A 207,011-nucleotide genomic window follows, 5' to 3' on the forward strand; every position below is an offset into this window, starting at 1 on the left:
CAGTGTAATATTCAGCAGTGAATGGAGATTATTATCGATTCTGTTTTAAGAATCATTCGAATCGTTTGATCGGTCGTATCTTTCCCGGCTATCAGCAGCTGAAGTAAAACGAAAAGCCCTTAAAAAAAAAACAATAACCTCTGATCAATTCAGGTTTGTACATTTATAGAGAATCTAGAGACCGCGTGCCTGAGCGAGTTAACGATAACAAGTCGTGCTTCTCCTTTTACGCTTTCAGGAAGGTTTTAAATACAAGCTCCTGTTCTGTAAAACTTAAATGCTGACAAAAAAAATCATGTTTGGATGTGAATTTTGCTAATTTTTTATTCTGTACATGTCACGTGAAATGGTTTTGTTTTTTTTTGTTTTTTTTTTCCACGTGTTGCGTTTTTTTCACCGGTTTGTGTATTAAACTTGCTTTGGGTTTCGTCTTTATAAAAAAAAAAAAAAAAAAAAAAAACTTGCTGGAAATAATGTTGTGATTTTGAGATTAAAAGCATAAACTGTAAATGCGCAAATTGGAAATGTCGAGACAAAGGCAAAAATTTTATTGAATTAGACCAATGGTGAAAAGGAAACACCTTTTTTTTCACAAAGCAATCAAATATGTAAATACTAATATTTACGTTCTAATTAGTGTTGTTATTGAGGTCACATGCTAGCTAGTAACGATCATCGTTAGCAAACAAATGTTTACTTAAATGCGTATGGGCCAGTACAGTTTATTCCGTTTCATATATCCACTTGTTCCCAGTTTTACTTGAACACCCCTCATTTTTATCTAATATATATATGTTCGAGTCAAACCAGGCCTAAATGTCCCTTTTATATATATATATATATTATAATATATTAATGTATATTTCTTTATTTGTCTTGACTAAGTTGACATGAACATTGTGAAATTTAATTAAACACATACACACACAAAAACACATCTGGATTTTTTTCACCTTTGGCCTCATGTGTACATACCTGTAATTGCATGCTTCTGCCACTAGGTGGTGGAAGAGTTCTGTTTTCAGGTTGTACACAGTGTTTTATATTTAATTCAGGATTATCATCAGAAGCAGCTGATTTAAACGGTTTAGATTTTGAAATCAAATACATTTTTTAAAGCTTCCTGATTTTTTTTAAAAGCTTAGCTGTTTAAACTACATGCATCCAATGCCATCGGGGTCAGGGGGAAAAGCCGGACTAGATCGCTTGGTGGCGCTGTTGGCTTTGAGATCTGTTAAAGCTGTTTAAACTGTCAGCACATTATTTTGAAAAATACATATTTAAAAACAAGCTAGCAAGAAAAAAAAACACTGCAAAAACGTACAGCGGAACCTCGGCGTGAGAATTCTCTCCTTTACGAATTTTTGCCTTAAGAACTGAAATTTTGCAAGAAATTTGCCTCGACGAACCGAGCAGCGACAAAAGTTGCGCAAGCTGTTTAAAACCTTGTCAGCGGAAAGCCAAGAGAAGCGAATTTATAAATTTTGACGATTTCTTTTTTTCAAGTCAGCAAAAGTTGTTTTGAAAGAGTCAAACCTCAATATCGATGTTGCCTTTGCTAATATGTTTGTGACCGGAAGTGATTATTGGCATTTACATTATTTCTTTTGGAAAAATTCACATTCCGCTTCCAGGACGGATTAAATTCATACGCTGAGGTTCCGCTGTAAACGTCTGCAAATTCAAACATACAGAATTTCTATTCAAATATATATTTTTGTCAGCGTTTAAGCTCCATAACTATTGTTTACTCGTCACCTTGTTCAATATTCCACTTCAGATTACTTTAAATGTGAATGTTTTCTTTTTTTTTTTTTTAGATTAAAATTTTATTTGCACTGTATTTTCTTTTGTAAAAATTTATTATTATAATTATTATTATTGCTATGTTAACAGTTGATGGAGCTTCATAACGTAATAAACGTCTCATCAGTCATTGCCTTTCCTCGCATGCGTCATCACGTGTGACGGGGAGAAGTCGAAGCCCCTCCACCGCCCTTCTCCGGATTTAGGCGTGTCTCACTTTAACCACGTGAACGTTACTTTTACAAAACCATGAGACGGCGAAGCATTCCGTGATTAAAAAACAAAGAAGTAATTGTTTGCGTTATTCTGTTCATTTTATTTGTAGAGGTTTAAACTTTCAAGGAGGAAAAAAACTTTCCGGTCATCATAACAGTGTTAAAATGTTTCTTAAATAAATGAAAAAAATAAACAAACAATAATCTGAGGCTCTGTAATTTTTCTTGAGTTAAGTCAGGTGACCCACCCGCTGCTTTCTGGCCCAATAAAATTAATTTATAGCCTACTAGTTGGTGAAATGTCACCTGACATCTACTTGTCTTTTCATCCTAAAAGTTCGTCACTCGTACATCCTTTCCACCAGAGTGCGCTCTCTCTCTCTCTCTCTCTCTCTCTCTCTCTCTCTCTCTCTCTCTCTCTCTGCCTTTTCCAGCAGTCGAATAATTGTCGTAGCAAGTAATCAGTCGAGGTCTCTAAAGAGGAGAGGCTGCTCTTCTGATCTTCCTCAGTCAGTCAGTCAGTAACCCTCAAAACACCACGGCGCAACTTAACACCTCCTCCTGAGTGTCATGTCCTTCATTTGAAGGACAAAATGGTTATCCAGCCAAAAAAAAAAAAAAAGAACTAAAAAAAGATCGTCACTGAGCCCTGGAGAAGATCAGGTCACATGACTCCAGCAATGTGAAACGGCTGAGAAGATCTAGTTAGGTCAGGTGTTGAAATATTTCCAGTAGTTTTGGGAACAGGGGACATAAATCTGTTTTCTCTGAATAAGGACTGGTGATTCCTCCCAGAAGTCAAGCTAACAAAAGTGAAGGAGGAAAAGTGTCTCTGGAAGAGGTGCAGGGCAAAGCGGGAGGAATACATCATCTGATTCTAAATCTGATCCTAAAACAAAATATAATTTAATGAATAAACCCATCTCGATGAGGTCCAAGCTGTTTTGGATAAAGTTCTGTCGGATGTGAAGACGTCCAGAAATGACCTTTTTTCCATTCTTGTCCATGTTTTGTAGGATATCTCAAGAGATGAGATGAGGTGTAACTTTATTCAGCCACCAGTGGAGGACAGATTTCAACATTATGGCAGTACTGTGTATAAATATGAAGAAAAATAATTTGTATCATAAACAAATATTTATACTTAAAAAAAAAAAAAAAAATCTTATTTTAGTTCTTAATTATATCACAGTATCGTGAGGACATACAAAAAAAAGAAGAAGAAACATTATCAAAAAACAAATATTCATACAAAGTACAGTGTATAAAGATAAAAGTGGTAAAAAATTAAAGTGTAACTACTAAAATCTAACTACACAATGTAATATAATATTGGAGAGTTTCTATTTCATTCTATTTCAATTAAGATATTATAACTATATTGTGAGATAATGTAGCTTTAATATTTAAGATATTCTTACTATTGTAGCAATATTTAAAAACACATTCACATAGTATCTCAGTAATAATGACAGTAAATGGATGTTGGAATAATATTGGATTTTGAAAGTAATCTATACTGTATAATAAAACTAAAGTGGGCGATTTTTTTAAAAAGATATTTGCGGAAAAATAATTTGTGGGGATGTAAGATAAGTAATGGAACGCATCAAGATGGTTTTTGTATTTTTTATTTTTTTGTCTTTTTGTTTGTTTGTGCACGCATCATGTAAACACTCCTAAACAAATATTAATGTGGTTTTCACCGGTGTATTTGGCCGAGCTTGAGGTAACATAAAGGCTTTGTTTTATCGCAATGGGCGTACTGGAAGATTTGAAATTTAATGAGAAAACGCCCTTTATTATACAAAAAATAATAATAAAAATCATCAGTTCATCTCAAAATTCAGCAGGTGGTGCTGTGCATTTTTAATCCGGTCTTATAGCGGTGTGATTCAAATCTTACTTAATAAACGCGATCTCACACCTCCATTCCACACACTTCACGTAAAAATTTTTAGTTCATTCCAAAACTCAACACATGGTGCTGTGCTTTTGTAAAATTAAAAAAAATTAAAAAATCTTAATTATTTATTTTACTTTAGTTAATTTTAAAATTTAACAGATGGCGCTGTACATTTTTTAAATGTGCTCATGAGTGAGCAATTAAATTCCACGTGGACAAAGTCGCAGGCATGGCTAGTCATTAATATTGCTTAAAATATGCTTGGTGTTTTCTTGGCTACACTGTTTTCTTTATTTTTTAAATTATTATTATGAAATGACATTCTAGCCAACTGTGAAACCTTTCTTCACAGTGGAATAAACATTTTTAATTCCTTTTAATCTTAAACCGAGTAGGCTTATAAGTTCATTAATAAACCACTGATGATTAAATACAATAAAAAAAACTATTTTAAAATCTCGTCCTGTTCGCCCGTTGTTGCTCGTCTTGGCGACCCCTGACCTTGAGGACGTACAGTGTGATGGCTGTAAAAGAGCAAACTGCAGCGAGGAGTCGGAGCAGCGCCAGTACACGAGCCGATGGTCGTGTGTACAACGGGGTAAATGGGCTTAAAGCACCGCTGATGTGCAGCAGGGTTTAATGGAACAGGAAGTGTGTGTGTGTGAGAGGGGCTTGAGTGCACGGATCGAGAGTGATCTGGAAAGCTTTCAGCAGCAGGATACGGCGTGAGCATTAGATATCGAGCTGAAAAGGAGCGTCACTAAACCTCCCCTGGAGTCCACCAGACACTTGTGTTCTGACTCAGATGGTCATCACATGACCTCCCAAATCTGACGGGGAGGAATCTGTAGAGAACCAGTCGCTCGTTCACGGGATCGGTCGGGAAAGTGACGATTAACATTTTAAATTGCTCACTCTTCTACTGTAGTGCAGGTTGTTTCCATAGCAACAGATCATTCACCGGGGCTCGATTGATATGGTGAGGTTTCCTGTTTATGGAAGGAGTCTCCAGTGTCGGAGGTAAAGCGGTCACTTTAAGTTTTCCGGCCTCCAGGACAAAGACTTCGCACTTTGCAGTTTCTTGGTAACAGGACGAGCTGCATTGTGTTTATTTTTATCTTAACATCAAGAAAAGGGAGAAAAGTGCAGAGGTTGGTGAAGGCACAGCTGGACTTCTGGACGTCTTTCTTAGGTAGAAGTTAGAGTTCTTTCGCTACTCATTCGTTTAGTTTCTTTAGTCTGATTCCACGTATTGTTTTTACGTACCCGGGTCATAAATCTTCCTCTGCATGAAAAGGCTCGTTAGATGAAGAATGGAGAAGGTGAGAGGAGGAGGGAGAGACGTTAGAGAGCTGTTAAGAAGACCAGTAATGAAGAGAGATTAAGGGGTGTGATTAAGATGTAACGGGCAGAGAGAGTGGGCGGAGTCTGTAGGCGTGGTTTCCTGGTGGACCCGTGAAGAGGTCTTGATCTTCCTGGGGAGGAATGAAAAGACCTCCACCTCTGCTGAGAGAAGGGTTCTCCTTACACTTGTTTTTACAGAAGCTCCTTGGACGAGTAAAAAAAATGTTTCTATCTAACAAAAAAGAAGTCCAGGTGAGAATTTAACAACAAATGTTAAAAATCTGCATCACAAGATATTTCTTAAAAAATAAATATGTGGATAAAGTGCTTTGTTATAAAAAATAATAATAATTCTGGTTAATATTTGACGTTAATATAAACCGGTGATTTGCAGCTGCACCTTCTGTCCTTTTAACCAATTAGAATCCAGAATTTAGCAGCACTGTGGTCTAAATCTCTCATTATATATATGCACATGAACAGCAAGTCTATTTATAAGGTAAAGAAGCATAAATGTTTATGAAAAACAAGCCTATGCTCCTAGTTCCCACAATGCTCCCACAAACAGTTTTGTTCTTGAGGATCCAATACTTTAAGTGGAACTTTCGATGGTGATGCACCTATAAAGCACCTGAATCTTCATAAAAGAAACGAAAGCGTGGCACAGCATGGCTTACTCCAAAACAAAAACAAAGGCAAGTACACTAAAAAAATTTTTGCTATGAACTTTTTGAAAATGTATGAACAAATCATTGTATATTTACAGTGGAACCTTGGATTATAAGCATAATTCGTTACGGAAGCAGACTCGTATTCCAAAACACTCATAAACCAAATTGAATTTTCACATAAGAAAAAATGAAAACTCAAATGATTCGTTTCGCAGCCCAAAAAAATAAATACATAAAAATAAATAAAATATTAAGTGAAGATAAAAATTTACCTGCACTTTACCTTTTTTTTAAAAAAAAAAGTAAAATAAAATCCTAACATAAATGTTTCCGTTTGTGCACGCAGGTGCTGTGTGTGTGTGTGTGTGTGTGTGTGTGTGTGTGTGTGTGTGTGTGTGTGTGTGTGTGTGTGTGTGTGTGTGAGAGAATCTAAAGTAAGCTCCCCGCTCCCCCTTCTCGTCTTACACAGTTACTCTTCCTCCACTCTATTCACACACACACGCTCACACAATGGAAACACTGTTTATCGGAAACATGAACAAGAAATCTCTCTAATGACACTTAATTGAACGACACATTAACGGAATCACTGCTGTAATATATATATATATATATATATATATAAAAAAAAAAATGAACCTGTTACCTTTGAAATAATCGCGACAGAGCAGTGTTTCTGTGTAGAGCAGAGAGAACGAGTGTGTCTGTGTGTGTGTGTCTATAAAGGCGAAAGAAGGAGGGGTCTGTGTGTGTGTCTGTGAAGGTAAAAGTAGGAGGGGTGTTGGGGGGGGCGTGTCCAATGACGCGCGCGCAGACACAAAGAGCAGGCTGAGTCTTGAGCAGAAAGAGAAAATGGATCTTCAACCTCTCTAATGAGACTTGCTTTTGCTTTACACGAGCGCTATACACGCATGATACATGATACTCGTAAACCAAGACTTGTTCGTTTTCCAAGTCAAAATTTATGAAACATCTTTGCTCGTCTTGTGGAACACTCACAAACCACCTTACTCGCAATCCGAGGTTCCACTGTGTTCTTTATGCAGGATGTTCAAGCCACTTTGTCTCCTATTATAAGCAGTGAAGTGAAGCGCCACTATAAGGTAAAACTGGGGTTGTTGTTGGAGCAAACACACCTGCAGCAGTCCGAAAACCTTAACTGAGGGCGCGGTGTTAGGAGTTAAAATCAAAATGTTGAGTAAAAGTGATGTTATGAACAGTTATGTTCAAACAGGGCAGAGTTTATTTGGCAAAGGACAACTTGTACAAGGTGTAAGATACTCAACCTTACAGAATGGGATTTCTTTGTATTAATAAGTTATTGTATATTCATGAGTTCTGCTGTACAGAAAGACAGAGAGACAGACATGTACGTATACGCATGTACGTATAATAATAATAATAATAATAATATCACTGATTATATTAAAGGTCATCAGATTATTTTTAGCTACAACCCTTTAACTTTTTTTTGTATTAAATATTAAAGTCTTTAAACAATTTTAAAACCAGAATTAGATAAATATTTTTATTTGTTAGGAAATCCGTGACATTAGAATAGTATTTCCTGCCTCGTACAGCAGCAGCAGCAGTGAAGCGTAAATTCATCATTTAAAATTATAATTTATTAATTTATAATTAAAATCTCCCATAAAGCAGATCGGAGGAAAGCAACTTTGCGAGAGTGAAAACGATCAGTTTGAGGTGGATTTTTATTAATTTCTGAATTAGTATGCAATCTGCCCCCCCCCCCCACACACACACACACACACACACATCTGCCTCTCTGGGATGCTGCAGGTTCTCAGGACAGTCATTTCCTGTTTCTCTTCCACACTGTAAATTATTAATGTGGCCATGCATTAAAGGGCTGATGGAGGCTGTTTGTGTGTGTGTGTGTGTGTGTGAGTGTGAGAGAGAGAGAGAGAGAATGCAGTGAGGGCTGTGTAAAGTTTTTGCTCTATTTAGCCTGGATTTTTGTGAATTTTCATACACACGTCATGAAAACCTTTGCTATGTTCCAAACTGCATTAAACCAGCGGTAGCAGGAACTCCGGGTCATATCCTGTCTAAACCTGTATTTTTGACTCATTAGGAAACTTTACATTGTCTTCTGTGAGATTTCAACTAAAAAAAAAACATTGTTGTGGTCATGTGACCCACTAATGATCAGATTGTGTATCCACACATCTACAATAAACAACCACAGGACCAGTACGCCCCAACTTTCAGACATTCGAGTTACAAATTTCTGGAGATACAAAAGGAGTATACGCTCATGTGTATTGTAAAAAAATTATACACGGCAGTGCACCAGATATGGAGAATAATCTTAATTTCTAACCATCAACAAAAGAGTTCACAGTCCAATACAGTGGAAAACAGCTCCAGGACTAAAATGCCGCCCTGGATTTCCCTCCAGCAATTTAAAGGGGCAGTTTTCAGCCACATGATGGCAGTGTGGGGGAAGGGAACAGAGATTTAGTCAGGTGGATCGGTATGATTGATGAACATTGTATATTCATGTGAAAGGCGAATAAGACTCACTTTGTCTGACATAAGAACAAACTTACTGTATGAACATGCTCCCGGAGCGGAACTTGTTTGTAAGACGAGGACCTGTAAATCTAATCTGCTACGGAACTCTCGTCCACATCGGAGTTCCCAGTCAGGAACCAGGACGACGTTTACCTCGTTAGACATCTCAGATGTGATGCTGTAACAACAACATGCCGTCAATACCAAACACGATCGTACACGTTTTGTTTTAAATTTTAGCTTTTGTGTTGTGAAAATGCAAATTAGATTTGGAACCTGTGATGTTTATTTTAACGCAACAGTGACGGACCCGACTCTCGCCTCTCTCTTAATATCCTGATGTGTTTATTAGAGACTGACCTCACAAACATGACCTTGCTCTTGAGATCGATGTTTTACTCTGGGACGTGTTAAGGGGAAAAAAAGTCTCAGGCAGTAGATTGAATGTTTGTGCCCCTGCTGACATGCTGCTGTTAAATCATTAAACTGAGCCGTGAAAAGATGAAAATATTCACTTTGAGCTTTAGAAAGAGTGTTTATAGGGATAGACAACAGAAAAAGACAGCAAATAAAAGTAAATTGAAAAATCACTTCTTAGAATACGAACGGGAGGGAAGTCGACATTTCTCCCAGAGGCGTTCAAGTCAAACCGGAGCCCACTGCAGCCTTTTCCATGAACACTCAGCGAGTGGATCATCTGATCATTACATAACAACTTGCGGTAAGAAGAGACACATCTGTCTGTGTGAACTGTACACACAATTCACCAGCACCACTTGCACGTTACAGGAACCCGACTGGGAATTATTGCCACGTCCCCCGTACGGTCCTGACCTCGCACCAAGACATTTCCACATGTAAAGGAGTTCCTGGGAGGCCAGGGTTTAATATGTGAATCAGGCAGGCAGTCCGATCATGGCTCTGACATATTGAGAAAACATTCTACCTTGATGGTGAGACGCTGGGATAAGTGCATTAGTGTAGCAGGGGATTATATAGAGAGAAGTAAAGGGAGTGTTACCTCTCAGACGTGTCTACTGTCATTTCACGTAAATCAAAAGTCACCCTTTGACTTAAACGCCCCTTGTATTACATTTAGCATTTAACAAGCCAGTCCAGTGCCACTGTCTGTCATAACCCCAGTAGGATGTGTTGAATTCTCAGTTTTGGTTGTAATAACCTCCGAGTGCTATGAGATCATTTCAGTCTGATGTCACGCGCCTAATTATAACGCAATAAGTATTTAATAGTGCGCTTACGTTAAAGTTCACTTACTGTTTTTTTTTTTCCAAAATGGAGAAAGGATTTTAATAACGGACCTTGCTCACCTCAAGGACTGTTTTTTTCCTGACTACACTAATGTACAGCTTAAAGTTTACTCTGTGTGTACACGAGTATACAGTGGGGAAAATAAGTATTTAGTCAGCAACTTAAAAAGATGCGAGTGGACTGTGATTTCCATCATAGGTATACCTCAACTATAAGAGACAAAATAATAAGAAAAAAAAACATTGTAGGATTCTTTATGAATTTATTTCCAAATTATGGTGGAAAATAAGTATTTGGTCGTTAACAAAATTTCATCCCAATACTTTGTTATATACCCTTTGTTGTCAATGCCAGAGGTCAAACGTTTTCTGTAAGTCTTCACAAGGTTTTCACACACTGTTGCTGGTATTTTGGCCCGTTCCTCCATGCAGATCTCCTCTAGAGCAGTGATGTTTTGGGGCTGTCGCTCAGCAACACGGACTTTCAACTTCCTCCAAAGATTTCCTGTGGGGTTGAGATCTGGAGACTGGCTAGGCCACTCCAGGACCTTAAAATGCTTCTTACGAAGCCACTCCTTCGTTGCCCGGACGGTGTGTTTGGGATCATTGTCATGCTGAAAGACCCAGCCACGTCTCATCTTCAATGCCCTGCTAATGGAAGGAGGTTTTGCACTTACTGTAAAATCTCACGATACATGGCCCCATTCATTCTTTCCTTTAAACGGATCAGTCGTCCTGGTCCCTTTGCAGAAAAACAGCCCCAAAGTATGATGTTTCCACCCCCATGCTTCAGAGTAGGTATGGTGTTCTTTGGATGCAACTCAGCATTCTTTCTCCTCCAAACATGAAGTTCTAATTTGGTTTCATCTGACCATATGACATTCTCCCAATCCTCTTCTGGATCATCCAAATGCTCTCTAGCAAACTTTAGACGGGCCTGGACATGTACTGGCTTAAGCAGGGGGACACGTCTGGCACTGCAGGATTTGAGTCCCTGGCGGTGCAGTGTGTTACTGATGGTAGTCTTTGTTACTTTGGTCCCAGCTCTCTGCAGGTCATTCACTAGGTCCCCCTGTGTGGTTCTGGGATTTTTGCTCACAGTTCTTGTGATCATTTTGACCCCATGGGTTGAGATCTTGCGTGGAGCCCCAGATCGAGGGAGATTATCAGTGGTCTTGTTTGTCTTCCATTTTCTATTAATTGCTCCCACCGTTGATTTCTTCAGACCAAGCTGCTTAAACCTATTGCAGATTCAGTTCTCCCAGCCTGGTGCAGGTCTACAGTTTTGTAGTGTGACTCATTAAGATAAGTCTTCTCCGAGCTGTAAGACGTTTCAGACTGAGTTACTGCATTATAATAACTCCTGTTTATACACACAAGTCTCTCTCTTATAGCACGTGCTTCAAATAAACTAATGAGCACGCTCGGCGAAATCTGTCTCCCTGATGGCTCGGTTACAGAGAAAGTAACAAGATTGTTTTGAGTCATGTGGAACACGTTAGAGCGAGACGGAGACCTGGTCCACCGTCCAATTTAGCAAACACGGTCCACGAGCAATAAACCGAGCTGTGTCCTGATGAATCCACTTCACCTGCGACAGCGAGGCAATAACGAGGGCGATCAGAGGAAACGTCGCTTTCTGACATTCCAGGCTTTTAAGATTTTATAGCATGAAAATGTACGAGCAGAATGCTTTAAAATGTTCACGCTCGAGTTTAATTAGAGGAAAGATTTTGGAGGTTTAATGCTGCTTTAAGACTGGTTTTGATTTCATTATAGCGTTGAAAAATGAAGTGGAAGTGAAATTTGGAAATGAAAAAATATGCAAACTAAATTTGCCCAAAATGTTGATTTTATTAAATTTTATTTTATGCCTCTTTACTTATAGACGCTATATCAGTCGCTTATTTGCACCTTCTTCTATTTTTTACATTTTAATAAGACGAGAAAAAAAAACGCAACTTGTCAGGCTTCAAAAAAAAAAAATAACAATAATAATAAAAAAGAAGCAAACCTAGTAAGAGCTTAACTTCTAAACCATCACTCGTTGATGTTTAGTTTGACGCCAATTGTCCTCCGTGAAGGAACTGTTGCTATAGAAACGAGCCTTTTCTGACCAGAATCAAGAATTCAAAATAAAAATGGCGTGGTTTTGTTATTTTACATTAGGATTGTTTAATACAAATGGAATTCTGTTTTTAAGTACAGAATACGTTTCACAGGAATCGTAGGACGTTTTGGTTGTCAGAACGTTGTAGTGATGTTTATTTGACGGAACAACGTTGACTATATCTTGGGAAGTCCATGAAGGCACGGAGTGGTTTCTCCAGGGTACAGGCGAAATCTATTGCCTTTTCTTATAGGGGCTTGTAGGGTCTGTTTTCAGTTTTTCTATGCTGTAGGTGTGATGATCCTCAGGAAGTTCTGCGACTTTGTTTTGATAATCTGTTGTATTTAAGACGATGGTGCATCTTCCTCTGTCTGCAGGATGATGATGATGATGATAGTTTCTTAAGGACTCCCCTTACTCTTTCTGGTTGTTACACCTTAACGACTTTCTCTAATCTCTCTCTATTATTTTCCTTACAGCTCTCTCCCCTCTACTCTCTAACGACCCTCCATCCTATTCCCACCTTCTCTATTGTTCATGTGACAAGCCGTTTCAGATAGAGGAAGGACCTTTGACCTTGGAGGACTTAAATATGAGGAACTTTTCAACTTACCCTGGACTGAAGATGGATCTACATGGATTAGTGGAGTAGTGAAACTAAGAAGTCGTCCAGGTGACATGACTCGGACAACCTCACCTGGATGAAAGAGAATCTTCACAGACGTGCTCTTTTATCTTTTAGTGTCTGTTACTTTTGAATTCAAATCATCCAACGATCTTAAACTGTCATTCAGATGAAACTTGGCCAGTTTAGAGTTCACATAAAAAGACATTTAATTTTTACATGAAAATTAAGATATTGCAACATAAATTTGACATGGTTACGGACACTACACATTTTAGCTTTTTGCTTTTTAACCCAATTTAAGCAACAATTTTTTTTAAGGTCATATGCCTATAATTTATAATTAAATGCTATAATTATAATTAAATAAAATTATAATAAAATCAGCACCAGTACTGTGTTTTGTCTGAGAACATCACAGATTCTTTTAGATTTAAGTCACGCTGTTCAAACTTAAACACTTGGTAAACGTCTGTGTTTTGTTTTATTTAATGTGTCGGGGTGACTTGCTGCCTCGCCGGAAGAAGGAAACAGAACCGGGAGTGACTCTGATCTCGCAGGCCCGTGTTTAAGTTGTGCGCCGTGACGTACGTGATTTCCTCATCGGACGCCGCTGATCCCGTCTGAGGTGTTTGTTTATCAGCTCTTATCTCCGCGCTCACACACACTCGGCTAATCCTTAACGATATATTTTTTTTTTACGATGCTGTTTGCTGTGGTGAGTCACGTCACTGAGCGACTTCAGCTTGCGTCATTGCTTTCCATCTGAACCTGAGGAGAAACGAAAAATAAAGGCTTTTACCTCGCAGGTGTTCGGAGGGCGGTGGCGTGGGTGTGCGGGGTGGCGCGAGGCCTCCAGGGGCCGGTGGGGAGGGCGCGAAAAACAGACGGATCAGAAAGCACAGCTGAGTCAGTGTGGTGGAGGTCCAGCTGTCTCCTGAGAGAGAGAGAGAGACGGAGAGATGCACGTCAGTCACGGCAGCGCCGCTTCAGCGCTTCGAGCTCGTGTTTGCGGAATTTATTCCCCTGAAACTTGATGTGGCTTCAGGGGACCTGTTATGTAAAAATCACTTTTTAGTCATGTGTAGACATTCAGCTGAGTCTCCAGTGTGTGTGTGTGTGTGTGTGTGTGTGTGTGTGTGTGTGCAAACATACATGAAAAAAATATTCTTTTCTCTATATATTCGTACAAGCCGGTTAGACCCCCCCCACCTCCATTTAAAATGACCTCATATAAGAAGATGCCCCTCCCACTGCTTTACCCTGGAGGGGGCGTGGCTCAGCAATAGCTCATTTACATAAAGACTGGAATGGCACATTTGGAAGAGGAGTGAAAATTAAGGTTTGAGGTACAAAAAAATGTAGTATCTGAGTGGTATTTCAGATGAAGCATTAACACACACACACTTTTTGAGACCTGTGTTAAAGAACTTGTTAAAGAAATAATAGGAAAATATGGGACCTTTTAAAGAAAAAAAAAAGAAAAAAAATGTCTTATTCTTATTTCACCTATTAACCAGATTTCTGTTTAATTAATGAATCACTCAAGGTGTTCCTAAACAAAGCTCTAAATCTGTTTATCCTGCAGTAATGCTGAATTCTGCGCTCTGATTGGTCGGAAGGTGTTGATTAGTTTTCTGACTGCAGCACAGGTTCATCGATTCTGCAGCGAGTGAAAAAGTGGTTTAAGATGCAGATAATTGTTGATGTGGTTTTATTCGAACGCTTACGTATGGAAGGAGTCTCCAGTTTCAGTGCTTTGTACAGTTTCCCAGCACATGAACAGCTTCAGGGTGTCTGGTTTCTTAATGAGAGAACAAGCTTTGTTTTGCTTTTTTTTTTACTTTGAGAAATCAGAAAGAAGAAACAAGACAAAAAAGAAGAAGAGATCCTCCGGATGTCATATATTGTTAAACCCATGAACTATAAACGGCTGAAATGTGTGACGTGTATTTAGGAAATATCACACACAAAAAAATGCTGTTTGTGAAACTGTTGTATAAAAGCGATATCACACTCGAGGTCGTGCTGTTGTACTGAATATCAGCACGGCTGTAATGTTAATGTGTACAGGATACAGGGTCGCGGAGCCTCTCCCAGGACACTTTGACCATAAAGCAGGGTACACACCTGGACAAGATGTCCACACACACACACACACACACACACTACAGGCAACGTTTGAAATGCCTATTCGAGTACTCTTTGGACTGTAGGAGGAAACCCATCAAGCACTCGAACCCTCGACCCTGGAGGTGTGAGGACGCTAACCGCGACGCTACCGTGCTGCCATGTTGTTTGTTGTGTGTTTAATTCCAACTTTATTTCAATAAATTGGAGTGAGGAAGGGACTGTAGAGGGAAAATATTTTTTCTTCCCAAGACATTTCCACGAGGAGTTCCTGGGAGGCCGGGGTTTCTGACAAGAATCAGACGGACAGTCTGGCGTCCTGAAAAAACTTTTTACCTTGATGGTGTCCGAGCGCTAGTGTAGCATTATACAGGGATTATAACAGAGAAATGAAGGGAGTTTTCACTCTCAGAACTGTGTTCTGTTATTCTGTACAAATCAAAAGTCCCAGTTTGACTTGAACACCCCTTGTATTCTTTCCATTCTGTTTTCTTGTACATACAAGATAAACCTTTTTTTTTTTTTTTTTTAAGCTGTTTGCTAAATTGCCTCGAGCCGCTTAATTGGCTGAGCTAATCTGCTTCGGCTGTTAGAGCTCGAGCTGTGAAATGATGCTGTGGAAGAAAAAGATGCAGAAAAGCCAGAGGACATCATCATCATCATCATCATCATCAGTCCAGTGTCTGCATGCTTCTCTCTCTCTCTCTCTCTCAAATTGTTCTCCAGACAAACATATGGGAGATTCTCATATTCTCTCCACCCTCCTCTACACCTCCCTCTTTAGCTCCCTCTCCCTCCCTCTCTCTCTCTCACTCTCTCTCTCTCTCGCTCTCTGATACACTCTCGTTCTCGCATGCGTCCGGCTGCACAAACACACACACACACACACACACACCAGGATCTTCCCACTCTACCTGACCACACTGTACTCGGCACAGCGGACACCCACGCGTCCATCCGTCCTGGGAGGAGAAGGAGAAGTGTGTGTGTGTGTGTGTGTGAGAGAGAGACACAGAGAGGGAGGGAAGACTGCCGCAGCTGTCCTCGTCCTGCAGCGAGAGGAACTAAGGCGCTCTGTCCTCTCCTCGCTCGTCCCCTGGTTTTCATCATGAACCTGCTCTTATCTGGTTGCTAAGGAGGTGAGCTCGAGCTCGGAGGAGGAAGTGCACACGGCGGGAATTTGTTGCTAAGGTAATGACCACTTCCAGCTGTTCGGGAAAGGAGTTGAGGGATGGATGGGGTGGAAATGGAAGGGACGATGTGTGTGTGTGTGTGTGTGTGTGTGTGTGTGTGTGTGTGTGTGTGTCTTTATATACGTGTGTGTGTTTTGTGAACTTGGAAATCTGTGAGCGTTTCGCTCCAAATGACACCTCGGGTTTCGGGGTCAGGACCTGCCTGGGCGTCTGGTTCGAGGTTCAAGAGACGCTCCTGAGAAAGAGAGAGAGAAAGAGAGAGAGAGAGAGAGATGATTATTAGAATCTGTTTGGCCCGAGAGCGTGCCGAGGCGAGAGCCTGGTGGGAATGCAGCTGTTTCCGTTTCTCTGAATAGCAGCACATCTGGCTGCAGGTGCATCACCCCACAGGCGAGAGCTTCGCACTCCAGCGCTCACATCACCCCCCCACCTCTCTCTCTCTCTCTCTCTTTTTCTTTTTTCTCTCTCGGCATAACTGCAGCACTAACCCACCATCTCAAAGTGTAACATCTTTTTAAGAGAAACGCCTTTTTCTGTAAATAGCAGAAAGACGGAGAAAAGACAGGATGGAAAGAAATACAGAGGAAGGAAGAAGTGGTGTGAGAGAAAGAAGGAAAGAAATACAGAATAAAAAACAATGGCTGAAAGGATGAGACGAGGGCGGTATGCTGGCGTAGCGGTTAGCACTGTCGCCTCGCGCCTCCAGGGTCCGGGTTCGATTCCCGTCTCGTGTGCGTGGAGTTTGCGTGTTCTCTCCGTGCTTAACGGTGGTTTCCTCCGGGTACTGAGGTTTCCTCCCACAGACTTCCAAAGACATGCAGATTAGGATAATGGGTGCACCCCATTAGTAAAAGAAATACTTTAATCTTTGGTCCACATCCAGAGAGGTGTCCGAGAGAGAGAAAAGAAAATCAGAAGCCAGGGCAGGAGAGGATAAGGAAAGAAAATAGACAATGATGAAAGATGAAAAGATGGAAAACAAGATAAAAGTGGAGAGAGAGAGAGAACTGCGGAAGAGAAGAGTGTCCTACAGTGTGCACCTGCACTGTGTGTGTGTGTGTGTGTGTGTGTGTGAGAGTGTGAGTTTAATAAAGCGAGGCTGCTGATTTGTCGGCTGGGAGACTCGTTGTGACATCATCACATCATCACACAAAAAAACCCTTTGATGTACTTGAAAGGGAAAATTTACATGAGGAACGTTAAATACTGATACATTTGTTTTTGATGGCGCAGCTGAAACGGACACGATGATTTTTTTCCTCCTCTTGTCTGAGATCAGCCTACGGGTCTCTACAACAGGACAGCGGTGACCTCGCAGAGGAGGTTTATTAATGTAGACCATCTGTAGCAGTGCATAAAGGAAGGAAAGAAAGGATTCATTACTGTCATGTTAAGCACTTGATTACACACACACACACACACACACACACACACACACACACACACACTGGCACACTGGGAGCGTGACAGCTGCTGCTCAGGAGCCCAGTGGGGACCGAAAGCGTCTAATCCGAGAGAGAGTCGCCACAGTCAGGGGATCTCTCAGACACACACACACACACACACACACACACACACACACCGTCTCTGTGCTCCACTTTCCAGCCGCTCTTTCTCTTAAAGCACAACTCATGTGTTTGATTGTTTAATCATTGTCCACCAAGTGTGTGTGTGTGTGTGTGTGTGTGTGTGTGTCATTGCTGAGAACATACACAAGTTTTACCGCCGCAGGGGATTTGTACTGTATAGCAGCGTCTGACCCCAGGGTCGCCACCTAATGACGCGACTTTCCCAGGACCCTCCCCTTTTCATTATTGCGCAATAACATGTTGCTTCTTTTCGACATCTTTACTTCAATGACAATAAACGCATCCCTGTTCTAGGAGGGCACCGACTTTCCTGTCTTCTGCATGTCTTTGGACTGTGTGAGAAAACCTGAGAACCTGGAGGAAACCCACCAAGCACGGGAGAACACGCAAACTCCATGCACACACAGACCCCAAGGCGGGAATTGAACCCTGACCCTGGACCTCCTCTCTCTACAGAGAGCTCCATCAGGTTCTTGGTCACCCCAGTTACTCGGTTTGGCCGGACGGCCCGCTCTAGGAAGAGTCGTAAACTTCTTCTGTTGGAGGCCAGGGTGTTCGTCTGGACCTTCAGTGCTGCAGAAATGTTTCTGTTCCCCTCCCCAGACCTGTGCCTCGATACAACTTTGGACTGCATGTCTTGGTTTGTGCTCTGACTCGCACTGTTCACTGTGGGACCTTTACATGGACAGATGTGTGTGTCTTTCCAAATCATGTCCAATCAACTGAATTTACCACTTGGTGGACTTCAATCATCTCAGACTTGTAAAAACATCTCAAGGATGATTAGTGGGAACAGGACGCACACGAGATTCATGGCAACAAACCAAAGTTTGTGGAAGAAGATGAATTGAATCTATTTTGTAATAAGGTGGTTCACGAGTTACAGCACATCGTGTGAAGGCTCTGCGCGGCCACACTGTATCGTCGTCGTTTTCCTGGTTGTTTGTTGTACAAACAGTGATAGAGATCAAAGCTAGACCTCACCACTGGATAGTCCAGGTGTCAGTTTTCCCATTGAAGCGATGCATGTGACCAAACACTCCTGTTCCATCATGTGAGCTAGCAAGCGTTTGTAGACGTACTGTATGTGTTACACACACAAGCATGACTCCTGACTCGCTCGCTCACAGCCGTGTAGCGGACGGCTCGACCGTGTCACCGGGAAAGGGGAAAAAAAACGCAGACAGCGACCACAACAGCGTCTGAAGCCCTGCTTTATATCCCGTCGTATTGATCGGACGTCTCCAGGGGAAGTCCTGCAACATGAGGAGGAAAAAAATGTGTGTTGGATTTCCACGCTCCAGATCTGCTCTGTGTCCAAATCTATAACCTATAAACTATCAATAATTCTTGACATAACACGTCGATTTGCTGACGTAACCCTACATCGAGTAATTGACTAACATGCAGAGTGAAGTGTGACCTGGTTTAAACGCTCTGCTCTGCTGTTATAGTAAAATCATCATCAACACCGAGCGAGTGTGACGATCCAGAGTCACCGTTACAACCCTGTTGGTAATGATTTTCCTGGTGCAAAACATCTTGAAGTGCTTTATTTATTCCTGAGTCCCCTTAAAGTGACACAGGAGGAAAAAAAAAAAACACGTTACAAGAAGTTCACGGTTTAGTAACTAGACCTTTTTTTTTCTACATTCTACAACAATACTGGGAATTTCAAAACTATAAAATAACACATATGGGATTAGGTCATTACGTAACAACAAGAAAAACAACACTAAGAGTCAGTTGTTATTTAAGGACATGAAGGTCGGCTCTTCTGGATCAGTTCCTACAAGAACAGTATTGTGTCGAGTGTGTTTGTAAAACCCATCAAGCTCCATGATAAAACTGTCTCTCATGAAGATCTTCCCGGGAAATCAAGACCAAAACTGAGCTCTGCTGCAGAGGAGACGTTCATTTAGAGTCACCAGCCTTAGAAATCACCAATTAACCTCAACCAGCACCTCAGATTAGAAGCTTTACAGAGCAGAAGTAGCAGATATACATCTCAATATCACCTGTTCAGGGGAGATTATTGTGTGTTTTGGATAATAAACACCTTGAGTAGAAAGAAATAAACATCAGGAACGACCATGGAGTTAGAAAGTGATACTGAACTTTCAGATCGGATCATATGACGTAATTTTTCATAACACTTAATGCTTCTTATCTCCCGATCCAGGCTTTTTCTTTTGTAGATAAACATACACATTTATATTTTTATCAGATGAAAAGAAACACATTTGCTGAATTCAGTTTCATGCCCTTTTATGTTTTAGAATCCGGAACTTTTTTAAATTCAAATCTTTCAACGGTCTAAACTGTCATTCAGATGAAACTCGGCCGATTAAGATTTCACATGAAAAGACATAAACCTGAAGAAATTTATTAGTCTAAAATGTTAAATCGTTAAGATATTGCAACATGAATTTGACATGGTTACGGACACTACAGGTTTTTATACATCTTTAAGATTTGATAGTGTCGGTCTAAACATAGACATTTATGTTACCAGGTGAGTCAAAAAGTATCTGCATTCTGGCTGTAGAATGTGTTTCATAAATTAACCTTTAGAAAAGACAAGGACGTCATTTTTTCACAGAATCGCCTTCCTTTTGTAAACACTTTGTCCGTCTGTCAAGAAGTTTTCAGATTCCTCATTAAAAAAATGTTTGAGTCTGAGCTGCGAGCCACGAATGCACCGCTGTCTTCACTTCTTCGCTGCTTTTAGGAGACCAAACAGGTGAAAGTCTAATGGAGTGAGATCAGGACTATAGAGAGGACGCTTTAACACCTTAGAGCGTCGACAGTGTGGACAGAAGTGTGTGGACGTGCATCGTCACGTGAGATCACGACGCCCTCGGATATCAGTCCTCAGTGTTTAAACAAGTTTAAGTTTAAGTCTTTAGCTCTTCAATAAGAAGAAATAACGAGCACTGTTGATTTTTGAACCTTTTTCCTTTCAAATGTTCCAATACTTCTGGCCCTTGAGAATCCCTGAAAACTGTAAGCGTTGATGAATTTTCCAGCTGATGGTCGACTTTAGAATTTTTTCTCAGCCGATTAAAGATTGAGGATGTTTCCGTTCTAGTCCGTGACTGCCGTGACTCGTAGTGATGAATCCGTGACTCGTCACCAGTAATGATTCTCTTTAAGAAACTTTCACCTTCCCCTCTCACAAGCGGGGTGTCTATTTTTGCTCTCAGCGCAGTTACAAATGAACAGATGTTTGTCTCAATCTCGTATAATTAAGGGATTTATAGATAATAATTATTATTAAAATATTTAAAAAAGAACAAGCCGGGTGTGTTATTATTAGTTAAAGAATAAGTGCATAAAGGCATGACCCACTGTTTATAAGAAAGTATCTGAGTCACTCGGGGTTTTGCAATATCTTGCAATAAAAGGATTGTTTCTGCATTGGTGAAGAAACACTGAAACATGTGCCCTGAGAACGTCCCTGTGTTTCAGACAGCTGGGACGGATAGAGAGCAAACCGCCGTCCGTGCTGTATTAAACATTTTCCCAACGTATTGATTCATTTATTAATTTTCTCCCCTCACTCATTGTCCAAATCCAGCAGATGTCCAGCGCTTTTGGCTGTATAAGCTCATAACGCTGCGCTCCCTCTCCACCATATTGTATTGAGCTTATGAAATGTTAATCTGTTGGCATTCACGGCGATCAAACGACTGCAGATGGGTAATTTGTTGGCTTCAAAGCGCTCCGTTGTTGGAAAGCTCTCCGGGATCTGGTCCATGCGATTGATCTCTCCTCTCCGTTTTCAGGCCGCGAGCTGCAGTCACTCCGTCGTGGAGGGGGAACAGGAGGAGCGCATGGCTCAGGCCCCGCAGGAGCAGGGGGCGGCGGGGGGCGCGGCGGGGGGCGCGGCCGATCCCGAAGAGGACTCGCCCAACATGATCGTCTACAGGAAGGTATGGCTGCAAGGGTTTGAGCTTTGAACTTTTTTTACTTTTAAGCTGAACAGCAATCTCATAAACACACACATTCTCACCCTATTTGTTTATTTCTATATTTTTTGTGCACCTCCACACTTTTGTTAACAGCTTCACTCAGCAGCTCCAAGGCTGCCATAAAAGAAAAGGAAATTAGTGTAGTACATGTGCCAAATAATTAACCTGTGTATCATCTGAGTCTGCAAACAATCCCTAAAGTCTGCTTGTGTTTACAAAAAATCTTCAGATTCTGAAATTAAAAGTGCGACAGTGCACAAAAACTCCTCAAAACTCGATGATGATGGATAGAATAATGAATATCTATTTATAAAAGGAAATATATTTCTCTATATATTAACTGTCAATATATAAAATGGTGTAATAAATGATTTTCTAATCAACTTGTAAATTTAAAATATTTTATAATGTTAATATTCCTGATAGTTATATGAAATATAGCTGATTCTAAATAATAATAATAAAAAAGATATTTATATAAAAAAATATATTCACAATATACAGAATAATATATTGTATTATAATATATTGAGAAATACATAAGGAATTTATTGCTTTTCATATATTGAGAAATATACTAAATTCGATTGTCAAGCAATTATATTATCAATTATCTATGGTTTATTTATTATTTTTACTTATATGTTAATGTGGTTCCAACAAAATGGACTTTATAGGCATAACCAGAGCACACCGGCAAAGTAAATGTGTGTGTATAATTCATCAACATGCATAAAGTTTCAACAATGTTTCAGTAGAACACTTATAAGTATAAATATAATGTTTTTTGTCTTTATTGCAATATATACTGTATATATCCATACATTGTCCATTAATATATTGCAATATATTAATATATATAAGCACTAGTTTCCTATATATGGAAATGTATTATTTAATATATTGCTATATATATACAGTATATTCTTTTAAACATTACACAACTTTATAACATCTCAAACTGAATATTTAATAAATGTTACATTCTAATCTTTTGAATTGTAAACTCCTTGCAGCAGCCATCATATTGTCTGCTTCTACAGTGGGGATCGTGTCTGTTATCTCTAACAGACGTGCTGTTACACTGAGGTGTAGTTACGGTTACGTACTGATGTCCAGTAAATGCAATAAAAGTAGCTTCTGCCTCACTCTCTTTGTGTAGTGTCATATATTTAATTTATTTTTGTAAAAATAGTTCTCCTTAAAGGTACTCGAGCACACAACCTTTATCCAAGTTTTATCCAAACTTCCGGCTAGAAGCTTTTTATAATGAAACTTGCCGTTCAGTACACCTGGTGATGTCCAACACTCATCCTCATTCACCTTATTGTTGGTGTTAAAAGTGCTGTTATCGCACACAGCCTGGTAACCACACTGTGATTATGGGAAGCCATTCGGGTCAAACTTGTTCATATGATTCATTTGCATTTTTACAAAAATGTGTTAAAATTCCGAAGTGTTAACGGGTTTATACTGACAGCCTGTTTACTATATATGTTGCATTGCATAATGTTGCTTAAAGCATCTTAAAAAATAAAGTTTTCTGGGCTGAGAAAGGGATTTCGAACATTCTGTAGTTTATCGAGAGGTTTTGAGGATAAAGCAAAAGTAATAAAGTCTGGATGTTATGAAAGCATGGATGAGCATGGCCGAAACTAGACAATGTTTTGAGATGAAGTTGTTTTGCACGACGGAATTCACTTGTTCTGACAAAGTGCACAGATTCAATTCTGATTTTTTTTCAGTTTTAAAAAACAAAAATTAAATTTTTCAGGAGGAATTAATTGTAGTGACGATTGATAAAATACTTCTTCACATCAAGTTAAAAAATATATTTATACTGTACGTGTGTGTCGTCTTGTGTGACTGATTGTGGAATCAGCTTCATTGAGTTTGAAATATCAGAGTACATTTAGCTGCTTTCTTTACCATCTGCCCCTACAACACACACACACACACACACACACATGGTCATGTTTGATTATCGCGTCCGTATTAAAATCGCCTGGCTTCCGGCTTTTGGCCTCTCGTTGGTCGTGAGCAAACATGGATGAACTGGAGGTGATGTTTGATCTGTGATAGGGAGTTTGTGAGTCAGCATATTGCAGGCCTTCTGGTGTGTGTTTGTGTGTGTATGTGTGTGTGTGTTTATGTGAGAGGAGACTGAGGATATCCACCCGTACATCAGCTGCCTGCTTGTTTTCTTTCTCCTTATCATTTCCGAGGGTTAGATCTGTGACCGCGTGAGCTCACCCTGGTGCTGTGTCTAAATTTACAGAGAGCGAGAGGGCGAGATGGGGCGGTGCAGAGCCACTTTTCAGCCGTGCGCACGGTTATTTTGGGAGTTCGAGCTGAAACTCTGTCCTGCATGCTGTCAGTGGAGCTGCGATTCATTTCCTGAGCAATGAGGCCTGAACGCGGAATATGAGCGAACAATAAGGCATGTCTCGCTTCCTGTGTGAATGCAGTGACAGCACCACCTTCCCCGTCCGCTTCCGAGGGGGAATAAAAAAAAAAGGCACTTTTCAGATTTACAGTCAGAACGGAGAGTGTTACAGTATAGTACTGAAAACTTTCTGCACATTTACTGTTAGTGGAAAATATTTTACGAGACCATAGAGGACCAGGAGGTTAATCTGCATGTCTTTGGAGGAAACCAGACTACCCGAAGGAACCCCTCGAAAGCATGGGGATACAATTTGTGAATAAGTATTTGATCACTTGCTTATCAGCCAGATTTCTGACCCTCAAAGACCAGTTATTTTGCTTTTAAATAGTCCAGCTACACTCTGCTCATGATTCTAAATTAGTAGCACCTGTTTGAGGTCGTTAGCCGTCATAAAGACACCTGTGCACCCCACAATCAGCCAAAGTCTAAGTAGATACATGGGGTATCAGTGATGCTAAGAATGGTGAAGAATCAGCCCAGAACTACACGGGAGGATCTGGTCAATGCCGTGAAGAGAGCTGGGACCATCGTTTCCAAGGCTATTATCAGTAATACACTAAGACGTCATGGTGTAAAATCTTGCATCGCACGGAAGGTTCCCCTGCTTAAGTCAGCCCATGTCCAGTCCCATCTGAAGTTTGCCAGGGACCCTCTGGATGATCCAGAGGAGTCATGGGAGAAAGTCCTGTGGTCAGATGAGACCAAAGTAGAACTTTTTGGTCTTAACTCCATTCGCCGTGTTTGGAGGAAGAAGAATGATGAGTATCATCCCATTAATACCATACCTACAGTGAAGCATGGGGCTGGAAGCATCATGCTCTGGGGGTGTTTTTCTGCACAGGGGACGGGACGACTGCACTGTATTAAAACCTCCTTCCCTCAGTCAGAGCATTAAAGATGGGTCGTGGCTGGGTCTTCCAACATGACAATGACCCAAAGCACACAGTCAGGAAAACCAAGGAGTGGCTCCGTGAGAAGCATATGGACTATTTAAAAGCACAATAACAGGTCTTTGAGGGTCAGAAATCTGGCTGATAAGCATGTGATCAAATACTTATTTGAAACAGTAATTCACAAATAAATTGTTAAAATACAATAAGATTAAATACAATGTGATTTCCGGATTTTTCTTCTTAGATTCTGTCTCTCACAGTGGAAATGCACCTATGCTGAAAATTTATTTCTAAGTAAGAAAACTTGCAAAATCATAGGGTGATCAGATACTTATTGTGCTCACTGTATATAATGTTATTAAACATCCATGAAACAAGTTCATTCCTATTAGCTATAAACAGTCAGTCCATCACCAGCACAATAACTTACACACTGATCAGCCATAACATTAAACCCACCTAGGTGTTAGGTTCCCCTTGTGCCACCCGGGGCATAACTCCACAAGGCCTTTGGGAGTGTGTGGTGGTGTCTGGCACAGGAATGTTGGCACCTGGCTGTGGGTTGCAGGGTGGTTGCGTGGATTGGACTTGTTCGTCTAGTGCATCCCATGGGTGCTTGATTGGATTGGGATCTGGGGAGTTTGAGGGCTGGATTGGTGGCCTTGGGGGTTTTGTTTTATTGCCCCTATGTTGTGGTGTTCCAGTGCCTTTCTATCGTGGCCAGCATCGACTTTTTCCAGTGATTTGTACCGCATTGGCTTTTCTGTGGAGTCAGACCTGATGTCCTGGTATTTCAAGCCCACGGGCACGGGTGAGCCTTGAGTGGCTGAGATCCTGTCCCCAGGTTACTAGTGTGTAATTGATAATCAGTGTTAATGTGCTGGTAATGTTATGGATGATTAGTGTAAATGTAGCTCCAGTATGTTTTAATGTCACAGCTGCTGTTCTGGAAAATTCATCAACACCTTCTAATGCGCGAGACGGCTTGCGTTAATTAGATTAGTTAAAACAAAACAAAAAAAGAATTGAAGAACATCCAAGAATATTTCGAATGATCGATGAGGAGACGGTGATATCCTGATTTTTATTTTTTTTCAGCTTGAGATTATTTATGAAGGGAAATGTACTGTAAATTTCTTTTGTACTTCAATTATAATTATCATCATCCCACATTTACTTCTCTGTAAGGTAATTTGATTCATTAGTACCATTGTGCACCATTGCTAGACTGACCAGAAAGTGTAATTTCATCTTTTTTTTGATGCGTTTCTTTTTTTCTCTCCTCTTGGTTTAATGAATAATCTCATTAAATCAGATCTGCACAAAAATTCTAATCTGTAATTCAACAGCTTCATAGTTCACCAGGAGGGTAAATTAAAAGGCTAGACGTCCAGGCTAATTAAATTCACTTCTTTATGAATATGGATCATGTGTTCAGGGTTACACAGGTCCTTCCCTTCCTGCTGGATTTTGCCGTTCTTGTACAGTTGTGGGAAACAGGTTGTTCAGACGCCTGCTGTTTGTGCTTTCAGCAGATTTTGTAAAGCGTTTATTCTTGGAGAAGAAGAGTTGCCATGGGGAAGGTCTGAGTATGAGGGCTGATTAGTGATCCTGCTGACATGCATATGCTTACTGACTGCGTGGTCATGTGTAAAGCAGGAATGAATAATGTAAGGTTAAGATACGATGAAATAAGATACAAGGGGCGGTGGTGGTGAAGAAAAAAATATATTTGTGTTGGAATTTATAAAAGATCAAATCATCAGTCAAGTATATGTCATGCAAGAAAAACAATAAAACAAAAAGAACGGTACGAGTTTTAAGGTGTTAATTGATTCACAATGTCAATTCCTGCAATGAGTAACACGAGAAAACGTTCCACCTTAAAGGCTGTCTGTAGTCTCTCAGCAGCACTCGGAATATACAGTACTGGACCCGCGTACCTAGCCGGCCTTAACTAATGAAATGAAGAGGCAGTGAAACACTTTGGTACAGTTAAAAAGGTAACAACCAATAACAAATAGTGTAGGTGTTACGAGTCTTGCAACAACCGTGTGTGCCATAGAGACGATCTGGTCCCTAAACATGTAGCATTACAGCTCTGATTATAGTCTAAAGAATATACAAAACAAACAGGGAGAAATGTCAGGATACCCAAAACACCAAGAAACAATTTGAAATGCACCTCACACGGCCCAAAGACAAAACAATTACACCCCATTTTCATTAAACAACCAATAAAAGTAAAGACAATTTAAATATAATGAGCTCTTCCACCTTTCCTTCAGAATGAAGTGGGCAATGACACGATCATGCGGGAAACAAGTAAATAATGAAATTGTTATTATTTCTAAGAAAAAAGAATGTAATGAAAACGAACGTGGGTCGTGAGCTCAGTCCTTCTCTACATATCCTCCACCTAAGGCAACACGATGAACTGGTGGAGACCATCTTTGAAGAAGCCTTCATGTAAGCTTTTAAAGAAACCCTTTGCCTTGGGCGTGAGGTGCTTTTTTCAAGTGATGGAACAGGAAGAAGTCAAGAGGAAGAAGTCGAGGTCCTTGAGAGTATGGGGGATGAGACACTGTGGTGTCCGGAAGTTTCACTGTTTCGTGAGCTGAATGGGCTGGGCTTCATTCCATAAAGCTTTGCCTTGGTTTTGACCTTCTAGCAGCATCATGCAGAATTATACCATGGATTTTTTCAAACAAGGAGAAGGTTCATAAGCATACTCTGTAAGAACCATTTTTCATTTTTACAATTCTGTTGTTGTTGTTTATTTAAAGTTTATTAGTTAAGCATTCATTTATGATAATCATAAGTTGTCCTGTGATGTCATTCCATAATTGCGTAGTTGCATGACTAAAAAGCTTTTGACTTTGGTTAGGAGACGGAACTTGTGGAGAACACAAGCTTTTGACTTTAGATGTACCGGCATGTTATTCCACACGTTCTGACGCGTATCTTTCTTATTGAACTGGTTTACTCACGACTCGGACGTCCATGAATTCTTTGTCTTTTCATTTATTTTTTAACATCAAACATTCAACACTTCCTACAGTTTTCTTGCATAAATCCACTTTGGTTACAACAATTTATTTGCTGTATCTTATTGCGTTTTTTTTTATGTTAAAAAATAAACGAAGAGAGACAAGTGGAGTCAACTGACTGCAAAATCCAACGAAATAGAGTTGCTTATGGACAATGCTTGCAATTTGAATGACGTTGAAACGACGTTAAATGACGTTATGAAAGTGTCATAAGTACAAAGGGCTGCTAGAAGACTTTATTGAAAGCAATGCAGACGTGCGATTGTGATTAAATGAAGAAGAACACCAACGTGATCAGTACAACTGGTATCAGCCTAAATTGCTGTGCTGCACAGAGTTCATGGTAAAAGTGGAGTTGTGGATTGAGGAAACTAAGAACAGCTTCAAAGGGTCTCAAATATTCCACAGTGAAGTTTCGACACTCGCTTCTAACAAGCCTGGAAGTGTAGCTACGGCAGTATCCAAAAGGTCCTCAACATCTGCAGAATCCTCAGCTCGTCTTATAACAGAGCAGCCTCGTTGGTTAAAGCAGCGACCCTAGAAGAACGGCAGGCGTTAGAAATGGAGGAAGCACAATTAAAGACACATTAAAAACTAAGGAAGCACAATTAAAGGCTAAAATGGAAAAACTGGCAATCGAAACGGCACTTGCAATGTCCGATGTTAAATTAAAGGTGTATCAGGATTGCAATAATTTCCGGAAACATAATTTGTGCAAATATTTTCATCCGTCCATATGAATTTTATGACCACCCATTGGAAGATAATATAAAATATACATACAATGAAGTAAGGTTATAAATAAAATAAAATCCAAACTAGACATAAGATAAGACAAAAGTAGGATGCAACAACCAACAATGAAGAATGCAGCAACTGGTAGCAGTACAGTACCAGAAACCAGATTCCGATGTAGAATTTACATGGCAACAACGACGAATAATAACTATGATAGACTTGATATTGCAAAAAGATATTGCACATGATCTTAAAGAAGAGTTATTTTTGCAACCAACTCCAATCTCTTTATAGCGAGCTTTCATGTTTAAACAATATTAAACTAGAGCTTATTTTTTTTTGGTTATGGTACCAGTACATATAGATCCTATCATATAGATACATCTCATAGATCCTATATCCTATAATTTCCAGCAAATTCACACCTGTGAAACTAGGACTCGTCTGTCTGGTGCAGTGCCTGAGATCTGAATAACGGCAGGTGGACGAGCCGTGGTGAGTAATACTTGGCCGTCCCTGCGCTGCTCTGTCAGTACTACGCAGTGACTCTAGATAGGCACCAGATGGTGAACAATATGCCCACGGCTCTTAGGAGAAACGTCCAGCACCCTAAAGGCTAACAGAGCCAACATTCAGAACAAATTCCATTTTTCTATGTGACTACACACGTGTCCTCGAGGGCGATGGCGTGGCCAATTGTCCCGCAGCGTCTCGAAGCTTTCCCTCAACCTTTCCGTCTCCTTTCTGTCCTTTCTTTTTTTTCCTCCCTCTTCCTTTTTTCGGCCCCATGAGCTCTCGGCACAGAGCACAGCTGTGATAGTGTTGGTGATAAACGTGTAGCTCATTTTAAATGCTTATTCATTCCACTGCAGGAGCAAACTGTGCAGTTCAGACACGGACCTTTAGAGAGCTCTCTCTCCGGAGAAACTAAAAACCATACACCAGTATAGAACATCTGGCTGATGTTAAATGTTTCGCAGTGTGTCTCGGCTCCGAAATATATATTATTCACAACTAAGCATTATTTTTGTAGGAGTAGTAATGCCTCAGCATGTTGCTTTGCCTTTTTTTTTCTTTTTCTCCAAGCGAGGTGAAAAAAATCGGTATACTGTATATTCACATAGAAATTCATGAATGTTTTTTGTAAGTGCGTGAAGATCCAATCATCAGTCAGATATGTACTGAATCATGCAAGAGAAACAATAAAACAAGTAGAACGGTCCAAGTTTTAAGGTGTTGATTGATTCACAGTGTCAAAAACCAAAGACACACCATTTCCTTCTGAATGAAGTGAGCAATGACACGGTCATGCGAGTGATCGTTGAATTTAATAACTCCAGCAGCATATCCTTTTATTTCAGAAACTGATGATATTCTGGGAATCTCTTGAAAACCTTAACAAATGAAAAGAATTTGTCCATGTTGAGCCCTTAAGCAAGGCCCTTAAACCTCAACTGCTCAGATGTATAATAAAATTTTTTTTTTTAAAAGTCGCTCTGGATAAGGGCATCTGCCAAATCCCATAAGTGTACATGCAAAAAAAATGCAGCCTTCAGCCATCTACTACTAACAAACAAGCAAAGAAAAGTCGCACATTTATCACAGCTCACTAACTACTGTACAACACTTCTATTTTCTAACCAGACTTGAGCCCAGCACTGCACACAGTGGCCAGGTTGTATGGGACTTAGGGTTAAGGTTCTGGCCCAAGAACCCAACAGTGGGGAACCGGCAGTGGCAGGGCTCAAACTCCTGCCTCCCCAATAAGCAATTAAATTTAATACTTGTTACTATTAAAACAAACTTAAGCTTCTAGCAAAACCAGTAACCATAAAGCAACAGAAGTTTACTATACCCTTCCCAGGTCCTAAAGACAGGTTTTACATAAAAAAAAAAAAAAAAACGATTTATAGGAACAGGAATGTTTGTTAGTAATACAATATTAATGTCTAACAAAGATTTTGCATGTATTTTTTATTTTATTTTGGTAAACACAATATATGGACAAAAGTATTTGCCCAAACCAAGTACATATACTGTATGTCAATATGGAGTCGGCCCCCCTTTTTCCAAGTATAACAGCTTCCACTTTTCTTGGAAGGCTGTCCACAAGATGTTGAAGACACCCCAATTCAATAATTACCAGGTTTGGCCAAAATATTTTGTCCATATATCTGGTTGACACTAAGATTGAACTTTTCTAAACACTAGCAAAGAACTGTACTCTAAAACAGGATGTCCAATTTTAAATTGAAGACAAGTGTTGTTCCGTTGTTGGATGTTCCCTCGGTGTATCGATTTACTAAAGCGTTTGAATTGCTTTAACTTTACCTAGAATAATACAGACGCCATCTGCATTACTGAAGCAAATATCTCGCTAACCTTATCTCTCTGGTTTAAACACATTCCATGCAAGGTATAAATAAGAAAGTGATCTCACATTCCCAAGGGTCGGCAGTACCGAGGAGAGCACTTTCAGCAAGAACGCACATCTGATAACATTATATCATCTTACACAACACTCTGTCTCCTTATTAATCGCTTCTAAGTCGTCCACGATGGCATCTGAACTATCTGTGTTATTTTATTTACGTCTACAAAACTACCCAGCTTTTAACACAAGGCTGAATTCCAAATGGCTCTCGCTCAGCTTTCCGTTTGAAACACTAATTCTCCTCTCGAGAATCTCGGCATGTCTTTGAAAATATTAGCTCGGCTTTGAGAAGGACTGTGCGTGCATGTGTAAAGAAACACAATTAACCTAAATGAGCGGTGAGACAGGACCGACTCTGATGAATCTGCCCATTAAAGGAAGCACACACAGCCCCGAGGGAGGAATCTGCATTCCCGACAGAGATCGAGAGCGAAATACCTGAAAGGCTCCAATGAGCTGTGCAGACGTTTGTCTTTGCCAAGCTATCCAGCTCCATCAGGTAGGCTACTTTGTGAAACATCAAAAAAAAAAAAAAAAAAATGAATAAACATGTCTTCCAGTGAAGCATTTAAGGACCGTCAGCCAAAAGCTTTTTCGCCACAAAGGACACCAGATTGTGAAAAGGCATTGTTAAGATTTAGATAAAGGAGAGTGCTCCAGGCCTGTAAACAGATACACGCTCTGATAATGGACGAATGAGATTTGTTTGTCTGCCTTTCACCATCCTTTACACTATTGAATATGCTTCTGCTGGCATTAAGGTTTATTTCCATGTCCTTAGCTCTGAGGCAGAGAACACCTTTGTGTTTATTGCGGCAGGCTTTATGGTTCTGGAGTACTGGTCGAAAGGTTATTAGTTTAAATTACCCTAATGTCAAGCTGCTACTGGAACCTTGAACAAGGACTTTAACTTTCATCTGCACAGCTTGAATGGATGCCTCTGCCAAATGAATAAATGTAAATTTCAGGGATTTGCATTAATAAACCGCTTGTAGAACCAAATAGGGTCCAAATACTGTCTAGCCGGGAGCCCAACTTTTCTGATTTGCTATTATAAAGTATTTTTTTGACCAGGACAGAAAAGTGCTAAGGATAAAGATATGAACATGCTACAACCCCAAATCAGAAAAAGTTGGGATAGTATGGAAAACGCAAATAAAAAAAAAGAAAGTAGTCATTTCTAAATTTACTTCGACTTGTATTTCTTTGCAGACATTATGACCACAAAATATTTCATGTTTTGTCTGGTCAACTTCATTTCATTTGTAAATATACATCAAATATACGTATATACCTGTCATTCAGACCTGCAACACATTCCAAAAAAAGGTTGGGACATGAGCAATTTAGGACTGGTAATCAGATACAGTAAATTGGTTAAATAATGATGTAATTTCAAACAGGTGATGTCAACAGGTGACTGTAATTATGATTTGGTACAAAAGCAGCATCCAAGAAAGGTCTAGTACCTTTAGGAGCAGAGATGGGTCGAGGATCGCCATGTTGCCAACAAATACATGACAAAATTATTGAAATGTTCAAAAACCATGTAAAGATAGGAAGACATTTAGATATTTCACCTTCAACAGTGCATACTATAATTAAAAGATTCAAGGAATCTGGGGGGATTTCAGTGCGTAAAGGACAAAGCCTAACAACTGGTATCTTCGATCCCTCAGGTGGCACTGTGGTACCTTTGTCAAATACCACAATACGTAGTTACATCCACAAATGCCAGTTAAAACTGTAAAACTGTGCCAAAAGGAAGCCCTATGTTAAGTGTCCATGAAGAAGTGGGCTCGGAGGCATCTGGGATGGACCATCACACAGTGGAAATGTGTACTGTGGTCAGATGAATCAGTATTTCAGGGATTTTTTGGAAAAAAATGGACGCCGTGTGCTCCGGACCAAAGAAGAAAAGTATCATCAAGACTGTTACCAGGAACAAATCCAACAGCCCGGGTCTGTCATGGTATAGGGTTGTGTCAGCGCCCTTGGCAAATGTAACTTGCAGTTCTGTAATGACGCCATTAATGCTGAAAAGTACATAGAGATTTTGGAGCACAATATCCTGCCTTCAAGAAGACTCTCCAGGGACGCCCATGCATATTTTAACAAGACAATGCAAAACCACATTTTGCAAAGTCCTGGCTACGATGCGTCAACAAAGACCCGGTACTGTTGCCCACCTTAAGATTGTTTGCAGGAAGAATCGGACAAAATTACACCTGGAACACTTTATCACTTGGTGTCCTTAGTCCCTAAACGTCTTATAAGTGTTGTGAAAAGGAATAGCAATATTACAAAGTGTTAACCACATTGGAGCTTAAGGATCTAAAGGTAAGAAATGGAGCAGTAATGGTTGAAGTAGGGCTAAATGAGATTAGGGGCTTGTAGACCTCAGAAGTTTAGACTTCGAAGCTGACATAGGAGCCAAGAACTGCAGGAGTTTGTAGAGCTCAAGATGCCAGGCATAGATGTAGGGATTCAAGTGGGATTCACATGAGAATTGGTGGTGGGAGACTCAAGTACAGTAGAATCCAAATGCAAATAGGAGCTTGGATGACCACAGGTTTTTTGAGCTTTAGGACCTGAAGTAAGATCTGAAGTAGTGGTCTACAGCTATCAAGAAGGTTGGTGTATGGATAGGAGTTGAAGAAAAGCTCACAGGGGATCAGGGGCTTGCATTATAGATCTTAAGATTTTAGTCTTAGAAGCTGAGATAGGATCCAAGAAGAGCAGGATATTATAGAGCTCAACGTTGTAGTTATAGATGTAGGAGTTCAAGTGGGATTTTCCTGGGAATAAGAGTGTGGATGATAGTAGACTCATGGTGGAAGGCAAAAGTGTTTAAATACAGTAGGATCCAAACACAATCCGTATTTATGACTACACGGTGGGAGCTGTAGAATTCAATTAGGATTCACTTAGAAGCAACAACCCGAGAGTGGTAGGCTTAGAATATGAAATAGAATTCAAGCAAGAACGGGGGTTTCAAGACCTCAAGAAGGTAGACATAGTAGCTGAAGTCTCATCCAAACATGGGCAAGCACTGGTAAATGATGGTAGGTTAAGTTAAGATGGTAGGTTTACTAAAAGGTGAATGCCAGTTGAGAGAAGGAGTGTGTAGTGCTCAAGATGGTGGACATATATTTATAGGAGTTAAAGAGTAAAGTAGGATCTAAATAAACGCTTGGGATTTTTGTGAATTGGTGTGAATAGCAGGTCCAGGTGCTTGTAGAACTGGGAATGGTACACTTGTGAGTTGAGTGATGACCCAAACACAAGAGAAACATGTATACTTTAGGCTGGCTGGAGTGAGATTCAACCAGGAGGTTGGTGAAGCTCAGAAGGGGAACAGGAGCTTACGATGGATGGAACATGGTTATAAAGATGTCGGGAGTAGACAGGATTGTGACAATGGGCGGGGCCTGTAGATCTCAGGATAGTAAAAGTGGGAAGTTATACAGTATGCCTCAGGAAGTCAGTTAAATTTTTATGGGTCTTGTGACTGGAGCAGGAGCATGTGGTCTACAGAAGAAAGGAGTAGGATCCAAACTTAGAGGTTTCAAATAGGAGCTTGGATGATCTCAAGTTTGGAGCTATAGGAACTGAAATAAGATCTGGAGTCGATATCAAGATGGTTGGTGTATGCATAAAAGTTGACGTAGGACTCACATGGGGGCAGGGGCTTGTAGATCTTACAGTAGGATTATATACTTAGTAGCTGATGTAGGATCTGAAAAGGGGAGGAGCATATAGAGCTTAAGAAGTAAAGCAAGAGCTGGAGCTGTGTCAGGACAATAGAAGCAAACCTCAGGTTGGTGGACGTAGGATCTGGATATGGCAGGAGTTTGTAGCGAAGGTATAAATGTTTGAGTGGAGCAACATGGGCATGATCTAGTGCCACATTATCATCAGTCTGCAAACAGACATAACTAATGAGCGAAGACTAAAAGATCAGATCTGGCATCTCATGCAGTCTGAAACATACTGTAACTGAGACACCAGCGACTGTATGTTCTACAGTCTGGAGTGATTAGAGATGAAAAGAATTTGGTTCCTGATGTGACTTATGATGCAGAGCATCATTTTCTGTCCTGATGTTTTATTTTTAGAGAACGAATAACATTTTGACAATCCCGACTAACTGTTTCCACAAAAAGAGCGATTAGAATGCAGGGGGAGCGGTGGTGTCTGGAGCCCGGGGAGCTAATGAGCTGGATGGAGAGATGAAAGGCTGTAGCTGCTCTCTCGCCTGTTTGCTTCACATTTTGTTGCCTTGAGCACACTCGAACTTGTTGCCGAGGGACCGGCGGCGCATAACTCAAAACGCCCACAGGCAATGTAGCTTTGTTTCTTAATATTCCTCATCTTGTCCGTGTTTGCTGTGTGATTTTTCACTTTAATGACCACGTTGGACCACAAGTCCTGAAGTTGTGTTGGAGGCAAAAGGAACACCGATGGAAAAAGAGAAGGTGTTAGGAGGACAGAGGGAAAGGGGAGGTAGAAAAGTGGGATGTTTACAACACCGCCTTGACCTGAGATGCCGTTTACATCACTGCAAGGCTGTGTGTGTGTGTGTGTGTGTGTGTGTGTTTGTGTGCGCGACCTACTTTTTATAGTAATGCTTCACTGAGTCATACCCTCTCGATGGAATTCGCCTATCTAATTCTTGTCTGGCTTTACACTTTTAATTTGGGTGAGAAAATAATATAGTAATGTATTGCATGTAAATAATAATAATAATAATAATAATAATAATATAATCTGTGTAAAATAAAAAAACAAATGATTCTTTAAAATAATAATAATAAAAATAATAATGTAAAAGCACCTTTCTGTGTAAAAAAAAAAAATATATATATATATATATATATATATATATATATATATAGATATATATATATATAGATATATATAGATAGATATATATAGATATATAGATATATTTTTTTAAGGATTATGATTATCATTATTAATAATAGGAAAAATCCAAAAAAAAAAAATTCAATAACATGTACAGTATAGATGTAGCGTGATTAATGCATTAAAATAAAATAAATACAAATGTTATTTTATTTACCATACACAGTCTGGTGTGCAGTAAAATGCTTACACGACTGCTATTCAACAATAAGATAACAATTGCAAATGGAAAAAAAAGTATGTAAACCATAATTTACAAAAAATAATTTACATAAAATAAACAAAAAAATGTGCAAATACAAATAATATAATAATAAAGAAAATTAAATATATATTAATATAAATAAATATACAAAGGCAGTCATATAAATGTGTGAGCCAAAAATTTAAAGTGGAAATCTGTGCTATAATCCTTTTAAATTACATTTTTAAAAATATTATAATTACATAACCGGAAAATACAATAAACACTTAAGTATTTATTTAGTGTTGCAGCCTGGATGCTAATTGGTAAGAGAATGTTGATTAATTTCCCATAACAGCAGTTCTGACAGTTCTGTTCTACAGAAACATCTCATTCAGAGAGGACGTGTACGTTAGGCATGCCACATAAACAAATTAAAATTGTAACAAAATGTAACAATAAATGGATTAAAATACAAAATGGTCATTAGGAATTCAGTATATCGTTAGTAAATATCACTATATTCCAATGTCGGCATGACGCACATTGTTCTTCATTTTTATATTTGTTATTATTTTTGTTATTATTATTATTATTTCCATATTAACACAGCTCTGATTCTGGATTGTTTTTTCAGATTTCATATCCCTCATCATTCTACATGTATTGTTCTTCACACCTTTACAACATTGAAATGAATGTTCGCAAATTCTCTCTCGAAGTCTCTATGCTTTATTTTTAATTTAATCCATTCAGTTTTACACAGAGGTGCCATTAGATACTTAAAAGCCTTACTGTATATTGGTCTTCAGTCATTCAGGAGCCCTTGGAGTCGTCCCCACCTGCCCCACCCTTTACGGCATCCTGGGTTTCCCCATGTGAGCATTCACACTTAGTCTTTGAAGATTAAGTATTGTTTCTGGAAAGCATAAATCTAAACACTTGCAAATATTACTTCTTGTATTTAAGGCAGGACTTACGAATGACGTTGCTATTTATCATAAGTGTGACAATGACAACATGGATATTTTGATCAAGTACAAGTAATAACTACAAGCACACTAAACACCTGCTGAAGGTCAGAGCGGATCTAAAGACTATCGACTTTTGCATGAGCACTTGGGGTGAGATGGGAATACACCCTGGATGAGGTGCTGGGTCAGGGAAACATATTGTGCTAAATGAAATAAACTTCAAATGAATGTAAGACTTTTATATAAATTGGAAAATGTTTTAAATAAATGTCAAATAAAATATACAAAGATATACAAAGTTACAGTCGCAGAATTATAAAAGACCCTAAAAAGTGTACCCTGATTCATTGAGGAACCCCCCACACCCCCATAAAACAAGCTCATACTGGCCCTTTGTGTATATTTACCCTCTTAGACTACTATTAAATTGTCTCAGTATCGTCTCTCCTACCATTGGTCGGCTTCACCTGTTACAGATCAGCGCTGAAGCACAGTAACATCTGCACCACTGTGGGGGCTCCTCCGTCTTCTGCACAATCTCTGAAAGATCCGGAATAAATTAACCGACTGCTGAGCGAGTCTGGAATTCACGCATAACAGCATGGAGCTGATGATCTCCTGAGGCCTGCTTAACACTTGATTTACACTTTACTAGCGTAACAACTTGAGTTTTAAAATCAGGCCAAAAGTGACTCGTTACAGTATGGGAGAACATTTTCAATTAATGGTTTTAGAAGGCGTGATTTAGATTTATAGATGTAACTATGAAGTCACAGATATGTTTGTGGAAGGCTTGTATATATTGAATATACTCATATCATTAGGGAAAAAGAGAAACTCCATAGATGTGATAACCTGGTGATTCAGTACATTCAGGTGGTCAGCTGACGTCATTTTATTGCCCCATAACGTTACTGAGTCTCGACCTGAGTAACTGATCAACCCCAGATCATAACACTGTCTCCAGAGGCTTGTACAGTGGACACTATGCATGATGGGAGCATCGCTTCATGTCCTTCCCTTCGCACCCTGACACGCCCATCACTCTGGAATAGGGACAGTCTGGACTCATCAGGTCACATGACTTTTTATCGCTTTAAAGTCCAATCATTATGCTCTCTACTACACTGTATATATTTCATGTAATAGCTGGGGTGCTTTTAGTGTGAGAGCGTCTGAGCTGTAAGTTTAAGTGGGCGTGGTCAGTAAAGTGCAATGTGCAATGCATTGCGTGTATACAAAGATACTGTGCAGAATGTCATGCATGAGATAGATAGATAGAGAGAGAGATAGAGAGAGAGATCATTTCACTTCTGCAAGCACTGAGTACCGAGTCACATCCACTTCCTTTCTTCTTGTACACATCTATTGAAGTAAAAATAAAATGCCTGAAAGTAAAAAGTCGTTCAATGACCTAAAATTTAGGTATGTTTTTTTTGTGTGTGTGTCGTTCTGCTGCACCTTATGGAACGAATTAAAGTTTAAAGTGAAAGCAAACTGGGGAAAAGAACACTCAACGTCAACGTCAAACCTCTCCCCACCTCTACGCCTCCTGGTTAAACTGTTCACTATGGTTATGTTCCACATGGTTACCATGGTTACCGCTACCTTTAGACATACGCTCCTTCTCCTTGTCTCCGAGTCTACAGAGACAATTATATGCATTAAAATCACACTCGTTTGCATCGCTCACTATTTAATAAGTTTCACGGGGGTTCATTTGCACTTCTAATCATGGTGGTTTGCTCCTAAACTGACCGCCAGATGCGTCTTGATGAAGTAAAAGAAGTGTTATCTGTATTACACGTGAAAGCGTCTACCGTCTTCAGAAGGCTTATGAATGTGACGACATCCCGGAGAAAAGTGTTTCCCCGCAATCAATTACAAAATGTCTAAAAATACAAAAATTGTACATAAATCATAGACATTGATCACTGAATAATGATCGTAATAATCACGCAATTAAAGAGACACCCCAAAGCGTCTTGTGCATGCTGAGTGGACTGGAGCGTTATGACTCATTAGTGCTTTGAGACGAAGTAAACCATTTCGAGGAAGAGTAATGAAGCGTTTAAATAAGCACTCAACACTTTCCTTCAAGTCTGTAAGCTAAACTTTAGATGCACAGCCCACACACACACACACACACACACACATGATCTGTTATTTACATGTATATATCACACCGCACCTGAATTCTGGATTCTGATTGGTCGGAAGGTGTTTATTCGTTTTCTGTAGCAGCATCTCTGACATTAGTGCAGCAGGTTTGTATGAACGGATCATTAACAGGGTCGTGTTATTAAGGAGGCTTCACATGAAGTCATTTTAGTATATAATGTGTTTATTCATTGATATGGACGTCTCCAATGTCTGTGCTTTGTGAGGGGGGGCTTCATGGCTCTGGGAGGAAGCACATGGTGGTCGTCACACTTATTAATAACTATCCTGTAAGATACAGAAGCGATGCGGCTAAGTGACATCACTTCAGGTCTCAGGTGGATAACTGTACAGTACATCTATACTGTATAGTATATCTTACAAGTTCAAACAGCTCATATACTGTACAAATATTATAGAATGAGAAAATAATATACAAAAAAAAAAAATCAAACCAGTTATTGTGATGAAATTTTCCATGAATTAAGGCATAAAACTAACATCAAATAATAATAATAATGATAATAATAATAATAATAATAAAAAGCAATCACATTTTCTGCTTCTTGGAGCTAGCAAAGATAATAGCAGTGCTAATTAGCTAGCAAAATGCAAACCTTCTATGTAGTGGCAGACTTACAGTAATCGATGTGCGTTTGATAAGATGATAATAAATTGACTATATTTTTACAGAGGATTTATAATAGGAGCTAAACATGGTCCAGAGGGTGCGAAAGAAAAGCGTTTACAATTTTGTCACAAGAATCCACTAGTAGCTAGCTAACAGCAGCCGGTAGCTAACTAGCTAGTACGTGCTTACACTAAAACATCATGCATTGACTTTCCATCCTGTTTAAGTAGAAGGAGGAAACATGTGATCGCTACCTAGTTATCGGCTAGTGTTTGTTAGTTAGCTAGTTATTTAGGAATTGGCTAATGAGTAATAATAATAAAAAAACTAACAAAAACAAAACAAAAAGGAATCTGATTTAGGGTAGACGGTGTATAGTATATGGGTTCACATGGTGGTGCAGCTTTGGAAATCCCACATACGCCTGGATCTATATAGCGTATCTATTAGGTAAAACCATCAAATCCTGCCTATGTGGCGCGGCACGTCGGTGCAATTATATATATATATATATATCTCTATAAGCTTGGGAACGGTCTGAATGCTGTCAGGTTTCTGAGTGAAATATGAGCTGGAGCTCGTATCAAATGAGCTCGGGCTTTACTCTGATTTTTTATTGTATTCTTTTTTTTTTACCCAGAAGCCTGAAAGAAAGAGAAGTCTGTGTTCTCTTTAGTCTAGTAGTGTAGCGAGCGCTGAGGCTTGCGATCCCTGATTAAATCCATGTAGAAGCTGGACCTCTCGACCTTGCATGCTCCTCCAGTGGAATGTTTTTAACCTTTTAAATTGTGCTCTAATTTGGACCGCTTTCATGCTTTCATGCTATTTTCTCTCTCTCTCTCTTCCACCAACGCTGATTTAAAAAAAGAAAATAAATAATAATCTTGCAAGAAGTGGCTGTGAAATTTTTAACAAGTTCTGCTGTCTGTGGACAAATTTAAGTGAAACAACGAGAGTGTTCAAGTTCAACCGGGACTTTTGATTGTGCAGAATAACAGAACACAGTTAGGAGAGTAAAAACTCCCTTTATTTCTTTATATAATCTCCTGCTACACTAATGCACTTATCCCAGTGTTTCACTAGAGCTTGGATACCATTAATACCGTAGCCACGATCGGACTTCCTGCCTGATTTACGTCTGGAATGCCGGCCTCCCAGGAACTCCTTAAATCCCCCAAACGTGGAAATGTCTTGGAGTGAGGTCAGGACTGTAGGGGAAACGTGGCGATATCTCCCAGCCGAGTTTCTGTACCGTGCAAGTGGTGCTGGTGAATGATTGTGTGCACAGTTCCCACAGATGCATCTCTTTTGCAAGTTGGTGACAGGATATGTGTTGATCTGCTGAAATTTTGAGCGCAACATCAACAAGGAACCCATCCTCATTTAAATGATATCAGATAGCAGAGATTGCTCTGCGGTCACATCGCAGGCACATACTGTACTGTACTGTATAGTCAGCTAACTGGTTGGACTGGAGCTCACATCTAACCCTGACTGTAAGTTGGAAAAAAAAAATACAGCCTATGAAGACTATTTGTTTGATTGTACATATAAATGATGAAGCAGATGGTAAGAAACTTACATCTTTTGGTCGTGTACTTTATTATTTCTGCAGCTCTGTTATCACCCCGTTTTTTTCTGTTCTAATTAATGACTACCCGCAGTGCTGCCGCGATGCCCATTTTTGGCGCTCGGCCCTGGAAGGCACATCGTCTCGAAGAGAAAAAGGAGTCGCTCCAAACTCATTCGATATGACAATGAAACGAGGAGGGTAATAAAGCGAGCGCTGCTCCTGCTGGGTCACGTGGCAGGGAGGAGGAAGAGCTCGGTGCTGAGATTCTATTCGGTCGATCACTGGAGAAGAGGTCCCGAGAAGCTGCAAAGGTGTCCAAGCTGTTTTAAATCACAAATACATCTGTTATGAATAAAAATGACAGCCGTACCTTGACGTACAAATTTAATCTGTCTCAGATCTTAAGTTTTTTTTTAAAGGCCTTTTGGTGCTTATGCACCATTTGGGGTGACGCGTTCAGATGAAATTGCAGCTTCCACTTGGTGATAGTTACTCAGCTCCATCACACCGCCCTGTTATTGATTAGTTTCCTGTTACAGAATGACATGGGGTGTTTTATTCCTTACTTAACTACTGATGCAGGGAAGCAGGAGTGTGTGTGCTTCTTAGCGTCTGGTGAATTCGGTGAAGTTTGTGTTCCTGGTTATCTCATTGATTTCTTATTTCAGCTTTCGCCTACTCAAAACCCCCCAAGCTTGTTAAGAAGTGAGGACACAGTCAGTCTTAATCACGGTCTCCAAACACACCACATGTTTGACTGTTGAGCACAGAGGACGCTTAACAGTGTTTAGAGCTGGGTGTGTATGTTTTTTAGAGGTCTCCGAAAGGTCTCCGAAAGGTCTGCAGAGCGGTGGCTCAGACGGCTAAGGATCTAGGCTTGTTGATTTGGGAATCTGAGGATCCGAGGATCCCGGTTCAAGCCCTGCAGTGGATGGGTGGGTTGCTACACCCTGTAGTACCCAACCCCTGGATGCAGTGCTGTTTCTAAGCCAGGTTAGAAAAAGGGTTGCAATCAAACAGGACTATGGCTAGGTGGTTGCCCAGGTTCAAACCCCATAATCAGCAGGTTGCCACTGTTGGGCTCTTGAGCAAGGCCCTTAACTCGCAACATAACATGTGGCCTTAACCCTCAACTGCTCAAGTGTAAGATGAGCTAAAAATGTAAGTCACTCTGGATAAGGGCGTCTGTCAAATGCCGTAAATGAAAGTGTTCTAAGTGCCGTATGTGTTCAGGGAAGAAGTTGCTCTCTGCTGTAGAGCCTGTAGTGGGGTTTAAAGGTAGAGTTTAGTTTCTTGACTCGGCTGCCGAGGTTCCGGTCTCTAAGAAACTTCTGAAAGAATTGAGTTGACGTTAGGGCTGAGAAACGGAGCAGAATCTGATAAGTCTGTTAAACGGAAGTGTGTTCTGGTAATAGGTGAGGTGTGAATGAAGGCTGGGTATGATTTTGTGAGTTGAAGGTGTGAATGCATTTTTAAAAGCACAGACTACTGTATGCTTGTGTTTTTCCCCCTAAAGCACAAATATATAGAGAATCTGTAATAAAAGAATTTTTTTTTTACCTAACCTTGCCTGGACTTTCGGCAAAGAATATATTGTTCAAGGAGCCAGTTTCAATGTACAGTAACTATAAATAGAGAAAATGCTATTACGGGGGCGTTCAAGTCAAAGTGGAACTTTTGATAGTACAGAAAAACAGAACACAGTTCTAAGAGTAAAACTCTCTTTATTTCTCTATATAATCTCCTGCTACACTAATGCACTCATCCCAGAGTTTCACTATAGCTTGGACAACATCAAGGTAGAAAGTTTTCTCAGTACGCCAGAGCCGTGATCTGACCGCCTGGCCCCCCAGGAACTCCTTTAATGGCTCGAACACGTGGGAGCGAGGTCAGGACTGTACGGGGGATGTGACCATAACTGTGGTGTTGGTGAATGACTGTGTGTACAGTTCACACAGACGGATTCATCTCCTAAAACATCATTCTTTAAAACATCCTTTAAAACACTTAGACTAAGACTAACACTAAGACTTTGACTTGAACGCCTTTTATGTTTAGCTTATGTATAGTGTAAGTGAGAAAGACTTTGTAATCTTTCTTTAAAATAATAATTTTATTAACATTTGTTCCAGCAAAGCACGCATCATGATAATATAATAATATATACAATATCATGCTTGGTTTCATTATGATTAATGAAACCTATTTATTATTTTTTTGTTATTATTCTCTTGCTGCTATTGTTTTATCTGTTGTTGGCTTGCACATAATCGCATCTTCGTTACCATTCTCCGTTCGTGTTCGTGGTTAATTAGCGCTAAAGCATAACACTTTCGGGCAGCTGTTATATTTCAAACAGAGGCATTTACACCTCCGAGCTGCTCTTCAAAAAGCCTGTGTGTAAATGAGCGACGAGTCTGGCGTACCAGATGCAAATATTCGGACCCGACTCACCTGTGAACAATGGAGCAGCACACCTGCACGACATCATGATGTATCTGTGGACAAACAAAACGACCCTGGCTCTTTATATGTGCATGTGCTGTATTAATTATTGACACTATTCCTGGACACACGTGGCTTTGAAACAAGTGTCTCATGTGTGTGTGTGTGTGTGTGTGTGTGTGTGTGTGTGTGTGTGTGTGTGAAAACAGTGACCATGGTGTTGTGCTGAAAATAACTCAAATCAGCAATTTAAATCGGAGCACGCTCTTAATCACGCTGGTGCTCATGGAGCATATCATCACTCAGGATTCAGAAACCGCAGCAAAAAATAGTTGTTTCTTCTTTTGAAACATGAAACAATAAAAATATCGCATGCATCATCACCACGGTGCTTTCGAATTTCTGAAATCTGACGTGTCATTACGATCGGCGTTGATTAGTTTCCTAGAACGGCTGCTCACACGGGTTTATATAGATTCCTCTTCAAATTCTAATGCGCTATCGTTTCTATAGCAACGGCTCGTTCACAAGGAATTAGATTTCGGAAGTTTTCTGTAAGGAGTTTATTGTTTATGGAAGGAGTCTCCAGTGTCAGCCATTAAGTCAGTAATAGACATAGTCAGAGGCAGAGGAGTTTCTGCTTTCCTGTTTTTCGGTAACATGAGAATGCTGTGTCTTTAGACAGACAGATAAATAGATTATTGATCCTGTAGGAAATTTCCAAAGAGATGGAGGCGAAAAATTAAGAAGAGAAAGGAAAGTATTTCTTCGAATGTCACACAATAGCGTGCTCTGCAACCTGGGGCTGAATTTCTTACAGTTTTACGAGCTCTGCTTATGGTATAATGCACCACATTTATCATTTCTAAATCCATAAATGGTAACTTTTTCATTAAAAAACAAAAACAAAACTGAATATAATCCCTTCTGATTGCATTGTATTGTAGATATGGCCTTTAAAAAAATAAAATCCGAAAGCGGAAACCTCTGCTGTAAGTTTTTGCTTTGGACTTTAAAACGATGAGTCAGTGATGGTGACAGAACCTTTGGTTTGAGGTCGGGGTAGAAGATGCGGAGGGCGCACACAGTGCCGGTGCTATTTGCGAGGACATGATTAATAAATGTGAACTTTACTCAGACTCACTCTCTCTCTCTCTCTCTCTCTCTCTCTCTCACACACACACACACACACACTTGGACCCCTCACATACTGTGCTGAACTGCAGTGGCCTGGACCAGGCTTAAATAATCTCTTCTCCAGTCTCATCCATCTCCGTCACTGGGAACTTAACAGGCTTTGATTTAAAACTATACATGTGGAACGAGTCTCAGTTTTACACTGAAGTCGGGTTTTGTCACTTTGGGATAGCGGGTTTGTCTTGCCTGCTGAGTCTCCAGTCGAGTGGATTGTTAACATGGAAAAGTACTTCCGCTACCTCTTATTCTTTAAACATGAGCAGTTTATCCAAGCATCATGTCAGATTGATATACAGTACTGTGCAGAATTTCCAGCCCCCCATTTCGTTGTATTAAATTCGATTAAATGATCTACATTATATGAAATTAATGTAGACAGATATTTTCCTGACAGGTTCAAACCACTCAGCATCAGCAGTATACTAATCACTGGCCTATTCATCTGTCATCTTCTGCACCTGTTTCTCACTCGTTCATGCCTTAATTTTCTATTCTTGAATGTTTCATAGTTCACCGTGTGGTTTAACAAACACAACCCATCCCTCTGGAACTGCTCTGGTACAGGGACTGGACTGAAAATTATGAGGTACAAAAATGTCCTTCAGAAAGCCTGGAGAACTATTGCGTTCCTCAGGACTACATTACATTTACAAGTCTGAAGCCTTGGAAGTCAAATATGAAGAAATATGATGAAATATATGTAAATTATTTAGCTGAAGATAACTCCTCAGATCTGACACTAGGGCACAGACTCGCCAACTAGACTGTGGAAGACTGGAAGACTATATCTTTTCTCCTTATCTCCAACCCTAGTTTAGGTTTGGTTTCTACCCATTTTAACATCCATCCATCCATCCATCCATCCATCCATCCAAGGAGGCCAATAGTATTGTACCATTGTATTCCATTTATTCCTATCCCATGACCGTGGTAGGACCTACATGATATTTTACATTTTTTAAATATTCGACATCTATTCTGAGATGCTTTTCTGCTCACAAGTGTTCATAAAGACTGATTATATGGGTTATTATAATCCTTCTTTGCAACCTTAAACCCACCTCTTATCAACACATTTCCACCCACACAACTGTCACTCACTCAGTGTTCTTTGTTTTATGCACCATTCTTTGTTTAAAGTCTGTTACAGTGTGTCTGAAAATAGGTTCTGCAATACTAACCCCCATGCCATGCTAAAAATCAGACTTTTTCTTCATTCTCATGTTTGATGTGAACATCTGCATGATTTTATACGTTGTACTTCTGCCGCATGATTGGCTGATTAGATACTGTAATAGCATGAATATCCAGGTGGTCCTAATAAAGTGGACATTGGGTGTATCCTGGAAACATTTCAACATCTAAATAAAAAAAAAAATAATAAAAAAAAAAGAACCCAATGTTTCATTTGTAACATCATTAGATTTAATGTATTTTTTTCTCTCATATTATCAAGACACCTCGAGTTGAAATGGACCTGGACTTTTGTGAGAAGGGAATGTTTCATACCTGGATTTGCTTTGGGTTTGGGTGAATCCTGCCTCTCACAAAGTGAACCAAATAAATAAATAAATAAATAATTAAATCCATTATGGAAAAACATGTTTGTTTTTTGCACTTTGCACCTTCACGCTTGGGTGACAATAGCTTGGGCTACACAACACAGCTTAACACCTTTACACTGGTAGTGTGCCACTGACCACAAAATTTTTTTTTTTGTGTGTGTGAGCATCTCTTACTCGTTTTCTCATGGTGGTGTGGCTGAGTTCTGGTCAACAGAAAAACAGAAAAAGAAAAAAAAAATGAGCCAAAATCAGGTTTTACTGCCTAAAATATACCATGGCACTTTAAAGGGCACCTATTCTGCAAAATTCACTTTTTAATTCATGTTTAGGAATTAGGATGGATCTCCAGTTTGTATATGCAAACATTTATCCGTCCCCTGCTTTTGCTTCCTTTTCCATTTTTGTATTGGCCAGTATTTAAACAAGCAAATTAGATCTCCCCCCTAATGTGACCTATATAAGAAGAGCCCCTCCCCCTGGCTTGTTGCTCAGCTCTGCTGTTCTCTGGAGGGGCGTGGCTAAACAGCAGCTCATTTACATAGACATTAAACCAGCGAGTTTGACAGGGGAGTGAAATGAAGGAAGTTTCAGGTCACTTTGGAGGAGCTCTGAGACCTGTGTTTATCCGTTGAAGAAATAGTAAAATATGGGACCTTTTAAGATTTTTCTCTTGTTTTTCCAGTTTTATCCTTCGTCTGTTCATTCATTCACATTCTGCTCATGGATTGGATTGGGATGTGTGTGTATGCATTCCCACCTCATGCCTAATGATGGGGAAAAGGATCATGTCCAGATCCGCGGAAACCCTAATCAGGATGATTTCCGTCCAATAAACACTCCATAAAACAGTCCTACACCAGACTACGAGGAGAAACTTCACCAAATATTAATGTTCTAACTTAAAAAGTCAGCGACCTCACCTTTAGCCCCCTTCTCTTCCTCCCGTTCTTTGTGATATTCCACGGCGGTCAAGAAAAAGATCAGGTGTCCAAACTGTCTCAAGCCGCAGGATAAAAAGGTTGAACTTTTACCCTGGACATTTCCGTCAGACCTAATCAGCTCAGCCTGCAGCTTTCTTACAGCCGGGAATCAGATTCAGGATTTTGGAAACAGTAGACTGTAGATATTACTTTTTGAGCTGTTTTTTTGTTGTTGTTGTTGTTTGAAGCAAAGTTCACCTGTTTTCATGTTTTTCCGTTCACAAAGATTTGACAAGCAGCCAAGCTTGTGGGATGATGGGAATCTGGGTGAAGGTGACCTTTAGTGCACAGTCTGTGAAGGTATATTGTGTATTTTTTTTGCCATACTGCAGCTGCGTCTTAAATATTGTATGTTTTTTAGTGAGTTGTCTTCCCCACCTATGTACTGTATATAGAACCTGTTCCACAAGCATTTATTTATAAAAACACAGTTCTGAGAGTAAAAACTCTTTTATTCTCTATATAATCTCCTGCTACACTAATGCACTTATCCCAGTGTTTGACTAGTGCTTGGACACCATCAAGGTAGAACGTTTGATCAATGATTGTACTGTGTGTCTGCTTCATGTCTGAACCGCCGGCCTCCCAGGAACTCCTTTAATGTTTACCCAAACATGTGGAAATGTCTTAGAGCAAGGTCTATACTGGAGACATAGCTGTAACTCCCAGCTGAGCTCCTGTAATGTGTAAGTGTTGTTGTGTGTACAGTTCACTCAGATGGATGGAAGTTCTCCATCAATTTTTAAGAATCAGGCGTTCCACTCGCTCTATGGTCACGGGAATGACTGCACTGGGCTCCGAGCCACCTAGGCCAAATGAACTGCACCGTCCAAATGTTTTCCGTCCAAAGAGTTTCATCACTGTATTGTGCTTGAAGTCTTCTGTAAAAAGCCCTGGTTTGACTTGAACACCCCTTATGAATAAAAAAATGTATTAATTAACAAAATGTTTGGTATTTCTGGAAGCACAGAATTTGTGAGTTTGTGGTAGCCAGCCTTTAATATCCAGATGTACAGAAATAGATGAATAAATATCTGAATAGCTTATTCACTCACCTTCTATACTGCTTTATCCTGTATTTAGGGTCGCAGGGGGCCTGGTGCCTATCACAGGAGACTTAGGGCATGAAGCGGGGTAGACCCTGGACAGGGTGCCAATCCATTGGCACACAACCATTCACACACTACGGGCAATTTGGTGTCAATTTAATGTTGTTGGACTGTGGGAGGAAACCCACCAAGCACAGGGAGAACATAGAAACTCCATGCAGACTGAGACGGGAATCGAACCTGAACCCTGAAGGTGCAAGGCAACAGTGCTAACCACTACATCACCATGCTGCTATTTAGTGCAAACTAATCATTATTTTGTAACCCTGATATATAGTGTGTTCTTTCCCAGCTGGTTGTTTCTGAATCTAAATATTTCTAAATATATATCTAAATATTAATGTTATTCATGTTCGAGTCGCTGCTTTAGAGGTCTCTCTCGAGGGGGTTTTACAGTATAAATCCGACACTCCCAGCTTGTAGCACCTTTTCCACATCTGCAGTCTGTGGTTATTACATTTCCAAAACTAACACAAACACCAGATCTCTCCCTCATATCTCCTCTGCCTTTTCCATTTTCATTTGGATCAATCAGAAACCCATCCTTACGATGTGGATCCTTTTAAAAAGGTCCCATTTCAGTTCTGCGTATGAATTATTAAAAGAGTGCAATTAACGTCCATGAGGATAGATGCTCCTCTGCTCGGTATTGATCTGACTGTACGCACGGGTGCTTCTTCTGAAACACATGCTCCTGCGGGTCGACATAAATATTCATTTCCACCACTTTTCCGTCCATAGACAAGTTCAGACAATAAGAGTGTAATTAACCCGAGGGTGATGAGGAATAAAGCAATGCGTGCCAATGTTCTCACTCTGTGTTTGGGATTGTAACTGCGATACATTTTGAAAAGGTTTCTTTAAAATATTTTAAATAATTCCTTATTAATAAAAAGGAATCATAAATACTGCTTTATCATGTATGTACAGGATCCCTCATTCACACACTATGGACCACCATTGGGAACGCCAATTAGCCTAAACTACGTCTTTGGACTGTGGGAGGAAACTGGAGAACCCTGAGGAAACCCACAAACCCCTAGGCGGGAATCGAACCCAGACCCTTTGTTTCAACCTCCAACATGAACCTCTGATACCAGGTGACACTTAACCTGGTCTACTGAATGTTGTTGAGCTGAAAACCACACTGTCAGACTGCATTCCATCGATTTGCAGTCAGAGTGCAAAGTGTGAAAAATATCTAGAGGAGAACCTGCTACAGTGTATACAAACACCTCATAAAACATCTTCATGGTGTTTAATAGAGAGCATGGCCTTTAAAAAAACAAACCAAAACGAGTGTGAGATGTTGTAAATCGTGTACTTGGAGTTATCCGCGAGTATGGAGCAGACAGAGAAACTGTTGTCCATGAGCATGGCACTGAGCACTGAGACACACACGATATTCCTTATCGTTAGCAAGCGAGTCCCCGAATATTCGGTAATAACACTTGCTATGTTGGAGCAATCTGAAAACAAACAACAAACAAAAAAAAAAAAACGCTACATACTGTGACCTATGTGTAATCGTTTGCAATCTATGCGATCCTGGAAGTGATTTCCGTTTTTTGCCAGACACATCTCGACGCGGCTCCGTGTTCCTGAACCAGTGCACGATGGTGACTCGATACACCTGAAATTTTGCGCTTTTTGCTTCTCTCTGACATGTTGGATAAGACCCTCCAGTCTCCTGTGCGAGGCTTCTCATAGATTTCATAGGCGGCTTCTGCAGACAAAGTTGCGGGTCACCGATTGTGTCCTGCGACATTTTCGGACGGCCACCGCCATGACAAGGGATCAACGACCCCTGTCGTTTCCAGTTTCCGTACCATCCTCTGAATAACACTCTTTGAGGCTACGCCAGGAACACCATATTTATTTCTAAATCTACTCTGACATCGCTTAAATGAATTGGTGACCCAATAGGTCCGCACTATGGAGATGTGCTGCTCGTTCCTGTACACCGCCATCCTGATGGGAAGTCGAGTGACTGAGTGGAGGGGTACTGCGTTTAAACGGCACGATGGCTTTCTGATGCCTCCCTCGTTACCGTGTCTAAAGCCGTATCCATAACTCAGCGCTACCAAGCATGTGATTCGTATCAGATCTGGTAGTTCTAACACTGACGCTGCATTTCTGTTGAATGTTAGGTTCCGTTTAATTGTGAGCGCTTGTCAAAACGTTACTTCTAAAAGTCTTCATTCTATTTGCCGTGCCTGGCCCCAGTGAGGCGACCGAATAATCCGATGGCTCGTTTTTTTTTTTCTCGATCTGCAGGCTTTAATGGTGTGTTTGGACAACATCTCAACATCTTTCTCGGAGAAACCGAGCCGGACACAGAGTAGTAATCTCGGAGAAAATGCCAGGCGTCCTGGCAGGGTGATGCATGAATAATTGAAGTGCAGATGGAAGGATTAGAGGTTGGTGTGTTTGTGTGTGTGTCAAAGAGAGAGTGTGTCTAGATGGGACAGTTTGAGAGCTCATTAAGACAGCCTCTTATCTTTCAGGAGACAGAGTGCTCATTGTCAAGAGAAAGGAAGTGAGACAAAAGTCTTGATTAGACTTCTGGAGCAACAATATATTTTGGAAAAAAAATTGTTCATAGGAAAAAAAATAGGATTATCATGAATTGTATAAGAATTGGACAAACCATGATTTTTTTATTATAGGTTTTCTGAAATGCAGATAACTTTAGGAGATCTGGTTGTTGCAAGAAAAAACTCCCAGTTTCCTAAATCCCAGTTATTCAATAAATGAGCAAATGGGCTGAAACTAGCGGAGAATGGATGTTGTTTAAAATACGTCTACTTATCTCATACACAATGCAGCTGTCACTAAAATTGGCCATACTTCTAATTATGCATAATTGTATGGTTTTATATAAACATTCACCCCAGCACAGTCGTCATGAATGGGAAATCTAGTTAGACCAAAACCAGTTTTTGCCCAAAGTTGGGCAATTTACCGTGGGGCTCTACGGGGATCGGCTCACTTTTAGAGCATAGAGGTATTTTGGGAATGCCAATTACTGCACCTGCATGTCATTGGACTGTGGGGGCAAACCAGAGTACCCAGGGGAACCCACCAAACACTGGGAGAACATTCAACCTTCCTGAGGTGGGAATCGAACCCAGACCATGAAGGTGCAAGGCGACAGTGCTAACCATGTGCCGCCCTTACATAATTCATTTATAACTGACAAAACAAAAAACAGACTTTTTATTAAAGTGATATCTGATATGCTGTAATAAGGAAACATTTGGTCAACTTTGCCATTTTATGTTGGTTTTGTGTTCATAAAGCTAAACAACAATTACATCAGGGCTGTTCAACTCCAGTCCTGGAGAGCCACCTACTAAACCCACACCTAAAGCTGGTCATTAACAGATTATATGAATGAGAAAAATCAGCAAACTGTGCCGGACTGGATTTCAAGAGCCCTGGCCTACATACACCTGATATTAAAACATATATCAATATATACAGGCAGATATCCAAAAACACGCCAAAACACACGGTTTTGTCTGTTAAAATGATTAGTTTCTAGAGCATGGAAGAAAAAATCTTCCCAAGTAATATTTTTTATTCTTTTCTCGAATTAAAATGTTTTATCCATAATTACTGATTTATTTCCTGTGTTGTCCAGCAGTCCAGGAATATGTTCAGCGCCCATCTGTGCACCTCCCACACACACACACACACACACAGACCCTATGGTTCGCCCACTTTCTGGACTGGAAAAAAAATAAAGCTAATAAATACAGGGTTATTCTTAGTTCCAATGGACAAGCTGTTAAACTTATGAGAAGACCATTTAATATGTTTATTTGTTTGTTTGTTTGTCTGGTTATCTATTTATTTGGGAGATATTTGGGATAAGTGATGTGACCGTTAAAATGCCACAATCTGTACAGTATGCTACTTCAAATGTCTCTCTTTTTATATTTGGATTTAATCACAAAGTGGGCGTGGTCTAGCCCCTCTCCCGAACACTTTATTATTTTTATTAATGAATATAAACTTATGGCCCTAGAAACAGTGGAAAACACTTAAAAGCAGCATTAGCATGGTGTTTGAGTTCTACCCCGACAATTGCCCAAGCCCAAAACTTCCACTAGTCTGCCACAGAACTGCTCATAACTTCACCTCTACTCAAAATTTTGATTTTATTTATGGTGCAGGTTTACCTTCAGGCAAATACCCAATTACTGCCAAAGTTCCATTAAATTCTGTCCAGCCAGTTTTGTGTGATGCTGTAACAAAATCTGTCTGGACAGACATACAGACATACAGACACAAAATAATTCCGAGACTGTTTTTTCAGGAACCCAATGCTGTTTTTAAATTATTTTTTGATTAACGAACTTCTTATTATATTTTACCATTGTCGGACAGTCAAGTTTGAACTCAAAATTATGTTTTCTTAGCACGGGATGAAAGTATTGGCACCCTTGAGCACATTCGTGCTTTTCCCACCATCGCAGCAAACCTGCTGCATCTTGTGCTCAGCAGTTCACTCTGCCAGGGAACTAACGGCAGCATCCTGATCCACATTTAAATGCAAATCAAGCTCCAGGGAAGTCACGTCAAAGAAAATCCATTCCTGTGGTAATTGTGACCCTTACTCATCCTTATCTCACAATTTCTTTTTTTAATGACTATAGCGACAAAGGTGAACAGAATGGCATTGTAATGCAGCGCTGCTATGGTACAGACGAAACCCTGCTGGAGTAATGTTTTTTTTATTCTTCTTCTTCTTTTTATTATTATTATGTTCAGAGTTTGATGCACCTGTTTTGGTCCATAAAATAATAAAGGCCTTCAGCGTTTCAATAAAGAAACCTCCCCAGGGCCTGACTCAGCACTTAGATGTGTGTCAGATGAAAGACTGAGCTACAAATTTGTGTCCCTTCACACACACACACACACACACACACACGGTAAAGGACTCGGCACTCATAATAATCTTGGAAAAACAACTTCTCTGGTTGCATCATAAATTATGAATGAGACAGTGATCTTCCCAAGCGCTGGGGTTCTGGGGATGTTATCCGGAGGCGGGGAATCTGCTGCGAACGTTTTAGAAAAGGAAAACCGAGCTCTATAAAGCGCCTGGTGTTTGTATTAGAGGTTGGGGTTTTTCTTTTTTTTATGAAGGGTACTGTTTTGTGCTACTCAATGAGTCATCTTCTCTATAGTTAAAGCAAAAACAGTTTCAGGACGCGGCTATTTTTAGGTTGTTTTATTTATGCAGCATGTACTGTATGCGTCAAACCGCGCTTCAGTTTAACAGCCGTGCACAGGCTACGGGTTCCAGTTCCAGCTCGAATGCTTTTTACGCTGCGATGTTAGCAGGAGTACATCAACTGGTGCGTTAAATGTGCAAAATCTTACATTACAGGAGCATTAATTTAAATCAAAATGACAATTTTTATTTGTCACCGTATGCAGTATGATATACAGCGAAACGCTTCTAGGACTGTCTGTGACCTTAAAAGGAAAGATAGGATAGAAAGTAAGAATTTAAAATAAAAGTAGAATTTCCAAAATACAGATCAAATAAAAATGTTAAATAAGAATGTAAAATTGACAAATGAAGAATTCAATGAACAAATGAACAGATTTACAAAGTGACAATAACATTTTATTAAAATATGTGAAATATATAAATTACACAGAATGTGCAAAGTGTAATAGTCTTCTGAGAAATATATAAAAAATATAAAGCCATAAAAGTTTTTTTTTTTTAATAGCGTGTGTATGACAGCAGCAGTATGAGTGAAACATGAAGCAAGCAATGACACTTTGTGTGTAACACCAGCAGAAGTTTTATTTAACGCTATGATGAATTGTGTGGACGAGCTGACATTCAATTGGGGGAATTTCTACCAGACACCTCAGCATATAAGGACATGACCCAGAGGTGTTTAGGACATACCCGGGAGGGGGCTTAAGACAGCACCAGGAGGTGTTTCAGGACAGAACCAGAAAAGTGTTCAGGACACCGCTAGGAGGATGTGTAGGGCAGCACCATGAGAAGGTTCATGACGGGACCATAGGACTTTCAAGACAGGGGCAGGAGGAGGTTCAGGACAGGGCCCTGGAGGAGTTTCAGGTTGGTACCTGAAGAAGGTTCAGGTCAGGATCACAAGCAAGTTTTAGGAGGACACGACCATGAGGAGGTTTTGAATCAGGATCATGAGGAAGTTTTGGAAACATGGCCATGAGGAATTTTTGAGACAGAATGAAGTTACCAGAAGCAGGTTCAGGACAGGACCCTGGAGGAGATTCAGAGCAGGACCAGGAGGAAGTTTTGAGACATGACTGGCAGGAGGTTCAGTATGTTACCAGAAGGAGATTCAGGCCAGGACCCTAGAGGGGATTCAGCATGGTACTAGAAGAGGGTTCATGACAAGATCCTTGAGGGGATTTAGTAAGATACCAGGAGGAGGATCATGACAGGACCCTGGAGGAGGTTCAAGACAGCACCCAGGAAAATGTTTAAGACCGGACTAGGAGGATGGTTCATGACAGGACCCTGGAGAAGGTTCAGAGCAGGACCAGGAGGAAGTTTTGAGACACAACCAGGATGAGGTTTGTAATGGTACCAGAAGGAGATTCAGGCCAGGACCCTGGAGGGAATTTAATTTCATACCAGGAGGAGGGTCATGACAAGACCCTGGAAGATGTTCAGGACAGGACCTGGGAGCATGTTTAGAACAGGATCAGGAGGGTGTTCATGACAGGACCCAGGAGGAGGTTCTGGTCAGTACCTGGTAGACTTTCAAGACAGTACAGTTGCAAAAATACATTAAGCTGCTTTATATTTTGTCTGCCTTGTTGTATTTTTCCCTGTCATATTTAACTGACACAGCTACTTTAAATGGACATGACATACAAGACATAAAGTAAAAGCTTGGTCTTGAAAGGATTTTACAAATTTTTTACAATTTTGACTTTGTGTCGCTGTTATTTGGACTTGGTCGAGACTCTGACATCTATGTATTTGATTATTTCAGTACACTTATCCAGACTTGATGTGTAATGATCAGATTAAGGATCCACATCTCCACATCTCAGTGCCTGACTAACAGGAGATGTTGAAGTGAACAGCTGAGACCTCGGGCAATATCCTGATGCAACGTCTGACTTTTAGCCACAAACACTCATGTCAGTGCTATAATTTTCCCGCTCCTGAGAGCCGAGGTGCCGCTCAGGTACTGACCGTGGTGCTAAATTGAGTTGTCATTTCCTTTGAAGCGCTTGCACACCTCTCAGCACCGGTGGTAATAAAGCTGTGTGTGCTGTACTGCCCTGAGTCCTCTTAACAAGCCCAAATATAATAACGGCGTTTGTTTTATTTTTTTCGGGCTGGAAAACAGATCCTCTGGATGAACTTCGACCTGTCTTTCTTTCTCTGTTGTCTTGACTGTGACAAAGGCGCTTACGCTGGAGACTCCTTCCACCAATGCATCTTATCTCAGAAAACATCACCATATCATTGATCTCTGTTAATACCACTGTCTACTGATAGAGCTTCTGTTATAGACAATTAATCAACATTACCTCATTCTGACCAATTAGAATCCAGAATTCGACTCAGAGTTTGCTACTGTAGCCTCTTCCTTATAATTTGCCATTTTAAAGCTTCACTTAAAAGCGCAGGTTGTTTACGCTCTCTCTTTTCAAATTCCGCTCTTGTAAAGTCATGCCTGCTTTTTTTTTTTATCAGGCTCATCATTTCCTTCTGCTCGTTGTCTCATTGTAAACACAGTAATCTCCACGATTGCTATGCTGGAAACATTTCCTGGAAAACAAGAATTGCAGCACCAGCAGAAGCTCTCACTGGAGGGTACAGTGCACTAAAAATGGCTTTTTTGAATCCTTATTTCCTTTCTTTTTTTTTTTTTTGGCGTGGACGAAGCACGATCTTTTGTGCTTTCCCAAATGGAACTTTTACGCACCATTAATTTGAATTATCATGTACTCTCTAATAAGGAGTGAGGGGAAGAAAAACTGCAGGGCTGTTCAGCAAGTGATTGTTTTTCTTTGTGGAATTCAGCAAGAAGGAAAAGAAGAGGCATTAAAGCGGATAGCTGTGTTAATGCAATAAAAACGTCAAAGCTGGAGGGAGGAGGAGAGGAGAGAAAAGGCAAGAAAAGCACAGGAGAGAAGAGGAGCGGAGCACTGTGTGGGTAACGGACAGTCTCGGGTCTCGGGTTGTGTCTAAGCCCACCTCAGAACACATTCAGATTTATTCATGTTTCACAGCCGTCTGAGCATCTGTCATTCAACCTGTCACACTTTATCCAGGCGATTCCCGAACCGAACTAGTCGCTCGGAATAAAAGAGAAACCGTGCAGTGGATTTATCCTCGAGTGCTATTTAACCTCCGTATTTATCTGTACCAGGCGGCACGATGGTGTAGTGGTTAGTACTGTGGTCTCCAGAGTCGGGTCGAAGGTTCGAGTTATGCTTCAGGTCTGTGTGTGTGCATGGAGAGTGCATGTTCTTCCCGCACTTGGTGGGTTTCCTTTGGGTACTCTGGTTTCCTCCGACAGTCCAAAGACATTAGGCTAATTAGGCTTGTGTGTCCTGTCATGGATTGGCACCCCGTCCAAAGTGTACCCCAATTCGTCCCCCGAGTCCCGTGGGATTGTCTTCAGGCTTTCTATGAGTATTCATCTCTTCGTGCTTTTTCTTTTACTACACTTATATAAAGCCTGTTCTTGCTGGTGGACTACAGAAGTTGGGAATTAATATTAACACCATTGCGTTGTGGGATTGATCTTGGCATACAGTTTAGCACTCGACACATTCTAGATTTTGAGACTAATGCATAAATCTTTATAATAATAATTTAAATGAGTTTAAATGCCTTAAATCTATAATAAATAGGTAATTGAATGTTTTTTTATAGATGCACTGAAGAACTCTTAAAAAAAAACTTAAAGACTTATGAATAGTTATGATCTCTTATGTCACCCTTAGATTAAGTTCTGTTATGTTCATATACATTTTTTTAAATTGATGAATTATAATAATAATGCAAGTTTTTGCCTACTTTCTAAATTTAAAATAAATCAAAGTAGAAAGTTTTCTCAGTCCACTGGAGCCATGATAGGACTGTCTGTTTCACGGCCAAAACGCTGGCCTCCCAGGAACTCCTTTAATAGCGCAAACATGTGGAAATGTCATGGAGCGAGGTCAGGACTTATGGGGATGTGGCAATAGCTTCCAGACGATTTCCTGTAGTGTGCAAGTGGTGCTGGTGAATGATCATGTGTACAGTTCACACCACTGTTCGCGAGTCGATTTACAAAAATCTGGCGTTTCACTCTCTGGCTAAGCAAGTCGCTAATTATATAAAAAAATAAACCTAACAGTGTGGACAATTAAAATGTCATATAGTGTGTTAAACTAGTAGAACAAGTCACAATATATCTGATGGGAACCTATTAGACATTTTACAACTAGATGGTACCAAACTGCTTCAAGGAACCAAAAGTGGGAGTGTTTGGTATCTCAAAGATAATTTAAAGCGGCCATGCAGCAATTTCTTTAGAAAACATGAGTGTCATTTTGTCAGCACTCCATGCCTTCGTGCTCCTTATTCCTCTAATGGGCTTTTAATTAGACTAAATTACCCCAGCAGTCCTATACAACATGACATAGAGCCAGGGAATGCAAGGGCAGGGAGGGGGTCTAGACAGAGCTGAGTGGGTTATTATAGCTTTATGGCCTCCAATTTTATGAGAAGCTCATCACCCGCTGATGCCCGCTTCGTCCCCCCACTCCGGCCTGCTGAACGGTGTGAACATTCTCGGCTTTCTGTTGGATTAAGAGTGAGATGCACACTGCTCACAAACAGCCTCTCAGCGGTGGAGCCATAAAACGCAACCATCAAATACACTCTCCCCGTCTGGCTAATATGTGCTCTATTCACAAACCACTGAACACAGTTTAGCCAATCAGACATATGAATGTAGAACATCTGCCTCATGTGTCATGGCAATCCTGTGGCACTGGTACTATACTGTATATTTCCATCATATTTTCTTGTATTAGTCCAACAGCATGGCTTGTACACAATCAGTCATGCTAATGATTTTCAGGCAAAAGAAGCTTAATGCATTCGCCTAAAGTAAGTGAAAGTTGCCAAATAGAGGCAAAAGACCAATTTGCATGTTTATTGAATAGTTATTAACATATGCATTTGTTGGTCATTTAGAAAAGTGTTCATCAGTGACTTTCTTAGAAGCAATAATAATTAGTGATTGAAAAACGAATGTGATCAATGATTGATCATTAGAGACCATGCTGATTAGTGATTGGTTCTTTGATACAATGTTGTTCAGTGATTGGTTCTTTGAAACAATGTAGATCTGTAATTGGGTCTTTGAAACAGCGGCGATTAGCGATTGGTTCTTTTAAACAGCGGTGATCAGTGATTGGAAATCAATAATTGGTTGTTAGGAAAAATGTTCATCAATAGTTGATTTTTGAACCGAGGTCACCAGTGGTTGGTTCTTTGGATCAGTGGTAAACAGTGACTGGTTGTAAAAAAAAAATGTAAAGCAGGAATCGGTTGTTGTTGTTGAACAATGGTCATAAATGATTGGTGATCCGTAATTGAATGTTGAACAGTAGTCATCAGTGATTGGTCATTGGGAACAGTGGTCATTGGTGCTTGGTTATTTGGATCAATTGCGTAATCGATCAATCAGTAATCGGTTGATGGAAACAATAGTGATCAGTGATTGGTTGCTAGAAAAAAAATGTACAGTAAATTTAAAATTGGTTGTTGAACAATGGCCATCAGTGATTGGTGGATGGAACCAATGGTAATCAGTGATTGGTTGTTAGAAAAACATGTACAACAGTGATTGGTTGTTGGGAACAGTGGTCATTAGTGTTTGGTTCTTTGGGAACAATAATGTTCAGTGATCAGGGATTGCCCTGATCTAGTGCAAGACAATCTAATTCTAGCTTTGTCCCTGGATTGTTGTTTAAATACTATAAAATACTTCCTAATATTTATCTTAAGCTAACACATTCTTTTACTTTTAATGCATGGCTAACATTTCAAAAGGAGACTATAATTAAAAACACCCACATGGATTACAACTAACATTGCACACAAACACTATCCTTTAACAAACTACACTCTGATAAGAACACCATTTACTAAGTGATCATATTTTGGTAATTCTGGAGTTGCTTTGCAGCTGTTTGGTTTTTGCTTGACTGCATTGCTATAATGTAACACAGTTAACTAAGCATCCTTGTGGGTTATATCGGCATCACATCAGCATGATAAAGTTTCACATCAGTGCTGTTGCTAATGGAGCGTCCCCCTACCCCCATTGTCTTGCTCCTTCTCATTATCATCATCATCATCATCATCAGGCCGTCGGTCTGCTGGTATTGGGTGGACCGACGTCTTGCATTAGAAAGCACTTTTTTATCTAATCAGGACCCAACATCCTGCGGCTGGAGAGCTGACAAGTCTGTGGGATATTTGTGCTTTTTTTTTTTCCTCACACTGACCTAAACCACACTGAAGATCATGACTGAAATCCTACACCAAGATGTTTAAAAAATAAAATAAAATAACTAAAATGTAAGACGTGTATGTGGCACATTACTGAGAGAAAGATTTTTTTTTTCATCTGAAGCTTCCTTCATTATAAATGTAAGAGGATAGTGAAATGATGCAAATGTGCCTTCTCGGGACTATCCATATGAAGATAGCCGTCGATAGCTGTAAGCAGTTACGGTTCTACGGTTGTACAAACCTGACAAAACTTGTAGTAATACTGCATGTCATTCTGTAACAGACCAATTTTGGCAAAAAATAAATAAACTCCTCATATCTTAAATAAATATACTCTGTACAAACAGAAAAAATATTTTAAATTATTAAGAATAATATACATATATAAAAATATTTTAGAAGTCCCTGAAACAGGACGCAGTTGAAATTGACATCAAAAGGCTGTTGTCTACAATATTACTCTTAAAAATTGCAAATTTAAATAAAAATGCCCTAACATGCTTATTAATTCTAATCTAATCTAATCTAATCTAATCTAATCTAATCTAACGGAGGAACAATTAGCTAAAGGAGGATAAAGCATTACACTGGAAAAATGAACAGAAGTAAGAAAGCAACCAAGTGCGTGTAAGTCCATTAAAGAAGCTAGCATTCACTACTAATATCATGCAGCAACAGAAAAAATACTTACAGCAGATTCAAGGTGAGCTTCATGCTGCTGGCTGTCATGTGTTACACATAAGTATAAAAAAAAGTATTTGTTCCACTTCGTCCTTTCTTATGTCTGACTGAGGAATTCACCCTGGAGCACAGTCCTTTCTTACTGGCAATGTCATGGCTTGTTTCCTCAGATCTGTAAACGCAGGACAGTCATTTATTTTCCCAAGTCAATATCAAATACTCCTGTAAGGATGGATTCACACTCACTTTATAATCTTACTCATGTAGCCACACAGGAAGCACAGTGAAAGTGGCTTTCTTGTTTTTTTGTTTTTTTTAGGACAGTACAAATTTCAGTGCTAGCAAATTTAATCAATTAAAACACGCTCATTACCGAATATGGAGAGATTAATATATATATATATATATATATATATAAATTTTACAAGAGTAACCAATAATCATAACATGTCTATGTACATGATGCAACGTCTTGTTTTAACTAACTGTAGCTAGAAAAAACCTGCAATCTTAACCGTATCTTAAAGCCGCAAATAAAATAAACAATCAACTGGTTGCTATGGTTACAGTATGCTTGTTGCATGTGATGTTCTACAAATAGAACCATCCTTAGTTAATCTGCTAAATGGTATAAATGTATTTAAAACTACTTTCAAACCACAGAATGGGATTTTCAAACTTTACAAGTTAATAATTTATCACAAAAAGCAAAATGTTTTTAGATTAATTCAATGAAATCAGATGTGTGTAAAATCCTGTAAAATCGTACAATTATGGTGTGTAAAATCCTGAAAGTCTCAGTCATTACTCCTGTAATAGGGTCAGTTTATTTAACACTAAACTGGGAATTAAAATGGATTTTAAATCTGCTTGTTAAGTCTGCATTGATTTTATTACGTTTTGGAAGTAAGTCATCACAGCACTCCATACCTGATCTTATAATCTTCATGATTACCTCGTATTACCTCATTTTATGAACTTTTTAAGATTTTACAGCACATAAATCCTGGGCCTCGCTATGTTCGTGATGTACACTTTATAGACAAAAGTATTTATTCAAACCTGCAGTATAATTGTATTCAAATAAATTTACTTTAATATGTAGTCGGTCCTCCTTCTGCAGCCATAACTAACAGCTTCCACTTTCCTTTGAAGGCCATCTACAAGATGTTGGACTGTTTCTGTGGGAATTCGTGTCCATTCATTCTGTAAAGTGTTTATGAGGTCAGGCACTGATGTTGGACGAGAAGGTCTGGCTCGCAATCTCCAGTCCAGTTGGGGTGCTCGATAGGGTTTAGATCAGGGCTCTGTGTTTGGGCCAGTCAAGTTCTCCATCAAACCATATCTTTATAGTCCATGTCCACTGGGGCGGAGTCATTAGGATTGTTTTTCACTGGGAAAAGGGGCCTGATTGAAACACCTGAATTTAATAACTAACAGGTTTGGCCAAATACTTTTTTTCCATATAGTGTATATAGTAAAAAAAAAAAAAAAAGGTTTTAGACATTAATATTTTAGTTCAATTTTTATTTTATACTGAAATTTTATTTTTAGAAGAAAAAAAATCCTATACTGATTTAAATTTAAATATAATTCCTGGTTAACCAAAACTAGTTTTAAAAAAATAAATGTTTGAGGAAAACAATAAACGAATAAATAAAAATAATACCAGGAAACGCCTGAAGCCTGATGAGGTTTGCTTCATAACCGAGTTCTTGTCTTCATTATCTGACGGATGATTTTCTTAATGATGGTTAAGGTTGGCTGTAATTGGCTTTCCGTCACCTCGGCCCTGGCGCAGGGCGCGTTAATCCACAGAGACGCTTTTTACTCGCTCTTAAGTGGCAGTGTGTCGATGTCAGAACCCAGGAGGCCTTCGTTTGAAATGGCCAGGAAGCAGGGCTGAAATGTAATTAACCCTCATCATGGAGATGTCACAGCCGAACCATAGGGAGCCTCTCTGGGCTATCGCTCATTAGCACAAATTTAGCATTATCGTCTGCTAAATGCCAGCGCACCATAGACGCGAAACAACAGTCAAGGTGATTTCTTTATTCTCTTTCATTCCAGATTCAGGTCACCTTTGGTCGGTGGTGTTCCCTTGTTTTTGACCCGGACAGTCTGTAGATGTCTCTGTGGAGAAAGTTGACCGGACTTTTTCCTGTCAATAATGACTGTATTTACCCTAATGTTCCACTAATAATAGGAATAATAACCTTATCAGAATTAAAATGCATCATGTGATCACCTCGACTGGAACAGACTCAAACCAGGCCGTAAATATGATCCATGTAAACATTTAATATGATTAGGTTTCTCCATTAGGAAAAGATAAATAATTATTGTCCACGTAACTGCAGCTGATGAAGACTGGAAAACCTGTAGAATTAGAACTGGGCACTTTTCACACATTATCACAATAATGCAAGGAAGTAAATGCTAATTAGTTTCTGAAATGTCTCCCCCACCAAACAGCAATTACGTACATTAAATCAAAGGCCAGGGCTAATGGTTTCAATCCCAGCACTAAGCTGGAGTAAGCACTTTCATTTTAACAGGCTTTATCCAGCTCTTCTCTGTAACAAATCTCTAGTGCATTTGTTTGAATCTGGCTCTGAAATCTGAAGTAAGAGGGGTTAGTGTTTTCTGATATAAAATGAGTTAACTTCTATCTTCCTCTTGCATGTAATATTAATGTGTTAACTCTTCAACATTCTCTCTCTCTCTCTCTCTCTCTTAAATAATTATTTTAATTGTGTAAAGTTGCTTTGCGACAATGACAATTGTTAAAAGCGTTATACAAACAAAATTGAATTGAATTGAACTGAATTCAGCTTCAAATTTTAAAGCTTCAGTAGAACCTTGAATTATGAGCATAATTAGTTCCGGAGACGGGCTCGTATTTCAAAACACTCGTGAACCAAAGCAAATTTCCCCATAAAAAATAATAGTCAATTTATTCGATCCACAGCCCCCCCAAAAAATAAATATAAAAATAATTAACACAAAATATAATGTAAAAATAAAACAAATTAACCTGCACTTTACCTTAAAAGAAAGTCAAAATATGTGTGTGTGTGTTTGTGTATGTGTGAATCTAAAAAATAAGAGAGGAGGAATTAGACCCCCCCTTTCCCTCTTCTCATCTTACAGTAACACTTTTACCTCTCTTATTTGAGTTTCACACACACACACACACACACACTGACACACACTGACACACACACACATATTAACGGAAACTGTTTTATCTGAAAAAATAACAAGGAACAAGGACACTCGCGTGAGCGCATACTAACGGTATCACTGCTGTAAAGTAAAAATAAAACAAATTGACCTGCACTTTACCTTTAAAAAGAATCGCAACAGAGCAGTGTTTCTGTGTAGAGCAGAGTGTGTGTTGTGTGTGTGTGTGTAAAGGGGCACGGTGTCCAATGACAAAGAGCAGGCTGATACAGAGAGGGAGAGAGAAAATGGATCTTTAACCTCTCTAATGAGACTTGCTTTTGCTTTACACGCGCACTGTACACACACACACACACCCACATACGAACACAAAATAAAAGATGTTTTACACACACACACACACACACACGTGGTCACAGTTTTTTAGTAAACAGTACATGTGTGCACGGATGTTGATTATACCAGTAAGAGACGAGCATTAAGACCCAGCAGGGGAGACGATGACCTACGATTCCGCAGCGCAAGAGAGAGAAAAACCGTTGGCTCAGTTGTGATCACGTGACGCTTGGCATCAAAACAAGAAGTGCATGCATGCAACATGATACTCGGTACTCGTAAACCAAGACTTGTTTGATTTCCTAGTCAAAATTTATTACAAATCTTTGCTCGTCTTGCAGAACACTTGCGAAAATCTGTTGTAAAACTGTGGAACTCACTTCCATCAGAAACACGGTGAATAACAGACCTGGTTCCCTTTAAGCCAAGACACACATATTATAGGTTTTATTCCTAATTTTTCCAGTTTTTTTTGTAAGTTTTGTTTCCAATGTTTTAGGTTTTATTTTTATTTATTATATTTTTTATTTTTAATCTGCCAGTTTTATTATAGGTTTTGTATCTAATGTTTTATTTTTATTTAATTATTCTTCTTTTTATCTGTGGGTTTTATTATAGGTTTTGTCCCACTAATTTTTATATTTTATTTTCATTTATTTATTCCTTTTTTGTATCTGCTGGTTTTATTATAGGTTTTATTCCTGTATTTTTTTATATATTTATTTATTCCTATTATTTTCTTTTATCTGTCAGTTTTATATAGGTTTTATATCTTATTTTCTTGTTCTATTTCAACCTTGTAAAGCACTTTCCTATATAAATAAAGTTTTAATTTGATAAAATCTTGATATTTGGGTTTTAGTTATGACATAAAATTGGGTTAATCAGGCTGGAGCTTGAGGGCCCAAATGCTTCAAGATCAAACTGTAATATCCTGCTGCGTTTTTATAAGATTTTTTTTTTAAGTTGAGAAACTTCTAAAGCCTTTAGATGACTTTCATGACTTTCCTTTCCAGACTGCTAGCAGTGTGCATTTATTATTTTTTTTTTTTTTTACAATTTTGTCAATTATTTTTTTTCTGCCTCCTTCAAAAGGAGACCTGTCCGGGTGTGACGGAGACTTGAACTTCAAGGTGCTCTCATTCATAATTTGTCGAATATCCCAGTGAGTCTTGATCAAATTTGTATTCTAATTCTAATTCTGGGTCAGAAATCTCTTCTGTCTCTGTAATGAGAAACGTGATGTTTGAAGAGTCTTCTCAGGCATGAACAATGAAACCAAAGCAGTTGGTTATATGATAATTTCCTATATTCTTATAATAATAATAATAATAATAATAATAATAAAAACAAGCTGCAGTTACACATGGCCATGTAGGAGGGATGACTGCATGCTGAGAGCTTTAAATATCCGCTGATATGACGGACAACGCTTCGCTACAATAGCTCTGCAAGAGGAGATATTTTTAATGCTGCTTGCCTTAGTAAGCGTACAAGCGCTCGAACCTGCGTCATGGAAATCGTGAGCTGAGAGCTACTTTAAACAAGACAAACGGGAGAGAGGGCGTGATTTGATACATAGTAGAGAAAAAACAAAGGTTGTGTAAATATAGATCTTACTTCTATACCAGTATTATGCATTTGACAGGAAATCTATCCGTGCCCTAAGATAAAAATGTGAAGCAGTCAGTGTTGTTGAGTTCATATCGATTTTAAATGTCATAGAAAATAGTACAGTTGACTAGGAGACTTTTATTTTCCTGAATCTTTTCAGCTTATTTGGGGTTTTTATGTAAAGTGCACTATCGGTAAGAGGAGCAACACACTATCTGTCATGCTGTTAAACAGAATCAACAACGTAATGGTGTGATGAAGTAAAGTCACTGTAACTGTCCTTAAGTTGATTATTTGTCTGAAAGAACATGTTCCCAAGTGTTTTTATTCCTTTTTTTTTTGTTGTTGCAAAAATATATATTTTTTATGTATTATAGAGCAACACAGCATAGCTACTGTACTTTTAATGATGTGCAAAGCATGTGAAGCAAGTTCTAGCCTTGTTTTTTTTTTTTTATCTCTACTAAACACTACTACAAAATCTTATTCTCTTAGAAAGGTTTCATTATAAACGTCCAAGAACCATTTTTTAAAAACATCCTTATACAGTAGGTTAACACACAAATTGTGTCCCATACACTTTAACAGACCTTTAACATTTCGTTAGATTATTTCATTTTAAAAGCACTTTGTGGCTATCAAAAAAAAAAGAGTTCTACTTTAAAATTATATATAATATATAGTATAATGTATACTAAAGATAAATTACTATTACTATATATTCTTTAAGGGGTTCAGTGGATAACTAAGGTTTCTAAGTTTCCAGTAAAGGGGAATACATGAAGCTATTTCGATGTTGAAACACCTCTTTATGAGGAAGGGTCCCAAGTAAAATGAGGAGTCAAAAAACCTCTAACTATCCAGCCAACCATGAAAATCCATGGAGGGATTAAACCCAAAAAATTATTAACAGTAGTTTGTCCGACACACACATTCCCAGTTCAAAAAATGGCTTTTTATGGTGGAAAAGGGTTCTTGATGTGGGTTCTTTGGGGGTTTATTTGATGCCGTTTCTTAAGTTCTTACAACATAACATTTCCTTATTCTGAGCACTTTTAATTAGAATTAATATAGGAGACTAATAATCCTTAAATAAGCAATGAATCTTAATACATATTAATCACCTGACAGCTTCTGGAGATTAAGAATAACATAATGGCCAATAATTTGGAGTTTGAACCACACACATAGCCGGTTAATACATTAACCACTTGGTGGCTCGTAGTAACTCTAAGAAAAGCGGGTTTTTGTTGTCAGGAAGATTGTGAATTAGCAAGACAGTTTGGATGGATGGATGGATGGATAATTAACCCTATATACAGTAAGAGTGTAACCACTGCCTAGCCAGGGAACTCACAATTTCAGAAAGATTAAATTATTGGGCTGTTCATATAATATTATGCGCTCACGCGAATGTCATTGTTAATTTTTTCTGATAAAACAGTCTGTTTACTGTTAATATGTGTGTGACACATGTGTATAAACCCCTCTCTCCCGCTTCTCTTTTATGTATTTATTTCTTTGGGCTGTGGAATGAATAATTTAAGTTTCCATTATTTCTTATGCGAAAAGTTGCTTTAGTTTGCGGGTGTTTTAAAATATGAGCCCATTTCCGGAACAAATTATGCTCGTAATCCAAGGTTCCACTGTATATACATATATTTAAATTGTTTAAGGTTATATAAGGATATACAGTATATAAGGGCCTATAAATATGAACATACATACTGTTTAAGAGAGGATGATGGTACTGTAAATGTAAGGTTTTATGAAACTTTGTGCATCATTTAATAAAATAATGATGGGTTTATTAGATAACTAAGGGCTCTACATTTTAATTTTCCTCACATTACTGAAAGGAATCACTCTGTTATAGGGTTCCACATACAGAAGGAGGTTGTCATGTTGATTGTTTTCATAAGAGAGTATGTCTTTAACTGCTCAAATCCTTGACTAAACGTTTCCTCCAGCTACCTGCACCACCTCCCTGCCTCGTGTCTCTCATTAGAATTCATTTCCTTCCCTTCACACGTCTCGGTCTCGTCCTGTAGGGCATCTCACGCCAACCGTAACTCTGTTCTACCGCTTCGTTATTGCCTGTCGCCATTTATAGCTGCACCGCACTGATGAGAATTTCCTGTCCAGAGTCTAAGCTCCACTTTAAATTCAGTGGGGTTTTTTTTTCGTTTAATGAGAGACACAGTACGATGTCCTCTATCCTAACCTCCAAAGCGCCGCTGCATCTGTTCTCAACAATCTGTTGTTTTCATGCTCTCTCTCTCTCTCTCTCTCTCTCTCTCTCTGTCAAAAAGCAGTGTAGAGTAATGGAAATGATTGTAGCTAGATAAAATAACTTTTATCCAAAGTTTAGTCTTTCGACTGCTCCTGTTGAGGGGACACCACGGCACACACAACTTGGCACAGGTTTCACGCCAGATGCTCTTCCTGACGCAAACCATCTATTTTACTGCGTCCAAAGGCTGGGGTTTGGGCATTGGGCGGGAATTGAACCTGCATGGCACCACCTTGGAGATAAATCTGTCGTTTCTATGGCCGTTACTTAAGGGGTCGAGTTGCCAGCTCGATGCCCAATTTTCATTCACACACTACAGGCAATTTGGGAACGCAAATTGTGGGAGGAAACCGGAGTACACCCACCAAGCATGGGGTAACAAGCAAACTCCAAGCACACATACCCAAGGCAGGAATCGAACCCTCGACCCTGGAGGCGCAAGGCCACTACGCCACCCTGCTGCCATATAGTCACCTTATTTTATTCTGATAACAGCAAGAAGACGACAAACACCGAGGATGTAAATAAACTACAATCCAATAAATATGTAAAAAAAAAGAAAGAAAGAAAGAAAGAAAGACAAACACGCCACCTGCATAAAATAGATGTTATACTGTAGATGTGAAGACAGCATTTATATCTAAAAAAGATCTTTTGTCAAGCCTCAAGTTATTTAGGTTTAATACAGTGTCAGTAAACCAATAATAAAAACTCTGTTATAGGAAAATACTTACATGGAGTCATGTGATAAGGCTTAGTGACTCTCATTACACTAATGTTGGTTATTTTCAGCACATTTTCACTTGAATATTTCTCATAGACCACAGACGATAAATCTCATGATTTAGTGATTAAAGAATGATATGGTGTACTCTTCTCCATTTACAGTAACATCTAATGTTGTGTGATGTCCGCAAAAAACAAATGTTGTTTCTATAGCAACACAATAACACTTTGGTCGACAGGCACATATTAAAAATGTGTTTAAACATGCCAAAGGAGATGTTAATTTACAAACAAGTAAGGAGTCTCCAGTGTCAGCGCTTGGTATCAGTCACGCTAACCTTAAAGCTGTAACTTTATCTTTTATACGACAGGCAAGTTCACTCAAGCTGCGACAGGCTGCAGGTCTTGTTCTTGTTTACTTTAAGAGAAACCCTTTAGATTCAGGAATGTGAGAACAGGACAGGATAAAAAAATTATCATTTAACTTTATTCAATAAATACAAAAGTACATGTAGACGAGCTTAAAATTAATCTCGAAATAGGCTTAAACATCTTAAGCACTTTAGCTGCCTGATCGTTGTCTTATCATGAGGAATATCAGATTTATCTGACCTGTCTTTTTTTTTTCCAGTTAAATCACATCAACAGAACTAGACTTTATCTGAAAAACAGATGAACGTGAAACTTAACATGTGATATTAATGACATGATTCATTTTCTACATCCGAGCTCGCAGGAATGTGTAGTCATCATATGCAAGAGCAAAATTATAGACAGTATTGTGTGTGTGTGTGTGAGAGAGAGAGAGAGAGAGAGAGAGACTATCCCTGTTGTCCTTTCATTCTGACAGCATCACCTCCTCCTCCATCTCTCTACCTGCTGCAGTAGTTATTGAGCCTGACTTTATTTCCTCTGCCTGACCGAATCAACTCGGATGTTCCACAAGGAAACGAGCCAAAATTGTAATAAGACAGGGTTATTGAGTGTTCCCCATGGGCCAGTGGCTACTTCTGATATCTGCCAGTTCATAACACACACACACACACACACACACACACACACACACACACACACACACAGTTTATCTAGAAATATACTGTATTTACAGCCTTTTTTAGACCAAAACAAATTTTAAGTTTTAATTTGCACATTTAATTTTTAGTCAAAACACAGTATTAGTGCTGATTGAATTTTTTATAGGCTATTATACATATAATACAGTAAATGTGTGTGGCCAAAAAAGCTACTTGTGTAGTTAACGCAACGTGACTTTACTTCCCTAAAAATCCTAAGTTGCTGACTTCAGCCGTTTTCGAGAGATGATTTTATACGAGCCCCCCCAAAAATGGCAAATTTTCAGCGTTATACTGTCTCGCTTCAAACAATAATTATTTAAAATGCTAATTATTTATATTTCTCCATAAGTATGAATACTAAAATTGGTGTAAGCTTCTAGAAGAATATAACCTGTAAGGATTTTTGGCTTAAATTGTATTATGGTAAAAATCTTAAGATCATTAAAAGATTTAAATAAAAAAAAATGTTCCAGACACTAAAACATAAAAGGGCATTAAATTGTATTTAGCAAATGTGTTTTTTTATGTGATAAAAATATAAATGTGCATGCATATGTACAAAAAGTGAAGCATGGATCCCGAGATAAGAAGCATTATGTAAGTATTATGAAAAATGCTGTTATATGATCCTTTTTTTTTTACCTACAGTAGGTGAGACACTTTAGCACCAATACCATGTTTTGGCCAGTTACTAAACAAACCAGTTAACTGTAATTGAACAAAGAGAAACGATTAAGAAAGGAGGTCAAGAAGGTTCCTGCTGGGTTTCTGCTTTAGGATTTATTGCTAGTTTTTGCAAGTGTGTTCAGGAACTAACTTCATACTTTCACAGACCTTTTCCTGACATTAAATGTAAAAGAGGCACAATGTTTAGTTCAATAATGAATAAAATTTAGAATTTCGGTGAATGAATGTGGTGTAAATGGACAAATAAATAGAAATCATTTGATATCATGGGTGTATCAATAGGCTCAGGAATAACACACGATGTTTTAATAAGAAAGTCACATCACATGTGGATAACTTTCCTGTAATTTGAAATGCAGCTTAAAATTCATTCATTCATTCATTTGAGTCAAAGTTCTGTGAATAAAACCAGATACTGTACGTTTTAAAATAATGCATAAATTATTCACAAAAGGGAAATGCAAAAAATAACTGCCTTTGTTCTGACCAAACAAACAAAAAGTTCAGATCATGTTTCAGGTCAGGTGGTGTTTCAGTTCAATACTGACCAGTCTATACGCAGAGGAGAGACTTTTATCCTCTTAATCATAAGATTTCATTTAAATTAGTCTCATTAACAGAACCCTTGTACACGCAGACCTGATTTGGATATGATAAAAGGTATAAATCGGTGAAAATGCATTCAATAAAAGTCTGTTTTGCAGCTTCATTTTATATTGATTCTCATGCAGCAGATCTCACAGCCATCAGGCAGCGTTTTCCTCTCTTTCCGTGGCATAGCCATTTTTCATCCGTGTAAATGTCAGACAAAATGGTGGAACAGCTATTAAAAGGACTGCAGGGACCTTATTTAGTTCATTTGTAAGAAAGCAGATGGGGGAAGGTGATAAATCTGGGCAAATATAAATCTGTCACCTGCAATTGTGGCAATCCGTCTCTGAAGCCGGCTTCCTCCTTGGTCTGTGTGAAACCAGCATGGCCGGAGGTTTGCTTACCCAGCACTTCTTTACAGGAAATGCATATCAATAATGCATCCTCCTTTTCTAATTTTCTTATAGCCTTTAGTGCTCTACCCCATCTATCCTCTTTTGTTTAGTTTTTTTCTGTCAGCAATCTTATGGTGCAGAAGCATCTAAAGCTGAGGATCACCAGGATGCCCACTGAGCCCACCAGATCTCCCTGGAGCTGGTGCTGTAATGAGGAACTTCATTGGCTGACTCCTGGGGAGCATGCCGAGCTCCTACCTCCAGACTGACTGTGTGTGTGTGTGTGTGTCGTACCGGTTAGCAGTACCCCTGTACCACTGTTCTGAGATACAGGAATCTCACACAGAGCAGGAAGTGAGCTCACTGAACCTCAGATTAGCATGTTCGATCCTGATTCTCGTGTCCACACATGGTCTTTGACCAGTACACATGCATATTTTCAGGTTAAACAGAATACGATGACTATTACAATAAGTGTCGTAGTGATTAGTTTGGCTTGGATGAATTACCTGCATTACATCTTATTGGTGGCATCTTATTGAGAATATGTCATTTCAGCTTCAGGGACCTTTCAGGGATGATCTAACATCAATCTGACTATTTCAGCAACCCTGCTATAAAATAATTTTATGTAAGTTCTCGGGAAAATGATTCAAATAAGATGTTGGGAGGAAATTATATTTCTCTGGATGCTGCCTGTATTCCACTGAGAGAAACTTACATTGATTTGTGTTTATTAAAAAAAGATTTTTTTTTCAATAAGAAAAAAATGGCTAGACTTACATACTAACAGATCAATTCTCGCTCTCAGTAAAAAAAAAAAAGCAATTGTACAAGACGTACATTTAGAAACTGAGGATGTGGACTGGTCCTACGTGATCTGCATGTTTATGCGAACATTACACAGACTAATTAGAGAAATGCATTATCATATTTTCTATTCATTTAGTGACATTAGCAAGCTCCTTGTTCATAGTGATATGATTCTGTGATTTTTTTACTTTATGTTTTTCTTTATTTTAAAGTTTTTTTGATTCAATGTTCTTTTTTTTACATAGCAATTATTTATTTATAGTGCGGTTACTTTGTAAAAGAGTGATTATTTGCCATGTGTACTGTATAATCAGGTGTATATATACAAGAGGAGTTTAAGTCGAACCAGGACAGAAGACTTCCAAAAAAAGTACAGTGATGAGACTCTTTGCCGCAGTAAAATATTTGAATAGTGTAAAGTTTTTTATTTTATTTGAATAGTGCAAAGTCATACATCCACTCTGAACCCACTGTAGTCGTTCAGCTAGTGGAATGCCTGATCCTTGAAAATCGGCGGATTAGTTGTCATCAACTTGTTGAAGAAAAAGACACATCCGTTGGTGGGAACTATACACAGAATCATTCACCACCAACACTTGCATCCCCCGTACAGTCCTGACCTCACTCCAAGCCATTAGCACATGTTTGGGTAAGCATTAGAGGAGTTCCTGGGAGGCCAGTGTTTCAGACATGAATCAGACAGACAGTCCGATCATGGCTCTGGTGTATTGAGAAAAGTTTCTACCTTGTTGGTATCCAAGCACTAGTACAATGCTGTGATAAATACATTGGTGAAGCAGGGGAATTTATAGAGCAATAAAAGTAATTTTTACTCTCATAACTGTCTTCTGTTGTTATATGCAAAATTCTAAAGTCTCGCTTTGACTTGAACACCCCTTGTATACAGTATGTGCCCTTGTATAGATGCTATTGTAGTCACCTACGAATAAGCATTTAGAAATAGTGAAAAAGAAATTCAGGAAGTTTAAACCCTGAAACCCACCTCCTCTGACCAAAAAAACTTTCTGCTCAAACTTACGGATATTTTTAGTACTAGATTTTAGACGGCTACACATCCACCTATGTGGCTGAGGTAAACCAGGGTTAGTCTGCAAAATCTAAACAACCCAATCCATTTAAAGCCCTTGTTCCAAACCCACGCTAAGTATATTCTTGGTATAAAAAGCCTCTTGGGGATTCTCAATTGGAGTTAATGAGCGTGAGTGCCATTCCATGTAGGTGAAATCGCAGCATGCCACCTACTGCCTTCCCTCCCACAGAGCCGTGAAGGGTTAGGGTGCTCGAGCCGTCAGAGCCGTCTTTAGTCTCGTTCGAAACAACAATCCACTGAATGGCTCTGAACTCCCTCTGAGTGGGATGCAGACGGCTCTTGTTAGCTTTTGTATCTGCTCTCATGTCTGACAGAAGCTTATCAATGAGAATGAGAGTTCAGGCGCTGATGATTTTGAACGTCGGCCAAGCCAAAGCACGAGTGCGAGGAGGAAGCCGGTTCCACAGACAGCTGTTCTCTATGCATACTCATAAGTGAGGTGTTTTTGAGTCGGAGAAATATTTCTGAGTAGGCGTCGCGTTATGATTTTTTTACATTTAGTATAATTATAATTTCTTGTGAGTTTTCCTACATTTTCAGAAACTCATTCCGGTAAACTTGTTAGCTATAGTGAACATGATGAGTATGAATTAGGAAATGTGAAAAATGCTGTCTCATGGTACTTAGCATGCAAGCATTAGCAATGAAGTCTATGACCGTGACACAGGTTGGAAGTTTAGCTGGCTATCTTCAGCGGCAAAAATGATGAATTATGTACGTTAATTTTTAAAAAAAGTGACAAATCTTGTCAAGTTAATAATATTTTAGATTAGTATCATATTTTAGATTAGTAATAAATATTCTTGATTAGTATAAATTCCCGAAAAAAGGGGACGCTACTAGGTTAGTTTTTTTGTCAACTAGTAGACTAGAGTTAGCGAGACAGATCACTGTAAATATATTTACTGTAACACAAATGCTTGCAGGTTAGCACGTTAGCTGTAGCACAATTACAAAGTATCATGGGTAATCAATGAATCATTTAAATCCCCTCAAATCTTGTCCCTGATATCGGGCTAGTGGTACAGTAGCGGGGCAGATTATGAATTATTATCATAAATTAAAAAATCCAGTCACAAATCCTGTCAGATTAGTTGTTACTAACAAAACATTTTGAATTTCCCACAGAGGTGCTGATAGGTTTTGTTAACTAAAGCCTAGAGTTAGCAAGAAAGTTCATTGTGAATATATTTAACAAAAACGCTTTCCGATTAGCATGTTAGTTGTATAGTTGTAACGCTATTACAAAGTATCATGAGTAATCAATAAATAATTGAAATCACCTCATAAATCTTATGTTTGTATTATTGGGCTAGTGTATTGGGCTAGTGGTCGGCTTCAACATCGATCTGACTATTTCAGCAACCCTGCTATAAAATGATATTTCTCTGGACGCTGTCCTGACAGGAATTTTTTTGTCAGGATCAAGTTAGCTATTGTTTCTGTACTGTGGCTACTTGATTTATAGGTTTATCCATAGAAAATGTTTATTTTTAATGAAAAACCCTCAAAAATCCTCATGGGTCATGTTAACAAGGGTCATATTAACAGACTAGCTTTAGCAGTAATTGAAATAATGAATTTTAATATATAGATATATACAGTAGACTATATATATAGATATATATATATATATATATATATATATATATATATATATTGTAGCGTTTTTACGCCGGAAAGAATGCTGGAGAGACGAGTGAGCTTATTTGCTGCCCAATGCAATGGCTGGGAGTACTTTATTAAGCACACAGCATGTAAAGCATGAGCAGCACCTTCACTCAGGAGCCTGCATCCAATTCAGCACTAGCTTGAACTGGAGCACATTTCACACGTCACACACCCACCTCACACACAACAGGGTTTAAGCCACTAACCAGAACACCTTTCCCCAACATGGTGAACACACACCGACATCCCCGCAAGGCATGCTGGTCGTCAGCCGCCGCCCCGCCCACGCCACAATATATATGTGTGTGTGTGTGTGTGTGTGTGTGTGTGTGTAGCTAGTTTGTGTTAGCTAGTAGACTAGCTTCAGCTGTAAAAATTTGTGAAAATACGTAGGGTACTGAAAAGAAATCACTAAATTCTGTCAGGTTAGCTTATTAGCATTTCTAAGTAGCACCTTATTAGCATTAGTGGTTTGATTACTAACATTAGCTTCACTCAAAAGTCGTAATTGTGTAGATTTTGGTTTTAGTCAGATCTAGGTCATTGTCCTCTCTTGTCTTCTCTGTTTGAAAGCAGGACTTTGATATTGAAGATACATTTACACAATTCAATTGCACCCAATTGCTTCGAGCTTTTCTGTGCCTTCGCATTCGCATATTGTTTACTTCATTGCCTTTATTTGCCTAACCAACACAGTACATCCCCGAAGCCTTTATTGGCCTCTGTGCGTATATGAGATAAACAACTTTATAACAGATGAAGTAATTCAGGAATTGAAGCAAAGGAAATGTTTCCATTTTATCTTGTAGAGAAATAAATTTGATACGCTTAATAAATACACACATACTATTTTAAAACAGGTCACATCTGGCAGAATGTGTGAGAATCCAATCTAGAAGTCACTTTACGACTTTAATAGAAGAAGACGTGATAAAAAAGCGCTTTCTGCCAGCAGCTTCGAAACTTTTCACTCTCCCTCCATCTGTTAGCATTAGCGCCTGGCTCCAAAAATAAAATAATCTTTAATTAACGTCGCTTCACACCTTCCCACACGTTTCTTCCAAGGCATTGTGAGGACAGTTGCATGAAGCTGAAGCTTCACACTGTACTTTGTATTTGGAACAATATATATATTTTCTTCCTTTGGGCAAGTATTCTCCCGTTGTTTGTTATCACAGCGATGAGGTGTTGAGAAAACGAACATGATTAAAAGAAAAGGGGATAAAAAGCTGAGCTCAGTTAGGAATATCTCCTATAGCAGAAAATTACATTTGCATTGATATTCACCACCCACCTGTGTGTATTGATGTGTTATATCATATGACATATAGCCAATGCTATAGTATGAATAACATGAATAATTCATATTTTGTTCAAATGAGCCGCATATTATTTGTCACATATACTTTACAGTACATCATAGTGAATTCTTGTTAAGAAGCTATGCTCAGACGATAGGATCAGTCATGATATTATAAGGGTCGAACAGCTTGAACAGCCTAACCCAGAGTATTAACCCATTCAGCTTCTACATACATAATTACAAAAACAGTTACAAAAATACAAATGGCATTTAAGTCAAACAGGGACTCATGCTGAAAGTTCACATATATAAAGGCGTAAAAGCGAGTAACATTTACAGAAGACTTCAAGCACAGTACAGTGATGAGATTCTTAGCTGCAGTAGAACAATTAAACAGTGCAAACGTTTTTAAGAAGGTTGTACATCTGAGATTTTACTCGCAACTGTGTTCTTATTCTGCACAATCAAAAGTCCTGCTTTGACTTTAACACTGATATTGATATTTATATAGTATTAAGATTAAATTAAAATTTTTGTATGCAAATCAAACTTATTTATTTATTATATGTAAATAATAAATTTTTAGAAATCACTTATTTGTATAAGGCAAAAATATATAGTACAAATGCATAGTTTAGATTTTTATTTGAGCTTTTTATGTATATAATGTTTCTACTATTTAAGTACAGTATGTATGTATGTTAGTATTAAAAATATGTAATTTTATCCTCATAAATCTGGTATGTAATACAATAAAAATGCTTTATAGTTTATTATTTATTATTTAATATTTATCTATAATGACTTTATAAACTCAAAGGATCTATGACAAGGACGATTATGATTACGGTATTGCTAAAATTTTCTTCTGTATCCTATGAGAGGACTCTCTCTGGCTTCATTTTTATTACACCATTATTAAACCTCATTATCTGGGCAATATATGAAACCAGCGTTCTCTATGAATGCATGGGAACAATAACAAAGAACTTAGCCTTCTCCAGTAATTACCCTGAACAAAGCAGACGCACAATCAGTGCATAAGCGACGTAGAAAAGTGATAAAGTAAAATTAATAAATTAATATTATCAGATAGAAGAGGGTTTTAATATATATTGTTTGAGATAATTTGGCCAAATTATACCTCGATATCAGCACCGACCACTCTGTTTGTCTCTCTTCCTTTACAAATAAACTTTGTGTGTTTGATGTTTCTCGCCTTGGCTTGTTGCCATGGATACGCATGACTTTCTTCGCATTCTTCTTGTTGCTCTCTCCGAGCACTTAACAAAAATGACACTTTTTAAGGAGTTGTTAAGTTGTAATAATCATAACTCGTCACGGCGTCGGTCCGAGACTGGTTAGAGATCAGGAAGCCGTAGAGGGAGCCTCTCACTGTTTGCACCAGCACGATTCTTGTAATCAGGCAGCCTAAAAATGTCTCAGACAACTGATAAAAGAGTAATGCACAATATCGATCAGTGGTTAATGCACTTACGTAAACACAGGCAGTATATTACATAAGAATATTAGTAAGCCCGGGTAAAGTGCTGTCCAGCTCAGAGACTGTGTTACCGAACAGAGGGCGATCCTTCTTATTTTATCTGTGTACCTCAGGTACTGGCTTTGAATTGAATCCGGGAATGATGAGAGAGATTACTTACTTTGAGGATAATTGCATTTACATTCAAGTAAACAACTTCCTCATTGCACCAGATTCTTTTTAGGGGAAAAAATAAAATGAGGAATTTTTACAGTATGTATATACATGTGTGTGTGTGTGTGTGTGTGTGTGTGTGTGTGTGTATGGCAAGTTTATTAATGTATCATGTCAAGTTTTTTGAGATATGGTCAGTGCTAGTTTGTTTTACGAGGAGTGCCTTAAAAAACGACATTATAAAACATTTTTAGAATATTTAATTGAGGAATATGTGGTGTAGTAAGTAAGGGCCTTAGCCTCTTTTTGACATCAGGAGTTCCCTGCCACCCATAAAAAAGCATAAGGAATGAAAGTTATTTATCACCTGATTTTTTGCTGAAATTGAAATTTTTGATATGTTTTACCTACAGCACTCTATCGGCCACAGTGCAAAACTAACCTGTGCGACTTATCACCTCTGACATGTTATGATGGCTCAGAAATTTACATTGAGTCAAGATGCTTTCATGATTTCTAGCTCTATTGTAAAATGTCTGTAAAACAAAAGCGATTGCACTCAGAAAAAAACCGTAGATTTTTATTGGTGTAAGAGAGACAAATGTCTGTGCCGCATTCTGGCCTTGGGCTAATGTAAATGATGATGCCCTTACTGGAGGCTTAGAGCGGTGATTAATGACCGTCTGCTGAACACCAAAGAAACCTTTCTGTCAGCACGACAGGGCTCAAAATGTAATTCTTCATGTTTCTTATTTTTGGAGAAGACAGGCATCACTGCATAGTAAGGTTGTAGGGATTTGTGTTTATTCAGCTGTAAGAGCATTAGTGAGCTCAGGCACTGACGTCAGGATGTTCAGAAGGGTTCAGTTCCAGTTCTTTCCAAAAGTGTTCAGTGGAGTTGAGTTCAGTCAGGACATTTGAGTTCCTCCACCTTTGCGGTTCCTAGTTCCAGTGAATAGAAACTGCAACACTACCATGGTCGGGTGTCCGCAAACTTCTGGCAATATAGTGTGTTGCATATAATGTATTATTAACATTTGCATCAATGCTTTGGCTCCACAATGTCTGAATTGTGCACATGGACTGGCGATTGAAGTTTTCTTTTGATGTCTGACCATTCAGGTCTAAGCTGAGCTACAAGGTCAGTATACCCTACAACTGCCTTAAAGGTCATGATAGAACATTGTCATCCAAAATCTCACTCGACTTTAAAAATTAAAAGTCACATTAATGACAGCTGACTTTGAGTTTTTCCCGTTAGGAATGTTAGCTCCTGTAGCTCTTATGTTGCCCCATGTACACCCTAAATAAATAGTTACCAAATGCAGAAAATGTTAAAGCCAATCTTCATGAATTTGTCTGTAGGTTTCATGTCAGTTGTTATAAAAGTGACATCATGTAGCTCTTATCTGACCTTATGGCCATGTTAAATAAAATGCTGTTAAACGCACTATTCAAATAAAACTATTGAACTAATGTTTAGCAAATGTCACTCTTACTGGAAAAATTTTATGGTAGGTCAGTTTTATGTCAGTTAGGCAGAAGGTTAGATCCTGTAGATCTAATATTGCCCTATGACCAAATAATATCAAAACTCATTCCTGTTGGAGTATGTTTTTATGAATTATGGAGAATAAGTTTTAACTCGGGTGTTAAACAGGTTCAGTCGTGGGCTGTAGATCTTATGTAGTCCCTATGACCACCTGGTTTGCCGAACCCTGTGCCAGATGGAACAAGCTTTTATGTTGTTGTTCCAAAGTAAGAAATCTTTAAAATTCTAACTACGGCTCTCACTAGATTTTTTTAAAGTGTTAATTTCCATATTGTTGTGATATTAACACATTAACACATGCACATTGATTTCTACTTCCTATTTTCAGCACTTACTGCAAATGAAGTGTGCTGTCGTACCCACTGATGATTGAAGCTCTTGACAGCATCACATACTGTATAAGATGTGCAAACCGGAGAACAGTTCAGAATCACAGAACTTGTTAAATCTTTAAAAGTTTTTGGTTTCAAATCCGATCTGATAAGTCCTGAATCAGATTGAGGAATTTGAAATGTTCAGTGTTAAAGAATTTTAATGCATTAAGGATTTATAATAAATCTCTAGCTCTAGTCTTACCTAGTCAACAAACTCAACCAGATTTCATAAAAGCAGGATGTATGAAATTTGCTATCGGACAAAACATGGTATCTGTGCGAGAAAAAAAAAGTGATTTTTCAGTTTGAATAATATAACACCATTTTTGATAATACTTAATGCTTCTTATCTCCTGATCCATGCTTCATTTTTTGTTAATATTCATACATTTATATTTTTATTAGACAAAAAGAAACACATTTGCTAAATACAGTTTTTATGTCCTTTAATGTTTTCAAATCCGGAACTTTTTTGAATTCAAATCTTTCAACGACTTAACTGTCATTCAGATGAAACTTGGCCGATTTACATTCACATGAAAAGACATAAACCTGAAAAAATGTTAAATTGTTAAAATATTGCAACATGACTGACATGATTAAGGACACTACAGATTTTTTATTTTTTTTTGCTTTTTAAGCTTTTTACCAAAACATTTAATACTTTTCTTATATATTCTATTTTGTATTTGTACAACTAGGTTTTTCTTATATTTTATTATTTGTTTTATCTTCTATAGCTATATTTTTCTTAGCTAAAGTTTCTTAGTTAAAGGTCACGGGAGGTCATTTAAGCATTTCACTGCATATCGTACTGTGTATGACTGTATGTGACAAATAAAATTAGAATTTGAGAAATATGACTTGCATTTTAAATGAATATTGTTTGAAGCGAGACTGTATAACGCTGAAAATGGCCATTTTTTCGGGGCACATATGAAATCATCACACATTTTCTGTATTATATGTAGAGCATAAAAATAATAAAATCAGCACTTAGACTGTGTTTTGGCCGTCTGCGTCCATGGTCTCGTGTATTATGTTCTATTTATAGATCAGTTGCTGCAATTCAGCAGGTTTTTATTATGCACTTGCTCCTCTATGGATCTCTGCAGGTTTGAGATTCAGGGCTCTACACACGTTCAGCACAGACAGCCTGTCAGCGGGCAATCGAATGCCCTTTGATAGTCAGTTTAGCCATATGGCCAAGTCATTACCGTGAGGTGTATTCTGACAGAGAAGAGGAAAGTGTTGTGGCTGCTGCACTGCACTCTTCTTCAGGGAGCTTGACGGCCCTGTCATTACATTCCCATTAAGAAATACATCTTCCAGCTGTCAGCACCTGCCCCTCCGCTCAGAGCACGCGGCAGCTCGAGCATCATGTCTGACCTTCAGCCGTTTCAAAGCTCACCATAACATTTTTTTTTCCTTTTAATTACGGAATTATGACACTGAACCTCCATCCCGGAGCGAGAGGCAATCTATTTCGGCTGATGATTAACATGTGTGCTTTTGTTACGATTGAATAGATTTGATTATAACGATTTTTTTCGGGGGGCCTACCTCAGGGACGTGGATTATCCTCTACGCTGTGTGAAATTTCCTCGACGAAAGCAGAACCCTTTTGATTATGTGCTTAGGGCTTGCGGAAATGAGGCCGCGCAGCACCAAGACCGTGAGCTTAAAGAGAGAAGTTGGGGCTTCTGGCGTCAGCAGTTCATTCTTAATGCATGATTTAGTTCATGTTGTAGAAGTACGAGTAAGATGGAGTTGATTGCATTGACAGAGAGAGAGAGAGAGAGAGAGAGTAGAGGGGCTAAAGTGGCTTTCTACATTAGGACATTGTGGTGTTTATGTGATTGTGATTGTAGATTGTTGTTAATCACACGTTGTTTACAGAGAATTCTTTTCTAAAAATAAGTGTGTGTGTGTGTGTGTGTGTGTGGTTTATGCCTTGCAGCCAAGCATTTACATGAACCTAATCTCAATCCTCATTTCTCCCCCCAAAAAACGAGGAGTCTCTCTGTCTCTTCGCCTCTCCGTCAAGAGCAAGGCGTTATCTTGAATGGAAAGCGCCGCCGCAACAAGCACAGTGTGAGAGAGCGTGACTATTGTCCCCGTTTCAGCACAGTCATGAACCATAAAAGCTTCATTTAGCTTTGTATTGTAGCGCTGTCTGACAATACAGGGTCTAAAATTTAAAACAGCTCCGAATGAAATGTTTTCAAAAGAAGGGAATGGAAGATTTTTAACTAGAATTTATTCAGCTTTTCTTCTGACTCAAAGTAATTCTTCAACAGTTCGGAGATTTCATAACGCAGTGATTAAATTAAATCGGAACTATTTTCATGAAAACGTCAATTATGTAAAATGGCATGATTATAAACAACCTGGATAAACTTACAGGACTGAATAGTGACGATGGTTCATTATTGTGATTTTTTATTAATATACTGTACACTGCCTGGGGGACAGAAAGACCTGTATCAAAGTAAGAAAATGTTTAAATGACAGAAACTGGGTTAATACATTATTAAAACCTGGAAAGATAGTGTTGAATCGTCATCTTGAACTGTGTGTCCGAAAGAAAACCACTCGTTAGTTTTACTTCAGTTTGCTAGGGAAGATAAGGATTGAATTTTGGATCGATGGGGAAAGGTCATGTGACCTGATGAGTCTAGACTGAGCCTATTCCAGAGTGATGGGCGTGTCAGGGTAAGTAGGGAAGCCTCTGGAGACAGTGTTATGATCTGGGGTTGATCAGTTGCTCAGTCTGGACGTTATGGGGCAATAAAATGAAATCAGCTGACGACCCGAATGTAGTGACTCACCAGGTTAAAGTTTTTCATTATAAGTGAGTCATTTTCACACATGAATTGTTATCTAGAGCTAAATCTATTCCTGCTCCAGCAGTTATTTCTGATTGGTCTACTGTATAACACAATATCTTATCAAAAACATGTTTATGGGTTCTATGTTCAAAATATTAACAAATAAGTCATTTAAACTTGGCTACATTTTAAAGTATACATAATCAAAGCATTATTTTAACATTCTTAATCGTTTTTCCATTATTTTTAGTCTGACTAGGGATTTGTATTAAACTGAGCCTCACAGCTCGAGGATGGAGATTTGTCGATGTGAATTGTTTACTAAATACTGAATAAATAAATGAGCCCCAAAATCCCAAGACATTCCCGTGTTAATGAGCGAGAACTTTGTGTCCTGCCAGCGGTATATTTTACCACCAGCATGAAAGTAAACACCGGCAGCTCCTTCCTGTGACTTTTCTCTTTTTCCTCCCTGGTGATCAGAGTCACGAAGCAGTCCTGAAGTGGTGAATAAAAGCATTCTCAGTGCATTTGTTTTTAAATATTCTGTATTTCTTTGTTATTTTGCTACTCAGATCAGAGAAGATAAAAAAAAATAGTAAAGTAGATTTTAAAAAATCTATAAATTTCATTAAAAGATCCCTTTTAAACATTTCCAGCAATCTCTATAGACTGTCTCTGGTCTGATAAATAATTTAAATCGTGTGTGAACTAACTTTCAATAGAAACCGTGCTTGTTCATGTTCGAAAAAAGTTATTTTGCTCAACTACAGACATTTATGTTTTTATCCTCTACTATAGATTATCTATAAGTATAACATTTAGTGCTGCACAATTAGTTGCACAACAATCAAAATCATAATATAAACATGTGCAAGTATTTAAACACAAAAGGCTTTGAGTTATTACACTTAATATACAGATTGTCAGGTACTGTATTTATGTAGAGTTTGTCAAAAATTGGTACTTTGGGATGCGCATTTAATCCATTCCAAGGGCGAGTTCTTAAGTATTGTAAAACCCATTTTCCTATAGGAAATAATGTAAATGCAGATAATCCGTTCCAGCCACCCAATATTACCAATTTCCAACACTATACTCATATTTTTAAATAAAAAAACAATCAAAACATTTAGAAAAAACATGTAAAATGAAATAAAATACTAAATGAAATAAAAGACACTCACTTTTTTTCCCCCTGATTCTTGTCACTCTCGGCACCGGTTGCTTTAAAAACGAAACAAATGCATAAAGAATTGCAAAAAATACTGTATATAAACTTGCTTCACTTGACTTTCTACTGACGCAAAGTTTGAAACGGCGGGGCGTTCGTATGCCGAGGTTACACTGTATCTGTTTATATTTTAAAATATTTTAGAGGTGATAAATAATTATTGGCAAACATCCTCCTAATCTGTAATATGATAATTTTATACTATTTTGTTGTTAGTCTAGATAAATGTTTGCTTACAAAAAGGTATATTTAATAGTTCAATGTTGAGGAATCAATAGGAAATGAAATCAGTCATACCGTAATATGAAGCAGAATATGAAATTCTAATCTGAGAGACGGACGCGGAGTTAGAACAGAGGAGTGAGGAAACTCTCACCGTGCTATGACCTAACTTAATGTGATTAGCGTGGGCGTGTTTGAGCTGCACTTAGCTACGAGCTTTGAAGTCTCAGGTGGCGAGGCAGCGTCGCGACAGCTACTTCTGACAGCTACATTAACAGAGGTGCTCTTTGATGAGAGATGAGGACGCTTAAAATGATCCCTCACCTGCAGCTCCACTCGCTTTTATACCTCAGCTGCAAGACCAGGTGGCTGAAAAACATCTACAGAGAGCCGTGATTCTGTTGTATTTTTTTATTTGAGACTAGATGGTGTTTTGTTGGAAAACAAATTTGAAAACACAACAGTGTTGTAGGTTTTTGCTGTCGTAACACATCCGCCTTGATGATCTTGGGCGTTGGCTTTTCTGATCAACGCGGTTGTATAGAGTAATTAAAATGAATTCCTGTCCACTCGAACCAATCTGGCCAACCCTTTTTTTAATAATTTCCTTTTTTTTTATTTAGTCGATTATTGAAAACTTTCAACAGTTACAAAGCAGCGTGACTTGTATTTTATTATCCTTTATATATATATATATATATATATATATATATATGATGATTCTTATTGATACAACTATAAGTAACATTTAAGATTGCATGTCCATTTGTTTTGCATTTGACTGCAAAACAAGATAAATCCATTTTTGCAGGTTTTTGGAGAAAAAAAGAAGGGTTTTCGAATAAATCAAGACGTATAGAACATTTTATGCATGTTTTCTTTTAGTCACAAGAGTGCTAAAAAGCACAAATGCCAGAATATCCTGTTAAAACTGTTTGGGTTATATCTGTGTGATTTTCTTCACTTTAAATCCTCTTCTGTCAGGTGTGCATTCTGCTATGGGATAATAAAAAATAATTTAGTTATGCACTTCCAACCAAATTTTCTCCATGCAGGTGAGACAGTGCACTTCTGCTAAAAAATCACAACTACACTATTTCTCTGTCAAAAAAAACAAAAAGGGTGTGAAAATACCAGGAGATTTCTGACATACCTAACCTCAGCTAGTCTACAGAATCTCATTCTGATGCTGGATGTGAACGAAAGCTCTTTTATCTGCACGTTTTTATGTAATGCACTGCTGCCACATATTTGTCTGGTGATGATGGATGATGGCATGAATCAGAAGCTGTACATACGTTTTTAATAAAGTGGCCAGTAAGTGGGATAGTGCATCCAGTTTTCATATACTTTACTTTTCCTTAGAAACCTTTTATTTCACTTTCAGAGCTGTTGTTATAGGTGTTCACTGATCGAATACAGGATGTGTTTATATGTTTAAAAACATGAATAGCTTTAGAGCTGGAAATTCTTTTACATATCCAACCTTTTTTTGGCTGCGTTTGTCTAAACACAGCACAATAGGAACATCATCTCATTTTGTGTTTTCTTCCCTCCTGCTGAATATTCTGCTATATTTTCACGCTACTCGAAATGCATGGAATAAATTTACCAACACAATTTTCGATATGAATCTGACTGGGCTTTTTCTGCATTTATTGAACTCTCTATCCAACAGCAGGAAAAAAAAAACATCTCTTTAAGGAAAGTAAAAAATGTAAATAAAAAAAAACATACCGCATGTTTCAAAGAGCTATGAGTAAGGAATGATTAATAATAAAATGTACTTTTTCAGAGGTGGCATGGTGGTGTATAGTTTAGCACTGTTACCTCGCACCTCCAGGGTCCGGGTTGGATTCCCCCCTCGGTGGGGTGTGTGTGCATGGCGTTAGCATGATCATGGTTTGTGGGTTTCCTCCGGGTACTCCCCGCCCCGTGCCCTAAGTCTCCTGGGATAGGCTTCTGGTTCCCCTAAAGCTCCAGGCTAAAGCGGTATAGTCGATGAGATGTACATTTCAGATCAAAAACAGAGACTTCTGTACAAAACTGACTCAGGGGGCGGGGCTATGCATGGGCTTAGTTAGTGATGTAACTTTTTAAATCCAAATTTAAACTAATATTTTTTTTAATCAGATCATTTCAAAGATGATTAGAGGCGATACCTAGAAACATTCAGATACTAAACAGTAGAGATGGGGTGATATATCAATATTCGTTTGTCTGGCAATTCATGTATCACCGCAATCACTCCAAAAAAGGGGTCACTTGCAAATGTCTTTGTTTTTGTTTAGTGATTTATTTTCTACTTTCTTCAACAATACTGGGGATTTCAAAACTATAAAATAACACATATGGAATTAGGTAATTACGTAACAACAAGAAAAACAACAGTTAGTTGTTATTTTAAGACACAGAGGTCGGCCTTTCTGTAATAGTTCTTGCAAGAACAGTATTGTCAAGTGCATTTGCAAAATCCGTCAAGCACCATAATGAAACTGGCTCTCATGAAGGCCGTCCCAGGAGGGCGAGACCAGAACCTACCTCTGCCCCAGACGAGAAGTTCATTTAGAGTTATCAGCCTGAAAAATGACCAATTAACAGCACCTCAGATTAGAGGCGTTATGAAGTCTTTACAGAGCAGAAGTAGCAGAAACATCTCACCATTAACTGTTCAAAGGAGATTAATACATGTTTTGGACGCCTTCAGCATTCCTTTACAATGTAGAAAGAAATAAAAATCAGGAACCATCATGGAGTTAGAAAGTGTTCCAAAACTTTTGAACGGTAGAGTGTATATTATTTAATTGCTCTGTGGTGATTCCCATCCCTACTACAGTAAATGGTGTTGGTGTGAGCTCGTTCAGTAGGAGTCAGTTCACCGTGGTGATATTAGATCAGTTGGGATGGCAGTTTCCAATCTGCATAGTCAGGCATAAGCAGAGAGGTGCCGGGATTATCCATTTTAAACACTTTATTATTCTGCGTATTATTTGTGTTAAGTGTTTAAATGACATATGCTCTAATCCAACATGCTTTGTTTCTGACTCATGTTTTTACTCTTCCCTCATATTATCCTCAATTTCCTTGCTTGCTTCGCCCACTCCTCTGCGTCAAATGGAAAAATGCTGGTCACGATTGGGCGGGTGAACTCGACAGCCGTTTTATCAGAAACCGGCTGTGGAAAATCAGCAGCATCGATCAGGGCCGGTGGCTCCCGCAGGACCGCGCCTGATGATCCACAGGATGCCGTATGACCGTCACATGTTCCTCTCGTGCAGTTATCTATAGCAGCACTACCGCCTCCTGCGGTGATACGCCTGCTCACGCTGTCCTAGATTCAGTCCACTAATAAAAAATGTAAAAAAAGAATAAAAAGAAAAAGACTTTCCCTGATGCTCCTTCACAGCGACGTGCTTTCTTTCATTTTGGCAAAAGTCGATCGGCGGGCGCGCTTCTCGTCAGCCCACGTCCCTCTGCGTCGCCTTGAAATGACCTTGCTGCTTAACCCTGGTTGAAGTACAGCCAGACAGCTCTCATGGTGCTCATTCTTCCTTTCAGTAAGTGGCAGTTGCAGGGCTTTGTGAAGTGTTGTAATCAGGTTTGCGAGGGTGGATTTGATTGAGAAGGAGCTCCTTTTGGGTGTATTTGACGTCTTGCCACCCACGTCTGCTGCTGTCTGCTCTTTAAAACCCTCTGAGATGATGACAAGAGAGGGAGAGAGAGTGTTGGTGTGTGTGAGAGGGAGAGAGAAGACTCGGTTTTACACCTCTGATTGGTTTAGAATTTGGAGATGTCTAATATAAAGCACAATCTGCTCAGTGATTCTGATGGAGGACGTTGTTGATTTACAACAGCGTTTAAAGCTAATTTGTTGAACGACTGAGAAAATCACAAATGATGAACACATCCTAAGGGAGGAAATAAAACCCAGACGCACTATCCCTGTTTTTGCTCTCTTAATATCTAGTAAAGCTGCAAGTCAGCAGCCAGACTTCCCAAATCAATGCATGCTTCCTGTTTGCGGCAGGTTACATTAATATTTTAATATTACATTAAGGGTATGATATCAATATTAAAAGCACTACTTTTGTGCAGTTTTGAAATTAAGCTTAAGTTGATTTTGCTTAAGCAAGTCGAACCTTTTGTCCCCTTCCTAAGATTCATGTTATTCATAATAGTACTTCTATTACATCATAGAAAATAACAGCATGTGCTTAAGCAGGTGCTGCTTTACAAGCTGCTGACTAATAAGTGTGGAAGTTCTCTCCATCTCTCTCTCTCTTTCTCTCTCTCACTCATTCATTATGCAGCTTATTCTCTGCAGGGTCGTGGGAGGCCTGTCCCAGGCTTTGACACTCGTACAGTACTACGGGCTATTTGGAAACGTCACTTTAAACTGTGACCAGGTTACCCAGAGTAAACCCTTTTACTTTTCATTGTACAGTATTGTACACAACGCTGCATCATGCAAAGAAAACTCTTTTGTAGATTATAAATGGCTGAAATTAGGTTAAGAAACCTGAAAGGATAAGTGCTGAACTTTGTGGAAGGAAAAAAATAATAAATGGAGATCTCTTAAACACCGGGTGAAGTTGCACATACGCAGGAAAGAAGGAAAGCCTATCACATCTATGGAGCTTTTCCAGGACTGTGAAAGAGTGGTTTGGGGAGCGTGAGGAATCTTTTTCATACATGAACATCACATTGTGTGCGTAATCCTAACTAAAGGTGATTAAATCTTATTATATAAGTATGCAACTTGTTTTGTTGTTTTTTGACACTGTATTATATACATAACTTTCAGTCCTTGATTTACTGTATATTTCATAGTTTTTTTGTGTTTAATAATAAAAATACATTATTTTTCACACCTTACAGCCAGTGTTGGGGGACGTTACTTTTTAAAGTAAGTAATTACGTTACAAAATTACTGTCTTTAAAAAGTAATCAGTTACATTACAGCGTTAGTTTCTGATAAAAGTAACTAGTCTAAGTACTTTTCCATTGCAGAAAATTAAAACACCTTTGTGATTCCTCATGCATGTTGTTTTAGTCAAGACCTTTATAATTATTCTACCATCATCACTCAGTGAAGTTTGGCTCATAATCTGTAAACTACTAATACCCCTACCTCACCTACTATTACCCCTACCACACCCACTAAAACCCCTGTCTCACCTACGGTAGCTGTAAGTACTATCTTGTTTATCTTGATTCACTGTAAGTTTTGGCTTGTAGGACGACTTTCTCACACACACACACACACACACACACACACACACACACACACACACACACACACACACTAATGGATTGGGAATAAATGCTGTCTGGCTCACGGATTACATAAATTGTCTGAATAACAGATTACAATTTTTAAAAATAACTAAATAACTGAGTACTTAAATGGCAGACCTAACACATTAGATTACTAGTTATATATTGTTTTTAAATCAAATTTTTATTAATTTAAAAAGTTTTATGGCTGTTATAAAAAAAAATTATGATTATTTTCTTCTCTTTTATGTAGAGCACTTTGAATTACCATTGTGTATGAAATGTGCTATACAAATAAACTTGCCTTGCCTTACATCAAAAAAGTAATTCAAATACTCTAACACGTTACTTTTTAAACACGTTACACCCAACATTGCTTACAGCACAGCGATGCTGGGGGCAAAGCGCAGGTTCTGCCAGGCTACAGCACCCCTGAAGCAAATAGTGGTAATGACCTTGCTCTACTGTAGCTACTCGATATGTACAGTAATAAGATCCCGTAATGTAAACCATGACAACTCACGTGGACAAGATGTTCATATATTTCAAATGTAAAGAAACATCCATTAATACGTGACTTCATGTGGTTTGCTTTAGTGTACAGTTTTGGTTTGTTAATGTACATTTTACTTATGTAACTCACTGTAACTTATTTTGTAACTCAGAATTCTTTATGCATGGCATCTAAAAACAAGCGTTAGATAACTGAAGTAAGGTTAGATAAGATTTTGGCTCAGTTTGACTCAGCTTCTCTTGAGATTAAAAGGGAAAGAGAGAGAGAGAGAGAGAAAATGCCTCTGGATCTTTGTGTGGAAGCTGGACTGAACTGAATCACTATTTTTGCAATAATTCTGATATTATCTGATGTTATTTTCTAATCCTGGCGTGTGAAATGCTGGCTGCTATTTGCTCTAGGAAACTAAAAGCAAAAACAAAGCAGATTTGCTGAACTTTGGCAGAATTCCTTAGCTAAGCTAATCTCGCTGATGTTCGATACCCGCAAGGCGCAGACTGAGCCCTAACACTAACACAGATGATGTAAGTGTTATAGCGCTGATTAAATAAAATAAACAAAAGACAAGAAAAACTAATTCTGTGCTACTTTGTTAGCAAGAAATAAACAGCTAATGAATGTAAATTAGCCTGGCGTTAGTGAACTAGCGAGCTCTATCTGTTTCAGTGGCTGCTGTGGTTTGGAGCTCGCGTCTGTTCTGTGATTATTGTTGATGTCACTGGTTTATAGAGCAAATCCAGCTAGCTGGTTCTGGTTCTAGTTCTAATTCAAATCTGTTAACATGGATTAGCATGGATGATTCTGGGACGTCAGCATGACTGGTACTACTGTAGGTAGAGGGTATGGCTAATGTAGCATTGTTCTGAATGCTAGATCTGGGATGTTAGCATGCCTAGTTTAAAGATGTTAGCACGGCTAGTTCTGGGACATTAGCGTAGCTGGTTTTGGGATATTAGCATGACTAGTTCTAGGATGTACGCATAATTAATTCCAGGGTGTTATCATGACTATTTTTGGGATGTTAGCATATCTAGTCTGTGTATGTTACCATGGCGAGTTCTGTGATGTTCTAGTTTGGGGTTTATTGGCATGGCTAGTTTTGGTCGGTTAGCATACCATTTCCAAGCCTGTTCACAAATTTTCTTTTCTTAATAGGCACCAAAAAACCTTTATCCTGGTATTCAATGAAAAAGTACAGTATAATGTCCTGGGTAATGTCTGACACTTGGTTTAGGACAGAGCAGCAAATTCAAGCAGTGTGCTGTTGTCAAACATCTAACAGGAAGTGTGGGGTAAATTTCTGCCTGAAGATTCTCCAGCAAGCAGCTCCTTCAGAAAGCCCCATGCCGAGAACGCAGCTCTGAACAAACTCATGGGCGCAAGGCCAAGTGTCTTTAAATAAAAGATCTGACACGAGGGTTGGTGCATTCGTTACACGCATTTCATCTTTCTATGTAGCCAGACAGCGATGAAAGAAAAATCCGTTCGAGTAGTTAGGGATTTGTAGAAAGCCTCGCTGTTAAGATCACGTTTGCGATCCCCGCTTCACTCGTTCAAACCAATTAGTGTTTTCCGAATCATTTCTTTTACTTCCCCCTCTGGCTGGAATCATTCGGTGTTTATACGCCGTGTTTTGTGCTTCCAGATGGCTATGATTAGTGAAAATGAAATGAAATGACTGAAATTATGTACAAACGGACGGCATCAAAAAGCTCGTGTTACTCGCCTTTTTCTCTGATTGCTCTTGTGATTAATAAGTTGAATGTTTAAGGAGATGATGTTTGTTCATGTTGTGCCATTATGTTGCGTCCGTCCCATGTGGGATCGTCTGTGCATCTTGTTATCCTATGGTTACAAAGAGGATCGCTAGTTCTGGGATGTTAGTTATGGGGGGTGGGTGGTTAGGAGGCCAGGGGTAGCTCAGTGGTTAAGGCATTGGACTACGGTTTCGGAAGATCCCAGGTTCATACCCCACAACCACCAAGTTGCCACTGTTGGGCCCTTAAACAAGGCCCTTAACCCTCAACTGCTCAGATGTATAATGAGATAAAAAATGTAAGTCGATCTGGATAAGAGCGTCTGCCAAATGCTTAAATGTAGATGTAGGAGAGCTAACCACAGCAGTTTACCACAAAATGCTGTTCTTAATAAAGAAAGTCACAAAGTTTTTCTAGTGAAAGTAGCATTTAATATTGTACCTCATGTGTGTTTGTTTTGTAAAATATGCTAGCATGGCTACAGTTCTGAGATGATAGCTTGGCTAGAAATGGGGTGCAAGCATGGCTAGGATGACTAGATCGGATTCACTATGGTTCATGAAGTTTACAGAAAAAAGGGGTGGTAATTTGTTGAGGACCGTCCTCCAGCTCGTAGCTCAGCTCCACACAGGAGTCGACATTTTATTTGCCCAAAAACAGACATGACAGTCACAAGATAATGTATTTTAAGTCATTGATTGAGAGAGTAAATTTCGATTGCCATTAGCATGTGTCATATGTACAGAGGGTTCATGTGTAAACCATTCCTACAGAAACCTGTAAGCCTGTAATTTGCAGCAGCGCTACTGTCTACTGTTAAATAATATTAATTGAAAAACTTCTGACTAATGCGTTTAAGGCTACTAATGTTACAATGTAGTGATCAACAGATCTTGTCTTTGCTTTTAACTTTTTGATCAGAAACATATTCCAAAGTGACATCATTCCTAAAAAGCAGACCTGTTGCTACGGGTATCGATCTGGATATATCCCTCTACCGCGATCCAGCTGTGTTTTATCATGGATTACCCTGAGGGCTTTAAACTGGAGCATGCAGTCACATGTTGTATGAAGATAAAACACAGCCGTCTTGATCAGAGCCCCCGAGGGGGCAGACTCAGACAAGCTCATCGATCTGTTTATTGTGTTTTAGAGCAAGGACTAGAGTTTTTTAGGGTGGAGAAGTGAGAGGTGAAGCATGTGTTGGAATGTACGTAGTGCATGGTTTTATGGGTGATAAGTGTGATGGTGGTGAGAATAGTTTTACTGCTGAGTGGTTATAGAGAATAATAAGGGAATGTTAAAACAGTGAAATTTTCAAAGTGTTTAATACCAGGAGCTTGAAAAATAGCGCTAGATCATAACAGTCAGTGGTGTAGTACTGTAGTACACTAGTAAAATTAAGAATAATGAGTAAGCTAGTCATACAGTAAATACTGTGAGCTAATCTTAATCTTAAATTCATTGCTAAATAACACTAGCTATTTAACTAAATAAATAAGGTTTTAGAATCATATTCACAAATATGAATAATTTTCAATTCTAAGTCTAGGTTATATGATTTAACCTGTATATACAGAACAGTATTTATGAGTTGTGTTAACAAAATAAACTTCTAACACTAATGCTAGTTAGCTACTGTAGCTATAATCTGACAGAACTCTTGGGAGTCGCTAACAAGCTAACTAGCATGACAGGATTTCTCAGGAAGTTGCTAATGCAAAATAACCTGATTAGGGTTTTAATCGTAGTCACAGAATCACAGAACAAGTAAAACATGCCTTATTATTAAGAAAAGCAAGATTTCTGACAGGATTTCATTTCCATTGATTTTACTACAATTTATTGTTAGCACTAAAGGCTAAACTGCTATGTATAAAGCTACTGTAGAAGTAATGCAATAAACAGCACATGATCACTGACAGGATTATTTAAAATGTGTTTTCAAATCTTTATTATCTTTAGTAAAGTCAGACAATTAGCTGAGTAAACTTGACCCTACTGATATTGACTCTATGTTGTTTTTCAGAATTTTAAAACAATTGTAAAATATTTTTACAGCTTTTACTGATTTTTACATTTACAGTTGGCAGCTAGTTATGCTTGGCTAACCGAAATCATAGTTATATATAATATCTAGCACACATGTGTGGCCTATATATAATTCTTAGACATACAGTTGTTGTTGTTGTAAGAGGGGAAAAATGCTGGTATTCATCTGGGATTGTTTCCAATCTATTAAAATATAGCTTATATAAGGTGTACACATGTGGGTGGAAAGAAAACCAAAGAAACCCATCTGCCTACTCTTATCTGTCCGTGTACATAATATCTTGATTTATCTACTCTGTGAAGCATCAACTATGCCTGACAACTTGCGCCCATGATTTATGCATGGTGATGGACCGAGTGTACTATGTCTGATGTCTGATGATGATGTACCGCGTTAATGTGAGGAAGCCTTGCTTTACCCAGCCGACTCGGTGGTTTGTTGATTGCTTTTGTTTTGGGTTTATATATAGACAAGCATTACGCGTCTGAGGTCTTACCGCTTCATGCAAACCAGTGTTGAGCGTCAGAGAATGGCGATAACAATGAGCAATCTCGACGGCAGAAAGTGCGTCCTAATCTGATTACTCTCTCCCCTGCTGAGTAAAAGCCTTTTTTTCACCAGTGAGAGAGTTATTCATAGATATGAGTTTGCTCTCAGCTTGTTTACATTGTTATAATCTTTGCACAGCGACTTATCTAGATGAAAATAGCAATAGCATGTGCCATACTAAAGTATAACACATACCACAGTAACATTTTTATCAACCAAAGTGTGACACGGGTTATTAAAGCTGACTAATTAGCAAGTAGAACAATAACAGATGATATTTTTAGATTTATGAGCACGCACGGTCGTGGAAAGCCTATAAAAAGTGCACTGTTACACTATCATTTGTAATTTTCCTGCTTATTGCTACAGTTACTTTGTGGTTAAACATATTGAGAGAAAATAACAGAGTCATAGTTGTTAGGTATAACAATCTATCTCTAGACCTTCTTCTTTTTGTGGAGTTGTGTACACTTTCTTTATTATCTGTATTGTATTAATGCACAATAACTAGCTTATTATTTAAGTGATATCATTTGAGACAGAGTGTTGTTGTATTGAATATTAGCAGGGTTGTGGTACGAGTGTGATGTTAGTTTTATACAACAGTTCCACAAACACCATTTATTATTAACAGATTATATTTTGGTTCTTTGTTTAACCAGTTACAGTGAAACCTCGGATCGCGAGTAACGCGGTTTGTGAGTGTTTCGCAAGACAAGCAAAGATCTTTAATAAATTTTGACTTGAATAACGATCAAGTCTTGGTTTACGAGTACCGAGTATCATGTGTCACGCATGCGTTTCTTGTTTTGACGCCGAGCGTCATGTGATCACAACTGAGCCAATGTTTTTTCTCTCTCTTGCGCTGAAGAATTGTGGGTAATGGTCTTCCCTGCTGGGTCTTAGTGCGCATCTTCCACTGGTAGTGAATGTGCTTTTTGTCAGGCAGCTGCTCTTTTCTCAGTACTGCGGACCATACACACCTATTCTCATCTATCTTGCGACCAAGAGTTGGTGTAATTGATTATTTTTTAGTTATAAGTATACCTTTGAGACAACGTGATACATATAGTTAAACGTCCCAGTGCTGTTACTGTCTATTATTCCCACTCATGGGACACTTCTCGTCTAATCAGATTATGCATTCGAAACTAACCTTTGTATAATATAAATAATATACAACAGTTGATTCCAACAGAATAATCTAATAGGATGAAGCCCACTAAATGTTCTATAATACATATTATTTATGCATTATATTGACATTTTTAATGTTTGGCACATCCTGTATATTATCTTCTAATCTGCATGGCTACATGTCATGTTCATCTCATGAGAATTCAGGAGGATGGTAAAACGTCAAGTTATTATGAAAGTGGTTGACATTTCTTTTACTGCATGTAAATATGGCTGATCAACATCAATCAAATTGGATATTCACCCTTGATGAAAAAAAGATATAGGTTATTTTTTCCACAATCAGTACATACTGTAATAGAAAACAAACAAATATTACTCATCTTCAAGTGTTCATACAGTATATCCTCTCACGACAGTCAGTGTCTGTCGTGCAATAGAGCAAGTGTGAGCAACAGGAGAGCGAGTGCGAATGAATGAAATATTCGTAAACAGTACACATTCCTGTTTTCAATAAGGTGCTAATAGCCTCTCTGTGAAAGATATAAATCCAGAGAGATGTGTGATATACCTGTGAAAACTCATACAGTCTGTTCTTTCTTTCTGCTGGCAGATTGAGGACATAATCACCCGAATGCAGGAAGAAACCGAAGGCGTACCTATCAGAACTGTCAAGAGCTTCATGTCAAAGATTCCCAGTGTGGTCACAGGTAAGGAGAGCCAATCAGAGTGGTCTCTAGGGCAGCCTGAGAGGGCAGGGTGGTCCTGGATGCTCTTAAGTGAGCCAGGATGGGCCTGGATGGGCGCAGGGTGGTACTGGGTGGGCTTTGGTGTTCCAGGATGGCGTGAGCACGGATGGGCTTGGTTGAGTCTAAATAGGCATGGGTGGTCCTGGGTGGGTTAAGTTGGTCCTGGGTGGGCTTGGATGGTTTTAGGTAGACATGAGGGGGCCAGGCCAGTCTTGTTTGGGTGTGTATGTTTTTCTGGCTCCTCCTGAGCAGTGGTGTCCAATTTTGTTCAAAAAGGGCCAGTATGACCTCCAGTTTTATTCCAACCAAGCAGGACATGAAAGCTTGACCTCAGCTGCAGACAAATCCTATCATTACAGTTTTATTGTACTTTGACTTTAATTCAATTGAGCTCATTCACTTCCGTCCTCATGTTTATGGCGGACTCTTCGTGTCAAACCCCAGGCTCAGACATCGTTCAGTGGCTAATGAAGAATCTCTCCATTGAGGATCCTGGTAAGGAAAAAAAAACATTACTGGAAATAAAACATAAAGGTTAGAAATCATAAAGATGTCAATCAAAAGCTTATATGAGCTCTTTATCTCAGCGGAGGCCTTACACATCGGGAGCCTGGTCGCTGCTCAGGGCTACATCTTCCCCATCTCGGACCATGTGCTCATCCTGAAGGACGACAGCACCTTCTACCGCTTTCAGGTGAGCAACGGGATCAACTTGAAGCAAAGGGAATGTAGGACAACTAAAAGGGTAAAAATTATTAAATAAGAAATCATAAAAGAGTGAAACTTTTCCTTGGATGAGAGGAATAAAAAAAGGGGCGGAGTCTGAGGGCCTTCTGCTTCAGTGTGGTTTATTACTTTAAACCGTTACACAGACTTCATAAAGACAGTACTGGAAAATATTACATAATTATATATCCGCGAGTGCTGATTTGCATAGTGCCCAGTTTAAACTTTTAGTATAAAACTTTTTAATTTGATATCTTTCTGTTCTGACTCTTATAATGAACAGAAAAAACAACTTTTCTCTCGGTGATCCCCTGACAAAACAAGTTTCTGTTAATATCGATTTTTTTTTTTTAAAAATCTCCAAATTAAAAGTTTTTGTACGAGCGAATAAACAGAAGGAGATTAGAGCCGTCCTCATAGCGACGTGCTAATGACCCAGTTTCTCTGCCGTGTCAGTGGCACTAACCGAATTCCTCCCACTTTCTTTCCTCCACACGTTCATTAATTAGCGAGCGGAAATGGTGTTTTCTTTCCCTCTCTGTAGCAGAGCTGATCGTCACGTGGCAGGACGGTAATGATTATGGTGCAGGAGAGTAAACCGCTCTGCCCGGGACCGGCTGTGGATGTGTGTTTGTGTGAGCTGTGTCAGAATAAAAGCACTTTAACGCCACGTTCTGTGATCTTCCATTATATTAGAGCAGCGACGGTGTGATGCTGAAAGTAGAATGAAATCCCACGTGTTAGAGCTTTAAAAGCTTCGGACAGTACAGGTTCCTGTGTGAGTGGGTCCCGGGTAGAAAGGAGCTGACTGTCATGTCAAAACACACTAAAGAACAGATGGAACCTGCTCTAAGGCACCATGTCTTAAATTCAAGTTGAATATTTATACTGTATTTTGTGTGTGTGTGTGTGTGTGTGTGTGTGTGTGTGTGTGTGTGTGTGTGTGTGTGTGATTTTAGTTAAAGAGATGATTACTCAGCGTCTCTCTTTCTGTCTTAGGCTCCGTACTTTTGGCCGTCCAACTGCTGGGAGCCAGAGAACACTGATTATGGTGAGCGAGAGACCCTGCTGGATTACAGCCAAAAAATATTACAACTCAGAGTGTGTGTGTGTGTGTGTGTGTGTGTGTGTGTCGTGCAGCATCAATGATCTCCTGGCAGTGGATTATTATTGCAGTACAGTCACTCTGTGGTCGTTACCCCTCTGATCATTCTGTTCACTACAGTTACTCTCCTCATCACTAATCAGCCTGGCCATTCTTACTCATCGGATCACTCTTATCACTCTGATTACTCTGATCACTCATCACTCTCATCACTCTCATCACTCATCACTCTGATTACTCTGATCACTCATCACTCTTATCACTCTGATTACTCTGATCACTCATCAATCCCATCACTCTCATCACTCATCACTCTGATTACTCTGATCACACATCACATATATCACTCTGATCTTTCTTACCCCTCTGATTACTCTGATGGGAATCATTCTGATCACTGATCACTCTCTTCACACTGATTAATCTGGTCACTTACACCCTTTTAATCACTCATCACCTCTTGTCACACTTGACCATACACATCACTCTCATAACTGCCATAACTCTGATCACATATAGTACATCACTTTGATCACTCTGATCACTCTGATAATTTTTACCCATCTGATTAAACTTTTCACTCTCATGTACAGAAAATGTTTGTGTTAAATACAGTTTTATATCAGATAACACTTTACTGAAGTGTAACGGCGCTTAGGGATTTAAACCCAATACCTTTGTTTGTATCTCATTTTCTTTCCTTTTTCATATTTTCCTCCCAACCTTCCTTGTTTTTCAATCATGTAACCAAATCCAGCTAGCGGCTGACTTTTTCCGTGTGTGGGCACAAGTACAGTTAGATGTGTGTGTGTGTGTGTGTGTGTGTGTGTGTGTGTGTGTGTGTGTGTGTGTGTTTTACATGTTCTAAGGCATAGTAAAGCAGAAGTTACTCTGGTGTGAGAATAAGATTCATGCCCCTCTCTCTCTCTCTCTCTCTCTCTGCTCCTTTATCGTCTCCTGCAGCCATTTATCTGTGTAAGAGAACGATGCAGAACAAGACTCGGCTGGAGCTAGCAGACTATGAGGCGGTGAGGATCACAAGCATGCTCTCCCACTCTCTATCTCTCTCTCTCTCTCTCTCTCTCTCTCTCTCTTTCTGTCCCACTCTCTCCCTCTCTCTCTCTCTCTCTCTCTCTCTTTCTGTCCCACTCTCTCTCTCTCTCTCTCTTTCTGTCCCACTCTCTCCCTCTCTCTCTCTCTCTCTCTCTTTCTGTCCTACTCTCTCTCTCTCTCTCTCTCTTTCTGTCCCACTCTCTCTCTCTCTTTCTGTCCCACTCTCTCTCTCTCTTTTTGTCCCACTCTCTCCCTCTCTCTCTCTCTCTCTCTCTCTTTCTGTCCTTCTCTCTCTCTCTCTCTCTCTTTCTGTCCCACTCTCTCTCTCTCTCTCTCTCTTTCTGTCCCACTCTCTCTCTCTCTCTCTCTCTCCCTCTCCCTCTCTCTCTCTCTCTCTCTCTCTTTCCCCAGAGGGAGGGAACACAGGGAGGTGTTACTGCAGCTGTAGGGTAAAGTGATCGATAGAGTGACAAGGATGAGTCTCACAACAGCACGGCTCATCACTGAGAGACTCACACTGAATAAACACACACTCATCCTCCTCCACCAATCATATGGCTTTACAGACGTAACATTATCATTATATAGTTTAGATTATAGACTACCTCTTTTTCTTCTTAGGTTTTTTTCTATCTTAACCTCCATACAATGTTTGTTTTTTCTTTCTTGCAATCTCATGTTCCTTTCTTTTTTTTAACTTTTTATTTACCTTTCTTTCTTTCTCTCTCTCTCTCTCTCTCTCTCTCTTTCTCTCTCTTCCTTACCTGCGCTCTTCACTGTTTTTTATTCTTTTAAATATTTTTTCACTTCTCTTTGTAATTATCTGTTGGTTTTTATTCTTTATTTGCTTCTTTATTTACCGGTATATATTTTACTTTTTCCTCCTTTTCGTTCTTTTTTCTTCTGCTTCTCTACTGTTGTGTCATATTTCCTTCTTCCTTTTTCCAATTTCCTTATTTCTTTTTTGGCCTTTTTACCCCTTTCTTTGATTTTACTTTGTTTGTTTGTTTATCCTCATCCTTCCCTTCTTTTCATCTTCCTTTCTTCATTTTTTCATTTCTTTATTTTTTATTAATTTATTTATCTTACCTTCTTTTTATTTTTTATTTTTTATTTACTTTTTTGTGTTTTTTTCCCTAATTTTTATTTACTCACTCCCTAATGTCCTTTTCTCTCTCCTGTTCTTTTCTGTCCCGTGTTCTTCAGGAGAACCTGGCGAGGTTACAGCGAGCGTTCTCCAGGAAGTGGGAGTTCATCTTCATGCAGGCCGAGGCTCAGGTTAAGTAAGTGCTGTCGTCAGGGCAACGACGTGAACCTTATTAACTCATAGGTGTTGACTTTCCTTTTCAAACACACAGAGCTGACTTTCAACACACACACACACACATGTACATCATATGTAGTGTGTGAACACTCTGGTCTGTTGCGTGTGCAGTGGGTGTATGAGTGTTAGTGTAGATCAGAGATACGATGTGATGTATGAAATTAGAAAACTGGATCAAAAGTTGTGTGTGTGTTTGTGTGTGTGTATGTATGAGAGAGAGACAGAGACAGACAGAGAGAGAGAGATTGTGTCTGAAATGTCAGTTACATAAGGGTTTCAGCAATGGAAATGAATTCACTCCACTCTCAGACAAGTGTATGATGATGGTCATGATGATGATGATGATGATGGTGATGATGGGGAGGAGGATGAAGATGATGAGGGTGGTGGTAATGATATTGAGGATGCAGATTGTAGTGATGATAATGACAATGATAGTGGTGGTGAGGATGATACTGATATTTAGTATGAAGTTGGTGGTGATGAAGATGATGATGAGGAGGAGGAGGTGGAAGTTTTGATATTGACAATGAAGATGAAGGTGGTGTTGTTAAGGATAATGAGGATGATGAGAATAAGATGATGAAGAGGAGGATGGTGAGCATGAGGATGTGGATCCGAAGAGGAAACTGAAAGTGCTGGTGAGGACGAGGAGAATAAAGAGGAAGAGGATGGTAATGGCAAGGAGGATGAAGATCATGAAGAGTGGGAGGAGTATGAGGATGGTGATGGAAGGATGATGAGGTGGAAGATGAATATAATGAAGAGAAGGAGAAGGAATACGAGCATGGTGATGAGGATGATGAGGAAGAGCATGACCTGCACTGACAGGTTCCCTTAAGCGGGGTTTTCCTCTGCTCTTTCATTGGCAGTGCGACGTTTCAGCTGTGTTCCTCTTCCCTGTGCTCATACTGTACAAAATGTCTGACCATCAGTGTCCAGTTTGATCAGTGGGAACACGTTGTCAGCGTATTGACCAGATCTATCTGTCATCCACTGTGTTCTTCAAACATTATGGCTGAACATTTCTCTGCACACCCCGCTCTGTGTTGTTACAAGTGTGTGGTGTTTTCTCACGTTGGTGGTGTTTTTTTTTTTGTTTTTTTTAGGATTGACCGGAAGAAGGACAAGACGGACAGGAAGATCCTGGACAGTCAGGAACGGGCGTTCTGGGACGTGCACAGGCCAGTGGTGTGTGTAGATTATGGATTTCCTGATTGGTAGAAACAGTAGGAATGACTTATATTAGCCTTTCAGTTCAGCACGCACACACACACACACACACACACACAGTCATCCTTTACACACGTGTACTATTCTCAGATGAGAAAACGTGGAAATCAGGAAACACATGAGTACACGGAGAACACAGGGAACACAATGAGCATAGAAAACACAGGGAACACAGAGAACACAAGGAACATGGGGAACATGGGGAACAAAGACAATACAAGAGGCAATGGGAACTTGGGGAACACATAGAACATTGGAAACATGGGGAGCACAGATAATGCGAGAGCATGGGTAACACAGGGAACATGGCAAACACAGAGAACACAGGGCACATAGAGAATACTGAGAACACAGGACATGGGACACATCAACAACACAGGAAACTAGAGAACACAGAGAACTAGAGAATATAGGGATCTAGGAACACAGGAAACTAGAGAACACAGGGAACTGAAGAACACAGGGAACTGGAAAACACAGAGAACTAGAGAACACAGGGAACTAGAGAACACAAGGATCTAGGAACACAGGGAACTAGAGAACACAGAGAACTATAGAACACAGGGAACTAGAGAACTAGAGAACACAGGGAACTAGAGAACACAGGGAACTAGAGAACACAGAGAACTATAGAACACAGGGAACTAGGGAACACAGGGAACTAGGAACACAAAGAACTAGAGAACACGGGGAACTAGAGAACACGGGGAACTAGAGAACACAGAGAACTAGAGACCACAGGGAACTAGAGAACACAGGGATCTAGGAACACAAAGAACTAGAGAACACAAAGAACTAGAGAACACGGGGAACTAAAGAACACAGGACACTAGAGAACACAGGGAACTGGAGAACACAGGGAACTGGAGAACACAGGGAACTAGAGAACACAGGGAACTAGAGAACACAGGGAACTAAAGAACACAGGGAACTAGAGAACACAGGGAACTAAAGAACACAGGGAACTAAAGAACACAGAGATCTAAGAACACAAAGAACTAGAGAACACGGGGAACTAGAGAACACGGGGAACTAAAGAATACAGGGAACTAGAGAACACAGGGAACTAGAGAACACAGGGAACTAAAGAACACAGGGAACTAAAGAACACAGGGATCTAGGAACACAGGGAACTAAAGAACACAGATATCTAACAACACAAAGAACTAGAGAACACAAAGAACTAGAGAACACGGGGAACTAAAGAATACAGGGAACTAAAGAACACAGGACACTAGAGAACACAGGGAACTAAAGAACACAGGGAACTGGAGAACACAGGGAACTAAAGAACACAGGGAACTAAAGAACACAGGACACTAGAGAACACAGGGAACTAAAGAACACAGGGAACTAAAGAACACAGGGAACTGGAGAACACAGGGAACTAAAGAACACAGAGAACTAGAGAACACGGGGAACTAGAGAACACGGGGAACTAGAGAACACATGGAACTAGAGAACACAGGGAACTAAAGAACACAGGGAACTGGAGAACACAGGGATCTAGGAACACAGGGAACTAAAGAACACAGAGATCTAAGAACACAAAGAACTAGAGAACACAAAGAACTAGAGAACACAAAGAACTAGAGAACACGGGGAACTAAAGAATACAGGGAACTAAAGAACACAGGACACTAGAGAACACAGGGAACTAAAGAACACAGGGAACTGGAGAACACAGGGAACTGGAGAACACAGGGAACTAAAAAACACAGGACACTAGAGAACACAGGGAACTAAAGAACACAGGGAACTAAAGAACACAGGGAACTGGAGAACACAGGGAACTGGAGAACACAGAGATCTAAGAACACAAAGAACTAGAGAACACGGGGAACTAGAGAACACGGGGAACTAGAGAACACGGGGAACTAAAGAATACAGGGAACTAGAGAACACATGGAACTGGAGAACACAGGGATCTAGGAACACAGGGAACTAAAGAACACAGAGATCTAAGAACACAAAGAACTAGAGAACACAAAGAACTAGAGAACACAGGGAACTAAAGAATACAGGGAACTAAAGAACACAGGACACTAGAGAACACAGGGAACTAAAGAACACAGGAAACTGGAGAACACAGGGAACTAAAAAACACAGGACACTAGAGAACACAGGGAACTAAAGAACACAGGGAACTAAAGAACACATGGAACTGGAGAACACAGGGATCTAGGAACACAGGGAACTAAAGAACACAGAGATCTAAGAACACAAAGAACTAGAGAACACAAAGAACTAGAGAACACGGGGAACTAAAGAATACAGGGAACTAAAGAACACAGGACACTAGAGAACACAGGAAACTGGAGAACACAGGGAACTAAAAAACACAGGACACTAGAGAACACAGGGAACTAAAGAACACAGGGAACTAAAGAACACAGGGAACTGGAGAACACAGGGAACTAAAGAACACAGAGATCTAAGAACACAAAGAACTAGAGAACACAAAGAACTAGAGAACACGGGGAACTAAAGAATACAGGGAACTAATGAACACAGGACACTAGAGAACACAGGGAACTAAAGAACACAGGGAACTGGAGAACACAGGGAACTAAAAAACACAGGACACTAGAGAACACAGGGAACTAAAGAACACAGGGAACTAAAGAACACAGGGAACTGGAGAACACAGGGAACTGGAGAACACAGAGATCTAAGAACACAAAGAACTAGAGAACACGAGGAACTAGAGAACACGGGGAACTAGAGAACACGGGGAACTGGAGAACACGGGGAACTAAAGAACACAGGAAACTGGAGAACACAGGGAACTAAAAAACACAGGACACTAGAGAACACAGGGAACTAAAGAACACAGGGAACTAAAGAACACAGGGAACTGGAGAACACAGGGAACTAAAGAACACAGAGATCTAAGAACACAAAGAACTAGAGAACACAAAGAACTAGAGAACACGGGGAACTAAAGAATACAGGGAACTAATGAACACAGGACACTAGAGAACACAGGGAACTAAAGAACACAGGGAACTGGAGAACACAGGGAACTAAAGAACACAGGGAACTAGAGAACACAGGACACTAGAGAACACAGGGAACTAAAGAACACAGGGAACTGGAGAACACAGGGAACTAGAGAACACAGGGAACTAAAGAACACGGGGAACTAAAGAATACAGGGAACTAAAGAACACAGGACACTAGAGAACACAGGGAACTACAGAACACAGGAAACTGGAGAACACAGGGAACTGGAGAACACAGGGAACTGGAGAACACAGGGATCTAGGAACACAGGGAACTAAAGAACACAGAGATCTAAGAACACAAAGAACTAGAGAACACAAAGAACTAGAGAACACGGGGAACTAAAGAATACAGGGAACTAAAGAACACAGGACACTAGAGAACACAGGGAACTAAAGAACACAGGGAACTAGAGAACACAGGGAACTAAAAAACACAGGACACTAGAGAACACAGGGAACTAAAGAACACAGGGAACTAAAGAACACAGGGAACTGGAGAACACAGGGAACTAAAGAACACAGAGATCTAAGAACACAAAGAACTAGAGAACACGGGGAACTAGAGAACACGGGGAACTAGAGAACACGGGGAACTAGAGAACACGGGGAACTAGAGAACACGGGGAACTAGAGAACACATGGAACTGGAGAACACAGGGATCTAGGAACACAGGGAACTAAAGAACACAGAGATCTAAGAACACAAAGAACTAGAGAACACAAAGAACTAGAGAACACGGGGAACTAAAGAATACAGGGAACTAAAGAACACAGGGAACTACAGAACACAGGAAACTGGAGAACACAGGGAACTAAAAAACACAGGACACTAGAGAACACAGGGAACTAAAGAACACAGGGAACTGGAGAACACAGGGAACTGGAGAACACAGGGAACTGAAGAACACAGAGATCTAAGAACACAAAGAACTAGAGAACACAAAGAACTAGAGAACACGGGGAACTAAAGAATACAGGGAACTAATGAACACAGGACACTAGAGAACACAGGGAACTAAAGAACACAGGGAACTAGAGAACACAGGGAACTAAAAAACACAGGACACTAGAGAACACAGGGAACTAAAGAACACAGGGAACTAAAGAACACAGGGAACTGGAGAACACAGGGAACTAAAGAACACAGAGATCTAAGAACACAAAGAACTAGAGAACACGAGGAACTAGAGAACACGGGGAATTAGAGAACACGGGGAACTAAAGAATACAGGGAACTAGAGAACACATGGAACTGGAGAACACAGGGATCTAGGAACACAGGGAACTAAAGAACACAGAGATCTAAGAACAAAGAACTAGAGAACACAAAGAACTAGAGAACACAGGGAACTAAAGAATACAGGGAACTAAAGAACACAGGACACTAGAGAACACAGGGAACTACAGAACACAGGAAACTGGAGAACACAGGGAACTAAAAAACACAGGACACTAGAGAACACAGGGAACTAAAGAACACAGGGAACTGGAGAACACAGGGAACTGAAGAACACAGAGATCTAAGAACACAAAGAACTAGAGAACACAAAGAACTAGAGAACACGGGGAACTAAAGAATACAGGGAACTAATGAACACAGGACACTAGAGAACACAGGGAACTAAAGAACACAGGGAACTAGAGAACACAGGGAACTAAAAAACACAGGACACTAGAGAACACAGGGAACTAAAGAACACAGGGAACTAAAGAACACAGGGAACTGGAGAACACAGGGAACTAAAGAACACAGAGATCTAAGAACACAAAGAACTAGAGAACACGAGGAACTAGAGAACACGGGGAATTAGAGAACACGGGGAACTAAAGAATACAGGGAACTAGAGAACACATGGAACTGGAGAACACAGGGATCTAGGAACACAGGGAACTAAAGGACACAGAGATCTAAGAACACAAAGAACTAGAGAACACAAAGAACTAGAGAACACGGGGAACTAAAGAATACAGGGAACTAAAGAACACAGGACACTAGAGAACACAGGGAACTAAAGAACACAGGAAACTGGAGAACACAGGGAACTAAAAAACACAGGACACTAGAGAACACAGGGAACTAAAGAACACAGGGAACTAAAGAACACAGGGAACTGGAGACCACAGGGAACTAAAGAACACAGAGATCTAAGAACACAAAGAACTAGAGAACACAAAGAACTAGAGAACACAAAGAACTAGAGAACACGGGGAACTAGAGAACACAGGGAACTAAAGAACACAGGACACTAGAGAACACAGGGAACTAAAGAACACAGGGAACTAAAGAATACAGGGAACTGGAGAATACAGGGAACTGGAGAACACAGGGAACTAGAGAACACAGGGAACACAGGGAACATGTTGAGCTTGAGCCTGAAAACGAGAAAAGTGAGAAATGTTTTTTTTTTGACCTGCAGCCAGGCTGTGTCAATACCACTGAAATGGACATCAGGAAGTGTCGGCGCATGAAAAATCCCCAGCGAGTTAAGAAGGTAAAGTGTGTGTGTGTGTGTGTGTCTGTGCGTGTATGTGTCTGTGCGTGTGTGTGTCTGTGCGTGTGTGTGTCTGTGCGTGTGTGTGTGTGTGTACATATGTGTGTGATTTTGTGGGAGCATGTGCAGTGCCTGAAAATAACACAGACACAAATGGCATCAACAAATGTTCTTATTTCTGTTGTGATGGTGTGAAATTGGTGTCATGTGTGTGTGTGTGTGTGTGTGTGTGTGTGTGTGTGTGTGTGTGTGTGTGTGTAGTCAGTGTATGGAGTGGCAGAAGACACTCAGACGCAGAGTCCTGTACACACACACGTTCAGCAAAGCAGAAAGGACACTAAGGAGGACGTTGAGAAAGAGGTGTGTGCACGTGCGTGTGTGTGTGTGTGTGTGTGTGTTGTGTGTGTGTGTGAGAGAGAGAGAAAGAGAGAGAGAGAGATGGTGTACATAATACTGGAAAGACAGTAATGTTGGAAGCGTAACATCTAATTTCCTGCAGATCGTATTCCTGAACACTCAGCTGGACAGACACTGTATGAAAATGTCCAAAGTGGCAGAGACGTGAGTGAAATAGATTTCTCTTTTCTTTCCATGACAGGGACGGTGTTTGAGCTCTTTGTGCTTTTGTCTGAACAATCTGTTTAGTCTTTAAGTCCGCTGTACGTTTCCACCAGCTCCATTTTCTACATTTCAGCGTTTCCACATTAAAAGGCCTTAATGATGTCACAGCTTCATTTTGATTTGCTCTCCTTTTATTGTCTTTCCATCACTGTTATGTTTTTTTTTAATTATTAATAGAGATGAGCTTTTAATAGTTGGTGTGATTTTTATCATTCTGATGTAGGAATTTAAGCACAAATCTGTAAACTGCACACTCACTGAAACACAGACAGACAGACATATTTAAAAAAAAAATAGAGAGACGAATGGGCAGACATACATGTAGATGGCAAGATGGACAGATTGACAGAGAGATGACTAGAAAGATGAACTGATACATGGAGTTATAAATTGATGGACAGATACTAGACAGAGAGATACACAGATGGACATATGAATGGATAGACATATAGTGACAGAGGGATGAACAGCCAGACAGCCAGACAGACAGACAGACAGACGGGTGAATTGACACATGGATAGATGGACAGGCTGGTACATGAACAGAAAGACAGATGGATACAGAAGCAGACAAACAGACAGACACATAAACAGATAGACAGACAGATGCATTAACAGACAGACAGCTAAAGAAACAGACAGACAAGGTGTCAGACGCATGACCAGACAGACAGATAGGTGAAACGCTAAAGAGACAGACAGATGCATGAACAGATAGACAGACATACACATAGATAGACAGGTGGATATACAAATAGACAGACAGATAGACAGATTATATGTGCACATATACACACAGAGAAAGAGATAGTTAGCTATAAGAATGGAAAGACAGACAGCTAAATGAACAGATAGACAGGCTGAAAGACAGATAGATTGATGGACAGATGTGCTGAAATTACAGAAGGGGTGTGGCCTGGATGAATATGTAATAAGCAGGTGTGGTTATGTGAGTCATGTGACTCATCTGGTTTACCGTGCAGTTGTTTTATTTTGCTTTTTGTTTGCCGTTGCTGAATTGATTATTGTTCGTCATATGTTCTGACGTGAAGTTTTTCTCTCCGGCAGGCTGATGAGCTACACCGAGCAGTACCTGGACTATGACCCGTTTGTGTCCGCCCCGGAGCCCTCCAACCCCTGGATTGGCGATGACACCACTTTCTGGGAGATGGAGGCCAGGTTCGAGTCTCCACCTCCACCACACTTTATCTCTGGCTTTAGTTTTGATCTTTTAGGATCTGGTACATTATGATGATATAAGCTTTAAAGAAACTATAAGATTATGAGAAAGTTCAAGTTGAAATGAGTAAGGTGTCTCACAGGACAATGTAGGTGTTAATCCTAATATCCTTTAAATATAGCTCGGCTTGGTCTTCAGGGTTGGAGACGATCAGGATAAATGATGGAGAAATTAATTTTCCCCGAAGCATTTGAGTCGTTGCTGTGATGATTTATTCAGTGTGATTAATTACAGGTTAAAATAAGGCGAGATGATGGACATTTATGAGGAGAAGAGATAAATTCATCCCCCCCCCCTCTCTCTCTCTCTCTCTCTCTCTCACTTTTTATTTTTTTCATCCATCTCTCAGCAAAGACCCGAGCCAGCAGAGGGTGCGGAAATGGGGCTTTTCTTTAGATGAGGCTTTGAAGGATCCAGTCGGCCGTGACCAGTTTCTCAAGTTCTTGGAGTCGGAGTTCAGTTCAGAGAACCTGCGGTGAGCTTTTTCTTTTTTCTTTTCATCTTTCCTTTTTTCCTTTGTGATCCAAAACTTCTTCCCTCTCACTGATGCTTACTTCCTGGGCTCAGGTAGGAAGTGAACTTTATATACATATCATACAGTTCAGAAGTTATCTTATATATCTTTAGGTTTATATACAATATATATATATATATATATCATAAGTTCAGAACAGTCACATGCAAATTTACACACTACGGGCAAGTTCGAAACGTCGGTTAGCCTAATCCGCATGTTTCTGGACTGTTGGAGGAAACCAGAGTACCCAGAGGAAACCCACCAAGCACGGGGAGAACATGCAATCTCTATGCACACAGACCTCGAGGCGGGAATCAAACCCAGACCCTGGAAGTACCCACTACGCCACCGGGTCGCCCGTTTCGATCCCACTTCTCTCATTTCCATATATGGAATCAAACTCTAACATGGGAATTTATACCTTCAACCAGTACCATTAGTTGAATAATTTTTTTTTTGTAGCTGTAATGAGATAAGAGAATCTAAATATGTGTTTATGTTCTGTTAAAAAATATCTACATTCCTGGTAAGGAGCTACGAAGCTTTTAACCGCTAGCTGTTGCTGACCGGTCGTGAGAATGCTAACTAAATTATTACTGTAGGAATCCTGCCATTTCAGTGGAACATAAACCTGAAACCCTTTAAATTCTTTAAACCCTTTGTAAAAGTGACAGTTTTTCCATTTCAAACATTTTACTACATTTGTCATCATTTACATAATTTAACACAAAATCTGTATTTATTGTATTTATTGTATATATATATATATTTATTATTATTATTATTATTATTATTATTATTTGAGATGCTCATTTTTTAAATGCAGTATCTGTCAAAAGTTTGGACACACCTTTATGTTTTTTTTTTTCATTTGTGATTTATTGCCTACAATCTAGAACATTCAAAACTATTAAATAACATATTCCTAACTAAGTTACTAAGTAACAGCAACTACAGTCAGTTGTTATTTTAAGACATAAAGGTCTGGAACAGTTCTCACAAGATCAGTATTATGTCGAGTGTATTGTTAAACCCATCAAGCTCCATGATGAAACTGTCCCTCGTGAAGATCTTCCCAGAAAATCAAGACCAACGTCTTGCTGCAGAGGAGACGTTCATTTAGAGTCACCAGCCTCAGAAATCACCAATTAACAACCAGAACCTCAGATTAGAGCCGTTATGAAGGATTTACAGAGCAGAAGTAGCAGATAAACATCTTAATATCAACTGTTTAGAGGAGATTATTGTGTGTTTGGGATAAACGCCTTCAGTATTGTTTAACAGTGTAGAAAGAAATAAACATCAGGAACGACCCTGGAGTTAGAAGAGGTGTACAAACTTTTGACTTGTGGCGTATACAGTATTTTGAGTATTTTGTATTCCGGTATTTTAAACTCATAAAATTGCAACCCCTCATTTTCTAATTATATGTTTATTTACGCTATCATAAGCAAAAATGCTAATTTCTAAATTCATATTGGTGTCCAAGCCTGATAGTCCCTGCCGGGAATAAGAGGCCGGTTTAGTGAGTCAGATAGACCAGTGGGTGTCTGTGTGTGCGGCCAGTCTGGGACAGGAAGGCCCTGAAGTGTGCTTTCGAGATAACGTAGAGGTCAGCAAAACCTCGAGGCGAGCATGAAAGAGATAAAACCGTTTCCTGGGTCTATTCACGCTTCTCTCCTGCCTGGCGCTATCTCCCTGCCTGAATGGAATCGCTTCAGGGGGCGCTGTCTCACACAGGCCTCGGCCACTTATGAAACCGTGAGCGGAGTGGATATGATACGGACTCCCGACTCTCCGGCTCTCCCTCGGGCTCCTTAATAGCTTAAAATGCTTCAATATTGCAAGCCGGGTAAGATCAATATAGATACGGCCGAGTGTAATGTGCGGACAGCAAAGGGAAAGTGAACATTTTGGCCTCCCCCCCTCTCCCCCCCCCCCCGCCCCTCTCTCTCTCTTTGTGCTAGTCCTGAGTACCGAATGTACTTCCTGCAACTTGTGGTTTATGAGAGCACTAATGGAAAAAAGTACCACTCAGGCGTAATGTCACGTAATGTTCCAGTCCTCCATTTCATCACGCAGCTCGGGAATACATTAAGGTCATGTTCAATGATTTATTTCTGCATTTCTTTATTATTATTAGTTTGGTTTTATCTGTAGAACCCTTTCTTTTTTATTTGATTTAATTTTTTTTTTTTGTGCTTCATAGTTTACTTTTCTATGTTTAGTTTTTCTTTGTCTAGTATCTACGGAAGCGCATTGCATTTACCTAAGAGAAAAAAAACAGGAATTATGTCATAGTTATGACTTAATATCTCATAATTTTGAGATCCTGATCTCCTGATCCGTTAGTAAGTCATAATTATAAGAGCAGGGTCTTATAATTATGGGATATTAAGTCATAATTATGAGATCAGGATCTCATAATAATGAGATATTAAGTCATAATTACATCTCAATAATATCTCATAATTATATTATAATTTCTGTGATTTCTTTTTCTTTTGTGAATGCAAAAGATAGATGATGGATAGATAGATAGATAGATAGATAGATAGATAGATAGATAGATAGATAGATAGATGGATGGATGGATAGATACTTCATTGATCACTAAAAGGAAATTTCAACAAAAACAATTGTATCATTTGAACACAGAAATATTGGATTCTAATTGGTTAGTAACATTAACGATCGCCGGTCAGAGGGTTTAAATCATGATAATAATAATAATAAGTTATGTAGGATATACGATAATATGTTATTGTTTCCATGGCAACAGCTTACCTGTTGCTTTAAATTAATGTTATTAATGTTGAGGTTTTTTTTGGATAGAAGTGTGTTTATGGAACGTTTATGGAAGGAGTCTCCAGTGTCAGCACTTTGAAGCGATTAGAGGGAAAGCTGTAACTTCCCGAAGTGAGCTTTAAACTTTGTGGCGGGGAAAAGTTTAGACGTCAGCACAGCTAAAGTGGTTATGCTCCTGGTTAAAGATGCAAATTCCAGCGTCTGGGTTTGAGGCTTGTCTGACTGAACCTCTTGCGAGTACGAATTAAGACCTGCTGTTCTTTTATTTTTAATTATAAAATAAATTAAAATTCTATAAAAATTGAATGAATAAGTTGAGACTTCTCTGGGTGCCTCTTTTCCTCAGGTTCTGGTTGGCGGTGCAGGATTTGAAGCGGCGCCCCCTGCAGGATGTCTCCGCTCGGGCTCAGGAGATCTGGCAGGAGTTTCTGGCTGAAGGTGCTCCGAGCTCCATAAACCTGGACTCGCACAGTTACGAGAGAACCAGCCAGAATCTCAAAGACCCCGGACGCTACAGCTTTGAGGACGCACAGGCAAGAGAGCGCGTTTCACATGGCTTCTTGTTTTATAGAGGAATAATATTTACCCCAGGGGGGAAAATATTGCTATTGTATATCCTGTGTACAGGGTCGCGGGGGGACTGGAGCCTATCACAGGAGGCTCAGGTCACAATGCGGGGTACACCCTGGACAGGGTGCCAGTCCATCACAGGGCATACACACACACACACACACACACACACACACACACACATACTGTTCCATAAAGGGAAATTATATAAAAAAATGTTGTGGTGCCTATTTTTTGTGGTAATTGTTATAATAATAATAATAATAATAATAATACAAAAAGGACACCACAATTTAATTAGATTTTGTGCAGTACTTGATAAAAATATAATATTATTATTATTATTATTATTAATATTATTATTTGCAAAAGTCTGTTATCAAAATTATTGGTACCCAAAAATCAATATTAAAGTTCATATTCATTAACGTTGACATGGCCGTGACTCCATATATGGAAATGAAAGTAACTCAGGTGGGTGTGTCCTTAACACCATGTAAGGGGATGTGGGTATGTCTTTGTATCCATATATGGAAATAAGACCTGCTCTGAGTGGGTGTGTCATTGAGAGCACAGATTGTGACACTGATTTGAATCCCTATATGCAAATGCTACCAGAAGAGTGGGAGTGTCTTTAAGACAACTAGATGGAGATATGTGTGCGTTTTTAAATCAATTTGCAGGAATCTTCAATTCGAGAGACAGAATGTCTCTGTGCGTTTATTATAATGTATAAGCAAGCTCGCATTCTCACCCGACAGCGTTACTGAGCATGAGCGTTACCTCTCCAGGAGGCACCTGACCATCTTTGAGTTTTAAAGTTTCTACTTTTAGCCTAATGTGGGAGCTGAAACCTCGTCCTATCGTCAAAACCGAACACGTTCTCACTCTTCCCACCAATCTTCTCCTCCTCAGGATCACATCTACAAGCTGATGAAGAGTGACAGCTACACCCGGTTCTTACGCTCCAGCGCTTACCAGGACCTCCTGCTCGCCAGAAAGAAGGTGTGTGTGAAAGAGAGAGAGAAATTCAAACCCAAAACACGTTACAGTCAAGCTTTACCGGATCCTGACGCTGAAGTTCTACCTGTAAACTTTTAAGAATTTATTTCATGATACGTTTTCTAGGAATCTGATGAGTACGAGTCGAGATAAAACCTGAGGTGGAATGTGTTGCTTTATAACCACAGTAGTAGTTTTGGATTTTATTGACAATCAGTCTAAGATATTGTGTGTGTGTGTGTTTTTTTTAAACAGCCTGAAAGTGAGCAGGGTCGCCGCACGTCTCTGGAGAAGTTCACTCGCAGTGTGGTGAGTGAGTCTGCAGTCTGTAATGCACCAGTACACTATATAGCCAAAGTCACTGGAAGTCCATGAGCACAGCGTTAACCATCACATTTAACCTTTATGATAAAAGCTACAGGTTGTAAAATAGTCACTTAATGTTGACGTCCACCACAGAGCTGTTAAATTTTTTTCCTCAAGTTAAGTTCAGGCTGGGGTCAGAGCGCAGAGTCAGCGATTATACAGCGGCCCTGGAGCAGACAGGGTTTAGGGCCTTGCTCAAGGGCCCAACAGCAGCAACCTAGCAGTAATTCTGCAGTCAAGATTCCCACATTCGGGGAATTCACAAGGGTTAGCACAGGCCGAGTGCAATGGCTGAACCTCGCCTTGGGTGACCACCTTCTTGATCAAAGTATCATACCATAATGTACTACGCAGAATGGTGGGGTCTGGGTTCCAGTCCTGCCTCATAGTCTGTCTGAGTTTGCATGTTCTCTCCAAGCTTGTTGGGTTTCCTCCAGGTACTCTGGTTTCCTCCAACAGTCCGAAGAGATTCTGATTACTCCAACTGGCGTTCCCAAATTGCCCGTAGTGTGTGAATGCGTGTGTGAATGTTGACCGGAGGTCCTATTATAGTCATAAAAATGGGAATAAATACAATCCCATTGTCCTCCATGGTCCCATCTGGTGCAGAATGTTGCTGTTATTAAGAGAAATGGAATCGCAAGGTTTTAGGAAAACCTTCATCACACCACCTCATTGTTTATTATTTTTCCTCTAACAGCACAATGTTTTAGTCCTTATCTCTGAAACAGTTTCCATAATCACCCTCGCAAATCCACTGCATGACCCAGTGACTATCCCCAAGACTGTTCTGGTTTATTCATTTACCAACAGTCATATACCGAGATTCAGGACTTTAGATGATTGCTTGAGACACGTTCTCCTCGTATGAATGTTTTATGATGTATTTGTTCACGGGTTGTTTCAGGGTAAGTCTCTGACGGGGAAGCGTCTGACGGGCCTCATGCAGTCGTCCTGACGATCCCCGGGCCGTGATTAACCTCGTTAAACCCAGACGAGGAGGCAGAGGAAGCGGCCTGACGCTGTACACACAGATACAGCCGACTCACAGACCGCCTGCTTCACCTCGGCGGCGTAGCTACAGACTCTACGGCATGCAATAAGTCAAGGAAAACCTTACAAACCAGGACCGTCTGTATTTAACCCGATTATATCCAAACCTCCGATATGAGATAACGACAAAAAGACTGCACATATGGTACGAATGTCAGGTTTTTATTTCTGTGTACTCATTTTTCTAACCAGCAGTGACAAAGGGAACAAAAACACACACTGCTTCAATCGCTATTTAACCAGTCCGTCATCCTGTTCGTCCACTTTTCACCATGTGGAGTGACCGAGAGTGGATGGTGATGGTGGTGGAGGAGGAAGCAGAGCTTTCAGCCCCAAACATTCCATAGGAGGTAAAGGATAAATAACAAGGGCTTGTGATGAGATGTTTCTCGATGAGGATTTGCACAACGTTGACGTCCAAGGGTCCAGGGTGTAAAGTGTTAAAGCACACACACACACACACACACACACACACACACACACACAGAGCACATCTCAGCTTCATTTTCATTACGTCCCAGACAATCTCACTTGAAGCCTCTTCTGTGTTACTGCGGGTTATCGGAGCGAGCGTTTAAACAGGGTCGTGTCACAAGCGTACACATAATCCAAGCAACTCTCCAGTGTTTTTACACTTCATGTGTCTATAAAGCACATATGTAGTGTGTGTATGATTACTAGGGACGGGATTCACTAGGAGACACCGATACGGTGGTATTCGATTTGTATTGCGAGAATTTATATTTTTTGAGTTTATTACGATTCCAAACGAACTTCCTTCCACACAAGATGCTGTGCTGCCCGCCAAAGTATGAATAGTTTAGAGCGCCCCCTCCTTCCTTTAGGATTATAGAGGAACTGCAGCATTTTACCATCTCAAATCCAAACATGTATAACTTCAAATACTATTCAAAATAATTAAAGTTAGTGTGGCGATATATGGGTTGCCACACAAACGAAGCAGGATATGTATTCTTAATTATACCCCATTCCACCCCCCCCCCCCCACACACACACACACACAGTTCGTAATGATTACTGTCAAGATGAATATTGCCATATGTGCATGAATAGATAGATAGACAGGATGCATTTTATATATAATCAGGAAGGAGTGATGAAACAGAGCATTGATGATTTTTCGAAAACAACATTAATGTTAAATATGAAATGAATAAATGAAATGAGATGTTTTAGAGTTGGAAAAGAAGTCAAGTCCTAGATCAATTATGAATAGGAAAACTACAGACAGGTTCTTTTTTCCAGTTTAAGAAGTTTCCAGTTTTTACAACTGGTAATCACACATACAGTACAGGATATAGTCGATATGAAATATGTTTAAAATCACTGGAGATATCCTTTGTGTGCTGTCACACTCAGCATTTCAGCTTTTCAAAAAGAAGCACAAAGAGACGTCAAGCACGAATCAGATCGCAGGTTAATGCAGGGTGAGAAAAACAATAAATAAATAAATAGGATAAAGTTCTGGTAAAAAATGTGGCTCGAGATTTCCGACATTTTGAACTGAAAGGATTTCATTGTTGCTGTTCCACTGTATCTAACAATAAGTGTGACTACGTATGATGGTGTTTCTGAGCCATGGTAATTGGACATCAATTTATTGACAAAAAAAGTTGTAATATTTAAAAAAATAAAATGTCAATATGACAAGGAAACATTTGCAATATTTTAAAAATAATAGTAGTTTAAGAATTAGGTCATAAAATAATGCAAAATTGCTGAAAAAAGTAACAAAATGGTGAAGGAAAAAAGTCATAATAAATTGAAAATGAAGCCAAGATAATTTGAGAATAAATTTTTTTATAATTTGACAATAAATTCACAACATTAGGCGAAAAGTCTATCCAAAATCACGGGAAAAAAAAGTCATAACCTTTTAGATGTAACGTAACAATTTTTTTGAGAATAAAATTTTAATACAATAGTGCAAAAAAATTTGCTACATTTAGGTGAACTATTTTAGGAATTTTAGGGAAAACGTTATACAGTAATATTACAATAAAATGTTTAAATTAATGTTGGAAATAAGGTAAAAAAAATTGGGAATAACATTGTAATAGTACACAAAAAGATTTGCTAAATTTAGGAGGGGAAAAATTTTAATATTAACAAAACAACATTAACAAGTTTTACAAAAGTACAATATTACAAGAATAATAAAAAAAAAGTCATAAAAACAAAATTTCGATACTAAAATTGTAATAGGTTTAAAATAAATAAGCAACATTTAGGAGGAAAAGTTCAAATATTATACAAAGAACATTTTGAGAGGAGTTAAGTAATAATATAAAAAAAGGGTTATTTTGCAAACAATGTTATAATATTGCAACAAAATTAAAAATGTGTTAAAATGTGACATTATTATTATTATTACTTAATTTTTGTAATATTATAGGTAATATTATATTACTGATACTAAAATTAAAGATGGCTCTAAAACGTAGGTTTAACTTGAGCTGAGATCAAAGTGAACTTGAGCTTTTGATTTTCTGCCTTTGGAGCTACAGTGAAATACATGAAGATCACCAGAGTTACACTGATCTTTATTTCATCTCCGTTACTGAGAGTCTAGACCTTAAAGCGAGGGTTAGTTAGTGAACTTATACAGCTGGAATGGTTGGGTGTGTTGTTAGAGGCTGACGAAACACAATCCAGCAACATTTAAGGTTTATAAAGTTGTGTAAGTGTGACAGCAGTGTATAAGAGAGAGATGGACACAGAGTGAGAGCACGATGACTGGGGATTTAATAAAAAAAATCTGTGTATGAATTAATAGCACACAGTCTACCTTAACCTTTAATGTTAAACACTTTATCTAGCCTGTCTGCCAAACTGAAACTGTAAATATACTCTGAATGTACACACACACACACACACACACACACACATACACATTCTTCCCTTCTTAAGAGTCCCTGCCAACCCTAGAGGACCTCATATGCTCGAACCATGGCAAGGGTTCCAGTCCAGTGCTGCATCTTTTCCCAAAAGAAAAAAAGCTGCCAGTTCAGGAAAGTGTGTATCTTGAAGTGGTTCATGAAGCGCCATCACTGCCAGAGACACATGGAGGGGGGAAAGAAAGCAGACACTCCGAGGGTCTGGTCAGCCCCATAATCAGCTCATCATCATCATCATCATCATCATGACGGGAGGAGACGCACCTGCGAGGAACTCTTCGTCCCTCCTTCTGTCTTTTCCTGACGTACCGCAGTGTCGCGATACGAAGCGTGTAATGTAGTACATGTATTTATTTATTTATACTCGCCGCAGCCAGTGTGCACATAGAGAATGCTGTGTAGAATATCCAGAGCGATTATTACTATTAGAGGCACAACGAGCACAAATCTATGCATGGGACATTTCTTAAAGGATTTTACAGCTTTTTTTTTTTCCTTTTCCAGAGATAAAAATATTAGTAGGTGAAGATGATGATGAAGATGAGTAGAAGGATGTCATGTCCTGAGTCAATAAATAAACAAAGTGCATCGAAGTACATTGATTCTTTTTGTCATTGTTGTTTTAGTTTTTTTTCATTTGGCACAAATCATGACATGTAAAGTTTTGGCACCCCATGGTTCAAAAGGACAGATCCTGGTATATTTCATCAATCCTTGCCTACTTTTCAAATCTTTAAAAGATGTTGTTTGATTAAGATTATAGCGTTCAAGATCCTGAAGCTCATGTACAATCGATATTAAATGCTCAGCTCATTGTAGACAAAGTGCCGGAACCTGAGAAATGCACAAATTTGGTTTTTTAAATTTACACCTGATTAAATATGATGCCGTATTAAGGCCAATATGGGATTACAAAAAAAGAGTTGGAAGGAGTGGCGCGAAGAATTTCCAAGTTTAAAACTATTAAAAATAACTAAATATATAGATTTTAGAGAAAAAATTTCGAGTTTAAAATTCAGTAGATCACAAGAAAATACTCATAAATTTCTGATGAAAACAAATTTGATATTTTTGTGTTTAAAACTCGAAAAAAAATTGTTTTTTTTCTGTCGAGGAATAAAATCGTGTATACACTTTGCAAGGGTGGGCCACTTGTTTTGCATAATGCTTGAAGATCTAATTAAACTTAAATTCAATTTTTATTTATTTTATAAACTCTACTTTTTCTCAGATACAAAAAAAGAGCGAAACTGGAAATGTTGTTTTAAACTAAAAATTATTTATATTTTCTTCTTGTAAATCTGCGGTGCGAGACCATTTAATGCTTTATACGTAAATAGTAGTATTTTAAAATCAATGCGAAATTTCACCAATGCAGGGTGGATAAGATAGGGGTGATGTGTTCGTATCTTCTGGTCCTAGTGAGGACTCTCGCTGCTGCATTCTGGACTAGCTGAAGCTTGTTTATGCATCTAGCTGAACAACCAGACAGTAAGGCGTTACAATAGTCCAACCTTAAGGTAATAAAAGCATGAACTAATTTTTCTGCATCGTTTAGCAACAATAAATTTTTTATCTTGGCAATATTTCTGAGGTGAAAGGATGCTATCCTATATAAACACTATATTGTGTAAATTCAACACTGGGTCTTTTTGCCTTTGACTATAAGAGCGACACTCCCTAATCTGTTTGTCTTTGTGTGCTGCTGCCCTCCAGTGTCAAACTGTACAAAGTTACTACGTTCATCGTTCACATACAATATTAAATCATCAATTTCCCAACATCCGTCTTTTTCAGTTCCATTTATTAAACTGTATATAAAAAGTGACAGGGACAACAATTTCGTAAGAGAAAGCAAAAGCAGACGAACAGGAAAAAATATCACTACAAAAAACACTTGACTGATTGATGATACATAAAAAAAAAAAATACTTTAAACTGCATTGTCTGTCAGACTGTAGTCCTTGCCAGGAAGAGATAAAATATTCAGCAGACGTGAGGACTGGTTTTAATAAATTGGCTCTGAAAATAGAGCTCCTAATGCATTATAGAGAACGCAGGAAGGGAAGGAGAAGAAGACGAAGAGACAAGAACATTCGGACAGGAATAGAGAACAAAAAGCAGGGATATAACTAATCATTTGGAATACACATGCATCATGACCAAAATGTTACACTTTATATTGCAGTATATACTGTATCCTTGTATAATGTACAGTATTTAAAGGGGCGGTACGTATGATCATTTCCACTGGCTTTAAAACTGAATTGGACCGGCCTCGTTCGGATTCGCTTTGTGAGGTAGATCTTCCAAGCGGAGTGTGCATGTGCGGTGTGGATCGTGACACGGATCATGAGAAACTCCGTTCTTGGTGTTCAGGGTTCTCCAAAAGCTGACGCCTTGTCCTTTAGTAAGTCCAAACAAAGATGGCAGCTCCAGCTTCCTGTGAACATTTATGGTATGGATTTAATAAGTGGGTGGGTGTGATGTAACAAAGCCTGTAAAGGGGGTTCATTTATTAAAGCACAAATTAGACACTGTGTATTGGATTAATAGTCTTTATTTATATCTACTGATTTAAGCCATATACTGCATGAACGGCTAATACTCACTTTATTAGTTGTGATCATGTGTAAAGAAAAAAAAAATCTCATTATACAAATTATTAAGAATGACAAAATACACTGAGTATCTAATCTAATAAGAATTTTGAATAAACCCTTATACATGATCCTTAACTTAAAGCTTTATTTATTTACTTCAGTAGTTAGAAACTTAATTTTTTTTTTATTTAAAGTTTACATTGTACATTACAGGATTACATTTTTAAATTACAATAAATTTGTATAAATGCATAATACATTAATTTCAGAACATTTGATCTAGCAAATGGGAATAATGAGAATGCACGAGGCTCGGATACATATTGCTAATATTTAACAATAATGGCCTAGTACAGTATCATCTTTTCTATAATGTGGGTTGCCCCTTGTGGTCATTGAAGGTACTGCAGATGGGTCATAAGACATTAATGAAAAATAAAAAAATAACCAAAGAAGTTTTCATTTGCAATTGAGTTTGAAATCGATTAAATGCTTGGACTTGGACAAAACTGTGGGTAACCTTACGCTAAAGACCGAAAAACCCACAACGGTCACTGAAATTATTGAAACAGACAAAAGTACTAATAAATAAAAAACTTTGTCCGTCCATCCATCCAGGAACCTCTGTCCCATCAAGGGACCGTGAAGGCCAATGGTGATCATTAAATTTATTTTCATTTGTACAACCATGGTAGGACCTCTAGTCAATATTCACATGCTACGGACAATTTGGGAACCTGCAGGTCTTTGGACTATGGGAGGAAACCGGAGTACCCGGAGAAAACCCACCAAGTATGGGGAGAACATGCAAACTCCATGCACACAGACCCCGAGGTGGGAATCGAACCCAAAACCTGGAGGTATTGAAAACAAACTAATGAAAATCAGATATTGCTTTTGAACTGTGGGTTAACAGGAGCATGTAATAATAATAATAATAATAATAATAAAACTGGCCTGAACAAAAATGATGGCACTCCTAGAAAAAAAAAAATTCGACTATAGGGACATGTTAAACTAAAGTGTGTTCTGTATTTAGCATCACAGGTGTCTTGAAACTTGTGATCAGTCAGTCTGCCTGTTTAAAGGGTGAAAAGTTTGAACATGGACCAAACTTTTTAGAAAGAAAATTATAGACAAACACGTTAAAGGTAAAGGCTTTAAGACCATCTCAGTTAATTAGATCGTTAATTTGTATATTTTTATTTATTAGTACTTTTGTCAGCTTAAAGTTATTTCAGTGACGTGGTTGTGGGTTTTTTTCTTTAATGAAAGGGCACCAATTATTTTGTCCGTGTGTGTATATCAGTATAGTTAAAGACAGGAGTCAGCTTTTATCCACAAAGAGCCGAGCTGGCTTCAGGCTTTTATTCCGACCGACCAGAAGCCAAGTTTCTTTAGTAGACATCTGTCTTTATTCTGCCTTGTTAATAGAAATAGTCGGGTGTGTTTGTGCTGCGAGGTTTACCTTCAGGCGGCTGAGTCATGGGAGGTTTGAGGCAGTACATGTGATATCCTCGATCGCAGTCGTCACAGAACAGCAGCTGATCCTAAGACAGGAGACACATACACACACTCACTCACGTCAGAAAACACAGCAGTGTGGGACAAAACCATGCGACGAGCAGGACAGTATGAGCTCTTACGTCGTTCTCCGAGGTTCCGCACAGGCTGCACGATTTACACTCGATACACTGCCACTGGTACGTCCTCACCGCCTGCATCATGTTCTCGGTGAACTGAAGGCAAGTCGGGTGGCCTGGACAGAGGAAGGAGCGAGAACGGGGAACGCAGGGGTCAGCGCCAGCGTTCTGTTACGCCATTAAAGGAGCTGTGTGCACGGCTCTCCCCCTGCTGTCTGTAAGGCAAACTGCACTTTTGCTACTATTGAAAATAATCTTTTTGCGTTATGTCGTTACACAGTTACTATTAACATCTGGATGGTTTCAAAAAGTGCTTGGATCCAAAAGTGCTTGATTCCTCTTACATCACAGCAACTGCAACACTTTTAATAACATTTTAAATGGAAAAAGGCGTCCTTTATAAAATAAATCATGTGTATATTGGATATAAACACTTATATTGCATAATAACACTTGTCATGCCATTCTAATACATAATTCATCCTGGAAATTGTCATGATGTCATGTTATGTCGATGAAAATCCAACTCAAATGTCAGCTGGACATGAAAGCTGAAGGTAAAAAAGTCAGATGTTTTGTAATAAACCTTCATACATGTTTATAAAGGGTTAATGAGAGCTGCTATAATATTGTTTATAATAATAATTCCTAATTAGACGCCATCAAAATAGAAGAAACTCTTATTATGTCAAGTTCTGCTTGATAAAGTAAACCATTATAAATATTAATTTAGCATAAACAGGATCATACTGTAATGGGAGTGTTCATTTATGGCAAGTGGGCATCATAGCTGAAGTGTTCACTGCATCTGTACAGCAGCTGTATCTATAAATGCTTGTGTCATATAAAATGATGGGGAATTTTTCAGACCAAAACATGAGTTGATGAAAGTCTGTCTCTTAGCTCAAGTGTGTGGATGTGGACGTACTGTATAAACATAACAGTGCTTCTGGGTTAAGGCTTTTAAATGCTTAAGATGGTGCTTATTAGGTGTTTATTAAATAATAAAATGTAACTAAAATGCCTATGAATTGATGTAGAAACATCATGTCTCACATGAATGTCCAGGGAACGCCACTCATTCTCCCCGTATTTTCCTGTTTTGTTGACTTTTTGTTCTGTGCTCCTGATTGGCTCTTACCTCTCGGCCTGGTGTTTCTCTTCCAGAACCTCCTCGCAGGTCAGAACTGAACTTCAGGTTTTTTTTTTTTTTTTTTTTTAATAAAACACTGGTGATCTTGTCTACACGCTCTGCCTACAGATATTTTTATGTTTCTTCCACTATTATTATTAATCCACATTAGTTTATCATTTATTAACAACATTATGCCTGTAGAGTCTTTTTTGTCCATGCTTCTTTAAAGACAAAGCTGTATACTGCAGTCGCACTGTAGAAAAGCTTGGAAATCCAATATCCAGGATGTAAAAAGTAATAATTCCCCGAGCCCGGTGTTCGGCTTGTTTCTGTTGTCTATCTGCACTGCGAAAGAGCACCGTCGTCGTCCGAGCGCAGCCCGTCCAGCTCGTCGTCCTCGAAGCCGCGGAAGGTGGAAGCCTCGCTTTCGGAAGTGTCCTCGAAATAGTCCCGAAGTCCCCCCGGGCTCGTCTGGCTCCGGTGTCCAGCTGACATGTACGACAGACGTATCAGCATCGCAGCAGAAACACAACACAAGCAGTCAGCCAGGCGTCAAAACGCTTCTCAGTTAAACACATGAGGTCTGACGCAAAAGGCCAAAAGCGACAATAAAGGTCAGAAATGTTTTTCTTAACATCATCATTATTATTATTCATTTTATTTTTTTTTACTTATGCATCCTCTCTCTCTGGTTCTCTCTGTGAGCCCGTTCATGAGCAGGGAAGTACAGTAGGTTAAGAATGAGTGACGCATCCACAGGACGTTAGAAAGACAAATCATTTGAAAATAAATAATGAAAAATGGAGATGGATGTAGAGTGGTGGTAAAATTCAGCTCGGTATCATAAAGTATTTTATGAGCTTGTTACAGTAGATGTAAAACCGCTCGGATATTTCAAGCCGAAACATGATGACACAGAATGAACACACACACACACACACACAGGATGAACAAAGCTGCCAGGTTCTAAGCACAGCAACGTACATACAGTACCAACTCTGTAAATTAACCAGAATTAAATGTGCTGATACGGGAGACGTTTCTTCCTCTAAGTAGACATTCATGGAAGGAGTCTCCTGTGTCAGCACCTTTTAACAGTCAGAAAGTTTTCCGTCACTTTCAGTAGAAGAGTTTACACTTTGTAGTTTCTCACCCTGTGCTTTGTTAATAATTACATTCAAGAGAGAAAAAAAACAGGGTAGGGATGAAACTACTGTGTGTAGTTGCTTTATATTTAATAAATAAACTTAACTGTTACTGTTGTCGAATTGATGCGGTATAAGAGGAATAAAGGATCTCAGGTTTTGCTATTTTAACAAAAAAAATCTTTGTGAAGTACACTAGAGATGCCCCTTCACTTGGGTTACATCTCGATAAATCCATCTTATGTTGAGTATATCATAAGTCAAAGATGTAATTAATACTGTAGGTCTATCCTCCTTGACATCATGTCTTAACCTATTCCACCTATTGTTCACAGCAGGGAAAACTCATCTGGACTTGTCGTCTCCATGCTGGACAGTCAGCGAGCTACTTTTTATTTCAAAAGTAATTGCCTTTCTTTCCCCCCTCTTACCAGATGTCATTTAAAAAAATTTTTGTATAGTTTCAATTAAATGCTTCAACACACCATTGTAAAGTCGGAAAATCTAAAGTCGAACCAACACAGGGCAGAGACTTTTGTTCTCTTAAAGACAAAAAAAGATGATGTGGATCAACTTGTGATGAGAATCTAAAACACAACCAAGTATGATTTTATGGTACACGTGTATTTAAACGTGAATGAAATGAAATGCTCGACACACACAGTGTGTTAAAATAAATAATGTTGATGGTGTACTTCAATTCATTAAGATAGACCTCATGCTTAAACAGTTACTGTCATACACTGTTTATTGTAGTGTAGAAACTATTATCTATTATACAGTCACTACACTACAGTTTGTATACTGTACTGCATGTACTATATCATATAACTGAACTATAGTAACTGCAACTTGAAAACGATATAAAACTAACCATGCAGTAGTATCATAACTGTACTATACATGTAGTTACTACGAAATATAATGAAATACAGTTACTATGAAATAGTAACTGTGTAGTAACTATTCTACATTTTACTTTAGTAATAGTAACTGTAATCTACAGTAGTAACTGTGGCCTAGTAAATGTACTGTAGTTTATCAACTGTAGCATGGTAACAGTAGTACAGAAACAGTGTGAATAGCAAATATAGCATAGTGTACCAGCTGTATAACTGTTATCTACAGTAGTAACTAAAAACCGTAGTATAGTAGCTGTAGCATAGTAACTGTAGTGTAGTAACTATAGCATAGTAATTGTATTGTAGTAACTGTAGCATAGTAACTCTAGCATAGTAACTCTAACATAGTAATTGTATTGTAGTAACTCTAGCATAGTAACTCTAGCATAGTAACTGTAGTATAGTCACTGTAGCGTAGTAACTGTAGTATAGTAACTGTAGTACAATAACTACACTAGTGAAGTAACCGTAGTGTAGTAACTGTAACATAGTAACTGTAGCATAGTAACTGTAGTATAATAACTTAGTGTAGTAACCGTAGTGTAGTAACTGTAGTGTAGTAACTATAGCATAGTAATTGTAGTGTAGTAACTGTAGCATAGTAACTCTAGCATAGTAACTGTAGTATTGTCACTGTAGCGTAGTACTGTAACTGTAGTACTGTAACCGTAGTGTAGTAACTGTAGTGTAGTAACTGTGGTATAGTAAATGTAGCGTAGTAACTGTAGTATAATAACTAAGTGAAGTAACCGTAGTGTAGTAACTGTAGTCTAGTAACTCTAGCATAGTAACTGCAGTATAGTCACGGTAGCGTAGTAACTGTAGTATAATAACTTAGTGTAGTAACCGTAGTATAGTAATTGTAGTGTGGTAACTGTAGCATTGTAACTCTAGCATAGTAACTGTAGTATAGTCACTGTAGCAAAGTACTGTAACTGTAGTATAATAACTTAGTGAAGTAACCGTAGTGTAGTAACTGTAGTGTAGTAACTGTAGCGTAGTAACTATAGTATAGTAACTGTAGTATAATAACTTAGTGTAGTAACCGTAGTGAAGTAACTGTAGTGTAGTAACTATAGCATAGTAATTGTAGTGTGGTAACTGTAGCATTGTAACTCTAGCATAGTAACTGTAGTATAGTCACTGTAGCGTAGTACTGTAACTGTAGTATAATAACTTAGTGAAGTAACCGTAGTGTAGTAACTGTAGTGTAGTAACTGAAGCGTAGTAACTATAGTATAGTAACTGTAGTGTAGTAACTGTAGTGTAGTAAATGTGGTATAGTAAATGTAGCGTAGTAACTGTAGTATAATAACTAAGTGAAGTAACCGTAGTGTAGTAACTGTAGTCTAGTAACTCTAGCATAGTAACTGCAGTATAGTCACGGTAGCGTAATAACTGTAGTATAATAACTTAGTGTAGTAACTGTAGTATAGTAACTGTAGTGTAGTAACTATAGCATAGTAATTGTAGTGTGGTAACTGTAGCATTGTAACTCTAGCATAGTAACTGTAGTATAGTCACTGTAGCGAACTACTGTAACTGTAGTATAATAACTTAGTGAAGTAACTGTAGTGTAGTAACTGTAGTGTAGTAACTATAGTATAGTAACTGTAGTATAGTAACTGTAGTATAATAACTTAGTGTAGTAACCGTAGTGTAGTAACTGTAGTGTAGTAACTATAGCATAGTAATTGTAGTGTGGTAACTGTAGCATTGTAACTCTAGCATAGTAACTGTAGTATAGTCACTGTAGCGTAGTACTGTAACTGTAGTATAATAACTTAGTGAAGTAACCGTAGTGTAGTAACTGAAGCGTAGTAACTATAGTATAGTAACTGTAGTATAATAACTGTAGTATAAAAACTTAGTGTAGTAACCGTAGTGTAGTAACTGTACTATAGTAACTGAGGCATAGTAACTGTAGTATAGTAACTGTAGTATAATAACTTAGTATAGTAACCGTAGTGTGGTAACTGTAGCGTAGTAACTGTAGCATAGTAACTGTAGTATAATAACTTAGTATAGTAACCGTAGTGTAGTAACTATAGCAAAGTAATTGTAGCAGAGTAACTGTAGCATAGTAACTGTAGTGAACCAGCTCTATCATGTTATCTGGATATTTTAAAAACTGTAGTATAAAAACGCAGTATAGCAGTTGTAATATATTAACTGTAGCTTGGAAACTGTATTAACTGTACTTTAGTATCTGAAGTGCAGTACCTGTATATACTAACTCTAGCATAATAACTGCCATTTACAATTTATAGCTTAAAAACTTTATTTCAGAAACCATAGAGTAGTAACTTTAATATACATATCTGTTATATACTGTAGTAACTGTAGAAAATATAGTATAGTAACTGTAGGATTATTAACCATAATACGATACCTGCAGTGTAGTAACTGTAGTACAGAACCTGTAGTATAGAAACTATAGTATAGTAAATCTATTTTACAATATGGAATCTAGTAACTGTATCCTATAGGGATTGTAGCGTAGTAACTACACTATATCACATGTAATATATTAACTGTTGTATACAATATGTAGTGTATTAACTGTTGTAATTTTAATATAAAACATGTGGCATGGTAACTGTAGCACAGAAACTCAACTGTAGTATAGTGACTGTAGAATAGCAGCTGTAATATAGCAGGATGTACTGTACAGTAACTGTAAGGTAGTAACTCTAGTATAGAAGCTACTTTAAAATAACTTTTGCATTGGAGCACCTCTAGGCTAGTAACTATAAGATAGTGATTATCGTAAAATAACTGTTGCATAGAAAATATAGCTACAGTGACTGTACTAAGAAGTACGAAGACCCAAACAGTGGTCAAACTCACCGGAGCGTCCACAATCCGAGCATGACACCAGCTCCTCAGCTTGGCCCGTCTTCCTGTTAGAACCCGAGTCTCCGAGACAGAAGTCGCAGTAGTCATTAGCAATGACCCCACCACCGAGTCTCTTCAGCACTAAAGGATTTAAACATGCAAGAATTCAAGTCTGCTTTTGTTAACAACGAGACAAGTCAGGATCATTGACATGATGCCTGCGGTAAACTCACGCTTGTGCTTTTGAGTCTTATTTTCCGGTGGTGATTGAGGGATCTCGGGTTCTCTCTCCTCCTCACCTTCTTCCTCCGCCAGGTGTGTGTGGGTGTAGTGGTAGCTCAGACCAGGACGATTTTTATACCGCTTACCACAAACTACAACACAGTGCGTCATGAAGTCAACACAATATCAAACCCTTATCCAAAAATAGTGCAACACTAGACGTGTGTTATAGCAGGAATGCTATAAGGAAGTGAACTACAGAGAACATACTGAGGAACTATTCCAAGATTATAATGATTTATGCTCTATATGAAGATGTTTTATTGAGTACAAGATTTTCTGTATACTCTGACTGGTAGAGATGGATTGAGTTAAGTGATAAAATTATATTGTATATTTTAGCCAGAAATGTGCAGTAATGCAGTATCAATAATAATAATTGCACATTTTTATTATCATTTTGAAATACTTTAATTTGTGTAAAATAACACTCCCGAGTTATAAGAGTGACATTACACTCCCTAGTCATAAGAGTGACATTACACTCCCTAGTCATAAGAGTGACATTACACTCCCTAGTCATAAGAGTGACATTACACTCCCTAGTCATAAGACATAACCCTCCCTAAGTATGAAAATGATTTAGCACTTTCTAGCCATAAGACTGGCATAACACTCCCTAGGGTGACATTACACTCCCTAGTCATAAAAGTGACATAACTCTTCATAACCTCTCTAACACTCCTAAGTAATTGGGGTGAAATTCCATCTCACTTTAGCCTAGCTATGGTTACCAAAAAACTCCTAACACTAGGCTAATAACTGTAAATAAATCAGGTGGACAGCTTGGCTACATGTCGTGTAATTTAAAGCAAGACAACTAACTTAGTAGCAAGTTAGCTTAGTACGTTGCTAACAAATGCAAACTGGATGGAGATATTTTTATCAGTTTTTGCTTGAGGTAATGTGTTTTTGTAAATATTGCTTAAAGAATTAGCTTTAATTGTGTAGGGCGTGGTGGGTTTTGTTTGCTACATGAGCTGAGCTGTACTTTGGCTCTCTGTAAAGTCCTAGTAAACACTACATAATATAAAATGGAAAGTCGAATTCAGGCATGTTAAGTTCTGAAACATTCAGAGCTAGATCATAAACAGATTCGATTCGATTTAGTACAGCTATTAGCACACAGCAAACAACACTCTTAGCCATGCATGCTAAAGTTTAGAAGCAACTAAACTACAGATATGGAAGGAGCGCGTTAGAGAGGTTAGGCACAGCCGGTTCAGTAAACCCCAGCGGAAATCACATAAATACAGACAGCTAAAGCCACAGCATGCCTTGTCATTTGCGTCGTCTAAAAATACGAGTAAGGAGGAGATATGGTCATTGCTGTGTACCTGAGTCAGCACTTTTAGTGCTTTGCTTTTGTTTGTATCTGTCTGAAACGGGGAGGAAGGAAAGCAAAAGGAGAGACAGAAAAAACATACAGTTTCATTCAAAGATGCGTCAGGAATATATTTTTTTTAATTATTATTTATTTTCATGTCAGGCAGACACATGCTCTCGGAGATAAGGTCCATGCTGAAACGGAAACAGAACGTAGCCTGAAGCATCAAACGCATCGCAGCAGAGCGTTCAGAATGCAGACCTTGATCCATCTCGAGACGTTTATTCTCATTAAAAATAGCAGAATCTGGTTATATATGCAACATGAATATGCAAATTTAAGTCCAAAATAAACTGACTGAGCTTAGCATGAAAAATTGTCAGACATGACTGGCCCAAAGTGAAGAGGTAATTTAGTGACATCATTACTTTCTTCATGTCATGTGTAGCTCCGCCCCCCAAATAAGTTTTACTCAGAAGTACTAAGCAAGTCTATATATACAGAGTCAGCCAAAAATATTTATACAGACTTAAAAAAAGTATGATATTACATTAATATAATATTACTAATATTATCATATTATTATTATATATATATATATATATATATATATATATATATATATATATTATATATATATATATAATATATAGCAATACATTAAGCATTAAAATATTAATACAAGATTTTCTTGAATTTATAAATAAACAAAATAATTTCAATATTTATATACTATATATTTTAATGTTTTAAATAATAATTTAACATCATTTAACTGACTGACTAATCTATCAGTCGATCAATTGTTAATTATTTAGTTATTAGTTATAAATAACAGTAATTAAATAATTAGGTAATGCATTACATCTTCTTATGAATGACTTTTACGCCTTGTGTAGACATTTGGCTCATCCTCATAAAATAATAATACTTTCACATAAAACAAAAAAGTTTAGAATTTATTACAACTTATTACAATATAAAATAAAATATTTGTAATGTTTTTCACTGATGTTAAGGTTAAGTTTTAGCTTCATGATAAAAATGTTCATTCTATATAATTATGATCTATCTATTATATAAATGATCTCGGTCTTACATGTAACATGTGTGTGTGTGTGTGTGTGTGTATTTCCTGATGTTTCAGTGTGTTATGTGCTGATCAGCTCTTACTGTCACACACGTAGGGTTTGTCCTGATCGTCTCCCGTCACCGCCTCCGTCTTCTTACGACCCGACCCTCGACCCTGAACAAATTTTTATTCAATCTTACAGGAGTTATGGTTCATTTAAGATGAATTAAAGACTGATTTTTACATTTGGAGCTTAAATACATGTTTATATGATGTAGATTTAAACTTCTTGACGTTTAACGAAATTGACAATACATTCTTTTCCAACTACTGGTTGAACTGGTAGTGTATATGTGATTTTTTATTTCTTTTTATTAATTTAAACAATTCCATGAAATAATACTACTGTGATGTAACTCTTAATGAAATAAAAAGATTTTTTTTTTATGATAAGCAAATGGATGCATGTTTACTGATCTGCTTGCTGCATTGGATTGTTAACATACAGTAGAGTTAAGATCAAATCAACAATGTTTTTTTCCAGTGAACTGCTATAATAATAACTTTAAATGATTCATGAAATATGGCACATGTAATGATATGATAAATATTAATATTAGTAACATTAGAATATTATATTCAGTATATTTCTCTCTTTTTCGACTTTTTTCGTCTCTCACCCTGCCTTTATTTCTCTGCTTTCTCTTCGGCGTCTCCACTTCGAACTCATCGTCGTCATGGAAACCGTCTCCGTTTTCTTCAGCCTCGAGCACCCTCTGCAGGAGGAGGAGGAGGAGGATGAGGAGGAAGGTTATTTTATTTTACTTTATTTCTCAGGTCAGTATAACACCACAAGACTCTGACACACATCATCATTTATACATTTAATAACTTCAGAAATGAAACTTTAAAGCGTAAACTAGGTATATAGGTAAATATATAATACATATACAGTATACATATTATGAGCATGGCAGTATGTGCATGTGTGTGTGTGTGTGTGTGTGTGTGTGTGTATTTACCTGAATCTCCAGAAGAGTCTCTTCCTCCTTGGAGCTGTTGCTCCTTTTGTCCAGAAAGCCGTCTCCTCTGATCAGAGCCTCCAGAGCTGTGGGCTCCGCCGGGGGGGTTTCTCTCTTCGACATCAACTCAGCTTCTGAGAGAGAGAGAGAGAGAGAGAGAGAGAGAGTGAGACCAGGGTAAGTGGTCAAAGTACATTTTTTTTTTTTTCAGTGCAATAAACTGGCCAAAAAATGATCTGAACATGTTAGACCAGAGAAAAAGGGAAGGATGGATAGAAAGAAAGAGGGACAGAGGAGGGAGAAAGTTTAAAAAGGGAACATGAAAAAGGACAAAAAAGGTAAACAGGATAAAGAAAGAAGATAAGCGATAGAAGAGGAAGTATGGAAAAACAATGAGGAACACATGTTGGAATAAAATGGAAGAAGGAAGGAAGGATAAATGGAGAGAGGGACAGGGAAAGAAAAATATCATGACAATAAAAAAGAAAATACCTGAGAAAAAAAGGAGAAGGAAATGAGAAAAAGAGAGAAATGAACAAGAACTATTAAGGAAGACAGATTAAAAAACAAAAGGGTTTGTTACAGAAGGAACGACTGAAATAAAGTGAATGAGTAAATCATAGTGTGTGTGTGTGTGTGTGTGTGTGTGTGTGTGTGTGTGTGTGTGTGTGTGTGTGGTTATTGTTGATTTCCCAGTCAGTGGCTTTGTCTCATATGCACCTGTTCTTCATACATTTATTCTGTTGTTCAGGCGTCATAAAAGGGAAAAAAAAAAGCCTCCAGGTGTTAAAGATGAAAGAATGAAAGAGATAGAAATAGAAAGAGTGTGTGTGTGGGAGAGAGAAAGAGAGAGAGAGAGAGACTCAGAGACAGAGGTGTGACCATTGCCCTCCTGTCCAGTGCTTTGTTCTCTGCACATCTGTGTCTCGTCCCCGTCCATCAGTTGTTTTAAGTTCATCCCTCGTGCTTTTCCTTCTCTTTGCCGCGCTCCTTCCTTTGTGTCCTGTCTCCAGCCTGTAGCTTCACCGCACCGCTACCCTAAAGTGTGCACCTGCATGGATGTGTTTCTACCCTCTCGTGTTTTTTTTTTAGCTCCAATCCTGCATTTTATGTTTGGACCCGAGCCTGTGTTCAAGTCGGGTTGTCACAAAGCATAAAGGAAATGTAACGTTCAATCACATGTTTGACTCCCAGACGACGCTAAAGCCATCTACAGCTGGGAGTCTCGGGACATAGAGAAGGCGTTTCAGCTGTCCCAGGTCAATCTTTGTGACACCAGCTTATGAATCTGTGAGAGCAGAGAAGGGTGGACAGCGCTTTGCTCTACCTGGGTGCTCACTGTTGCCTGATGTGGAAAAAAAAAAAAAATATATATATATATACTACATCATTTTATTTATATTGTCATCTTTTTTATAAAATATAAAAGTTGATGCAGCACATGCTATTATTATTTTTTTTTTATTTTTTTTTTATTAGGGATTTTTAAATGACACAAACACAATCAAACAGACAGACAAACGAACAAACAAACCCACCCACCCACCCACCCACAGCGCTGAAAAAATATAACAATATGCAATGTACAAGAAAATATAAAACTCTGCCTGCTGAAGTTAAGCAAAGCAAAACATGATGGGAAAATAGAAACCTCTGTTAAAATAAACATTCAGAGTTTTTGCAAAAAACAGTGGAGAGGTTTCCAGAGTTTCCAAAATTTGTCCGACCTGTGATTAAGATCATGAGTTAGTTTCTCCAAGGGAAGAAAAGATGACAGCTGGGATATCCACATAGTGATAGTTGGAACCTGGGGAGTGGACCACTTCAGCAAAATGCATTTTTTTGGCAAAAATGAAAGGGTTGTAAACAAGAGCTTGGAGTCCAAGTCAAAAAGGCCTTCAGGAATATGATTCAACAAATACAGTGCAGGAGACAGAATAAAATGTTTTCCAATTATCTCTTGAGTTACAGAGTGAACCCCCTTCCAGAATGATTGGATATTGTCACAGGACCAGAATACATGAAAATATGTACCCCTATGTGCTTTACATTTAAAGCAAAGGTTGGAACTGCCCGGATACATTTTGTGAAGACGTACAGGTGTAAAGTAAATTCTATGAAAAAAATTGAAATTTTGTTCGTGTAAAGATACTGAAGTGCTTTTTGGGAAAATGCCTTTACAAATTGTGGTCCAAACTGCTGGGTTAACTGATACCCCCAGATCCTGTTCCCACAGTGATTTTAGAGAGTCATAAGCTAAGGAATCTGAGTGCGCTAATAGAGCATAGTACTTAGAGGAGGCCCCTTTAAGAACTTTAGTTGAAATTATGGTTTCTTCCATTTCTGATAAAATAGTACGAAATTTGTTCTGCCTTAATAGGGATTCAAAGAAATGCCGGACCCGCAGGTACTTAAAAAAATCTACAGAGAGGATATTAAACTCTGCTCTATTTTTTTCAAATGATTTCAGGGTATCACAAGCCAAAAGGTCTGAAAAGTCAGACACGCCCTTAGAACCCCACTCCGACAGCCCAATACTCCTAATCTGAATTGGAAAATCAGGATTAAATGCCAAGGGAGAACAGACAGAAATAATGTGAGGAATGCCCAAATATTTTGTCACATCTTTCCAAACCAGTAATGTATTATAAATAATCATATTATCAGTGAGACGTTTTATCTGATCGATATTATTAATAAACCAAAGGGATTCTAATCTCCTGGGATAACAAAATAAGTCAATCCATAAAGAGTCCTGCCTATTCATAATCCATCTTGTTATAATTTTGAGTTGAGCAGCCCAATAGTAAAGCTAAAAATTGGGCAGCGAGAGACCCCCCAAATCTCTTGGTTTACAGCACATGCTATTATTAAGCATTATTTTAAAAAAATATTTTGTGCTCGGAGACTCATCACATGCAAGCATCAGGGTAAAAAAATGTAAAACAAATAATAATTATTTAAGTTAATTCATAAAAATTTAGGAAAGAATTTTTAATATAACCTTCTTAGACATGAACGATACTTTTTGTAAATAATGAATTTTTTAGAAGCTTATTTTCCCCTCCTATACCGCTTTTTTAATATGCAGAATGTCTCAGTACTTTCATTAACTATTTTTTTTTTTTTTTTAGGTAAAACAAGAATTTAACGTAAATGCAAAAGTAATTTAGAAAAACAAAAAATTGAAATTGTCCCTCGTTGAGACATGACACTAAAGCCTGTCTTACATATCGCTGTTGATTTTTGCAAGACGGTAAAATTCTGTCACACAAAAAAATCTGCGATGTTTACAGCCTGTACTTTTAGTATGCTAATTAGGCCCCGCCCCTTTTTCCATTTTCCCCAGATTGCCAGTACAATTACATTTAGGCACTTATCCAGAGCGACTTACAAAAGTGCTTTGAAGTTTCCGTCACTGGATAGATCCTTACACTGAGTGACCAGGTTACTAACTAAAAAAGATAATCTAGATAAAAATCTTCTTTGACATGAAAGCAAACCACATGTGCTCAAACTGTCATGGTTGTGTGATGTATATACAGTAGCACCACCCACTGGATGTTTCCTGAGGTGGGAAACTGTCATCCAAATAATCAACACGTCTACTCACATCTGATGCAACAGTTTTATGTACTGAATATATATATATCAGATGTTGTTGGTCTTTCGGTTGCTCCCTACCCATCAGCCTCACTCACCTTGTTGACTGGCAAAACATTTACAGTACGTTTACATTCTTACTGCGTTGCTTTATAAGTCTTCTGAAGGTGAGCCGTGGTGTCCGGCACCAGGCTGTTAGCAGTGGATCCTTTGGGTGCTGCCGGATGAGAAGTGGGGCCTCTTGTTTGTCTGGGGTATCCCATGGGTACTCAATCAGATTAGAGTCTGGGGAGTTTGGAGGCGGGGTTGTTGGCCTTGGGCTCTTTGCGTGCTGGGGCCCTGTGTGCACTGGGTGTTCTGGTACTTTTCTTTCGTGGCCAAGATTGATTTTTTTTCTCTGTGTTTTATACTGCACCGGCTTTTCTGTGGGATGGGATTGAACGGCGCTTGGCATTGACGCCTGCGGGCATGGCTGAGCCTTGAGTGAGCCTTGGCTGAGCCTTGAGTGAGCCTTGGCTGAGCCTTGGGTGCCCATGATCCTATCACCAGTTTACTGTTGTTAAGAGTCGGAGCCCCAACGCAGCAATTAGAGGAGAGCGTTGAGGGTGATTATGTCTACTTTGGCGGGGATTAATCGATTAGGGCAAGAACCGCGCAGTGCTAAGTGCTAAGCGTAGAAATGCCGCTTCTACGCCACTACGTAACTCAACTAAAGAACAGGGAGTGTCTTTATCTCTAGCGGGATATATTGTTTATCTTTTAGGCTTCTTTTCAGTTTTTTTCTTTTCCTAATCTTTTCCCCTTTCTTCTCAGCGCTCTCCTTTCTCTTTTCTTTCTCTTCTTCTTTTCTTTTTAGTTTTCTCTTTTCTTTCTCTTCATCTTCTTACTTTTCTGTTGTCTTTCTGATTTTTACTTTCCCCTTTTCCTTCTCTTTTCGCCTTTCTGGGGGTTGAAATAACCTCCCGGACGACAGGTGTAGCGCGTCTGCTCTGATTAGCAACATGGCGGAGTTGCCTAGCAACCACGGCCGTCTGCTGCTCCGCCTGCCTATAAATCTGCCTAGATTTGCCCTTCGCGCGGGTGGCCGTGTTACAATGGCTGATTAGGGTGTATAAATACAAATACTATAACTATAATTAAAATCTTTTTTTTTTTCATCAAATTACACAAACATGTCAATTTAAATTATAATACACTTTTTAAATACTGTACAACTAGTGTTTATATTATAATATAATAGCGTTAATATTTAATCATAAATAATAATTTAGTCTTTTATTAATATGTGCATGTGATCATAAATCCTGGGAAATACGTCCAGGAACTTGGAGCTTTTCCTGGAAACCTGCAGACACAATAATAATGACTTCCTCTCAAGCGTGCGGTTCAGGAACAGACAGCGCCAAACGCTAGGTAAAGGGATATTTGGGGGGGGGGGGAATAAAAGTAGAGATTATTTGCCTTGCAGAGTGTAAAGCCTGTAATCGATTTGCCTCGTAGAAAACGCTCGGCAAATTAACGAGTAAAAGTGGCACAAGTGGGCTACAGGATATAAAGTGTTTACAGGATATAAACCCCAGGGTTTACACGGCGCCCGTGTCAGAGTGGAGGATTTAATATTAATAAAAGGAAATTTAATAACCAGAGAAGTGGACTAGTTATAGGAGCTGGAGCACTTACGCACTCATTAAGGGTGAACAAAGGAGACATAAAGCGAGCTCATGGAGTTAAAGCACTGTACAGATGACTGCTCTGGTATTTTAAGTAGAGCCATGTTTTTGTACAATGCGAGCAGTTTGAACAGCGATGGTGTGTGTAATGGCAGAGCAGAACAAACTCTGATTTCAGAATCCCTCGACTGAAATTTAAGCCTGCGCTTCGGCGCTTGGAGAAACACAGGGCCGGGTTCCAGCTCCAGAGCCTTTACACATCACACACATCTGCTGCTGTGCTGGGACAAGCGGTGAGACGAGCGGTGGGACGAGCGGGGGGACGAGCGGTGGGACGAGCGGGGGACGAGCGGGGGGGCGAGCGGGGGGCCGAGCGGTGGGACGAGCGGTGGGACGAGCGGGGGGACGAGCGGTGGGACGAGCCGGGGACGAGCGGGGGGACGAGCGGTGGGACGAGCACTCGCTTTCTCACAACAACACACACTTAAACGACTTCACTACTCTATTGAAACCATTTGATGCCAAAATGATTCAGGGAGGGTCCTGCAGAGGCCATAAAATGTTCTCCATATGTATATCACATGTGTAAGAATGTATATTAAAGATTAAATATAAAATATATTTACTATAGAAAATACAATAATCAAACACAGACGAGACTGATCCTTTGTACACGCCCATTTTTGGCAGGCGATGATGAATATTAACGAGTATTCAAATCCAACAGTCACGTGACAAGGTGTCAAAACAAACAAGACGTTGGAAACCAGAACAACTGGAGATTTTTCCTGGCGGATTCTGTAAAAATCTCAGGGCACGTGATCTCATCTATCCGATGACGGAACCATAAGCACTTTTGTAAGTCGCTCTGGATAAGAGGTTGGGCCTAATTACATTACTAAAAGTACAGGCTGCACAAAACAACTTTGAAAAGTTAGTTTTTATAGATAGATGTGCAAGTCCAAAACAATAACAGTATCACTCGTCATTTTTATGGATATTCTTCTAATTTATTTATTATGTACTTCTACTGTCTAGTCTGTATCAATCTTTAAAGGATAGTCGAACATAGTCTATCTCATTATACTGTACATCTGAGCATGTGAGGGTTAAGGGCCCAACAGAGGCAACTTGGTGGTTGTGGGATTTGAACCTGGGACCTTCTGAACCGTGGTCCAATGCCTTGACCACTGAGTTACCCCTAATGCCCAGTGATAAGCAATAATACATAGATAGATAGAGTACTTTATTAATCCCAAAGGGAAATTATATAAATAATTAATAATAAATAATTAATAATAATTGATGAGGTTTATTTAAACATTTCTAGTGGCACAATCACTACATTGATTTATCTGTCTTGCCCTCCTCCACATGTTAATTTTCTTATTTTTAAATGTCGACAATGGGTAAAATCTTATTTAATTGTGCACAGAGAATTAATTTGCCCGTCTCTCTCTCTCTCACACACACACACACACACACACACACAGACCCACGCGCACACATCAGCTGTGTATGTGAAGTTCGTGCTGTTGAACAGAAAGTGTTTTAGGACAACGGGAGAGGAAGCGGACAGTAATCAGACCACACGAGTCACAAAGGAAATCACCAAGCCCAGAGTCTCTAAATACATTATTACTGGGTATGTCAGGAGTCTGGCTAGTCACGGTAGCTAGGCTAACTTTAAATGACAGCTGGGTTGTCATGGTTACCACGAACCTTATTGGATTATGATTTTTTCATTGTTTACCCTCAGTTAATTGAGTTAGGGTTCATCACTCAGCCTCAGTTCAGTTCCTCCACCAGAAGAAAGTCTTCATAAAACTTTTTACACGTTTCTCTGTGACGTCACAAACTGTGTTTTGTCACTTTATTAACTTCTAATTAGAAAATAAATAGAGGCTGGTGAAATAACCAGAAGTTTATCGCTGCTATAACGTAACTACAAACAGATTATGAACTGATTTACAACATTACATGTAACACTAAACTCCAGAGGTGGTTAAACATAACCATATTTATGTTTACCCTTTACACTACTTATTGCGTTTTTATAAACCTTAAGGAGCGAGACCAAATTTTTTTTGCACCATATTCTATCTATCTATCTATCTATCTATCTATCTATCTATCTATCGATGGATTAGTGAAGACACAACACCATGGGTCCAAAGAATGTTATCGAGGATGGTAGCAAGCAGAAAACGGAGCCTCTTTCAGTTTGGTTTTTCAAAGAGGAATCATAACTGAAGGTCAAGTGAGGTTTAATGTCTATTTATTTCATATTTAACTTCATTTACATATCTTTTCTAAATGTTTTGATTGTTTTTATATAAAAAAATATGGTTTTAGTGTTGGAAATTGGGTAATATTGGTAATATTTTTGGGTGGCTGGAACGGATTATCTGCATTTGCATTATTTCCTATGGGAAAATGCGTTTCATAATACAACATTTCGCCTTAAGAACATGAGGATGCATATCCTGAAGTACCGCTGTACACGTTAACAGTCAGGTTCAGGGTGACTGTGTATTTGTATATGTTTCTGTAACAGAACAACCCAGAGAGTTTGAGTGTCCTTTATTCTTTAGTGGGCAGTGTACGTTTCTGCAATGTTTTACCTTCAAATGTAATCTATCCGCATATAAATGTAAAAGAATTGATTATTTGGGTTCGGTTCAGGCAAATTGAATTTTCCATGCTTTTTCCTTGATGTTTTGACGGGATCTCATTTCTGAGATTAGGTGAGACCCTTACTGAGAAAAGCACAGTATAAAATAGTTCCTGAGAGAGGAGAAAACAATGCCGCGGGCTTCCTGCGGACACAGGCGGACCTTTATTCCTCAGCGATCGAGTTCCTTAAGCTCTCCTTTTCTCCTTCTCTCCTCAACACTCCCCACATCGCCACCATGCACACACACAAAAACAAACAAAAAAACCCCACCAAGCACCAGGACGGAGCCTCACTTCCACTCTAATGCTGCACGGACCAGTGATTTAAGGGGCCCAAGCAGGGCACGGAGACCGGGAGGGAAACACAGAGACGGGTAATAAGAGCCAGATGGGGCCAAGACTAGGGCGTTTAAATGACCATGAAAAAAAAAAAAAAAGGAATGAGAGAAAAAGATGCAAGGGAGGAAATATGAAGCCTAGGTGTGTGTATGTGTGTGAGAGAGAGAGAGAGAGAGAGAGAGAGAGAGGGACAGAGACAGAGTGTGCTGTTCACATACCAAGCCTGAGTTCACACAGTCTGAGCTGAGGGTCGATTGGGGGATGCAGTCGCCGTTTCTTTCTCCAGCAGCGGGCGGGGTAGGTGTACATCTGACCCGCAGCCTGGCCTGTGCCAACACACACACACACACACACACATACATACACAAGGGGTGTGTGAAGCTAACAGTAAAACATAAAAACGTCTGATTGTGCATCACTTAAACATCAACAAGACTTCAGCAGAAACAGATGTACTGTAGTGGGAGAGAGGGCGAGAGACACTGACTAACAGAGAGAGAGAGAGAGAGAGAGAGAGAGAGAGAGTGGGGGGGGAATAGATAAGCTCTGAATAAGCTAAATAAAAACACGTCATAAACACTGGTTCACCACAAACTACAGGGTGTGTCTAGGACACCCACGCTAGATTCTCCTTCTATTTGCGTCCGTCTCTCAGCGGCACGGTTAGCTTCAGCCCCGACTGCCGCGTCCTCGTGACTCCGGCTTTATTCGAAAAATATTTCTGTTCAATTAAATCTATAATCTAATCACGGAGAAAAGTGCATCTCATACGTACGGCAAAAACAAGCCGGGCCGAGTGAGCGGATTAGACGCAGTCACGTCATGATCTTTTATACGAAGCAGATTTACAGACGCCTCCAGAATTAGTGGCGACATTTAGAAAAAAGATGGTAAATGATAATAATTAAAAAAAAACAAGGTAAAGGTAAGTTTTATACAGTATTAATCGTGAATTCCAGGACATTTTAACCCTAAACCTGGCTTCATCTACCATGAGGTTACGACTAGAGGACTGAACCAGATAATTATTATTATTATTATTAATATTATTATTATAGGCATATATTCAGATGAATAATTAAATAGAAATAAGTAAGAGACACTAAATACTGGTAAATACTGGTTTCATAATTATTGGCACCCCACAATTTTAAATCCAGCGATGATTGTAAAAAGTTTATTTTGTGTTCCTGTTCTGTTGAATACTGTATGATTATATATGATATATATATTATATATATATATATCTTGTATCACTACATGGCAGAAACAGTTAAATTTGGTTAAAACTATGCAAATTTACTTAGTTAAATGACTCCTTCTTTCTTACGTTATTACTTGAGGATTTTACTGAATTAGTTCCCATTTGTGTATATTTAAAGGTGATGATGGAGTACAGATACAGTACTTGCATTAATGTCACTGTAGCACCAGTATACTGCCACCTACTGTACACCACCCACATCACATGATCACGCAACATGTCACATGACCATGGGTAGCCGTATCGCTTTATGGTCTAATGTTTTGCCGTTTTTATTTTTAATAAACAAACAGTATATAGTCTCAGGATTGTGCAGTACGGAGTGATGTATCCTTTTTTTCAGCACAAAATAAATATGAATATAATAAAAATAATACAGTGTGTTATTTTTGCGATGTCATTCCCATGTTCCAGTAGTGGTAAGATTTACACATTAAAAACGTAATGATAACTTGGTTCTACCTGACGTATACAGTGTATTGGACAGGGGTGGCTTGGTAGTTAAGGTGTTGGGCTGTGGAACTTGGGGTCCCCGGTTCGAGCCCCGATGTCGTCGGGTTGCCACTGTTGGACCTTTGAGCAAGTTGCAAGACTCCAAGTCATCAGATACAATCAGGCATCAAGCTGGCAACCCGACCCTTTAATTAACTGCCACCCAAACGGTGGCTATATCTCCATTGCCTGATATACCGGGTGACATGTAGACGGGACCATCCATCCATTTATATAATGTGTTTGGGTAAAATTTGTATAAATCAATAAAAAAAGCCTAAACAATAAAAAGGTTTAGTTACCTATTGGCTTCTATATAGAAATGATGAAGGGGCGGGGCTACAGAATGTCCTACCTCAGTTACTGGTGGCGTTAAATAAACTGCACAGCCTTGGACCGATCATGTTCCATATGCAAATTATTACAGCACAACATTACGGCTTTTATAGCTTTTGATATGTAATTATAGAACCTGGTATCTGTAATGAGGGTGAAGGTGTACAGATGTTCCAAGGCCAGTTTTCATTGGGGTTCCTCTACCTGGTCCCCTGTGTCGCTTCTCCATCCAGATGTAGCAGTTGTTCTGAGCCACGCCCGTCTGCGAGTCAAGGAACGGCATTCGGATGCTGCGCTCGGCACACAGGCGGGCGTTGTAGCTGCGACAGTGCTCGATGGCCTCCTTATAGAACTGATCTTCGAGCCTGAGGATGAGACGGAGAACGGCGTGAACCTCGAGACACAGAGCGAAGGGTGAGATCTCAGGGTGATGCTGATTAGTTTAAAAAAACATATATACATGAACCATGAACCATGGACATTTCTAGTTCCTACAGGATCAGGCAAGGGTACATCTGAAGTCCTTATTAATGATGAGGCCGTAAAAGATGCGCTGTGTCCATAGAAATGTAAGAACACGAGAACCGGGATTTAAATGTTGAAACTACAATACCTACACTAAGAAAGACCTGGTGCGTATTTCTGTCTGTATTATATCTATAGACGTTCCTTAAAGTCATATTGGGACGGGGTTAGTTTCTCACTGTACTAGTATTTAAAAGAATCGATGCTGGAACCTTACCTAAGGTTTAGTTTCCTAAAATCTCTAATGTTAGTTCTTTACATGTTAATACAGGATGAAGACAGCATTCAGGACAATGTGAAAATACCCGCAAGTCCCTGAATCTGTACCTTTTTAAAAAAGAAGTGTCAAGTACTTGAAACACAAACACACAAAGGATTTAATTAAATGTAATAACAATTATGAGAGAATGAAGAATTTCTCCACAGAACAAAGATACTACAGCTAGATAGTATCGAGCGGGGTATGAACACACAACGCTATGGAGGACCACAAGTAGAACGTGGGGAAAAATTATTTAAGTAAAAAAACAAAAGCACATGTTCCAGAATCAGAGTGTTACATTAGGTTTTATATAGAACCTCATAAACGGCTTCCTAATTGAAACGAAGAAGCTTTTCGACATCAGCTATTAGCTATTAGCAGAGCTGTGAGATTTAATCGACGTTTGTTGGTCGACTCAATTAGTTGAGTGAACGGTTTAGTTTTCAATTCAGAATCGAAACACACTTAAAAAAAAAAAAAAAAAAAAAGTTTGTCCGATCTTTTAAAATTGAAATATTTGTTAAATATATACTTCACATCTTCTGATGCAAATACTCCTGTTTTGTAAAAGTATCGCTTTTGGTTTATGTTGGGTTGGTGTAATTCTGCCACCTGCTGGATTGGAGAAGAAGATTGGCGGATTAAATAAAAAAGATTATTGCTTAGTACGAATCATGACATTTAAACAACTAACATCACAAGTTGCATTTCAATTTTTATATTAATTGTAATTTTTAATATTTTAAAACCTGCAAGAAACATAACTGCTTGATTAAAAAAAAAAGACAATAAACTTTATTTTTATGAAATTAAATCAAATCAAAACTTGAATTAAACTGAATCCCTGATCCACAGCCCGAATTCTTAAGCTCCAAAAAGTACAATAATATGACTTATTAAGTTTAAAATAAAACATACTGAAAATCTGTCAACAATTCTCTCAGTAAAACCCGATTTCCACTTCAGAAACCCAGTTCATTATCAAGCTGAGATAATATTACAATGTATCGTTTTCTCCTTTTGATCTTCTCACTTAAAAAAAAAAGTCAGTTATGTTACCAGGTAACAGTCTGACAGCATCTTTCTCTGACTATGAAGCATAGCATTTACACACACACACACACACACACACACACACGTCCAGGAGTAATACTGCATATTTGTAAATATTAATATTGCCATAGATGTGATGTGAGATGTTTTTATTTGCTGGAAAGTAAAACGTCCTCCCCTAGATATTTCAAGTAGATGTTTATAAGTCAAAGATTTTCAGGTCTCTACTTTCGTCAGCAAAAAAAAAAAAAAGACGAACAGTGTGCTTATTGTGAGTGTTTATTATATCAGCAGATACGTGAGGAATGTAGAAGTGGAGAAGGAGGAAACACGGCCACACGGTGATGGGACACAAAGAACCTCAGTGTTCTGAGAGAGAAGAAGAAGAAGAAGAAGAAGAAGAGAGCGTTTCTAAAAGATGATGATAATCCACGATGGGATCTTTGTGTTGCTTCCCCACAACACCAGCGTTACAACCGTTACACCGCCGTCTGTAGTCTGTTAGTCCTCTTATATCAAAGGAATACACACGAGTTACAATGTTTCTTCGTGTAAACATGAGGTCATGCCATCTGTAGTTACATTTATCATTGTGGAACACCAGTGAGAACTGTATACACACACACACACACACACACACACACACACACACGGGTTCTCTCTTGAACATCTCTTCATGTCCTTTGTTAAATAAAAATGAGGCATTGTGTTGATCGGTGTGTGCTCAGGGTCAGACCCTCATGTCCTGTGACTCTGAATGTAAATATGGCACGCAGAAACAATTTTCCTCCCCGAATGAATTATTGCCCCTTCAGCCTTTTACATGAAACCCCCTCTGTTTCTGACTTCCTGTGCCATGTCCAGATTTCCTGTGTGCATTATTTCACGCTGTGTATTGAAACGTTCGTGCTATCTGAGGAAACCGCAGACGACGGAAAACAAAGACACACTGCTCTGGAAGCTCACGTAAAGATAACACGTGACCTGGGACCGGGCCGTCATCTGTTTATCGCCTTCCTGACCCTGAGCTGTCAGACGCTCTTCATACATATATACATAGATAGAAATGGAAAAAGTAGATAAAAGGATAAAGATGAAGTTTTGTCTTAAAACCACTCCAGCGTGTTAAAATTCACTTATACCACTTCAGCGCTGTTATTTCAGCCAAAGTGAAAATATGAACTAATCCCAGTCAAAATATTCACTTTATCTTTTCTAATTAATATCTATTGGTGCAGGTGTTTGTTTACATTGAGACAGTAGCGCATTAGTAGATTATTATAAAGTAGATTATTAAATCCCACACATAACTGTTCATAACATCACTTTTACTCCACATTTAGATTCACTGATGGTGCAGATTAAACTTCAGACAGAGATCTAAGGACTGAAGAAGTTACATTATATTCTGTACAGCGGTCGATTTAAGACGCGTCCACAGTTTGACTCATGCGCAATACCAGGCTGATACCTACGTACTGTCAAAGTTTCAGTGAATTACGTCCAGCCAGTTTTGTGTGATGCTGTGACTAAATCTGGCTGGAAAAACAGACAGACAGACAGACAGACAGACAGATAATTTTCTGAGACTTGTTTCTGGTCGTCTAATGTATGAAACATAAAGAGAGCGAGTTCTGACCAGGGTACAGACTAAACCTTTCTTTTAGGAAAATTAATTCAGTTGTGTATCTCTGTTCTTTTGTATTGTGATTAATGTATTGACCGAAAATAGATTTTATTATTATTATTATTATTATTATTATTATTATTAATTTATTTATTGTATTTTTACATGTATAATAGAGATACACCGGTCCATCAGACAGTGACCGGAACTGGCTGTTTTGCTGTATGATTGAGTGTTGAATTAACACCCAGCAGTGTATTTATGGGTCCAGCTGGACACTGATAAACTCTGAAAGTGTTAAATCAGCACTGGGGATTTCGCCGCGTATATAACCAGTCCTGCATGAGTGCATGAGCATCCGAGTGATGCAGCAGGAACGCTTTTAATGATGTAACATTATACAAAGTCACATGTGGTAGAATAGTTGTCGATCTGCCTTTTCCCTCTAAACACTGTGAGCGAATTACTGTAGTCTCAAAACACACTCATTACACACTATTCCACCAGCCTCAAAACTCTTAATGACCACACGCCATATACTCACAACGGCTCAACTCGCACTCATCGTCAGGCTGGGCTTTGAGACGCCGGAGGCATTTAAGGTGGAAAAAACGTGGCATCACACGTACCGTATTTGTTTAGAAATAACATCAAAATAAATGACATACCAGAGATACTTGCTGTTCAGTAACAATGTAGCTTTTTGTTTAATTTAAAGTCAAATGTTAAACTCTTGTATTTAAAGTAAGTTTGGACCGTTTAAATGCTGCGCTTGGTTTTTAAGTGAGAAAACTAACAGTATAAGGAACGCGATACATTTAATTACTCATGTTCAGTTCAGTTGAGCTGTTGAATTAAGTTAAAGGTATAAACCTTAAGAGTTATGATATATATCATAAAATCATAATACAGAATCTCAATAGGTGGCACGGTGGTGTAGTGGTTAGCACTGTCGCCTTGCACCTCCAGGGTCTGGGTTCGATTCCCGTCTCTGTGTGCATGGAGTTTGCATGTTCTCCCCGTGCTTGGTGGGTTTCCTCCGGGTACTCCGGTTTTCTCCCACAGTCTAAAGACATGTAGGTTAGGCTGATTGGTGTTCCCAAATTGTCCGTAGTGTGTGTATGTGTGTGTGTGCCCTGCGATGGATTGCCACCCTGTCCATGATGTACCCCGCCTAGTGCCCTAAGCCTCCTGGGATAGGCTCCAGGCACCCCCGTGACCCTGAATACAGGATAAAGCGATATAGACGATGAGTGAATAAATGAGTGAGAATCTTAATATAAATCATATCAGCATCTAAGTATCATGATAATATTATATCAGATGGTCACTAGAGATTCCCATCCATAATTCTTATTTATCTTTTGTACTATTGTTGTTTTTTTTCTACTTCATACTGATAATAATAATAATATAAATAATAATAATAATAATAATGGTGATTATTATTATTATTGTTGATGTAACTTTTCAGATATTAAAAAAGCACAAATAAAATATAAAAGTAGTACAAAATTAAAATACTAAAACAATACAAAGGCAATAGAAAATAATAAAAAAAAATGCACCCATAAGTGCAAAAGTCCAGTAATTTAAATAATGTGGCAGTAAAATAATACAAGCTATGTAATTGCTAAAGTAAAGAAAGAAAAAATGTTGCTATAATTATTGTTAGTCATATTTATTCATATTTTATTTTAAATTTAACTTCCTATTAAAATCCTTCCTTAGGCATATTATCATTATTATTATTATTATTATTATTATAATATTTAAAATAAGCATGAAGCCATGTGCCCTGAAGAGCAGCAGCAATCTGTGATATTTCGCAGAACAGGAGCGAGCCAAGGCTTTATTTACAGCAGGAGAAACCAGAAAACTTCTGCACGAGAGAAAACATTTAGTGCCCGCTGTCCCAGCCTGACCCTAGCCCCGAAGCTCAGCTGTGTGCCGTGTTCGAGCCTTTCATATTTAAATTCCTCTCGTGGTTGCATTTACAGAGGCCATGAATAAATCACTAGCATCAGGGAATTCTCTCAAAGCATTGTTGTTCTTTTGGCGCTCCATATGCCTGGCGTAATGCTGAGTTTAAATCGTACACTGGCTGGAATATGATTACGGGCTCATGAATAAAAGAGTCTTGTTTAAAGACCTCGGAGGAACCTGAGGGACGGGGACGAAAATGTTATTCGGTTAGACTATGACACGGTTAATACGTTATAGGCGAAAAACATGAGATTTAGGTCAAACAAAGTGTAACTGAGATATCATTGTTTGTACAGTCATCGTTTTTCGCTTTGTCCTTTTGCCACTTGGGTAAAAAATGTATTTATCACAGCGGTCCCCCCCATTCAAAACCATGGGGTGTGCAAACTTTTGCACGCTGATGTTTATATAGGTTTTACTGTCATGTTAAAAAACGAGGAGCGGCTCCTGGAAGTTCGGGACGCAGTGTAAGTTATTACAGTCGAGGCTTTAGGGGGGCACGGAACACGTAAACCCACTGATAAAAACCATGTGAGCTGCAGAACCCAGGCTTATTACTCTGTCACTGAAAAATGAAACATGTGCAGGAACGCAGGGAAAACCAGCCGTATTGTGAAGTCTCTTTACTGGCACCGAGCCCAGTTGTTCTTGTATACACAAAGATTTCAGGCCCCTCTGTGTTTTTTTTTTTTTTGTGTGTGTGTGTTTTTTTTTTGGTTGCCGATGCAGGGAATAGATTTATCCAGACAGACGATTTCCCTCACCGAACCCCTCTCACGCAACCTGGGGGAAGGGAACCGACTTCTGCAAACACACTACCCGACCCCGCTTAACATAACATAACCGCAGTTACCTCTTCAGTACCTCAACAAAACTATACACTACCATTAGGAGTCATGTTCCCCTGGAACACGCAGTCATACGCTAAGGAAAAAGGCTAAGCGTTAGCATCGCGCACACACACTATGGCTCTTTATATCCTAAAACATCCTGGAATTTGGAACAACTTCAATTTAAAAAAACGACAAAGAAAAATTCTAACAGAAATAAACGCTGAAGTCAGCAAGCTGAGATGCTAACGTTACTAGCTGCTAGGGTTCAGCTAAGGCTAGGTCTAAGTATTACAGCACGTCGCTCTTGTTCGCACTTTATGTTGTCTCTCGCTGTCTTTTTGTATAGTGCTTGGATAGTTTTGAAAATTTTTGGTGTTCATTTGTTCTGTCCTAGCTAATCAGCTAATTAAGTGTCTTAGTTAGCTAGCTAGTTGTTAATTTATGTTGATAATTTACACCTTATGTAGCACCTTGGTCCAGGCGGAATGTTGTTTGGTTTCACTGTGTACTGAAATGTATATGTTTGAAATGACAATAAAACCCTACGTGACCTGAGTTGACTTGAAGTCCGCTACATACGAACGCTCAAGCTACGAGCTCTCGAAGATACGAACATGCGATATCGCCTGTTCAATCGCGGAAGTAATGACCACAGCGCACAGGTCCAGCGTACATTGTCCAGTGTGTGCAAGCGTACGTCCCAGGATGTCCAAAAGCAAGAGAAAAACAAAACAAGTTTACTAGCAGCCTGGCTAACTTTTATCCAGCCTGGGATTGAGAAATCTATCTGATTTAAAAAAAAAAGAGTCGTACTTAGCTTATTGTTTTTTTATGTCATTCTTTCCCCAACAGTATCGAATGATTTTAATAGTTAATAAAGAAGCTAGGTTAGGTTTTTTTGTTTGTTTTTTATTATTATTATTATTATTATTATTATTATTAATGATATCTTGCGTTTAAAACCATAAGCAAGCCAACTATAATTTTCGGAGCAGATGGGGCCCTGTCTCTTGTGGAGTGACACCTCTCTGAGGCGTTTCCTCACAACAGATGGACCCTGAAGGATGCTCGGACGGTGCTAATCTGCACTACACAGTGTGTATTGTGAAGATACACACACACACACACACACACAATGACAAATCTACATATCATGGTCTGTCTGTGGATCATCCTGAGGGCTTAGCTGTAGGTTTTCACCTTTTTATTGAGTGGACAGACACTTAAGGGACATATTTTAAGTTATAAAATTATGAATCACAGCTTATAAACGATTCGCTGTCACACACATTTTGTTTTACGTTGAACTCTTTTCCATCCTTCTGTTAAATAGATGACTAGACAAGCAACGAGCAGTGCTGTTTAATTCCCCTCTGACCGATCAGAGGGTGTTGATTAATCTTCTATAACAGCCGCTCTTACAGTCGTGTGTTATATTATGAGGTTATATTATCCCGTTCCTTTTAACGAGTTATCGTTTCCATAGTAACAGCTCATTCACGGAGACTAAAGAGATTAATTGTTCCATAACACATATGTAAGGAGTCTCCAGTGTGAGGTTTTATGTTACACTTGACAAACATTACAAACACAGATATATGTAATTATATGGGTTAGAATGACTTTATATTAAATATATCGTTACATAATATTTGTATGCATATAACCGTTAAGTATTATATCATGTGTTGGCCATGTTTGTGTATAAACAATAGTAATAAGCTAATCGGATTCCTCATTAAAAGTTGATAAACACTGTTTCATTTGACTGTATTTATAATTCAGCAATGTCACATGAGAGGTCGTGCTGTTGTGCTGAATATCAGCATGACCACGGGTGTGATATCGCTTTTATACAACAGTTCCACAAACACCATTTATTATCTACAAATTGTGATTTGTTTCATAAACCACACCAGGCAGAGCCGCCAACCAACAGTGAGTGTAATTAACAGGAGTAAAAGTAGTGTTAATCTCTTAGTGGTAATCTGTAGCCAAAAGGTGAGAAGAATAAACCATGGAGGTGGTGGACAGTCATCAGATTTACTTTATATTTACACTTATTACACTTTAGATCATCAGCTCCGTTAACGTTAACCTCAAACAGCATGAGATAGAAAGTTAGTGCACTATGTAGGGTGTACAATCTCTTGTTCCACACACCAAGTAGTGCCCTTGATCAAGGGTAAAAAAGAAATTAGTTATTCAGCCTTGTGTTTGACGCGAGTTAGCTTTGTAGCTAAGCGTTAGCCGTGACGACATAACGTTATCAGATGTGTGTTCTTACTGAAAGTGCTTCTGTGACTGGGTGTGAATGTGGGTTTTGTCAGACAGCTGCTCTCTCCTCAGTACTGCGGACCGTACACACCTACTCTTACTCTCGCTGAGACACACAGTTAGTGTCATTAACCACTGGACAACACCTGGGACGCAGAGTGTTACGAATAGTTAAATGTTTCAGCGCTCATGTTTAATCCGTTTGCTCAGTCAGTACTAACTCTTGTATAATAAAACTGATCATCGGAAGCTGCTTAACCGTCTTGGAGTAGAATAACCTATAATCCATGACCTACAGTATAATAACAGCCTATAATTCATTTAAATGTTGTTCATTTTAAATAACTGAACACAATAATAGATAAACGTAGATGAATCTTCAGGGTGTCTGAAACATCAAGTGCCAGTGAGAGTAAAACTACACATGTTTAATTATGCATTTATTATTTACAACCTACTGTGTTTCATGTCTTTGTGGATTCTGCATAATATATTTGATCACATTATACATTATATCAGTGATATAGCGGTTCTCGTGCATCTTATAGACGTTATATGAGTTCTCGAGTTTAACTGGACAAAAACAACAAAATGAGGCAAAAAAATAATAATAACAGGTTGTCATGTTACTAAGAAAACATGAAGTGTAAAGAATCTGAAACGGTCAGACACGACTGATATTATAAGTTTAGTCTTGTTCGGTGAATAAAGTAAAGAATGGAATGTTGCAATATTTCAGTACCATGAGTCTCATGTTTTTCTCCTTTTCCTTCTTAAGGCGCAGTCACTCTTACTATTACATATTTTGCCATTACATACAGACTCGGTTTAATTGTCGCTGTCGTGCTGTTCTTGGAACCACTGTTACTCTCTACACTGTTGTCTCTTCGGCGCCCAAGAAACTGCAATTTACTTTATTTCACTTATTAGATTTTTTCTTTTATTTTTAATATACTATCTATCTATCTATCTATCTATCTATCTATCTATCTATCTATATGTGTGTATGTATGATTATGGTTGGCATTTAGATAGATTAAGAAAAGTACATACATAAAACTGAATATAATAACTTGTGTTTATATATATATATATATGTTTTGCCATAAAATTAAATAAAAAAAATCACACTGTAGCACGAGGGAACAAAGGTTTTTTTCTTTTTCTTTTGTTGGTCCAAATTGCTATATTGTATATTTATATGTATCTCGTTTGTGTAACAACTAGAACAACACAAGAGCATCAACTTTCTCACGTGGGCACGATAAAGCCTAAACACACCCAACTATTATTAATGAACAGATAATAATGATAATAATAATAATGCATAGGTAATAATAATGCATGCACGTGCGTGATGATTCAGTTTCATAACGGTTTATTGTTGTAGAAATCTCAGCATCAGGTGAAATATCTGTGCTCATATTCTGTTTACACACACACACACACACACACACACGAGATAAACGCACACAGTGCAGACGCGCATTATAATCACAAGTGTGTGCGTTTAACCCCAGAGATCAAAAAAGAAAAGAAAAAAAGCATGGTTCTGTTTCTTCTATTTTTCTTTCTTTCTTGTTTCTTTAAACAGCCCTGTTACAGTATGTGCATGCATGATGTGTAATTACTCACCCTTTTAGTGGATTGTGAATGACAGTCGCCATGTTGCCACAGTGTAACTCAATAAACTCAAATCTTAGACTTTTTTGGGGGAACCGTATAAGAGAGAGAGAGAGAGAGAGAGAGAGAGAGAAACATAAGGAGAGAAACGAAGAGAGCGAGAAATGAGAACGAAAAACCCCTCAGCCAATAGAATATCAGGATTCAGGACGTGGGCGTGGCTTAGACAAGCTGTCAAACCCATTTAAATGTGTTACAATGTAGTACATTTACACAAAAGGCAGACTTTTTGAATTTTTTATTTTATGTAATGTCTCAAATCTAGCTATATAGTGTACGAATTTGGAATGATTGTTTTAAAATAATAGATTTCAACATTTATAAATCATTTATTCAAGATTTAAGAATTCTCCAGCATGTTGATGCATTTAATGCAACGGGAATATTCAGTTAAACATCAAATAAAATTGTGTGTCTTGTAAAATGTAAAGTTTTCGTTTTATTTTGTTTTATTCTGATTCAGGACGTGGGCGTGGCTTAGACAAACTGTCAAACCTAGTCCAAAACATTACGTTTAAATACAACATGATACATTTACACAAAAGGTTACTTTTTTCTTTTCTTTTTTTTCCCATTTCTTTAATATAAGGTCACGATTCTAGCTATATAGTGACATTTATACGTATTTATGCTCAGAAATATATATGATACATAGATTCTACATTTTTTAAAGATTAATATATAATAATATTACATATAAAACATTTTAATATCTATATTAAGATCTATATTTTTTTCTATAATTGTAATATATATTTACCCTAATATTACACCTAAAAGTATCTATCTAAGATTTGAGAATTCTCCAGCTTTTTAATACATTTAACAATAATTCCAGCTTAAATTTAAATGTAAATATTTTATTTAACATCGAGTGAAATCTTGTAATCTTGTTAATGTAAATGTTTCGTTTCATTTGATTAATTATTCTGTTTTTTCAAAAACCAATGTGACCGACACCACGAATAACCAACTATATTCTGAGTTGATACAGCATTTTAAAAAAATCCACCAATCACCATCGAGTAGGCGGGAACTACAGAACGCGGAAACCAACGTTCACCTCTAATTCCAATCGGATGAGTAGAGCACTAGGTAGGCTGCAGGAGTGTACTATTTGGTGCCTTACGTAGTGACCGAGTGTGTGCGAGGAATTTGGGACGCAGCCCGTGCTATAAGCGTTATCTCACGTGCCTGTTGAGGACAACAGTTTTACATTGTAGAGTTGTGTGAACGTGTTTATTTAAGACGCAAAACGTGTAAAGTGTGTCTAATGCTGGTGTTTAGAAGCGTCTTAAGCAATTAAATAGTTTAACTTGGACATGAATAGTTTAGATAGCGTGTAGAGTCGTTGTTGCTACTGTAGTTGTTTAGCTAGCTGTTAGCTAGTGAGTTAGCGGAGAGAGATGAAGAGAGGGAGGAGGAGCAGACGTCATCATCATCATCATCATCTTCCTCAGCGTGATGGGTCTCCAGCAGACAGAGCCGAGTAAATCACACACATCATTACACAGGTCTTATCTCCATGTGGTGATGACGTTTCACACATAAATCTGACGTGTGTGTGTGTGTGTGTGTGTGTGTGTGATGGTGATTTGCAGATCATCAGACAGAAGTTCAGGATCAGAATCAGCTTCATCCTCCACATCCAGTGCTCCTGCTCCAGGTCATCTCTCAGCATCACAACACTCACACTCACACACACACACACACACACACACACACGTTCACTCTCACACACTTTCCCTTTCTCACACCACTCTCGCACACTTTCCCTTTCTCGCACCACTCTCGCACACTTTCCCTTTCTCACACCACTCTCGCACACTTTCCCTTTCTCGCACCACTCTCGCACACTTTCCCTTTCTCGCACCACTCTCGCACACTTTCCCTTTCTCGCACCACTCTCGCACACTTTCCCTTTCTCGCACCACTCTCGCACACTTTCCCTTTCTCGCACCACTCTCGCACACTTTCCCTTTCTCGCACCACTCTCGCACACTTTCCCTTTCTCGCACCACTCTCATCCAGACTCCCTCCCATCCCCCTATCACACACCCCAAGTCTGTCTCGCATGCACTCACTTTGCCTCACAATAAACCCGATAGACACGCTCACTATGGTTTATTATTCATCATTCTTGTTCTGCTCATTTCATGAGTTTAGTTTATTTATTATTATTATTCCGTCCTCCTACTTCAGTTTTTTTCCCAGGTCATTTTTCTTATTTCTTCAGTTGATTCCTTTTCTCCCCATGTTTTTTCTTTTTTCCTCCCTTCTCTTAAATTCATTTAAAAAAATCAGTTTATTTCTTATTCCTTTTTCTTCACTTATTCACACCACTCTCGCAGACTTTCCCCTTCTCACACCACTCTCGCACACTTTCCCTTTCTCACACCACTCTCGCACACTTTCCCTTTTCAACATCACTCTCGCACACTTTCCCTTTTGACACCAGGCTCCCTCTTACCCCCTTTCACCCCCTCTCACACTTGATAACACACTCGAACTCTGTCTCACATGCACTCACCCTCCCTCACACTGAACACAATAGACACGCTCACTATCGTTTATTATTCATCTGCTCATTTCGTGAGTTTAGTTTATTTATTATTATTATTATTATTATTACGTCCTCCTACTTCAGTTTTTCCCCAGGTAATTTTTCTTATTTCTTCAGTTCATTCCTTTTTTTTCACCCATGTTTTTTTTTCTTTTTTCCTTATTTTATTTCTTCTTAAATGTATTTTTTTTCTTCCTCACTTGCTTCTTCAGTTTATTCTTTTTTCTTTACTTCTTCCTTTGCTTTGTCTATATAAATATTTATTTATTTATTTAAGGATCGTATTAATTAACCATTTGTCTTCTTAATTTGTTTCTTCTCTTTCAGTTTATTGTTTTTTTTCTTAATAATTAAGCTTTTCGTTTCTTTTTTATCTGTTTTTTTTTTTTTTTTTCAGCTCCTTATTTATTATTATTATTTATTGATGGTTATTCTTTTTTCTTTTTTTTAGTAATCTTTTTCTGCCCTGGAGCTGTCAGTAATTCTGTGTCACATTCAGAGTTCTTTATTGATTATTTGCAGAGCTCTCTCTCTCTCTCTCTCTCTCTCTCAAACACACACATTAAACACAGAGTTAACCTTTTTAGTTTACAATATTACACAACACACAAAAGATATACAAAATATACACTACCAGTCAAAAGTTTGGACACCCCTTCTTACTCGAACATGGTCTTTATTTATTTTATTGATTACATTTTTTTTTTCTACATTTTAAAACAATGCCGAATACATCCAAAGTATACACTAAAGTAAAGTTTATACTGGATGTGAAAGCAGACTGCTGTGAGTCCGACCCTCTCACACTGAACCCTTCATCTCGTTCACGTCCACAGAGTTGCCAGGTTTTTATTTTGACCCTGAGAAGAACCGTTACTTCCGTCTGTTGCCCGGCCACAATAACTGTAACCCTCTGACGAGGGAACAGCTGGAGATGAAGGAGCGTGAGAGGAGGAGGACCGAGCTGCTGGCTGAGGACGAGTGTGTGAGGAAGGTGAGTGGCGGAGCGCTCTGAAGCGGCGTCTGCGGTGAGACTGTGTGTGTGTGATGCTGAAACATCTCTATGTGTGTGATCGTGTGCAGAAAGCTCCACGCATCGGACTGAACTCCACGCTGCTGCTGCAGAGGAGACGCCTGGGAGAGCTGCGTCCGAGGTCCTACTGCAGGTACACCGTCAGGGTCCAACTTTACACACACACACACACACACACACTTCAGAGAGACTTGCTTGTTGTTTTTTGCTTAAATTAACTTTATTATTAATATGCTTTTAAATATTTTTTACTATATGTGGAGTAAGTGACGTTCACAGAGATATTTAACTCAATGCTGAGGTTCTGGATAAAGTTTTTTTATTTACATATAGATATACTTCAATTTTATTAGTATTTTGTACTTTAATTGTATTTTTATTTTAATTTGTTTTATTGTTTTATTTAATTTTATTTCAGTTGTTTTTTTTTTCACATTATTTCTTCTTTATCTTTCCCTTTTCGTTTTATTGTTTTTTTTGTTCACTTTATTTGTTTTCGTTTTCTTTTCCTTTCTCCTTTCCTTTTTCTTTTTTCTTCAGTTATTTTTTTTCTTCACTTCAATGTATTTATTCTTTACCCTTTCCCTTTCCTTTCTTTTCTTTGTTTAGTTTTCTCTTATTCCCTTAACTTTATTTTTTCTTTTCTTAACAGTTTTTGTTCTCTAATTTATCCCTTGATTTTTACCCTTAAGTTCAATTCTTCTTTAGTTCTTTGAGTTTATTATTTAATTTCTCTTAATTAATATTTCTTTGTTAATTACCTTAATCGCACTTAATTAAAAGCAGCAAAACAGAACATTTATACTTGGAAAGTACAGATAGTGAAAGTAAACAAACCTGATATCCAAAAATAAATCTCATAGCAGTGTCCTTTACACAGTTATCATATGGACCCTTAATAATTACATTAAATATTAACAGACTGATAATGGCAGGTGTGTGTGTGTGTCATGTTGCGTTGAGTGTAATAAAACGTGTGTGTGTGGTATTTGGTGGTGTTAGTTTTCTTCTCAGGAGTAAATAAATGTCGGTTGGATGTTTGAAACATTTATAAATCCACACGCAGGTTTCATCTTCAACACTAAGCTTCATGAAGTGCAATATATGATTTCTTTATCAGCTGTATACACTGTGTATCTGTGTTTTTTTTTTTGTTTTTTTTGTTTTTTTAAACCTCACACCAATTGCTTCATCAGGCTGCTTCATGAGGTGAAGGTGAGCGCGATGAAACGGCACAAGCTGGAGATCCAGAGCGCCGACTCCAGCAGCCCGAACACGGATAACTTCCGCCTCATCGTGGTGAGCTCCTGCCTCCGCTCCTCACCTCTACAGCTCATCACACATCATCACAGCAGTGATAACCCATGTCCCGTTCTTCTGCAGGCGGACTCGGCGTGCGAGCGCGTCTTCACAGTGAACGACGTGTCGCACGGCGGCTGCAAGTACGGCATCATGAACTTCAGCGGCCGCAGGAACGGCTCTCTGTCTGTGGAGATGTGCGACAACCTGTACTTCACTAACCGCAAGGTAACCAGACCGGGACTCGATTCTTCTCACACACACACACACACACATATTGCTGATAATGAGTGAATGACGATGTTAACGCTGCTCTGTGTTTCAGGTGAACTCCGTGTGCTGGGCGTCCGTCACTCACTCAGACTCTCACGTCCTGTATCCTTTCTATGCTCCGCCTCTCATGAGCTCTCACGTGTTCCATCAGGCTTGTTTTCCTGACCCGCGTCCTTAGATTGTGCTTGGTGGGAATATCTCAGACCCCGGGGTGTGTCAGTTTACTGCCCGCGTCTCTCTTCAGCAACTCCAACCCCGGTGAGACTTGTGTACCGATCCCGGCATGTGGTGTATCCGCGTCGCTCAGGAACCCTTCACACGTTTGACTCTTTAGTCCAGATTTAACACTTAGGACGTTTTTAATGTAGGTTGTAATATTTACTGTTCAAAAAGAGATAAAGGGGAAACTTAGTCCCGGTTTGACTCGAACGTGTATATAGATACACATAGGAGCCGGCGTTCGGGTCAAACCCGGACTGATTGTTCCCTTAATTTATTTTGAGCAAATAAAACAAATTTTTCAGAACATATGAAACAAACTACATGTAAAAGTAAGTACACCCTGCTTTACTTCTATACAGCTACATTAAAATTTAATCTGCTCAAAGGCAAAATTTCTTATTATGAAACGCATTTTCTCAAAGGAAATGATGTAAATGCAGATAATCCGTTCCAGCCACCCAAAAATATTACTAATATTACCCAATTTTCAACACTATAATCATATTTTTTGCATATAAAACAATCAAAACATTTAGAAAATACATGTAAATGGGGTCAAATATTAAATAAATAGACATTAACCGTAATTTATGATCCTTTTGATTTAAAAACCGATCTTCTTGCTACCGTCCTTGCTTCTAACATTCATGAGGACCCGTGGTGCTCTCTATATCTTGCATTAAATTTTTTTCCATTTTTGTGCTTCACTTGGCTTTCCATTGACCAAATCGAGTTACGGACAGAACTTACTTTAAATTTAAATGATTAAAGTTGTTGAAAAACAACCTGAAGTGTTACTTACTGCACTACTTTGTGTCGTAAAATCAGACCAGCCTGGGATGCTGTGCAGTTTTAAGATCTCTACAGCATGGTCGTGTGCGTGGTGCCTGAACCCGCAGGCCGATAAAACTTTCAGTACCGGTAAGTGTGTGTTTTGGTGTATCGTGCGTGTTCCAATGCCGCACTTTGAGTGTCGCTCACCCACTCTCCCGTCCCTCGTTCAGGTCTTTCCCGGAGCGTCATCGTGACCGATGCGGTGACGGGCCGGCGGCAGACCTACAGCACAGGAAGTGACGTTCTGGCCCAGCAGTTTGCTCTCAGAGTGAGTGGAAGCATGTTGACTTGTCCCGAAGGCAATCAGGTTATTATTTTATCATTCATTTTTTAAACGTACGCCTCTCGTGTTCAAGGCGCCCGTCCTGTTTAACGGCTGCCGTTCGGGCGAGATCTTCAGCATCGACCTGAGGCAGCGAGGCCGCGGACGGGACCACAGCTGGAAGTCGTCCCGCTTCCACCAGGACTCGGCGGTCACCTCTGTACGCCTCCTGCAGGACGAGAACTACCTGGTCGCCTCGGATATGCTCGGAAAGGTCTCTCTCTCTCTCTGCCGACTCTGATCTGACATCATGACACCTCACGAATAGATATTTAACGCTCCCCTCTTTCTCTCCTACACAGATTAAGCTGTGGGACGTCCGCGCGAGACGGGCAGTGCAGCAGTATGAAGGGCACCACAACGAGTACGCCTACCTGCCTCTTCACCTGTGTGAGCAAGAGGGGCTGCTGCTCGCAGGTATGCTCACCGGCAACGGAGACTCCTTCACTGAATATCGCACGATGACCCGTTTCAGAAGGTCTGTATCATAGTGTGGTGTTGTTTGTTTTTTATTTGCAGTGGGTCAGGACTGCTACACCCGTCTGTGGAGTCTCCGAGACGGACATCTCCTCAGGACCATCCCTTCACCTCACCCTGCAGGAAAGGACTCCATCCCCAACGTGGTGTTCTCCTCGCAGCTGGGGGGACGCAGAGGACTTCCCGGCCTCCTGATGGCCGTCTGCCACGACCTCTATTACTACCCTTACGGGGACTTTCAGGACGGGACGACATCCAAGGCACGAGTCTGAGCCGACGCACTCCTGAAGTCTAGTGCGTCGTCTGGTGTATTAAACTTCGTCTAGTGTCATGTGACTTTCAGGTGCATCAGAGCCGTGTGCATTTTAAACCCAAACGATGTATGACTCAAGGATCAGGAGAGATCCTTCAGAAGAAGAAGAAAAAAAAAATCACTACTACCGGTCAAAAGTTTGTACACCCCTTCTTCTAACTCCATGGTCGTTCCTGATTTTTATTTATTTCTACACTTAGAGCGAAACTAAAGGCGTTTATCCAAAATAAACAATGATCCCCTTTGAACATGTGATGTATAGATGTATCTGCTACTTCTGCTCTGTAAATCCTTCATACCGGCTACCGGTGATTTCTGGGGTAAGTTTTGGTCCTGCTCTCCTGGGAAGGTCTTCATGAGAGACAGTTTCATCATGGTGCTGCATCAGTTTTGCAAAAGCCTTTGACACAATACCGTTCTTACAAGAACTGTTCCAGAACATCTGACCTTCATTGTCTTAAATTAACAACCCACTGTACAGTAGTTGCTGTTTGTTGTTTAATAATTACTTAACGCCATGTGTTGTTTCATAGTTTTGAACAAATCCAGGTATTGTTCTAGAATGTAGGAAATAAATCAATTTTTGACTGGTACTGAAAACTGAATGGAATGATTTTCTAGAGGAATCCAAACACCAGGAACACGTGAAGGGGAAAAGAAATTATGTAGAAAAGAAAATGACATGCTTTCCACACAACTATTAGCAATAAACAATGCAAAAATATAGAGGGGACGTTGATCTGTGATTCTTTTGTGTATATAATTGTAAGAGAAAAAAAAAGATTAATATTGAATTGGGATATTTCTAAAATGGTGATGGAGTGTATCGCAGTATGAATCAAATCGGCACCTAGGTATCGCGATAACGTTGGTACGGATGATTAAAATCACTCGAATTACAGCAATAAGAGAAAAAAGATGATTTTCATTTGACTTGGATATTTTCATTACTCAAGGATTAATTTTATTCTATTCAAATACAATGAAATAAGGAAAGGCCCTGTGTTGATAAATATTAAAAGAAAGTAAAATATAAAAATGCATGTGTTGCTTTTTCTTCAACATTCTCATATAAACACTAATGACTATCTACTATTTAGAGAAAGAAAAACAAGAAGGAAGAGGGTTCTCCATGTTTATTTATATTAAATAAATTTCTCATTCTACAATTAAGAGTCTCTAATTTAAAAATAATAATAATGATGCTGAATTAGATCAGAGCTACAGCTCCATCTGCTGGAACATAAATGCAGGTGCGCTTGCTCACACTTTCCAGGTGTCATTAGAGCGGCTGAGAAACTCACACACACGGACACACGCTATCAAAAGTATTCATGTTTAATTTACTCAGCATACAAGGTGAATAAAACATGACAGATTTGAATCGAGTCTGGGTCACGGTCAGTCATCCTGATCCCAAGTACATCTTAAATAAAACAAGCTCAGTTACAGACAAGCCTTGTGTGTTTTTTTTTTTTCCTCCATTTACATTAACCCGTACCAGGGGCTAACAGCTACTGAGTGAGATGTGAATATGATGATGATGATGTGTAGCCAAAAGCAGATGAGCTCACGCCATGCCGTGTCTTCTAGCTAAAGCTAAAATTGTATTGTATGATTTGCAACTTTAATTTTTTTCTTATATTTTTTTTCATTCGCAGACAGAAGAAAAAAAAATCAGACGAGTTGGTTTAGGGATGCTGACGGGTTGTGGCAGTGTGAGTCATTTTTTTGTTTGTTTTATCTAAAATTTTCAAGTATAAGCGTTTATCTAAAATGCACCAACAGGAGGTGATTAACTCATAAGACAGCTAGCTGTACGAGTGCACTTTTGGTTAAGGGAGGCTGTTTTGTAGGAAGCTCCTTAAGAGACATGGGTGGAAAAAAAAAAAAAAAATATATATATATATTTTAAATCTGAGGGGAAAAAAACAGGGCATGGCACATGGGTAGAAAAGATTTATTTGAAAAAAATAAAAAGAGAGAGACATGGGATGCAAAAAAGGAACCCTAGTGAAGTTTTGTGAGATCTCGCAAATATTTTGCGAGATCTCGCAAAACTCGAGGCTTCAGTGTTACCGATTTAGTTCATTGAGAGTTTCCAATCCAGTTCAGCGAGTGTCAGTAATTCACCTAAAAGCCTGCTGCCAACCAAGAAGAAGAAGCAAACAGGCAAGATAATACTTGGATTAGAGTTACATGTGGTTGACAAACACATGAGAATTACTAAGTTTTACTTTCAGTTTGGCCTAAAATATAAAGAGATTCAGTTTTGGCACTGGAAGGGAAGATTGATCTGAAGTATGAGTCACGTGGTCTTGATTTATTTTTTATTGTTTTTCCCCATATGGCCCGTTTTTTTGTTTGTTTTTTGCCTCTCATGTCCTGTTTTTTATTTTCGTTCAACTGTTTTTTTCTCCCCTTACCCATGTCCCTTTAGGGGCTCTGTAGTTTTCTATACATCGTACAGTCTGATGACGAGTGATAGATTACACTTAAGAGGGTGATTTTTCTATAACAGAAGCTCCCTTGTCATAATAAACTCTGAGCTGGACGAGATCTTACTGGAATCTTGTACAACGTGATGATAAATAAAAGCAAACTGAAATAACACAGATTAAAACCGGGTTTTCCGAATTACTGTGCAGGATGACGTCCTGAGGAATACAACGAGGAGCTCACGCCATTGTCAGAAGATACAATTACAGTCACACACACACACACACACACACACACACACGCGCACGCATCACTTCAGTAGTGAGATGCAGAAAATGAGCCAAAACTTCCTCACATTTCTTGAAAGGCCCAGGAACATGAATATGAACAAGTACAGCATGCAGTCACTACGTCTCGCTGTGTCTTAACAAATTTAAATGCACAACCACTCAGTCTTGTTTTTTTTTTTTTTTTGGCGAGTCCAGTTTTGGCACGTGTTCCACAGGTCACTACTGAAAGTGATGGAGTGTATTCGCTGCGCTGTGTGAAGAAGGTAGTGGTTGTGTGTTAAAGGAAATAAAAAAAAAATGTTCAAATTAAACTTATAGTAATAATAATAATAGTGTATAACCTCCTCTGTAACAGGGAAATAATTTTAATTCAAACGGACATAATGTAACAAGGATATGAATACCAAAACAAAACTAAGAGATTTCTCCTTGTGGGGGAAGACGTTAAGAAGCAGAACGAGCGACGAAGCGGCGTCCTAAGGCCTGCCCTGCCAGCGTCCCGCCCATCGTTACAGTACAAAGATTCCCTGGATTCATGCAGACTGTAACGGTGGATGTGATGCGGATATGATTGTGTATGTATTAGGGATCATATAACGGATTGTCAAAATAACATTCTCCCATGAGAAAAGAAATAATTAATTTAAGCTGCAAATTAAACACGATACTTGAGTCTCTGTTTGACCGGAGAGGTGCCGACTGGCGCGCACAGCTTCTCCTCTGACGCGGCTCGGACCCGGTCCGCGGTGTCGGAAATCCGGTCCTGCTAAAGGTCTCCGGGTTTCTGGTTGCACGCGAGACACACTCGTACGGGATGATCCCAGCCGCGGGACGGGACGGCGCGGCGGTCGGGTGAGCAGCCGTCACACACGCCCTGTCCACAGGCCCGGCAGTGATGGATGGAGAGACGGGCGTTAAACTCGCGCTGGCACTGAGAGCAGCAACGGATGTCCTGGTCGGGAACCCAGTACGCCGGCCGCGCTGCCTCTTTAACCAGTCCTGGTGGGGAAGACGGAATGGGAATGTGCAGCATGAGTGGGGTTTCATGGTAGTGTAATACACAGCGTAAACAGTATTGTGTTAACCTGTTAATGAAATGACTGTTTCACACTAGAGCACTTAGTCGAAAGCGTGTCATATATATAGTGTGTACACGTGTTTGTGCATCTGTCTATACAGACATGCAAGAAGTAAAGACGCACTACGCGTAGTTGTATGAACTAAACTTGTTGTAAACTATACTTTGTTGATTTTTGCTTAGCAGCTTTTCAAGAGCAACAACTGGAATGACGTTGTTCTAAACAGATCTTAAAACAGCATGATGTCGTCTTTCAGAAGCCTCCGCTCATGATGTCGTGACTCTTAAACATTTTGCTCTTTTTCTTTTAATTTTAATTGAACTATAATCCTCTGAACCGTACAAAGAGTGATTTTTAACATTCCTATCTATTCTTCTCTGGGACAGTCTACCTCTAGGAATTGTTCCTTCTAGTCATGCTTAAAGATGGGCATGTAAGAAAAAAAGGAAACAAACAGTAGTCATAATATATAAAATGTTGCTGCATACATTTGATCATGAAACTATGGAGGGGTGTATTTACTTCTTGCAGGTTTCTGTACAAGTATATTGAAGCTGAAAAGTATAAGCTGACTGTGATTTAATTTGAGAGTAGACATATTTTCTGGTGGAGTCAGAGAAAACAACAGCTTTTATAGCTAACCATGTTAACCCCACTGTCGGGCCTAAAGCACGCCACCTACTGTACACTCTCTCAAACACAAGCTGCAGACCATCTGGACTTACAGACCTGCACAAGAGCATGTCTGAGGGTGTGCAAACTTTTACACTTGCTAATAAGCTGCTGTAATCTTTGTTAAAACAGAGAAAATTGTGTATTAAATGATACAAATTTTATAAAAACTAAAATAATACACTAAGCTAAAAATGGTTTTGTTGAAGTAAGTGTAATTGAGCTCTTTTCATGCCACAGTGACAAACAAACCAAGCCATAACTCAATGGACATCAAAATATAGTATATTATTGGTACAGGTCGTCCCCGAAGTTCCATTCCTGGAGCACGTTGTTCATAAGTCGGATTTGTTCTTAAGTCAGACAAGGTGCGTCTTATACACCTTTGACGCGAATATACAATGTAAATCATACCAATACACTTCACTTAATCTCTGTCCCCTTTCCCCACACAAAACCGTAACTGCGCCTAAGGAAATGAATCACGCCAACAGTGTTGCCTCTGCGCCTTTATATCGCGAGGGGAATCCTGGACGCCATTTTGTCTCAGAACTGTTTCGTTCTATAAACTCTGTCTTGTTAAGGATTTTCTGAAATTAGGATTATTCACCATCAGGAAAGCTTTACAGGACAGACATTTTCTATTATCATGGACTGATTTATTAAAAACACACACACACACATACACACACTATACCGGACTTTAGACATTTTATACATTCACTTACACCCCGAAAATATCGTATATAATTGTAAATATTGGTATCTGGTGCACTGCAGTTGTCTATTTTTTGTACAACACACATGAGCTACTTTCGTGATTTGTCTGCATCTACAAATGTTCAAAGAACCGCGGCCCGTTCATATCTGCAGAAGGTTGTAACTTGGATATTCGTAACTCTGGGACTACCTGTATATGTGTAACAACCTCCAGTTAGAGTTACACACCCTGAGCTGTGCTGTTTCATCTGTGTTAATGTGTTTGATTGATTAGTTCATTTATATGATCGTCATTCAGCCACTAATCCTCTTGTACTGGGTTATCGTGCTGTAACCATGTAACGATAAGGTATTTAAGTGTCGAGAGTGCAGCAACACGCACCCAGAGGGATGTCTATGGCAGTGACCACGGCTCCTAAAGTGTTCTGTACGGCCTCTCCCACTTTCCTGGCGATCAGCGTCCCGCTCTCCTCCTCCTCCAAAGCAGCGTCCAACAGCTCTGTTAACATTTACAGGCAGACAAATTTTTATACCGCATTTAATAATTGAATTGGGGTCTATTTTCAATAATGATCAAATATAATTTATCACAATATGCAAGTTTGCTGAAAAAAAAAAATGCCTTTAATTTTAAACTGTTAAAAATTTTCAAAAGTCCTGAATTAAAGCTAAAAGTTGACACTTTTAACAAATCTCAACTTCTTTCATTTTAAATCCGCCCTGTTCTCAAACAACGGTAAAAAACCCAAATCTGTTGTGTGTCCTTGTCCGAACACTTCTAGACCTGCCTGTATGCGTGTCCATATTCTCACCCTCTGGGATTCCTCGGTTTTGGAAGCAGGCGTCACACACCCTGACAGGGGCCAGACCCCATCCTCTCTCGGGTACGGGTCTGCTCTTAGACGAGCAGCCGTCACAGAAGCCTTCTCCGCATGCCCGGCAGTGGTGCTTCGTATCGCTATCGTTAAACACCTCGCCGCACTTGGAGCAGGTCTGCAGAGACATTTTTACCACAAGCCCAAATAATCATAATCAACACCATGTGACATATACAGGATATATATACTGTATATAATCTATGTCTGCATCTTAACCTGAACTGACCATTTACGGAAAGATATGGTGTATATTAAAACGTCTCGTGTCTAGACCAGGGTTTTTCCTCCATTTAATTAGCTAGAGGAGTTTTACAAGGTGGGATCAAAAAGTTTCAAGGCGAGTTTTGTAACAAACCAACAGATGAGTTTCAACGAGCTCAAGCCTTGAAAATATCGAAACCATTTGGCAATTTGAGTGCTTACAACTTACGAGTATGAGCGAGTTGGGTTTCCAGTAAGCCGGGGCGATCTGGTCGGTGAGCCAGGAAGTGACGGCTTTGGCGGGCTTGACGCTCAGCTCAGACACGGACTGGGCCATGTAGTTCACTCCGTCCAGTAGTCTCTGTGCAGCGTTGTTGTTGTCCTTCGAGAACCCGTTCGACTGCATTAGGGGAAAAAATAATCATCAGGTTGGTAAGCAGGAGTGTTTGCAGTGTCCTAGAAAACATTCCTAAAAACAAAACAAACAAAAAAAATCCCCTCACCCCTGGCCAAACGTGGTGTATTTCAGTACGGACCACGGTGTCCACCGGGTCCTGGTTCCCGTACCAGTACTGCCTGCTTCTGTAGATCACTGAACAGTTTGGACACTCAATCACATACCTGCAAAGACAAGCATTAGAATTTACCCTTCAGCCCTGACGCATCATCATCATCATCATCCAGCGCCACACTGTTCAATCTCAGGACTCACTCACCCAGACCAGGCATAAATGGCCAAACCAAACCAGGGCGAGTCTGAGGACGCTGTGGTCTTAGGAACCACGATCACCTCCTTACCGCTCTCGTAGCACGCCTACAAAGTGAAACAAACATACTGGACATCAGATCATATCCCTAAGCACCTGTGCAGAGAGGACACACAGTTAGAGGACCCAGCGCGATGTACCTTGCAGGTGTAGATGCGGTTGTCGTACTGGGCGGAGTAGCGGCAGCGGTGCTTGGCCTCGTGGCTCACGCCCTCCCGCAGGTGGTTCATGCTGTTCTTGCAGCCTGAGCTGAAAACCAGACCACAGCATGGATTAGTCTAGAGGTACAGAAGTCCAGAACAGGGTTTAGTCTAAAGCAGTGATTCCCAACCCTGGTCCTGAAGGACCCCTTGCACGTTTTACAGTTTTCTCTGCTCTGCTACATGCAGTTCTATTCATAAAATGGCTGATAATTAGCTGGTTAGTTAAATCCGTTGTGCTAGGAGCTCAGAAAACACCAAAAATGGTAAACCAGAGTTCCAGAGGTACAGAACTCTAGGGTGGGGTTTAAGCAAAAGATGCAAAAGTCCTGGGTGGGGATTACTCTAGAGGTACAGAAGTCTTTGGCAGGGTTTAGTCTGGAGGTCCAAAAATGTCAGAGAGGGGTTTAGTCTAGAGGTCCAAAAAGGTCAAAGAGGGGTTTAGTCTGGAGGTCCAAAAAGGTCAGAGAGGGGTTTAGCCTGGAGGTCCAAAAAGGTCAGAGAGGGGTTTAGCCTGGAGGTCCAAAAAGGTCAGAGAGGGGTTTAGCCTGGAGGTACAAAAAGGTCAGAGAGGGGTTTAGTCTGGAGGTACAAAAAGGCCAGAGAGGGGTTTAGTCTAGAGGTCCAAAAAGGTCAGAGAGGGGTTTAGTCTAGAGGTCCAAAACGGTCAGAGAGGGGTTTAGTCTGAAGGTCCAAAAAGGTCAGAGAGGGGTTTAGTCTGGAGGTCCAAAAAGGTCAGAGAGGGGTTTAGTCTGGAGGTCCAAAAAGGTCAGAGAGGGGTTTAGTCTGGAGGTCCAAAAAGGTCAGAGAGGGGTTTAGTCTGGAGGTCCAAAAAGGTCAGAGAGGGGTTTAGTCTGGGGGGACAAAAAGGTCAGAGAGGGGTTTAGTCTGGAGGTACAAAAAGGTCAGAGAGGGTTTTAGTCTGGAGGTACAAAAGGGTCAGAGAGGGGTTTAGTCTGGAGGTACAAAAAGGTTAGAGAGGGGTTTAGTCTGAAGGTACAAAATAGTCAGAGAGGTGTTTAGTCTGGAGGTACAGTAGTCCAGAGTGGGGTTTAGTCTAGAGGTACAGAGGTTGAGAGTAGGTTTTAGTCTAGGGTTACAGATGTTCGGGCGGGGTTTGGTTTAGGGACACAGAAGTCTGACGAGGGATTTAGTCTAGAGGTACAATACTCCTGAGTGGGGTTTAGTCTAGGGGTAGAGAAGTGCACAGCTGAGTCTAGCGATACAGAAGTCCGGGGCAGGTTTTAGTCTAGAGATACAGAAGTCCAGAGCAGGGTTTAGTGTAAAGGTAGAGAAGGGCACACAGTGCACACCAGTGCTGTTGATACGACACTCACCCACAACTCAGACAGATGCTGGAGCAGGTAAAATATTCATCAGGGAAGAAGGAGTTACTGGACAGGTGCTCGTCAGGGATCTCACCACTAAACCGCTCACTCAGGGCCTGATACAACACACACACACACACACACACACAAGACCTTATAGCCAACATTTCTTTCAGACTTGTTGTTAAAATTATTGTTGTAGAGTTTCAATCATGACTGACTAATGAAATGTTACTGCTGTGTAGTTATTATACAATAATTAGTTACTGAAATATAATAATTCTTTATTTAACTGTACAATGTATTGTAAATGCAATTAGTACTGCTGTTTTATGTTATTACTAATTACTGCAAAAAAAATCTGATGTTCTTGGTGCGGTTCCTGAAAATGTAGAAATGAATGAGAAACTCACATTGAGGGCTTTGTAGATGACGCTGGCGGTGCGTGGAGAGCGTGTGGTGGTGTTGTCCAGCTGCAGCTCCACGCTCCGCAGCAGACCGCTGAAGTCAGTCGGAGGGTTGTAGGTTCGAGTACCTCTGTACTGGATAGAGCTGAATGCCTCGGGGTAGAGGCCAAGCTTGCGGAAACGCTCCTGGAGAAGACGTTCTGCCGATTCGGAGGGCTTGTCTACAGGCAATATATATTTTTTTAATTAATTTTATTACATTTTTGTATTTTCCAGCGATTATGTTGATGTTTTAAAAAGTCACAGTAAGGTTGCTGATTTCTTTTAAAAACAGAAAACCTGATATTCCTGACCTGAGCCCAGTAATTTGGTGTGGACGGTTTCGTGAAAGATGATGACAGCCGGGCCCAGCGTGGAAAGTGGCACGTCCAGACCGCACCGGGCCGTGGTGGCTTTCAGCTCCTTGGTGAAATGCTTCAAATACGCGTCCGAGGCGTCGCCCAGGAACTTGAAGAGGTCGTCGTGCAGCCGGTCGGCGTGTGTGCGGTAAATCACCAGATCAGACACGGCCAGGACCTTCAGAAGGAGACGAATGCGCTGGCCCTGATTAGTTCCGGCTCCCAGGAGGCCCTCGGTGTCCACGACCACTACCCTGTGGAGCGGGTCCATGGCCGCCCACACGCCCACCGTGCAGGACTCCTGCGTAGGAGAAGTCCTGAACACCTCCCGGCCTCTGAAGAACGTGTGGTTGAGGGTGTGGGATTTGCCTTCGCCTGTGTTACCGAAGATGGACACCACCTTCAGAAGTTCATCTGGGGCGCAACCTAGTCTACTGACGAACTCGTCTGCGTCCTTTACCTGTTAACAAATCGAGCATCAACAGTCAAAAATTTTATTTTTAATTATTAATTTTATTAATTTTAAATTTTATCTACAATACTCTACAATATCCTGTGCTCTACTATACAAAGCCCCGTACCTGCATTTCCTCTTTCTCATCCACCAGAAGGAAGCTGTGCACTTTTTCCAGCTGAGCTTTCCCATCGTCTGCTTCTTCATCACCAGCGGTAGGGTTCTTTTCAGGTGCTTTGCATGGTGGGTAAGCGATCAGCGGGTGTTTCCTCTTGCTCACGCCGCTGTGCGTCCGCTTCTGACAGTCCAGGCATAAATTTATCTTGCAGCCCTGACAGCGCACCACGGCCCTGTGCCGGGAGCCGTTAGGCGGGCTGCCTGCGTGTCCTTTGCATTGGTCACAGAACGGTACGTGGCCCGGCGCTATTCGGACCCGGTCGTGGTTGCGCATGCGCTCCTGGCGGTGCAGCTCGAGCTCACAGCGTGTGCACTGCAAGCTGCCGCATTCATCGCACTCGTAGGCTGCTTCGTCCGATCCGCCGCACGCGTAACTCTCCTGACAGACCAGCGCCCCGTTTACACCCTTATCTCCGACGCCACTCATTTTGCCTCTAAACTACTGACGTCACGGGAGGAAGAGGACGTGACCCAAAGGAACGTCTACTTACTCAAGGGAAAAAAAAACTGTACCAGAGGATTAACCGGTCACCCTAAACCTTCCAGATCAATTCATTATAACATTTTTATCGATCAGGATATGTCAGCGAATTCAAGAGGAGTGTTTCAGAGCACCAAAATACAATTCAGAATTTAATTGAGTCAGTCAGCCTTGTTGATTGAACTGTTTGTTACAGACTTGACTTGTTTTTTTTTATTATTTTATTTTAAAGATAACGTGTTATAGTGAATATAGAACTATCCACCACATTTAAACAAAGGAAATAAGAAAGAATAATAATAATAATAATAATAATAATAATAATAATTCGGACACGGGTACAGGTTGTACCTTTCTTTATATTCTACATACAAGACTTCTGCTTGATTTGTTAGCGATGTTAGCTTTAAACGATCGATAAAGCAGCTAAACAAACAATCTAAGAAATCAAATGACAAAAAGAAATGTGGTACAACTAGAATAACTTGGTAGTGCTTTTTCACAACGGATAAATGAGAACGTAAAATGCAGAATTAGAGATAGTTAACAAACTAAATGTTTAGCTAGACGTAGCGCTAATTGATCGAGAGTGTAACTACTGAATAGAGAACAAACTGTAAAGAAGGTGACACTTGGCTAGCTTAATCCTCATTTAATTAAGATTTATTTAATATTTAGATTTATTATTGTAGCTAACCCTTGACTGGATTTGTTGTCATGGCAACTGATATTTTAGGTTAGCCGATGAGCGTAACTTCCATCAAATGAAACCACAAATTATATCTTTTTAATTCAATATTAAACTGAATACATAAATGTAGAAATAATTGAAGCAAGTTTATTTATGTATTCAATGTGTAATACTTAAAAAAAAAATGTTTAATTTATCATTTTTTTCCAACATTAAATATCTTGAAAAAACTAAAACTTTCCAGTTTGTACCAATTTAACAGCTTAGCTTGTTTTTTGTTTTTTATTACTATTATTATTATTTATTTTTTTTTACAAATTTTTATTTAGAAGTTATCTCCTGAGGGTAGAAAAAATAAGTTACTAAATCATTTATTAACCGAAAGTAATTGACCGGAAGTCGGACAAATTATGTAATAACGCCAGTTTGAACCTAACAATATAATAGTAATAAAAACAATTTTATATTTAGCAGTTATTCATCTTTAAAAAATTACTTCAATAAAATTATATTGTGTGGTAATTTTATCTCCTGGGGGGTTGGGAAAAAATAATTAACTAATTAATTATTAACCGGAAGCTTGAACGTAACAACAATACAATAGTAGCAATAAATTTATATTTAGAACTTAATTAACTTTAAATAAACTAAAAATTATATTTTCTAGTAATGTTATCTTTGAAGGTGAAAAAAAAACTAATAATATAAACCCGAAAATAAACCGGAAGTGGCTGACCGGAAGTCAGACTAAATTTACATAATAAAGTCAGTTTGAACCTAAAAACAATACAATAGAAATAATACGGTAGATATTATGAGGGGGAAAGTATCTCTTTATCTACTGTGTATACATTTAGACATATTTAGTTTTAATGTTAAATAAATAAAACTGTTAAATCACGCTATATATTTCTGAAAACAATATATAATATAATACAATAGCAGTCTACTTGTGATCTATATCTAAACACGTCCGAGGTGCATAACCAATTTTTAGCGAGAATTATTCGCAAATTAATCTTTTAATTTACTATTTTATTTTATTTTTAAATTGGGTTAAAACAGGCTGGTCGTGAGCGCTGTTGACGTCATCAGCTTTTGTTCGTTAAGCTTAGAAACATTAGCAATTGAATACGATGTTTACGGCTACACATCTATCTAATTAAATATATATATTTATTTACTCCCGTGCTAAATCTCGCTGTAAAGTGAAGTCTACGTTACCCAGATGATGAGGTTGTTACTGAGCTAGCAAAACACCAAAACAAGTGCTCTCCCAACATCGCGTTTTTCTGCAAGACAAGCCTCCGTGTGTAGCATAATACGCTGATTATTCACAGGAAGACGTCGACTATCTAAAAAAAACAAGTTTGTTAACAGATTTGTTTTAAAAATACACATAAATCTCTCTCCTCCCCGGTAGAATCTTGCTGCCAGAGATATTTTTCTTCCCCTAACCATATTCGACAAAATCCCACCCCTTACGCGATGATTGGTTGACCGTATTAGCTACTCGAATTATGATTGGATAATCGATTTGTATTAGCGGCGCTATACAAATTACCAGCCAATCGCTGTTGAGAAGGCGGGGTTTTATGAATACGGGTAGGAAAGAAGGGTTGCCTAGTCACATCAGCTGATCGAGTTGTTTTTGTCTAAAGGTCGAAGGTCGTGCGTCGCAAGGTTTCTCGGGATATGAAGTCATTTTACAGAGCTTGTTAAACATTTAAAAATAATTATACCTTTTAATTTCATTTAAATTTTAAACTTCACTTGGAATGATGTCATATTTCAAAATAAATGTGTTGCAAAATTAGTATTTTTAACCAGAATGTTAAGATAAGGGACATTTACATCCACGTACAACTCAGTTACCCAAAATGCAACGCGCTCAAGATTTGAAGGTCATGCTGCCATGTCTGTCCACGGATTTCTTTCTGCAAGGCTTTTTGTTTGTTTATAAACTTAATCTTTGAGGTTAATGATGCAAAACCTCAGTAATTATAAATAGTAATAGTTTTTAAATAGAAATATAGAAATAATAACACGAATTCTTTGTAGTTCTATAGGTTTTCTATCCAACATGGCTGAGAAGGAAGAGTTCAGAGACATCCATGGGAAAGCCATCAGACTGTCCTGCCAGGATTATTCAGCTTTCTGCAGAGAGTTCACCGTCAGCTCTGCTAAACTCTCTCTGGTCAGGGTGATGGTGTTCACCTGCGGCGTCTGGCTGCTCGCGTATGCTGGCTTTTATCTCACACAGGTACCCAGGTGCACTCACTGTACTCATGTTATAGAGTAACTCTCATCATGGTTTAGTTACAGAGAAAAAGTTTCTTCATTTGTGACATGATTTCCATCATTAAATATTTGTGAGTGCTGATATTAGCCAGTAACGGCACTGGGAAGTTTAACTACACACGTCACTCTGCAGTCACAGGAGTTCTACAGTTGATAATTATACTAACTGTCGGACGCAGTGTGGGTGAAACTAGGTCTGTACGGACTGTGAACTGGTCAGTAATCAGTTGGAATGGAAATTACTGTACCATTCACCTTGTCATACGATATTATTACAATACCTCAGTGCTAAATAAAACTACCATGATTTTATAAATAACCTTGATTTGTCAGATTACAGTTTTAACCTTTAAAAAAAGTTTAAGGAGTATTTAAATGTGTCCTGTTTCTTAAAACATCAAGTATTCTCGCTTAAAAAACCAAGCACAGCATTAAAACAAAACAAACTAACTTCAAACAGAGTTTAACTTAAAATTCAAACAAACAAAAAAGCTACATTGTTCTTGAGCAGCATGTATCTCTGTCATCCGCCATGATTGTTTTATTTGTTTTGATTGTTTTATTTTTAAACAAACTTGACCATTAATTTAATCGCACCACAAGGAATGAAAATGTGTGAATAGTTTAGAGTGCGCCACACGTAAGATCGTAAAGAAACAGCGATGTTTTACCTCCTCAAATACCTTCATAGTCTCACAACTCATTCACTGTGGTTTAGGTCTGTGTAATGAGTGGGTTTGAGACTAATCCGCTCACAGAGTTTGGAGAAAAAGGCAGATCAGAGGTTTCTGATTTTTTATAATGTTACACCATAAGAATGCATTTCTGTTGCGTCGCTCGGAAGCCTCTGCACTCGGGGCAGAATTATTTATAAACTATGTTTATTGTTTATGATTTTTTTTTTTCTTTTTAAATCACACAGGGATATGTTTTGGTGGAGAAAAATAACTGGTTACATAAAGAAACAAATCATAATCCTGGAATCAGAAACCTTTAAAATATATATATATTTTTTTAGCATTTGTATATAATGCTCAGCGATAACCCATGACATTAAGAAAAAACATGTGTGTCTGATTATATCGTAAGTGGTGCTCCATCATCACCAGAAACATGAAAAAAAAAAAATCTAATTGATTAATATAAAAAAAATATAAACCTCTTATTGATTGAGAGTTTGGACAAAATGTAATGTTTTGAGCTGTTGCTATAGAAACATGGTGTATGTGTGTCGTAGAACACGACGGTTCTATCCGGTGCCATCTTCGTGACGTTATTGGGAATGCTGCTGCACGTTCACTTCGTCAAGGTGGACCACGAGACGCTGCTGGTGGTCGGCTCGCTCGGCGTCCAGCTGTCCTCGGCGTACGCCTCGGGCCGCGAGAGCACCACCTTCATCGAGATGAGCAGGATCAAAGATATCGTCATCAACGAGGCCATCTACATGGTGAGGAAACGGGGATGTCGTTTAGAAGAACCGCCTCGGGTTGAGGGGGCGGAGCTAGGCATACAGTACGAGTGTTGTCAAAGTTTTTGATTGAGATTCTCAATAGTAAACATGATAAAAAACTCCTACAACTGGTGTCATGTGACTGGAAGCTCATAAAGGAGCTTGACCCTTTGGTTCTACAATCTTTGGTATCTGTTGTGCAAAGCGTGAAGAAATCCGTCGCATCAACTTCTGCATTGCAGGAGCTGTAGTACACTCGGAGGAAAGTGCAGTCCGCCCTCACCCGCATGCATGAGCTCATATATTACCTCGATTGGTCATTTTTTAGTATGATTGACAGGAGAAAGTCTGAGAGAGAGAGACAAGCCCCTCCTACCCCGAAACTATAATAATCTTTTCTTCTTTTCTTTTCAGCAAAACATCATCTACTACCTGTGCATTTTGCTGAAGGATCCCGCGGAGCCTGACGGAGTCAGCAGCGTCGTGCCGCTTTTCCAGGTTTGTACTGGTCTCACTCTCTCACTCACTGGTACTGGTTCCTCAGGAGGAGGAGGAGGAGCTGGGATTAGTGATGAAGACCATAATAATAAAAAAATAATTATGAAGTATAAACAGCACAGGGTTTCAGCTTTTTATCCTCTGAGCTTCTGATTAGCAGAAGGTTGCGAGTTCAAATCCTTCAGTCTGCCACAAGGTTCGTGTTCAGTTTTAGGAAAACAATCACCCTCCATAAACAGCTGCATGTGATCGATTTTAATCTTAAGCCATTTCGAGCTGTATTTAGACGTTGAGAGCAAAAAGTTTATGCACCCTAAGGTTTTACATTTAAACCTTTTTATTTCATAGACAAATTAAGATTTTTTTCCCTTGTTATCTAGTTTTGACTAAAGACCTATCTATTTCTTGGGTATTTGGCTTAAGACCTCAAAAAATTAGTGAAAACCTTCCCAAAAGTGTTAGACTGATGGTACAAACATCTACATTTACGATCCCCTAGTCCAGAGGGACTTACATTGTTATCTCTTTATATCTATATCTGAGTAGCTGAGAGTTGAGGGCCTTGCTCAGGGACCCAACAGCGGTAGATTGGTGGTGCTGGGGTTTGAACCTGCGACCACTGAACTACTCCTGCCCCTTCTTCTTACCCCGCAACCTGGAAACATTGTTTAAAGAGAGGTCTAATGGTGGAAACTTTAAAGCACTTTTGTAAGTCGCTCTCGATAACAGATTAAATGTTAATGTTCCACATCGTTCCTGTTATTTTTTTCCCCACGCTCTGGTCATGTCCTCAGTCTCTCCGTGTCCCTGAGGAAGACTCAGACGTCCGGTCAGCCAGTTGTATCCCAGGGGGTGCCAATACTTAATACTCAATCTTTGAAACTTTAATGAAATTAAAGTGGAAGCTTTAATAGACCTTGTCACACTGCAGTGAGGGAGTATAAAGTCAATAGTTCAAATCATGATGATATTAAGCTCGAACTCTTATGATGTTTTATTTTATTTTATTAACAAAAATTTTAATCATATACTACATTACTTTACTCTTGATGGTTGTGATGTAATCGAGTCGCTCGATGAGAAGCTATAAGAGGGAATGCTAGCGGTTTGCGCTTTTCCGCCAGAGCTCGAAGCCGCAGCTGAGCTGCCTGGTGCGAGTCTACAGGAGCTGTCAGGAGATCATCGGACAGACGCCATGACAACATGGCGTCTGCTCAGGAGACGGAGGTAGAAACGTCACCGCGTCTGGTCCTGCAGCATTCCCCGAATCTCTCTCTCTCTCTCTCTCTCTCTCTCTCTCTCTCTCTCTTCATTATTTCCCTTCAGCAGAAAATCCTCTAACAAAAGCACGTAAAAAACGTCTGTCCGAGTTTCCACGTGAGCCGTGACTGAGAGTTCAGACTGAATCAGTCAGGAGTTTCCACTCCGTCAGCGCAGCCGTACACAGGTCGTATATAATGTTCACGTTGTGAAGGTTCTTGTAAGGAGATGTTTATGTTTACGTAGCAGGAATGGAAGGAGTCTCCAGTGTCAGCGCTGTTTAACAGTCAGAAATAAAACTGTAATGCTAATGAGATTTTTTCGCGTTTAAACTTTAATTTAGAAAGAAAGAAAGAAAGAGAAACTGATCAAGGTTGCGACTCTTCATAGCTGCTGAAACAAAAAGAAATGAAATTAATAAACTTAAATTAATAACAAATAAGAAAGAAAGAAGAGGGAAATAAAAAACGTGTATACCTCAGCACAAACAATACTCTGTGACTAATTATAATCATCCGCCATTTCAAGATGAATTTATACTTAGGAGCAAAAGTTTGTGCACCCTTACTTACCATTTATTATTTCATTTTTTTTTTTTTTTTAAAGAATTAAGGTATCATTTGATAATAAAATAAAAAGAATAATATTTATAAATGTGTGAATTTTTATTATAATATTTTTAGGTTGTCTGGTGTTTAGGTTTTTTTTTTTTTTTGCTTTAGGTCATTTCCTTCATGCTTGTTTCACAAATTTCAAATTTCTTTTTACACTCTTGATACAATCTTTTTCTTCAACTCTGTGAAAAGAAAGTGTTTTTTCTGGCTAAATACTGTATGTGTGTATGTGTTTTAAGTCATTAAACACCGTAATGAGTATATATAAATACATACACTACCGCTCAAAAGTTTGGACACCCCTTCTAACTCCAATAATCTCTTCTGTAATAATCTCCTTTGAACAGTTGAGACTGAGATGTATATCTGCTACTCTGCCTCTAATCTGAGATGCTGGTTGTTAATTGGTGATTTCTGAGGCTGGTGACTCTAAATGAACGTCTCCTCTGCAGCAGAGCTCAGTTTTGGTCTTGTTTTCCTGGGATGGTCTTCATGAGAGACAGTTTCATCATGGAGCTTGATGGGTTTTACAATCCACTCTGTTCTTGTAGGAACTGTTCCAGATCAGCCGAACTTCATGCCTTAGAATAACAACTGACTGTTCGTGTTGTTACTTTAATCCCAAATTCTATATGATTTGAAATCTCCAGTATTGTTGTAGAATGTAGAAAATTAATCATTAAACAAAAACAAAGAAATTTGCAAGTGATTCCCAACTTTTGAGCGGTCGTGTAAGTAAAAGATGTGCAAAAAATTTACTATTTATGCAACGGTCTGTAAAATAACCTTATTCAGAAAAACACTACCGAATTATTTTTTTTATATTATTTTTTTTTTATTATTAACTTTGCTCTAGAGCTGTATTATAAGTGTCTTCACTCTGAACCCAAGGGGGCGCCAACATATTTGTAAAAAAAAAAATTATTAATTTTTTTCTTTTACATTAACTAATAAAAATCTGGAATGTAAGATGCACGATAATGATGATGATACGTTATCTATTATTAAACTGTGATTAACCAGATTTTTTTTTATTGTTACTAGAAATTTTAATTTTTGGGGGGTTTTCTTTTTTTTTTGGTATTGGTAATAGTTTGAGAGAATTGTTAGAGCTAAGAAATTAGGATTATGTACTTTTTAATAAAATGTTGTTTTTCGCCTGTCAGCACGTTTTCGTATTATGTTTTCTTTTGTACAGACGAAAGCACTAACCTGACGTCACCACTAGGAGGAAACCACGAGCTGCTTTAATTCTTAATTATACAATCTACAATATTTTGATAAACTACAACACATTATAATGTATATTATTTCATAAACTTAATTATAATTTTATATCATTAATAAACTTATAATTGTTAATGTTTAATCATATTAGTTTAATATTTTTATGTTGTTAAAACTGGAAATTAAGGAATAATATGTTTTGTTTACAAGGAAAAATTAAAAAATTTATATTAATGGGAAAAACACACACACAAGCAACCAATTACAACAAGATATGACCATCATACACGCATTAAATTATTTGTCTAGATTATTTGATAAAATATATATATAATTTATGGTGAAAACTTAAAAGAGCATAAGATCACAACATTGTCAGAATTGTATCGGTTCTAAGCTCAGTGTGTGAAGTGCTGACTGTGTAGAGATTTAAATGTGTTAGTGTTAGCCGAGTGCAGACTGTAAGTGTATCTGCCTTACAGGCTCGGATTGCGTAACACTGAGGGCTCGGTGTGAGTTCGGCTCATTGTTCTCGGCTTTAGATAATCAGTTACTCGACTTGTCACAGTATGGAAGCTGACGGGAATCCCGGTGGTCTTTCCTGCGCCCTCACTATTGTTGTGTGTCGCCCGAGGGATTGTGCAAATCTTCATCACTGCTCTGTTCCTGTGTTTCATTGTGCCGAGTCTATTGTTAGGAAAAGTGCTTTAAATTTAAAGGGTTTAAGACACTCCTTATCTCATTCAGTCCAGCAGGAGAAATCATAATCATCATGTACATTTTGGTATTTTACCTGTTTGGCTTTCTTGTTCTTCTTCTTCATCATCTTTAAAAAAAGAAAAAAAAAGACGTGATTGTCTTTGGATCTCGTTGGTTGATCACATGTTACCTTTTGCACACTTTTCTTGGCCGGGAGCTTCAAAATCTTCAAAATCAGGATCTCTGATTGGCCGTCTGCGTTTCTGTACGCCGGCTTCTGCTGGTTTCAACAAGATTTTAATCACTGTTTATTTTTTCCTCTTCCAGAGCGTAGCATCGTCACCAGACTCAGTTCCTCTGAACAACAACAAAAAATGTTTGAAGTCATTTTAAAGGAATTTAGCATTTTTTGCTCATGTAATGTTTAAAGACGTCTGTGATTAGTCGCCTGCCCCGTCAATCAAATGAGCTGTTTACAAAGAAATCAACAGTTATGATAAGCAACTTAAAAATAGTCAGGATTGTAATAAACACTTATGAGACAGGATTTAATTAGGTTATAATGATTTAATTAGTTTTGTGGTGTGTGGCCTTAATCAGGATGTTATACCTGAGGAAGATGGCGTGTGTGTGTGTGTGTGTGTTAACTGATTCATATTAAACCCATTTTAAGTAATTAATTGATGAATTACTACAATTTAATCAGGTTATCCCGAGTAATACATCATTTATTACAAGTCAAAGCTGGACTTTTGATTGTACAGAATAACAGAACGGTTATATGAGTAAAACCTCCCTTTATGTCTCTATATAATCCTCTGCTACACTAATGCACTTATCCCCCAGTGTTTCACCAGCGCTTGGACACCATCAAGGTGGAAAGTTTTCTTATGATCGGACTGTCTGATTCACGTCTAAAACACTGGCCTCCCAGGAACTCCTTTGGAGAGCGGTCAGGACTGTACGGGGGACATGGCGATAACTCCCAGTCGAGTTCCTGTAACGTGTAAGTGGTGCTGGTGAATGATTCACACACACACAGATGTGTCTCTTCCGTAAGTTTTCGACATGTTACCATCGACTTTCAAGGATCAGGTGCAGAATCGTCATTCACAGACGTACAGACTTCTTGACCTGAAGTTTGCACCCTTCAAATGTTTTACTGCGGTTTCGAGTCTCGTCACCGTACTGTGCTGTACTCTGAATGGTAATCGCTTTTATGCCTTTATTTGCCAGAATCCTGGTTTGACTTCATGGTTATAAGCAGTAACTGTTATTGTGGCTGCTGTTAAAATGCACTGACACTGGAGACTCCTTCCATAAACACATTCAAATCAATACTTTTATCTTTACAGAAAACTTCATCCGTCTGTATAACACATCTCTGAGATTGGTTTTTCTTTATAATATTCCTACTTATTGACATGCACCTGTATTATATAGAGAATGAATTTTCCGCCCAACCAGAATCCAGGATTATTCAGCACTGTGGTAAGTATTTGCATTGAGGCTTGTACCACTTGACTCTACACGTGTTTGAGGTCAGAGGTCGGAAGGGGAAAAGAAGCGTCCGTGATATCGATATCACCTGCTTTGTGTAGAACAGCTGGTGTCGGGTTCAGACACTTAGTAAGAGGTTAAGGTGAGCTGTATATGGAGTGTGTGGTGATTTGAATTACTCGTTAATACTAAAAGGATTTAAACACTAAATTAAAAACAAAGTATTGTAAAAGAATTTACAGAAGGTTTGTGATTGAAAATTACATATACTGTCCAGTGTTATAAAAATACATTAATGCGTGTGATAGAGGCATGACTTATAATAAGATAATTAATCATACAATTGCATTGTTATAGATATTTATTTACAGTTTATTAAGTGGCTCTGTAACTACAGGATGATATTCATAGAATAGAAGTCATTTCATACAATTATAAAAACATGACCTTTATTTCAACTTGGTAAACAAGAATCAAATGTCTTTAATTAATACCTCGACCTGGCTCGTTAGTCTTAAAATCAATCTTTGAAATTTATGACAGCTTGAGAAGTGTTTCATCTTAACATTCCATTCCATATTATTTGGAGAATTTTGCGCCAAGTCAAAATAAAAGTCCAGGTCAGAGACTTAATTATAGAAGTAAATGTTACATCATATCAGGAACAAATGTTACATCATTAGTAATAAATCATTAGGTATTAATTATAGTAAAGCTAGTGGCGCTGTAGGAGAAGTGTGCGGGCATTAGTGGCTCAGTGGTAGGTTTCTCGCCTGCCATGCCAAAGGGCCGGGTTCACTTTCCACCCAACTGCTCAAACCCGAGCCACTGGACGCAGTCCTGGTTTCAAGCCCAGATTATAATGGGAGGGTTGCATCGGAAAGGGCATCCGGTGTAAAACCTGTGTGACTTAACACAGAAGTAAACACAGAACTGTAAAGTGGTTTCTGGGTGATGTTTCCCGTAGCTGCCGTTAGCGGCCATGGTAATTTAAAGTCACTTCTTTATAACCCGCGATTCAGGTACACCTTTTCTACTTTCCAAGTGGGAATTCTTTGTTTTTCCTAGTCGGAGGTTAAAAATTTTTTTGAATAGAATACAGCACAACACTCAGTCATTACTGCGTCAGGTTTAAATTAGCTTCATCGGTTATACTTACTGAGTATATAACCAGCGGTTTATTAATAATAACATCTTGTGAGTAATAAGCGTCTATAAAGTATTTTAGGTCTAATAAGTAAAGCTATGATCATGACTTTATAACTTTTAACTACTGATTAACTATTTCCTTTTGTAAACCTTATAACTTTAGAGGATTTAATTAAACCAATTCCTTAAAGTCGTTGTGTTTAAAAGCATCTCTACACAGGTACAGGTATATTCCATCTCACTGTTCAAAAAACGCAGACTAACAGTCATTAAGATCAATTAACGATAAGCGAACTCGGTATAAACAACAAAGCCCAACACAACAATCACTTGATTTGATTTGAACTTAAATGGAGCAGATACATTAACGTGTAATCATGAAGAAGTTATTCCAGTTGTGTTTTGAGTGGAAAATGGAAATCATGGTGTATGGGGTGCCATTAATTTTGAAACCGACCACCTTACATATATTATTTTTACAGCCAGGCAAAATTAAAAACAACTGAAACAGGATTTAGCGGTTTCTCAGATGTACTTCCTTGTAGGGACTATTCCAAAAGTTTTGGCACCCTCCGTCAAAATGAGCAACTACAGGATTCAAGAATTTGTATTTGTCACATACATGGTTGTACAAGTACAACAGTGGTGCAATGCAGTGCAACCAACTTCAGACTGTGCAGATTAAAAATACAATATGTATGTATATTCAAAATTAAAATAAGATTAAGGAGGCATTTATATAAACAATATAATATAAATATACAATTATAAAGTATAATATGGTCAAGATGGAACCAGCGGACACTCTGCATATGAACGCTCTCCCTTACAGTTTTTTCGCTTTTCTATGCATGAAATTTATATCGGCATACGAAGCATTTTCAGCATACAAATGAACCGAACTGAACGCTGGATAAAACTTGTTTGCGTCAGTGGAGAGCCAAGCGAAGTGAGTTCTTTTGCATCTTTTACGCTTTTTTTCTGTAATATCGGTCATATTTTTGTTTACCCTCAGAACTCACTGATTGGTTTAATTGTGCTGCTGTGGGCGTGGCCAGGCTGTATCATTAATAGATCATGTAAAGTCCCTAAGTTACGTAACTTACCAGGAAGCATTGCTGTCCTTTGACATGTCTTTCAGCTAAATTTTACATTTGGTTTGTTTTCGTTTCGGAATGAGAAAAAGAACAAACACTTCGTGGAGAGCCTTTATATAAACGGAATAAAAACAAACAAACCTATACATACAGGATATAAAGCGATCTTGATTTATACAAGATGTGGATTCACACAGCAGATACAGTACAGTGTATTCTCTGGGGTTATTATGGGCTGTGGTCGTTTTCAGCTCCATGACGATGTCAGACTAAAATCCCAGACATAGTCTCATAATAAGTGCATTCATTACCACACCTGTCATAAAAACTAATCCCGTCCGAATCATTACACTTACAGATCTGTGTGAAACCAATCCAGCAGCTCCAGGCTCGTTACTGGCCTTGTGCACACTTATGTAAAGACAGAGTGACTTTTCAGGTTTGTCTGCCTTGAAGAAAAGAAAGAAAAAAAAGAAAGAGAAACAACATGCATGCATGCACACATGCGTGCGTGCACACACACACACACACACACACACACATACATTCACGTGGACACTTGCGCTCGTGTCGTATTGTTTTCACTCCCAGACCGAGCTTACGTGGTGTGTTACTCTCGACAGTGATTAAGAGCCGGCGCAGTTGTTCCTCGTGCTCGCCCTTGAAACATGTCCAGGCAAGAATAGTCTGAAAGGTCAGAGGTCAGGGAGCGTTTTCGAATCCTGGTTCCCATGTGGCTTTGCGTGGCGACCCTCTCCCAGACCATTTGTGTTGGGTTTTTTTTTTTTTTTTTGCGATGAAGATCTCTGTTAGATGTAGATTCTGAGAAAACGACCAGAGGGGAGAAATTTTACAGGGCGGTGCGTGGGCCTGCTGTGAGGAGTCCACCGACAGGATAATCATCTCCAGCGGAGGTGTGAAGAGCCCAGGAACTGCAGGGAACAGGGTGTAGGGTTGTGACACCTTTCCAGCCCTTTGTGAATTCTCCCTCTCTCTCTCGCACACACACACACACACACACACACACATCCTGTGTTCCATGTTACTGCTCTTGGACTTTCCCGGACTAATCGCTCCAGCGTAACCGTCACCGTGAGCTTATTTAGCATCCCGATAAACTCTCTCATGTTTACATACTACAGGCAGATGAAAGATGGGTGAAAGTACACACACAGACACACACACACTGTTCTGAAGGTGTATGTGTAAACAGTTGTGTGTGTGTGTGTGGATATGCAAAGGTCATGTTTGTGTACACTTAAACTTATTTTTAAGGTGGCAAATGTTTCCAATTTAAATGGGAATTTCCAGGAAGGAATTAAGATACCCGGGAAACACGACCAAAAAACAAATTATTGCAAATAAGGAAAGAGAATGTTTCTGTAAGGAGGTGTTTACAAAAAAAAAATGCAGGGAAGGAGTCTCCAGTGTCAGTGCTATAGTTTTATATAACAGTTAGGTTTTCTGACATCAGGGCTGAGACAGAGAGAGGGGGGGGCGGCTGGTGTTATTAAATTAATAAAAATTGTAAGTGTAGGTACAATGCTTTGCAAAAGTATTTTTACCCCTTGAACTTTTTTTTTTTTACATTAAAACCACAAATGTAAATGTATTTGTTTTTAAGAGGTATCAGAGTAAAGAAATACAAATGCACGCCACATTTTTCGGAAATTATAAAACATATATTATTTGAAACCCATTTATTATTTTTCTTTCACTTTACAATGAAGTTTTGGTCTGTCACATAAAATCCCAGTACAATATCAACATTTAAGTTTGTGGTCGTAACGTGACAAAAAATAGGGAAAAGTTCAAGTGGTGTGAATACTTTTGCAAGGCCGCGGTGTAAGAGGAATAAAACACTCCAGGACATGCTGATTTACTGTATAAATAAAACCGAGTGTTGCTCATAAGGGTTCATTAGTTGAGATTAATAAGTTAATTAGATGATACCGAGCGGTCAGAGGTTTTGGACCGAGCTGTGTGACGTGGATCAGTTTAGCCTGTGGGCTGTTTCAAATGGAAACCCCGCGGTGTGTGTCAAAGGGTGGTAAAAACCCCACTGTGGGCCTAAGTGACGGTTTTTTCACCCCCACACCACCACCACCACCACCTTTCTCCCGCTCTTTAACCGACGGAGCGCAGAGCTGCTGGAACAAGCCTGCTTCAAGATTTAACGGCTCTCCGAACAACAATAGGGTTGTTTCGGTTTGAAGTGAAACTCATGCAAATATAATGACGCGGCGTGCAGAAAGACCATCGATACGTGCAATAGGTTTTTAACAAAAGACAATGAATTTGTAAAAAAAAAAAGTTAATAAATGTGTATGTACAATCTTGCTGTGCATGTTCTGCTGTATTTGTTCATGTTAAGGGTGCCAATAATTTTGGAGTTGACTCTAAATTGCATACAACTCAACCATTGCATGCAGATAATTATATAATAGTGTGAAGCACTATTGTTTTATGTAAATGCAATATTTAAAATTCTGCAAATGATGTCTTTTAAAAGTATTGGCACCCCAGGTTTTTTATTTTGTGTGTGTGTGTGTTATTGTGTTACAGACTCTCATTAAGACCGCATGCATTTAATTACAGATCAAATAGAAGAGAAAGCATTACTCCCTTGTTGATGAGAATAATTTTAATACAGGCAAAGCAGTTATTCCAGTCACACGAGTGGAAATCTTAAATCAGTGTATGGGAAAGGTGCCAATAATTTTGAAACCGAACGTGGTAGATGTATTACTTTCCAAGCAGGCAAATGTAAAATCAAAAGAATCAGGATCTAGTGTTGTTTTTCTTTTTCCATTTTTTTTTCTTTTTCTCAGATGTAACTTTTAGTACTTGTCCACTTCAAAAGTTTTGGCACCCTTCATCAAAATGAACAGAAATTTATATAAATGTTTTTTAAACATAAACAAGTAAATATAATATGATGTTGCAATATTTATTTAAATATGAATAGTACTTAGTACTGCTTCTTCTATGCTACAATATGACATTTCCAAAATTATTGGCACCCTTGCATTAACATTTGATGAACACTGAAATATTGATTTCTAGCAAATAAATTAGTGAATAAATAAATGTAAAAACATGTGTAATTACAGATACATTTACGCTGCATTGTGTAAATTTGATGCATTGTTTATTTAACCATATAGAAGTATGTGTTTTCCTCTTCAACCTGATTATTGGAACTCCTGGGATAATATCTGGTTTATTAATATGGCAAATTCTTTTGCGGTTCTAAGACACATAAGTGTCTTTCTGACTATGCATTTAAATGTTGTTGTTGTGATTTTTAATAGAAGTGAAGCTGATCAGCGGTCAAAATTTTCAGCTGTCGTCCCGGAGGGTGCCAAAACTTAGAACAACAAAAACAACGATTCCAGCCCAATGGAGCGTAGTTTAATCAACTCACACCTGCTTCGTTGTGCAGGAAATCCTGTCGGGTTTTTCTAAGTGAACTAGGTCCAAGGCCGACCTGGTTGGAGCTTTAAAAGCCGCCGCAGCAGCAGCAGCAGCGTCTCAGATGTCCGCCTCGGGTTTCGGATTCAGCTGCTGCTCCTCAGGAGGTCACTGTATTTAAGAGGCTTACTGCTGGGCTTTTGGAAAAAAAAAACTTTCCATCCCCCACAAGTCTCAGAATTACAGAGCCTGCTTTCAGGCTCCTGTCGCATCACCCCCACACACTCACTTAGCACACACACACACACACACTTTAGCTTTGGATTCGAATTTTGGCTCAGAGCTCTGATTGTAAACAGATTATATTGCGGTGTTGACTGAAGTGTGCCGAAACTCAGAGACAGGTGTCTGACCTGCACTCTCACGGGAACATGGCTGCATTTAACAGCACGTCTTTTTGTTCAGGTCTAAAGCACTTTCTCTGCAGCACACACACAATAATTTTCCCGTTTCCTTCTGCAACTCTATATCACTTTAGTAACTAGTCTTGGAAAGCTTATGAACTTGTTCCTTTTTAAGAAACGTTGTCTGTAATTCAGTTTCCAAACCCTGCGTCTGAACCTGTGCCTGATTCTCAGCCGTCATTTATCAAAAAGAGAGACAAAAAGATGGCATAAGTGGAGTTATAAAAGGCAGCAGCAGTTTAAGATACTGAAAATTTATATTTAAAAAAAGGAATAACTCAGAAGCTTTTCTGATTTTCTCCTTGATTTTCTGATTCCCACCCATCATTATGGCCTACTATGGGGGCCATCAAGGCACCAATCATGGGCAGATGCCCTTATCCAGAGTAACTTCCAATGTTATCTCATTAAACATCTTAGGAATTAAGGGTTAAGGGCCTCCCTCAAGGGCCCAGCAGTGGCAACTTGGTGGTGGGGTTTGGTCCAGGACCCTTCCAATCAGTAGTCCAATACCTTAACCACTGAGCTCTACCCCCTGCCATGCTCCCACTGGGACACTATAGACGCCAGCCAACCACATCTTTTCAAGCAGCTCACTTATGCACCATACGTAACACACTAGGAGGTCAAAGATGCCCAAGTTTGGCTAGTATTGCGATTGATGTGAGAGTGCTAGAGTACTTGTCCGTGCTCTCCATTGATAATTTTTTTTCAGTGGCAGCTCAGAGGGCTAAGGCAATGAGTTACTAATTGGAAGATTGGCGATTCGAGGCCCAGCTCCACCGGTTTGCCATGGTTGGGCCCTTGAACAAGGCCCTTAACCCACTCCGCTCGATGGTCACTGGTTGTATCATGGCTTAACTTAAATGAATTGTCCAAAAACTAACATCATATCAGTATTAATATAAAACATAAATGCATTCTGAAGGATTTTCATCAAGGTGCTAAAAAAGTCTCGTATTGTTATTAGTTATAACCGTGTTATTAATTGACGTGTATGATCCTGCGGATGTAGCCCTCGTTTTGTTTTGTCCTGGGTGGGACTTTCCAGTTCTGCTTATAGTCGCCATGGCAACGTCTTTAACACTGACTATACATTAGGCAACTTCCAGGTGGAAATCTCACAATCTGGCAACAAGACTTGCAGCTTTTACAGTGCCATTTCATGATTGCTACTCCTACTAAACATACTGTGCTTCACGTCCTAAAGCGTCGTTATCTTGTGTGCGTATCTATCTGTAAATATTCCTCAAGCAGTTCAAACTTGTTTGGTGTCAAAAGTGAATCGTACATGTTCCTAGGGCTGTTCTAGGATGATTTCCAGAGCGGTTTGTTTTACAGAGTGAGAAGATTCAGAAGTGAAGCCAACCCTTCAATTTGCAGTATGATTTATGGGAATGATTGCACATCTCAAAGGGACGTCACAGGTTTTATTATAAATAAGGTTCGTCTACATGTAAAATACCAGTAAAGGTTTGGAGTCACTATAGAAATTCCTTTGGTTTTAAAAGAAATCATGCAAATTGTCCCATTATAATAACATTAGAGGGCACATGTTATGCAAATTTTACTTTTTATTCATGTTTAGACATTCATATTCATATTTCAGCACCTGAAAAAGCATTTCATGCTCGTATGATTTTCTCCCTATTGTGACTTCATATAAGAAGATACTGCTCCCCCAGCTTGTTGCGCAGCGCCGCGGTGGTTCAGCAGTAGCTTATTTACATAGACACTGTAATGCTACATTCAGGGAAAGAATGAAACAGTGGGAATTTGAATTGTTTAAAAAAGGCATTATCTGAGGGGTATTTCAGCTAGAGCATTAGCACACACACTTGAGACATGCGCTCAATAATACAAAAAAAAAAATCTAATAGGGGACCTTGAAAATGGTTACAAAATCAGGTCTAGACATTAAGAGTGTTAATGATGTAAATGACTATCATACATGGAATCTGATGATCTGATTAATGGAATATCTAAGCAAACACAAAGAGGGTTATTGTCAGCAATCATCAATCCAGTAGCACAATGTGAGAGCTAATCCAGGTTTATCATGTTTAAAGGCTAATTCATCCTCAGGAAACCCTTTCGCTATTATGTTAGAGCAGCTGAGAGTCGTCGTGCTGATTGAAGAAGCAATAAACCTGTCCTTCTTGAGGGTAGTTGGGTATTTAGAGCACCAGCATGATTTGGTTTAATCATAGACTGCAAATGGATTCTAAATGTTGTGAGAAATGAACGCTCATCAGTGCCACCATTTGCCAAGAAACAAAAGATTTCCTTCAACATTATAAATTACTGTTTTCAATGAAAAGCATGATCTGGGTCCAACCAGGATAGAAAGAGAAATGCAGAACTGAGCTAGAGGGCAAGTACATCAGAGTGTCTAGTTTCAGAAACAGATGTCTCACAGGTCCTCATCTGGCAGCTTCGTTGAACGTTCTCCGCAAAACTTCAACAGACTTTGAATGAGACTCCAGGCATCCTCGCTGGTTGCATTATTTTTCTTCAAACAGCACCGATGACGTCGCATCTAACCGGCCGTCCACTTCCGTGTTCAGGTATGATTGGTTCCCTTTTCCCCCGGACTCGGTCACGGTTCCCAAGCCTGGAACCATTGTGTTCTGACTGATCAAAAAGAATCAGACTAGTATTCACAGAAACGATCCCAGGGCCCTAATGTGAAAACACACCAAGATGAGCTAAGAGGAAGGAAAGCACTGATGATGATGAAATAAGAGGAAAAATCTGTTGTGGACGGATGAGTCTGTGTTTAAAGAACATTTTTAAGATGCTTTAGAAGTGCTTGATGCTAGTGATGGGAAGTTTGGATCAATTTAATGACTCTTTTCTTGAGTCGTCAATTTCGTTTCTTCGATAAGAAATAAAATAAAATGGTACGCTTTCAATAAACAGACCCCCAACACGTTCCAGTAATGAAAAATTAAACTGCAGCTAAGAGGTTTATTTTTTATTTTTATCTATTGCACTGCATAGCTTCTATCAAAATCCTGTGACAAAAGACCAAACGACTCGGACTAGAAGAATCATAAGAAGAACCGCTCAATTTTGAAGACTTAAAGATAACTACTCATTTCTGTTTTCTGTACATAACCTATGGAGGTTTTGCGAAGGTTCGCGCCCAGTAGAACATGAACGAATCACTCTCTGAGACTACTCAGTCTTCTGAGTCACGTTAAAGACTCGATCATGAACGACCTGTCACTACTTGACGCCATCTGTCATGCATGGTGGTGAAGCTGAGGTGATGGATGGCGTGTGGAGCTTTGTTGGTGGCTTAAGTAAGAAATTAATACACTAAACAAGGAAGCCTTTTCAGTCTGTATGGCGCTCGACTGGAGCCGGTTTCCTCCTGCAGCAGGATAGTCACGCAAAACCTAGCATCAAGCCATGTGAGACGCATTTAGAGAAGAAGCCGGGATTCTATCTGGCCTGCAGAGTCACAACCTTGTCGAGTTCCCCATTGGGGGAGCAGCTTGTCTGTGGGAGAGATACAGAAAGGTGTAAGAATGGTTTATTTTACAGCTCATTTGATAAATATCAGCGGCGGATACGCACCCTAGAGCGAATGCCCAAGAGATAGAAAAGCCTAAAACCATGGTCTCCCAAGAACTCCCAACACAATTCACTTGGCAACTCAGTGGCAATGACTGGACTCATCTGTGAGGGTAAATAAGGACATTCAGGCTGCCTTCTGTTCCACAATGTACTTAAAAGGGTGTCCCTTGTGCAGGAAATATTGGTTAAAGGGAGCTTCCCTCTACCATGACATCACCAGCGCAGTCGGTAACATGGTAACATAAGCACCTCGGATACCTGATGCTGCTACTGTGAAAATTTACAACGCTGAAATTACGTATTGTAAGTATATTTTTATTGAAATATATAAAAACTTATATCATTATAAAACGAAATGTTTTTAACTCGTAAATTTTTTTTTTATTGGTTTATAAGATGTACCAGCCTATGTAATAGTAATAGTAAGGATTTATTGATTCAATATTTTTAAGTCAGTTTAATATTGTATATCTTATTGTGTCATATTATTTTCATGTCGTCCCCGATGATGGTTTGTCTTTTTTCGGCTGCTCCTTTCTTGCTCCTCCTGTCCACAGCGGACAGTTCGATACACACACAACTTTGGCACAGGTTTTTGCCGGATGCTCTTCCTGACGCAACCCTCCCGTTTTCTCCGGGCTTGGGACTGGCACTGCAACCTGTGGCTGGGTCGTATGAGGTGTGGCAACCCACCACTGGCCAGGTTCGAACCAGGATCCTCAGATACCCAAACCAACAACTTAAAACCTTAGCCGCCTGAACTACCACTAAGATATACATAATAAATATATGAATCTTTTTCGAGATGCAATGACTGATGGGAAATAGTGCATGTCCACTTTCGGCAAAGTGAAGACCCACGGTTCACTTCTTCCCTACACCTTTCTTGGTTCAACTGAGTAAATTCGGAACGCGGCTTCAATTCACCCTTCTGACGTGAAGGAAACGATTTCTGGCGGTTGACTGCTATCAGTCAGCTTTTGTTCATGCAGAGTCATCCTTTATCTTATTGTGTGTTTTTCGGGTTTTTCTTGTCCCAGTCTATGAGGCTGGTTGATCGCATGACATTTTCCTGTTGCTTTGTTTAGATTGCTGGAAATATCACTTCCTGGTATAGTTCACATGAGAATAAATATGACACACAAACACACATACGTGTGTATTAGAGTGCAAAGCTAACATCACTCCTAGGGCATGCTGGGAATTTTTGAGAAGGTGAGCTGAGATTCAGGATTTTGAAAGATCATCCGTGACGCATCGGTGTGATGAAGCACAGGTAACTCATCAGAACAGCATGAAATGAAATACGTGTAGTCAAGCTTGTCAATCATGTGCCATTTGTTCAGAAAGCCCCGCCTCCTTGACTCAAAGTCTGAAAGGGGGTGTGGCTTTAGTTTTTTTTTTTTTTTTTTTTTCTAAACAGTTCATTATTATCCCAAGCCCATGCAGTGAATCAATTCGCGGTGTATCATAACCGTATAAATGCTCAATGCTGATTATTATAATAAATACTGTATTAAACACATGGGTCGCTGAACAGGGCTGCACTTGACGCTTGAGTTTAAGGAAACGGATGTTCGTATAGTCACACAGCATTTGTCTTGGCGCATATACTGTGTACACACGAGTGAAGTGTGTGTTCTTCCAGTCCGACCGGCTCCTTCACCTGTGTGTGTGTGTATGTATGTATGAGTGTGTGTGAGAGGGGAAAAAAGTCTTGTCGAGCCGGTCTGGTGAGCTGAAACTGTTTAGAAACACTCTTCATTATTAACCAGTGGGTGGTTTTCATCATCCCTACACACACACTCACTCACACACACACACACACACACTCTTGCCTCAAGGTTACCACAGTGCAGTCTCATCTCAGATAATATAAGGAAGATGTGAGAGTCAATGGAAAATCCGATTTGTTTGGTTCAACGCATGACTTCACATGACAACAAAAGAAACAAAGACATATTTCTTTTTCCACAATTGAAATTCTGGTTTCATTACCAATAATTGTTTTATTTTTTTCCCCCGAGCAGAACTATTCGAACAAGAGTGAAAACAGAAGAAATCTTGATTTATTTACTTTCTATAAAGAGTTCCTTTTGGTCCCTGATTGCTGCGCGTATCTGGATTTCACCAGCGTAATTACGCTTAATATATACGTCTAAAGGCTAATTTTATAAGAAAGCATTTTTTTTTAAACCAAACCATTCAGGCCTTTTATTTCCTTTTATTTTTTTTTAACCAGGAAATTCCTCGCTGTGGTTTGAAATAGTTCGTATAAGTGATATAAGAACTAAACAACTCTCGCTGGCTCGCCGGATCGTGACTTCTCGGAAAACCTGAACCGAAAGTTTGCGTGTTGTGACATTAAAAAAACAAAAAGTCATGATCTTTTAATACTTCCTGGATTGAAATTCCTAAGCATGGTCCTGATCTTTAGAAGTCGCCCAATCTTCGTTCACACGTCAGCTAATCGACTCTTCAAAGCTTTTGTTATTGTATTTTTTTTTTAGCCTGGGTGCCATTTCTTTTGTTTAGCGGGGTGACTTTTAAGATAAAAGGTTAAAGGTGACGTCATTTGTTTTGAAAAGTATGCGACTGTCCCACATGTTTCACATACGTTAGGGTAAATTTACACCGCGCTCGCAGAGAACGCAAATCTCTCCGGAGCGCCAAGTTCACACGTCAAGTTGCGTCTCAAAAAATTATTTTTTAAACACTATGAAAACAAGTCATTTAATTTTTTATAAATAGTTCAGGCAGGTTTTTATTACCTTCTATTCTAAAGCATAGAATTATCTTATTTAGCATAAAATTATCAGTGAGCACATTGACATACTTACTCACTCACTTACAGGGTCTCGGGGGAGGGGGGAGGGGGGGGTCTCCCAGGGGACTCGTGCACTAGGTGCGGTAGGTACCCCCTGGAGTGGGTGTCAATCCATCACAGGACACAAGCATGCACACATACTACGGGCAATTTGGAAACACAAGTTAGCCATCTGCCTGTCTTTAGAGTGTGGGAGGAAACCGGAGTACCCAGAGGAAACCCATCAACCCCAAGGTGTGAATCGAACCCGGACCCTGGAGGTGTGAGGCGACAGTGCTGACCACTACACCACTTTTCTTCACACCCCGTCGCTGACAGGATGTATCAAGATGTCACATTATTTTGAATTTATCCAAACATTATTATCCAAAAAATAACTAGGCATTAAAAGTCCTCACCTTCTCATCCATCATCCTAGAAAATGCTGGAGAACACTATGGAGAACTTGGAGGCACGGATTCAGAAGGTTCTCGGCAACATCCCAAATATACATGTATACATACAATTTGTTTCAGTAAATTTTTATTAAAAATGTGGACTTTCTTACCAATTTTTAATGCCTACTTACTTTTCACCCAACCTACACTTCTCATAATAACATTTCAAATACTGTGTATTAAAACATGAAGGTGTTACGTATTAGACATCACGTACAGTACATGCCAGATCCGGGCTATCAATGACACGGAGATCTACACAGCATAATAATATTGAGGATGACAATCACAACCCAGCGTAAAAGAAACGCGAGAACACAATGAGAACTTCCAGTTCGTAGCCTTCCTTTGTTTTTGTCCTTAATTTTAAATTTGGATTGTCAGTTTTGATTGTTTGGACCTGTGGTGGATTAAACATGGTTTACTGCCCTTCCGTCTGCTGAGACTGATTCATAATGGGAAAAGCGTGTCTGTTAATGAAATATCTGTGAGAATGTGGAATGATCTGTGTAGCAGGGTTAGGTGATTGAGCCAAAAGTTGCATTTCACGTGTCAAAAACAAATTTAAACAAATTGCGTAGAAACCGATTTTGGGGGTGAAGCTTCATCTCAGTGTCCAGTAAACAAACTCTAATCGGTTGCTTGGACAAGATGTTGCGTGGTGAGAACTGCCAGTGGGGTCAGAAAGTGATCTTCTACTTGTCTACATACTGTACATGATCTCTCTGATATATCCCTCGCTTCCCCTGCCATGCTTGTATAACAGGACAAGGACAGTAGGACAATTAAATGGCCTAATAGCTGTAACAATAGCTTGATTTAATTGTGCATCTAAATGTACTGACTGTGCTGCCTTATATTCTATTCGAATCTATTCTATTCTATTCCCGACACCAATTAACTCATTGAGCCTTTTTAAAAACGCTCAAGCATACAGGGAGTTCCCATTATATACTTTTAGGACTTGTGTGAAAATCTGCTGATGTTCTGGTTCCCATTTAAGCAAAAATTACACAAAATTTCTAAACTTTTCACGAACCTTCCACTCACTATCGTAGTAAATGACTGATCCTGATAAATTTAACCCCATTAAACCCATTACGGATGATAGAAACGTCACTGTTGTGGACACTGCAGCAAGCACACTTGTCATCACTTTTTATTGATAAGGCGGTGGTACATTTTTCTCAATATTTTATTTTATATACACTACCATGACAGTGCAGGGTAACTGAAATGATGAAGAGAAAGTGGTTGAATATAACACAACAATAATGCATATAAAATGGAGAGTTGGAGATGTCTGTTTTAACTTTGGGAATATAGTCTAAACTTGCACAATTTGGAATCCCATGTCATGCATTCTGCTCTCCACTTCAACTAGATTTCGTCACACGATTGCAAACAACCTATAACTTTCTAAAACCCACATGCTAATGCTAGCTAGTAAAATAATAGTAAATTAAGTTGAGTTAGCTAATACTAATGATTATGGCGATATCATTTTTTGTATGGTGCCTTGCACCTCCAGGGTCCAGGTTCGATTCCCGTCATCAGAGTTTGCATGTTCTTCCCTGTGCTTGGTGGGTTTCCTCCAGGTACACCAGTTTCCCCCCACAGTCCAAAAACATGCAAAGTAAGCTAACTGGCGTTTCCGAATTGCCTGTAGTGTGTGAATGGGCATATGAATGATAACTGGAGGTCCTACCCATGGGAATAAATGGTCACCATTGGCCACCACAGTCTCTATTTGAACCAAAGAGATGTATGGATGTACTTTTGATATTTATGTATATTTATATACACTAGATATATAATTTTATACAGTTTATTACTCTACACTGATTATATTCAGTGGTTCAAGTTGACACATTTAGGCAAAACGAACGACCAAATACGCGCTGTGCAGAAGATTCGTTTCTTAAGCACTGCATTCCACATCGTCTGTCGTTTTGGTGTCAAATATCAGCAATGTTGTAACAGAAACATGATAAAACAAAAGATCCTTGCTGTTTAATACGCTGGCTGTAAGAAGAGATGCTTCCTGGAATGTTAACATGGAATATTGCATAACTGATCTAAAGATCTGGCTTCCATCCTGCTGTTGAACAAACACTCCAGGAAAAAGGGAAAGTTGTGGTTTAATCGTTTTTGTGGTGTCGACTCTTCTGGCTGAGAATTTCCAAGTGTTTTGAGTTGATCCTGTTAAACAGATCTGTTCTATTCAGCTTCAGTTCATTTTTAAAGCCGTCCCGGTACTTTCTGAACCACTTAACAGAGAGTGTTTACGGAACGGTCAGTGAGAAAGTTCACAGATCTTTGACGCACATGTGGTGTGTTTTGCTACGCTTTAGGTATCAAGTCAGGCCATGTTTATTTATAAAGCATGTTTAAAAGACAAACAGTTCCATACGTGTTCTCCGGGTGCTTCTAAGCAAGAAAATGCAAGAACAAACCAGGGATTTAAAAAATGTGAATAAAAAGAATACAGTTAAACGATAATTCAAATGAGGCATGAAGACATAAAAGACCTTCAAGTGCCCGGTTTTATTAAAGGTTATGGTGGTACTCTGTTCCACAGCCAGCTGATTAGACGATCTGGGTTATGGAGGTATTTTGAAGATGTATATGATAGAACCTGGTGCGGTGCGGAGATTTAGACACAAATCACAAAACCTTGAACTCTATTTTGCAGGAATGACATGAGCCTTGATTTAGATCACGGAAAGAGAGATAGGGTGACTGACAGGGTGCCATGTAGAAGGAATTGCAGTTATCATTTTAAGGGGAAATTAAAGTCTGCAGATCATTCATTGGAAAGTTTCATTTGAATTTGGTAATCTTTCCCAACTGACAAAAAAAAAAACCTCATCTGACATGTGAGTTAACCTGCCTGTGAAATTTCAGGTCTGACGAACACCAGGCTTTTGTGCTGTGCTGTTTTGGCAGGTTTGATAATTACAATGTCAACATGGCTGTTCTTCTCAGACAGTTCTATCTCACAGTCGGTGATCGGTTTGTGTGGCACCCTTTCATGCAACTATTGGAAAATAATCAGTGAGAGAATTGTGTAAAGCCAGGCTTAACGAATTATTGTAAACCTCTTTAACCACATCGGTTTCCCACATTTCACACACAATTTTTATCATACTTGAAAGAAGTAGCAAGTGGTGAAGTCACATCACGTCTCCAGAGTCTCATCTTTGATGCTGAGCTGATTGTCTGTGTCATATGTTCTCCCCATCTCTGCCATCCCTAATTGCCGAACACTGTCCCTAATTAACACACAGTTGCAAATTACCAACCCAGTATGCCAAATGCGTTGCTTCAACATGACCACACCGTCCCAAATCAACATTCACACTGTCTTAAATGACCAATCACACCGTCCTCAATCACCAAACACGCTGTGCCAAATGACCAAACACACTGTCCTCAATCACCAATTATAATGTTGTAAGTAAAAAAAAAAACAGACCGCAACAAAAGACTAAACACACTGTCCAAATCACCAAACCCAATGTACTCAAACACCAAACACAGTGTCCCAAAAAACTAAACACGCTGTCCCAAAAGACTAAACACACTGTCCAAATCACCAAACCCAATGTCTTCAATCACCAAACACGCTGTCCCAAAAGACTAAACACACTGTCCAAAAAGACTAAACACATTGTCCCAAATCAACAAACCCAATGTCCTCAAACATTAAACACACTGTCCCTAAAGACTAAACACACTGTCCAAATCACCAAACCCAATGTCCTCAAACACACTGTCCCAAAGACTAAACACACTGTCCAAAAAGACTAAACACATTGTCCCAAATCACCAAACACACTGTCCCAAAAGACTAAACACACTGTCCAAATCACCAAACCCAATGTCCTCAAACACCAAACACACTGTCCCAAAAGACTAAACACACTGTCCAAATCACCAAACCCAATGTCCTCAAACACCAAACACACTGTCCCAAAAGACTAAACACACTGTCCCAAAAGACTAAACACACTGTCCAAATCACCAAACCCAATGTCCTCAAACACCAAACACACTGTCCCAAAAGACTAAACACACTGTCCAAATCACCAAACCCAATGTCCTTAATAACCAAACACACTGTCCCAAAAGACTAAACACACTGTTTTAAAAGACTAAACACACTGTCCCAAATCACCAAACACACTCTCAAATCACCAAACACACTGTCCCAAAAGACTAAACACACTGTCAAAAATCACTAAACACATTATCCTCTATTGACCCAACACACTGTCCCACGTCACCAAACACGTGATCCTAAAAAGCTCTGAGACACAAACATTTGTAGTAAAGTTTCACACTTATTTCTCATGTGAAACACTGCACCTCTGTCATGTTGACTAAGTCTTCAGTTGCTCAATCCAACACACTGTCCCAAAATACCAAACACACTGTCTCAGATCGCCACGGTTCTACAGGGAAACATTTCTAGATGGTTCAACCTATAACCCTTACCAGGCGATTACTTTATAATTAAGAGAAATGCAGTTTAATAAAATATACTTGTGCTTTCACAGAGGGTTGATTCAGACATAGTGGAGATGTTTCAGGGCCAGTGAACGCTGAGCTCATCACACTTCAGACTCATTATGCCAGACTAATCACGGTGAGTAAACAAGGCTAAACCACCACCTTTTTCTCTTCTCGTGGGATCCTGCTGGTTACTGTTAGCATCTTGTCCTCACTTGTCACTGTATGATTGTGCCAAAGTCACCCTGAGTCACATCAGCGTGTGTGAGAAAAGCACCTCCCGTCCATTCCCAGAAGCTCCGTCGAGATCAGACCTATCACAGCTCCTGCATGCAAATCAGACGTTTACGGCGCCGTTAGTGAAAGTAACTGTATCATACACTTATCCCAGATTGCTGCAACCATACTGTACGTGGCTCTCGCTTATGGTAAAGTTTTACTCTACAGTATACGTCATGTGACATACTGCACCTCTGTCTTATTGACTAAGTCTTCAGTTGCTCAACCTGCTGTTACTCAACATCAGGCTGTATGTGAGATTTAACACACACACACACACACACACACACACACACACACACACACACACACAGCTCAATAGTCATCCAGATACCCTCACAACAAGCAATCCAATCAGGCCGTGATGAGACAGGGGAGATAACGGCACGACTCCTGTCACGTACGGAGACTCAGACTGGGGCTTTGAAGTGATTATGAGCTCATCAGGTTTGTGAAAACAAGCTGCTGTTTGCGAGGTCAGAGGTCAACATGGCATTTTAATAGCTGTCACATAGCCATGCAATCACACAACTCTAAATTATAATGTCATGCTATGCAGAAAAATTTAATTTAACATTTAATTTGCCCGTGCATGCTATAAATAAAAAAATTAAAAAACAAACAAGCAAAACATTGAACAAAATTCAAACATGATCCCAAATTGCAGTGTTTTGTAAATTGTTTTAAGTTGTTTTAAAAAATAGTATACAATGACTAATATTCTGAAAGATTTTTTACATTTATGATTGTAAATTATTTCTTTAAATAAACAAAAAATAAATAAAATAAAAAAAGTAAAAAGAACCTACTAAGCTACACGAAATTATTCTTAAAATGTTTGAAAATGGTATTTTTTTTTAAAATAATCTTTTTAAAATTTGTATTGAACTATAGTTGCCTATTTATAATAATCATTTATAAGCATTTTATTAATAGTTTTTTTTATTTTATTTAAAAATGTATTTGTCATATACATAACCCTACAGAACACACCATGCAGTGACTACAAGCGTCCAAGCCCTTAAAAATAAAATACCTTTATGATAAGAATGCAATACAGTACAAATAAAATTTAAAAATAATATTACATGTATATAAAAAAATTACTCCTAAAAATTAAATTAGAATAGAAGTTAAAATAGTCATAATAGTCAAATTTGAAGATTCCTTCTGTAGGTGTTAAATCAACATCTCCTTATAAAAAAAACCTGCAAGTGCATTAACATGAACCTGCACTATTGTCAGAGCTGCTGTTATGTAGAATTAATCAACGCCCAGTATTTCCAATATTATTTATGGATTATTATTATAATTACAACAGAGATTACAGGGCAATTTGCATACAAAGTACTCACAGGTGCTATTGCATACACACACACACACACATACTGTGTGAACAAAAACATAACAGTTTACAAACCGCGCTCATCGAAACTAGGGATAAGTCCCTGCTGCTCGGCGGTTACAGGAGTGAAGCATCGTTATTGCCCGAGGACAAATCCAGAGACAGCAGCTGGGAGACACGGCTGTTGACAGGTCGCATCACGAAACTCAGATTACAGAGCAGATTTGTTGTTCTTCTGAAATACACATCAAACACGTGCCCTGTTTTCTATCACTTATTAATAAGCTGTAATCTTTTATTTTTTTTAACCTAAAAATCAAAACAAACACCAACGAAAAAGTAAACACACCTGTCTCTCCCATTTCAGCCTGGTTTCTGTTTTTCCTGATCTGCTGCATCGGATTTCCCATAAACTCAAGTGATTTTTATCTGCTAGAGTGAAACAATGTCTGCAAATAAACATCGCTGGACCGTGACAATCAAAATAAGGATGATATTATTGATATTATTTATGTTACAGTTTTCTCCATGGGAAAACAAATGTCTTATGAATTACATCATCTTCTGTAAGTCGTAGTCACGTGACACGAAATTAATGAAAAATTAGAAATTTCATTGAAAGGCAAAAGTTTGCACCACCCCTAGAAAATGTTTCACATTAATTAACCTAATTTACGAGCTTATTTATTAGCACGGTCACTGTCTTCCTGCAGGGTCTGGGTTCGATTCCCGCCTCGGGGTCTGTGTGCATGGAGTTTGCATGTTCTCCCTGTGCTTGGTGGGTTTCCTTATTAGACATATTGGTGTTAGCAAATGGCCCGTAGGGTGTGAATGAGCGTGCCCTGATGTATTGGCACCCCATCCAGGGTGTACCCCGCCCCCTGGGATAGGCTCCAGGCCTGTATAAGGAATAAATCAGTATAGATGGTGAGTGAGTGAGTAAGTGAGTAACTTGATTTATATCATACAAGGTAACAAAATTGGTTTATTTACAAAACAAGTGTAACAAATGGTCTTTGTTTGAAAATACAGCTGCAATCAGAACTGTACTCAAGTTATGATTAAAATCTGTTTACATAAATGTGCATAAGTTCTGATTAAATAAACTCATACTCACTTTCCAGGCTTAACAAGCGGTGTGCACGATCACATCCGTGTTCTACTTCCTACTGTTAATTTCAGTATTATTATTGTTTAGGTCCATCATTCTACGAGGCCCTTTTCCACCAATGTGAACCAGGTGCAAGTTCATGTGTGGTGTTAGTCCCGGTTCAAAAACGAACTTCCTAAGAACATCATCATGTCACTGTATCCTACTGTATATTCGTGACGTCTTTACTTTCCCAGCACTGTTACCTGCAAGAAAGAAAAAATGCTAGCAGCTAGCACAACAGTGGCGAACTTCAACATTGCTGTGCGAGCAGTTCTCCTGGCTTTATCATTACTAGAAAGCATTTGAGCTGCCCATCGCAGGTTGAGTCTATTTTTTAAAGATGGCGGTCGCAAACATTTAGTTGATCGTGATAATCCTGCCTTCAGTCCACTGAACCAGTTTAAACCATGCCATGGAACCAGTTTTTCAGTCTGAACGCCGGTAATTTGGCCTTCTAAAAAACAAAGATCTGGTTTGAACATGGGCGCCGGCTCTGGACTAACTCCGGTGGAAAACATACACAACTACGAAGATAAGAAAATGACTAACTGACAAAATAAAGCTTAGCTAACGTCAAATGCAATGTACATGTACGCATTATGAGTCTAGCATTAGGTAATGTTATGTGCTTTATCTGATGTTAATTGTCTACAGTATTATTAAATTATTACATAATTACATATTGCTGATATAAAATGTGTTAGTTTTGTATCAGTATTAGATATTGTTGGACTTGGTTTAAACTGTTTGTCTTCTTGCTAGCCTTTGTTATGCCAGCGACATATGTTATGTGTTCACAATGCGTTGACGTGAGTAATACAGACATAACGCTAATGAAACTTTTTGTAAGTTGCACTGGATAAGAGCGTCTGCCAAATGTCTAAATGTAAAAGAAATAAAAGTTTTATGTGAATAAAACTTGTGTCTTTCATTCCATCCAGTAAATTTGGACAATATGGAAAAAGTTGCGACACGTTCAGAGTATTTCTTTTCTTGTTTTGGAAAACACATTTTCTTGGGTGCACTCATTGTGCAAGAAGTACCAAGAACCCATTAGCTGGCTACACAAAGTGAACAACTAGAGCGGAAATAGCAGAGCAGAAGAACATCACACAGTCTAGTGCAGGGAACGGATTCTGAATTCTGTCAGTTTACAACCACAAGCACAGGCATGTTCATTAAGACCATGTTAAATTCATGTTGTTTGTTTCAGGTGCTAATGGAATTACATGAAGATTTGTCTGTGCAGGTGTTGATTTTTCACCTGACTTGATTTATTGTGTAAAAAAAAACAACAAAGCTTCTTTGGGCAACTGATGGTGAATCATTGAATAAAACCCATGTTTACGGCAGCATTAAATAATACAGTATGTGTTAGAAGAGTGTTATTGCTAACTTTAAAGCTTAGCTTAGCTTAAAGTTACATTAAAGTAACATTTAATATCTAATGATCGTCTCAGAAACCAGATACATGAAATGGCTTTCAGTAAGGGTGTGCAAACTTTTGCTTATGACTGTGCATCCTGTTATTTATGCTGGGATGTGTTTAAATAGATTTGAGAGCAGTGGTTCTTAGCCCTGGGTTCTGATTGGTCAGAAGGTGTTGATTAGTTTTCTAACCGCTCTGACTTTAGGTTTATATTGTGTTCTAATACTGTATATATATATATAAAGTGTTGGTATAGTAACGGCTGAGTGACAGACAGATACATCGGACGAGTGTGTGTAATCACTGGAAATGTTGAAGGAGTCGATGAGGTTGTTGCGGTTTCTTGATGTTTTATGTAATTATTTACACAATAATAAAGTTTGATTAGAATAAAATGGATAGATCGGACATACCAGGTACTTTAAGGATATTATTATTATTATTATTATTATTATTATTAAGAAGAAGAAGAAATGATTAATAATTATTGCCTACCATATAGTGTTTGTGTGTGTCTGTTTGAGATAGATAGATAGATAGATAGATAGATAGATAGATAGATAAAATGCTGTATATGTAAGCAGTATCACACATGAGGTCATGCTGTTGTGCTGAATATCAGCATTCTAATATTCAGTCCAACAGCATGACCTCAAATGTGATATGGCTTTTATACAACAGCTCCACAAACACCATTTATTATCAACAAATTATAATTGTTTTCTTTATTTAACCAGTTATTTTGCTTGACGAACACATACGTTTATGTGCCTGGAGGAACTAACCTATCGTGACTGGTGGAGTTGGCGGCTGACAGTTAGTGTAATTAACAGGAGTGAAAGTAGTTTTAAACTATAAAGTGTTGGACAGTCCTGAGAAACTCACCAGATTAACTTATTAATATTTCCACTTATTCCACTTTAATATATCAGGGGGTTGAATACTAAATAGTGTTCAATGGAAAGTTAGTGCACTATGTAGGGTGTACAATTCCTTGTTCCACACACTAAAAAGTGCCCTTGATCAGGGGTTAAAGAGGGATTTGGGATTCAGCCTTGTGTTAGAAGCGAGATAAAACAAGACGACGACCTTGATTCAGAACGACTCAGAAGTGATCACTGCAGAGACGGCGTGTTGTTTAAGACGACATAACGTTGTTGCTGAAGGTGTTTCTGTGACTGGGTGTGAATGTGGGTTTTGTCAGGCAGCTGCTCTCTCCTCAGTACTGCGGACCGTACAGACCTACTCTCACCATACACTCAGTGTAATATGTATGCTGTTACTGTCCATTATCAGCACTTGTATGAACTGTCAAAACTAACCGTTGTATAATTGGGGTTGAGTCACATGTATGAAGGGAGGTGGCCAGTTTATCAGGTTTATCTAACATATAGTGTGTGTGTGTGTGTGTGTGAGAGAGAGAGAGAGAGAGAGAGAGAGAGAGAGAGAAATTTCTCATGGTATAAACATAAAATCATTTATTGTTCCACAGAATAAAGTATTGGCACCCTTCCATCACCATTTATCAATCCACTGGAGTAGGCATTGGGCAGATACTATTTAGTGGGTGACAATGTGTGTGTGTGTGTGTGTGTGTGTGTGTGTGTGGGATTGTATTGATTGATAGATCTACAAAAAAACAATATATTATTTTATAAATATACATTCATTTATTGGTCCGCATAATAAAGTATTGGCACCCTTCCATCTCATACATAGGTAATGGGCAGGTGTGTTTGGTGAATTATATAGTGTGTGTGTGTGTGTGTGTGTAGCATGACTAATCAATACGGAGCCCCTGATCAAACAGTGCTTTTTTTTCATGCTGTGCACACAGATGTGTTACATGATGATGTCTGCGGCAGGTGTTGTGTGTACGGTATGAGGTGTGTGTCTGAGTGTGTGTGTGTGTGTGTGTCAGAGAGAGAAAGCGAGAGAGAGAGATCGATGGGATGAGTGATACACACACACACACACACACCAGTTTCCTCTTGTCGAGCCTGATACAGGATGACATCAGTGAAACTCGGAGAGTCTGAAACTGGCGCAGGGCCAGAGAAAGAGCTGCACTGTTTAGCTCGAGTCCTGGGAAAGGAGGCGAACAAAGAGGTGAGTAACCGTCCCTCAAACCACAAAGCGAGAGGAACACCTCACAGCTCCTGGGAACCTGAACCTGTCAGGCCTGGTCTCTGTTGCACAACATGTAAAGCGCAGTATCAGTAGGTGTGTGTGTGAGAGTGTGTGTGTGTGTGTGTGTGTGTGTGTGTGTGTGTGTGAGAGAGAGAGAGAGAGAGAGAGAGAGAACCTGAGATCTTATTAACCTTTAATGGTGAACAATAATAAAATGCGTGCAAATCTTTACAGCAAAATATTACAGAATGATAAAAGTGTGTGTGTGTGTGTGTGTGTGTGTGTGTGTGTGTGATACTGTACAGGCTTTTATAAAAACCTGCTCTGAGTCACTTCATCGCTCCAGTGTTCTCCGTGCCTTGATAATGAGAGCTATTTTACATGAGACAATAGCCTTTCAACTTGTTAAACATAGGAATAGGACATGCCGTGTGTGTGTGTGTGTGTGTGTGTGTGTGTGTGTGCGTTTTCATTACACACTAATCTATACCAGGAACTATCTGCAGAAAAAGCTCGAAATAAGTCAGAGTGTAAAAGATTCCCCTGTAAGGCGATAGCCTGCGATGTGTTGCCACGCCGTGTGAGCTGTCATTGTGCAAGCCGCTCGATTTCGGTTTAATTTCACTCATCGCACATCCGGGATCCTGAGCGTCAAGGACACGGGGACCTCACAACGGTAGCTCAAATTAGTACAGCGTAGTAAAAGGTGGACAAAAACCCACGGGTCCTTTACCGATCGTCACCTGTCCAGGTCAGGTGTTTATTGTAGCTTTCAATAAAGAGAAATGTATAATCATTGAAGGTTCCTTTACGGAAGGAGTCTCCAGTGTCAGAGGTGAAGCTAACGGAGGAGAAGAAGAAGAGAAGGTGATGAGGGAGGGACTGTTTATAGCTGCTATAATGTAAAGCGGGAATCACGATGAGCCGCGTGTAGACAAACGGTAACATGGAGTGTGTTGGAGCGGGGTGTGTATAGGGGGGCTGGCACGGGGTGCAGGTTTACTGACCTGTGGGTCTAACGTAGGTTCACCAGATGAGACCATATGAGCCGTCTGTAGCTTACTACAGCGGTGATGTGATATGAGGTGATGTGTTACATTTTCTGACAGGATTTTTAAATAATATTAATGATCTTTAAAGCTAACTCTATCCAGCTAGCTAAAATTGTATAATGTGACAGGATTTCTTACAGTTTTTTTTTTAAAGTGGATTTATAAATGTTAAACAATTTCCACTCTTGATGCTAGTCATGCTAGCTAAAGACCTGATACATTTGCTAAGAGGATTTCTAAATAAGATCCTAATCTTCATTGCTAATGCTAGTCTGCTAAGCTAAAAATTATCATTTACACCTGATAGGTTTATTTATTTATTTTTTAAATATCATATTCACAAACACAGAAGTATTTTTTACTCCTAATGCTGAATTGCTTGCTAACACGCTAATTTAACTGAATTTTTCGATTAGCTTCATTGCTAACCTGGATGAAATCCATCGCATTTTTCCTCATATTTATAATAACTGGCTTTGTTAGTCACACGACATTTTAAGTGCTTTCTGTTTCAAAACTGCAAACATGTCTAAGGCACTAGATGTGGGGGTGAAGGGCGCCATGAGGGTATAACTAGTGACTGAGTCAACAATTAACAGGGGTTGGAGTTGGCGCTAACCAATCATAGGCATCCGTAAGCTGGTGCTGCAGAAGGGTGGTGTAGAAAGTGTAGGAGTGAGAACTTAAGTGAGAGCTTATGTTGTAGACAATCCACAAGAACAGGAATTAAAACATGAAGAGACATGGTGACATAAATGGAGGAAAATAAACAACACCCTCTGACCAATCAGAATTGAGAATTCCACAAAGT

At 39.1% G+C, this 207,011-nt stretch overlaps 5 protein-coding genes across 10 annotated transcripts; 3 read left to right on the top strand and 2 right to left on the bottom strand.

Annotated features, from left to right (window-relative positions):
- Positions 1 to 15,468: 15,468 nt before the first annotated feature.
- Positions 15,469 to 116,652, top strand: rgs6 (regulator of G protein signaling 6). The gene is made up of 18 exons (XM_053488929.1): positions 15,469 to 15,804; positions 21,184 to 21,330; positions 96,491 to 96,587; positions 97,071 to 97,121; positions 97,214 to 97,320; positions 98,352 to 98,403; positions 99,421 to 99,485; positions 100,717 to 100,793; positions 101,944 to 102,025; positions 107,493 to 107,567; positions 107,829 to 107,927; positions 108,067 to 108,128; positions 109,257 to 109,367; positions 109,778 to 109,903; positions 113,100 to 113,286; positions 114,239 to 114,328; positions 114,581 to 114,634; positions 115,599 to 116,652. Exons 2-18 carry the CDS (start codon positions 21,232 to 21,234, stop codon positions 115,647 to 115,649), a joined length of 1,485 nt encoding a protein of 494 aa, XP_053344904.1. The 5' UTR covers positions 15,469 to 15,804; positions 21,184 to 21,231; the 3' UTR covers positions 115,650 to 116,652.
- Positions 116,653 to 120,449: 3,797 nt separating this feature from the next.
- Positions 120,450 to 153,342, bottom strand: dpf3 (double PHD fingers 3). 4 transcript variants are annotated; one of them, XM_053488936.1, is made up of 12 exons: positions 153,210 to 153,342; positions 143,216 to 143,376; positions 141,138 to 141,245; positions 132,632 to 132,762; positions 132,290 to 132,385; positions 131,711 to 131,783; positions 130,548 to 130,589; positions 129,162 to 129,302; positions 128,941 to 129,069; positions 122,912 to 123,024; positions 122,734 to 122,815; positions 120,450 to 121,105 (listed from the first exon to the last, which is right to left on the bottom strand). In XM_053488936.1, the coding sequence occupies exons 1-12, from the start codon at positions 153,239 to 153,241 to the stop codon at positions 121,038 to 121,040; spliced, it is 1,176 nt and encodes a 391-aa protein (XP_053344911.1). In that variant the 5' UTR covers positions 153,242 to 153,342; the 3' UTR covers positions 120,450 to 121,037. The 4 variants fall into 4 exon arrangements, with proteins under 4 accessions (XP_053344911.1, XP_053344910.1, XP_053344912.1 ...); XM_053488935.1 differs by having other exon boundaries at positions 132,632 to 132,765; XM_053488937.1 differs by lacking the exon at positions 130,548 to 130,589 and having other exon boundaries at positions 132,632 to 132,765.
- Positions 153,343 to 154,408: 1,066 nt separating this feature from the next.
- Positions 154,409 to 161,319, top strand: wdr21 (WD repeat domain 21). The gene is made up of 13 exons (XM_053488930.1): positions 154,409 to 154,746; positions 154,859 to 154,923; positions 156,657 to 156,814; positions 156,904 to 156,986; positions 158,050 to 158,152; positions 158,237 to 158,380; positions 158,478 to 158,527; positions 158,604 to 158,683; positions 159,476 to 159,568; positions 159,652 to 159,749; positions 159,838 to 160,017; positions 160,106 to 160,220; positions 160,323 to 161,319. The coding sequence occupies exons 1-13, from the start codon at positions 154,664 to 154,666 to the stop codon at positions 160,550 to 160,552; spliced, it is 1,482 nt and encodes a 493-aa protein (XP_053344905.1). The 5' UTR covers positions 154,409 to 154,663; the 3' UTR covers positions 160,553 to 161,319.
- Positions 161,320 to 163,044: 1,725 nt separating this feature from the next.
- zfyve1 (zinc finger, FYVE domain containing 1) lies at positions 163,045 to 173,223 on the bottom strand. Of its 2 annotated transcripts, none has more exons than XM_053488924.1 (11): positions 170,554 to 173,223; positions 169,928 to 170,432; positions 169,581 to 169,795; positions 169,177 to 169,283; positions 167,780 to 167,888; positions 167,589 to 167,686; positions 167,376 to 167,493; positions 167,102 to 167,272; positions 166,606 to 166,786; positions 166,176 to 166,292; positions 163,045 to 164,321 (listed from the first exon to the last, which is right to left on the bottom strand). In XM_053488924.1, the coding sequence occupies exons 1-11, from the start codon at positions 171,028 to 171,030 to the stop codon at positions 164,089 to 164,091; spliced, it is 2,331 nt and encodes a 776-aa protein (XP_053344899.1). In that variant the 5' UTR covers positions 171,031 to 173,223; the 3' UTR covers positions 163,045 to 164,088. The 2 variants fall into 2 exon arrangements, with proteins under 2 accessions (XP_053344899.1, XP_053344898.1); XM_053488923.1 differs by having other exon boundaries at positions 166,582 to 166,786.
- Positions 173,224 to 173,671: 448 nt separating this feature from the next.
- Positions 173,672 to 177,223, top strand: pigh (phosphatidylinositol glycan anchor biosynthesis, class H). 2 transcript variants are annotated; one of them, XM_053488957.1, is made up of 5 exons: positions 173,672 to 173,752; positions 173,837 to 174,038; positions 175,314 to 175,523; positions 175,941 to 176,024; positions 177,149 to 177,223. In XM_053488957.1, the coding sequence occupies exons 2-5, from the start codon at positions 173,859 to 173,861 to the stop codon at positions 177,221 to 177,223; spliced, it is 549 nt and encodes a 182-aa protein (XP_053344932.1). In that variant the 5' UTR covers positions 173,672 to 173,752; positions 173,837 to 173,858. The 2 variants fall into 2 exon arrangements, with proteins under 2 accessions (XP_053344932.1, XP_053344931.1); XM_053488956.1 differs by having other exon boundaries at positions 173,689 to 174,038.
- Positions 177,224 to 207,011: the final 29,788 nt, after the last annotated feature.

This window comes from Clarias gariepinus, chromosome 27 (genome assembly GCF_024256425.1).
Source record: "Clarias gariepinus isolate MV-2021 ecotype Netherlands chromosome 27, CGAR_prim_01v2, whole genome shotgun sequence".
Taxonomy (NCBI): domain Eukaryota; kingdom Metazoa; phylum Chordata; class Actinopteri; order Siluriformes; family Clariidae; genus Clarias; species Clarias gariepinus.

Excerpts from the sequence above, each read along its gene's own strand:
- rgs6 (XM_053488929.1), top strand. The coding sequence starts at position 21,232 with ATGGCTCAGGCCCCGCAGGAGCAGGGGGCGGCGGGGGGCGCGGCGGGG. Across the intron at positions 97,321-98,351 it reads GCACCTTCTACCGCTTTCAG|GCTCCGTACTTTTGGCCGTC; the intron begins GTGAGCAACGGG and ends TTTCTGTCTTAG. Across the intron at positions 99,486-100,716 it reads AGCTAGCAGACTATGAGGCG|GAGAACCTGGCGAGGTTACA; the intron begins GTGAGGATCACA and ends CGTGTTCTTCAG.
- dpf3 (XM_053488935.1), bottom strand. The coding sequence starts at position 153,241 with ATGGCGACTGTCATTCACAATCCACTAAAAGG. Across the intron at positions 141,246-143,215 it reads GAAGCGACACAGGGGACCAG|GCCAGGCTGCGGGTCAGATG; the intron begins GTAGAGGAACCC and ends GTGTTGGCACAG. Across the intron at positions 132,766-141,137 it reads ACTGTGTGAACTCAGGCTTG|AAGCTGAGTTGATGTCGAAG; the intron begins GTATGTGAACAG and ends TCTCTCTCTCAG.
- wdr21 (XM_053488930.1), top strand. The coding sequence starts at position 154,664 with ATGAAGAGAGGGAGGAGGAGCAGACGTCATCATCATCATCATCATCTT. Across the intron at positions 156,987-158,049 it reads CGTCCGAGGTCCTACTGCAG|GCTGCTTCATGAGGTGAAGG; the intron begins GTACACCGTCAG and ends TTGCTTCATCAG. Across the intron at positions 158,153-158,236 it reads ATAACTTCCGCCTCATCGTG|GCGGACTCGGCGTGCGAGCG; the intron begins GTGAGCTCCTGC and ends GTTCTTCTGCAG.
- zfyve1 (XM_053488923.1), bottom strand. The coding sequence starts at position 171,030 with ATGAGTGGCGTCGGAGATAAGGGTGTAAACGGGGCGCTGGTCTGTCAG. Across the intron at positions 167,687-167,779 it reads ACCGCATCTACACCTGCAAG|GCGTGCTACGAGAGCGGTAA; the intron begins GTACATCGCGCT and ends TTCACTTTGTAG. Across the intron at positions 166,293-166,581 it reads GAATATGGACACGCATACAG|AGCTGTTGGACGCTGCTTTG; the intron begins GCAGGTCTAGAA and ends AAATGTTAACAG.
- pigh (XM_053488957.1), top strand. The coding sequence starts at position 173,859 with ATGGCTGAGAAGGAAGAGTTCAGAGACATCCATGGGAAAGCCATCAGA. Across the intron at positions 175,524-175,940 it reads TCAACGAGGCCATCTACATG|CAAAACATCATCTACTACCT; the intron begins GTGAGGAAACGG and ends TTTTCTTTTCAG. Across the intron at positions 176,025-177,148 it reads GCGTCGTGCCGCTTTTCCAG|AGCTCGAAGCCGCAGCTGAG; the intron begins GTTTGTACTGGT and ends CTTTTCCGCCAG.